The sequence below is a fragment of the Amblyomma americanum genome, chromosome 1 (genome assembly GCF_052857255.1).
Source record: "Amblyomma americanum isolate KBUSLIRL-KWMA chromosome 1, ASM5285725v1, whole genome shotgun sequence".
Classification (NCBI taxonomy): domain Eukaryota; kingdom Metazoa; phylum Arthropoda; class Arachnida; order Ixodida; family Ixodidae; genus Amblyomma; species Amblyomma americanum.
Window position 1 is genome coordinate 403,176,685 of NC_135497.1, and position 288,358 is coordinate 403,465,042.

A 288,358-nucleotide genomic window follows, 5' to 3' on the forward strand; every position below is an offset into this window, starting at 1 on the left:
GAGCCGTGTGCCGCTCACAAGTGGAGTGTGATGTGTGACGCGTTGGAGCCTCGCCGGATGTCACCGTGCGAGAACAGTCGCATTTGCCGTTATCTCCCGGTCCCCGTGCCGACCTCGTGCTGTATAATCCTCTGTACATAATTTATTAAATCCCTATCGTTGTTCTCACCGACGCCTGACTCGGAGTCTTCGCTACCGACTAGAGAGCTGGCGACGCTCTGTCACAAAAGAAGGGGGGGGGGGGGGGGGGGGGCAAGTGTTACAGCACCACCTCAAAGTCGCAACAGCAGTCCCTGCGCACGGCCACAAAAATTACCACGTGCGAACAAACCGTACGACAAGCAATTTGACGAAATAGCGTTATTATTAAACAACTTTAATCTTGACAGAACACATATACTTCAGCTCCTACGCAGCATGCACCAGTACTCTGCACCATTCGTTTCGTCAAAACAATTACAGCTAGCCGCGAGTTCAATGATCCTCGGCTTGCTCTGTTGAGTGCTGGTTCTCTTCCTTAGCCGCCGCGGTGGTTTAGTGCTTACGGCGCTCGGGTGCTGGCCCGAAAGAGGCGGGTTCGATCCCAGCCGCGGCGGTCGAATTCCGGTGGGGGCGAAATTCTAGAGGCTCCGCCATGTACTGTGCGATATCAGCTGCACGTTTAAGAACCCCAGGTGGTCGAAATTTTCGGAGCCATTCACTACGGCATCCATCATAGCCTGAGTCACTTTGGGTCGTTAAACCCAAATAAACCTTCGCTGACGGACGAGACGGAACAGGAGACAGACACCAGGCACCAGCGCATGTGTCTGTCTCCTCTTCCGTCCCGTCCGTCAGCGCTGCTTCGCCCTACCGTTCAACATGAACAAACCAGCCCGACTCAGCCTTCTCCTTGGACCACAGCTATACACAGGCCCTAATTTGACGTATGTATATGAAACCTAATTTGCGATACAATAAATTTCCAGAATGAAACAAAAGCGCTGTTCACATTTAGAATGTGATTAGTCGAATTCCAGGGAAAAAATCCTAACTGCTCAGACTGGTTTCCATTTGGTTACAGCTGGAATCAACAAGGAATTGTTCCATTACCAGTTGGGAACTTTCGCACACATCCATGTATATAGTTCATTTAAATCTGGAAGGCAGGTATTGTGACTTAAAGCGGCGCATGGGCTATAAGAGACGTCATAGTGAAGGACTCATCTGCGTATCAAATTAAACAACTACAATCAGCAGCTAAGACGCTGTTGACCAAGCGATGGTTCACAAAGACAGCTCGCCAAAAACCGCACCGTCCGCTGCAAAGCAGGAGACAGAGTGGGCCGGTACCGCTTCCTCCCTGCACAGGACGCGAGTCAGCTGTGGAGAGTGGATCAGGGCCAAATATCTTACTGCCGCTTTCCCCGATGCGATAAAGCGTTAGAGTCCATCGCATCGATGCAAAGACTCGTGCAAAGATTCGGTGCAAAGAGCCAATGCAAAGAATCGTTGAGAATTACGCCAGAGTCCAAGAGACACTCAAAGAGCTCTTGCAGACACCAGGTTAATTGACCGAAGGCAGCAAGGCTATTTTTAGAGGTTACGATCGGCTTTTGCAGAAATTTTAAACCTTGTTAGGTATCCACATTTCCATAGCCTTCTTTGGGCCTTATGAAGAATTAGCAAGGGCTCTCCAGAGCTCAACATATCGCGCAGCAGGTGGAAAAAAGGCACCAGAGGCTCTCTGCAAGGCGACCTCCCAGTCGTGCTCTGAAACTGCGTTTGAAAACCTGTGGCAGCACACGAGCACAACAGCAGCGCATCTAGGCCTGAAGGAACCTGGTACATCAAGGCCGACAAAACCTCCTGCGAGGTATGCGATGACTTAGAGACCTGTCCAGCCAGCTGCCCTTGACGTTAAGGCCGTGCTGTGCAAGGAGTATTTCGCTACTGCCGACTGAATCGTAAGTGAAACAAAACAGAGTTTTGAGCAGCCAGGCATGAAACAGCTCGTAAAACTACAAGACATCTTAACCAGAGCCGCTGGAGGTAGTCGGTACACAGCAAATGAACTAGAGGTGGCTTTGGGAGTGCATGCAGTTGATAATGACTTGGGCAGACTGTTGGCGCAGTTATGCTATTATCAACTGTTCTAAGCAGTGCTGATTCTGCCACAATTCTGGGCATTTTGGAGATCCTACAAAGGAATTGCAAAATATTCGCGTTAAGGTCGTGAGGTATGTTCAGCTTGTGTTTCCCAAACCAGCGTCTGTCGCTTCTGGGGAACGCTCTTCTAGTGCTCTGCGCAGAATCAAAACGTATTTGCGCAACTGAACGACTCAAAAGAGGTTATCGTATCTTTAGATTTTGCCTATACACAAAGAAAGAATGGCGCTCCTATGATTAGAGGACGTCATCAGGGAGTTTGTGAGCTGAACAGCGAAGCGAGCAGCAACCTTTGGTCCCGCCTAAGCACCTAAATAGAGCAGCACTGTCCGAAATGTTTGCTGCTTGCGTGCATTATTGGTAACTGTATACATGTACTCTAGCGTGTTTGCTTGTATTGTTGTATTTAAACTGTTGTTTTATGTTATAGTTTTGTCCATGTGCGAATGCCTATAAATTTGTCAAACGTCAATATGAACGCACTGAAAATTCATTTTGTAATTTTTTCCTTGTTAATGCTTGTATAATATGCACCATCTAACGATCAAAGAAAATAATTTTTTTCACGCAGTTAATTGTTCTTTCCCGAGCCAAACTTGGACTGTAATATCTGAGAAACCTATGTACATAAACAAAAAAAATAAAAAAGAACACGTTCAAGCCCTCCTACTGAAAATATACTTCCGGCATCCCTGCAAGTGTCGGACTATGAGTGCATTCCACACGTTCGACGATGTAAAAGTCTGAGCAAATATAATTGACAGCTCATGCTCGAGATATACGAGGCATACATCATACGTAAGAAGTGTTCAACCAGTGTACAGACATCATCACTCATGTTTGAATAGAAATTCACTATCTGGATAAATAATCACGACAGATGTGACAAAATGATGATTCCAGGACTTTCCTTATATGTATTTTGGATGATGTTGCCTGTATTTATTGCGAGCAAAGCAATAAATTCCCTCAGCCGTTAGTCATTGCAGTTCTTGTCTGTGTCCTGTTAGCCTGCACGCTATTTTGACAAGACTAAAATACTGTCACACATTTTCAAGAGAGTCTAGATCTGGAAAATGACCACAAGGGGTTCCAAGCTGATGTTTCCTTTCTGCACCCACCCTTGAAGAAATACATGTGTCACGTAGTGGTGACGGCAGTCGAAGCAGCGATGAAGACGGACGAAAGGGTCTTCTAAAAGAACTGTTTATTGGGCTGACTTGCACCCAAAATGGACTGAATCACTCGGCGGCGGCGAAGCGACAAGCGCGCTCGGCGGTCGTCGAACAGAGAGCCCGCCGCTGTCGGCCGGGCTCAATTTAAAGCTGATAGCGAACATTCGAGATAAAGGGCGCAAAGTTACTAGAACATTCCGGAACAACGTAGAATCAGCTTTGCCTGGCTGCGATCAATCGAGATAAATCTAGTCGCGTCTTGCGTCGCAAACAAAGCGATAAGGTGGTGTCGCGGCAGATTTGAAAAACGAACAAACACTGCAAATATTGGCGGCATTACTCCCCTCTCAAAGAAGCATCGACCCGATGCATTAAAACAAATAATGCGACTAGTAAGGGAAAAAACGGATCTTGCGAAAATAGAGCATGGAAATGCAGCGGCCTTTAGCGCGCATAATACGGCTTCAGACGGACTACATGGACAACTTCTGGTCGTACGCGGCGTCGCTGGGATGCAGTCATTGCGTCAGGGATGACTTCATAATCCAGTTCACCCAGCCGACGAAGAACCTTGTACGGGCCGAAATAGCGGCGCAAGAGCTTTTCACTCCATCCACGGCGGCGAATGGGCGTCCACACCCAGACTTGGTCTCCTGGCTTGTATTCCGCGTTGCGTCTTCGTAGGTTGTAGCGTCTGGCGTCGGACCGCTGCTGATCTTTGATCCGTAATCGGGCAAGCCTTCGAGCTTCTTCTGCGCGTTGAAGGTAGGCGGCAACGTCGACGTTCTCTTCTTCTGTAACGTTGGGCAGCATGGCGTCTAGCGTGGTCGTGGCATCCCTGCCATGGACGAGCCTAAAAGGCGTCATCTGGGTGGTCTCCTGCACTGCGGTGTTGTAGGCGAAGACGACGTAAGGCAGGATGACATCCCAGGTTTTATGTTCGGCATCGACATACATAGCGAGCATATCGGCGATGGTTTTGTTCAGGCGCTCGGTCAGTCCGTTGGTCTGCGGATGGTATGCAGTTGTCCTCCGGTGGCTGGTTTGGCTGTAGCGCAGGATGGCTTGCGTGAGTTCCGCCGTAAATGATGTTCCTCTGTCCGTGATGAGCACATCGGGGGCGCCGTGTCGAAGAAGAATGCACTCCACGAAAAATTTGGCCACTTCTGCTGCTGTTCCGTTCGGTCGGGCTTTCGCCTCGGCGTAGCGGGTCAGGTAGTCGGTCGCTATGATGATCCACTTATTTCCAGATGTTGACGTTGGAAAAGGGCCAAGCAAGTCCATGCCAATCTGCTGAAAGGGTCTTGAGGGAGGTTCAATGGGGTTCAGAAATCCTGCTGGTCGTGTGGGAGGAGTCTTTCGTCGCTGACAATCTCGGCATGTTTTCACATAGTGTGCGACATCGGCAGACAGTCGGGGCCAGTAATACTTGTCTTGAATGCGGCGGAGGGTGCGAGTAAACCCGAGATGTCCAGCTGTCGGCTCGTCGTGTGAAGCCTGTAGAACTTCTTCGCGGAGACAAGTAGGTACAACAAGGAGGTAGGCTGTTTTGTTCGCTGTAAAGTTCTTCTTCACAAGGACCTCATTCTGCACACAGAAAGAAGACAGTCCTCGCTTGAATGAAGCGGGGGGTGAAGAAACCTTGCCTTCCAGGTACTCGATGAGGCCTTTTAGGTTGGGGTCCGAGCGTTGCTGCTGAGCAAAAGAGCTTGCGCTGATGGGTCCCAGGAAGGCGTCCTCATCGTCGTCCAGCGGCGGTGCATCTACAGGGGCTCGTGAGAGGCAATCGGCGTCAGTGTGCTTGCGTCCGGACTTGTAAACGACGGTGACGTCAAACTCCTGGAGACGCAGACTCCATCGAGCGAGTCGGCCAGAGGGATCCTTCAAATTGGCAAGCCAGCAGAGCGCGTGGTGGTCGCTGACCACCTTGAACGGCCGTCCGTAGAGGTAGGGGCGGAATTTCGACGTAGCCCAGATGATGGCAAGGCACTCCTTCTCAGTGGTCGAATAGTTAGCCTCGGCCTTAGAAAGGGAACGGCTAGCGTATGCGATGACCTTCTCCAGCCCGTCACTTTTTTGAACGAGAACGGCGCCTAGTCCCACGCTGCTTGCGTCGGTATGAACTTCAGTATCGGCGTTTTCATCAAAATGCGCAAGGATCGGTGGGGACTGTAAACGACGCTGAAGTTCCTTGAAGGCTTCTGCTTGCGGCGCTTCCCATTTAAACGGCACGTCTGCCTTCGACAGTTGGGTCAGGGGCTCGGCGATGCGCGAAAAGTTTTTCACAAATCGTCGGTAATATGCGCATAGTCCGAGAAATCTGCGCACTGCTTTCTTATCGGCCGGCGGTTGAAACTGTTCAATAGCGGCTGTTTTCTGCGGGTCTGGGCGTACTCCTTCCTTGCTAAGCAATGTGGCCTAGAAACAGCAGCTCTTCGTAGGCAAAGTGGCATTTCTCTGCTTTCAAGGTTAGGCCAGACGACTTGATTGCGTCTAGTACTGTTCGAAGTCTTTTGAGGTGCTCTTCAAAGTTCGAGGCGAAGACAACGACGTCATCTAAATATACCAGACAAATCCGCCACTTCAGGCCTGCCAGCACTGTATCCATTACTCGCTGAAACGTCGCTGGTGCGGAACAGAGACCAAATGGCATCACCTTGAACTCAAACAGCCCATCCGGAGTTATGAATGCTGTCTTCTCGCGATCTCTTTCGTCGACCTCAATTTGCCAGTAGCCGCTCTTGAGGTCCATCGATGAGAAATATTTGGCGTTGCAGAGGCGGTCCAGTGTGTCGTCGATGCGGGGGAGGGGGTAGACGTCCTTCTTTGTTATGTTGTTCAAGCGGCGGTAATCCACGCAGAATCGAAGTGCGCCGTCTTTCTTTCTCACTAGAACAACCGGTGCCGCCCATGGGCTGTTTGAAGGCTGGATGACGTCGTCGCGAAGCATTTCTTCGACTTGGTCCCGGATGGCTTGTCGTTCTCGCGGAGACACACGGTAGGGGCTTTGACGGAGAGGTCGGACGTGTTGATCCGTTATAATGCGATGCTTGGCAATTGGCGTCTGTCGCACCTTCGGCGATGTCGAAAAGCACTCACTGTAGTTTTGAAGCAGATTGCGGATCTGGTCTTGTCTGTTCCGGTGCAGGGCTGGGTTGATGTCGAAAGTGGGCGAGTTCTCTTGGTCAGGCGGTTCTTCTGCGGAGGGGTCGGAGAGGGCGAAGGAATCTCGTACGTCAGATATTTCGTCGTAGAAAGCAATCGTCGTTCCTCTGTTAATATGCCGGTATTCTTCGCTGAAGTTAGTCAGCAGTACTTCGGCCTGGCCATTGCGGAAATGTGCGATGCCTCTTGCGATGCTGATTCCTCGGTCTAGTAGCAACTGCATGTTCCCCTCGATGATGGCTTCAGTGTTTATGGCTTTCGTGGCGCCTACGGTCACGATAACGCTTGAACGGGGTGGGACGCTCACTTCTTCCTCCAGGACACTTAGGGCAACGTGATTTTCCCGAGTTTCCATCGAAGCGATGGCTTCGTCCGTCGAAAGCGTGATCAGCTTGGATCGCAGGTCGATGATCGCCTGATGCTCATTAAGGAAATCCATACCCAAGATCACTTCGCGGGAGCATTGCGGTAGCACAACAAAGGTCGCAGGATAGGTATGTCCTTTCACAGTCACTCGCGCTGTGCATCGTCCTGATGGCGTAATGAGGTGGCCCCCAGCGGTGCGAATTTGTGGGCCGTCCCAAGCCGTTGTGACTTTTCTGAGCTGCGCAGCGAATGTTCCATTCATCACCGAGTAATCGGCTCCTGTGTCGACTAGAGCGGTAACTTTCCGGCCGTCGATAGTCACTTCTAGGTAGGAGGTCCTGGCTCTTGCATTGCATGTCGCTCTCGGCGTCGGGTCACGGCTTCGTCGCGTATGCGAGTCACGGGTTGGGCGTGTGGTCGAAGCTCCTCTGGGTGGCGGCGTCGATTTCAAGGTAGCTTGCGTCGTGGTCGAGGTTCTCATTGTGTGCGGCGTCGGTGCAGCGTGTCGGTTCTTCATGCGGCGTCGCGGGTGCAGCGTCCTCATGGGGCGTGGTCGGTGGAGGATCTTCGGCGTTTAGCTCGTGAGCAACCTCACCTCCAGAGGTTGCTGCCTTTAGTTTCCCCTACGGGGGCTGGGAGACCTTCCTCGTACCGCGGCTGCGTAGCTGCGGCGTGGCGACGCAAAGCGCGAGGTTGACGGCGATGGTGAGCGCGAAAGGCGGTTCGGCGTGTACTCTTCTCGACGCAGGTACTCGTCGATTTCGTGCGGACGTTGTCCGAAGCGTGGTCGTGGGGCGTTAACGGCAAATCCTCGAAGACCGATACGTCGGTACGGGCAGTGACGAAGAATATGGCCGGCCTCACCGCAATGGAAGCACAACGGCCGGTTGTCGGAAGTCCTCCAGGCGTCGCATTTCCTGGGGCTTGAGCGTCGGTCATAGGCTGGGCGGGCGGGGGCTGGGAGGCGGCGTTGTGGAACGATTGGCTCATCTCGGGGAGGACGTGGGGGTTGTCGCTGGGGCTGAGCAGTACTTACTGCAGCGGCGTAGGTCATGGCCTGGGGTTCTGTGGCCGTCGGGGTGCCAAGTGCCTGTTGCACTTCTTCCCGTACCACATCCATCAGAGTCGCTGCTTGTGGCTGTGGGGAAGATGGCAGTAATCGGCGTAGCTCCTCTCGGACGATTTCGCGGATAACTTCCCGCAAGCTGTCACTGGTGGTGGCCGGCGTGTCCGAACGGATTGCACAGGCAGAGGAAGGGCGATTGTACTGCCGAGCTCGAACGTCGAGGGTATTCTCAATCGTGCAGGCTTCTTGCATAAACTCCTCGACTGTTTTTGGCGGCTGGCGGACGAGGCTTGCAAAGAGTTGTTCTTTTACGCCGCGCATTAAAAACTGAACTTTCTTTTCCTCGGTCATCCCGGGATCGGCGCGGCGAAATAGGCGCTTCATCTCCTCGACGTAACTGCGGACGGGCTCATTCGGAAGCTGGATCCTGGACTCGAGGAGTCGTTCGGCTCTTTCTTTCCTCACGACACTGGTGAATACCTTCAATAGTTCTCTCTTGAATAGCTCCCATGTCGTAAGGGACGACTCGTAGTTTTCGTACCACGTGCGTGCGCAGCCATCCAATGAGAAAAAAACGTGTCCCATCTTTGCCGCATCATCCCACTTGTTGAATGACGCCACGCGCTCAAATTGGTCCAACCATTCTTCAGGGTCTTCGCCTAGGGATCCATTGAAAGTTGGCGGCACCCGCGGCTGCTGCAGTAAGATCGGTGTCGACATCTTTGGCGAGGTTGCAGTGCTGGTAGCAGCGTCTTTTCGCTGTCTGGTGCGGTCCGGCAGTTTCCCGAACTCAGGCTCCTCTCCCTGGAGACGTCGGCTGGCTCGCTGAGCTGCTGGCTCGTCCTCGGGTGCGAAGCGCTCAGGGCTGGCTTCACGACTTGAAGGGGGCGTCCGGAACATGGAAGGCTACCCCGCCCCTCCACCAGATGTCACGTGGTGGTGACGGCAGTCGAAGCAGCAATGAAGACGGACGAAAGGGCCTTCTAAAAGAACTGTTTATTGGGCTGACTTGCACCCAAAATGGACTGAATCACTCGGCGGCGGCGAAGCGACAAGCGCGCTCGGCGGTCGTCGAACAGAATGCCCGCCGCTGTCGGCCGGGCTCAATTTAAAGCCGATAGCGAACATTCGAGATAAAGGGCGCAAAGTTACTAGAACATTCCGGAACAACGTAGAATCAGCTTTGCCTGGCTGCGATCAATCGAGATAAATCTAGTCGCGTCTTGCGTCGCAAACAAAGCGATAAGGTGGTGTCGCGGCAGATTTGAAAAACGAACAAACACTGCAAATATTGGCGGCACATGCAAACAAAAGCGTCACTTGGAGATCATAAATGCTAGCTGGGACATCATAATGTCCCGTAATGTCATAATGTCCCAAAGCAGCTCAGGCTATGAGAGACGCCATAGTGAAGGGCTCCAGAAATTTCGACCACCTGGGGTTCTTTAACGTGTACTGACAACGCACAGTACACAGGCCTAGAGAATTTCCCCTCCATTGAAATTCAACAGCCCCGGCCACGATCGAACTCACATCTTTCGGGTCAGCAGCCTAGCGCCATAACCACTGAGCCACTGCGGCAGAGTCCATATCAAACAAGTCAGATGAATTTGTTACTCTGCAAGGGGTTCTGGTTCCTTTCTTTGAGGCATACATGCACCACGTAGGAAACTAAAGTACATACTAGATACATAGAATGAATCATTTTGCAAATATCGCTATTGTAAAATGACGTTAACGAATGGCCACATTCACCCTTCGGACAGATCGGCCTTTCATCTGCCCTTACACATGAAACATGAAAATACCAAGCAGCCAGATGAATGAATGCATAAATTTTTCAAAACAAACTTACCAAAGGTGCAAACAGTGATACCACTCTACACTGCTCCAGTTGAGTATGGTGCTCCACTTAGGAGCAGCAGTCTCCACATGGGATGAATGCCTGCAGCAAAAATTTGTTACAAAGCAATGTAAGATTGCACGCAAGATGCAAAGTAAATGGCATGATATGGAACCATTACAATCATGCAAGCAGAACAAATATCATTGTACCTACACTGCAATATTGCTCGAGCTACAAAAATATTATAAAGGCTGCTTCAAAACAGCACACAATAGGCATTTAAATGTCATTGGATCATTCCAAGCCAACTGATCCAGACTTGGTACTCGACCATCTTGGATTTCTCTTTAAAAAATGATGGTTTATTGCATTACTATGGCAAACATTACCCACCTTGATTTTGGCAGATTAAATTTTTACTTGCTGTGGTGCCATCTCACGTTTGCAAGTGGTAGCAAAACCTAGTCTTACAAAAAAGAATTGTAAAATAAACATTCTAACACATGACTGTGAAACTTTCATTATATATATAAAAGGCATTACACTTTCATATGCAGTGAATTGAGCTTATTTTGTTTCAACTAAAACATGCAAGGTACATTATATAAAAATTTGAAAGTCTAATCTTAAATTCTATGTTCTTGCAGCCATCATTCGAACTTTATTTCTAAGCTGTAAAGAAGGCAAAGAAAGCAATAAAAATGTTTCAGAGTGCAAAACATGCAAGATATGCGAGCAAAAGAATTCTTAAGTTGAGAAAATTTGCTTTCTCAGACATATTCAGCGGTCAATTGCATAATCAGGTGATCTTAGTAAAATTACGAAAGATGGGAAGTTGCACGGCACCATTTAATGGCATTTATTTCTATAAGTTTAATCACAGCACTTTTTGTTTTAAGAGAGAAACAATTTGCAAGTTGAGCCCCTGTGTTCTATATCGACAGCACATTTTGCCGCCGACTGCAAATACACACAAAACCAACACTCCATTGCTCGAATACAATGCTGTGCTGGGCTTCCGATGCTGCCAGCTTTGGCAATGCAGAAACCTGATGAAGGGCACATTTAAAAAGGTGACAATGAAGTGGCCGCATGGCACAACGGCTATTGTACCTCCACACAAATGGTACTGAGCCGGGAAACACACTTTGCAGTCTGACCAATCAAAGTTAAGATCTCTGCAACCAGGAAAACGATTCCAATTTTTCAGCGCAATGGGCTTTTCGCCCCGTCACATGGTAAGGGTGCTTGCGACGGCATTGGTGGAACTGTGAGGCCCTTGGCAGTGATGGGAAGTATTCAGAGGCCGTACAAAGGTCAAATACTGACCCTTTGTTTACATGAGTGAGGTGTAGAAAACTATCGAGCATACTGTCAGGGTGCCCCGACAAATCATTCAAGAAAACAAAGGTGAACTCACTAGTCTGTTTACAAGAGTGTTACCATTAAATGGAATACGCAAGTTTCACCACATTAAGCTTTTATCTCTCTCTCACTGGCGCATGCTGGACTTGCATCATGCCCAGCAACCAAAGAGTTTAAAGTGACAGAATGTGAATGAACATGCCAGCGGACCTTGCAGAACCAAAATATCAGGAGCATCCACTTGGAGCACCATACAACAAAACTTAAGTGCCTCCTTGATGCCGGCTGTAGCATGCACTGCAGTGACGAGCAAGCAGCGAGCGATGCTGGGGTTGAACGCAGGGACTCAACTAGAAAAATTATGTTCTCGCCTAAAACAAAAATTGTTCGCATAAACTTTTAGAAAGAAATGCCACTGCACTTAGAAGATAAACGAGAACCACCTCACTGAGCAATTGACGGATGAATATGCCTCAAGAAGAGAATTTTAACAAATTTGTTTTTGCTCACACGCATTATGTTTTTCATATCGGCTTCTTTGCTTTTTGAAAAATCCAGACAAATAGCTGAGATGACTACTATGAGAACATAAATTAGATAAGAAGTTCCAAATTTCCATATTTTTCTACCTTCTTTCATGTTTTATATTACAACCAAAATACAAAACATGAGTTAAATTTATTGTATATGAAGCACAATGTCTTTTATTCATATGAAAAAGTTTGACACATGCATCAAACGTTTATTTTTTACAAGTTTTTTTGTAAGAGAAGGCTTTGCTACCGAATGTAAACTTAAAATGACGGCCATGACACAAACATTTTTGTTCTGCCAAAAACAAGCTAGAAAATCTTTGTGATTGTACACAGTAAGACATGATTTTTTTTCTGTAAGAAATCAAACGCGGTCGAGCGCAGTCTGATGAATCAGTTGGCGCAGAATGGCCTCATTCGGTGTAGCACAGCAATAAAATACATGACCAACTTATCACCAGGTATAGTGCAGCATTTACATGGGTCGAAATATTGGCTAGACTGTAAGAAGCTCTTGTAACGGCAAAAAAGTGACATGAACAAATTCTAGAGACTATGTGGCACATATAATTAGAAGAACAATGTGAGAGAGGCAAAAAAAAACATTTCATCTGAGGGACATTCAAAATAATGCCAAGAAGACCCAACTTAAAACGCAGAACAGTCCAAACCAATAAGAAAAGCCACGAGTTAAGCAGTACAAGCTCCCTGAATGGCAGCAGATACAAAGCACACACATGCAACACTTCCCAACTTCTGCAGTAGTGCCCGCTCAAAAATTTCCCTGGATACTTTTCCATAAATCTTTAAGAGTAGAGACAAAATTTTGGATGCATTTTTTCTTCGGCGTAATGCACTGTTTTCTTTGTTGCGATGAGAGTCGCAAAGTGGAATTCTCCTACGGCAGCAGAATGATTTAGAATGAATTTTTTTTGTGTTTTTCGGTTTAAGTCGCAAAGTAGCTTTGACGTACAAGACGCAATCAGGTCAAGTGAGGCGTGCAAAAACAGCGATGTAATCACTGCTTGTTCATTTTTTGTCACTCTAACATTTGAACAGGCTTGCAAAAGAGTAGAGGTGAATTAAAACGACGAAAGCAGTGACCATACCGGTTTTTGTATGAATCACGTAGCCTGAACCAGCCTTGTAAGTCACACCATTGTTTGGCTGCTCGAACCAAAACCGAAATAAATTCGACTATAAATTATTTACCACATGTTGCAGCAATCCAGTAACGGTGTACGTTTTGTAATGCGCTGCACGTCATTCTAAAGAGAGAAAACCCAAAAAAAATTTGGGATCTCCTCTTTCTCAAAGGGTAACTTCAGGAAGTTTTCGAATATTTTGATTCAATGAGCGTATCTCATTCCTTGGACTCCTCTGTCTCCGACACAAGAAGCTGTTTCTCAAAATTTGAAGTGCAACTATTTTAAAGCAGCAAACCGAACGTCAGTTCTCGGGCAAGGACAATGCTCTGGTCGATGCAGCCGATTATTTGGTCGATTACAGTAGCCGACGGGTAATTCAGACTCTAATAACACCGACTTGTAGGATATTTCAGACCCCGATGAGGCACCGTCAGTCACCCCATGGAAAGAAGCACATACATATTCGCGACGGATATTTCGAACTTCAAAAGCCCGAAAGTTAGATTTTTCGGACTGATTTCAGTCTCCTGCGGGCCAAAATCGGCCATCTTATCGGCTTTTTGCCGGTGCAAAAGGCGCCATCTTGGATTGAGGTGGATTTACGCTGCAGTTGGATTGGCTTGACATACATTCGGTACCTCATTGCTGCCAGTAGAGGTCCCTGCGATCTCTGACACTTCGAGGTGGCAGCCGGATTGTCACCGCCGTCAAATTTGCTTTTGTCGCCGACGTTGTTGCGGGCATTTATCGCTTGTCCTATACGTTGAAAATTGGTTGGTGGGGGAAGGAAATTGTGCACGAGCTATCTCACATCTCAGCGAGAAAGGATAAAGGAGGGACTGAGAGAAGAAGGGTAGAAAGAGGTGCCGTAATGGAGGGCTCCGGAATAATTTCGACCACCTGGGCATCTTCAACGTGCACTGACATCTCAAAGCACACGGGCGCCTTTGCGTTTCGTCTCCACTGAAACACGGCCGCCGCGGTCGGATTCCAACCTGCCTACTCCGGATCAGTATCCGAGCGCCCTAACCACTGAGCCACCGCGGCGGGTCTCATACAGTCTCGCCATTCGCCGTTTCGTCACTTGGGTTTCTCTGACCACATCGACCGAGTGGCGCTCAGTCTTCACGAATTTACATCCGTTCGCCGTTTTGTGATTGCGTCCGACAGTTCCACCGCTTTGACCGAAAAGTGCCTTATCTCTGCGTGTGTTTGACGAGCGGTGTGGTGTACACTTGGGTTGTGGACAACATGGCCCCGCCGGGTCCCTCAAAGAAGCATGGGAAGTATTCCAACTAAATGCGATGACCTTGCTGGCTAGCGTGTACAGTGAAATCACAACTTTGGCGCAAATACAGGTGCAAATTGTCGCCAGCAAGAGAAAATTTCCCCCAAGGTAAAATCAGTGACATTTTTAAGCCGATTTCATGTCAATAAAGTGATCTTTTGTACTTCACGGATTTTTCGGACTGTTCGATTATTCTGACCATTTTTCGGGTCCCTTCGTGTCCGAAAAATCGGTCGGCGAATGTATTCACAAAACGCTCGTATGTGCACTGAATGGCTGAAATTACGACTGTCAATGACCCCATTCATAAAACGCCTTAGACAACCTTATAGAAGTCTGAAAATTGGTTCTTGATGTAGCGAGTGGGTAGTAACGCGCGGTTAATGCTTGTGATGTTGCAAATGTACTGTGCTCACAGAAGTCACTGGAACTGAGGCCATGGAAACGGCAAAATCAAAACAGATATGCAAAGGAATGTATTTTCGCACAGGCTACCAAACTTGGAAGAAATGATCAGGATTGGGAGGAAAACTTGGAGCAAATGCTTCACCACAATACACGATTCTCGAAATTACAGCTCCCAGAGTTAATCTCAAGGACTCTAGCTTTTCAGACCTGCAGACAGCAACAGTATGCTTTGCAGTATGTTGGCGCATGTGTACCATGGCTCGAACTGGGCAATACAGTGTGCTCCCTTCGCACAGCATTGCAGTAACTACAGTAGACTCCCACTAATACAAATTCAGTTATGACGAATTCTCGGATAAGACGAAGAAAGCAAGACCATTTGGCTGGTTTCCCAGGAAATTCAATGTTAAAAATCCACTTTTTAAGGGCAGTGCTGGCGCTCTTTTCTACCTGGTCTGATTATACTGAAACTTTCACAAACATTCTCCACAGTTTGATGGTTCTTTGTGCCAAGTTTCGCAGCACGCTAGTGTTTTGTTGCAGTGCAAAGAAGTTTAAAATTTCCCACTTCGTGGCAATATCAGGCAGACGGCAATAATGCGTGTGTGATGCCAATGGATGCACGGCTGTCGATATTCGCTCTGCTGAACGAAGAAAGATTAGAGCTGGTTTCTGGTCATATCAGACAAATAATGACCCAAGCTCTCGCTTACGGCCACCAGCTTAGACAACCAATGTGCACACAATAGACTTTGTGACAATATCCATGATGTCATAGGACAGTCTGTCAGGTAGTCATGTGGTTGAAACGCAATTTAGGTTTACTAGGTTTTTGTTCTTTTGAAATATTTCTATTTGGTATTTTGAAAAGTGGCTTTTTGTACCAAAGCGAGGGGACTATAAAATGTGATGCGACTACCACCTCAAAATGCTCAAAAAATCACCTGAGCTGTCCTCTAAGATAAATTGTTTCTCATGTCATTTATTTAACGCTCTCATGTTAAAAGAATGTTTCTAGCTGGTAACGTATAATGCTTCATGCTGCTTGTTTGCAAGCTGGGTACACTATTACTTCCAAGCCTTCCTTGACTATTTTTACCCTTCGGTAGGTTCTGTTTTTTACTAAGAAATGTGGTGTGCAATTAGCAAGTACCAGTTCTATCACATTCCTACTGCTATTGCAGCTTGTAAGCATGTGAAGTCATTTTCTGAGAACGACGCTTGCAATAAACATTCTGTTTTCAGCCTTTGCTTGGTGCAATTGTTTCTTCCATGTTTCATCAACTTGCCCACAATTCTGCTTTGCTAAATACATTCCAGAGCAGTTTTTAAATGCTTCACTCTACTGCATTACCACGAGCAAAGAGGTTATCTTTATGCAAGTTCACTGAACAATTGGTCAAAGCTGGTTAAGTGCTAATTGCACAGTAAGTTACAAAGAGCACATCAACCTGAACATTTACATTGTGCTGAAGTACAGCCTGACACTGAGTTCTCTGTAGATGCGAGCAGGAAAAGAGGCTTGCTGCTACTATTGTACAGGCCTCATAAGCACCTTTCAAACAGTTTAGTAGGCCTGCAAAATTTAAGCTCGTTCGATTCCAAAAAGATGTCTACTGCAATCTGGTCCCTCTTCCCCGTGCAAGATGCTGTCTAAGCAAAAAATATTTTACTTGCTTTTGCTTCTCTGGTTGGCTCTTGTTGTTCACAACTAAAATGAACTTAAACTGATTCCCAAGCTAAGTACCTCTCTTGCAGAACAAAATCACTACAAGCATGCTCACTTGATGAGCAAAAAACATTATACACAGAAACCATCAACAGTCACTTCACTAAATTACTATATAGAAACAAAGAGAAAAAAAGGCCGTCATTAAATAAAGTGATATGACTTCCACCACTTTGAACACATGACTAATCAAATCACCAAAAACACCTGTGGCATCACAAGAAGCTGACAAGAGAAAAAACCCCCCGCAATATAATGAAGAGGCCGCATTCGCAAATGGAGGAAACCTCTCTACCTTCGGATAAGGTAGCCACGGCATCGGACGACGCTGCAGTTACAGCTGTCCCGCTCACTGAGACTGGAGAGGAGTTAAGACTGGAGAGGAGTTAAAGGAACCTCGACCTCAAAGCGATACAAAAGCAGAGGAAAAAGGTTGCGGCCCCGGCAATCGTAACAAAGGGATCAGCGATGGTTTGGTTGGGCATGCTGGCAATAAAGAAATGTTTCAGCGGGCAATTTCAAGCCCCCAGATCCATGCCACTTTGAAACGGAATGTCGTGCTTCAGGCAGGCTGCGGAAAAATCTCATCAGAACGAAGCTGGTGAGACACCCGAGAACGGTTAGTTGAGGATAGATGACGGCAGATTCGCAGCGGCCCGCGACAGACCGCCAAACAGTAAGGAACCGAGCCCAGACAATATCGCAGAGGTGTCCGAAATTTCCAAAGAGCTGCTACCTGGCACTAACAGCAGGGCTCAAGGTGATTTGCAACACAAGGAAAATCGCGAATGCAACAAGCCTTTCGGAACTAATGGGTTAAGTTTTGAGGTTGCGGCTCGCGCCGACAGCTTCGCACTTGACGGCACCGCGATTACTGGAGGTGCGGGCGCGCGGAAGAAATCCGCTAGGGCTGCTTCGAAAAGGCGACGGCGCTCAAAGAAAACTAACTTGGGCAGTCGCGCTAAGAAGAAAAGGGTGCGGATCAAGACGCTTGTACGTTTACGGGCCAGCCAACCACGTAACTGCCCGAAACTGTTACCGCGGCTCTCAAGAATTTGGAGGCGTCGCATGAAGGCCAATTTGACAAGGCATCCCTATGCAGTGTGGAAGCCACTTCCATCACTGTTGCAGCACCGTAGGAGTAGTTCTGGGAAAGGTGACGAGCAGAGTGGGCTGCAGAGAAGGGCGCGCGGCCACCAGACAAAAAGGGCGCCACAGAACGCGCACGTGTAGGAGGGGGACACGCAACCACCCCTTTGGGACACCTGCAGAGAACCATGAGAGGAGGAAGCGCCCCTTTTGTCTTAAGCTTAAGAAGCGCTTCCCTGGCTTCGGGAACATGTCCTGGAGAGGCAGAACTAATCAGCCTCTCAACTTTTGCGAAGGGTAGGCTGGTAGCGTGGCCTTCATATTGCAACCGCGCAGGGCGCGAATAAAGAATGGAGGATTCCAGGAATTAATGCTCCCTGTATTCATTTGATTTTCGTTTTTTTTCCCAGTGGCAGAAAGGCGAAAGTTAACCAGGTTTTGAGCCTTTTGCCTGAGCGCGTTCTGTACTTTTCGTGTTTTCTTGCCCTAATGATATAGCCTAAAAACGTCTGCTCATGTAACCTAAAGTGCTGCACAGTTCAGAGTGCAAACGAGCACTGTAGCTGAAATCAGTTCGTTCAGAGCGGCTATCTCACCCACGCGATTATCTTCTGATGTTTTGTTCTGTTCATCGCATCGCTTATCTTGAGGTTCAATGCAAGTTGTATTCCAGCATGCACTTGTGGATATGTTTAGCTGAGCTGCTCATTTTGAGGGCATGCGCTGACGCGCGGAAGTATAGCTAAGGAACTCATGGGCAATTGTGGCGTAGTCACTTGCATGGAAGCCTCGTGTATACTTTGGGTTATTTATGTGAGCTTTGTTACGTGTGTTTCTGCAAGTGAACTTACTTGCCGTATTTGTTAGGTGCTACTATCCGCAGACATTGAAACGTGGGCGAAACCTCTGTTGGGCATTGTAGCTTAGGTAGCTGGCGTAAGCTCCTAGAGATGCTACCTTTTTACCTGCATTAAGTTTTGGAGTATGCTCCTGCCCCGGCACTGTTTCGTGGTGCACGATTGGCTCATTACAACCGCTGTAGTAGTATCTGCTGCCACGCAGAACAAAAAAGAAGAACACATGGTCAGCTGTGCTAGTTGCGAAAAGGAAGTACCTTGGGGCAAATATGAATGACCTCATTTGCTTCCTCAGTAGTGTGTTTTCGGTCCAAGTAATCTCAAGGGGACAATTCGATTTTCGTTATTATTGCTGCTTGCAATGGTTCCTGATATTTTGGCGCATTGTTAATTTGAAAAATGGTTGTTTGAACCGTGTGTACCAGATCGCCAACCTGGCTCTTGTTGCAGCGGGAGCAAAAACGGGGATAGCAATTTAGTTAGGTTGATTTGGATTATGGCCTTGTCTGGTGTTTGACGGGAGACAGAAGGCACTTGCTCGTGTTGGGTGTTGCCTTCTGCCAGTCGGTTTTTGCAAGTTGCAGAACGACCAACCATGACCAGTGGTGAGAAGCAAGGGCATCGGAACGACCTGAGCGAATCTGGTCGGGGTGCCTTGGCGACAACGCGGTGAGCAGCGATCCTGGCCTGGCGAGTGGGACCTGGGCACGTGAAGCTACCTGGCGTTCGGACACTGGACGTGAACTTGGAGGAGACTGACGAACGTGCGCGCCTTGCATCCGAGACACGTGGAAGCAGCTGGTCTTCCCAGCGCCTTATCTGATGGTGGGGATGCTGTTGTGCTCGGACAACCAGTCCGGATTCCAAATCTACAGGATGCAAAATTTCTCCGGTGAACGCCCTTGGACAAGCCCGGTGCTGCGCCGCGAGGTAACCGCGCCCTAACGCTCCCTTGACAAGCTCAGATGCTGCGCCGATTGGCAGCGGCGCACTATGAAGAAGCATCGGTGAGTGACATGTTCAAACGTGCAGCGAATTGCTAGACAGCCAGGCGCCGGTTCCCCTTTCCCCCTGGGAGTCACCGCGCGCGGCAGACTTGAAGCGGGTGGCCAGCGTGGTTGCTGCTTGGACCTCACGGACGGCTGTCAAGTGCTGGCTTTTTATTGGTCTGTATGAGTGACGACCGTGTCTGGGGGCTATATAAGCCCCAACACTGACGCCTGGAGAAGACTCCGTTCTACCGAGCTCGATCTAGAGAGACGAATCGTGAGCCGTGTGCCGCTCACAAGTGGAGTGTGATGTGTGACGCGTTGGAGCCTCGCCGGATGTCACCGTGCGAGAACAATCGCATTTGCCGTTATCTCTCGGTCCCCGTGCCGATCTCGTGCTGTATAATCCTCTGTACATAATTTATTAAATCCCTATCGTTGTTCTCACCGACGCCTGACTCGGAGTCTTCGCTACCGACTAGAGAGCTGGCGACGCTCTGTCACAAAAGGGGGGGGGGGAGCAAGCGTTACAGCACCACCTCAAAGTCGCAACAGCAGTCCCTGCGCACGGCCACAAAAATTACCACGTGCAAACAAACCGTACGACAAGCAATTTGACGAAATAGCGTTATTAAACAACTTTAATCTTGACAGAACACATATACTTCAGCTCCTAAGCAGCATGCACCAGTACTCTGCACCATTCGTTTCGTCAAAACAATTACAGCTAGCTGTGAGTTGAATGATCCTCGGCTTGCTCTGTTGAGTGCTGGTTCTCTTCCTTAGCCGCCGCGGTGGTTTAGTGCTTACGGCGCTCGGCTGCTGGCCCGAAAGAGGCGGGTTCGATCCCAGCCGCGGCGGTCGAATTCCGGTGGGGGCGAAATTCTAGAGGCTCCGCCATGTACTGTGCGATATCAGCTGCATGTTTAGGAACCCCAGGTGGTCGAAATTTTCGGAGCCATTCACTACGGCATCCATCATAGCCTGAGTCACTTTGGGTCGTTAAACCCAAATAAACCTTCGCTGACGGACGAGACGGAACAGGAGACAGACACCAGGCACCAGCGCATGTGTCTGTCTCCTTTTCCGTCCCGTCCGTCAGCGCTGCTTCGCCCTACCGTTCAACATGAACAAACCAGCCCGACTCAGCCTTCTCCTTGGACCACAGCTATACACAGGCCCTAATTTGACGTATGTATATGAAACCTAATTTGCGATACAATAAATTTCCAGAATGAAACAAAAGCGCTGTTCACATTTAGAATGTGATTAGTCGAATTCCAGGGAAAAAATCCTAACTGCTCAGACTGGTTTCCATTTGGTTACAGCTGGAATCAACAAGGAATTGTTCCATTACCAGTTGGGAACTTTCGCACACATCCATGTATATAGTTCATTTAAATCTGGAAGGCAGGTATTGTGACTTAAAGCGGCGCATGGGCTATAAGAGACGTCATAGTGAAGGACTCATCTGCGTATCAAATTAAACAACTACAATCAGCAGCTAAGACGCTGTTGACCAAGCGATGGTTCACAAAGACAGCTCGCCAAAAACCGCACCGTCCGCTGCAAAGCAGGAGACAGAGTGGGCCGGTACCGCTTCCTCCCTGCACAGGACGCGAGTCAGCTGTGGAGAGTGGATCAGGGCCAAATATCTTACTGCCGCTTTGCCCGATGCGATAAAGCGTTAGAGTCCATCGCATCGATGCAAAGACTCGTGCAAAGATTCGGTGCAAAGAGCCAATGCAAAGAATCGTTGAGAATTACGCCAGAGTCCAAGAGACACTCAAAGAGCTCTTGCAGACACCAGGTTAATTGACCGAAGGCAGCAAGGCTATTTTTAGAGGTTACGATCGGCTTTTGCAGAAATTTTAAACCTTGTTAGGTATCCACATTTCCGTAGCCTTCTTTGGGCCTTATGAAGAATTAGCAAGGGCTCTCCAGAGCTCAACATATCGCGCAGCAGGTGGAAAAAAGGCACCAGAGGCTCTCTGCAAGGCGACCTCCCAGTCGTGCTCTGAAACTGCGTTTGAAAACCTGTGGCAGCACACGAGCACAACAGCAGCGCATCTAGGCCTGAAGGAACCTGGTACATCAAGGCCGACAAAACCTCCTGCGAGGTATGCGATGACTTAGAGACCTGTCCAGCCAGCTGCCCTTGACGTTAAGGCCGTGCTGTGCAAGGAGTATTTCGCTACTGCCGACTGAATCGTAAGTGAAACAAAACAGAGTTTTGAGCAGCCAGGCATGAAACAGCTCGTAAAACTACAAGACATCTTAACCAGAGCCGCTGGAGGTAGTCGGTACACAGCAAATGAACTAGAGGTGGCTTTGGGAGTGCATGCAGTTGATAATGACTTGGGCAGACTGTTGGCGCAGTTATGCTATTATCAACTGTTCTAAGCGGTGCTGATTCTGCCACAATTCTGGGCATTTTGGAGATCCTACAAAGGAATTGCAAAATATTCGCGAGTTGATGGTTAAGGTCGTGAGGTATGTTCAGCTTGTGTTTCCCAAACCAGCGTCTGTCGCTTCTGGGGAACGCTCTTTTAGTGCTCTGCGCAGAATCAAAACGTATTTGCGCAACTGAACGACTCAAAAGAGGTTATCGTATCTTTAGATTTTGCCTATACACAAAGAAAGAATGGCGCTCCTATGATTAGAGGACGTCATCAGGGAGTTTGTGAGCTGAACAGCGAAGCGAGCAGCAACCTTTGGTCCCGCCTAAGCACCTAAATAGAGCAGCACTGTCCGAAATGTTTGCTGCTTGCGTGCATTATTGGGAACTGTATACATGTACTCTAGCGTGTTTGCTTGTATTGTTGTATTTAAACTGTTGTTTTATGTTATAGTTTTGTCCATGTGCGAATGCCTATAAATTTGTCAAACGTCAATATGAACGCACTGAAAATTCATTTTGTAATTTTTTCCTTGTTAATGCTTGTATAATATGCACCATCTAACGATCAAAGAAAATAATTTTTTTCACGCAGTTAATTGTTCTTTCCCGAGCCAAACTTGGACTGTAATATCTGAGAAACCTATGTACATAAACAAAAAAAAATAAAAAGGAATAAAAAGGAACACGTTCAAGCCCTCCTACTGAAAATATACTTCCGGCATCCCTCCAAGTCTCGGACTATGAGTGCATTCCACACGTTCGACGATGTAAACGTCTGAGCAAATATAATTGACAGCTCATGCTCGAGATATACGAGGCATACATCATACGTAAGAAGTGTTCAACCAGTGTACAGACATCATCACTCATGTTTGAATAGAAATTCACTATCTGGATAAATAATCACGACAGATGTGACAAAATGATGATTCCAGGACTTTCCTTATATGTATTTTGGATGATGTTGCCTGTATTTATTGCGAGCAAAGCAATAAATTCCCTCAGCCGTTAGACATTGCAGTTCTTGTCTGTGTCCTGTTAGCCTGCACGCTATTTTGACAAGACTAAAATACTGTCACACATTTTCAAGAGAGTCTAGATCTGGAAAATGACCACAAGGGGTTCCAAGCTGATGTTTCCTTTCTGCACCCACCCTTGAAGAAATACATGTGTCACGTAGTGGTGACGGCAGTCGAAGCAGCGATGAAGACGGACGAAAGGGTCTTCTAAAAGAACTGTTTATTGGGCTGACTTGCACCCAAAATGGACTGAATCACTCGGCGGCGGCGAAGCGACAAGCGCGCTCGGCGGTCGTCGAACAGAGTGCCCGCCGCTGTCGGCCGGGCTCAATTTAAAGCTGATAGCGAACATTCGAGATAAAGGGCGCAAAGTTACTAGAACATTCCGGAACAACGTAGAATCAGCTTTGCCTGGCTGCGATCAATCGAGATAAATCTAGTCGCGTCTTGCGTCGCAAACAAAGCGATAAGGTGGTGTCGCGGCAGATTTGAAAAACGAACAAACACTGCAAATATTGGCGGCATTACTCCCCTCTCAAAGAAGCATCGACCCGATGCATTAAAACAAATAATGCGACTAGTAAGGGAAAAAACGGATCTTGCGAAAATAGAGCATGGAAATGCAGCGGCCTTTAGCGCGCATAATACGGCTTCAGAAGGACTACATGGACAACTTCTGGTCGTACGCGGCGTCGCTGGGATGCAGTCATTGCGTCAGGGATGACTTCATAATCCAGTTCACCCAGCCGACGAAGAACCTTGTACGGGCCGAAATAGCGGCGCAAGAGCTTTTCACTCAATCCACGGCGGCGAATGGGCGTCCACACCCAGACTTGGTCTCCTGGCTTGTATTCCGCGTTGCGTCTTCGTAGGTTGTAGCGTCTGGCGTCGGACCGCTGCTGATCTTTGATCCGTAATCGGGCAAGCCTTCGAGCTTCTTCTGCGCGTTGAAGGTAGGCGGCAACGTCGACGTTCTCTTCTTCTGTAACGTTGGGCAGCATGGCGTCTAGCGTGGTCGTGGCATCCCTGCCATGGACGAGCCTAAAAGGCGTCATCTGGGTGGTCTCCTGCACTGCGGTGTTGTAGGCGAAGACGACGTAAGGCAGGATGACATCCCAGGTTTTATGTTCGGCATCGACATACATAGCGAGCATATCGGCGATGGTTTTGTTCAGGCGCTCGGTCAGTCCGTTGGTCTGCGGATGGTATGCAGTTGTCCTCCGGTGGCTGGTTTGGCTGTAGCGCAGGATGGCTTGCGTGAGTTCCGCCGTAAATGATGTTCCTCTGTCCGTGATGAGCACATCGGGGGCGCCGTGTCGAAGAAGAATGCACTCCACGAAAAATTTGGCCACTTCTGCTGCTGTTCCGTTCGGTCGGGCTTTCGCCTCGGCGTAGCGGGTCAGGTAGTCGGTCGCTATGATGATCCACTTATTTCCAGATGTTGACGTTGGAAAAGGGCCAAGCAAGTCCATGCCAATCTGCTGAAAGGGTCTTGAGGGAGGTTCAATGGGGTTCAGAAATCCTGCTGGTCGTGTGGGAGGAGTCTTTCGTCGCTGACAATCTCGGCATGTTTTCACATAGTGTGCGACATCGGAAGACAGTCGGGGCCAGTAATACTTGTCTTGAATGCGGCGGAGGGTGCGAGTAAACCCGAGATGTCCAGCTGTCGGCTCGTCGTGTGAAGCCTGTAGAACTTCTTCGCGGAGACAAGTAGGTACAACAAGGAGGTAGGCTGTTTTGTTCGCTGTAAAGTTCTTCTTCACAAGGACCTCATTCTGCACACAGAAAGAAGACAGTCCTCGCTTGAATGAAGCGGGGGGTGAAGAAACCTTGCCTTCCAGGTACTCGATGAGGCCTTTTAGGTTGGGGTCCGAGCGTTGCTGCTGAGCAAAAGAGCTTGCGCTGATGGGTCCCAGGAAGGCGTCCTCATCGTCGTCCAGCGGCGGTGCATCTACAGGGGCTCGTGAGAGGCAATCGGCGTCAGTGTGCTTGCGTCCGGACTTGTAAACGACGGTGACGTCAAACTCCTGGAGACGCAGACTCCATCGAGCGAGTCGGCCAGAGGGATCCTTCAAATTGGCAAGCCAGCAGAGCGCGTGGTGGTCGCTGACCACCTTGAACGGCCGTCCGTAGAGGTAGGGGCGGAATTTCGACGTAGCCCAGATGATGGCAAGGCACTCCTTCTCAGTGGTCGAATAGTTAGCCTCGGCCTTAGAAAGGGAACGGCTAGCGTATGCGATGACCTTCTCCAGCCCGTCACTTTTTTGAACGAGAACGGCGCCTAGTCCCACGCTGCTTGCGTCGGTATGAACTTCAGTATCGGCGTTTTCATCAAAATGCGCAAGGATCGGTGGGGACTGTAAACGACGCTGAAGTTCCTTGAAGGCTTCTGCTTGCGGCGCTTCCCATTTAAACGGCACGTCTGCCTTCGACAGTTGGGTCAGGGGCTCGGCGATGCGCGAAAAGTTTTTCACAAATCGTCGGTAATATGCGCATAGTCCGAGAAATCTGCGCACTGCTTTCTTATCGGCCGGCGGTTGAAACTGTTCAATAGCGGCTGTTTTCTGCGGGTCTGGGCGTACTCCTTCCTTGCTAAGCAATGTGGCCTAGAAACAGCAGCTCTTCGTAGGCAAAGTGGCATTTCTCTGCTTTCAAGGTTAGGCCAGACGACTTGATTGCGTCTAGTACTGTTCGAAGTCTTTTGAGGTGCTCTTCAAAGTTCGAGGCGAAGACAACGACGTCATCTAAATATACCAGACAAATCCGCCACTTCAGGCCTGCCAGCACTGTATCCATTACTCGCTGAAACGTCGCTGGTGCGGAACAGAGACCAAATGGCATCACCTTGAACTCAAACAGCCCATCCGGAGTTATGAATGCTGTCTTCTCGCGATCTCTTTCGTCGACCTCAATTTGCCAGTAGCCGCTCTTGAGGTCCATCGATGAGAAATATTTGGCGTTGCAGAGGCGGTCCAGTGTGTCGTCGATGCGGGGGAGGGGGTAGACGTCCTTCTTTGTTATGTTGTTCAAGCGGCGGTAATCCACGCAGAATCGAAGTGCGCCGTCTTTCTTTCTCACTAGAACAACCGGTGCCGCCCATGGGCTGTTTGAAGGCTGGATGACGTCGTCGCGAAGCATTTCTTCGACTTGGTCCCGGATGGCTTGTCGTTCTCGCGGAGACACACGGTAGGGGCTTTGACGGAGAGGTCGGACGTGTTGATCCGTTATAATGCGATGCTTGGCAATTGGCGTCTGTCGCACCTTCGGCGATGTCGAAAAGCACTCACTGTAGTTTTGAAGCAGATTGCGGATCTGGTCTTGTCTGTTCCGGTGCAGGGCTGGGTTGATGTCGAAAGTGGGCGAGTTCTCTTGGTCAGGCGGTTCTTCTGCGGAGGGGTCGGAGAGGGCGAAGGAATCTCGTACGTCAGATATTTCGTCGTAGAAAGCAATCGTCGTTCCTCTGTTAATATGCCGGTATTCTTCGCTGAAGTTAGTCAGCAGTACTTCGGCCTGGCCATTGCGGAAATGTGCGATGCCTCTTGCGATGCTGATTCCTCGGTCTAGTAGCAACTGCATGTTCCCCTCGATGATGGCTTCAGTGTTTATGGCTTTCGTGGCGCCTACGGTCACGATAACGCTTGAACGGGGTGGGACGCTCACTTCTTCCTCCAGGACACTTAGGGCAACGTGATTTTCCCGAGTTTCCATCGAAGCGATGGCTTCGTCCGTCGAAAGCGTGATCAGCTTGGATCGCAGGTCGATGATCGCCTGATGCTCATTAAGGAAATCCATACCCAAGATCACTTCGCGGGAGCATTGCGGTAGCACAACAAAGGTCGCAGGATAGGTATGTCCTTTCACAGTCACTCGCGCTGTGCATCGTCCTGATGGCGTAATGAGGTGGCCCCCAGCGGTGCGAATTTGTGGGCCGTCCCAAGCCGTTGTGACTTTTCTGAGCTGCGCAGCGAATGTTCCATTCATCACCGAGTAATCGGCTCCTGTGTCGACTAGAGCGGTAACTTTCCGGCCGTCGATAGTCACTTCTAGGTAGGAGGTCCTGGCTCTTGCATTGCATGTCGCTCTCGGCGTCGGGTCACGGCTTCGTCGCGTATGCGAGTCACGGGTTGGGCGTGTGGTCGAAGCTCCTCTGGGTGGCGGCGTCGATTTCAAGGTAGCTTGCGTCGTGGTCGAGGTTCTCATTGTCTGCGGCGTCGGTGCAGCGTGTCGGTTCTTCATGCGGCGTCGCGGGTGCAGCGTCCTCATGGGGCGTGGTCGGTGGAGGATCTTCGGCGTTTAGCTCGTGAGCAACCTCACCTCCAGAGGTTGCTGCCTTTAGTTTCCCCTACGGGGGCTGGGAGACCTTCCTCGTACCGCGGCTGCGTAGCTGCGGCGTGGCGACGCAAAGCGCGAGGTTGACGGCGATGGTGAGCGCGAAAGGCGGTTCGGCGTGTACTCTTCTCGACGCAGGTACTCGTCGATTTCGTGCGGACGTTGTCCGAAGCGTGGTCGTGGGGCGTTAACGGCAAATCCTCGAAGACCGATACGTCGGTACGGGCAGTGACGAAGAATATGGCCGGCCTCACCGCAATGGAAGCACAACGGCCGGTTGTCGGAAGTCCTCCAGGCGTCGCATTTCCTGGGGCTTGAGCGTCGGTCATAGGCTGGGCGGGCGGGGGCTGGGAGGCGGCGTTGTGGAACGATTGGCTCATCTCGGGGAGGACGTGGGGGTTGTCGCTGGGGCTGAGCAGTACTTACTGCAGCGGCGTAGGTCATGGCCTGGGGTTCTGTGGCCGTCGGGGTGCCAAGTGCCTGTTGCACTTCTTCCCGTACCACATCCATCAGAGTCGCTGCTTGTGGCTGTGGGGAAGATGGCAGTAATCGGCGTAGCTCCTCTCGGACGATTTCGCGGATAACTTCCCGCAAGCTGTCACTGGTGGTGGCCGGCGTGTCCGAACGGATTGCACAGGCAGAGGAAGGGCGATTGTACTGCCGAGCTCGAACGTCGAGGGTATTCTCAATCGTGCAGGCTTCTTGCATAAACTCCTCGACTGTTTTTGGCGGCTGGCGGACGAGGCTTGCAAAGAGTTGTTCTTTTACGCCGCGCATTAAAAACTGAACTTTCTTTTCCTCGGTCATCCCGGGATCGGCGCGGCGAAATAGGCGCTTCATCTCCTCGACGTAACTGCGGACGGGCTCATTCGGAAGCTGGATCCTGGACTCGAGGAGTCGTTCGGCTCTTTCTTTCCTCACGACACTGGTGAATACCTTCAATAGTTCTCTCTTGAATAGCTCCCATGTCGTAAGGGACGACTCGTAGTTTTCGTACCACGTGCGTGCGCAGCCATCCAATGAGAAAAAAACGTGTCCCATCTTTGCCGCATCATCCCACTTGTTGAATGACGCCACGCGCTCAAATTGGTCCAACCATTCTTCAGGGTCTTCGCCTAGGGATCCATTGAAAGTTGGCGGCACCCGCGGCTGCTGCAGTAAGATCGGTGTCGACATCTTTGGCGAGGTTGCAGTGCTGGTAGCAGCGTCTTTTCGCTGTCTGGTGCGGTCCGGCAGTTTCCCGAACTCAGGCTCCTCTCCCTGGAGACGTCGGCTGGCTCGCTGAGCTGCTGGCTCGTCCTCGGGTGCGAAGCGCTCAGGGCTGGCTTCACGACTTGAAGGGGGCATCCGGAACATGGAAGGCTACCCCGCCCCTCCACCAGATGTCACGTAGTGGTGACGGCAGTCGAAGCAGCAATGAAGACGGACGAAAGGGCCTTCTAAAAGAACTGTTTATTGGGCTGACTTGCACCCAAAATGGACTGAATCACTCGGCGGCGGCGAAGCGACAAGCGCGCTCGGCGGTCGTCGAACAGAATGCCCGCCGCTGTCGGCCGGGCTCAATTTAAAGCCGATAGCGAACATTCGAGATAAAGGGCGCAAAGTTACTAGAACATTCCGGAACAACGTAGAATCAGCTTTGCCTGGCTGCGATCAATCGAGATAAATCTAGTCGCGTCTTGCGTCGCAAACAAAGCGATAAGGTGGTGTCGCGGCAGATTTGAAAAACGAACAAACACTGCAAATATTGGCGGCACATGCAAACAAAAGCGTCACTTGGAGATCATAAATGCTAGCTGGGACATCATAATGTCTTGTAATGTCATAATGTCCCAAAGCAGCTCAGGCTATGAGAGACGCCATAGTGAAGGGCTCCAGAAATTTCGACCACCTGGGGTTCTTTAACGTGTACTGACAACGCACAGTACACAGGCCTAGAGAATTTCCCCTCCATTGAAATTCAACAGCCCCGGCCACGATCGAACTCACATCTTTCGGGTCAGCAGCCTAGCGCCATAACCACTGAGCCACTGCGGCAGAGTCCATATCAAACAAGTCAGATGAATTTGTTACTCTGCAAGGGGTTCTGGTTCCTTTCTTTGAGGCATACATGCACCACGTAGGAAACTAAAGTACATACTAGATACATAGAATGAATCATTTTGCAAATATCGCTATTGTAAAATGACGTTAACGAATGGCCACATTCACCCTTCGGACAGATCGGCCTTTCATCTGCCCTTACACATGAAACATGAAAATACCAAGCAGCCAGATGAATGAATGCATAAATTTTTCAAAACAAACTTACCAAAGGTGCAAACAGTGATACCACTCTACACTGCTCCAGTTGAGTATGGTGCTCCACTTAGGAGCAGCAGTCTCCACATGGGATGAATGCCTGCAGCAAAAATTTGTTACAAAGCAATGTAAGATTGCACGCAAGATGCAAAGTAAATGGCATGATATGGAACCATTACAATCATGCAAGCAGAACAAATATCATTGTACCTACACTGCAATATTGCTCGAGCTACAAAAATATTATAAAGGCTGCTTCAAAACAGCACACAATAGGCATTTAAATGTCATTGGATCATTCCAAGCCAACTGATCCAGACTTGGTACTCGACCATCTTGGATTTCTCTTTAAAAAATGATGGTTTATTGCATTACTATGGCAAACATTACCCACCTTGATTTTGGCAGATTAAATTTTTACTTGCTGTGGTGCCATCTCACGTTTGCAAGTGGTAGCAAAACCTAGTCTTACAAAAAAGAATTGTAAAATAAACATTCTAACACATGACTGTGAAACTTTCCTTATATATATAAAAGGCATTACACTTTCATATGCAGTGAATTGAGCTTATTTTGTTTCAACTAAAAACATGCAAGGTACATTATATAAAAATTTGAAAGTCTAATCTTAAATTCTATGTTCTTGCAGCCATCATTCGAACTTTATTTCTAAGCTGTAAAGAAGGCAAAGAAAGCAATAAAAATGTTTCAGAGTGCAAAACATGCAAGATATGCGAGCAAAAGAATTCTTAAGTTGAGAAAATTTGCTTTCTCAGACATATTCAGCGGTCAATTGCATAATCAGGTGATCTTAGTAAAATTACGAAAGATGGGAAGTTGCACGGCACCATTTATTGGCATTTATTTCTATAAGTTTAATCACAGCACTTTTTGTTTTAAGAGAGAAACAATTTGCAAGTTGAGCCCCTGTGTTCTATATCGACAGCACATTTTGCCGCCGGCTGCAAATACACACAAAACCAACACTCCATTGCTCGAATACAATGCTGTGCTGGGCTTCCGATGCTGCCAGCTTTGGCAATGCAGAAACCTGATGAAGGGCACATTTAAAAAGGTGACAATGAAGTGGCCGCATGGCACAACGGCTATTGTACCTCCACACAAATGGTACTGAGCCGGGAAACACACTTTGCAGTCTGACCAATCAAAGTTAAGATCTCTGCAACCAGGAAAACGATTCCAATTTTTCAGCGCAATGGGCTTTTCGCCCCGTCACATGGTAAGGGTGCTTGCGACGGCATTGGTGGAACTGTGAGGCCCTTGGCAGTGATGGGAAGTATTCAGAGGCCGTACAAAGGTCAAATACTGACCCTTTGTTTACATGAGTGAGGTGTAGAAAACTATCGAGCATACTGTCAGGGTGCCCCGACAAATCATTCAAGAAAACAAAGGTGAACTCACTAGTCTGTTTACAAGAGTGTTACCATTAAATGGAATACGCAAGTTTCACCACATTAAGCTTTTATCTCTCTCTCACTGGCGCATGCTGGACTTGCATCATGCCCAGCAACCAAAGAGTTTAAAGTGACAGAATGTCAATGAACATGCCAGCGGACCTTGCAGAACCAAAATATCAGGAGCATCCACTTGGAGCACCATACAACAAAACTTAAGTGCCTCCTTGATGCCGGCTGTAGCATGCACTGCAGTGACGAGCAAGCAGCGAGCGATGCTGGGGTTGAACGCAGGGACTCAACTAGAAAAATTATGTTCTCGCCTAAAACAAAAATTGTTCGCATAGACTTTTAGAAAGAAATGCCACTGCACTTAGAAGATAAACGAGAACCACCTCACTGAGCAATTGACGGATGAATATGCCTCAAGAAGAGAATTTTAACAAATTTGTTTTTGCTCACACGCATTATGTTTTTCATATCGGCTTCATTGCTTTTTGAAAAATCCAGACAAATAGCTGAGATGACTACTATGAGAACATAAATTAGATAAGAAGTTCCAAATTTCCATATTTTTCTACCTTCTTTCATGTTTTATATTACAACCAAAATACAAAACATGAGTTAAATTTATTGTATATGAAGCACAATGTCTTTTATTCATATGAAAAAGTTTGACTCATGCATCAAACGTTTATTTTTTACAAGTTTTTTTGTAAGAGAAGGCTTTGCTACCGAATGTAAACTTAAAATGACGGCCATGACACATTTTTGTTCTGCCAAAAACAAGCTAGAAAATCTTTGTGATTGTACACAGTAAGACATGATTTTTTTTCTGTAAGAAATCAAACGCGGTCGAGCGCAGTCTGATGAATCAGTTGGCGCAGAATGGCCTCATTCGGTGTAGCACAGCAATAAAATACATGACCAACTTATCACCAGGTATAGTGCAGCATTTACATGGGTCGAAATATTGGCTAGACTGTAAGAAGCTCTTGTAACGGCAAAAAAGTGACATGAACAAATTCTAGAGACTATGTGGCACATATAATTAGAAGAACAATGTGAGAGAGGCAAAAAAAAACATTTCATCTGAGGGACATTCGAAATAATGCCAAGAAGACCCAACTTAAAACGCAGAACAGTCCAAACCAATAAAAAAAGCCACGAGTTAAGCAGTACAAGCTCCCTGAATGGCAGCAGATACAAAGCACACACATGCAACACTTCCCAACTTCTGCAGTAGTGCCCGCTCAAAAATTTCCCTGGATACTTTTCCATAAATCTTTAAGAGTAGAGACAAAATTTTGGATGCATTTTTTCTTCGGCGTAATGCACTGTTTTCTTTGTTGCGATGAGAGTCACAAAGTGGAATTCTCCTACGGCAGCAGAATGATTTAGAATGAATTTTTTTTTGTTTTTCGGTTTAGGTCGCAAAGTAGCTTTGACGTACAAGACGCAATCAGGTCAAGTGAGGCGTGCAAAAACAGCGATCTAATCACTGCTTGTTCATTTTTTGTCACTCTGACATTTGAACAGGCTTGCAAAAGAGTAGATGTGAATTAAAACGACGAAAGCAGTGACCATACCAGTTTTTGTATGAATCATGTGGCCTGAACCAGCCTTGTAAGTCACACCATTGTTTGGCTGCTGGAACCAAAACCGAAATAAATTCGACTATAAATTATTTACCACATGTTGCAGCAATCCAGTAACGGTGTACGTTTTGTAATGCGCTGCACGTCATTCTAAAGAGAGAAAACCCAAAAAAATTTGGGATCTCCACTTTCTCAAAGGGTAACTTCAGGAAGTTTTCGAATATTTTGATTCAATGAGCGTATCTCATTCCTTGGACTCCTCTGTCTCCGACACAAGAAGCTATTTCTCAAAATTTCAAGAGCAACTATTTTAAAGCAGCAAACCGAACGTCAGTTCTCGGGCAAGGACAATGCTCTGGTCGATGCAGCCGATTATTTGGTCGATTACAGTAGCCGACGGGTAATTCAGACTCTAATAACACCGACTTGTAGGATATTTCAGACCCCGATGAGGCACCGTCAGTCACCCCATAGAAAGAAGCACATACATATTCGCGACGGATATTTCGGACTTCAAAAGCCCGAAAGTTCGATTTTTCGGACTGATTTCAGTCTCCTGCGGGCCAAAATCGGCCATCTTATCGGCTTTTTGCCGGTGCAAAAGGCGCCATCTTGGATTGAGGTGGATTTACGCTGCAGTTGGATTGGCTTGACATACATTCGGTACCTCATTGCTGCCAGTAGAGGTCCCTGCGATCTCTGACACTTCGAGGTGGCAGCCGGATTGTCACCGCCGTCAGCTTGCTTTTGTCGCCGACGTTGTTGCGGGCAGTTATCGTTTGTCCTATATGTTGAAAATTGGTTGGTGGGGGAAGGTAATTGCGCACGAGCTATCTCACATCTCAGCGGGAAAGGATAAAGGAGGGACTGAGAGAAGAAGGGAAGAAAGAGGTGCCGTAATGGAGGGCTCCGGAATAATTTCGACCACCTGGGCATCTTCAACGTGCACTGACATCTCACAGCACACGGGCGCCTTTGCGTTTCGTCTCCACCGAAACACGGCCGCCGCGGTCGGATTCCAACCTGGCTACTCCGGATCAGTATCCGAGCGCCCTAACCACTGAGCCACCGCGGCGGGTCTCATACAGTCTCGCCATTCGCCGTTTCGTCACTTGGGTTTCTCTGACCACATCGACCGAGTGGCGCTCAGTCTTCACGAATTTACATCCGTTCGCCGTTTTGTGATTGCGTCCGACAGTTCCACCGCTTTGACCGAAAAGTGCCTTATCTCTGCATGTGTTTGACGAGCGGTGTGGTGTACACTTGGGTTGTGGACAACATGGCCCCGCCGGGTCCCTCAAAGAAGCGTAGGAAGTATTCCAACTAAATGCGGTGACCTTGCTGTCTAGCGTGTACAGTGAAATCACAACTTTGGCGCAAATACAGGTGCAAATTGTCGCCAGCAAGAGAAAATTTCCCCCAAGGTAAAATCAGTGACATTTTCAAGCCGATTTCATCTCAATAAAGTGATCTTTTGTACTTCACGGATTTTTCGGACTGTTCGATTATTCTGACCATTTTTCGGGTCCCTTCGTTTCCGAAAAATCGGTCGGCGAATGTATTCACAAAACGCTCGTATGTGCACTGAATGGCTGAAATTACGACTGTCAATGACCCCATTCATAAAATGCCTTAGACAGCCTTATAGAAGTCTGAAAATTGGTTCTTGATGTAGCGAGTGGGTAGTAACGCGCGGTTAATGCTTGTGATGTTGCAAATGTATTGTGCTCACAGAAGTCACTGGAACTGAGGCCATGGAAACGGCAAAATCAAAACAGATATGCAAAGGAATGCATTTTCGCACAGGCTACCAAACTTGGAAGAAATGATCAGGATTGGGAGGAAAACTTGGAGCAAATGCTTCACCACAATACACGATTCTCGAAATTACAGCTCCCAGAGTTAATCTCAAGGACTCTAGCTTTTCAGACCTGCAGACAGCAACAGTATGCTTTGCAGTATGTTGGCGCATGTGTACCATGGCTCGAACTGGGCAATACAGTGTGCTCCCTTCGCACAGCATTGCAGTAACTACAGTAGACTCCCACTAATACAAATTCAGTTATGACGAATTCTCGGATAAGACGAATGAAGCAAGACCATTTGGCAGGTTTCCCAGGAAATTCAATGTTAAAAATCCACTTTTTAAGGGCAGTGCTGGCGCTCTTTTCTACCTGGTCTGATTATACTGAAACTTTCACAAACATTCTCCACAGTTAGATGGTTCTTTGTGCCAAGTTTCGCAGCACGCTAGTGTTTTGTTGCAGTGCAAAGAAGTTTAAAATTTCCCACTTCGTGGCAATATCAGGCAGACGGCAATAATGCGTGTGTGATGCCAATGGATGCACGGCTGTCGATATTCGCTCTGCTGAACGAAGAAAGATTAGAGCTGGTTTCTGGTCATATCAGACAAATAATGACCCAAGCTCTCGCTTACGGCCACCAGCTTAGACAACCAATGTGCACACAATAGACTTTGTGACAATATCCATGATGTCATAGGACAGTCTGTCAGGTAGTCATGTGGTTGAAACACAATTTAGGTTTCCTAGGTTTTTGTTCTTTTGAAATATTTCTATTTGGTATTTTGAAAAGTGGCTTTTTGTACCAAAGCGAGGGGACTATAAAATGTGATGCGACTACCACCTCAAAATGCTCAAAAAATCACCTGAGCTGTCCTCTAAGATAAATTGTTTCTCATGTCATTTATTTAACACTCTCATGTTAAAAGAATGTTTCTAGCTGGTAACGTATAATGCTTCATGCTGCTTGTTTGCAAGCTGGGTACACTATTACTTCCAAGCCTTCCTTGACTATTTTTACCCTTCGGTAGGTTCTGTTTTTTACTCAGAAATGTGGTGTGCAATTAGCAAGTACCAGTTCTATCACATTCCTAATGCTATTGCAGCTTGTAAGCATGTGCAGTCATTTTCTGAGAACGACGCTTGCAATAAACATTCTGTTTTCAGCCTTTGCTTGGTGCAATTGTTTCTTCCATGTTTCATCAACTTGCCCACAATTCTGCTTTGCTAAATACATTCCAGAGCAGTTTTTAAATGCTTCACTCTACTGCATTACCACGAGCAAAGAGGTTATCTTTATGCAAGTTCACTGAACAATTGGTCAAAGCTGGTTAAGTGCTAATTGCACAGTAAGTTACAAAGAGCGCATCAACATGAACCTTTACATTGTGCTGAAGTACAGCCTGACACTGAGTTCTCTGTAGATGCGAGCAGGAAAAGAGGCTTGCTGCTACTATTGTACAGGCCTCATAAGCACCTTTCAAACAGTTTAGTAGGCCTGCAAAATTTAAGCTCGTTCGATTCCAAAAAGATGTCTACTGCAATCTGGTCCCTCTTCACCGTGCAAGATGCTGTCTAAGCAAAAAATATTTTACTTGCTTTTGCTTCTCTGGTTGGCTCTTGTTGTTCACAACTAAAATGAACTTAAACTGATTCCCAAGCTAAGTACCTCTCTTGCAGAACAAAATCACTACAAGCATGCTCACTTGATGAGCAAAAAACATTATACACAGAAACCATCAACAGTCACTTCACTAAATTACTATATAGAAACAAAGAGAAAAAAAGGCCGTCATTAAATAAAGTGATATGACTTCCACCACTTTGAACACATGACTAATCAAATCACCACAAACACCTGTGGCATCACAAGAAGCTGACAAGAGAAAAAACCCCCCGCAATATAATGAAGAGGCCGCATTCGCAAACGGAGGAAACCTCTCTACCTTCGGATAAGGTAGCCACGGCATCGGACGACGCTGCAGTTACAGCTGTCCCGCTCACTGAGACTGGAGAGGAGTTAAGACTGGAGAGGAGTTAAAGGAAACTCGACCTCAAAGCGATACAAAAGCAGAGGAAAAAGGTTGCGGCCCCGGCAATCGTAACAAAGGGATCAGCGATGGTTTGGTTGGGCATGCTGGCAATAAAGAAATGTTTCAGCGGGCAATTTCAAGCCCCCAGATCCATGCCACTTTGAAACGGAATGTCGTGCTTCAGGCAGGCTGCGGAAAAATCTCATCAGAACGAAGCTGGTGAGACACCCGAGAACGGTTAGTTGAGGATAGATGACGGCAGATTCGCAGCGGCCCGCGACAGACCGCCAAACAGTAAGGAACCGAGCCCAGACAATATCGCAGAGGTGTCCGAAATTTCTGAAGAGCTGCTACCTGGCACTAACAGCAGGGCTCAAGGTGATTTGCAACACAAGGAAAATCGCGAACGCAACAAGCCTTTCGGAACTAATGGGTTAAGTTTTGATGTTGCGGCTAGCGCCGACAGCTTCGCACTTGACGGCACCGCGATTACTGGAGGTGCGGGCGCGCTGAAGAAATCCGCTAGGGCTGCTTCGAAAAGGCGACGGCGCTCAAAGAAAACTAATTTGGGCAGTCGCGCTAAGAAGAAAAGGGTGCGGATCAAGACGCTTGTACGTTTACGGGCCAGCCAACCACGTAACTGCCCGAAACTGTTACCGCGGCTCTCAAGAATTTGGAGGCGTCGCATGAAGGCCAATTTGACAAGGCATCCCTTTGCAGTGCGGAAGCCACTTCCATCACTGTTGCAGCACCGTAGGAGTAGTTCTGGGAAAGGTGACGAGCAGAGTGGGCTGCAGAGAAGGGCGCGCGGCCACCAGACAAAAAGGGCGCCACAGAACGCGCACGTGTAGGAGGGGGACACGCAACCACCCCTTTGGGACACCTGCAGAGAACCATGAGAGGAGGAAGCGCCCCTTTTGGCTTAAGCTTAAGAAGCGCTTCCCTGGCTTCGGGAACATGTCCTGGAGAGGCAGAACTAATCAGCCTCTCAACTTTTGCGAAGGGTAGGCTGGTAGCGTGGCCTTCATATTGCAACCGCGCAGGGCGCAAATAAAGAATGGAGGATTCCAGGAATAAATGCTCCCTGTATTCATTTGATTTTCGTTTTTTTTCCCAGTGGCAGAAAGGCGAAAGTTAACCAGGTTTTGAGCCTTTTGCCTGAGCGCGTTCTGTACTTTTCGTGTTTTCTTGCCCTAAAGATATAGCCTAAAAACGTCTGCTCATGTAACCTAAAGTGCTGCACAGTTCAGAGTGCAAACGAGCACTGTAGCTGAAATCAGTTCGTTCAGAGCGGTTATCTCACCCACGCGATTATCTTCTGATGTTTTGTTCTGTTCATCGCATCGCTTATCTTGAGGTTCAATGCAAGTTGTATTCCAGCATGCACTTGTGCATACGTTTAGCTGAGCTGCTCATTTTGAGGGCATGCGCTGACGCGCGGAAGTATACCTAAGGAACTCATGGGCAATTGTGGCGTAGTCACTTGCATGGAAGCCTCGTGTATACTTTGGGTTATTTATGTGAGCTTTGTTACGTGTGTTTCTGCAAGTGAACTTACTTGCCGTATTTGTTAGGTGCTACTATCCGCAGACATTGAAACATGGGCGAAACCTCTGTTGGGCATTGTAGCTTAGGTAGCTGGCGTAAGCTCCTAGAGATGCTACCTTTTTACCTGCATTAAGTTTTGGAGTATGCTCCTGCCCCGGCACTGTTTTGTGGTGCACGATTGGCTCATTACAACCGCTGTAGTAGTATCTGCTGCCACGCAGAACAAAAAAGAAGAACACATGGTCAGCTGTGCTAGTTGCGAAAAGGAAGTACCTTGGGGCAAATATGAATGACCTCATTTGCTTCCTCAGTAGTGTGTTTTCGGTCCAAGTAATCTCAAGGGGACAATTCTATTTTCGTTATTATTGCTGCTTGCAATGGTTCCTGATATTTTGGCGCATTGTTAATTTGAAAAATGGTTGTTTGAACCTTGTGTACCAGATCGCCAACCTGCCTCTTGTTGCAGCGGGAGCAAAAACGGGGATAGCAATTTAGTTAGGTTGATTTGGATTATGGCCTTGTCTGGTGTTTGACGGGAGACAGAAGGCGCTTGCTCGTGTTGGGTGTTGCCTTCTGCCAGTCGGTTTTTGCAAGTTGCAGAACGACCAACCATGACCAGTGGCGAGAAGCAAGCGCATCGGAACGACCTGAGCGAAGTTGGTCGGGGTGCCTTGGCGACAACGCGGTGAGCAGCGATCCTGGCCTGGCGAGTGGGACCTGGGCACGTGAAGCTACCTGGCGTTCGGACACTGGACGTGAACTTGGAGGAGACTGACGAACGTGCGCGCCTGGCATCCGAGCCACGTGGAAGCAGCTGGTCTTCCCAGCGCCTTATCTGATGGTGGGGATGCTGTTGTGCTCGGACAACCAGTCCGGATTCCAAATCTACAGGATGCAAAATTTCTCCTGTGAACGCCCTTGGACAAGCCTGGTGCTGCGCCGCGAGGTAACCGCGCCCTAACGCTCCCTTGACAAGCTCAGATGCTGCGCCGCCTGGCAGCGGCACACTATGAAGAAGCATCGGTGAGTGACATGTTCAAACGTGCAGCGAATTGCTAGACAGCCAGGCGCCGGTTCCCCTTTCCCCCTGGGAGTCACCGCGCGCGGCAGACTTGAAGCGGGTGGCCAGCGTGGTTGCTGGTTGGACCTCACGGACGGCTGTCAAGTGCTGGCTTTTTATTGGCCCGTTTGAGTGACGACCGTTTCTGGGGGCTATATAAGCCCCAACACTGACGCCTGGAGAAGACTCCGTTCTACCGAGCTCGATCTAGAGAGACCAACCGTGAGCCGTGTGCCGCTCACAAGTGGAGTGTGATGTGTGACGCGTTGGAGCCTCGCCGGATGTCACCGTGCGAGAACAGTCGCATTTGCCGTTATCTCTCGGTCCCCGTGCCGACCTCGTGCTGTATAATCCTCTGTACATAATTTATTAAATCCCTATCGTTGTTCTCACCGACGCCTGACTCGGAGTCTTCGCTACCGACTAGAGAGCTGGCGACGCTCTGTCACAAAAGAAGGGGGGGGGGGGCAAGTGTTACAGCACCACCTCAAAGTCGCAACAGCAGTCCCTGCGCACGGCCACAAAAATTACCACGTGCGAACAAACCGTACGACAAGCAATTTGACGAAATAGCGTTATTAAACAACTTTATTCTTGACAGAACACATATACTTCAGCTCCTAAGCAGCATGCACCAGTACTCTGCACCATTCGTTTCGTCAAAACAATTACAGCTAGCTGTGAGTTGAATGATCCTCGGCTTGCTCTGTTGAGTGCTGGTTCTCTTCCTTAGCCGCCGCGGTGGTTTAGTGCTTACGGCGCTCGGCTGCTGGCCCGAAAGAGGCGGGTTCGATCCCAGCCGCGGCGGTCGAATTCCGGTGGGGGCGAAATTCTAGAGGCTCCGCCATGTACTGTGCGATATCAGCTGCACGTTTAAGAACCCCAGGTGGTCGAAATTTTCGGAGCCATTCACTACGGCATCCATCATAGCCTGAGTCACTTTGGGTCGTTAAACCCAAATAAACCTTCGCTGACGGACGAGACGGAACAGGAGACAGACACCAGGCACCAGCGCATGTGTCTGTCTCCTCTTCCGTCCCGTCCGTCAGCGCTGCTTCGCCCTACCGTTCAACATGAACAAACCAGCCCGACTCAGCCTTCTCCTTGGACCACAGCTATACACAGGCCCTAATTTGACGTATGTATATGAAACCTAATTTGCGATACAATAAATTTCCAGAATGAAACAAAAGGGCTGTTCACATTTAGAATGTGATTAGTCGAATTCCAGGGAAAAAATCCTAACTGCTCAGACTGGTTTCCATTTGGTTACAGCTGGAATCAACAAGGAATTGTTCCATTACCAGTTGGGAACTTTCGCACACATCCATGTATATAGTTCATTTAAATCTGGAAGGCAGGTATTGTGACTTAAAGCGGCGCATGGGCTATAAGAGACGTCATAGTGAAGGACTCATCTGCGTATCAAATTAAACAACTACAATCAGCAGCTAAGACGCTGTTGACCAAGCGATGGTTCACAAAGACAGCTCGCCAAAAACCGCACCGTCCGCTGCAAAGCAGGAGACAGAGTGGGCCGGTACCGCTTCCTCCCTGCACAGGACGCGAGTCAGCTGTGGAGAGTGGATCAGGGCCAAATATCTTACTGCCGCTTTCCCCGATGCGATAAAGCGTTAGAGTCCATCGCATCGATGCAAAGACTCGTGCAAAGATTCGGTGCAAAGAGCCAATGCAAAGAATCGTTGAGAATTACGCCAGAGTCCAAGAGACACTCAAAGAGCTCTTGCAGACACCAGGTTAATTGACCGAAGGCAGCAAGGCTATTTTTAGAGGTTACGATCGGCTTTTGCAGAAATTTTAAACCTTGTTAGGTATCCACATTTCCATAGCCTTCTTTGGGCCTTATGAAGAATTAGCAAGGGCTCTCCAGAGCTCAACATATCGTGCAGCAGGTGGAAAAAAGGCACCAGAGGCTCTCTGCAAGGCGACCTCCCAGTCGTGCTCTGAAACTGCGTTTGAAAACCTGTGGCAGCACACGAGCACAACAGCAGCGCATCTAGGCCTGAAGGAACCTGGTACATCAAGGCCGACAAAACCTCCTGCGAGGTATGCGATGACTTAGAGACCTGTCCAGCCAGCTGCCCTTGACGTTAAGGCCGTGCTGTGCAAGGAGTATTTCGCTACTGCCGACTGAATCGTAAGTGAAACAAAACAGAGTTTTGAGCAGCCAGGCATGAAACAGCTCGTAAAACTACAAGACATCTTAACCAGAGCCGCTGGAGGTAGTCGGTACACAGCAAATGAACTAGAGGTGGCTTTGGGAGTGCATGCAGTTGATAATGACTTGGGCAGACTGTTGGCGCAGTTATGCTATTATCAACTGTTCTAAGCGGTGCTGATTCTGCCACAATTCTGGGCATTTTGGAGATCCTACAAAGGAATTGCAAAATATTCGCGAGTTGATGGTTGAGGTCGTGAGGTATGTTCAGCTTGTGTTTCCCAAACCAGCGTCTGTCGCTTCTGGGGAACGCTCTTTTAGTGCTCTGCGCAGAATCAAAACGTATTTGCGCAACTGAACGACTCAAAAGAGGTTATCGTATCTTTAGATTTTGCCTATACACAAAGAAAGAATGGCGCTCCTAAGATTAGAGGACGTCATCAGGGAGTTTGTGAGCTGAACAGCGAAGCGAGCAGCAACCTTTGGTCCCGCCTAAGCACCTAAATAGAGCAGCACTGTCCGAAATGTTTGCTGCTTGCGTGCATTATTGGTAACTGTATACATGTACTCTAGCGTGTTTGCTTGTATTGTTGTATTTAAACTGTTGTTTTATGTTATAGTTTTGTTCATGTGCGAATGCCTGTAAATTTGTCAAACGTCAATATGAACGCACTGAAAATTCATATTGTAATTTTTTTCTTGTTAATGCTTGTATAATATGCACCATCTAACGATCAAAGAAAAAAATTTTTTTTCACGCAGTTAATTGTTCTCTCCCGAGCCAAACTTGGACTGTAATATCTGAGAAACCTATGTACATAAACAAAAAAAATAAAAAGGAACACGTTCAAGCCCTCCTACTGAAAATATACTTCCGGCATCCCTGCAAGTGTCGGACTATGAGTGCATTCCACACGTTCGACGATGTAAACGTCTGAGCAAATATAATTGACAGCTTTTGCATGAGATATACGAGGTGTACATCATACGTAAGAAGTGTTCAACCAGTGTAAACACATCATCACTCATGTTTGAATAGAAATTCACTATCTGGATAAATAACCACGACAGATGTGACAAAATGATGATTCCAGGACTTTCCTTATATGTATTTTGGATGATGTTGCCTGTATTTATTGCAAGCAAAGCAAGAAATTCCTCAGCCGTTAGTCATTTCAGTTCTTGTCTGTGTCCTGTTAGCCTGCACGCTATTTTGACAAGACTAAAATACTGTCACACATTCTCAAGAGAGTCTAGATCTGGAAAATGACCACAAGGGGTTCCAAGCTGATGTTTCCTTTCTGCACCCACCCTTGAAGAAATACATGCACACAAAAGCGTCACTTGGAGAGCACAAATGCTAGCTGGGACATCATAATGTCCCATAATGTCATAATGTCCCAAAGCAGCTCAGGCTATGAGAGACGCCATAGTGAAGGGCTCCAGAAATTTCGACCACCTGGGGTTCTTTAACGTGTACTGACAACGCACAGTACACAGGCCTACAGAATTTCCCCTCCATTGAAATTCAACCGCCACGGCCACGATCGAACTCACATCTTTCGGGTCAGCAGCCGAGCGCCATAACCACTGAGCCACTGTGGCAGAGTCCATATCAAACAAGTCAGGTGAATTTGTTTCTCTGCAAGGGGTTCTGGTTCCTTTCTTTGAGGCATACATGCACCACGTAGTAAACTGAAGTACATACTAGATACATAGAATGAATCATTTTGCAAATATCGCTATTGTAAAATGACGTTAACGAATGGCCACATTCACCCTTCGGACAGCGGCATTTCATCTGCCCTTACACATGAAACATGAAAATACCAAGCAGCCAGATGAATGAATGCATAAATTTTTCCCAGAAACTTACCAAAGGTGCAAACAGTGATGCCACTCCACACTGCTCCAGTTGAGTATGATGCTCCACTTAGGAGCAGCAGTCTCCACATGGGATGAATGCCTGCAGCAAAAATTTGTTACAAAGCAATGTAAGATTGCACGCAAGATTCAAAGTAAATGGCATGATATGGAACCATTACAATCATGCAAGCAAAACAAATATCATTGTACCTACACTGCAATATTGCTCGAGCTACAAAAATATTATAAAGGCTGCTTCAAAACAGCACACAATTGGCATTTAAATGTCATTGGATCATTCCAAGCCAACTGATCCAGACTTGGTACTCGACCATCTTGGATTTCTCTTTAAAAAATAATGGTTTATTGCATTACTATGGCAAACATTACCCACCTTGATTTTGGCAGATTAAATTTTTACTTGCAGTGGTGCCATCTCACGTTTGCAAGTGGTAGCAAAACCTAGTCTTACAAAAAAGATTTGTAAAATAAACATTCTAACACATGACTGTGAAACTTTCATTATATATATAAAAGGCATTACACTTTCATATGCAGTGAATTGAGCTTATTTTGTTTCAACTAAAACATGCAAGGTACATTATATAAAAATTTTAACGTCTAATCTTAAATTCTACGTTCTTGCAGCCATCATTCGAACTTTATTTCTAAGCTGTAAAGAAGGCAAAGACAGCAATAAAAATGTTTCAGAGTGCAAAACATGCAAGATATGCGAGCAAAAGAATTCTTAAGTTGAGAAAATTTGCTTTCTCAGACATATTCAGCGGTCAATTGCATAATCAGGTGATCTTAGTAAAATTACGAAAGATGGGAAGTTGCACGGCACCATTTAATGGCAATTATTTCTATAAGTTTAATCACAGCACTTTTTGTTTTAAGAGAGAAACAATTTGCAAGTCGAGCCCCTGTGTTCTATATCGACAGCACATTTTGCCGCCGGCTGCAAATACACACAAAACCAACACTCCATTGCTCGAATACAATGCTGTGCTGGGCTTCCGATGCTGCCAGCTTTGGCAATGCAGAAACCTGATGAAGGGCACATTTAAAAAGGTGACAATGAAGTGGCCGCATGGCACAACGGCTATTGTACCTCCGCACAAATGGTACTGAGCCGGGAAACACACTTTGCAGTCTGACCAATCAAAGTTAAGATCTCTGCAGCCAGGAAAACGATTCCAATTTTTCAGTGCAATGGGCTTTTCGCCCCGTCACATGGTAAGGGTGCTTGCGACGGCATTGGTGGAACTGTGAGGCCCTTGGCAGTGATGGGAAGTATTCAGAGGCCGTACAAAGGTCAAATACTGACCCTTTGTGTACATGAGTGAGGTGTAGAAAACTATCGAGCATACTGTCAGCGTGCCCCGACAAATCATTCAAGAAAATAAAGGTGAAGTCACTAGTCTGTTTACAAGAGTGTTACCATTAAATGGAATACGCAAGTTTCACCACATTAAGCTTTTATCTCTCTCTCACTGGCGCATGCTGGACTTGCATCATGCTCAGCAACCAAAGAGTTTAAAGTGACAGAATGTCAATGAACATGCCAGCGGACCTTGCAGAACCAAAATATCAGGAGCATCCACTTGGAGCACCATACAACAAAACTTAAGTGCCTCCTTGATGCCGGCTGTAGCATGCACTGCAGTGACGAGCAAGCAGCGAGCGATGCTGGGGTTGAACGCAGGGACTCAACTATAAAAATTATGTTCTCGCCTAAAACAAAAATTGTTCGCATAAACTTTTAGAAAGAAATGCCACTGCACTTAGAAAATGAACGAGAACCACCTCACTGAGCAATTGACGGATGAATATGCCTCAAGAAGAGAATTTTAACAAATTTGTTTTTGCTCACACGCATTATGTTTTTCATATCGGCTTCTTTGCTTTTTGAAAAATCCAGACAAATAGCTGAGATGACTACTATGAGAACATAAATTAGATAAGAAGTTCCAAATTTCCATATTTTTCTACCTTCTTTCATGTTTTATATTACAACCAAAATACAAAACATGAGTTAAATTTATTGTATATGAAGCACAATGTCTTTTATTCATATGAAAAAGTTTCACTCATGCATCAAACGTTTATTTTTTACAAGTTTTTTTGTAAGAGTAGGCTTTGCTACCGATTGTAAACTTAAAACGACGGCCATGACACGAAACATTTTTGTTCTGCCAAAAACAAGCTAGAAAATCTTTGTGATTGTACACAGTAAGACATGATTTTTTTTCTGTAAGAAATCAAACGCGGTCGAGCGCAGTCTGATGAATCAGTTGGCGCAGAATGGCCTCATTCGGTGTAGCACAGCAATAAAATACATGACCAACTTATCACCAGGTATAGTGCAGCATTTACATGGGTCGAAATATTGGCTAGACTGTAAGACGCTCTTGTAACGGCAAAAAAGTGACATGAACAGGCCGACGAACTTGCGACCGCCGCACATCAACTACCTCCGAGCGATCCCCCGCTAGCGCTGGAGGACGTGCGAGCGGTCATACATGATCATCTCCGACAGCAGCACCCCGACCCACGCATCGCGGGAGGTGAGCGCATTCCAAGCATCAACGGCTGCCGCGCCCTCTCGCGGGCGCATCGCGCAATGATCCCCCGCGCGCGCATCGGCTGCGTGTGGCCTGGGGACCGACGGGTGCGCCACGGACTAGCGACGAGCGAAGTGTGTGTTAGATGCGGTGCAGTGGAGACACTGGAACATCTGCTACTTCGCTGCACCGCGTTCGCTGACGCTCGTCGTGATATGCTCGCGGCCTACAGGGCGCTGGGCATCCTACCAGACTCGCTCAAGACGCTGTTGTGGCCGCAGGGCAGTGCGCGCACCCGTGAGCGAACAATGGTGAGCTTGTGTGCTTTTCTCGAACAGACGGGCCTGACGTCCCGTCTGTTCTGCGCCAGGTAGTGTTAGGCAGTGACTGAACGCTCCGCTAGTGCTACCTCGGACGCTTAAAACAGCTGGCCGCCCCACACCAGCTGTTGTGTACAAGTGCTGTACGCGTGTGTCGCGGTGGTTTCGGTTAGTTGGCGCACGCGCGCAGCCATCTGCATTCCAGGCGGCGCCTGGCGGCGACGACACGGGCACCTCCCCCTTGGAGACGACGCGGAGACCCAACGCAGCCGGCCGCCTCCTCATCGGCGACACCCCCCTCTCCCGCCCGACGGCCGCGGCGGCTGAACGCGCGGGGCCTGAACATTTGACTTGTAAATAGTGTATATATGCCCTCACCCCTATCTCTTTCCTGCTATCCCCTCACCTCTTTTGTTTCACTTCTTCAAACTGCCTGCTATCCTATATTTCCGCTACACCAGCTCAGGTGCCGCCGTTTAGTGATGGCAGATGCCGGGGTGAGCAAACATCTTTTACCTTCCTTTTTTGTTATTTTAAATAAATAATCACTATATATATATATTCTAGAGACTATGTGGCACATATAATTAGAAGAACAATGTGAGAGAGGCAAAAAAAAACATTTCATCTGAGGGACATTCGAAATAATGCCAAGAAGACCCAACTTAAAATGCAGAACAGTCCAAACCAATAAAAATAGCCACGAGTTAAGCAGTACAAGCTCTCTGAATGGCAGCAGATACAAAGCACACACATGCAACACTTCCCAACTTCTGCAGTAGTGCCCGCTCAAAAATTTCCCTGGATACTTTTCCATAAATCTTTAAGAGTAGAGACAAAATTTTGGATGCATTTTTTCTTCGGCGTAATGCACTGTTTTCTTTGTTGCGATGAGAGTCACAAAGTGGAATTCTCCTACGGCAGCAGAATGATTTAGAATGAATTTTTTTTTTTGTTTTTCGGTTTAGGTCGCAAAGTAGCTTTGACGTACAAGACGCAATCAGGTCAAGTGAGGCGTGCAAAAACAGCGATCTAATCACTGCTTGTTCATTTTTTGTCACTCTGACATTTGAACAGGCTTGCAAAAGAGTAGAGGTGAATTAAAACGACGAAAGCAGTGACCATACCAGTTTTTGTATGAATCATGTGGCCTGAACCAGCCTTGTAAGTCACACCATTGTTTGGCTGCTGGAACCAAAACCGAAATAAATTCGACTATAAATTATTTACCACATGTTGCAGCAATCCAGTAACGGTGTACGTTTTGTAATGCGCTGCACGTCATTCTAAAGAGAGAAAACCCAAAAAAATTTGGGATCTCCACTTTCTCAAAGGGTAACTTCAGGAAGTTTTCGAATATTTTGATTCAATGAGCGTATCTCATTCCTTGGACTCCTCTGTCTCCGACACAAGAAGCTATTTCTCAAAATTTCAAGAGCAACTATTTTAAAGCAGCAAACCGAACGTCAGTTCTCGGGCAAGGACAATGCTCTGGTCGATGCAGCCGATTATTTGGTCGATTACAGTAGCCGACGGGTAATTCAGACTCTAATAACACCGACTTGTAGGATATTTCAGACCCCGATGAGGCACCGTCAGTCACCCCATAGAAAGAAGCACATACATATTCGCGACGGATATTTCGGACTTCAAAAGCCCGAAAGTTCGATTTTTCGGACTGATTTCAGTCTCCTGCGGGCCAAAATCGGCCATCTTATCGGCTTTTTGCCGGTGCAAAAGGCGCCATCTTGGATTGAGGTGGATTTACGCTGCAGTTGGATTGGCTTGACATACATTCGGTACCTCATTGCTGCCAGTAGAGGTCCCTGCGATCTCTGACACTTCGAGGTGGCAGCCGGATTGTCACCGCCGTCAGCTTGCTTTTGTCGCCGACGTTGTTGCGGGCAGTTATCGTTTGTCCTATACGTTGAAAATTGGTTGGTGGGGGAAGGTAATTGCGCACGAGCTATCTCACATCTCAGCGGGAAAGGATAAAGGAGGGACTGAGAGAAGAAGGGAAGAAAGAGGTGCCGTAATGGAGGGCTCCGGAATAATTTCGACCACCTGGGCATCTTCAACGTGCACTGACATCTCACAGCACACGGGCGCCTTTGCGTTTCGTCTCCACCGAAACACGGCCGCCGCGGTCGGATTCCAACCTGGCTACTCCGGATCAGTATCCGAGCGCCCTAACCACTGAGCCACCGCGGCGGGTCTCATACAGTCTCGCCATTCGCCGTTTCGTCACTTGGGTTTCTCTGACCACATCGACCGAGTGGCGCTCAGTCTTCACGAATTTACATCCGTTCGCCGTTTTGTGATTGCGTCCGACAGTTCCACCGTTTTGACCGAAAAGTGCCTTATCTCTGCATGTGTTTGACGAGCGGTGTGGTGTACACTTGGGTTGTGGACAACATGGCCCCGCCGGGTCCCTCAAAGAAGCGTAGGAAGTATTCCAACTAAATGCGGTGACCTTGCTGTCTAGCGTGTACAGTGAAATCACAACTTTGGCGCAAATACAGGTGCAAATTGTCGCCAGCAAGAGAAAATTTCCCCCAAGGTAAAATCAGTGACATTTTCAAGCCGATTTCATCTCAATAAAGTGATCTTTTGTACTTCACGGATTTTTCGGACTGTTCGATTATTCTGACCATTTTTCGGGTCCCTTCGTTTCCGAAAAATCGGTCGGCGAATGTATTCACAAAACGCTCGTATGTGCACTGAATGGCTGAAATTACGACTGTCAATGACCCCATTCATAAAATGCCTTAGACAGCCTTATAGAAGTCTGAAAATTGGTTCTTGATGTAGCGAGTGGGTAGTAACGCGCGGTTAATGCTTGTGATGTTGCAAATGTATTGTGCTCACAGAAGTCACTGGAACTGAGGCCATGGAAACGGCAAAATCAAAACAGATATGCAAAGGAATGCATTTTCGCACAGGCTACCAAACTTGGAAGAAATGATCAGGATTGGGAGGAAAACTTAGAGCAAATGCTTCACCACAATACACGACTCTCGAAATTACAGCTCCCAGAGTTAATCTCAAGGACTCAAGCTTTTCAGACCTGCAGACAGCAACAGTATGCTTTGCAGTATGTTGGCGCATGTGTACCATGGCTCGAACTGGGCAATACAGTGTGCTCCCTTCGCACAGCATTGCAGTAACTACAGTAGACTCCCACTAATACAAATTCAGTTATGACGAATTCTCGGATAAGACGAAGAAAGCAAGACCATTTGGTTGGTTTCCCAGGAAATTCAATGTTAAAAATCCACTTTTTAAGGGCAGTGCTGGCGCTCTTTTCTACCTGGTCTGACTATACTGAAACTTTCACAAACATTCTCCACAGTTTGATGGTTCTTTGTGCCAAGTTTCGCAGCACGCTAGTGTTTTGTTGCAGTGCAAAGAAGTTTAAAATTTCCCACTTCGTGGCAATATCAGGCAGACGGCAATAATGCGTGTGTGATGCCAATGGATGCACGGCTGTCGATATTCGCTCTGCTGAACGAAGAAAGATTAGAGCTGGTTTCTGGTCATATCAGACAAATAATGACCCAAGCTCTCGATTACGGCCACCAGCTTAGACAACCAATGTGCACACAATAGACTTTGTGACAATATCCATGATGTCATAGGACAGTCTGTCAGGTAGTCATGTGGTTGAAACGCAATTTAGGTTTCCTAGGTTTTGTTCTTTTGAAATATTTCTATTTGGTATTTTGAAAAGTGGCTTTTTGTACCAAAGCGAGGGGACTATAAAATGTGATGCGACTACCACCTCAAAATGCTCAAAAAATCACCTGAGCTGTCCTCTAAGATAAATTGTTTCTCATGTCATTTATTTAACGCTCTCATGTTAAAAGAATGTCTCTAGCTGGTAACGTATATTGCTTCATGCTGCTTGTTTGCAAGCTGGGTACACTATTACTTCCAAGCCTTCCTTGACTATTTTTACCCTTCGGTAGGTTCTGTTTTTTACTAAGAAATGTGCTGTGCAATTAGCAAGTACCAGTTCTATCACATTCCTACTGCTATTGCAGCTTGTAAGCATGTGCAGTCATTTTCTGAGAACGACGCTTGCAATAAACATTCTGTTTTCAGCCTTTGCTTGGTGCAATTGTTTCTTCCATGTTTCATCAACTTGCCCACAATTCTGCTTTGCTAAATACATTCCAGAGCAGTTTTTAAATGCTTCACTCTACTGCATTACCACGAGCAAAGAGGTTATCTTTATGCAAGTTCACTGAACAATTGGTCAAAGCTGGTTAAGTGCTAATTGCACAGTAAGTTACAAAGAGCACATCAACCTGAACCTTTACATTGTGCTGAAGTACAGCCTGACACTGAGTTCTCTGTAGATGCGAGCAGGAAAAGAGGCTTGCTGCTACTATTGTACAGGCCTCATAAGCACCTTTCAAACAGTTTAGTAGGCCTGCAAAATTTAAGCTCGTTCGATTCCAAAAAGATGTCTACTGCAATCTGGTCCCTCTTCACCATGCAACATGCTGTCTAAGCAAAAAATATTTTACTTGCTATTGCTTCTCTGGTTGGCTCTTGTTGTTCACAACTAAAATGAACTTAAACTGATTCCCAAGCTAAGTACCTCTCTTGCAGAACAAAATCACTACAAGCATGCTCACTTGATGAGCAAAAAACATTATACACAGAAACCATCAACAGTCACTTCACTAAATTACTATATAGAAACAAAGAGAAAAAAAGGCCGTCATTAAATAAAGTGATATGACTTCCACCACTTTGAACACATGACTAATCAAATCACCACAAACACCTGTGGCATCACAAGAAGCTGACAAGAGAAAAAACCCCCCGCAATATAATGAAGAGGCCGCATTCGCAAACGGAGGAAACCTCTCTACCTTCGGATAAGGTACCCACGGCATCGGACGACGCTGCAGTTACAGCTGTCCCGCTCACTGAGACTGGAGAGGAGTTAAGACTGGAGAGGAGTTAAAGGAAACTCGACCTCAAAGCGATACAAAAGCAGAGGAAAAAGGTTGCGGCCCCGGCAATCGTAACAAAGGGATCAGCGATGGTTTGGTTGGGCATGCTGGCAATAAAGAAATGTTTCAGCGGGCAATTTCAAGCCCCCAGATCCATGCCACTTTGAAACGGAATGTCGTGCTTCAGGCAGGCTGCGGAAAAATCTCATCAGAACGAAGCTGGTGAGACACCCGAGAACGGTTAGTTGAGGATAGATGACGGAAGATTCGCAGCGGCCCGCGACAGACCGCCAAACAGTAAGGAACCGAGCCCAGACAATATCGCAGAGGTGTCCGAAATTTCCGAAGAGCTGCTACCTGGCACTAACAGCAGGGCTCAAGGTGATTTGCAACACAAGGAAAATCGCGAACGCAACAAGCCTTTCGGAACTAATGGGTTAAGTTTTGATGTTGCGGCTAGCGCCGACAGCTTCGCACTTGACGGCACCGCGATTACTGGAGGTGCGGGCGCGCGGAAGAAATCCGCTAGGGCTGCTTCGAAAAGGCGACGGCGCTCAAAGAAAACTAATTTGGGCAGTCGCGCTAAGAAGAAAAGGGTGCGGATCAAGACGCTTGTACGTTTACGGGCCAGCCAACCACGTAACTGCCCGAAACTGTTACCGCGGCTCTCAAGAATTTTGAGGCGTCGCATGAAGGCCAATTTGACAAGGCATCCCTTTGCAGTGCGGAAGCCACTTCCATCACTGTTGCAGCACCGTAGGAGTAGTTCTGGGAAAGGTGACGAGCAGAGTGGGCTGCAGAGAAGGGCGCGCGGAAACCAGACAAAAAGGACGCCACAGAACGCGCACGTGTAGGAGGGGGACACGCAACCACCCCTTTGGGACACCTGCAGAGAACCATGAGAGGAGGAAGCGCCCCTTTTGGCTTAAGCTTAAGAAGCGCTTCCCTGGCTTCGGGAACATGTCCTGGAGAGGCAGAACTAATCAGCCTCTCAACTTTTGCGAAGGGTAGGCTGGTAGCGTGGCCTTCATATTGCAACCGCGCAGGGCGCGAATAAAGAATGGAGGATTCCAGGAATAAATGCTCCCTGTATTCATTTGATTTTCGTTTTTTTTTCCCAGTGGCAGAAAGGCGAAAGTTAACCAGGTTTTGAGCCTTTTGCCTGAGCGCGTTCTGTACTTTTCGTGTTTTCTTGCCCTAATGATATAGCCTAAAAACGTCTGCTCATGTAACCTAAAGTGCTGCACAGTTCAGAGTGCAAACGAGCACTGTAGCTGAAATCAGTTTGTTCAGAGCGGTTATCTCACCCACGCGATTATCTTCTCATGTTTTGTTCTGTTCATCGCATCGCTTATCTTGAGGTTCAATGCAAGTTGTATTCCAGCATGCACTTGTGGATACGTTTAGCTGAGCTGCTCATTTTGAGGGCATGTGCTGACGCGCGGAAGTATAGCTAAGGAACTCATGGGCAATTGTGGCGTAGTCACTTGCATGGAAGCCTCGTGTATACTTTGGGTTATTTATGTGAGCTTTGTTACGTGTGTTTCTGCAAGTGAACTTACTTGCCGTATTTGTTAGGTGCTACTATCCGCAGACATTGAAACATGGGCGAAACCTCTGTTGGGCATTGTAGCTTAGGTAGCTGGCGTAAGCTCCTAGAGATGCTACCTTTTTACCTGCATTAAGTTTTGGAGTATGCTCCTGCCCCGGCACTGTTTTGTGGTGCACGATTGGCTCATTACAACCGCTGTAGTAGTATCTGCTGCCACGCAGAACAAAAAAGAAGAACACATGGTCAGCTGTGCTAGTTGCGAAAAGGAAGTACCTTGGGGCAAATATGAATGACCTCATTTGCTTCCTCAGTAGTGTGTTTTCGGTCCAAGTAATCTCAAGGGGACAATTCTATTTTCGTTATTATTGCTGCTTGCAATGGTTCCTGATATTTTGGCGCATTGTTAATTTGAAAAATGGTTGTTTGAACCTTGTGTACCAGATCGCCAACCTGCCTCTTGTTGCAGCGGGAGCAAAAACGGGGATAGCAATTTAGTTAGGTTGATTTGGATTATGGCCTTGTCTGGTGTTTGATGGGAGACAGAAGGCACTTGCTCGTGTTGGGTGTTGCCTTCTGCCAGTCGGTTTTTGCAAGTTGCAGAACGACCAACCATGACCAGTGGCGAGAAGCAAGCGCATCGGAACGACCTGAGCGAAGCTGGTCGGGGTGCCTTGGCGACAACGCGGTGAGCAGCGATCCTGGCCTGGCGAGTGGGACCTGGGCACGTGAAGCTACCTGGCGTTCGGACACTGGAAGTGAACTTGGAGGAGACTGACGAACGTGCGCGCCTGGCATCCGAGCCACGTGGAAGCAGCTGGTCTTCCCAGCGCCTTATCTGATGGTGGGGATGCTGTTGTGCTCGGACAACCAGTCCGGATTCCAAATCTACAGGATGCAAAATTTCTCCTGTGAACGCCCTTGGACAAGCCTGGTGCTGCGCCGCGAGGTAACCGCGCCCTAACGCTCCCTTGACAAGCTAAGATGCTGCGCCGCCTGGCAGCGGCACACTATGAAGAAGCATAGGTGAGTGACATGTTCAAACGCGCAGCGAATTGCTAGACAGCCAGGCGCCGGTTCCCCTTTCCCCCTGGGAGTCACCGCGCGCGGCAGACTTGAAGCGGGTGGCCAGCGTGGTTGCTGGTTGGACCTCACGGACGGCTGTCAAGTGCTGGCTTTTTATTGGTCCGTTTGAGTGACGACCGTTTCTGGGGGCTATATAAGCCCCAACACTGACGCCTGGAGAAGACTCCGTTCTACCGAGCTCGATCTAGAGAGACCAACCGTGAGCCGTGTGCCGCTCACAAGTGGAGTGTGATGTGTGACGCGTTGGAGCCTCGCCGGATGTCACCGTGCGAGAACAGTCGCATTTGCCGTTATCTCTCGGTCCCCGTGCCGACCTCGTGCTGTATAATCCTCTGTACATAATTTATTAAATCCCTATCGTTGTTCTCACCGACGCCTGACTCAGAGTCTTCGCTACCGACTAGAGAGCTGGCGACGCTCTGTCACAAAAGGGGGGGGGGGGGGGGGGGGGGCAAGCGTTACAGCACCACCTCAAAGTCGCAACAGCAGTCCCTGCGCACCGCGACAAAAATTACCACGTGCGAACAAACCGTACGACAAGCAATTTGACGAAATAGCGTTATTAAACAACTTTATTCTTGACAGAACACATATACTTCAGCTCCTAAGCAGCATGCACCAGTACTCTGCACCATTCGTTTCGTCAAAACAATTACAGCTAGCTGTGAGTTGAATGATCCTCGGCTTGCTCTGTTGAGTGCTGGTTCTCTTCCTTAGCCGCCGCGGTGGTTTAGTGCTTACGGCGCTCGGCTGCTGGCCCGAAAGAGGCGGGTTCGATCCCAGCCGCGGAGGTCGAATTCCGGTGGGGGCGAAATTCTAGAGGCTCCGCCATGTACTGTGCGATCTCAGCTGCACGTTTAAGAACCCCAGGTGGTCGAAATTTTCGGAGCCATTCACTACGGCATCCATCATAGCCTGAGTCACTTTGGGTCGTTAAACCCAAATAAACCTTCGCTGACGGACGAGACGGAAGAGGAGACAGACACCAGGCACCAGCGCATGTGTCTGTCTCCTCTTCCGTCCCGTCCGTCAGCGCTGCTTCGCCCTAAGGTTCAACTTGAACAAACCAGCCCGACTCAGCCTTCTCCTTGGACCACAGCTATACACAGGCCCTAATTTGACGTATGTATATGAAACCTAATTTGCGATACAATAAATTTCCAGAATGAAACAAAAGCGCTGTTCGCATTTAGAATGTGATAAGTCGAATTCCAGGGAAAAAATCCTAACTGCTCAGACTGGTTTCCATTTGGTTACAGCTGGAATCAACAAGGAATTGTTCCATTACCAGTTGGGAACTTTCGCACACATCCATGTATATAGTTCATTTAAATCTGGAAGGCAGGTATTGTGACTTAAAGCGGCGCATGGGCTATAAGAGACGCCATAGTGAAGGACTCATCTGCGTATCAAATTAAACAACTACAATCAGCAGCTAAGACGCTGTTGACCAAGCGATGGTTCACAAAGACAGCTCGCCGAAAACCGCACCGTCCGCTGCAAAGCAGGAGACAGAGTGGGCCGGTACCGCTTCCTCCCTGCACAGGACGCGAGTCAGCTGTGGAGAGTGGATCAGGGCCAAATATCTTACTGCCGCTTTGCCCGATGCGATAAAGCGTTAGAGTCCATCGCATCGGTGCAAAGACTCGTGCAAACATTCGGTGCAAAGAGCCAATGCAAAGAATCGTTGAGAATTACGCCAGAGTCCAAGAGACACTCAAAGAGCTCTTGCAGACACCAGGTTAATTGACCGAAGGCAGCAAGGCTATTTTTAGAGGTTACGATCGGCTTTTGCAGAAATTTTAAACCTTGTTCGGTATCCACATTTCCGTAGCCTTCTTTGGGCCTTATGAAGAATTAGCAAGGGCTCTCCAGAGCTCAACATATCGCGCAGCAGGTGGAAGAAAGGCACCAGAGGCTCTCTGCAAGGCGACCTCCCAGTCGTGCTCTGAAACTGCGTTTGAAAACCTGTGGCAGCACACGAGCATACAGCAGCGCATCTAGGCCTGAAGGAACCTGGTACATCAAGGCCGACAAAACCTCCTGCGAGGTATGTGATGACTTAGAGACCTGTCCAGCCAGCTGCCCTTGACGTTAAGGCCGTGCTGTGCAAGGAGTATTTCGCTACTGCCGACTGAATCGTAAGTGAAACAAAACAGAGTTTTGAGCAGCCAGGCATGAAACAGCTCGTAAAACTACAAAACATCTTAACCAGAGCCGCTGGAGGTAGTCGGTACACAGCAAATGAACTAGAGGTGGCTTTGGGAGTGCATGCAGTTGATAATGACTTGGGCAGACTGTTGGCGCAGTTATGCTATTATCAACTGTTCTAAGCGGTGCTGATTCTGCCACAATTCTGGGCATTTTGGAGATCCTACAAAGGAATTGCAAAATATTCGCGAGTTGATGGTTGAGGTCGTGAGGTATGTTCAGCTTGTGTTTCCCAAACCAGCGTCTGTCGCTTCTGGGGAACGCTCTTTTAGTGCTCTGCGCAGAATCAAAACGTATTTGCGCAACTGAACGACTCAAAAGAGGTTATCGTATCTTTAGATTTTGCCTATACACAAAGAAAGAATGGCGCTCCTAACATTAGAGGACGTCATCAGGGAGTTTGTGAGCTGAACAGCGAAGCGAGCAGCAACCTTTGGTCCCGCCTAAGCACCTAAATAGAGCAGCACTGTCCGAAATGTTTGCTGCTTGAGTGCATTATTGGTAACTGTATACATGTACTCTAGCGTGTTTGCTTGTATTGTTGTATTTAAACTGTTGTTTTATGTTATAGTTTTGTTCATGTGCGAATGCCTGCAAATTTGTCAAACGTCAATATGAACGCACTGAAAATTCATTTTGTAATTTTTTTCTTGTTAATGCTTGTATAATATGCACCATCTAACGATCAAAGAAAAAAATTTTTTTTCACGCAGCTAATTGTTCTCTCCCGAGCCAAACTTGCACAGTAATATCTGAGAAACCTATGTACATACACAAAAAAATAAAACGGAACACGTTCAAGCCCTCCTACTGAAAATATACTTCTGGCATCCCTGCAAGTGTCGGACTATGAGTGCATTCCACACGTTCGACGATGTAAACGTCTGAGCAAATATAATTGACAGCTTATGCATGAGATATACGAAGTGTACATCATACGTAAGAAGTGTTCAACCAGTGTAAACACATCATCACTCATGTTTGAATAGAAATTCACTATCTGGATACATAATCACGACAGATGTGACAAAATGATGATTCCAGGACTTTCCTTATATGTATTTTGGATGATGTTGCCTGTATTTATTGCGAGCAAAGAAAGAAATTCCTCAGCCGTTAGTCATTGCAGTTCTTGTCTGTGTCCCGTTAGCCTGCACGCTATTTTGACAAGACTAAAATACTGTCACACATTCTCAAGAGAGACTAGATCTGGAAAATGACCACAAGGGGTTCCAAGCTGATGTTTCCTTTCTGCACCCACCCTTGAAGAAATACATGCACACAAAAGCGTCACTTGGAGAGCACAAATGCTAGCTGGGACAACATAATGTCCCATAATGTCATAATGTCCCAAAGCAGCTCAGGCTATGAGAGACGCCATAGTGAAGGGCTCCAGAAATTTCGACCACCTGGGGTTCTTTAACGTGTACTGACAACGCACAGTACACAGGAATACAGAATTTCCCCTCCATTGAAATTCAACCGCCACGGCCACGATCGAACTCACATCTTTCGGGTCAGCAGCCGAGCGCCATAACCACTGAGCCACTGTGGCAGAGTCCATATCAAACAAGTCAGGTGAATTTGTTTCTCTGCAAGGGGTTCTGGTTCCTTTCTTTGAGGCATACATGCACCACGTAGTAAACTGAAGTACATACTAGATACATAGAATGAATCATTTTGCAAATATCGCTATTGTAAAATGACGTTAACGAATGGCCACATTCACCCTTCGGACAGATCGGCATTTCATCTGCCCTTACACATGAAACATGAAAATACCAAGCAGCCAGATGAATGAATGCATAAATTTTTCCCAGAAACTTACCAAAGGTGCAAACAGTGATACCACTCCACACTGCTCCAGTTGAGTATGATGCTCCACTTAGGAGCAGCAGTCTCCACATGGGATGAATGCCTGCAGCAAAAATTTGTTACAAAGCAATGTAAGATTGCACGCAAGATTCAAAGTAAATGGCATGATATGGAACCATTACAATCATGCAAGCAAAACAAATATCATTGTACCTACACTGCAATATTGCTCGAGCTACAAAAATATTATAAAGGCTGCTTCAAAACAGCACACAATTGGCATTTAAATGTCATTGGATCATTCCAAGCCAACTGATCCAGACTTGGTACTCGACCATCTTGGATTTCTCTTTAAAAAATAATGGTTTATTGCATTACTATGGCAAACATTACCCACCTTGATTTTGGCAGATTAAATTTTTACTTGCTGTGGTGCCATCTCACGTTTGCAAGTGGTAGCAAAACCTAGTCTTACAAAAAAGATTTGTAAAATAAACATTCTAACACATGACTGTGAAACTTTCATTATATATATAAAAGGCATTACACTTTCATATGCAGTGAATTGAGCTTATTTTGTTTCAACTAAAACATGCAAGGTACATTATATAAAAATTTTAAAGTCTAATCTTAAATTCTACGTTCTTGCAGCCATCATTCGAACTTTATTTCTAAGCTGTAAAGAAGGCAAAGAAAGCAATAAAAATGTTTCAGAGTGCAAAACATGCAAGATATGCGAGCAAAAGAATTCTTAAGTTGAGAAAATTTGCTTTCTCAGACATATTCAGCGGTCAATTGCATAATCAGGTGATCTTAGTAAAATTACGAAAGATGGGAAGTTGCACGGCACCATTTAATGGCATTTATTTCTATAAGTTTAATCACAGCACTTTTTGTTTTAAGAGAGAAACAATTTGCAAGTTGAGCCCCTGTGTTCTATATCGACAGCACATTTTGCCGCCGGCTGCAAATACACACAAAACCAACACTCCATTGCTCGAATACAATGCTGTGCTGGGCTTCCGATGCTGCCAGTATTGGCAATGCAGAAACCTGATGAAGGGCACATTTAAAAAGGTGACAATAAAGTGGCCGCATGGCACAACGGCTATTGTACCTCCGCACAAATGGTACTGAGCCGGGAAACACACTTTGCAGTCTGACCAATCAAAGTTAAGATCTCTGCAACCAGGAAAACGATTCCAATCTTTCAGTGCAATGGGCTTTTCGCCCCGTCACATGGTAAGGGTGCTTGCGACGGCATTGGTGGAACTGTGAGGCCCTTGGCAGTGATGGGAAGTATTCAGAGGCCGTACAAAGGTCAAATACTGACCCTTTGTGTACATGAGTGAGGTGTAGAAAACTATCGAGCATACTGTCAGGGTGCCCCGACAAATCATTCAAGAAAACAAAGGTGAACTCACTAGTCTGTTTACAAGAGTGTTACCATTAAATGGAATACGCAAGTTTCACCACATTAAGCTTTTATCTCTCTCTCACTGGCGCATGCTGGACTTGCATCATGCTCAGCAACCAAAGAGTTTAAAGTGACAGAATGTGAATGAACATGCCAGCGGACCTTGCAGAACCAAAATATCAGGAGCATCCACTTGGAGCACCATACAACAAAACTTAAGTGCCTCCTTGATGCCGGCTGTAGCATGCACTGCAGTGACGAGCAAGCAGCGAGCGATGCTGGGGTTGAACGCAGGGACTCAACTAGAAAAATTATGTTCTCGCCTAAAACAAAAATTGTTCGCATAAACTTTTAGAAAGAAATGCCACTGCACTTAGAAAATAAACGAGACCCACCTCACTGAGCAATTGACGGATGAATATGCCTCAAGAAGAGAATTTTAACAAATTTGTTTTTGCTCACACGCATTATGTTTTTCATATCGGCTTCTTTGCTTTTTGAAAAATCCAGACAAATAGCTGAGATGACTACTATGAGAACATAAATTAGATAAGAAGTTCCAAATTTCCATATTTTTCTACCTTCTTTCATGTTTTATATTACAACCAAAATACAAAACATGAGTTAAATTTATTGTATATGAAGCACAATGTCTTTTATTCATATGAAAAAGTTTCACTCATGCATCAAACGTTTATTTTTTACAAGTTTTTTTGTAAGAGTAGGCTTTGCTACCGATTGTAAATTTAAAACGACGGCCATGACACGAAACATTTTTGTTCTGCCAAATGCAAGCTAGAAAATCTTTGTGATTGTACACAGTAAGACATGATTTTTTTTCTGTAAGAAATCAAACGCGGTCGAGCGCAGTCTGATGAATCAGTTGGCGCAGAATGGCCTCATTCGGTGTAGCACAGCAATAAAATACATCACCAGCTTATCACCAGGTATAGTGCAGCATTTACATGGGTCGAAATATTGGCTAGACTGTAAGAAGCTCTTGTAACGGCAAAAAAGTGACATGAAAAAATTCTAGAGACTAAGTGGCACATATAATTAGAACAACAATGTGAGAGAGGCAAAAAAAAACATTTCATCTGAGGGACATTCGAAATAATGCCAAGAAGACCCAACTTAAAACGCAGAACAGTCCAAACCAATAAAAATAGCCACGAGTTAAGCAGTACAAGCTCTCTGAATGGCAGCAGATACAAAGCACACACGTGCAACACTTCCCAACTTCTGCAGTAGTGCCCGCTCAAAAATTTCACTGGATACTTTTCCATAAATCTTTAAGAGTAGAGACAAAATTTGGGATGCATTTTTTCTTCGGCGTAATGCACTGTTTTCTTTGTTGCGATGAGAGTCACAAAGTGGAATTCTCCTACGGCAGCAGAATGATTTAGAATGAATTTTTTTTTGTGTTTTTCGGTTTAGGTCGCAAAGTAGCTTTGACGTACAAGACGCAATCAGGTCAAGTGAGGCGTGCAAAAACAGCGATCTAATCACTGCTTGTTCATTTTTTGTCACTCTAACATTTGAACAGGCTTGCAAAAGAGTAGAGGTGAATTAAAACGAAATCAGTGACCATACCAGTTTTTGTATGAATCATGTGGCCTGAACCATCCTTGTAAGTCACACCATTGTTTGGCTGCTGGAACCAAAACCGAAATAAATTCGACTATAAATTATTTACCACATGTTGCAGCAATCCAGTAACGGTGTACGTTTTGTAATGCGCTGCACGTCATTCTAAAGAGAGAAAACCCAAAAAAATTTGGGATCTCCACTTTCTCAAAGGGTAACTTCAGGAAGTTTTCGAATATTTTGATTCAATGAGCGTATCTCATTCCTTGGACTCTCTGTCTCCGACACAAGAAGCTATTTCTCAAAATTTCAAGCGCAACTATTTTAAAGCAGCAAACCGAACGTCAGTTCTCGGGCAAGGAGAATGCTCTGGTCGATGCAGCCGATTATTTGGTCGATTACAGTAGCCGACGGGTAATTCAGACTCTAATAACACCGACTTGTAGGATATTTCAGACCCCGATGAGGCACCGTCAGTCACCCCATAGAAAGAAGCACATACATATTCGCGACGGATATTTCGGACTTCAAAAGCCCGAAAGTTCGATTTTTCGGACTGATTTCAGTCTCCTGCGGGCCAAAATCGGCCATCTTATCGGCTTTTTGCCGGTGCAAAAGGCGCCATCTTGGATTGAGGTGGATTTACGCTGCAGTTGGATTGGCTTGACATACATTCGGTACCTCATTGCTGCCAGTAGAGGTCCCTGCGATCTCTGACACTTCGAGGTGGCAGCCGGATTGTCACCGCCGTCAACTTGCTTTTGTCGCTGACGTTGTTGCGGGCAGTTATCGTTTGTCCTATACGTTGAAAATTGGTTGGTGGGGGAAGGAAATTGCGCACGAGCTATCTCACATCTCAGCGGGAAAGGATAAAGGAGGGACTGAGAGGAGAAGGGAAGAAAGAGGTGCCGTAATGGAGGGCTCCGGAATAATTTCGACCACCTGGGCATCTTCAACGTGCACTGACATCTCACAGCACACGGGCGCCTTTGCGTTTCGTCTCCACCGAAACACGGCCGCCGCGGTCGGATTCCAACCTGGCTACTCCGGATCAGTATCCGAGCGCCCTAACCACTGAGCCACCGCGGCGGGTCTCATACAGTCTCGCCATTCGCCGTTTCGTCACTTGGGTTTCTCTGACCACATCGACCGAGTGGCGCTCAGTCTTCACGAGTTTACATCCGTTCGCCGTTTTGTGATTGCGTCCGACAGTTCCACCGCTTTGACCGAAAAGTGCCTTATCTCTGCGTGTGTTTGACGAGCGGTGTGGTGTACACTTGGGTTGTGGACAACATGGCCCCGCCGGGTCCCTCAAAGAAGCGTAGGAAGTATTCCAACTAAATGCAGTGACCTTGCTGTCTAGCGTGTACAGTGAAATCACAACTTTGGCGCAAATACAGGTGCAAATTGTCGCCAGCAAGAAAAAATTTCCCTCAAGGTAAAATCAGTGACATTTTTAAGCCGATTTATTCTCAATAAAGTGATCTTTTGTACTTCACGGATTTTTCGGACTGTTCGATTACTCTGACCATTTTTCGGGTCCCTTCGTGTCCGAAAAATCGGTCGGCGAATGTATTCACAAAACGCTCGTATGTGCACTGAATGGCTGAAATTACGACTGTCAATGACCCCATTCATAAAATGCCTTAGACAACCTTATAGAAGTCTGAAAATTGCTTCTTGATGTAGCGAGTGGGTAGTAACGCGCGGTTAATGCTTGTGATGTTGCAAATGTATTGTGCTCACAGAAGTCACTGGAACTGAGGCCATGGAAACGGCAAAATCAAAACAGATATGCAAAGGAATGCATTTTCGCACAGGCTACCAAACTTGGAAGAAATGATCAGGATTGGGAGGAAAACTTAGAGCAAATGCTTCACCACAATACACGACTCTCGAAATTACAGCTCCCAGAGTTAATCTCAAGAACTCTAGCTTTTTCAGACCTGCAGACAGCAACAGTATGCTTTGCAGTATGTTGGCGCATGTGTACCATGGCTCGAACTGGGCAATACAGTGTGCTCCCTTCGCACAGCATTGCAGTAACTACAGTAGACTCCCACTAATACAAATTCAGTTATGACGAATTCTCGGATAAGACGAAGAAAGCAAGACCATTTGGCTGGTTTCCCAGGAAATTCAATGTTAAAAATCCACTTTTTAAGGGCAGTGCTGGCGCTCTTTTCTACCTGGTCTGATTATACTGAAACTTTCACAAACATTCTCCACAGTTTGATGGTTCTTTGTGCCAAGTTTCGCAGCACGCTAGTGTTTTGTTGCAGTGCAAAGAAGTTTAAAATTTCCCACTTCGTGGCAATATCAGGCAGACGGCAATAATGCGTGTGTGATGCCAATGGATGCACGGCTGTCGATATTCGCTCTGCTGAACGAAGAAAGATTAGAGCTGGTTTCTGGTCATATCAGACAAATAATGACCCAAGCTCTCGCTTACGGCCACCAGCTTAGACAACCAATGTGCACACAATAGACTTTGTGACAATATCCATGATGTCATAGGACAGTCTGTCAGGTAGTCATGTGGTTGAAACGCAATTTAGGTTTACTAGGTTTTTGTTCTTTTGAAATATTTCTATTTGGTATTTTGAAAAGTGGCTTTTTGTACCAAAGCGAGGGGACTATAAAATGTGATGCGACTACCACCTCAAAATGCTCAAAAAATCACCTGAGCTGTCCTCTAAGATAAATTGTTTCTCATGTCATTTATTTAACGCTCTCATGTTAAAAGAATGTTTCTAGCTGGTAACGTATAATGCTTCATGCTGCTTGTTTGCAAGCTGGGTACACTATTACTTCCAAGCCTTCCTTGACTATTTTTACCCTTCGGTAGGTTCTGTTTTTTACTAAGAAATGTGGTGTGCAATTAGCAAGTACCAGTTCTATCACATTCCTACTGCTATTGCAGCTTGTAAGCATGTGAAGTCATTTTCTGAGAACGACGCTTGCAATAAACATTCTGTTTTCAGCCTTTGCTTGGTGCAATTGTTTCTTCCATGTTTCATCAACTTGCCCACAATTCTGCTTTGCAAAATACATTCCAGAGCAGTTTTTGAATGCTTCAGTCTACTGCATTACCACGAGCAAAGAGGTTATCTTTATGCAAGTTCACTGAACAATTGGTCAAAGCTGGTTAAGTGCTAATTGCACAGTAAGTTACAAAGAGCACATCAACCTGAACCTTTACATTGTGCTGAAGTACAGCCTGACACTGAGTTCTCTGTAGATGCGAGCAGGAAAAGAGGCTTGCTGCTACTATTGTACAGGCCTCATAAGCACCTTTCAAACAGTTTAGTAGGCCTGCAAAATTTAAGCTCGTTCGATTCCAAAAAGATGTCTACTGCAATCTGGTCCCTCTTCACCATGCAAGATGCTGTCTAAGCAAAAAATATTTTACTTGCTTTTGCTTCTCTGGATTGCTCTTGTTGTTCACAACTAAAATGAACTTAAACTGATTCCCAAGCTAAGTACCTCTCTTGCAGAACAAAATCACTACAAGCATGCTCACTTGATGAGCAAAAAACATTATACACAGAAACCATCAACAGTCACTTCACTAAATTACTATATAGAAACAAAGAGAAAAAAAGGCCGTCATTAAATAAAGTGATATGACTTCCACCACTTTGAACACATGACTAATCAAATCACCACAAACACCTGTGGCATCACAAGAAGCTGACAAGAGAAAAAACCCCCCGCAATATAATGAAGAGGCCGCATTCGCAAACGGAGGAAACCTCTCTACCTTCGGATAAGGTAGCCACGGCATCGGACGACGCTGCAGTTACAGCTGTCCCGCTCACTGAGACTGGAGAGGAGTTAAGACTGGAGAGGAGTTAAAGGAAACTCGACCTCAAAGCGATACAAAAGCAGAGGAAAAAGGTTGCGGCCCCGGCAATCGTAACAAAGGGATCAGCGATGGTTTGGTTGGGCATGCTGGCAATAAAGAAATGTTTCAGCGGGCAATTTCAAGCCCCCAGATCCATGCCACTTTGAAACGGAATGTCGTGCTTCAGGCAGGCTGCGGAAAAATCTCATCAGAACGAAGCTGGTGAGACACCCGAGAACGGTTAGTTGAGGATAGATGACGGCAGATTCGCAGCGGCCCGCGACAGACCGCCAAACAGTAAGGAACCGAGCCCAGACAATATCGCAGAGGTGTCCGAAATTTCCGAAGAGCTGCTACCTGGCACTAACAGCAGGGCTCAAGGTGATTTGCAACACAAGGAAAATCGCGAATGCAACAAGCCTTTCAGAACTAATGGGTTAAGTTTTGATGTTGCGGCTAGCGCCGACAGCTTCGCACTTGACGGCACCGCGATTACTGGAGGTGCGGGCGCGCGGAAGAAATCCGCTAGGGCTGCTTCGAAAAGGCGACGGCGCTCAAAGAAAACTAATTTGGGCAGTCGCGCTAAGAAGAAAAGGGTGCGGATCAAGATGCTTGTACGTTTACGGGCCAGCCAACCACGTAACTGCCCGAAACTGTTACCGCGGCTCTCAAGAATTTTGAGGCGTCGCATGAAGGCCAATTTGACAAGGCATCCCTGTGCAGTGCGGAAGCCACTTCCATCACTGTTGCAGCACCGTAGGAGTAGTTCTGGGAAAGGTGACGAGCAGAGTGGGCTGCAGAGAAGGGCGCGCGGCCACCAGACAAAAAGGGCGCCACAGAACGCGCACGTGTAGGAGGGGGACACGCAACCACCCTTTTGGGACACCTGCAGAGAACCATGAGAGGAGGAAGCGCCCCTTTCGGCTTAAGCTTAAGAAGCGCTTCCCTGGCTTCGGGAACATGTCCTGGAGCGGAAACTAATCAGCCTCTCAACTTATGCGAAGGGTAGGCTGGTAGCGTGGCCTTCATATTGCAACCGCGCAGGGCGCGAATAAAGAATGGAGGATTCCAGGAATAAATGCTCCCTGTATTCATTTGATTTTCGTTTTTTTTCCCAGTGGCAGAAAGGCGAAAGTTAACCAGGTTTTGAGCCTTTTGCCTGAGCGCGTTCTGTACTTTTCGTGTTTTCTTGCCCTAATGATACAGCCTAAAAACGTCTGCTCATGTAACCTAAAGTGCTGCACAGTTCAGAGTGCAAACGAGCACTGTAGCTGAAATCAGTTCGTTCAGAGCGGTTATCTCACCCACGCGATTATCTTCTGATGTTTTGTTCTGTTCATCGCATCGCTTATCTTGAGGTTCAATGCAAGTTGTATTCCAGCATGCACTTGTGGATACGTTTAGCTGAGCTGCTCATTTTGAGGGCATGCGCTGACGCGCGGAAGTATAGCTAAGGAACTCATGGGCAATTGTGGCGTAGTCACTTGCATGGAAGCCTCGTGTATACTTTGGGTTATTTATGTGAGCTTTGTTACGTGTGTTTCTGCAAGTGAACTTACTTGCCGTATTTGTTAGGTGCTACTATCCGCAGACATTGAAACATGGGCGAAACCTCTGTTGGGCATTGTAGCTTAGGTAGCTGGCGTAAGCTCCTAGAGATGCTACCTTTTAACCTGCATTAAGTTTTGGAGTATGCTCCTGCCTCAGCACTGTTTTGTGGTGCACGATTGGCTCATTACAACCGCTGTAGTAGTATCTGCTGCCACGCAGAACAAAAAAGAAGAACACATGGTAAGCTGTGCTAGTTGCGAAAAGGAAGTACCTTGGGGCAAATATGAATGGCCTCATTTGCTTCCTCAGTAGTGTGTTTTCGGTCCAAGTAATCTCAAGGGGACAATTCTATTTTCGTTATTATTGCTGCTTGCAATGGTTCCTGATATTTTGGCGCATTGTTAATTTGAAAAATGGTTGTTTGAACCTTGTGTACCAGATCGCCAACCTGCCTCTTGTTGCAGCGAGAGCAAAAACGGGGATAGCAATTTAGTTAGGTTGATTTGGATTATGGCCTTTTCTGGTGTTTGACGGGAGACAGAAGGCACTTGCTCGTGTTGGGTGTTGCCTTCTGCCAGTCGGTTTTTGCAAGTTGCAGAACGACCAACCATGACCAGTGGCGAGAAGCAAGCGCATCGGAACGACCTGAGCGAAGCTGGTCGGGGTGCCTTGGCGACAACGCGGTGAGCAGCGATCCTGGCCTGGCGGGTGGGACCTGGGCACGTGAAGCTACCTGGCGTTCGGACACTGGACGTGAACTTGGAGGAGACTGACGAACGTGCGCGCCTGGCATCCGAGCCACGTGGAAGCAGCTGGTCTTCCCAGCGCCTTATCTGATGGTGGGGATGCAGTTGTGCTCGGACAACCAGTCCGGATTCCAAATCTACAGGATGCAAAATTTCTCCTGTGAACGCCCTTGGACAAGCCCGGTGCTGCGCCGCGAGGTAACCGCGCCCTAACGCTCCCTTGACAAGCTCAGATGCTGCGCCGCCTGGCAGCGGCGCACTATGAAGAAGCATCGGTGAGTGACATGTTCAAACGTGCAGCGAATTGCTAGACAGCCAGGCGCCGGTTCCCCTTTCCCCCTGGGAGTCACCGCGCGCGGCAGACTTGAAGCGGGTGGCCAGCGTGGTTGCTGGTTGGACCTCACGGACGGCTGTCAAGTGCTGGCTTTTTATTCGTCCGTTTGAGTGACGACCGTTTCTGGGGGCTATATAAGCCCCAACACTGACGCCTGGAGAAGACTCCGTTCTACCGAGCTCGATCTAGAGAGACCAACCGTGAGCCGTGTGCCGCTCACAAGTGGAGTGTGATGTGTGACGCGTTGGAGCCTCGCCGGATGTCACCGTGCGAGAACAGTCGCATTTGCCGTTATCTCTCGGTCCCCGTGCCGACCTCGTGCTGTATAATCCTCTGTACATAATTTATTAAATCCCTATCGTTGTTCTCACCGACGCCTGACTCGGAGTCTTCGCTACCGACTAGAGAGCTGGCGACGCTCTGTCACAAAAGGGGGGGGGGAGCAAGCGTTACAGCACTACCTCAAAGTCGCAACAGCAGTCTCTGCGCACGGCCACAAAAATTACCACGTGCGAACAAACCGTACGACAAGCAATTTGACGAAATAGCGTTATTATTAAACAACTTTAATCTTGACAGAACACATATACTTCAGCTCCTAAGCAGCATGCACCAGTACTCTGCACCATTCGTTTCGTCAAAACAATTACAGCTAGCTGTGAGTTGAATGATCCTCGGCTTGCTCTGTTGAGTGCTGGTTCTCTTCCTTAGCCGCCGCGGTGGTTTAGTGCTTACGGCGCTCGGCTGCTGGCCCGAAAGAGGCGGGTTCGATCCCAGCCGCGGCGGTCGAATTCCGGTGGGGGCGAAATTCTAGAGGCTCCGCCATGTACTGTGCGATATCAGCTGCACGTTTAAGAACCCCAGGTGGTCGAAATTTTCGGAGCCATTCACTACGGCATCCATCATAGCCTGAGTCACTTTGGGTCGTTAAACCCAAATAAACCTTCGCTGACGGACGAGACGGAAGAGGAGACAGACACCAGGCACCAGCGCATGTGTCTGTCTCCTCTTCCGTCCCGTCCGTCAGCGCTGCTTCGCCCTACCGTTCAACATGAACAAACCAGCCCGACTCAGCCTTCTCCTTGGACCACAGCTATACACAGGCCCTAATTTGACGTATGTATATGAAACCTAATTTGCGATACAATAAATTTCCAGAATGAAACAAAACCGGTGTTCGCATTTAGAATGTGATTAGTCGAATTCCAGGGAAAAAATCCTAACTGCTCAGACTGGTTTCCATTTGGTTACAGCTGGAATCAACAAGGAATTGTTCCATTACCAGTTGGGAACTTTCACACACATCCATGTATATAGTTCATATAAATCTGGAAGGCAGGTATTGTGACTTAAAGCGGCGCATGGGCTATAAGAGACGCCATAGTGAAGGACTCATCTGCGTATCAAATTAAACAACTACAATCAGCAGCTAAGACGCTGTTGACCAAGCGATGGTTCACAAAGACAGCTCGCCGAAAACCGCACCGTCCGCTGCAAAGCAGGAGACAGAGTGGGCCGGTACCGCTTCCTCCCTGCACAGGACGCGAGTCAGCTGTGGAGAGTGGATCAGGGCCAAATATCTTACTGCCGCTTTGCCCGATGCGATAAAGCATTAGAGTCCATCGCATCGGTGCAAAGACTCGTGCAAAGGTTCGGTGCAAAGAGCCAATGCAAAGAATCGTTGAGAATTACGCCAGAGTCCAAGAGACACTCAAAGAGCTCTTGCAGACACCAGGTTAATTGACCGAAGGCAGCAAGGCTATTTTTAGAGGTTACGATCGGCTTTTGCAGAAATTTTAAACCTTGTTAGGTATCCACATTTCCATAGCCTTCTTTGGGCCTTATGAAGAATTAGCAAGGGCTCTCCAGAGCTCAACATATCGCGCAGCAGGTGGAAAAAAGGCACCAGAGGCTCTCTGCAAGGCGACCTCCCCGTCGTGCTCTGAAACTGCGTTTGAAAACCTGTGGCAGCACACGAGCACAACAGCAGCGCATCTAGGCCTGAAGGAACCTGGTACATCAAGGCCGACAAAACCTCCTGCGAGGTATGCGATGACTTAGAGACCTGTCCAGCCAGCTGCCCTTGACGTTAAGGCCGTGCTGTGCAAGGAGTATTTCGCTACTGCCGACTGAATCGTAAGTGAAACAAAACAGAGCTTTGAGCAGCCAGGCATGAAACAGCTCGTAAAACTACAAGACATCTTAACCAGAGCCGCTGGAGGTAGTCGGTACACAGCAAATGAACTAGAGGTGGCTTTGGGAGTGCATGCAGTTGATAATGACTTGGGCAGACTGTTGGCGCAGTTATGCTATTATCAACTGTTCTAAGCGGTGCTGATTCTGCCACAATTCTGGGCATATTGGACATCCTACAAAGGAATTGCAAAATATTCGTGAGTTGATGGTTGAGGTCGTGAGGTATGTTCAGCTTGTGTTTCCCAAACCAGCGTCTGTCGCTTCTGGGGAACGCTCTTTTAGTGCTCTGCGCAGAATCAAAACGTATTTGCGCAACTGAATGACTCAAAAGAGGTTATCGTATCTTTAGATTTTGCCTATACACAAAGAAAGAATGGCGCTCCTTAGATTAGAGGACGTCATCACGGAGTTTGTGAGCTGAACAGCGAAGCGAGCAGCAACCTTTGGTCCCGCCTAAGCACCTAAATAGAGCAGCACTGTCCGAAATGTTTGCTGCTTGCGTGCATTATTGGTAACTGTATACATGTACTCTAGAGTGTTTGCTTGTATTGTTGTATTTAAACTGTTGTTTTATGTTATAGTTTTGTTCATGTGCGAATGCCTGTAAATTTGTCAAACGTCAATATGAACGCACTGAAAATTCATATTGTAATTTTTTTCTTGTTAATGCTTGTATAATATGCACCATCTAACGATCAAAGAAAAAAATTTTTTTCACGTAGTTAATTGTTCTCTCCCGAGCCAAACTTGGACTGTAATATCTGAGAAACCTATGTACATAAACAAAAAAAAATAAAAAGGAATAAAAAGGAACACGTTCAAGCCCTCCTACTGAAAATATACTTCCGGCATCCCTCCAAGTCTCGGACTATGAGTGCATTCCACACGTTCGACGATGTAAACGTCTGAGCAAATATAATTGACAGCTTATGCATGAGATATACGAGGTGTACATCATACGTAAGAAGTGTTCAACCAGTGTAAACACATCATCACTCATGTTTGAATAGAAATTCACTATCTGGATAAATAATCACGACAGATGTGACAAAACGATGATTCCAGGACTTTCCTTATATGTATTTTGGATGATGTTGCCTGTATTTATTGGAAGCAAAGCAAGAAATTCCTCAGCCGTTAGTCATTGCAGTTCTTGTCTGTGTCCTGTTAGCCTGCACGCTATTTTGACAAGACTAAAATACAGTCACACATTCTCAATAGAGTCTAGATCTGGAAAATGACCACAAGGGGTTCCAAGCTGATGTTTCCTTTCTGCACCCACCCTTGAAGAAATACATGCACACAAAAGCGTCACTTGGAGAGCACAAATGCTAGCTGGGACATCATAATGTCCCATAATGTCATAATGTCCCAAAGCAGCTCAGGCTATGAGAGACGCCATAGTGAAGGGCTCCAGAAATTTCGACCACCTGGGGTTCTTTAACGTGTACTGACAACGCACAGTACACAGGCCTACAGAATTTCCCCTCCATTGAAATTCAACCGCCACGGCCACGATCGAACTCACATCTTTCGGGTCAGCAGCCGAGTGCCATAACCACTGAGCCACTGTGGCAGAGTCCATATCAAACAAGTCAGGTGAATTTGTTACTCTGCAAGGGGTTCTGGTTCCTTTCTTTGAGGCATACATGCACCACGTAGTAAACTGAAGTACATACTAGATACATAGAATGAACCATTTTGCAAATATCGCTATTGTAAAATGACGTTAACAAATGGCCACATTCACCCTTCGGACAGATCGGCATTTCATCTGCCCTTACACATGAAACATGAAAATACCAAGCAGCCAGATGAATGAATGCATAACTTTTTCCCAGAAACTTACCAAAGGTGCAAACAGTGATACCACTCCACACTGCTCCAGTTGAGTATGATGCTCCACTTAGGAGCAGCAGTCTGCACATGGGATGAATGCCTGCAGCAAAAACTTGTTACAAAGCAATGTAAGATTGCACGCAAGATTCAAAGTAAATGGCATGATATGGAACCATTACAATCATGCAAGCAAAACAAATATCATTGTACCTACACTGCAATATTGCTCGAGCTACAAAAATATTATAAAGGCTGCTTCAAAACAGCACACAATTGGCATTTAAATGTCATTGGATCATTCCAAGCCAACTGACCCAGACTTGGTACTCGACCATCTTGGATTTCTCTTTAAAAAATAATGGTTTATTGCATTACTATGGCAAACATTACCCACCTTGATTTTGGCAGATTAAATTTTTACTTGCTGTGGTGCCATCTCACGTTTGCAAGTGGTAGCAAAACCTAGTCTTAAAAAAAAGATTTGTAAAATAAACATTCTAACACATGACTGTGAAACTTTCATTATATATATAAAAGGCATTACACTTTCATATGCAGTGAATTGAGCTTATTTTGTTTCAACTAAAACATGCAAGGTACATTATATAAAAATTTTAAAGTCTAATCTTAAATTCTACGTTCTTGCAGCCATCATTCGAACTTTATTTCTAAGCTGTAAAGAAGGCAAAGAAAGCAATAAAAATGTTTCAGAGTGCAAAACATGCAAGATATGCGAGCAAAAGAATTCTTAAGTTGAGAAAATTTGCTTTCTCAGACATATTCAGCGGTCAATTGCATAATCAGGTGATCTTAGTAAAATTACGAAAGATGGGAAGTTGCACGGCACCATTTAATGGCATTTATTTCTATAAGTTTAATCACAGCACTTTTTGTTTTAGGAGAGAAACAATTTGCAAGTCGAGCCCCTGTGTTCTATATCGACAGCACATTTTGCCGCCGGCTGCAAATACACACAAAACCAACACTCCATTGCTCGAATACAATGCTGTGCTGGGCTTCCGATGCTGCCAGCTTTGGCAATGCAGAAACCTGATGAAGGGCACATTTAAAAAGGTGACAATGAAGTGGCCGCATGGCACAACGGCTATTGTACCTCCGCACAAATGGTACTGAGCCGGGAAACACACTTTGCAGTCTGACCAATCAAAGTTAAGATCTCTGCAACCAGGAAAACGATTCCAATCTTTCAGTGCAATGGGCTTTTCGCCCCGTCACATGGTAAGGGTGCTTGCGACGGCATTGGTGGAACTGTGAGGCCCTTGGCAGTGATGGGAAGTATTCAGAGGCCGTACAAAGGTCAAATACTGACCCTTTGTTTACATGAGTGAGGTGTAGAAAACTATCGAGCATACTGTCAGGGTGCCCCGACAAATCATTCAAGAAAACAAAGGTGAACTCACTAGTCTGTTTACAAGAGTGTTACCATTAAATGGAATACGCAAGTTTCACCACACTAAGCTTTTATCTCTCTCTCACTGGTGCATGCTGGACTTGCATCATGCCCAGCAACCAAAGAGTTTAAAGTGACAGAATGTGAATGAACATGCCAGCGGACCTTGCAGAACCAAAATATCAGGAGCATCCACTTGGAGCACCATACAACAAAACTTAAGTGCCTCCTTGATGCCGGCTGTAGCATGCACTGCAGTGACGAGCAAGCAGCGAGCGATGCTGGGGTTGAACGCAGGGACTCAACTAGAAAAATTATGTTCTCGCCTAAAACAAAAATTGTTCGCATAAACTTTTAGAAAGAAATGCCACTGCACTTAGAAAATGAACGAGAACCACCTCACTGAGCAATTGACGGATGAATATGCCTCAAGAAGAGAATTTTAACAAATTTGTTTTTGCTCACACGCATTATGTTTTTCATATCGGCTTCTTTGCTTTTTGAAAAATCCAGACAAATAGCTGAGATGACTACTATGAGAACATAAATTAGATAAGAAGTTCCAAATTTCCATATTTTTCTACCTTCTTTCATGTTTTATATTACAACCAAAATACAAAACATGAGTTAAATTTATTGTATATGAAGCACAATGTCTTTTATTCATATGAAAAAGTTTCACTCATGCATCAAACGTTTATTTTTTACAAGTTTTTTTGTAAGAGTAGGCTTTGCTACCAATTGTAAACTTAAAACGACGGCCATGACACGAAACATTTTTGTTCTGCCAAAAACAAGCTAGAAAATCTTTGTGATTGTACACAGTAAGACATGATTTTTTTTCTGTAAGAAATCAAACGCGGTCGAGCGCAGTCTGATCAATCAGTTGGCGCTGAATGGCCTCATTCGGTGTAGCACAGCAATAAAATACATGACCAACTTATCACCACGTATAGTGCAGCATTTACATGGGTCGAAATATTGGCTAGACTGTAAGAAGCTCTTGTAACGGCAAAAAAGTGACATGAACAAATTCTAGAGACTATGTGGCACATATAATTAGAAGAACAATGTGAGAGAGGCAAAAAAAAACATTTCATCTGAGGGACATTCGAAATAATGCCAAGAAGACCCAACTTAAAACGCAGAACAGTCCAAACCAATAAAAATAGCCACGAGTTAAGCAGTACAAGCTCTCTGAATGGCAGCAGATACAAAGCACACACATGCAACACTTCCCAACTTCTGCAGTAGTGCCCGCTCAAAAATTTCCCTGGATACTTTTCCATAAATCTTTAAGAGTAGAGACAAAATTTTGGATGCATTTTTTCTTCGGCGTAATGCACTGTTTTCTTTGTTGCGATGAGAGTCACAAAGTGGAATTCTCCTACGGCAGCAGAATGATTTAGAATGAATTTTTTTTGTGTTTTTCGGTTTAGGTCGCAAAGTAGCTTTGACGTACAAGACGCAATCAGGTCAAGTGAGGCGTGCAAAAACAGTGATGTAATCACTGCTTGTTCATTTTTTGTCACTCTAACATTTGAACAGGCTTGCAAAAGAGTAGAGGTGAATTAAAACGACGAAAGCAGTGACCATACCAGTTTTTGTATGAATCATGTGGCCTGAACCAGCCTTGTAAGTCACACCATTGTTTGGCTGCTGGAACCAAAACCGAAATAAATTCGACTATAAATTATTTACCACATGTTGCAGCAATCCAGTAACGGTGTACTTTTTTTAATGCACTGCACGTAATTCTAAAGAGAGAAAACCCAAAAAAATTTGGGATCTCCACTTTCTCAAAGGGTAACTTCAGGAAGTTTTCGAATATTTTGATTCAATGAGCGTATCTCATTCCTTGGACTCCTCTGTCTCCGACACAAGAAGCTATTTCTCAAAATTTCAAGCGCAACTATTTTAAAGCAGCAAACCGAACGTCAGTTCTCGGGCAAGGACAATGCTCTGGTCGATGCAGCCGATTATTTGGTCGATTACAGTAGCCGACGGGTAATTCAGACTCTAATAACACCGACTTGTAGGATATTTCAGACCCCGATGAGGCACCGTCAGTCACCCCATAGAAAGAAGCACATACATATTCGCGACGGATATTTCGGACTTCAAAAGCCCGAAAGTTCGATTTTTCGGACTGATTTCAGTCTCCTGCGGGCCAAAATCGGCCATCTTATCGGCTTTTTGCCGGTGCAAAAGGCGCCATCTTGGATTGAGGTGGATTTACGCTGCAGTTGGATTGGCTTGACATACATTCGGTACCTCATTGCTGCCATTAGAGGTCCCTGCGATCTCTGACACTTCGAGGTGGCAGCCGGATTGTCCCCGCCGTCAACTTGCTTTTGTCGCCGACGTTGTTGCGGGCAGTTATCGTTTGTCCTATACGTTGAAAATTGGTTGGTGGGGGAAGGAAATTGCGCACGAGCTATCTCACATCTCAGCGGGAAAGGATAAAGGAGGGACTGAGAGAAGAAGGGAAGAAAGAGGTGCCGTAATGGAGGGCTCCGGAATAATTTCGACCACCTGGGCATCTTCAACGTGCACTGACATCTCACAGAACATGGGCGCCTTTGCGTTTCGTCTCCACCGAAACACGGCCGCCGCGGTCGGATTCCAACCGGGCTACTCCGGATCAGTATCCGAGCGCCCTAACCACTGAGCCACCGCGGCGGGTCTCATACAGTCTCGCCATTCGCCGTTTCGTCACTTGGGTTTCTCTGACCACATCGACCGAGTGGCGCTCAGTCTTCACGAATTTACATCCGTTCGCCGTTTTGCGATTGCGTCCGACAGTTCCACCGCTTTGACCGAAAAGTGCCTTATCTCTGCGTGTGTTTGACGAGCGGTGTGGTGTACACTTGGGTTGTGGACAACATGGCCCCGCCGGGTCCCTCAAAGAAGCGTAGGAAGTATTCCAACTAAATGCAATGACCTTGCTGTCTAGCGTGTACAGTGAAATCACAACTTTGGCGCAAATACAGGTGCAAATTGTCGCCAGCAAGAAAAAATTTCCCCCAAGGTAAAATCAGTGACATTTTTAAGCCGATTTCATCTCAATAAAGTGATCTTTTGTACTTCACGGATTTTTCGGACTGTTCGATTATTCTGACCATTTTTCGGGTCCCTTCGTGTCCGAAAAATCGGTCGGCGAATGTATTCACAAAACGCTCGTATGTGCACTGAATGGCTGAAATTACCACTGTCAATGACCCCATTCATAAAATGCCTTCGACAACCTTATAGAAGTCTGAAAATTGGTTCTTGATGTAGCGAGTGGGTAGTAACGCGCGGTTAATGCTTGTGATGTTGCAAATGTATTGTGCTCACAGAAATCACTGGAACTGAGGCCATGGAAACGGCAAAATCAAAACAGACAAGCAAAGGAATGCATTTTCGCACAGGCTACCAAACTCGGAAGAAATAATCAGGATTGGGAGGAAAACTTAGAGCAAATGCTTCACCACAATACACGACTCTCGAAATTACAGCTCCCAGAGTTAATCTCAAGGACTCTAGCTTTTCAGACCTGCAGACAGCAACAGTATGCTTTGCAGTATGTTGGCGCATGTGCACCATGGCTCGAACTGGGCAATACAGTGTGCTCCCTTCGCACAGCATTGCAGTAACTACAGTAGACTCCCACTAATACAAATTCAGTTGACGAATTCTCGGATAAGACGAAGAAAGCAAGACCATTTGGCTGGTTTCCCAGGAAATTCAATGTTAAAAATCCACTTTTTAAGGGCAGTGCTGGCGCTCTTTTCTACCTGGTCTGATTATACTGAAACTTTCACAAACATTCTCCACAGTTTGATGGTTCTTTGTGCCAAGTTTCGCAGCACGCTAGTGTTTTGTTGCAGTGCAAAGAAGTTTAAAATTTCCCACTTCGTGGCAATATCAGGCAGACGGCAATAATGCGTGTGTGATGCCAATGGATGCACGGCTGTCGATATTCGCTCTGCTGAACGAAGAAAGATTAGAGCTGGTTTCTGGTCATATCAGACAAACAATGACCCAAGCTCTCGCTTACGGCCACCAGCTTAGACAACCAATGTGCACACAATAGACTTTGTGACAATATCCATGATGTCATAGGACAGTCTGTCAGGTAGTCATGTGGTTGAAACACAATTTAGGTTTACTAGGTTTTTGTTCTTTTGAAATATTTCTATTTGGTATTTTGAAAAGTGGCTTTTTGTACCAAAGCGAGGGGACTATAAAATGTGATGCGACTACCACCTCAAAATGCTCAAAAAATCACCTGAGCTGTCCTCTAAGATAAATTGTTTCTCATGTCATTTATTTAACGCTCTCATGTTAAAAGAATGTTTCTAGCTGGTAATGTATATTGCTTCATGCTGCTTGTTTGCAAGCTGGGTACACTATTACTGCCAAGCCTTCCTTGACTATTTTTACCCTTTGGTAGGTTCTGTTTTTTACTAGGAAATGTGCTGTGCAATTAGCAAGTACCAGTTCTATCACATTCCTACTGCTATTGCAGCTTGTAAGCATGTGCAGTCATTTTCTGAGAACGACGCTTGCAATAAACATTCTGTTTTCAGCCCTTGCGTGGTGCAATTGTTTCTTCCATGTTTCATCAACTTGCCCACAATTCTGCTTTGCTAAATACATTCCAGAGCAGTTTTTAAATGCTTCACTCTACTGCATTACCACGAGCAAAGAGGTTATCTTTATGCAAGTTCACTGAACAATTGGTCAAAGCTGGTTAAGTGCTAATTGCACAGTAAGTTACAAAGAGCGCATCAACCTGAACCTTTACCTTGTGCTGAAGTACAGCCTGACACTGAGTTCTCTGTAGATGCGAGCAGCAAAAGAGGCTTGATGCTACTATTGTACAGGCCTCATAAGCACCTTTCAAACCGTTTAGTAGGCCTGCAAAATTTAAGCTCGTTCGATTCCAAAAAGATGTCTACTGCAATCTGGTCCCTCTTCACCCTAAGCAAAAAATATTTTACTTGCTTTTGCTTCTCTGGTTGGCTCTTGTTGTTCACAACTAAAATGAACTTAAACTGATTCCCAAGCTAAGTACCTCTCTTGCAGAACAAAATCACTACAAGCATGCTCACTTGATGAGCAAAAAACATTATACACAGTAAGAAACCATCAACAGTCACTTCACTAAATTACTATATAGAAACAAAGAGAAAAAAAGGCCATCATTAAAGAAAGTGATATGACTTCCACCACTTTGAACACATGACTAATCAAATCAGCACAAACACCTGTGGCATCCCAAGAAGCTGACAAGAGAAAGCCCCCCATCAATAGAATGAAGAAACCATGCTTGCGCATGAATATGCACCCAGAGCCTTCAGTTGCATGCCCAGAAGGCAGGGGGTCAAGCATAACCTTCTCTCATGATAGTGCACTTTACACACTGACATAGCACACGCTAGCCACTATACTAATAAGTACAAAGCTGCTGACTGATGTCATTGCAATATGTTGACACTGTTGGCTAGAGGGCATCATTTGGAGGCCTATGCGCTTCATTCTTGAGTGGTATCCAACACTAACTGGTGAGTCAAGATGAGAAATAACAGCCAGAAATAAAAACCAGGGCTCCGAAGTGAATAAACAAGGCTTCAACTAGTATAACAATTATTGGAAAACAGAGATGCTACTAATGCATCCACTTTTTCCAGTCTAGCATCTAGTCACGACTCACAAGTGAGGATCCTCAAAGAAGAGCAGTGGTCCCACAGGCGCTCATGCCAGTAGAGCCAAAGTGGCTACTGATGACTTTTGTGAAAGCAATTTATAGCTAAAAACAACCCTTTAGATGCAAGAACAAGCATTTTAACATGTATTACTATATTCGTACTACTGCGTTTTTTGTTTTTTTTTCAGTTACAAGTGAGCAAATATTGCTCGTATATTGTGTTACGCATCGCCTTCGTCTTGCGGGAAAACTGGCGAGGATGCAGCGGACTTTCCCACGGGCTGGCGTTGAGTTAGCGGAGGTGACGGGGTTCCCCGCCCTGGCTTATCCACAGCAACGGTGACAGTAAGTCTCTCCTGAAAGGTGTCAGCGTAGAGCTGCCAAGGGCAGCCGTAATTTACCATTCCGAGATGATGCAGGGGTCAGCAGGGTCCAGTCATCAAGTTTGACATCGGTATTCCTCTTCAAAGGGGGAAGCTGCCGGCGCATGATTTCCCTACCCCACTTAGCCTTGTGCGTAACCCAGGCTGCGCAGTGATGAGGAACTCATGCGACCACCTGCGAACCATGAGAGCGCCACCCATCACATTCCGGTTCCTGCATGACGTAGATGGCATCCTCCTCTTAAGCTCAACACGTGACGGGGGTGTGTTCCCTAAGGAGAGAGTGCGTAATGAGTGCCACAGTGAACGTCTCAGAACACGCCTTCCTCGGCAGGCCCGGCCTCCATCTGGGGATTTCAGGGAAGAAAAACCCTATAAAACCAAGCACCGAGCATGGCCGAGTAGCTCTCTCACACAGAGACTCTTTTACCGAGAACCACACTCTGTTGTTGTACATGCTCATAAAGTAAATACTTGCATAAAGTTTTCCTCGCCTTCCTCCTAACCCAGTCTCCAATCCTCATCCCCTCTCCGGCATGATCATTTTACCCGAGTCGCAACAACTTTAATGCAAAAACAACCTGCATTTCACAATGTATAGGCTAATTGAGCCAGGAGAAAAGAAAAAAAACAGTGGCAGTACAACCCCTTTCCATAAACGTGGTCACAATTCTAATATAGTCTGGCACTGCTGAAGAGTGTTCATACGCTGTTGATGCAGTTGAACCTAGAAAGCCAACAATTTTCAGCTTACATGCAAGATGGCAAAAGCTTTCACTGCGCTAGTAATTTCATGCTTGCATTTTTAAAGCAAAAGCTCCAAACTATGTTTGGAAATAGTGTTCTCGGTGAACTTGAAGCGCCCAATGTAGAAACCATGAGGCTTCTCGTTTCATGAAGCATCTTCAGAACACTACAATTGTTTTGGAGAAAAATGGAAGCCAAGAAACTACACTTTCTTTTGAGAATAATAGATACATGAATGTGAGTTCGCTGTCAAAATTTGTTCTAGGCTTCATACCGCTGACCACACTCCAGCTCTAGCATGTAGTCTGCAAAATGGCTTCACAATGTAAAAGGTTACTTTTTTTGAGCTAGTCGGTATATGTTCATCAGGTAAGTGTACAGCACGAGTGTGACAGGATGAAAGAAGTAGACACACACAGTGCTGACTCACGATTGATTATCGTTATTGCCGTCATGCAATAAATAGGTGAAAAGCACAACCAACATGTCGCACTGCATCGGACAATGACTGCATAGGGCAAAAACAACAGTGAATAAAAACGAACAAAAAATGTTCAAAATGTAGAAAAAATCCCCACTCTGTCATTTAAGCTGCTGAGATAGTCCAGTTCTCTTAGAGCGAGCATAACAGAAGGTTTGCTGACATACTTGTCTTGCTCATGATGAATCAAATGCTTCAACAACTACGTATCTCCCGCGTGCTCCAGATGTTCCTTATCCATGTACAGTAAAGTTGCCTGGCTGAAAGCAGGGGTGCAGTTTTTGAATGGCAGTCAATGCATGACCAGAATGCTTTTGGGAGGTGGTTTTAAGAAGAGCTCGTGTTCCCCAGGCAGTCAATGGGGCATTTCCATACTTCGCCTATATAGCATAGCCCACAGGATAGCTCGATTCTGTACAGCATATGTTTGCAGCACTGTAAATAACAGAATTCATGGTTCTTTTTGCAGTCTGCAGGTGGCGGCCATTCACGGTTGACGCTCTTGCGGAGTTGTTGCAATTTGTTTGGAGCAGAGAATACTAATTGAAAACCGGCTCTAGCTGCTATTCTTTTCAAGTTGTGAGATGCGTGTGAGGCAAGTTGTGTCTCACAACTTGAAAAGAATAGGAGCTAGAGCTGGTGTTTGAGTAGTATTCTCTGCTCCAAACCAACTGCAACGTCTCTGCAAGAGCGTCAATCATGAAATGTTGCCACCTATAGAAAGCGAAAAAAAAAACATGAATTCTCTTATGTACAAGTGCCACAAAAATGTTGTGTAGAGAATCGAGCTACCCTGTGGACTGTGCTATATCAGCCAAACAGGAAGATACCTAAATGACTATCTCACGGAAAAGAGAGCTCCTTGAAAACACCGCCCGAAAGCAATCTGGTCATATATTGGCCGCCGTGCGAAAACTGCTGCCCTGCTTTCAGCCGAACAACCACACTGTACAAGCATAAGGACTAGCGATTGCAGGATTTCACTGAAGTGTTTATGATTCATCGGAAGCAAGATAAGTGCATCAGCAAACCTACTGTTGCGCTCACACAAAAATAATTGTACCTCAGCGGCTTAGACGACAAAGCAGTGGTTTTTTTACTACATTTTTTAACATATTTTTCCTTTGTTTTTATTCATTATTGTTTTTCCCTAAGCAGTCGATTTTTGATGCAGTGCCAACTGTTGGTTGTGCTCGTTTTTCACTTATTTACTGCGCGGCAGCAATAAAGATCATCAGTCACGAGTCAGTGATGTGTCTCTGTACTTCTTTGATCCTGATCCAGTCACACTGTGCCTTTATCCGATGGAACAACCACACTGTACAAGCATAAGGACTAGCGATTGCAGGATTTCACTGAAGTGTTTATGATTCATCGGAAGCAAGATAAGTGCATCAGCAAACCTACTGTTGCGCTCACACAAAAATAATTGTACCTCAGCAGCTTAGACGACAAAGCAGTGGTTTTTTTTCTACATTTTTGAACATATTTTTTCTTTGTTTTTATTCATCAATGTTTTTCCCTAAACAGTCGAACTTTGATGCAGTGCCAACTGTTGGTTGTGCTCGTTTTTCACTTATTTACTGCGCGGCAGCAATAAAGATCATCAGTCACGAGTCAGTGATGTGTCTCTGTACTTCTTTGATCCTGATCCAGTCACACTGTGCCTTTATCTGATGGATTCACAATGTAATGGAACATTTTCGTTACTACTTCACTTAAAGCTAACATCAATATTCGTTAAGGAATCATAGATAACAGTATACCAGAATGTGAATTATTGCTGTTCTGCAGGTAACATATTGCAGTATGAATATTCATTACACGCTAAAGGCACTAAAGAAACCTTAAAGACGCAAACATTAACAAGCGAGCTCCCCAGAAATGATCAGGGAATGATCACATGTGCTCCACATACTTTACTGCCAATAAGTGTAATCAAAATGTATTAAGCACACAAGTGCTATATTCATTACCATAATGCCAGCTCTGTATAATACAGACACAAGAAACAAAAGCCACAAATAACAGTATTCACTGAAAAAAACAAAACCAATTTCAGACCAGTGGCCACCGTTACATTGGTCAGATAGGCAGCTACCTAAATGCGTGCTTACACCTGAGCGAAGACACTTACTTCAAACACCCAGTCTGGCACTTTAGCTACGCTACTGGTGTGCCCCATCCCACAGTTTCGTGCAGTGGAGCCGAACCCAAGCAAGTCAGGCGACAGCTTCCACAACTGTGACTGCATCGTGAGCATGTGCACACTTGTGGAAGCCGTTGCTTTTCGCTCATAGTTTCTAATGCACTGTAAGAAGTTTGGTTTGGTTTGTGAGGGTTGAACGCCCCAAAGCAACTCCGGCTATGGGGAACAGCATAGTGAAAGGCTCTGGAAAGTTCGATCACCTGGGGTTCTTTAATGCGCACCGACACCACACAGTACACAGGCCTCTAGAATTTCGCCTCCATCGAAATTCGAGCGCCGCGGCCGGGATCGGACCCGCGCCTTTCAGATCAGCAGCCGAGTGCCATAACCACCGAGCCATCGCGGCAGCACTGTAAGAAGTGGTGAGGATTAGGAGCAGCAGGTAACTGCTACCGATTACACTGTGGCCCATGCTCCGAGCATTAAAATAATTCTGATGCCAGCTATTGTTAGAAGAAGGTCAATAAACATTTACATCCTTAAAAAAAATTATAGGGTTACGAGCCACACAGATGGCTATTATGCTTTAATATAGTCTGGACTGGCATAGGTGACTGTACAGGCCTTTCTAATGTACACGAAATGGAAGATGTATTAAAGCCAGAAATCTTTCAGCCTGCACTTGCCTACATCTGTATGGGTGCTCTTGGTACCAGATGTCAAACAAACTAGCCCTCTACGCTTTCTAATGCCACCGTTATCAATGCCTTTTAGTGGATCATAGCTGCAGCTAACTAGCTTGAATGCTAACGCTACGTAACGGCCTAGGTTTTTTTTTTTTTCAATTATCACCGATTGTAAAAGCATTCACACTTGCTTCTGCATTAGGCCTTTCTGACTAGCTTATGTAAATGAGTGTACCTGCATTATGTTTGTCATACTGAGGCCCGAAGATCTGTACTAAATGTTTAGTTATAAAAGTAGGCCTCAAAATGAGCACCAATTGAGTTGGGGGTTTTGTTTCAGCAATGAATTTTTTTTTGCATCACTTTTTGTAACAACCTGTTTTTCATTATCGACAACTGATAATGACATGTTTAGAAATTCCCAACTCCAGGCACCCGCAGCGTCCCAGGCACCCGCAGCGTCCCAGGCACCCGCAGCGTCCCAGGCACCCGCAGCGTCCCGCCGTGCCTCGTGAACAAAAGCCTATTTCCAGGAGGGCAGTGACAGACACCTGTCATGGCGGACGCGCCGTACTCAACCAAACCGTGGGAAAACAGGGATGATCCTTATCTTGTTTCCCGGAGCGGCAGACAAACCCCTTCATGCTTATTAGCTGTGTCCCGCCGTCGGTAGTGCGGCGGCTTCGTGGCCCTTTCGCTAGCTCTTCTGTTGATGACGGGCGACGCGGACCGATGATGGGTGGCTGTGCACCTGAGGACAGTCGAAATAGCTCCGAAGGGAGAGCGTGTGAATACTCTTACCTGAGAGAGTGGTGGCGTATTTGTTTTTGATTTGGTTTGTGTTGTTAACTAGACCCTGGGTTCGAGGCTAAGCCCAACCCACGGGGTAGTCCCTATCTCGCATGTTATTGTTGATTGGAGAATTGATGCTTAGGGCGGGCCACTGAAAATGACCGCCCTTAGTCCTTTGTTAATTAAGTGCTTAAAAGTGCATGTGAACGGATGGAGTCCAGTCCAGTCTGAGCAGGGGCTCCATGCTTAGCATGTAACGTGATGCTACTTAGGCTCTAACCTGCCGGGTCGATGAGTAAAGTACCGCAAAGTTTGTTCTTTTGTAAATTCAGTTCTGCTTTTTCTAGTTTAACTCTCTGTATATGTATGCTGTAAATATATGCTCTGCTGTCATCATCTACAAGCTTGCCTCCTGTCCATCTTCCAAGCCGAACAACACTAGAGGGAGGGTTCATAAACCTTCCTCGAAGAAACGAAGGACCTTTGAAATTTGACTAGCCGCTGGGTAAAGGTTCATGTACGCTGACCTCGAGGACACTCTTGACGTCAGTTCTCAATGCGTGGCTACAACACCAGTCCACAAGACGAGTCGCCGCCTGCGAGGCTAACAACCAGAGTTCGGCCAACTCGCAAGATCAGCAAGGGCCATGACGTCCGCTACAGCTAGCCAGACAAGTCAGCTTTCCGGGAATGCACCGCTGTTCGTCCTTCACACACCTCAGTCCCCCCCCCATCATTCCACGGTGAGAGGTTCGAGGACAACAAAGACTGGTTGGCCAGCTTTGACCGTGTGGCGGGCTTCAACGAGTGGGACGGCGAGCGCAAATTGCGGAACGTGTACTTCGCACTACAGGACTCAACCAAGACATGGTATGAGAACCACGAAGCTTCCTTCACAAACTGGGAGATCTTTCGCCGAGAGCTCTTAGCCATGTTTAACACTTAACACCAGCGAACGAAAGGAGGGGGCTGAAATCGCTTTGCAATCGAGGTAGCAGCAGTCAAACAAGAGCGTCGCCATGTTCATCGAGGACATGACACGACTCTTCAATCGCGCTGACCCTGCTATGCCCGAGGACAAGAAGGTATGCCACTTAATGCGAGGCGTCAAAGAGCAATTGTTTGCCGGACTGGTACGTGACCCGCCAAGAACGGTGGCCGACTTTGCCAAGGAGGCAACCAGCATAGAGCGTTCTCTGCAAGAACGGGGGACGCACTACGGCCGTCAGGCTAGTGTAGCAGCCGCTCACCACTGTACGCCCACGTTGCTACCCACTGAAGCGCTTTGAGAGCTTGTGAGGAGCTTGGTGCGCGAAGAACTCGAGAAACTTCGCTTCGAAGCTCCACAGGACAGTGTCGCTGCCATACCGGATGTGGTCCGAGATGAAGTCCGGCGAGCTGTTCAGTCGCCACTAGCTCCGCAGCCAGCACCCTAAGTGATGACATACAGTCAAGCACTAATAAGTCGTCCTGGGCCAGTGAGACAAGCCTTTTCCCCCATCACTCCTGTGCCTTCACTGCGGTACCCAACTGCAGCTGTACCCGTCGTACCGCAGGAGCTCCTGTCCACCATGAGCAAGGCGCGCGTTTGGCGTATGCCAAACAATAGGTCGCTCTGCTACCACTGCGGGGAGCCCGGCCACATCCTACGCCACTGCCGCTACCGCAGAATGGGCTTAGGGGGTTTTCACCTGACGCACCTCGACCACGCTACGGAGAACGGCCGTGGGACATCGAGCAGTATCTGTCCGATAACATGCAGGCAACGAACTCGCGGCAACGCCAGTCCCGGTTGCCATCCCGAAGGCGATTTTCTTCGCCAAGCCGCCCGTCTTTTTCTAGGCAGTTCAGAGACGCGTCCCCACATCGGGAAAACTGAAGACGGCGTCCCCCGGGGTAGGGCCGCCGCTATTGGATCAAGTCAAGAGCCTCCACCCGACGATTCGTGGCTACGATCCGACCGACGACGACCTCGCCCGACGACCTCAGCGACGACGTGCTGTGACCGACTGGTGTCTGCCGAAATCCCAGTAATCGCTGATAATCGCGATGTGACCGCACTTGTGGAAACCAGCACTGATTTTTCTGTAATCAGCAGTCGGTTAGCCACGGCCCTCAGAAAGGTTCTGACCCCTTGGTCTGGGCCACAGATCCGCACCGCCAGCGGCCATGTGGTTACGCCAATCCGCCTTTTTCACGACGCGACTGCGCATGCGCCCATCCCCTGGCGGCGGTGTCTCGAAACATATTGGAAGGGTCGCGCGCTCCACTCGAGACCGGCCGTGGGGGTGTAAACAAACCGGCTTCCTATGCGGGGTGCGTTGCTGTAGCCGTCGGGCGTTCGGCGCGACGCATTTGGCGATACCTACGAAATGTGTTGCATACGGCTGCAATGCCCAATATGTAAAGGGAAGCAAACTCGGATTTTTTCGCTTTCCGAGCGCTTCCCGGGACAGCCTTCGACGCGAAGCGTGGATAAAAGCAGTTCGCCGGCTCGACGATCGTGGCCGCCCTTGGGCACCGTCAAGCACGTCAAGACTGTGCGGGAATCACTTTGTGACAGGTACGGACGAGGTACTGGGTTTAAATGCGTGTGCAGTCTATCACGAAGTGTTTTATTCATGGACAAGAAGGCCTCGAATGTCACCGCGGCACCCAGACTTCGTTCCGACGCTTTTTGCTTTCTCAAGCAAGAAGGCCAAATGGGCAAGTGCTGTGAGTCGCTTTCAACGCGCGATGGAGCGGGCAACGAAAAAGAAGCTACGAGAGCATTCACGCATGGTGCTAAAATTTTGTCATAATCTCCTATGGATATTTTCTTGTTTATGCCACTACACCCTGACCAATCCACCGGTGTGGGTATGTGCCATGTATTAAGAGGCAGAAGAAGAAGGTGCGTTATGCGTGTGTTCGAATCATATCCATGATGAAGAGCTCTGCGTGGTATCTCCAGAATGGATCAATGTGCGCCTCTCATGCTCGTCTTTATGGACGCGCATGCTTGTTTAACCTATGCAGCGGTGTGTTGTGGGAAAATACAGTGAAATGCTAGCAGAGCTGCTTTGTTGCGAGAACGCTTGTGCTTTTATAGCTCGTGTAGCTATTCGGCAGCGCTTGAGCACAACGATTGCTTGTGAAAACTGTTGTCCCCAGTCGTTTTCTGTACTACGGAATGCACGATGTAGTATCCACCTTTAATGAATGGCAGCCATATACAGCGGAAAACGCCAAGCTCACTGATCGGGGATATTTCATTGAACATTATGTTCCGAATGTAGCCTTCATCTCTGAAGCGGTGGCCCTTGCTCAGCTGGTGTTCGCATCGCATGTCGGATGATCGGAGATACTGAAGAATTTGCTCTTCGGTGGGCACTGCAGCCTGCCTCGGACTTCGCACCCAGCCATCAGTCAACCCTACAAATCCTCCAGGTACCAGGTGCTGCCCAGGACACGCCATCGTTGACAGATTCCAACAAAACGTGCTCCGCAGCGGCACTCAGTCCGGCCGGGTTGGGCGCGCAGTACCCTACCAGTGAGCTTCCAGCGTTGTACGCGAGGTGGCAGCACAGGAAAATGAAAAAGGCGGATTGGCGTCTGCACAACACGAATCCAGATCTGCGGTGCTACTTTCCCTGGTTGCTTTGCTGTGCTGCCCGAGTGCTCCAAAGACCTGATACTTGGTTTGGATTTCCTTCGGGAGCACGGTGCTGTCATCAACCTTCAGGAGCTCGCCGTGTCATTTTCCACTCAACCCTCTGTTGACGGCGATCCTGAGCCACACGGGACTAAGTTACGCGTCTTTGACGACTAAGTATTAATTCCGTCAAGAGCTAGCATGCTTGTTACCGTAGATTGCAACAACATCACTAGAACTCGTGGCATCGCTGAAACCAACATGTCGCTGCTCCCTGGTCGGCAAGTCTGTGTTGCTCGCGAAATTGTTGAGCTGAACAATGGCCGAACCAAGCTCTTGGTAACCATTTTTGGCCGTAATCCTAGCGACCAGCATTCAGCAAGGTTTTGAGTTGTGTGGAGCAACGCGACGCGCGATGCCCCGAAAGCGGACACTTCTGTTGCTCGGTGATAAGCTCCATATTATTGAGGAAGCGGAAAAGCGGCATGGAGCAACGAAAGCCAGCATTGCCTGGGACCTTAAGATACCCGAATCTTCGCTTAAGACGATCCTGGCAAACAAAGCGGCGATATTGCAAAATGCCAACAAGTTCAGGCTCAAGCAAGCGGCAAAAGAAGGGCAGCATGAGAAGCTAAAAAAAGTTCTCGTCAGGTGGCTGCATCAGGCACGGAGCTCTGCGATCAACGTGGACGGCGCCATTCTAAAAGAAAAGGTGGACCTTGTGGCATTGCATCTGGGCATTGACGACTTTCAGGCATCGCACGGGTGGCTGCATCGCTTTAAAAAACGAAACAGGATTGTGTACAGCCGCCCCTGCGGAGAAAGCACTTCCGTGAATGTTTCGACGGTGAATGAGTGGATGGAGATGATTGCCGGAGATGATTGCTGCATACAAACCCTGTGACGTTTTCAACGTCGATGAGAGCGGTATTTTTTACCATATGCAGACCGAGCAAACCCTTGCGTTTAAAGGTGACAGCTGTCATGGTGGCAAGCGCAGTAAAGAGCGGGTGACAGCACTATTCTGTGCTAATGAGGACGGTTCCGAGAGGCTGCCCGTGCTCGTCGGAAAATTTGCAAAGCCACGGTGCTTTAAGAACTTGAAGACGCTGCCGTGCAGCTACAACTTTAACAAAAAGGCGTGGATGACGTCTTCGCTCTTCAGCAATTTTTCGCAGAAGTGGGATTACAAAATGGGTTCCAAGGCAAGGAAAATATTGCTTTCCGTGCACAACGCACCGTGCCACCCTCCCGATACGTCCAGACTGAGGAACATAAAGGTTGTTTTTTTTCCACCTAACTGCACAAGCCGGCTGCAGCCGCTGGATGCCGGCATCCTTAAGTGCGTGAAGCAACGGTACCGGAAGCGGTTAGTGCAGCGTCGGCTGGCGGCTATGGAGCGCAGCGAGTCGGAAAGAAAGATCACTGTGCTCGACGCCATGCATTTTATTGCCAGTTCGTGGAATGCAGCGTCGCAAAGCACAATCGCCAACTCATTCAAGCACTGTGGCTTTAAGCGAGAGACTGCCTCCTCTGCTGGGGATGCAACGACCTCGATGCCGCTTGAAGCCGATGCAGGCTTCGCCGACGACGATTTCGAGGGTTTAAACCTCGCCACGACCTTTGCCGAGCACGTGGAGGCCGACTACAACGTTGCGATCTGCGGCGAGGCGTCGCTGGATGATACAATCGCGGAGGCTTTGCCTAGTACCGACACCACTGCAACATCAGACGAGGACAACGTCGACGCCACAGATGCCGTGCCTGCGCCTACCATGTTCTCTGAGGTGCTACGGCACATAGACAGCATCCGGAACTTCATTTGCTCATGCGACGCCGCAGAGGTCCTCCTTTTGGACGTTGCCCAACTCGAGCGGAAGCTTTTGCAAGTTCACGGATCAAATAAGGTCCAAAAGAAACCGACCGACTTTTTTTAAAGTTCGCGCCAGCTGGCTGGAATCGCGGCAGTGGGCAGTGGAGTGCCGGAAAGGTCCGTTTGAATAAAGCATGACTGGTACCTGCACTGCAGCATTAATTATTATTGCATTTACTTTTTTTGGTAATTTCGGTTTCCAAGCCCTGCAGAGTATGTTAGTAGTTTACACTGAAGTTTCTCGTAAATTCGTCGTGCGAAAAAAGTAGCATTTTTATAGGCATAACTTATGTTCGGATTTTACGACGCCCGCATTTTACGACGCTTTTTCACGGTCCCTAGAAAGTCGTATAATCAGGGTTCCACTGTATTTCTTATGAGCCTGTCACACTAGGCCAACAGTCGGCCGATTTTGGTCTGCCAAAACCATGTCGTGATGTCTGGCTCTATGTCACACTGCGCCGACTAAAACAGTCGGCCGACTGTCGGCATCAGGTCTCCCACAAGACGGCAGTTGGCCGATGGTCCGCCAACTCCCATGTCACACTAGCGAGACAGCGTGCGAGACCTCCTGACGACTTGGCCCTTTCACGTTCGCACTCTTCTTTTGTCATTTCCTGCTAGCGAAATTCATGGGCCGGGACGCTTCACTTTTAACTCTTTTAAATAAATCTCACCATAGTAAAACAAACTCATTAACAATCGTGATTATGAAACTAGGTTGAGTGGAGCCCAGTACTGAGCGGCACTTATTGCTGGGTCAGAAAGGCATGGCTCGAAAAATAAATCCAGTCGCTCGCGGGTAAACAGGACGGGAGAGATTATTTAAGGCTAAAATAATAAAAAGAAAAAAATCTCGACCACGCGGATTCAAACTAGGAACCTCTGGAATGCGAAGCTACTGCTATACCCACGACGCTGTGGAGAACAGAGCAATTCGCTGCCTTCAGAGGTGCTGATAAGCATTCTGCAGTGTGGCACTCGCGACAGAAGTAAAGCAGGCGACCCATGTGCGAAAATTCGGCCGGCGCGCTGCACCGGTCGCTGCTTGCGAATTGCAGCTCCACTGCAAGCAGGGACACACAGAGCAGCAAGCATCGCTGCGCCACTCAACTCAAGCACTCGAGCTCAAAGCGTACGCTGTGCCACCCACAGCGATCTGATTACTGCTTGGCTTGGTGTTCAAGTTCGCGCCAGAAAAGACAAAAGAGCCATATTACCAGAAACACCGCCTGCTATACACTAGCAGCGACAAAGCATGCTTGCACTAGTAGCGAGCTTTCGGCAACGGCACCGCCCGCGGTCCCGCCAGGCGACGAACTGCGCTGCTGCCTGACGCTGCGGACGCTGCTTCGCATGTAGCCTGCGCTATAATATCTCTTAATATCGCTTTGCTGTTAACAGTATAATCGCACCATAAACTAAAATTATGGTCGATTTCCACGACACCTTCGGCTGTGGACGACAGGCGAGCCGGACCGCAACGGCGGCCACGATTCTGGCGAGAAATTTTGCTCGTATCAAAGTTGTTGCTTTTAGCAGCAACTCAGTGTTGATCAACGATCCTCAGAAAGGATACATTTGTCACATTTTTCGGTCTCAGCGTTTATTGCTTACGTCAAAAACAATCTTAAGCTGATTTTTATTACGGCGGTGGACAGGATCCAGGCTAGCCTGCCGGCGAGCAGGCTCGGTTTACTTCACGTTCGCACCAAAAAAGAAAAAAAAACCATGCTATCAGAAAGGCTGCCTGCTATATTCGAGCAACAACAGCATGCCTGCGCAAGAGCCACGCTTTCGGCAACGAAAGCCGCCTGCGGGAGCGCCAGGGCAACGAACTGCGCTGCTTCCCGGCTGCCGTGCTCGTCGCTAAGCCTAGCTGGTTCCGCCTCGATGCTGCAGCTCAGGGCGCTTTGGAACTGGCCAGCGCCGTAATAAAGAAACTTCTCTAGTCACCCCTTTACTGCCAACCCGTCCCATAATAAAATAATGTTATGCTCGATTTCCGCGACACCTTCAGCAGCGGATCTAGCAGACGTCAGGCGAGCCGCACGAAGCAGCAGCAGCAGCAGCAGGCGGCTATAGGATGAAATTTGCTTGTATTGTAGTTATTACTTCAACCAGCACCTTGGCATTGGAAACGATCCTCAGTAATGATACCTTTTTGGACATTAATCTATACCACAGCTTGTTATGAACGTAAACAAACAGTACTGTAGCGGAATTGTGTCTGGTGAATGTTTTTGCTCGATGACACGGTCGGCAGACTGGTTTTGTCGCCGTCGCGGGCGTCAAAGCATGTCACACTACAAAGACATCTGGTCGTCGGACGCGTTGGTGTCGTCAGCCTAGTGTGACAGCTTGGTCTGCCACAGACAAGGTCTGCCGACCAGGTTGGCCGATCTTTGGTGTCTCTGTCGGGTCGGCGTCGTGTCGGGCTAGTGTGACAAGGCCCTTAGGGAACACACCGCACGAAATACAAAAGTAAATAAAGGCAGGAAATAACAGGACATCCGCACACTCTCTCAGCCTTCCGTTTCTTGCCTAAGTATATTTGTCTTTCATGCTCCGCATGCCCAGAGACATGATCGCAGCAACTAGCCCCATTGTTGCTGCTGTCGTAGATCGATGTTGCTAGAAATATATGCATTCTTGGATCTCTATCCACAGCATACCAAACAGCTCTCTTGAGAGTACACAGGTGCACGACAGTTTTGAAACTTGCGTCGTCAACATGTGGGGACTTTGTATCTAGCAATAATGACAAGCCTGCCTAGCCAATAAACTTGCTAACTCTATCTTTAACTGTTAAAGTATCTAAAGGAAGCGCTCTCTTGTTTGCCATTTATAATGCCATATGACAAGCATTCTTCACACCATTAGTTTCACAAGGCATACCTTGCAAGGCATGCTAAACAATGTAAACATACATTTCAGCTGAGATGAGACACGGCAAGTTACAGGCATTTTGTGTCACGTGAACCACGCAGAGTCCATTACTCCTTCTCGAACTTCCTCAACATCTCCAAAATTCAATACCTTCACAGGACACAGAGGACAACTTCATCCTACTTGCATTCTCAGCAAAAAAAAAGCATGGTGAATGGTTTAGCATGGCTAAGCACCAAAAGGCCTTTACGATAAAAACCTTTACCCGGAAGGCATTTACCATGACGACCTTCACCCTAAAGGCCTTTACCTCCCAGGTGAAGGCCTGCCAGGTGTTCACACCTGGCACGTTGTCCACAACGCGGTGGGAGCTTCAGGGATGTACGTGTGCCCGAAATCGAAAAATACACCTAGCAGTGCTACCACACTAAAACTGACTCAGTGGCTCTTTCTAGCTATGCCCATCTTTGTCCGGCAGCAAAAGATGTATCTATAGCTGAGAAAATTGCACTTAAAAACTTTCCTGCCACAATTTCAAACTTGGGTGTCAAGGCCGTAAAGGACTCTGTGGTCAATGTTTCCGAGTGAGTGGCAAAAATAGGCCATGTTGGCAACACCCGTGCAAAATTTTTTTACCTTTTCTAGCGTATTAAAACTCTGTTTTCAGTGAATGTACTGTCATTGTCATTAAAACATGGTAATCTAGTGATACAGACCAAGTTCGATTTGTCCCAAGTGTCCCCTCACTGTGCTCATATACAGCAACGAAAACTAATGCTTATAGTAGCATATAGCTGCTTCCTGTATGTGAATGAGGTCTTTGGATCGGGAAATGTAGGCAAGACCTGGCCTGGTGCAGCTGCCAAAACAAAGACCCTGAAAAGTGACAAAACAGGACGAAAGTTCCCAAGAGCTCTCAGAGTGAAACAAAAAGTTTGGGGGCTTCAGCTCAAATATACACACAAGTACCTGCAATTTCCTTTTACTGAGAAAGCTCTGCTGCAGTTCCTAGCTTGGAAATGAAGTGAGCGTACAACTAGACAACACTTACCAATTTTCAGGTCGAACATGTGTCGTATGCCCTTTCATACCTTGTGCATATGAACTACATACCATCCTACCTTTTTGTTTCAATGTGCATTCGTACAGTGCTTATATAGGTAGTAGATTAAATTTAATTTCAACAAAAAAATGTGTAATTATAAAATTGATACGCTGCCTCATTTAGCCTTTGCTAGTTACAAGTATTAAATGCTTACAGAAATTTAACAAGAGACATTTTTAACCGTGTTTGGCACATGAGAGCTTTAGCAACTTATGCACTGTAAAATACAACACAACATAATGTTTACAGGCATACAGTCCACTGTCGTTAAGACGAACTTGGTTAAAGGGGTCATGACAGCCTATTTTCACGCATACCCTGCTTATCGCCTTTAATTCCCAACAGGCTAAATTACAATTCCCTCAATTTTCAGTTGATTCTGTGCGGTAAATATCTTTAAAACGAATTTTTTTCGTTTCTTATGCAAACTGCTTGCTGGTCTGGCAACCTCTGATCGCTGACGTCACGAGTGTATACACGCCACGCGTCGTCTGCTGCGAGCTGTTTATGTGCTTGCATGCACACTGTAGGCAGTGGTCGCTCGAAAAGTTTTTCTTTTAGCCTAGCGAAATAAAATGCATTTTCCGTGTTCTCTTTTGGGAAGCCTTCAACTCAGTACGCGAGCTGAGTGATCCTTGGGAAAGCAGGCTTGCTCGTGGCGCCCACTTTCAGATTGTTGAGGAAACAGAAATCGATGGACCCCTCCTTTATTATTTACGCTTAGAAGCATACTGTTAGCATGTTATGAGTGTGGTCTCTTTTGAGCAGTCAAGTGCTGCCGTATGTGAAAAGCGGCACGTGCCGTGCATGCCTTGGCCGATGTGCGCCATGAAAGCCACAGCATTTTGTAGCTAGCTACCAAGATCTTGTCCGCTATTCATCACTCGATGATTCAACTCAAATTATCAAAAGGTGCACTACAGAAACCCTGAGGCATGAAAGGAGTAGAGAAAAGTGCCGAGTGCGACGACTTCCCCGCTGCATGTATGCGTTTGTAGGTTGAACATACATTTCCTTCAACTCATAGAACCTTTTTGCAGAAACCAAGCCGCTTGCAAAACCCTACGTGACTCGAATGCTTTCACTGTCCGCACCGATGAATAGTAGCCGCTGTCTAAATGAGTTCTTCAAAATAATAGTACAGCGTTTTCCTGTGCGTGCGGATTGTGCCCAAGGAGTGCGACGATTACGACAACTGCAGCCCCGCGCAGAGGTTGTTTACATGGCTTTGCGCAAACAGCACTGCTCGTTTGCGTGGCATAAAACGCCTGGTGGGTTATCCTTATCTTAAATATTACGTACTCTTGCTCACAAACTGCACTTTCACTTATTTACACACCATGATAACACTGCAATAAGCACCAAAGATGCTATATATAGCCTGCTTGGGAAACACTTCACGTAGGATACCAGCGCTTTCCGCTAATTGTATCTACTTTCTCTTATGTCACCAAAATTTAATTTTAGATTAGTTTAGCTAAAGATACGTTCAGACATTACTTGAATTAATGAAAACAACCAGATTTGTTGTCCATAGTCGGCGCCGACGGCAGCTGCCGGCTGCCTTCTGCACATGCTATGCAGACCGGGTCACATATATCGGCACTTCCCCCTTATTGTACTCGCGTCCTGCGATCTAGGCAGTCATCGCTTTGAGGGCACTGTAGGCAAAACTACGCTCGATAGCTATTTGCAAGCGCTAAAAGTTGCGAATTTTCTCTCCGCAATCGTCGAAATCGCACATACGGATCCTGCGTACTCGCTAGGCCTCGTCACGAAAAAGGCCGGCAGTCCACCGTCAACCGAAATTCAAGAATATGGCAAAAGTGCCTCACTGATTAGTAACAAAAGTGTGACGATATGATATGTAGCCGCTTGTTTCGCTTTTTTCAATACGGATAAGGTACACAAGAGCAGTTTTTCCGGCTGACGCCTCACCGGGCGCGAAGCTTTCGCTCGGCTGCACAAGCCCAGGCGAGGGCGGTGAGCAGCACCATCGTGCGGCGTTTTCTGCCTGTGTCGCTTGCCTCGCCGATCGGTTCTATGCGCAGGCACTGAATGAAAATACATCTTCGCTGGTGCATGCACATCGCTTATGTCACCATGGCTAGCATGAGGTCCATTAAGTTTTAAAATTCTCAAGTTTGTAGAATGTCATACCAACTAGTACCCTATCATTCTCTTCTGGTTCCCACTAAGCTGATTCTTTTTAACATTACTACGAAACACTATCATTGATCGTGCTCGCGTCACCGCCCGTCTAGCGTGACAGACCGGTGCGTCAGCGATGGCATTTGTGTACCGATCAGCCCACCGACCGTCGATCGCCGTCGCATCGGCCTATAGCGTGACCGGACCCTACCTATACCGAAGAAAAACTGCGTTACTGTTATTATCGCTTTTGCGGTACCAGTCATTCATATATGGGGGACGACTGCTACTTCGATCGCCAGCGAAAGTACAGGAGGGAATGAGATCTCGCTTCCTATATTGCAGCAATGAGAGCAGGCGACGTTGCTCCGTGCATGTGCTTGTGACGTCATGGCAGTCGCTGCCGGTGGGGGGAGTCTCCCGGTCTCAATTTCGATCTCATCTTTTGGAAAATACACCGCGTCCAGGGCTGCCAAATTTCGGAAATTGAATCATAAGCTGTTGCATTAGTTACTGAACCAGAAAACTGCAATATTCCCACACCACTAACTCCTCTAGTGGCGCCATACCGTGGCTAAACTGCATTTCCTGGCAGTTGGCAAGCCTTGAGCCATCTCAGTCTGTGTTGCTCGAGGAATTGTTGAACTGAACAATGGACGAACCGAACTCTTGGTGACCAATTTTGGCTGTGAACCTCTGTGTTTGCCTGGCAGAATAGCTATTGCGTGTTTCGAGGAACTCTGCGAACTCGCGGGACAGCACGCTTTGTCTGGAGCCCCGGCATCAGAGGAGGAACCGACCACCCAAATACAGTTAAAACTCGATTTAACGAAGTTGAGGGGAGCCGTGAATTATTTCGTTAAATCGAGAACTTCGTTAAATTGAAAGAGGCATTTCTTGGGCACATAATTCAGTACATTCGATTACAGTAAAACCTCGTTAAAACATACCCGCTTAAACAGTTCTTTCGTTTTAAAAGTAGTAAAGTCAAGTCCCCGACTGAGCACCCATTGAACATAATGCATTTTGCATCCGCATAAACCGTACCAGCTTATCGCGATCGTATTGGTTAGCACGTACCATTTTCACTTTTCGTCGCACTCGCGCGTGACGAATTCAAGCCGGTAGCACCGACCCAAAGGAGGTTCAGCTAGCGGCGCAACAATCTTCCCTAAATACCGCCGACGGGACGGCAAGCCACACAGCTAATGAAAAATTGGCGCCAAAGTTGGTAATCATACAACTAGCGCAATCTTTGGGGGTCCGTATGGTCATCGTCATGACCCCCGCGCTACATTCGAGTGGGTAGCGCCAACACCACGACCGGCGCCGCTAGCGCGTATGAAAAGAAACAACAAAAATTCTTACTCGACAAGAAAGGCCCGAGGGGACTACAAATTTATTTTCCGCCAAAGAAGTCGGTGATCTTTGCCTGCGTGCGCTTTGTGAGCAACGGCCACACCGATTTCTCGTAGGTCTGAAGTGCGTCCAGCGCGTCTTCCGTCCCCTCGTGTACGCTGGCAAAATGTCGCAGCAGATCGAGAGCATCCATCACCTGACCTGGTGTCGGCACGGGAGCTTCGGCACCTGCAGGGTCGTCGGCAGCGTCTTCAGCCGTCACTCCCTCCACGCTTCCTACAAGCCGCAACATATCGGCATCAGTCAAAACTTCCGTTGTGACTGTGTTTGCGTCGGCGTTCACGTAGTCTGAGAAACTTATGCCTGTGGGCACTTCATCCACTGAGCGAAGGTGTTCCCAGGCATCTTCATCCTCGTGCACGGCGCTCGCGCAGTCCGGACCAGCTTCGGCAGTTTCAGGGCCTAGTGTACCGAAACCGGCAGTCCTGAAGCAGTTGACAATTATCGACGGCCTTAATGCTCTCCAAGCCGCCGCCACCATCTCAACCGCCATAAAAGTATCTATTTTCGTCTCGCGCTTCAGCTCCAGGTTGAGGAGAACTCTGTCGACGACTCGACGCTTGTATGCGCACTTCACGCTATTAATTATCCCTTGATGCGAGGGCTGAACCACGGACGTTGCGTTTGGGGGGAAGTAGCGGAGCTCCACGCTGGTCAGCTCGACCTCTGCAACGTAGTGGGCCGTGCAGTTATCCAGCAACAGGCACACTTTCCTTTTCTGGCGACACATGTCGCTGTCAAATTCCTCCAGCCATGTAGCGAAAATGGCACGCGACATCCACGCCTGTGAATTGGCAACGTACTTCACAGGAAGCTTTTTGGTGCCTTTAAAACAGCGCGGCCTCGCACTCTTTCCGATGACAAGCGGGTCTCGTTTGTTGGTGCCGTCCATGTTGACGCACAGCAAAAGAGTCAGCCTTTGTTTGCTGTGTTTGCCGCCGTGGCACGCCTGCCCCTTCAGGGCGAGTGTTTTTTTAGGCAGCATTTGGTAGAATAGACCGCTCTCGTCGGCGTTGTAGACGTCGCTGGGGGCATATTTTCCCAGCATGTCGGGCACGTTTTCAGACTGCCAGTCGCCGACTACAGCCATGCTTACGCTGCTCGCTTCACCGCTAAGCACTTTCCCGACGATGCCGTGTCGTTCTTTGAAGCACGACAGCCAGCCGGGACTTGCCTTGAACTCGTTGTCGCCCAGCAAGCACGCGAAAGAGCGAGCTTTTTGTTGGAGCAGGTCTCCACTCACGAGAATACTATTCTTCGCCCGCAAATCCATAAACGAAGAGGGCCTCTTCCATTTTGCTTTGAGGAGTGGTCTTCAGCGTTTTTTTGCGCGAGAGATTCCCCGACGAAGTGGCGCGGAGGATGTCATCTTTCCCTTTCAATATTGTGGAGAGAGTACTCACTGGAATGCCATGTGATGCAGCCACGTCACATTTCTTCTGTCCACTTGTCACAGCACGAATTATGTCCGCTTTCTCGTCCAGGGTAAGCCTTTTTCGTTTCTTGCAGGGCTCCATCTGCTAGTCAGGAGGGTTAGCGGCGCGCTTGCTCGCACACACCACGTCCGCGTTCACGATAGCAAGGCTAGACTGATGGAGGCCTAACAAGCTGAGCTTGACAAAGACGTGTGTTCAAAGGCACGGGGAAATCCGCACAAGAGCGAACACAGCGCACAACACACAAACACACACAAAAAAAAACACGCGAACTGCAACAGCGCCATCTATGAAATGTGGCACAAAACTTTTTTACTGCTGGCGCCATCTCGTGAGCTCGACTCAAAATTAAAACTCGTTTTGCGCCGCGCAGTTTGAAAAAAGCGACAGGATGAAGATGCTCCGCGCTGTTACCGCTGACTCGCAATCAATAAATTTTGGGGTGCTGTCTACAAAATAGACCAAAAATTAACACTTTTTCACCTTTATTTCTCGAAAAAAAGGTTCGTTAAATCGGGACAGATCACGGAATCGGTTTCGTTATTTCGGGTTAGTCAAAGCATTGAACCCTATGGGCGTCTGAGGGGGAATTAGGATACCTTCGTTAAATCGAGATTTTCGTTAAATCGGGTTTCGTTAAATCGAGTTTTGACTGTAAGAACTGACGTGAACCCAAACCTCCCATCTAATCAGAAACGCTGCTTGGAAAGCGTTATCCAGTCTTTCTGCGACTGCTTTACCTCGGCCTCTAAGGTTAGGCAGACACCACTCACAAAGCACTGAATTATAGTTGACGCCAACCAACGACCGTTATGTCAGCCGCCTTACCGGATCTCTTCGAAGGAGCGTGATGCCATTCGCCACCAAGTTCAAGAAATGTTCCAGGACGACGTGATACAGCCGTCGACGAGCCCGTGGGCGTCGCCTGTTGTTCTGGTGGCAAAGAAAGATGGAACCCTACGGTTCTGCGTTGATTACAGACATTTAAACAAAGTCACAAAAAAGGATGTTTATTTTCTCCTGCGTATTGATGACTCCCTGGACCGGCACCGGGAAAAGACCGCCTTTATTACACCTGACGGTCTGTACGAATTCCGGGTGCTCCCTTTCGGCCTGTGCTCAGCTCCTGCAACCTTCCAGAGGATGATGGGCACCGTTCTTGCCGATCTCAAATGGCAGTCCTGTCTCGTGTACTTGGATGACGTTGTCATCTTCTCTGACACGTTCGAAGAGCAATTGAGATGCCTGCGCGCTGTGTTCGAAGCAATTCGGTCGGCCGGTCTTCCCCTGAAGCCCGAAAAGTGTCACTTCACTTTCGAAGAGTTGAAGTTTCTGGGCCACATCGTGAGCACTAAAGGGGTTAGCCCAGACCCCAATAAGACTGCTGCCGTGGCTGCTTTTCTTGTGCCCGCCGATAAGCACAGTGTGCGCCGCTTTCTGGGTCTCTGCGCCTATTATCGGCGTTTTGTGCAGAACTTCTCCCAGATCGCTGAGCCCCTCACCCAACTCACAAAAGATTCCGAACCATTCTTCTGGGGCCTGCAGCAACAGAAGGCCTTTGAAGACCTCCGAACTCGTCTCCAAAGTACGCCCATCCTTGGACACTTCGACGAGTCAGCCGACACTGAACTACACACAGACGCCAGCAACATCGGCCTCGGTGTGGTCCTTGTGCAGAGGCAGGATGGTCTCGAACGCGTAATCACATACACGAGCCGCACCTTGTCACGACCTGAGGCGAACTATTCCACCACCGAAAAAGAATGCCTGCCCATTGTGTGGGCAGTAACCAAATTTCGCCCGTACCTATATGGCCGCCCTTTCAGGGTCGTCAGTGACCGCCACTCGCTGTGTTGGCTGGCAAGCCTCAAAGATCGCTCAGGATGGCTTGCACGCTGGAGCCTTCGACTTCAGGAATTCGATGTCACCACCAAGTCTGGTAGGAAGCACAGTGATGCCGATTGTCTCGTGCTCCTATCAAGGACAACCAAGCTGACCCCGACGACAATTCTGTTTTTCTTGGCGCCATCACCACTTCCATTCTCATTCAACACCAAAGAGACGACAGCGAACTATGGCCCCTCATTGAGTATCTGGAAGGAAGCGCTCAGTCTCCCCCGCGAATATTTTCGCGCAAGCTGTCGTCGTTCTGTTTACGTGACGGCGTCCTGTATAAGAAAAACTACAGTCCAACAGAAGCTGTCTACCTACTCGTCGTGCCTACGGCCCTTCGCGACGAAGTCCTGCAGGCGAGCCATGATGACCCATCTTCTGGTCACCTGGGTTTTTGTCAAATTTTGGCACGAATACGGCAAAAATACTACTGGCCCAGGGTTGCTGCAGTTGTGAAGCGTTACGTAAGAACTTGCCGCAAGTGTCAGCGTAGCAAGACGCCGCCGACTAAGCCAGCCGGCCTACTGCAGCCTATTGATCCGCCTCAGGTCCCCTTCCACCAAGTCGACATGGACATACTCGGCCCATTTCCGGAGTCCTCGCTGGGTCGCCACCGACTACGTGGTCGCCACCCACTACCTCAGCCTATACTGTGAGACTAAACCTCTTCCCCGTGGTACTGCTGACGAAATTGCGAACTTTTTCATTCAAAACATTGTCCTTCATCACGGTGCACCCACCATCGTTTTAACTGACAAGGGAACAGCGTTCACTTCGGCCTTAACGCAGGAGGTTATGCGCCTGAGCTGCACCAGTCACCGCAAAACAACCGCTTACCACCATCAAACGGACGGCCTCACCGAACAGCTCCACAAGACGATCGCCGACATGATTTCTATGTATGTCGACGCGGACCATTGGAACTGGGATGCCATACTCCCTTAAGTCACCTTTGCCTATAATTCTGTGGTCCAGAAACTGCGGTCCAGGAAACGACACACTTCACTCCATTTCGTTTAGTACATGGTCGCGAAGCCACAACCATGCTGGATGCAGTGCTGCTTCCAGCTAGCGCTACCCCCTCTGTTATGGGTGCTGCCCAATTTGTTCGTTACGCTGAGGCCTCCTGCCAACTCGCTCGACAGCGCATCCGGCACCAGCAAGTTCATGACGCTCGGCGCTACAACCTCCGCCACCGAAGTGTGGGTCACCTGCCCGGCGAACAAGTCTGGGTGTGGAGCCCAATCAGCATGCGGGGACACTCTGAGAAACTTCTACACAGATACTTTGGCCCCTACGAGGTGCTCCGCCAGCTCAGTCAAGTTACCTACGAAGTTCTCCCCCAAGGAACAGTTCGCTCTTTAGACGGCCGACCTCCGAAGTTGTCCACGTCGCTCAGATGAAGCCGTACCACGCCCACTATCCCCTCGTGCGTGTCTACACCACATGGCAGACACATGCGACTACCCTTGTGGTCCTGCCTCCAATTGCTACCACACTGAGTCAGTGTCTTTAAGAGAGGGGGAGCAATGCCACACTACTACCGTATTTACTCGAATCTAGGCCGGCCACGATTCTAAGCCGAGACCCGAAAGTTGAAGGCCACAGAAAAAAAAAAAACTTACCTCGATTGTAGGCCGGCCGAAAAAACAACACTGTTTATACCTCATTATCACAATTATTTTTATGACGCGACACGACTGTTCTTACGTCGCCGCGCACGTGAAAGTGCGTGGCGCGAAACGACTGCACCATGTGTCTGCGCATAGGCGACTTGGTGTAGAGAGAGGAACTCGAGTGAGACACAGCGGGAAGCATCGTGCCTGCATGCTCTGCCGAAGCGTGATTGATGGCCCCGAGAGGGACCGTTGAAAAAAAAAAGCTGCCAAAGGAGCTTTGAGAGAAGAGGAGGAGGAGAGGCGGCGTTGGGCGAGGAGACATATGCAACGCCAGCCCGGGATCAGCCCCCGCTCATTCGTCATCATCATCGCTGACTTCTTTATCGCTGGCCTCCTCGAACAGTGCACTATCTTCACTGCCATCAAGTGCATTAGAGATGCAGCACTTGCGGAATGAGCGTGCAACCAAGCTTTCTAGGATGTCATCCCAGGCTGCAGCTATCCAAGTGGCTACAACTCCCAGTGAGGCGCGCTTTATTCGGCCTGTTGGTGTAAGCTCGCGCCGCTCTTCACTAAGCCAGTCCACGTAGTACTTGCGCAGCCGATCCTTGAAAGGCTTATTGAGGCACACATCAAGAGGCTGCAGCTGGCCTGTCATGCCGCCGGGTATGATGGCGACGTCAGTACCGGCTTCGGAAAGCGCAGCTTTTACGCCGTCAGTGAGGTGTCCACGGTAAGAGTCCAGGACGAGGAGGGAACGCTTGGCCAAGAGGGCTCCTGGACGCCGCTGCCAAACCATTCTGATACACTGCTCAACCATATCGCTCGCCATCCATCCATTTTCGTTGGCGCGGACGATCACATTTCTTGGAAACACTTCCCGAGCTGGTAGAGTCTTCCTCTTAAAAATTATATACGCCGGCAGCTTGTGGCCATCCGCCGTGCAGGCCAGCATTACAGTCATGCGCTGCTTTTCGTATCCGGCCGAGCGCACTTTCACTTCCTTGGCACCTTTTTCGTTCACGGTGCACGACACTGGCATGTCAAACCATACCGGCGTCTGGTCAGCGTTTCCCATTTGTCCTACGGCGTAGCCGTGCTCCATCCTCTTCCTTATTACGAATCGCTGAAATGAGATCAGCTTCTCTTCGAAGTCGCCCGGCAGCTTTTGACAAATGGACGTGCGACGTCGGAGGCTGAAGCCAAAGCGCTTCATGAACTTCTGCAACCAGCCCCGGCTGGCTTTGAACAGTTCCCGGGGGACGCCTCGCTCTCTCGCCAGCTCTCTTGCTTTGGCTTGCAGCACTTCCGTGGTCACTGGAAGTGCCGCTGACCTCTGCGTCTCCACAAACTCGGCCAGAGCTACCTCCACTTCTGGATGGCGGCCTTTCTTGGGGCCCGTGAAAGCCGTTCTCGTTGCCGCGCAAGCAAAAATTTCGTTCCGCTGCCCCCTCCAACGGCGAACATTCTTCTCATCCACGCCGAAGTCCCGCCCGGCTTGAAGATTTGACGACTGCTCTGCAGCGACTATAACTTTCCGCTTGAAGGCGGCACTATAATGGCACCGCCTGTTTGGTGCCATGGTGTTGGTGATAAAAACTACGCACGAAAACTTCACTGCTGCGAATGTGCTCACGCCACCGCACGAGAACAGAACAAGGCCAAAATGGCAGCCAGTGCTCATGTGTGCTTTGATCAGTATCGGCTACGGATAGCAACGGCTACGGATAGCAACGGCTACAGTGCTGTCTTTCGTTGGCGTTTTGTGGGGGCGCCACCTGCGTGCTACATTTATTCGTATTTTACGAATACGAAACCTCGAAACGAAATCCTCGAATCTAAGCCGACATAAGAGTTCTACATCTCGTTTTTTTTTTAAAAAACTATCGGCCTAGATTCGAATAAATACGGTAACTCCTCACCTAAACTGCATTTCTTGGCAGTTGGCAAGCCTTGAGCCATCTAGGGGCTAGATGCTTTGTCTTCACCTCTCGTGCTGCCTGCTACCTTGCGCGTCCCAATGTCTTGCGCGTATAAGTAAATCAAGTAAACCAGTCCTGCTTACGTCAACCGTTTCTCGGTGACAATATGAAGAGCGACCCTGTCATGGCCCCTTTATAAGATGAATTCTAGGATAAAAGGAACAACATGAGAACATTTGGCTGGTCTTCCACTGACCCAATGTTGAAAAAAAAAAGATTCACAGGCAATCACGATACTTCCTACTGCGAACTTTGAACGCAGCGCTTTAGATGTTTGATTCTGTAAGTGTTTCTTCGAAGCTAGAATTACGGCACGTGCTGACCGACGGCGCTATACGTTCTTCACATATAGGGTGCACCGCGTCTGTTCGTCACTTTGCGCCAAAGCAGGCGTGCGCACACACATAGCGTCCACAATACAAATGCTCTCTCATCCGCCCACCAAGGCTCGCGTCGCCATTGGTCAGGCAAGGAGAGTGATTTCCAGAGGTTTCAAGTTTCTTCTCTCCGACCCGGCACCGCCGTGAGCAGTCGGAGTGTAGAGGGTACCACACAACACACGAGGTTACGAGGTCTGTGCGGGGTTGTGGAGCGCAGACGTGATTCGTTTTGAGCCACCCCGCATTTTGGCGCACTATGGCATATATCTGAGCAAGCTGCGGCATTGCAGTCCAATCGGGGATCCACAACTAACGACTGTCCCTTTGAGCCCTATGCTACATACCATATTACACGAATGCAATGAGACTACAAATATGAAGCGAAAAGAGGCACGAAAACACAAAATTATGCTGAGGCAGATGGCGATCGCCCATTACTTAACAAGCTATGGTTGCGTTGGTTGCTATGAGGCATGTTCCTGTCATCCAAGCTCTCCAAACTTTACCAGAAGCTTAACAAAGCAATTTCTAGGTTCCAACAGACGACGATACAGGATTAATGCAGCCACAGCAAAAGCAGCGCAGAAGCACGCATATGTGCGCCAACTTTTTCCGCACCGCTAAGCTAAGCTAAGGTCTAATGCTAAAAAGAGCAACATGTTGATGTTGAGCTTAACTCATATGACATAAAAAGAACTAAAATTCCAGTTAGTTTGCCATAGTGGCTCAGCAGCTATGGCTCAGCTGCACCCACTGCATATGAAAGGAAGCACGATACAAATATGTCCTTGTACAGAGATTTCAATGCACACCAGAAAACTAAGTGATTGAAATTATTCTGGAGCCTTCCTCACACCTAAAAGGCCACATGCATTTTTTCCAGGATATTACACCTCGCAAACCAATTAACCAAATGCCAGTCATCATTGACGGTGCCATGGATAAGTTGGAAATAATGAGCATTTCACTAAGGGTGTGCAGTGTGCACTTTGAATAGCACTGCTGCATTCCTGCACCCATGATCCGACTGTCAGCATATGTTACTCTCTCTGCATATTTTTCAGGCAAAATAACTCACATTTGAAGTGCTTCGCACATCTTAATTACAGTTCAAGACTGCAGGAAGAGAACTTGCAAGGATTGTGTGTTTTTACATGCGGACCAACAACCCCGAAGTTCTGAGATGCTCCCACTAGTTTACACAACATATTATTCAAACTAAATTTTGGTCCCTTGTTGTTGAAATTGAGAACGTTTTAGCGAATTGAAAGAGCGGAAAAAAAAGGTGAAAGGGAGGGCACAAAGCCTCAATAAAAGTAAACGAAGGAAGAGGGGTGTTAAGAGCTAACCATGTCACTTGGGATCGTGAATATAACTGAGAGGCTATGACAACACACCTGAGGCGGCTTTGGGGCACACCATAGTTGCCAGCCTGGAGTCTGGCAAAGGTGCATTGGTAGCCCATCCGCAGCAAGCATTTCATAGTAAGCGGCAGTATCTTCCCTTCCAGGCGGTAGAGGAAGCCTTGCACATTCTCCAGTAGGAAGTGCTGTGGCCGGTAGTAGTCACAGCAACTCAGGTACGTGCACACCAGTGAGTTCTGCAACATGGAAAACATCATGCAGATCTCAACTCAGAAGCAGCAGTGAGTGCAAATGATCTACATAAGGGCATGCTAGTAAATTCAACACACAAGCCGAGAGAAGCTACAAAGCTATGGCAATACGAATATTTTTTGTGACCCTATGAGATTCCCATCATTGAGATTCTACAGCAGGCACAGAGAAGCATAAGCAAACAAAAAAATTTTTCATGCTACGCGAAACATATTCAAGCCAGAAACTGGAAACAAATCTTATTACTGCGTTAGTATTAGAAGGGCCTGTGCAAGCAAAATTGGCAAATGACGTCTGTCAATAGCCAGTGGTAAGTGGCCCACTGGCCATGGTGGGCAGGCGGCAACCTGCCCATTGGACTATCAACGAACTTCGTATACTACCTCGGATATGATGAGCTTTCGTGTGTCAACCTTGGCTATAACGAACCCTGGTTGAAACAAACGTAGTGTGCTGACCTTGTATATAGTATACCACCTCGCATTAATGAACATGTGGCTGCAAATGCACTGAAACATTTCACCAAGGATTGCCTAAGTTTTTTTTTTTCTTTTGGAGTGAGCGGCAGGCATTCTACAGACCTTAGAATCATACAGGCGCTATTGTAATCTGCCATAACGATACCTGTTGCCGCTATCACTGCGTAACTATAGCATAACATGAATATTAATTTGCCTTTATGTCAACATTGTTAAAAAATATTGTCAACCCCTGGCAACACACCTTAAGCATGGCCTTGTCTGTATGCTGAAAACGGTTCAGCGAGCTGAAGCCCTGACAAGGGGGACCTCCACAAAGAAGCTACATGTCCCCCTTCTGTGGCAGGCACTGCCCCTTGGCATTTGTTGTCTTTCTCTGTACATGAATCACACCAGAAAAAAACGCCACTTAAGCTCCTGGAAGTGCATAGCGTCAACATCCACTGAAACATGCACAATCTGTTTGAACCGCAACACACACCATTCTGCATCTCTGTGTTCATCCACAGGAGCAAGCAATGTGCCTCATGTTACAGCAAAAGCCCTACCGCAAGTGCCATGAACAATGAAGATTCCCTTACTGCCTGTAAATATGCTCATTTACACTTCTTGACTGCTGACATACATGCATAAAAACTGCAGCAATCATTCTCCATATAATGACCTTGTCACCTTCAAGCTACTGCAACAAATAAACAAATGAATTGCAAGGAAGCTATGCCTTCCAGCCCAAATCAAACCTAGCACTGGATAGACAATTAGTTCAGACCACCCAGTGGATCATCCCTCGTCAGAAAAATGAACAACGCTGCTCCACCAGCTGGCTTCTGCGTACAGGGAAAAAAATCTTTGGACCTTCATCACTTTCAAGACAAGAACATCAAGACAAGAACATCACACTATCAAGAGATGGGAAATGCTTATCAGACACCACTGAATGATGTCATGCTGAGGAACACGACAGATACAGAGAAAGACACAGGAAGTACTGAACTAAAGAATGTAAGCCAGCAAAACAAAAAGGTGACAAATCCTCTACATGTCAAATTTAATTTAAAAATTTTTTAGTCTCGTATGCATTGCTAGAAAAGGGCAGGACAGGCTGCAATCATACTCCATGCATGGAGACAGTAACAATCTCCATGCATGGAGACATTAACTTTCAAGGCACTGATTGTGCCACAATACTACTATGGGTTCTCAGCAGCAATTGCACAGGTTGTGATGACAACAGCCAATTTTAACTTTTTTTTTTCCCAAACCTTCATGACGTCACTCAGAAAGGCACTGAAGTCCTGGGTGACAACAGTAGCCTCTGGGAAATTTCTCTGAAAAGCCCGTGATGCCACTTCACTGTTGCCCACAGCCCAGCATGCTTTGCCAGTGTGTTTTTTTCCGGCATGCATCTTAACAATATTCAGGCTGAGGCTAATGCATGGTCCATAATATTAAAACAGCGCTAAGCAACAAGGACGAAGAATGAAGGGAACACACACAAAGGCACTGTGTGTTCCCTTCGTTCTTCGTCCCTGTTGCTTAGCGCTGTTTTAATATTATGGAGCATTTCCAACTCGCCCAATCTGCCGTTCTTCTAATGCATGGTTACATGAATTATCCTTATGGTTGAATATAAATAAACTAGAATTAAATGTTAGTAAAACAAAGGTTACTGTATTTAAAGCTCGCAACAAGACTGATGATTTTGGAATTCAGCCTACTTTCAAAAACAGTGCAATCGAACACGTTTCTTTCTAGAAATTTTCAGGCATCATTTTTGAAGAACACTTGAACTGGACCCTGCATATTAATAAGACTCATGCCAACGTATCCATGTCACTGTGTGTGCTACAGTCAAAACTCGATTTAACGAAACCCGATTTAACGAAAATCTCGATTTAACGAAGGTATCCTAATTCCCCCTCAGACGCCCATAGGGTTCAATGCTTTGACTAACCCGAAATAGCGAAACCGATTCCGTGATCTGTCCCGATTTAACGAACCTTTTTCGAGAAATAAAGGTGAAAAAGTGTTAATTTTTGGTCTATTTTGTAGACAGCACCCCAAAATTTATTGATTGCGAGTCAGCGGTAACAGCGCGGAGCATCTTCATCCCGTCGCTTTTTTCAAACTGCGCGGCGCAAAACGAGTTTTAATTTTGAGTCGAGCTCACGAGATGGCGCCATCAGTAAAAAAGTTTCGTGCCACATTTCATAGATGGCGCTGTTGCAGTTCGAGTGTTTTTTTGTGTGTGTGTTTGTGTGTTGTGCTCTGTGTTCGCTCTTGTGCGGATTTCCCCGTGCCTTTGAACGCACATCTTTGTCAAGCTCAGCTTGTTAGGCCTCCATCAGTCTAGCCTTGCTATCGTGAACGCGGACTTGGTGTGTGCGAGCAAGCGCGCCGCTAACCCTCCTGACTAGCAGATGGAGCCCTGCAAGAAACGAAAAAGGCTTACCCTGGACGAGAAAGCGGACATAATTCGTGCTGTGACAAGTGGACAGAAGAAATGTGACGTGGCTGCATCACATGGCATTCCAGCGAGTACTCTCTCCACAATATTGAAAGGGAAAGATATTGAAAGGGAAAGGGTTTCGGTACACTAGGCCCTGAAACTGCCGAAGCTGGTCCGGACTGCGCGAGCGCCGTGCACGAGGATGAAGATGCCTGGGAACACCTTCGCTCAGTGGATGAAGTGCCCACAGGCATAAGTTTCTCAGACTACGTGAACGCCGACGCAAACGCAGTCACAACGGAAGTTTTGACTGATGCCAATATGTTGCGGCTTGTAGGAAGCGTGGAGGGAGTGACGGCTGAAGACGCTGCCGACGACCCTGCAGGTGCCGAAGCTCCCGTGCCGACACCAGGTCAGGTGATGGATGCTCTCGATCTGCTGCGACATTTTGCCGGCGCACACGAGGGGACGGAAGACGCGCTGGACGCACTTCAGACCTACGAGAAATCGGTGCGGCCGTTGCTCACAAAGCGCACGCAGGCAAAGATCACCGACTTCTTTGGCGGAAAATAAATTTGTAGTCCCCTCGGGCCTTTCTTGTCGAGTAAGAATTTTTGTTGTTTCTTTTCATACGCGCTAGCAGCGCCGGTCGTGGTGTTGGCGCTACCCACTCGAAAGTAGCGCGGAGGGTCATGACGATGACCATACGGAGCCCCAAAGATTGCGCTAGTTGTATGATTACCAACTTTGGCGCCAATTTGTCATTAGCTGTGTGGCTTGCCGTCCCGTCGGCGGTATTTAGGGAAGATTGTTGCGCCGCTAGCCGAACCGTCCTTTGGGTCGGTGCTACCGGCGTGAATTCGTCACGCGCGAGTGCGACGAAAAGTGAAAATGGTACGTGCTAACCGATACGATCGCGATAAGCTGGTACGGTTTATGCGGATGCAAAATGCATTATGTTCAATGGGTGCTCAGTCGGGGACTTGACTTTACTACTTTTAAAACGAAAGAACTGTTTAAGCGGGTACGTTTTAACGAGGTTTTACTGTAATCGAATGTACTGAATTATGTGCCCAAGAAATGCCTCATTCAATTTAACGAAGTTCTCGATTTAACGAAATAATTCACGGCTTCCCTCAACTTCGTTAAATCGAGTTTTAACTGTATATAAAATTAGAAACCTTGTTCCCAAATGGCTGAAGTGGCAATTATATTACACCCTAATTCATTCACATCTTCACTATTGTTTACTGATTTGGGGGTGTACAACAAAAGCTAACCTCATGAGATTGATAACATTGCAGAAAAAAAACCATACGATATGTCGAAAATCTTGCCTATAATGATCACACAGGTTTGCACTTTTTAGAGCAACCCGTCCTAAAGGTGGATCAATTATTTGAATTGAAATTGCTTTGTCATATCTTTAAAGAATACAAGCTGTATCCATCTAAATATCTTGAATTACATTCAAGTAGTAAAGCTTCTTATAAGTTAAGACACAACAACTACCGAATGCCACTTGTGCGAACGAACTATGGTACCCAAATGCTGTTCTGTTTAATTTCCTGTATTCTTAATAAACATACACAGGCCATGAAAATTATTCAGAAATATGGGTCCGAGAACTCTTTTAAAAAGAATGCTTCATATTACCTGCTCTCTTGTTCTAGCGATTTAAGGGACACTGAGGAGAAATTGAAGTTGGCTTGTATCGATAGAATAGCAGCTCCTAATCACAAAAACACCACTCTTCCTGAAAACAAAGCTCTTGTAATGTAGAAAATAGCAAGAACCAAAATACAGGTATCGCCGTCACAGGCCAATCTCGCAAGTACAAGCGTGACGACTTCCTACAACAAGAGGCGCCACCTTGGAGGAATTTTCCTTACTTCATGGGTGCTACGAATCTCTGAGGCTGGCAAAGGAAGGTTGCGCAACGCACCACTAGCCATCAGAAATCACGGAGTCTGCGTTTACATCACTCCGTTCTGTGACGTCCCAAGAGTTGCCGTGACGTCATAAGAGTTCCCTGAGTTTAAATCAGAGCGGCGGGAATAACTTTTTCAACTTCGAATCCAAATTTCTTTGAAATAAATGCATCTTTCGCGCCCGGACAAGTGCAACAAAGCCATGAAATGCCAAACTATCAAATTTTGCTAACAAAAAAAATTGATAGAGTTCTCCTCAGTGTTCCTTTAATGGGTTGTTGATAGAAACATTCATTGTTTCTGATGTTTCATAGACTATGTAAAATTTCTTGCATTTCTGACTTTATTCATACCTTGCAACTATTCAGTGTATAGCTTTATCACTGCAGGAGTATGCACTTTCCTCATTGGTTACATAGTTTAAAAGTGCATTCTCTATGTAATAGGTGCATGCAGTTCTTGTTCCTTTTGCTGCCTATTCTGAGCTGTGCGAGGGTTGCTTGGGCCCCGTCAGGCAGATCACATCTGCCTTTTGACCCTGAACCCGAGACCTTGTCTGAATAAATATATATCTATATCTAAGGCCTTCACAGAGAGAAAGAATGGCGTATTTATTCGCGTAATGAACCCATTCGCATAATGAGCTCACCCCTCACTTTTGTCATTGAGAATTGATTGACTGATTGAAAGTCATTTATTTTGAGAAGGCACAAGGCCACTGTGCCGAGAAATGGGGAAAGAAAGTTTGCCACAAGATCCAAGTCGGTGTTTTGTCCATTTCTATATTTCTCGTTTTACAGCGTTAGATTTCTACAGCGTGGTCCTCAATATTGCGTCATCCGCAGCGAAGGCGTAGGTAGCGCGCCAAGACGCTGCGCGCCGATAACATCACGGCGTGTTGCTGCGGAGGTGGTGCACTCGGCGAGGCTTGGCAGAGTGCCAAGACGGCACATGAGCACTGGAGAGGTGAAGCGCAGAAGACACCATAGGCCCATTTGATACGCCTGCACTGCGCGAACTGGTTCTCGCGGTGCTGCACTTCGCCATTCGTTCCAGCGGTTCAAGATGACGCCGTCTGCACTACGCCATTCGTTTAAAGAAAAAGCGCAGACATTGTGCAGGTCTAGTTCAGGAAAAGTTTAGGAAAACTGTGCACCTCCTCAGTTGACGGTGCCGAAATCGTACAGCTGCAGCCGCCATGAAAGCAGGCGATGGCTTTTGCGTTGCGATAAACGCGGCGAAGAGACTTAGGTTTAGCCTATGGTGAACTAGAATACTGGTCTAGAGGTGCAAGCAGAGGCACGCGGCAGCGGAGCGGATGAAGCAAAACGCCTCTCCTCGCCGCAAAGGGCGCTACCCTAGGGCGCTTTTACTAGCTCCGCGCCTCTGCTGCCGTGCTGACCCGGCAGTAGGAACGGCTCAACACTTGCTTTTTCGTGCCTCACTGCTGGTGTTCTAGGTCCCAATTCTGCATATGTTGACAAGCTTCATTTATTTCTGTCGCACCTGAGTGCATGGGAAACCAGACTAATGGAATTCAAGGCTTTTATAAGCAAGCCGACAGCTACAGGACTGCATGCGACACTGTTTAGCATGTTGTCACTGTTGAAGTACCCAGTAGAACGTGCATGTTTCAGTTACCTGATGATAGATAGAGTGAGCCAGAATCCAGCCGGGCATCTTAACAGAATTGTGCGCCAGTCTTCGTTCTGGCTGCAATACCCATACCCGCAGCATCTGAGCAGACGTTTCTATTTATACTGTAATCTGCCTTGCATTTAACAACCTTTCACACTCGGTTTCTACGGGAAACCTCGAGCCTGACATCCTCATTGCCATTTTGTATGCAGATGCTGGCCAGCAAAGCTGTCCCAGTGGCACACAGGAGCTTGATGATAAATTCTAGATGCAGGCAACATGCAGATGCAGCAGGCGCAGCACTTAATTCTGAAAATACCGCCATACCATTCCACTTGCACTGTAGCATGAAGTGACAGGCGGTTAATATTCTAATGATGGGTCATTCTTAAAACACAGCGCTAACAATTCGAGGGCGCAGAGACAATAGGTAAAGGGTGATCGAAAGAAACACGAAGAGAGCGGAGCCTATAGGCGCACTGCTGCTCACATTTCTTTTCATCGCGCTTTTACTTCGGTGGTAGCTAAAGGATGCCAGAGTCGTCCGTAATGTTTTCTAGGATGACTAACGTCTTTTTCTTACCACCCAGGAAAAAGCGCGATCAAAAGAAATTCCAACAGCGGAGTGCGTAGGCACCGGGTTGTTCGCGTTTGTTTCCAATGCGATCGATAGTGCACGAGCGCTCATGTGTGCGTCTCGTCGATCTATGTGCGCTCGTATTGTTAGCGCTGTTTCGTATTGTTAGCTGCACGGTTATGTAGCAAAAATAAAAAAGATGGCGTCTTGAAGGCAGGCTGTGAAGGCTGCCTGAATTTGCTTCTAGTGACCAAAGAAGCCACAGCGAACTCAAGCCAGCCGAGTTCACTCCCATGAACGACAAGGGTGACTTTCGTCCCTCTGCAGGGCCCCCTCTACAAATTGTAGCGGACCTAGAAAATACCTACGACATGCTTTAGCCTCCTGTAAAAGCTACATGCAGAAAGTACCCTTGATATTGTACAGGTGCTTAAGGCGAAAACAAAGATCTGGCTCTCTGCCCACTGTGAAAATTTGGCAGCCGAGCTCACTGCTGTAGTGCCTATCTATCACTACTTTTTACATAACAAAACCGCCTTCCATTTTTGAACAACCGGAAGTTAAAAGATGCTGAGTACCAAAAAATTAGTCGGTGCGCTTAGACCTGGAAAGGACCTGTTAGGGTGAAATTCCATTCCACATAATTTCGGCTGGTTGCTTGAAGAATGTGCCTGCCAGGAAGCCAAGATTTGCTATAATTTTTATTTTACAAATGTTTTCACTTACAAAGCAAGCCTTGCCTGAAATTAGGGTGAAAATGTTTTTAATCGTGGGTAAATTTTTGTGAATAAAATGTGTTTCTGAGGCCGCTGAACCACAGCAGGAAAAGTTATTTAGGAGATCACTCGTACAGCGCCCTCATAGATGAATCACTAGGTTAGCTCAATAGTCGCATGTAAACAAAATCAGCTCAGTATGAGATGCACCTAAACAAATTACATCCACCAGCAAAACTATGAGCATTTCGCATTGCCCTTTGTCGGTAGCAGACGACAGAGCGACGCGATTTTTCATCATCGCCAAAATGCTCAAAGGGGCACAGTGAGGAAAAAAAAGGTGCCTAGGAGGTTACACTAAAGTTAGTTGAAAGCAATGGCATGCAGGTTTCTTAACTAGGAGCGTATTATGCACCCCATCATTACAACGATCCGGAGAAACATACACAATCTCCTGAAGCAGCAGCGACGACACCGCTAGAAAAAGTTGCAGTGGCGCCATCTGGTGGCTTCTACGCCAAAGAGTACGCCCGCGCCCTCCCGTTCGCACCACTAGACCAGTGTTCTAGTTCACTATAGTTTAGCCGCTTGTCGACAAGAACAGTGCCCCAATAGGGTCCAGCTCGTACAAAGCGTCACTGGGGACCTGGCGATCAGGTCTGCAACTACTTGCGGCGGTTTCTGTGCAGTGTGCGCGCAGTGAAGCGCGCGCGGTGGCAGTGTGTGTCAACACTTCTTTGCTGGCGTGCCCGCGTGCTGCAAACTATTACTCGTGGACAGGCGCGAACGCAGTGCGAAAGTGGCCGCCCGCCGGCCGTCACAATCGCGGCGGACGCGCCGCTATTTACTGTCGCATACCTCTGTTGCGTAAAAGCGTATCGCACCAGCTGCTGCAAAGTGCACATGCATCGACCGATCGAGTCCGGTTCACGGCAGCACTTGGCTGCGATGTGCTGGACAATTTTTCGCATGTTTCGGGATGATGGCGGCCGTTGAGGTGTGCGACGCCAATGCTAGCGGACGGCCACCAAGACTTTGATTTGAGCTAGTTGGTTGTAGCATGATGGTTTACGCAAAAAGCGTACTGGCGCTAAAAGACGGAGACGACACACACATGACAGGACTGGCGCCAAAGCTGCACTCGACCATTCCAGGCGTTCTTTCTTCGCACAAGGTGATGTCCGTGTCGAGAGCGGCACCTCCAGGCTCTGGTTGGGGCGTAGCTGGAAGCTCACCAAGAACACTGCTCGCTAGCTGCCTGTCGGTTTGGCTCACGTATTGCTGGAAGAGAAGATGGTGCAGTAGCCATAAGAGACACAAACCCAGTGGTGCCTCGACAAGGTTGCTCTCAGGCATGTTGACATCGTATTTTCCGACCCACCACAGCTAATTTGGTGTGTGCGCACAATACACTAAACTAAAAAGGACTTGTGGTGGTTATACCCTCAGTGCCTTTTATTTGAAGAGTAATTTCTTCGCGACATGGCTTTTGTCTCCCACTTTGTCCTGTTTTTTTCACGCTGCTTAAATATCAATCCAAATCAACTCTCCCAATTTTCTGTTCTCCTTAACCACAATCAGTGAAACATTGTCACACGAACTGCAGAAGATTCACCTCTCCATCTGCAAAGAAACTGCTGGAGGTCCTACTTGCAAGCTTGTAATTAACCGCAAAACTGGTGCGGGCCCAGCGGTGCTAGAGACCACACCTACCACATACGAGGCAGATGCTCGAACCTTTACGCCATTGCATTGATAGAGTGAACGAAGATGCTGCTAAAAGAAATTGGTGCAAGGGAATGAGTAATCAGAGCACACAAGCTGAATGGGCTTAACTGCCATATTTATGATAGCACAGGTAACTCTGGATAATTGAAACTAATTTTCAGGACAAACTATTCAGTTTTAATGAACTAATAGCCCTAATTGAGCACATAAAACTACCGTATTTATTCAAATCTAGACTGCCCCAATTCTAAGCTGACATCCCAACGTTGAAGGCTAAACTGGGGAAAAAAAAAGTTAAATGTAAGCAAGCCAAAAAACAATTTGGAACGACAGCAGGAACAGCACACAAACTGCATTCATTTGTCAGAACCTGCTTCTGCTCACTCCTCCTCACAGAGCTTCTTATCAAGTGCCCAAGTCACCACAAGAAGAGGAAACGATGTCAATGTGGCAGTCAACGCTCATGTGCTTTTATTGGCGTAAGCTACGGAGAATGTTGGCTACAGTGCAGTCTCCTGTTGGCGTTTCATGGAGGTGCCACCAACGTGCAACTTTTTTGTTTCATTGTCATTGTATTTTATTAATACGATGACAAAAAATCCTACAGTCTAAGCCGACCTAAGAGTTTCACATCTCGCGTTGTTTAAAAAAGATTCTCAGCCTAGATTCAAATAAATAGGGTAAAGAGAATTCACTGCAATAATTGTGACTCTTCATTTGCCATTTTTAAGACAGCTCTCCATGATGAGGGAAAAAAGTCACCCATTAACCATGAACTTCCTTACCTAATAGGTTATGTACTGGCAAGATGTACAAGTTTAAATTCAGTGCACATAACTTGCTACCGTGTAATGAAGCTTCTGACTGGAGAATGGATACACAGTCCATAGTCCCGTGGTGATGCAAGAGGCTGGGCTCTCACAATGGTTACATATCGAACGAGCGACTCACAGGTAACCACTACATTTGCATTTTTTGCATGCAGTCACCATTTCATTGATGCCCAAGCTATGGTTTCCCTGAACAGCATGGGCTAGCATCATAATCTTAGCAAGTTTTTTTTTTTTTTTTTTTTTGCTCTATAGGCCTTGACTGTCCCTTGCATTAGATTCCAGCCTCTCCAGCATCAGTAAGGATGCCTGTTTGCACTAGAGGCATGCCTTTGCGTTTCTGTGGAGCTCTGTTCAAGACATTCATAATGCAAAACTTGAAGGAATAAATAATTACCATGGCGCCGTCTAGCATTTACAAACAATATCAATGGCATAAACAATGCAAGGGCACACGGAGAACGAAGCCATTAGTGATGCTCAATTCTCCATTCTTCGAGTTATTAGGAGAAGCTACTAAAACGATTTTTATTATGTACAATGCAGAGCTATATTAAAAAAAGAAGTGCACCCCATGACGAAATGACAATCGTTTCCTGCGGAAATTAGGTCCAATATACAGGTCAAGGCAAACCGCAAAGTTGAAACAAACACAGGCTAGGGCTTGACACTTCAGGCGGTAAGAGTATGAGAACCACTTGGTGAAGGCACCCATTCTACAAGTGTGCACAAGATAGAGGGCCATTACATTTACAGAAAATCTTGGGCACATGTACCACACATGTGGTGCATGAACCTGCTAATCATGCATTGATACCATTTCTTGAACCTTGTCAAAAGTACTACTTTTTCAACATGGCAACGTTAAGGGGGGAAGAGGGTCTTAGAGAAAAATTTTTAATATGAAAACCTAAGCGCGCTGTTGACGGGAACGTGGCGCCATCTGGCAAAGCCGCCCGGTGATCCTCCACAAGCTGACGATGCGCACTGTCTGCAAATGTGAAACGAACGCATCCTTCCTTGTGACAGAAACGAACACTTATAGAGTGCAATGGCTCGATCGGATCGATTCCGCAAAGCCACACTCAGATACATAGAGAGTAGCCATAAGTGTTGAGTGCTAGGTCGTAGGATGTTTACAGAGAGTCCCAAAGTCCTTCGATGCAAAAAGTAGCCAGAGCCTCAGGTGGGGTATTTTTTTTTTACTTGCTTTACAGCGCTTTTATCTAAGGCAAACAAGCTGGTTTTGTTAATGTACCATAAAACACCAAAACTTGACAAAACGTATCTCTAGTTATTAACACAATTTGCAGTATATTTACTCTTTGTCCAATCACAAGCTCCCACTAAGTAATGTCATATCCGCTGCTAAAAAACCACCACTGTATGGCGGCACCGTCAGCGCCACGAATTTGCTTTTGCGAGCTAATTAAAATATTAAAAAACCGCAGTATATGCGTACGACTGATGCTAATAGCATCACTATAACTCATTCTATGCAAGCAACAGGCAAAAAAATGCACTGAAAATGCGTTTCGGAGTCTCTTTAAGGAGCGGCGCACGGACATTGCCGTGATCCCGGGAGGCCTAACATCGTTGCTGCAGCCCCTCGACGTGTCACTGAACAAACCTTTTAAAGACAATGTTCGAAGGCTTTACACAGAGTGGATGGCGGCAGGTGAACATGATTTGATGTCGAGCGGCAAAATCAGAAGGCCGTCCATGGAGGTGCTTTGCTCGTGGATTGTCGAAGCGTGGAGCGGTATCCCCGACCAGGTAGTGGCCAAGAGTTGTAACAAAACTGGCATATCCAACGCTCTGGATGGAACGAAAGACGACTTCCTTTCGGGACCACAAAGATGCCCCCAGCAATGACAGTGCCTTTTCCGACAACGAATCGTGCTGCAACGACAGTGAGGATTCGGACTCTGAATAAGTTTTTGAATGAGAAAAATAAAAGGGCAATGCGCAGTTCATGTGATGAGTGCGCAATGTGTGCATTTATTACAAAGGTAAGCCTTACTCAACTTCTATTTTTGGTTATGATCGTGATAGCTATTGTAAGAAGTCTGAACTGGAACTTGTTTGCATTTTCGATGCAAAAAATTTTATTGTGGGAAATTTCCTCCGCGTAATGATCACAGCCCTAAATTTGCATCAATCTTTAGAAAAAAAGCGCGATTATTACGCGAGTAAATATGGTATGTATGTGCATTATTACATGCATTATCAACTACGCTCACGCGTAGTTTCCCTTTGGGTCTGATGCATTTCGTTATTTGCGCTCCGGGTCTGGTAAGTGACCGGCGCTCGTTCACGGCTACATTCAAGACGGCTGTCATTCTTTACACCAAATAAATGAACAACTGCACGCTGTGCCTCGAGTTCGACGTTCGCAACAGGAGATACAGGTAGGGTAGCTGCCGTGAGGTGAAAATTTAAGCTGTTCCACGCGATGCCGTGATGTGGCTGTTTGCGAAGTGCGGGATTTCACTGTACGACGATGTTAGAATGACAAGCTGTGAGACCGCAGCAGCGATCACGAAGGCAGCGCTAGTGAGGACGATGGCAAAAGTGTGGGAGAGTAGTCTAGTGATTAATACATTTTCGTTTTGGAATACGCCCACGGCCACGCCTGCGCGCGGCAGCCGATTGCGGCTGGCGGTAAGCGGAAGCCACAGGAGAGTGTTATCGCATTCTATTATCCAAGGGGAAGCGTAAACGACCTCCAAGTTCGATTTATTTTTGTTTTCAGAAATGTGATGTGGGAGGGTTGAATCAAATTCGAGTAAGCTTACAATCCTGTAAATATCGTACCCTGTTTTCTCTTCAACTGAATTTGTAGAGTTAAATTTACTTCTACGTTTATATCAAATTACACGTATCGAACTCATCGTTATTTATCCAAGAGTTTAATATATGTGGGTTCCACTGTAATATCATAACTACTCCAAGGGCCACCTGCAAACCTCAGAAGCCTAGTACCGGGCATCTGCAGCAGAGCAAAAGGACGAAAAAAGCACCAGCTCTACAACCTGCACTGCCTCCCTATTGCAAAATTCCAATTTCTTCTTGCAAGTACTCTATAACACTGCCTATAGATGATAGACATCGAATGGAGTTTTTTTTTTTGTTCCTGCATGTAGTGTTTACTAGGTTAATTTATTAGCTTTTATTTTTCTTACAACTCCATACAGCAGAGATCATTTTGCAGATCTCGACTCTTGTGACCCTTGATACAATGCCACTGCTAAATGGAGCACTTGTCCTGTTGTTTCGCCACATAATTTTATTGTGCTAAACATTTTTGTATGAACAGGCCCCAGCAAGCCTAGCAAGGAGCGTTGCTTGGAATCACCTGCACTATTTTTAAAGCCACAAGAACACTGGGTTGACTGCAGAAAACTCAGCATCTATAAACCTGAACACTCACCTTTTCTGTTTGAAACCTCGTGCCCGGATTTCTGTCAGAGTTTGACCTTTACTTAAAACGCAAATGTAATTAGGAGCTTTTTTTCAGCCCAGAGGACAGCGCTTGTGCCATGCCTAGCTATCAAGGCATTTAAGGGGGCAAGAGGGCCTAAGAGAAAAATGTTTTAATATTAGACAGCAAAATGAAAACTTCAGCTATTATGTATTTTAGTGTGCTGATTTCAAATATGCTGTCCATTTTTGTGTATATCATGTCATTTGTTATTAATTCAAGAATTTCGGTAAAATTACTCTGACAACTTTTTGAAAAAATTGGCTGTTCAGATTGAAATAATTTTATCCCAGTGGACTCTACTATTATTAATGCTTGCAATAAGGGTACTTTCATTGTTTTAGCCCTTTTGCAACCAAAGTTACAATGTTTTGAAGTTCACATAAAAGTGGCGAGGAAAAAAGGTGATTTTTCTTTATGCTGTTTAATATTTTTACATTTTATTAAGAGTGCTGTTAATGGTTTTATTGCAAGCTTCAATCATTCAGCTTTCAAATAAAACAAGAATGCTGAAAATCGCGCGAACCAAAACCGGGAAAAGCTTCTCAGCAGTGTGTAGGGTGATGCAGAAAATGAAACTGAGAAAAACGCAAAAAACAATATCAAACATTTTGAAGCTGTGTGAGCACATTACAGTGCTTAATTTTCCAAAACAAACAGCTTAGAAGGCGCATAGTGAACAGTCTGAATCACATTTTTGCCGTTGCCGCAGCTTAGGAAACTCCAAAAATGATTTCGAGGGTGCACACTGTATTGTGAAGCAGACTGTCGATCGCCACCAAATCTACAACCATATCGGTAGCTCCGCAAGCAATGGCGGATTGGCATCTACATGCTCGTTCGCTAGCGTCCACATCTTGCGCTAGGTTGCAGAATTTGCTGCCAAATTGGCGATTTTATCATCGGCGTGCTTCGCAATCCTCGTGATCAGCGCTGGCCAGAAATGTGTCTACTCTCACCCGCTGCTGCCGATCTCGCCCGAGCCCACGATTTGCTCCATGTCGAAGGCGGACGCCGAAGCTGGTAAAGAAGCGCTTATCACGACCGCTGAATTGCACTCCTGTGCCTCGTTATTCCCTCTTGCGATCACTGCTTGTGAAGTAAAACCATCCTCCGCCTCTCCGTCATCCGCTGCAGCCACGATATGCACCGTGCTCGGAACGGACGTTGGAACGGCTGCCAAGGTCTCATCATCCACCGGTCCATGCCCAGGCACTCAGGCACTCCGCTGCTGCTGGTTGACATCACTGCCGACGAACTTGTGTCTTCCGCTTGCTTTCTGCGGCCTTTTTTACATTTTTTTTCCCAAACTTATGCGTGCTGCGAACTTCTGATACGGTTTCACGCCACAGTGGTCTTTTTCAAAATGGTGTCACAGGACGAGCGCGGAGCGTTCAAAGAAATGGCGGCGTCCAATGAGGCACTTGAATTTCGCCACATGTTGTCCAACAGCCAAACACATTGCCGGATTTTATATTTTGTTTTCTGTCTTTTCTCGGCGACCAATCCTAGAAGGCCTTTCGTTCTGGCGGGAAAAAAAGCTGAGGCGTTGCTCTTTCAAACGAGACCAAAGATGCCTAGCTGCGCCGGCTATTTTTGATGCGACACGCGACGCAAAACAGGCGTTTTCTGACAGATTTTCGCGAGCTCTCGCCAAAATTGCATCTCTGCGTGTCAATTTCTCGTAAGCTACGCGGATTCAGCCATGAAACTTGAAATTAAGATAGAAAATGATGAGACATATCCAACTATGACCAAACTGAAAAGTCGACTTTTTCGCGATTTTTTGGTCCCAAAGACCTGTGTCCCCCCTTAAGGGGGGCCCTGATCTTTAAAAAGAAGTATTAATGAAGGCACAGTTATGCAATCTTCAGGGAACATACACGATTGTAATTATGTACATGATTGTAAGTCGACCTATTTTTCAAAAATTTGAAAATCCCAAATGGGGCGGGTCGACTTACAATCGAAACGAAAACATCGCACTGTAAGTAAAGGCGAGACAAACGAGATATCAGTCATGATACAGTGTGTTGAAGCTTTGCTTCGTGGCTCCAGCGTATCGCTCTTGGTGCTGGCCTTGAGCAGCTGTTATGTCAAGGCGCAAAACTGGGATCCCCTCCTCGTGCACGTGCAAGCGGCGGCCGATGGCAGCTATCGATAAGCAGCAAACTGGCACCCCACACGTGGCTACTGACTGCGGTTGCTGAAAAGCGGTGGCAGCCTGATAACGCAATCGCGTTCTATAGGAAGCTCAAGCGTCCTACGAGTTTTTGTTTTACTTTCAAATGTGCGCTCGGCGCTCAAGGGAGCGTTGATAGTTGATGGAAGGGCCGCTGTTCCAATCGATGCAGCACCCCCAATCGGAACTGCTGCAGTGCCAGGGAGTGTCGGTAGCCGACGAAAGAGCCGACACCATTCAGACGTAGTTTATCTTTGGCTCTGACGCATTTGCCTACTGCCTGGTGCTCTCTGGAGTGGTCCAAGGCGGCTGGGATTGATTTAATTCCGTCACGGCAGAGACAGAGTCATTCACTAAATGCAATCGACCACACCACCATGCCGGCGGGGTGCTTTTTGTACGCCTTCGTTCTGAGCTTTCCTGACTTTGTTTGGATGGGATTGAATTGGGAAAAGTATCACTAAATCCAAAACCGAAACTTCCGAAAACGCCTTCTCTCTGCCGCATGTGGCTATTCATTTGAGCTGAATACTTCGAAATTTCCGAAAAACAACATTCGAATCAAAGCGAATGTCGAATGGCGCATTATACGTTCAACTACTCGAAAAAATCGAATATTCGCACAAGCCTAGGCGGATGAGATTAAAAAGTTTGTGGGCATATGGTGGGCGCAGCTGGCAGAGGACAGGGTTAATTGGAGAGCCATGGGAAAGGCCTTTGCACTGCACATTCAGCAACTTATAAAAAATGTTACAAAATTGCTTATGCTACAATCTTGTGGAGAAAAAAAATTCCAATTGTGACCTTCAGTGTCACGAGTGGTTTTTGGCGGCTCGCCCGCATACTTTCTGATCCTCCGTGTGATCTCAACAGAAGCGCCAAAGTTGTTTATCATTTTTGCCCGGACCCTTCCGGAGGCCAGCTGACACTGACGTTTATCTCTGCTGAGACTCTCTCGGTTCATCAAACCTCACGGAGTGTCAATGCTCTCTGGTTTATTAAGCTTGTGGCGGTTAGGGTGCCTAGTAGCACTGCGTTATGGCCGCGCAGGCTACTTTCTTATTTATCCGGACTTCGGCATTTTTGTTTGTTTTTCAAGGGCTTTCGTACCAATATGTAGTATTGAAAATTCTTTTAGTTTTCATTGATGTTGTGACTGTGATCATCTCTCTGCATATTTTTTGCCTATTCATTCGAACTTTGAGAGTTTTGTTTCTTTGAAATCGCCAATAAAAAATTTGGCACTGGGGGTGAATTTTTTTGGAGAATATTCGACGGTCAAAGGGTTAAAGATCCCATTTCCAAGTAGAGGGCTTGACTGTCCAAAGCAGTACTGCTGCTGATTTTTGAAGCTGTCTGGGTGTAAGCCAGCAGCAAAAAGAATTTCGAGAAAAAACACTCAATAGAAAGTAAACCAATTCAGCCTAAAAAAAACGTACCAATGCCACGTGATGTGGAATGGCAATGCATACCGCTGATAAGGTGCTGAGCGTGATGGCATCGTGGGAGCGCCCGAAATCCTCTTGCTCCTGTTGTTGAATGTCAAGGCGCTCCCAAAAAAGCACTACCCGCTCATTAAGCACGGCGTGTTCTTTGCGGCACTCAGATTCTAGGCTTTTGACCTGCATGTAGGTTAGTAAAACAAACAGAGAAACAGGCCCCAAGAAACAGAAGCCAGTGCGAAAGAAACCAACATCCGGAGCTGAAATAAAACTTGCCATTTGCAAAAAACTTCTTGCGGCAGTCAACTAGCCTTCGGATCAATCGCTAAGCACACTATACCAGCCACCTAGCAACGTTGGCCTATAGCCCTCAGCTGTACCTAACTGAAGGTTAATCTGCAGTCATGAGTAAAGTTTCCAGATTTTTTTTTTGTGCTCCCTATAATCGAAGCTGCACTCCTTGCTTTTACCTGTTGATCAGACACCACCAATCATTGTGACCCAAGCACTGCCAACTTATGACAGACACCTCTGCGGTGTGTGGTGTGCAGTGTGCGGTCTGCGGTGTGTGGTCTGCGGCGCGCAGTAAGAGACTATGGTTGAACTACCGTATTTACACGACTGTAATTCGACGTATTTTCCAATATCTGAAAATCCGAATAAACGGTTCAACTTGAAATCGAAACCAAAGCATCGCACCATAAATAAAGGCGAGACAAGCGAGATATCAGGCATACTACAGCGTGGTCGCATTTTTGCTGCGCGGCTCCGTCGCATCGCTCTTGCCGCTGACATTGAGCAGCTGCTATGTCAACGCGCAGAACCGCAGCAGCGCCAGGGAGTGTCGCTAGCTGACGGAAGAGCCAACGTCGCTCACAAGTAGTTCGTCTTTGGCTCTGATGCATGTGACTACTGCTGGCTGCGTTTCACAAGTTTTTTAATGTAAGGCTTCGTCATTCATCATTTGCCCTCGATACTGAAGCACCTGAGCTGGGGCAGCGGAAATAAACGATAGCAGGCAGCATGAAGAAATGAAATGAAAGAGGTGAGGGGACAGAAAGAGAGGATAGAGGGATGGGTAATATACACACACTATTTACACAATAAGAAATGTGCACAGGTTGTGCGCATGATAAGTTCATGATGGAGCAAAAGAGGCAACTGCAAAGAAAAAAAATGCAGGGGACTGATGGAGAAAGAACAGCAGCATTCCTCAAACGTCTCAACTGTTTTTTGATGTACTACAACACTGACAATGCTATGTCGAAAAAAAAAAAAGCGATTTTTAACACAAAAATCATATTTAAAAAAATTGTGTGAAGTCTCAAGTGAAACACCCTGCATAAATGACCAGTGTCCATGGCAAAATATGGGGGAATGAGACTGTCGACAGTAAGCGCTCGAACATTTCCCCGTCCGAGATGGGCCGGAAAGCGTCTCCTGCAAACATGAAGTGCAGCTTTTCCGCACAACTTGGATGCTTTCTGCACCAACTTGACAGGTCTAAGCTCAATTCCAGTGTACTTACACAGTAACCCTGATCAGCACGAAAGTTGAATTGGAATGTGGTACAAGTCTCTCTCACCATGGCGTCTCTTCCTGGTATCCGAGTCGGAGCGGCTGAACTGGCGGCTGTGGCTGGGCAGGGAAGAATCTCTCTTTGAATTCGACGACCGTGCTCAGGTCAGGCTGGATGTTGTCCAAGTACTGCTTGGCTAGATGGTCCATGAGTTCTTCATTAATCAGCTGCAAGGACAAGCTCAGATTTAGTCAGAGTCAGATGCTCAGTTAAATTAGTGCCAATTCTTAAAGCTGGAAGAAGTTAGCAACTGCACAGCTATACCACAGTCCTCCATAAAGCCAGCAACAGAGTTCAAATAAGGAAGGTTGTCGGGCAGGGAGACACAATCTCTCCAATTCTATTCACTGCCCGTTTGCAGGAGATATTCCGAGGCCTGGATTCATGATCAATTTTTTTGGCGCAAGGGCATCTGTGGCCAAAGTGTGCCATGGCATGAGGTTTTTCTTTTTCTCAAGGTGGGGTCAAAGACCCATTTCCAAAGCATTTCACTCTAAAGAAGCCGAGCAACAGGCAGGGGAAGCTTCTACCTATTGTATCACTGGTGGCTCCCCGCCTGCACTAGGGATCGAACCCCACACCTCCAGCATGTGAGGCGGATGCTCAAACGACTGGGCCACCGCTGCAGTATGAGGCCTGAATTGAGAACAGTTGCACATAAGAGTTAATGGAGAATACTTAAATAACCTGCAATTCGCTCATAACATTGTCTTGGTGGGTAACTCAGGAGGTGAACTGCAAAGCACGATCAGTAAGAGACAGGTTGAGCAGAACAGTGGGTCTAGAAATTAACATGCAGAAAACTAATGTTCAACAGTCTAGCAAGGGAACATCAGTTCACAATTGGCAGCGAGGTGCTGGAAGTGGTAAAGGCCTACTTAGGGCAGGTAGTAACCACTGATGCGGATGATGAGACAGAAATAACTAGAAGAGTAAGAATGGGGTGGAGCACAAATGGCAGGTTCTCTCAGATCATGAATGGCAATTTACCAATATCCCTCAAGAAAAAAGTATACAGCACTTATATCTTACTAGTACTCACCTATGGGGCAGAAACGTGGAGGTTAACGAAAAGGGTTCAGATTAAGTTAAACCCCTCCGCTCACTGTTCCGGTGTCTACATGAACACAGACGACCTTACATATTGTACAATGCATCAGCCACGGTGCCGCCCCAATGAAGTGCCAGCTTTGTAGTTTGCCTGCGAGTTGACACTAGACAAGGAGAGTACACAAGGCCCCAGGAGGGCATCACTCACACTTCACGTCAATGTAGGTATGCAACCCAGAGGGTTCGATTTTGAGCAGTGTAGTGGGGCTCCTGTGGCATTCATACAAGTCCTACCCGTCACAGAGGCAGGACCGCAAATGTTCTCACCTTCAGGAGATTTGGAACGCTGGGGATGCGTTACGAGCCTCACAGCGTAGCTCAGAAACAAACACCATAGGCGCTAATCTTTTTGACAATGGCTGTACATCGCGCCGCTTTCACTTCCTCGACTGAAGCTGAGGCTGTGCAAACTGAAATGCACAGCCCTGATACCTCAGCGCTTCCAGCTCACGGGCATCGAAAACAATGCAGCGGGTAAATGGCACCGATGACATTTTTGAACAACCATTTATCCTCACCTGGGCAGCCTGGATGACCAGTCTCCCGGACTTGACACAGGTATTCCACATGAACGCTGGAGTTCTTCCCTCCAGCTCGTTGGTATCCTGCTCCAAGAGTCGTATTCAGGGTCAATTGCGCTGCAGCATGTGAACACGGCTCGGCACACGAAAACTGGGCACTGACCGCTCGAAAGGCATGCACTACGAGCGGAAAACCGCGGGGTTTTCTTCTAGGAGCTTTACATTGGAAAATGCAATACCGAAATTGATTAGTTTTTTCCGAAAAAGAATGACTGCTGGAGCGCCAGTGCACATACGAGAAAAGCAAAAGTTTTACGTGGAGCTGCACACTGATATTTCGCCATTCATCGCACTAAAAGCACACATCTAAGCATTGGCTTACTTTTTTTGCAACCAAGCGGCCCTCCCTACAGAAAATATATATTGAAGAATATATGCAGTTGGTCATAACGTTGTTTTTGTCCAGCTGAAACAAGCACTCTTCACACTTTCTCAAAGCATGAATTTTTTTTTGCGTGTGTGCTAGAGTAAAGAAACCACAGCATCCGTTTTCGCTGAATATAACTGAGTGACGTTTCGACCTTCCCTTCCTTCAATCGCAACTTCAATTTTAATAGATGCTAGAAAATCCCCTAAATATAATGCCTTCATATCCCGAAACTCTGTACAAGAGTATTTTTCAATGCGAACTTGTTTGTGAATGCAATTTTTTCGCACACGCAATTTTTTCGCACACGCAATTTTTTCTCACACACCTGCTCTGCTGCAGACCGCCCCCAGGCCGTCCACCAGGTGTAGAAGAATGGACTTTTGGGCTGCACCACCTGATGCTACTGGACTTTCTTTGAGAGTCCAGCGTGTACCTATATTTGTAAATACTTTATGCCAGCAGGTACACTGTCGCAATAAAAAAAAATTGTATATACTGTGGGGACCCGCCCTGCAGCCCCGTGTTTGCTTGCCCGCGAGGCACCGTGCAGCAGCAGTCTCACCTCGAGGATGAACGCGTTCCCTTGATAATTACATTAACTGGCAAGAGAGGGTGCCAGTGTTGCTGCGCGGGAGACTGCTGAAGCACGCACGCAGGAGAGGGGGCATGGGGTTCTTCGGCTGGGATCGTCGGCGCAAGCAGACGTGTCACTCGCAGCTCCGCTCTTCGCCAGCGGGGCGAGGAAGCAACGGGGAGACCCGCTCACGTATATCGTCCCGTCCGGCCTTCAGAGTATATATCCCTTGCCCTAGCGCGGGCGAACATTCGCTCGGAACCTTGCTGGTGAGTCGGATGACCTCGATTCATTAGTGTACCTTGTTGCTAACTGGCGTTATTGTTGCTGTAGCAATAAATGCCCGTTTGTGTCAGCCAGTGTGTCATTCTTTTCTTCCCTCAGAGCAAGGCCCGCTGTGGTCGGCGAGCGCTCGGTAGCGTACGCGATCACGGGGTGGGTCCGGGCGGCTTTGAACCGTGTCAGCCGCGATTAAGTGGAGAGAACGTATTTATCTCCCCAAGCCAACCCCACATCTACGCAACGACTTTTTTTCTATGAAACGACTATTTCTTGGGCCTGGTTCATGGCGGCACTTCATTGGCATTGCCTGCTTTAAAAATTCACGTGGTTCGGGATTTAGCACCCTTTGATATTGGCGGCATGCAGTTGGCTGTAATTTGGTAGCGACGCCAAGGCTAGCAGACGACCGCGGAGGCCTGCACTTGAACTGACACTGCATGCTGACAGCACCGCCGAAGAACTCCACGAAACTAGTGCAGAGAGTGCAGCCATAGTGAAGAGGACTCATGCATCACGATGTAGCACTAACCCCCCCCCCCCCCCCCCCCCCCCCTTTTTTCTGTATGAACCAGAAAAGCCAGCAAGAGGCTAAGAAACATCAAAATTTGTCTCACCTGCAGCAGATACCCTTCCAGGAACTCCCATGTTTTCGTCAGACACCACAAAGTCGTGTGCACCGTCGGCGTTCTGCTCTTCTAAGCCTTCATGTGGGGACACGTCCAGGAGAGCCAATTCAGAGAATATCTCGCTGCCGATTCCCCAGAGGTTGCAGTTTTGTATGGTCTGCAATCAAAATAACACATGGTCGCACTGTGCTGCACCACAACACAAACACAGGCCACAACATTAGCTCACTGCTCTGTCACAACGGCACGACACATTGTGAGACAGAAACAACAGGTAAGCACAGTTGCATTACTGCACACACAAGCAAGAAAAAAAAATGTTACAGCAACAACCAGACACAGAATCTTTTCAGGCTAAATGGCATGGTCACCGCATGTGGTTAATAAGAGCTCCCATGCTTACCATACATTCAACAAGAATATTATGCAAGTGTCACATGGGAAGTGCCTACTGGCAGTTAAGTCTATAGCCTCTGCACACAGATTCTTTATCACAGCTGAACTCGAGATTGCTGCATTGATGCTGCATACCTCAACCACCACTGAAAGATTCTTTACTCTTGTGCTGCTGCCATTGCCACCGATGGTCTCAAATATGCAAGCAGCCGGCCTGCAGCTTTAACCTAAAAAGTTAACTCTTCAATCACTTTAACAATGAAATCCACTGTCAATAACCAGACTAAAAGCATGAGGAACAAAGGGGAGCATGTGGTTAAGGTATAAGGTCTTGCTACAATATGGTACGCATGACATCACAGGTTTTCTTCGAGATCCCTTCAACCTCAGCAGCACAATGGTGAGCGAGGATAAATAATAAGCTCAAAAGGTACTCCGAACCGAAATTAAACACATTGTAGTTTGAACAACACCCATCAAGATAGTGAATAATGAAGAAATGTAGTAAAAGAAAAGAATTATGTTAAACCCCATATGAAAAATTGCCATTTTGGATGCATATATTAAAAGGGAACACAAAAAATTTAAGAAAAAATGTTTGGACATCAAATCCCTGTTCATCTGGAAACATCCTGGTTATCAGTGTCAAGCAACGGCACGTAACTAGACATCAAAGATTTTGCAGCATCCAAAGGCTCACCGTTGTGCTTTCACAAGTGCCACTGGCTAACTTTCTAGAAACATTTGCAATGAGACAGACACCAATCGAGCAGCGTGCTATAAATGAGCAGGTCTCAAAGCAAGAAAGGATCACACTGGTACTAACCACTTATCGTTTTCAACGATGACCACAATGTCCTGCACTCCAAATTGTCCCACAACAAAACGGCCCACAAAACTGCTTGCACAGGAAGTAGGAGACAAACACCAATCGAGCAGCGTGCTATAAATGAGCAGGTCTCAAAGCAAGAAAGGATCACACTGGTGCTAGCCACTTAGCGTTTTCAATGATGACCACAATGTCCTGCACTCCAAATTGTCCCACAACAAAACGGCCCACAAAACTGCTTGCACAGGAAGTAGCAGATGAAATTTGTGTACACAAATGCAACATGAACATATTTCGACTATAGTAACAGCCATGGGAACACAGCTTCACTGCTTTGAAGGTGCAAAGACTGCCCGTGAATTACAGCACGACTGAAAGCCTTGATGGTAGAGGCTGGATGCTGTTCGAGACCTCTGTTGTCCTGTGCACCCAAGATATGCTTAGGATGAGTGTTTCCTTTAATCTAGTATAATGCATCTTAGCCCATCATATGGTAAAAAAAAAAATGCCTGCAATACTGTTTAGAGGCCTCTTCACAAGCACACCTTGTTTTTCATACGCCGCCTTCCACGTCAAGCATCATTTCTCATGTGTGTGACAAGTACAACCCCATCAAAAGTCTGCAGACCATAAGGTTAGCTTTTAGCTCTGCAGTACAGCATTCAAAATAGCCGTCAAGCCGTAAATTCATGTGAGGCGAGAAGAACCATTGCCCTAGTCTTTCAAGGCCATTTTAGTCTTCAATGGCGCCACAAGTGATGCACCATGCTAGTCAGGACAGACCATGGGGGCTGAAGACTGTGCCAAGAATGTACATTTACATGGCCTGTGACAAAGTAAGCTCAATGAAGAAACCTGTCAGCCATACTAAATTCAAACAAGAGATAACAATAGTTATATGTTGTTATATGTTATATGTAAATGGCATGTAATGTCCCACACCACCATGCAGGCTGTGAAATGCATTGCAGTGCACAACTATGCGTGGTTAATTTTGTGTGTGACTGAGGTTCTTATGCACGTACCAAAGCCTCAGTAAATGGGTGCACCTTTCTCAGTGCTGGAATAGCTGCTATGTCACTTGCCTATCCATGCCCTTGAGGTGCATTAGTAGAGGTTTTCAGCCAAAAAGTCTCTGCGCATTCTCGGTGCAATTCGTACTGGCAGAAAGAATACAGTAGGGCTGAAAACGCAACACATCTGTCATGCTGTTGCATTTTTGCATTATAGACGAACTGAAATTCAGTTGCTTGAGAAAATTGTTATGCTTGCCAGCTTGTGCAGTAATTATTCCATAAGCCATAGCAAATATTCGACAAAAGCAGTTGAGCTGACAAGAACATTAATCGACAGCAAAACAGCCTGCACACCTTTGCTAAGGTTGTGAAGCATTGTTAAATACAGACTTTTGGGAACAGCTCAAAGTGCCGCATGTGACAATTTTAGCGCAGCAACTAAAATGCAGTCTACCTTGCTTGGAGGCAACGACAGCTCTGATGCTACCACGTAGCAAGAAACCCTTGCAGCTCCAACGGAGTGCACATGAAACCCTTGTAGACTAGAAAATCACAAAACATTGCAAATTGTGTGGTGTCATGTCTAGAAGCAATACATGGGCAATGAGGGACGCCATAGTGAAGGACACCATGAAAACTTGAGCAAAACATATCATGGCAAAAAATAAGAATAAAACGGGCTACTTGTGAAGAAAACTAAATCAAATCACAGGAGTGAGACTGCACAAAGTCGTTTTGGAGCAATTTTTTTTAGCAAGTAAAACCGTGTTTTGGAGCAATATGGCTCGGGCAAATTTGCACATTGGAGCAGTTTGGTGCTGCCAAAATTGCACTTTTGGAGCTTCTTCGAGCAAACTAAAGTTCATTTTCGAGCAATTTGAAGCTAATAGACAATAACGGCCTGCGACACTCCGTGCGACCACAGATCCGTCGTCCCGCGCACCAAACACTGCCTGGAACTGCGAACACACGACACCGCAGCGCTGTGAGCTCTGCGTTCGCACCAGAAAGGACGAAACAATAGCCAAGCAGCAGTGGCCGATGGCCTATCATTGGACACGACTTGGAATGCTCTCAATGGCCATCATACTTGGCCAGCACCCTGCTTCCTTGATAGGAACTAGCTTGGATACCATGCTGAATGCAAATTAACAGGACGATCATTGGTCAGATGGCTTGACAACTCTTTGGCCACCATGCACGATCACACGTTCCATTCCCTGAATACGTAACATACCCGCGCTAAATATAAATGTATGCTGTGAGGGATTGACTGCCTTGCGTCTTTTTTTTATTTCGTCGCCCCTTTCGCGCACATTCTTCCGGTGCCTGCTTCGAGTTGATAGGACGGCCGCGTTACGCGAGGCCTGCGAAGAACGATGAAAAAAATAGTTCTCCAAAAAGATTCAGCCCTATCATGAAATCACCTGTAGCTGAGCGAAAATTGAGTAAATAATACATCCACATATTTCCCACGGATAAGTGTAATTTGTGCATGTAAAGTTGGCCTAAAAAAAGTTTGTTGCCAGCATGATTTTGTATCCATCCGCCCAGTGCGCCGCACGTATTGCTTCTGTCACTTCGGTATGTTGCAGCAGTTGCAGTGCTACAGTCTTTAGTAGCTTCGGTAATTCGTCCCTGCGATAATCTGCAAATTTCAACGTTTTGGGACAGTTCTGTGCGATTGCAATACTTCAACTGCTCACGATCGACATGCCTCCGACGACGTCTTTCGCGGCGGATTTGTTGGCCAGGTCACCAACTTGTTTGTCGTTGAGAAAGGTAAGCCTCAAATTTTACTTAGTGTAAGCACGCCATGTGCCAATGCTATACTTATTTTAAGCTTAGGGACCATCAGTTGCAAGCTGCAACCAGCTTATTTTCCATTCTTCTGGGCTGGCGGAGTTTGCAGTCACCACAGTGCAGTTGGCGGGAATGGATTAATGCATTCGAAGTTGTTGTTTTTGATGTTGCGAAGTTGCAACGTTCTTGAAGAAAAAAAGAAGTGGTTGCGGCACGATCACTAAAGCTTTATTCGATTCAGAGCTGGTTCACGGCACCAGTCCTGAAAAAGTGTCGCTGGTGCCAGCACAGTGTAGAACCAATTCTGTGGTGCAGGTGCAGCGCGTCAGCAGTGCCGCACCTTATGTGCGACAATTTTCAATCGAGCGTGTGCAGGCAGCTCTTGTCGTCTGCTCGCCGTGGAGGTGTTCAGTGGTGCAGTTCTCGATTTTTTTTTGTGTGTGTGGTCGCTTTCGTGCATAACGAGACTTGCGCCATCCATGGAGTTCGCCATGGTTGACGACGGGGACATCACAAAGTTCATTGTTATGGAGTAGTTCTACTGTTACGACAGTGAATACCAGGAAACCGACTCCGTGTTATCTTTTGCCGCAACCACGGAGGAAGACTATATAGGAGTGGAAACTCCGCTGTCTGCGGCAACCAGAAAAGGCCACAAGCCCGCGGAGCCACTATCATGCTGGAGGCGCATGGCGGCATAGAAACTACTCCCGTTCGGCCGCGCGCGCCTGACTTCCATTGAGGGCGCTCTCACGCGCTTCTTTACCGCTGGTAGCCCGAAGAGCAACTGGTGCTACGCTTCAACCATTTAGGCACAGTAAAAAATAAAACGCGTTCTTTTCCATGACCGCTATAAGATGATCTGTAGCTTATGGTTATACGCAGGGCTTTTGTTTGACACCCGCGCGGTGACTTTGATTGGATGGGTATAAGCACTGCTGGCATTCGTCGAAGGCAAACATGCCTTCACATTCATCGAGTATGTGACGACGCTAAGTTTCAAATGCTGGAGGAGAACGCGGGCGTCATACGGCGCAGTGTTTATGACTACACGTCAGCCGAGAAGGTAACAAGCGGCAACAACTTCTCACCTTGCTCACCTCCTCCCTGCCACACTTGTAATCGATTTAGCAATTTCGAACAAAACACCTGCGTCCCATCTTAGTCTAGCAAATTCCGAAGGAGGTTGCACTGCGCGTAGCAGCGCTGTTAGTATTACGGCCCTCGAACAGACACCGACAAGAACTGTTGCTGTTTGACTTAAGGGCGCAGAAATACAACGTCCCGGTGTGCCCGCTGAAGCAAACACCCGTGTCGTCTGTTTGCCGTCTGCTCTGAGCGCGCGCCGCCGGAGAGCGTGCCGGAGCCGCCCGCTCGGGTGCTGCATTTTTTTTTTTTCGCTGCAGCTTCCGCCACTGCATGCGACCCCGTCGGCACATACAATTGTGACTTTATCTGGTCACCTGCGCTCGCTCGCGCTGACAGGAGTTTCACCTCCTTTACAGTCTTGCTCCGTGGCCGCAACTCACTTAATTGTTTGGACCAATTGCAGCCGAATTCCGAAGTACTGTAAAAGCATGGTTGCAATTGCTACTTCAATTTCGAATTCATGAGGCTCTTCAGACTATCTAGAGAGTCGTTCGAAGAACTTTCGGCGCGCTTCAAGGCCCTGCATATTTTCCGACGCCTATAGGGGGGTGCCCACAAATTACCGTCGAGAGTCCGCCTCGCTCATTTAGCTCTTTATAAGCAGTTTAAAAGCTACCTCGCTGCTTTGCGTGTGCCCCGGCATCCCCGTAGCCACAGCAGAATTAATGTCTACGCAGCGGCGAACCAGCAGCATGTGGCTAGCGCAGCAAGCAGAGGCACCGGCGCCGGCAAAACACGCCCGCGATTCACCCCGCCCGTATTTTTCCAACAAACAGCCCACACACCATTGTTGCGCCGTCTGAAAAAAAAAATGTTTTGTGTTAACCCGCACGCACACGAGCGGCTTAGCTATCTGTTACAAGTAGCGGGTACAACAAAAAATACAGAAAGTTACCTGCTGTCGCGTATATTTCAGTATCATTTTCTCGCAAAATGACACAGGACCCGTCGACGACAGTGAAGACCTCCCCCAATTCACCTTCAATACTTACGAGCATGTTAACGTCGTCTGCGCGTCGTCTGCTCAAAGCTGTCTACATGTGCACAACTTTCCTGCACCTCCTTCGCAGACGGTGCCAAGGCTCCTTGCACCAGAGCGACAGCACGGCTGCCCCCAAATCAATCGAGGACAGTGGTGCAGGGGGCGCTCTGAATCGTGAACCGGTGCTGGAGGTGCAGAGAACCACGGCTGAATCGAACAAAGCTTATAGGTCCAGTGCTTGCAGGTCTGTGGTCGTACAGTAGTTTAAGGGTAATGTCATGCATTATGTATATAAAAAAAAAACATAGCCCTAGAAAAAAAATTACGTGTGCTGAATCGTAATGTGAAAAAATGTTTTCGGATTATCACCGCGCTCACGAGGTACTGAAGGAACTATCAATATTAGCGTGTATGCCAGTGAACAAATTGAAAGCTAGGCCTGCACGTTGGTTTTCTGGACCTCGCATTTAAACTCCGCACTCAGAAGACTGGAAGCGAGTGGAAATAACATTTGCAGGCAGCAATGCATGCAGCAGAGAGGAAGTGTAGTGCTTGGGACGCGGCACTCAACGCACATCGACGTCAGGCCAGAGCACGCTACTGTATGGCGGGGTATGGAGGATGCATGCGCTTTGAACAAAATCGCCATATATCTTGGTAGAACTGTATGTGTTGCCAATGTAGAGACAAAACGACACAGTTTCATTCAGCACTGCAGGCTGCTGAAGCAGTTGCTGAAGTGTGCATTGAAGGTGATTACTGTCTTTAGAGATTTTTTTAGGAGGAAGCCTTATAACTTTTGACCCAACAGGTAGGTCTAAAAATAATATGAATTTCATGCATACTCTGATAAAATTTCTCACAGAAAAATTGCAAATGCAATGCAATGAATATTTCTTCTATTGCTAATTTTCATGGCAGGTGCATAAATGTGTTGTGCTTCGATGTAATGTGGCAGGACAGAACAAGGAAGTGGAAAAAAGCTTCAAAGATGTAGCACTTATGTCTTCAGGCTTTTTGGCCTCTTCCTTAGTTTCCATTTCTGCAACGTGCTGTCTAACCTACCTCAGATGTCAGCTTCAGTGTTGTGGCATCAAGTGTATCTCCATGTTGAAGTACCTGCTTACTGGTTTAGTGGCATTAATTAGTAAAGGATCAAGCATTGTGTATGTACAGCCCCCTAGCTTTACCAAAAATGTCCAAGTGCATGGTTGTGCAGATATTTAGAGTGTGCACTGAAAAAATTTTTCAGAATGTACAGCACAAAATCCTCTGCCCTTGTGATAGTGGCTGCAATGCTTAGCGTGGTGGTATAGGCACGGTGTGTATATATGGAACCAGCAAAACCAGCCCCATGGAATTCTAATTACCACATGATCTCGGGTAATGGCCACAACCATAAATGAGGTGAACCTCTTTTTGAACTAGATAATTGAGAAAACATGTTTATACTTTTTTGTAATTCATGTATGGGCCACACCTTCAAAATTCACACGAAAATTTTTTAATAAAGTGCTGCCCTTACAAGAGTTTATACAGTATCACAACTAAATTTTACGTAAAGGTCTTAACACTGACACACTTGGTTTTTCTTTCAGTGCTTTACATAAACAACAGTTCAGCTTGTGTTCTGCAGCCACAGTTTACGTTCGTAGCTTTTATCTTTAGTGAAGCATTTTGTACAGTTTGCAGTGCATCTGTTTCTTCTGAAGGGTTATTTATTACCGATTGATTTTGATGTCTGTATTTCTTCATTTTATGGCATCGGTGCACATGTACTCTGTTTTGGCAGGTGCTGCACACAGTCTCTTTGACACAAGAGAAGCCTGCGTCGCAGATGCCCCCAGAAGGTGGCTTATGTTCGCGGGACATCAGGAAGGGGGCCGGACCGCAAGGCGTCGCGCAGCCGGACTGGCTGCATCCAGAGTGCAAAATGACTGCTATTTACAAACAAATAAATGCATGAACGGAATGTTTTACCTTAATGTGGCTGTGTATTTTGTAGTGCTCATCTGTTGTGTCTAGAGTACAAAACAGTATTCCTGACAGATGTGCAGGTATTCATATGTGCAAGAACATAAAGTAAGAGAACATTACTACTGCAGGCTTACAAGCTAATGAATTGCAAATCTAGAACTAGGTGGTTATGCCTCACTCGTCCGTGCAGAATTGTAGCAAGTCTGCTTGCTTCTGGGACCTCAATGTCTGTGACTGCCCGTATACAGGGCTGTTGAATGCACAAGGACTTTTTTCTTTTGATGGTTGCGTTTAGTGTCTTTTGCCTTTTTGTACCCAAGGGTTGTCAATTTTATATGGCACAAAGTTTGATTACAGCGTTCACAGTCATGTTTTTTTCTAGCTTATCTGAAAAACGTCCCTCAACAAGATACAAAACGTCTCTGCAATGTCTGTTGCTGCTCAAGTCGCTGCAGATTGCCGGCATTCAGTGCAGCAGTAAGAATACAAAATGCAACTGTGGCATAAGATTCCAGCATGAAAAAAAAATGCATTTGCAAACAAAGTGTTCTAACCTCTCTTGAATCCACGCTGCCTCACCACATTTGAAGAGCACTGTAATTGCGAAGCAAAAAAGAGATGCATGTAGTGTTTGATAGACTTACAAAAATGTGCAATTCTTTAGATGCCTAGCCCAAATAGTACTTTGCAACTTTCTTTGCAAAAGACTTTTGCTGCAAAGCTGTCAGCTGCTATACAGCTGCATTTCACACCATGCTGTCAAGTGGAGATATTGGTGTTTTTGAGACTGTCATCTTTGAGAAGGGATTGTATACATTTGAGATATTTGGTAGGTGGTGGCCGCAAACTGCTTCTGTACAGTTAACAAATATCAGAATGGTCCAGGGAGCTAAAAGCAGCAGCAGCTACTGGAAAAAATGGTGCTAGAAAAAGGCTAAAATATTAATTGGCCAACATGAATGGCCTACAGTCAAAGAAACTGCTTGGATTTAGCATGGTGTTAGAGTGCAGGCCTTATCATGGTCCAAGGCATTTCCAATGATTTTCCATTCTTGGCCTTCCTTACAATGGCCAATGGTTAGCTTGTCACAACATCCAAGCACAAACTTTGATGTCCAGCATTTTGCCAATCATGAAAGCATTGGCCACTGATGATTTGCCTTGCTTGGGCCAATAAAATTCTGCTGCTTGGGTATGGTTCAGAACCGGGGTTGTGGTTAGAACCGAGGAAAATTACGGCTAGACCGGGGAAAAAAGTACGGCCCTTACACGAGTATATACGGTAGTAGTTTTATCGGCCGAAATAATTTGTAAACAGCGCACTACCCTTCGTGCTACCTCTCGCTTCAACGCGATCACAGCGCGCACGAAGATACCATCCCTTGGCACCACTACGCTACCCGCCTGTTGCATAGGAAGCGTGTGCTTTTCCCCGCCAGGCCTCCCATGAGCGCGCGATAAACAACAGTCCTTGGTTGCCTCGCCCTCGCAAGATTTCAATCGCACCAACGACAAAAAACGATACTACCCTTGAAATGAACAAAACACTCACGTTTGCTCATCTTCGCTGTCCAGGCATGGGTAGCGAACTCAAAGAACACGTGAACAGAAAGCAAGCACATCGCCACTTGCACGAAGCACGCACTTTCCAAACATTTGAACTCCAGAACGAAGACTGTCAGCAGCGGACACCGCTCTGTCTGTCGCCTGTCTATAGTTTCGTACTGCCGCAAGCCGATCCAGATGCGGGACGGCCGACGACCAGAAATGGAGAGGTCCGTTCGATTCGCCTGCACTCGCCACACCAGTTCTGTGAAGTTCTGAAGCAGTGCGGTGTAGGTGCCGCGAGCGTGCAACGCCAGTTCCGGCAGTTCAAGGGCAGCTTGGCACTGGCTGCTTTCTAAACGAATGGTCGAGTGCAGGCCTGGCCGTCTCCTAGCCTTTGGCGTCGCCCACTTCAACGGCCGCCAACATCCCGAACCGCGTGAAAAATTTTCCAGCACAACATCGCAGCGAAGTGCTGCCATGAACCAACCTGGATCGATGCATGTGCATCTCGCAGCAGCTGCTGCGAATCGCACGTGCGTTGTTTTACTCAACACAACAGAGGTGTGCGACTGTAAATAGCGGCGCGTCCGCCACGATTGTGACGGCCGGCGGGCGGGCTCTTTCGCCACTTTCGAACTGTATTCGTGCGCCTGTCCACGTGTAATAGTTTGCAGCACGCGGGCACACTGGGCCTCTTCGATTATCCACCTCTGGCAGCCCGCAGGCAGCCCGCGGGCTACCAGAGCGCGCCGCCAGGCGCTCGATTTTCTCGGGCTGCTCCGCCCACTTCCGGTGGCTACCCAGAACGCGTTCGATTTTCTCTGGCTGGGCGGTTTCGGGCTGCCAGCTGGCAGCCAGACTCGCCAGGACGATTTTGTGCTGGCAGCGTCGTCTGCTAGTTCCACAGCTCTCCGCTCTGGCGGCTAGCAGACGACAAAATGGAGGGAGGCGCATTCGCGACAGCTTGGGCGGTTAATAGCTAGGGCGCAGAAACGGCGTTCGCGTTCGTATCTGTGCTGTTTTCCTAACCGTATCTTATTTCGAGTGGAATCTCCGAGCCGTATCCTGTTTACTCGTTTCAACTGACGCTTCCTATTTCGGCATCTCCGCGCGGCGTCTCGCGCGAAGCGTTGTTTCCTCTCTTGATTACTTGAGAAGATAGGTTGGTTTCCGGTCGTATTTTATTTTACTATGTTCACGTCGGCATCTCTCTAAACTGCATGCATGCATGAGTGCTCTTGTACGCTGGCTTGCAGCTGGTAACCTTCTCTTCTTGCGGCGTCTACGATATATCTATTCTTGAATCAGCCGTATTTATCTTTGTTGCGTGTCTTGCAGGTTCAGCGGACGCTCCCGATTTGTTTTTCGAACGACGATGGCCGCGCTTCGGATATCATATCGCAAATTTCGGCAGTTCTGCGTGGCGTCTCAAACGGGCGCGCCGTTATCTCTCTCAAACTCGTTAGCGCGCTTATATCTTTTCGTTCGCGCGGCGGGTAGAGCTGTATTGTATATATTTGCTTTTTTTTCTCTTGCAGGCTCAGTGACCGCTAACGACGCCTGTTTCGTTCGCACCTCTGGGTTTCGGCTCGATCCTATCGGCATGCGCGCTCCGAGCGTCCCGTACACACGCGTGAGACGCGGTTCACGAGATAATTAACGGATGCATCGTACATATGAGACACGGGCGTCTCATATACGATATGCACCCGTTATCTGTATGGTTCCATATATTTCCACTAATTGGCTGCAAGTGCACGTGTATACGCACACTTGTAAATTAGTCTTTTATCCTCAATTATATTGAATTTCAATATGTGTGTACTTTAAATAATCCTAATGCTTCATCTTCTGCAACCATATGTAATAAGATCTCGTTGTTTAGTTGAATATACATTCTGATTACTTGTAGAGCATAACTGTCTAAAATTTCTCTGTCGCACACCGGTCTCATATTCCAGCAGTTTAGCTTACACACTGCCTCTTGTCATTTACTGTCCAGGGGGAAGAATGCAAGCATATATGGAGACAAAACTGAAAGGATACTCTGCATGATTTACGCACGAAAATTTATTTCACAAGCATCACACATGAACATCATTTTGTGTACCAATATCTCTTGCTACATTAAGCAGGTGGCAGGCAGTAGCATACTCCAAGAACTGAAGAGAACAGAAGAAATTAACCTACACTAAAATGTGTCATCCTGCAGGACCACACAGATAGATTTGCCTATAGTGAGAACACAAAGCTTCAAACATAGGTCCACCAACAACAAAGCGTTGCAATACACACAACATATATCAGAAACTTATACAGCTCACATTCGTTTACCATGGGCTCATGATATACTCCCTCATTAAGGGCAGGCCACAGGTGTTAGTGGAGTATGGTTAATAAATAAGCAAAGTTTTTTTCAAATTAAGTACTATTTATGCAATTTATTGCATGAAAAATCATGAGATTCAGCTAAAAAATTTTGTTAGCGCACGGTTCAGGAACATCAACGACAGAAAAGGCTGCCAATTCAACAACAAAAAGTTCTGAGCAGGAGCTAGCAAATCCCACTTCAGCCAGAAGTTCGCAGTACGGACCAGAAGATGAGCCCAGCACAAAATCAGCTGATGCCCTATTAGGACCATATATACACTAAAAAAAAAACTGGTCCTTCTGGGACAAATAAAACCACAGAAAAAGCAATTCCCATTAGCAAATCAACACTTGGGATATTACTGTGATGCGGTAAAACCATATCTTTTGATATAAAGTAAGAAAGAACGGTCACAGCCATTTAATTAAAGCGCAGTTGCAATTAACAATACGCCATTCTTCGCCACATCATCTATCTGCAGTGTACATTAAGAATATTTCAATGTAAAAAAAAAACAGAAATGGCATGCAAATACAAAAGTACAGAAATGAAAAGGACAAAAATTTAATACTCTTGGCAAAAAAATCTAGGAAGACCACTCCATTACATTTAAAGAAAAGATTGAAAGGCTGCAAGTCAATCATCACAGTGCCAATTGCGTTGCTTCATTTATAGTCCCAACAGGCAACATATATATACATAACGCTAACATATATTTTTGCTGAAAGCGAATAATTCAATTTCTATGCTTTCAGCCTTAATTTTATCTTTAAATGTAAAAGAGTGATGGAAGCTCACAATGCATGCATTATAATATAAACTCAAGCAATGAAAAACCAAATGAAGGAAGGCATACACAGGAGGCATATATACTTCACGATTACAGTCTCTGAGCCACGCTGTCGCGCAAAGTTCCTGCCGAGACAGCACACTCTTCGTCGTCGTCGGCAGGCTCGGTTGGCGACACGTTGGTTCCGCTGTCCACCTCTTCCAGCATTTCCATCGCGTCGCCGCGCCTTCTTGCCTTGTTGTGCAGCAAGCAAGCTGCCAGCACAATGTGCACCGCCTGGCTTATCCTTGCGACGTCGACGTAAAGGAGCCGGTGAAACCGCGCCTTCAGCAGGCCGAAGCTGCCCTCCACAACAACGCGCTGCCGACTGTGCGCATTAAATGCCGTCATCCAAGGCTGCCAGTTGGTCGTGGACTGGCGGTACGGCGGCAGCAGCCACGGCAGCAACGGATAAGCAGCGTCGCCCAAAAGGTATCCTCCTGCGCGAATTAATTCACATATATTATATGTACGTAAGAAATAAAAATTAACGAGAACCTCCGGCGTATATGACCGACCGTAGCATATGTAGATATCTGCAAACTCGTAATTCCGAGCATCAATATATCTATAGCTGTTGCTCACAGTTCAGCTTGGTTAAATTAATTAAGCAAGCGGGAACGATCGAGACGATTGATCGATCTCTTGCATATATGCGCGCACCGCTTTCAGTTTTCTTAACTCTCTTCCGCCCATAATGCATGTATTAAACACGCATTAGTGATGTAACAATAAGAAGTTCTTTAACTCACCTTCGCATTTAGACTCTCCGTCTTTAAAAAGGAAGCTCTCGCGGAGAACCCTGGAGTCGTGCGCGCGGCCGGGGAAGCCGATGAAGACGTTAATGAAGACCATGTCAGCATTGCAGACCCCCTGGAGTATGATCGAATGAAACTTTTTTTTTATTATAATAGCTTTCCTCCGACTCCGAGGGTCGAGCAATGCGGACATGGCATCCGTCGATGGCCCCGATGACGTCCGGCAGCACTCGTCCGCGACGGCCGATCTGGCAGAAAGCTGCCTTGCTGCGCTGTCGCTCGTCGGGGTCCGGCCAGCATATCTCCCTCTTGCTTATCGAAAACAAGAAATCCAAGATGCGGCTTATTGCCGCGTGTACCATCGACTCATTGACATCAAATTTGTCGGCGATCTGGTACATCGTCGTTTGAGTTCCGATGTAGGTCAGGGCGATTAGCATTGTCTTGTGAGCAGACACCTGGCGCCGTCCTCGACATCCTTCCGGGTAGAAGGCCGATGCCTCAAATTCGCCAGTGATATCTGCGCACAAGCTTCGCGAAATACGAAAGAGCTTCCGGAACTCAAATTCTAAATATGTGGGAACGACTCGCTCCACATAGAGTGGGACCCTGTGGCGGTCCTGCCTCTCTACATGAGCCGCCAAGACAAGCACGACGCACTCGTCACCGTCGTCATCTTCGCTGCAGTCAACGGTCTCACTCCGGTCAACAGAATCGGTGAGCGCAGCAAGTGCAGCTACCTCTTCGCTCGACATGATGAAAGTGATCAGCAGACGACGCAGCAGACGACGCCGACGCGCGAACCGGCTGCTCGAAACTTTCCTTACGGTTTCCGGTGGCTGCCAGCTCACGTGACCCTGACGCGTTTTCCTGTCAGGGGCTAACTTGCTGGCAGCCAGCGGGCTGCCCGAGCGTAGAAAATCGAAGAGGCCCACTAGCACAGAAGTACTGACACACACAGTGTTTGCCACCGCGCGCGGATAAACCGGAGTCCCTTCGCCGCGTTTAATTATCGCAACGCATAAGCCAGCGTCTGCTTCCATTGCGGCTGCAGCCGTACGATTTCGGCACCACTCAGGAGGTGCACAGTAATCCTGAACTAGATCTGCACAACGTCTGCACTTTTCTAAAAGAATGGCGTTGTGCAGACGGCGGCATCTTGAACCGCTGAAACGAATGGCAAAGTGCAGCACCCGGAGAACCAGTTGAGGTAGTGCAGGCGAATCGAATGGACCGGCGCCGTCAGCACGACGCATGGAGAAAAAAAAACTAAGGAGAGAGCGTCCGGAGTGTGTGTTGAAGCCTAGTCACAAAAAGCATAAAAAAAAAGAATCGGTCCCCCGTGACCATATCATGTGATGGCGTGCGGCGATTGTTATTAGCGCCGCGCGCGCGCATGCGCATGCGCGCACTAGCGCGGGGAAACTGAAACCAACTACCGAAACACTTTGAACGCGCTCAGGCGGGCGCCGCATCATGAAGTGCTGCGTGCCCGGGTGCAGGAGCCGCACAGAAATAGTTTCTTCTGAGGTTTCGTTCCACCGGTGAGTGAATATTTCTTCAATAATGCGGCGGTGAAAATATGCGCTGTGGTTCTGCATGGAAAAGAGCCGAATGGGTAATATGTTTTTCAATATTGCGCGACAGGTTTCCGAATGACCCTGCAGCCAGAAAACGGTGGATCGGCGCACTGCAACGTTCGGATAATTGGTTGCCGACAAAATGGAGCGTTGTTTGCTCCTTGCATTTTCGTGCAGAGGACTTCAATACTGCGACAGGGAATATTCGCCGACTGACAGAAAGTGCCGTGCCATCGCTTTCTCTGGCTTCAGTAAGTAGCATGCAAAGTTTATGAGCGATTAGCTGACTTATGACATCTTTCCGTGCTTAGTCACCCTAATATTTCAGTGAGAGTGAATGCTTCTATAATATGCACGACTGCAATGCATATATGGACAATTTCGTTGCATTGTATACAGCACGTTCACAACTGTCGCGGTATACCACATGACACCAGCCGGGACGAGGTTTGCCGACCGCCGTACGTGGTTATGCCATGACAAAGTAACGAGCTGTCATTCCCAATTGTAGTGCTCAGCTTAAAATCTATACAGCAATTATCAATCCGCTCTGCTGTGCATGAATACGCTAGTTCGCAGACACTGGTTTTCAAAGGACATGATGTTGTAGAGGGCGAGGAGAGGACGCGCCGGCGCCGCTGTGGGTCGGGCATACAAGATGCCTCGCGCATCAGCGCCGCTTGTGGATACCTTGAGATGCCTCACACCTGCGCGGCGCGGCAGCATCAAAACGTCTCTCTCTCTCGTTGGCTCCGCGCTCTCCTGTCGAATTCGTTTTTGTTTTGTGAAGAACAAAAAAGTACTCAGTCTGCTAGGAATCTCCACGCTGTCAGCACGTCTCTTTTTATCCTGCAGCGAGGACGAAGCCCTCGCTGTAGTATACAGTGTAATATCGGTGTGAAACAAGTTTTACCTATCATAACCATTTAACTACAGTGAACACGAGTGAGCAGCGTACGTCTTCCTCCTCTGCCTGCATGCATGTCGGCAACCTCACTGAATCTCCGCATGTCGATGAAAGCCTCAAACAAACGTTCTTTCCTGTACTGCTGTGAAAGAGCTCCTTTGGTGGCGTTGTTTCCGCAGAGCGTCGTCGCTTTCTGTCCATCTGTAGCCGATAAATTCGAAGGCCAATGGGCTGATAAACTGTACGCGCGTCGGGGCTGCGACTCCACCCTTAGCGGCTTAGCCCCCACTGTTCGTTTTCATCACGAAAAGCGATATGCTCTCTTCAACGGCCGGCCTTTTGACAGGCAAAGTCAGCCCGCTAATTCTCTGCCTCGTATTTATTTTCGTTTTTTTTTTCGTGTGTGTGTGTGTGGGGGGGGGGGGGGGGGATTTGCGGACGAGGCGAGCTTTGAAACAAACCGAACCCTCGCCTCCCAAAGCTGCCGGCAGCGTCCATGAAGTCTGCGAGTATGCCGGCCTGCGAGCTCGAGGATGGTTATTTCTTAAGCAGTATACAGCAGTACGTAGCGCGCTCCCCTCGCCGCCCCCCCCCCCCCCCCCCACCTCCCTACACACACATTCTTTCGTTTTCAAGAGGCGTTATCTGGTTGTTACTTGCATTTTCCTCCTTTAGTTCCCTCCCCACCCCACAGGCCGCTTCTCGTCGTCAGTGTTATCTCACTTCTTCCGCCCTGATACGGCCGTCGATGAGACTTAGCCTACGTAAGTATGAAGGCAATATCTGTTAGTACACCTTACATGTACGCGCAAACATACAGCGACAACAAACTTGCATGTGCAGCTTATATATTTACAGTCGAGCCCACTGATAAGGGTACATAACGAAAACTCGTTTAATACGAATAAAGACGCTGCGATTGATATTATGTGGCTATTGCGCCGAGTCTCAGAGGGTACGAATATCCGTGGACACAAAATTCAGTTACAGCAAACATGCACAGCACCAGGTGCTCGCGTACCGATTCGGAAGAGCTGCGCGGTCTTGCGCGGGCATCGCTGTCGCTTTTTTGCGCGAAGGCCAATAAAGGGCGTGGTTTACTGGAAGCAAATGCAAAAAAAAAAGTTGGGGCGTTTTCGTCAGTCGCATTAGTTATAGCCTGCCGCGCACGCACTGATCAGCGATTCCTTAAGACATACTGAGCACTACCAGCTGAATAAAATTAAAGGTGCATTGAAGTCTCCTTCCGTTGCCTCCTCTGTTACTTAGTAATATAATTGATCACTGATGGTAAAAACCAATTAACTACCAATTTAACACTAACTAATAGTTAAATAACATTTAATTGTTAATTTTCGTGATTCCATGCCTAATAATTATTTTATTAATTATAAATTAAATGATTTCATTATTATTTTTATTGTTCATTCAGTTCTAAAGGAAATATTAGTACTTCACCAATCTCTTCACATAATATGAGTAATTGGGGAAATTAATTGCCTTATGTATTCAATTATTTTATTTAGTCATTTCAGCTTTCCATTCAATCATTATTAATCATTACAAGATACACTGTGTCTACACTTCCTGCCCACAGCCCATGGTGACACATCCTGCCCATGCCACTTATGAGGCAAGAAATGCTTTCGCATTAAAAACCTCGAGCTCCCAGCCGGTGTTGCTCCCGGCCAAGAGCAGAGATAACAGTAGCGATTCACAGGCAATAATTAGCGCTACGTAGGAGTTTCCCAAAACGACTTTGGTGCCTGCGAAAGCGCGTTGGCCCTTAATAAATTGATTGATTATAGGGGGATACTAAACCTTAAATATTGAGGTGTTTTCTGTGCACGAAAACCAGCTGCCCTCGCCACTGCACTCGCATGCAACGATGGCGCGATCTTCCGCAAAAGGATGACACCGGTAGGTACATATCTCGTGTCCGGCTGACAGCAGACTTTCTCATTGTGGGATTCCTTAGGCCTGAACGCACAACACCGACCGCCCTGTGGTTGCGATACGCGTGATGCTCGCAGTGTACCCTAACCAAAGCAGAAGCGGGGGGCATTGCAAGTGAATAAAATCCGGCCTGCTGGTGTTTCTATCAAGCATGATCAGTCCACTTGCTGCGAATTTCCGGGTACAATTCACAAGCGACGCATGGCGGTCATGTTCGATATAACTGGACTCAAATGTACAGTTGAGGTCAAAAGTCTCTGGACCACATGTTACTCAAATGAGGCCGATAGCTCTACAATTAGCTGGCGGCTAGAGGTCACACTTGTGGAGATGAAAGAACAAAATTTTCTCTTTCACTTCCACTAGTGTGGTCTTCAGCCGCCGATGATTAATAGCGGGGCTATCGGCTTCGTTTCATTAACATGTGGTCCGGAGACTTTTGACCCTGACTGTACATCATACTTGTAATTTTTTAGCATTTTTTGCCAATCAAAGAGATTTGGAAACTAACCTACACGTGCCAGAAGGCTTCCATGTCAACGTTCGATTGCCCCGAAGTGCTCCAGATTAGAAATTTTAGCGCTCAAAACTCGGTGTTCCTCAGCTCTAAAATGCTCCAAATAGAAAATTTTCAGTTCTAAAAATTGCTCCAAATTTTGATTTAAGAACCTGCCGCACTCTGTAATGTCACTTCTGAAGCATGCATCAAAGCATGTTTCATTATGCCATAACAGCAAGCGTGTTGTCTTATTACGTGCTTATTTTCTTCTCTGCAGACACACACAGGAGAAGCTTCGACAGCAGCTGCAGCAACGGCAAGTGAACAAGAAGTTCTGCATGAAGAGGATGTTATACAAACAAGCCTGCAGCCCTTAAATGAACCAGTATATAAACCTGTGCAAATTCGTCTAGTGAGAGTGAGATCAAGATTGGCCTCTTCTGAGGGCATTGCAGAGGTCTAATCAATGCAGCGAATTTCTTTGAGGACTATAACAATTAATGCAATTTCACTGGCACAACACACATGCACAAGGGAGCATATTTCGGACCTTTCTACAATTACACTTTGTGTAGCACTCACCATGCTCTTGCATTGCTTGTCACTGCACTTATTTTCCACTTCCAGTTACTTTAAAGCTAGTACGTTGCACTGCATGCTATCTCATGCTAAAACAAGTGGCTTAGAAACATTGCACAGTCAAAAAATAGGTAAAAATACCAGCGTAGAGATGCTTAAGACAGCACTTTTATGTGGCGAAGCCATCCAAACTTACAATTGCTAGGCCAGTTTTTTGTGATTTCGCAAATGCGTTTTATATGGCATATATAGAGACCAACATGAATGTCTGCACTTGCAGTTCAATTCTAAATTCTTTGGTATTAGCTGATTCTGCTGCTCTTATGGCTGCAGGTGCAGTATCTGTGCGATGCCAGCAGTGCTGCTGAAATTGCTGGTCCCTCACAAAGCGACTCGGACTACTGCTATTTGCAAATATCCGCTGCTTGCAGAGCAACACAGTGTTTTGCCAGAGGAGATGGCAGCAGAACAACTGAAGGAACAAGAGGTCCTGGTGGAGTGGGAAACTGGTTCTTCAGAAACCATATCTGCCGAAGAGGAAATACCAATTCCTGCGTCCCCTCCGATGCAAAAGAAGCCTTGCCACAGGCAGCTGCCCTTCGACCGCAACCAAGTTTTCCTTCCTCCATGTGTATGACAACCTCCTCACCGCGCTTTACCCCCCCCCCTGATTACAGCACTGCAGCGCCCCGAAAGCATTCAAGGGTCCGTCTGCTAGTTTTTTGTAAAAAGAAATAAGAAATAAGCAACGATGAAAACAAGTAATATTTTATTTTGCCAGAGCATTGTGTTTAAAGTTCGAAAACATTAAGCAAAACAAAAAGCGTTCGAAGTTGTGCTATTAAATTGGCTGGTGGCGAAAAAAGGCTGTAATTGGAAGCCTTTCTAGGCTTGTGGAACGAAAATCTGACCGCGGCTGTGTGACCGCATGTGTCACTCGTACATTAGAAGGTATGTAAGGAGAGAAATTTGACCTTGGCCGATGTGGGCCAAAACCGATGTCCAACCTAATTTCACTACAGCGAACACGATGGTGACCTCCAAATTTGGCCTGGGCCACTCCAAAATTTGGCGCTCACCCCTCACAATATGACTTCGGCCGAATTGGACCAAAATCGATGTCCAACCTAATTGGACTAGGGGGAACACGATGATGACCTCCAAATATGACCTGGGCACTCCTAAATTTCGCCATCAGCCCCCAAAATATGACTTCGGCCGAATTGGACCAAAATCGATGTCCAACCTAATTCGGCTACGGGGAACCCCGGATCATTCCTATATTTGGCGCACCCACTCCTGAATTTTACCTCGGCCGATTTGGATTAAAATCGATGTGCAACCTAATTCGACTGCGGAAAACGCGATGGTGACCTCCAAATTTGGCCTGGATCGCTTAAAATAATTACAAACAACGCATAGGGAGGCACAAATTCTGCACCCAAAAGCGCAGTACCCAGGCATTCTTCGATGTCTTTATGCAGGCATCAAATGCACAAGCGTCCATACGCGGCTGTAAATGCTGTGCACGCTCATCTCAGCCCGTAAAAGCAAGTGCTACGTAATGCTCCAGGCGATCTGTGTGTCAGCGGCCGCGAGAAAGAAGCGAGTGGACCATTTATGGCGGGGAATGACCACGTGACCGCGGAGAACGAATCGGGAGCGCCGCCGAGAGAAAACGGTTGCGGTACTTTTCCGTTCCAGTGACGTTATAAAAGGGCCGCTTTGCACGAAAGCAGCTGTTTCACGCCGTGTTATTGTTTTTTGCGCGGCGTCTGGAATCGAGCTACTGTGCGGTTGACCTAAGTGCGCAGAAAAATTTCAACCAATGCAGTGAAGGCTACGTGACTACCGAGCGAACTTGCAAGAAACGCTTGGTACGAAATTGACGAAGACAACTTGTTGAAGTCTGTGTTGTTCGGCTCTTTCGATCGATGACAAAAACGCCAAAAGGTGAGGTGTTGCATTATGTGACGAGTGGTTGTTTGTTTCTTTCCCCTAGGGAAACAGGAGAAGCCATTTGTTGGGAAAAATAAAGTGCTTTGCCAGCATAAGCGTGTCTTATTTATATGTAGCTGTGTGTCACAGAGGTGACGACGGCACCCGCCCCTTCTGCGCACTAACTTTACAAATTGCCTCCAACACCCGCTGTACGCATTTGCTCACCGCCGGTTGTGCGATGCAGACGTACGCCTCGTTACCAACGGCAGCTTGAAAGCCGCCGGTAGCAAATAACCGCACAGCACTTGCCGCCGCACCGACAGCGCGCTCGCACGCAAACCTCCCAGTTCATCGGCGAGTTCGTCGCACAGTCACTCCACCGTCTGCTTCTCCAGTCGAAAAAGGCGTCGAAACAGCTCGTCCGGCACGTCAAACGCGTCTTCGTGCGCCCTCCTTCGCCGTTGCTGTGCCAGCGCAGCCGCCTCGGGCCGTTTCACATGCTGCGACTGGACCGAAAATATCCGTTGTACTCGGTGAGGCCGCAGTGCCATTTTCGGTCACTGCTTTCACATGCGACACCGACACAACGGATTCGGTCTGAGGGACAGGCAAGGTTTCTTGATGTTTGCATAGGCAACCCATTATTAAACGCGACAGAAATGTCACACGGAATGTGTTGATAATTTTATGACCAGCGTATTTGTAGATGCACGACGATATTTCGCATGTTTTGATTAGAATAAACAGTTTTGCTTCCACCGCGGCAACATCTCCCACGTCGCCCACCGTCTCGGCGCTCCCCAATGGTCAGTCGCACAGCGAACACACCGACGCTGCGACTGAATACCAACCGGACGGAACTCGATCGCAAGCCGTCTGCGCCTAGACCGACGGCCCTCTGAGTCGCAGACCGACAGAATTCGCACTGTCGCAGGCGAAAATCGCATGCATGTGAAACGGGCCTCAGTCGTATCGCCGCGTACACCGCCGCCATTTTCTGTCACAAACGCAACGGTCAAATTGACGGCCTCGAAACTGTCACAAAAAACTGTCAGTTAGCGGCTGCATAATTACGTATGCAACGTCACCACTTCTGTCACATCCGTGACGTAATCTGCAGCCACCCGTGACGCAAAAAAGCAAAATGGCCGCCGGCCACGAGCGGCCAATAGGAGCGAGGCTTATTGACACCTTTTTGACAAGTTTTTGACAATTTTCCTAATTGACAGTTGCGTAGTCTGGCCCCTGGTGCAGGGAGTGCTGGCGATTCGAACGGACCTAAAGAGTGGGTCGAACGGCAGTACGGCGCAGGCTTTCCAGTCAACACAAATTGGTGGCGCTACCGTTGAACTGATGCAGATGCAGCGATGGCGTAGAGGTAGAACATCCGCCTCGCGTGCAAGAGGACCGGGGTTCAAATCCTGGTGCCGCGCAATTCTCCACCGGGTTAAAAAAAAAAAATCCGCGTGTCGATGGAATTGCATAACCAGGCCTGGAGTGCGGCCTTATCTCGGTGACCAGAACCGACAACGCACTCTCTCACCAGAGCAGGATTTGGCCACCCTGGTGTAGTACTTGGCCACAACCTTCTATGATCAAACCAATTAACCCTCGGCCCTCAGTCCCCAGCGGCTGCAGAGCAACTGACCACGGCGGCGGTCAGACCTGTGACGCAGCGGAGGGTGCTAAGAATCTCTGGCTCCGGACAGGCCGCCATTGGAATCTGAACCTGGCAACGTTTAACGCTAGAACTTTAGCTAGTGAGGCTAGCCTAGCAGTGCTGTTTGAGGAACTAGCGGGAATTAAATGGGATGTGATAGGGCTTAGCGAAGTTAGGAGGACAGGTGAGGCGTATACAGTACTAAAGGACGGACACATACTGTGCTATCGCGGGTTAGAGGATAGACGAGAACTAGGTGTGGCTTTCCTCATTAATAAGGATATAGCTGGCAACGTAGAGGAGTTCTACAGTATTAACGAGAGGGTAGCAGCTAAAGTAATTAGGCTGAATAGGAGGTACAAGCTGAAAGTGGTGCAGGCCTACGCACCCACATCCAGCCATGATGACCAGACCGTTGAAAGCTTCTATGAGGACGTAGAATCAGCAATGAATAAGGTAAAATCGCAGTACACTGTACTGATGGGCGACTTCAATGCGAAGGTGGGCAAGAAGCAGGCTGACGACCACGCGGTAGGTGACTATGGGATAGGCTCTAGAAATAGCAGGGGAGAGTTATTAGTCGAATTCGCGGATAGAAATAATTTACGGATCATGAATACCTTCTTCCGCAAACGAGAAAACAGGAAGTGGACCTGGAAGAGCCCCAATGGTGAGATTAAAAATGAAATCGACTTCATACTATGCGCTAAACCTGGCATCATTCAGGATGTGGCCGTCCTCGGAAGGGTGCGTTGCAGCGACCATAGAATGGTAAGGTCTAGAATTAGCTTAGACTTGAAGAGGGAACGGAAGAAGCTAGCGAAGAAGAAGACCATTAACGAGTTAGCCGTAAGAGGGAAAGCACAGGAGTTTAGGATAGCGCTGCAAGACAGATACTCGGCTTTAACTGAGGAAGATGATCTTGACGTTCATTCAATGCACGATAACCTGACATCAATAATTACGGAGTGCGCAGTAGAAGTAGGCGATAGGACAGTTCGAAAAGATACCGGGAAGCTATCTCAGGTGACGAAAGATCTGATTAAGAAGCGCCAAAACATGAAGGCATCTAACACTACCGATAGAATAGAACTAACGGAGCTATCAAAGTTAATAAATAAGCGCAAGGTAGCCGACATAAGGAAGTTTAATATGGAGAGAATCGAGCATGCTATAAAGAACGGAGGTAGCCTAAAAACAGTGAAGAGGAAACTAGGCATAGGTAAAAACCAGATGTATGCATTAAGAGACAAGCAGGGCAATGTCATTAGCAATATGGATAAGATAGTTAACGTAGCCGAAGAGTTCTACACAGACCTGTACAGTAGCCAATGTAATCAGAGCGCTAATGAGAAAGAAAGCAGTGCACAGCAATGCGTCATCCCGCCAGTAACGAAAGATGAAGTAAAGAAAGCCTTAGAAGCAATGAAAAGGGGAAAAGCAGCTGGGGAGGATCAGGTAACAGCAGATCTGTTGAAGGATGGAGGGGACATCGTGCTAGAAAAACTAGCCACCCTGTATACGCAATGCCTTATGACCTCGACTGTACCAGAAGCTTGGAAGAATGCAAACATTATCTTAATTCATAAGAAGGGAGACGCCAAGGACTTGAAAAATTACAGGCCGATCAGCTTACTATCCGTTGCCTACAAAGTATTTACTAAGGTAATCGCTAATAGAGTCAGGGCAACGTTAGACTTTAATCAACCAAATGATCAGGCAGGCTTTCGTAAAGGATATTCCACAATAGATCATATTCACACTATCAATCAGGTGATGGAGAAATGCGCAGAATATAACCAACCTCTATATATAGCTTTCATTGATTACGAGAAAGCATTCGACTCAGTGGAAACCTCAGCAGACATACAGGCATTGCGTAATCAGGGGGTAGAAGAGCCTTATGTCAAAATACTGGAAGATATATATATATATAGCAACTGCACAGCTACTATAGTCCTCCATAAAGTCAGCAATAAAATTCCAATAAGGAAGGGCGTCAGGCAAGGAGACACGATCTCGCCAATGCTGTTCACCGCATGTTTGCAGGAGGTATTTCGAGGCCTGAATTGGGAACAGTTGGGAATAAGAATAAATGGAGAATACCTAAATAATCTGAGATTTGCTGATGGCATTGCCTTGCTGAGTCATTCAGGAGGTGAACTGCAAATCATGATCAACGAGTTAGACAGGCAGAGCAGATCGATGGGTCTAAAAATTAACATGCAGAAAACCAAGGTAATGTTCAACAGCCTAGCAAGGGAACAACAGTTCACAATTGGCAGCGAGAGCCTAGAAATTGTGCCGGAATACGTCTACTTAGGGCAGGTAGTGACAGCTGATCCGGATCATGAGAGGGAGATAACTAGAAGGATAAGAATGGGGTGGAGCGCATATGGCAAATTCTCGCAGATCATGAGTGGCAGTTTACCAATTTCCCTCAAGAGGAAAGTGTACAACAGCTTTATCTTACCGGTACTCACCTACGGGGCAGAAACGTGGAGGCTAACGAAAAGAGTTCAGCTTAAGTTAAGGACAACGCAGCGAGCCATGGAAAGAAAAATGATAGGTGTAACGTTAAGAGATCGGAAGCGGGCAGAGTGGGTGAGGGAACAAACACGGGTTAATGACATCCTAGTCGCAATCAAGAGAAAGAAATGGGCTTGGGCAGGGCATGTAATGCGAAGGCAAGATAACCGCTGGTCTTTAAGGGTAACGGAGTGGGTTCCAAGAGAAAGTAAGCGTAGCAGGGGGCGGCAGAAGGTTAGATGGGCGGATGAGATTAAGAAGTTTGCAGGCAAAGGGTGGATGCAGCGGGCAAAGGATAGGGTTAATTGGAGAGACATGGGAGAGGCCTTTGTCCTGCAGTGGGTGTAGTAAGGCTGATGATGATGATGATGATGACCGTTGAACTATACATCGCCGCGCCGACACTCATGACGGGCGAAAATGCTCCCAAACGCGCGGTCCGATCGACGCGGTGACGCAATTCGAGTCACCGCAAACCCAGAGAGCCGCAATAAGTCACAAAAAGTAAGAAGGCATTAAAAGAAGAGAATCGGTGGGTGGGAGGATGGAGGAATAAGGCTGAACCCTTTAAATCGGGCGGTGGTTCACGCCACCTAGCCATGACTTGCGAACTTTTACTCTTGTCTCCATTACCTGAGCGCCGCCTACCGCCGACTCCATCACAGGCTGATAATCTGCAGCCCGTGGGCTGCAGACGGAGCATCGTGTGATCTCTGGAGGTGTCATCGGCCTGTTCTCTTCCTGCCAAGCCTACAAATGGTGCGTGGGGTTCGCCTGTCCTCATCCTCGTGTGTGCTATGCCGTTAGCGCCTGCAACAACCAACCGGGAGCGGGCGACCTTGCTTCGACGCAGCGAACGGTCAGCATCGGCGATGTGCCACGCTCGCCGTTCAAGCGCGTAGTTTTTGTCGCCGGTTGCCTGCAGGGCAAACGTGGCACAGTGTTGCTTGCATGTTGGACGAACGAAAGCGAAATGTGCTGAAACTCAAGATCGCATAGATCAATCGAAAATCTCGTCTTTGGTGGAGAACAGTTTCTAATTAACGCTTGCGCTGCCCGCTTGGACATCGCTAGTGTGACAATTTAGATGCAGAGCTTACTGCAGAGTACTCCGTGTTCACAAACTGAACAATCGGGAGACAACAGCGAGCTTTGTGACCGAAACGAATCCGTGTCTGATCACTGCAATCTTTGTTTGCGGCGGTGAAATTGAAATTCGGCCCCTCCAGCCGCTCGCGTAGGGCTGTTAATTCATACTACGAGCGTTACAAGCCAGTTCAATGAAAGCAACACGCGTTCTCGTCTACTCCTCTTCCGACAGTCCTCACTGGCCCACAAATACCAGAAAATGTGTAATTACACTGACTGATAGGGTGGTACGCGAATGGAACGCTATTACCGCTTACTGACAGGCCGAATAGCAGCACCTGTGTTGAGAATTCCAATCTCAGTCGGGTAGGGGAACTACTCAGGTCGTTGCGTTTGTGGTCTCTGACACGGTCATGCGTAGTAGACTTTCTTACAGTGCATTCGATGTGATTTCAGTCGAATGATTCATTACAATGTATGGCAGTGTTTACCGTCCCATGCATCCCGTACGTTTTTTCTTCTTAGGTTGCCGTGGCTGCATTTTTCAATGCTCACTTTGCAGTTGGGTAAAAGTTCGTGTCGCCGCTTTCATTCACGACATTGTGCAAACGAAATTAGTATTTCTGTCCCAACAGCATGTTATTTTTTTTTTCAGGTGGTGGATGCCAACACGCTCCCGACATTCGTGAACATGTGGGGTGGCGACACGAAGTTGTGGCCACATTTGCGAAGTACTTGCATCGTATACTGATGAATTAAAGCACGTTTGTCGAAACCATCGAAAAGCTTGATCTCCAAAAAATTATGTACAGAGTGTAGTTTGGTAAACCAGGCGCTGTGCTTCGTTCCGAGACCGATATTAAGCCCGGACAATGGGTTTGTCTCTTGTCTGCATTTCGTTCACAAAATGCAACTTGGGGCCGGCGGGAAAACGGTGAAGAAATAGACTTCACAGACGAACTGAGACCTTCGTATGACATGATGCGTGTACATACTTGAGACTTTTTTTTTTTACTTCCATCGACTATTGCCCCAACAGGCAATAAAACATTGATGTCTAGAGGACGTTGGCGCTCCGCACAACATTGCAGCTTTTGGTGTACAGACGCAAACACGGGCTTGACCGGTGGCTAACCAGCCGAACGCATATACAGAAACACTGGCCGAACGTTGCTCCGCGCGCCGGATTATCGGCCCGCGGCCGGATGGCAACAGCGGGGTGCCGCGCAGCGCACGTGTTTGAGAGTATTTCTCCCTCTCCTCGGGACGCGCAGCGCACAAGCGCGGAAGACTGATTGTAAATCAACCTCCTTGCTGTCGACGCCCGCGCCACGGGCCGCGCAGACGCGCGCACTAAAACACACCAACAACAAAACACTAGGGACTGACTGGGAGAGCGGAAGAACGGGGGAGGAGGGAGCGGCTTCACGGGCGCCTGGCTTGCGAAGGCCGGTCGCGCTCCCTCCTCTGTTTTTTTTTTTTCCTCCATGCCTTTACTCTAAATCCGCCACGCACTCAGAATCAACGTGGCTCAGTGCCCCAGTAACACCGAGTTTGCTCGCAGCGCCCTCAGCCTCCCTTTCAGTGCGTAAGCTGTGAAACGCCGCGCACTTGGCCACGCTGCTCGGCCCACTCGACCCCGTTCAGTTGCTTGGCGTACCGCAGCGGTGGCGCCTAGTGGTTGAGCAACCGCCCCGCATGCGGGAGGTGCGGGGTTCGATCCCGGTGATAAAATGGGTACAAGCTTTGCCCCGGCCTGGTGCTCAGGTTATCAGGGGCGAAATGCTTGGAAAATGGGTCATTGACCTCACCTTGAGTAGTGGGAAATACGTTGTGCTATGCCCTTGCGCCATAAAAATCCCTAATCATCACCAGTTCCTTGGCGTCAGCAGCGACGACAGCCGGGACTCTGGGGTGGCCACGCGCGCACGACCACTTGCTGGAACCGCCTAAAACAGCACAAAAAAATATTAGATACTGTGCGGGAGGCGCTCACCACGCGGAATATGAACGGCTGCATTTCCTCTTCGAAAAACGAATCATCGCGCTGTTCTCTGCCACTGCCAGACGCCGATTACGTTCTGGTGCAAAGTGGCGCAATTTTCGTCTGTTCTCTGTGGTTGGCGCAGTCTGGCGCAAGAAGTTGCGTTTTTATCAAAATGGTGCAATTGGAGCAGGAGTCCCACCCCTGATAAATCACGGAACAACAATGCAGACAGTGGCTGGCGAAAAAATAATCGCCTATTTACACTGTGTCTACGGGAAGGTGGTTCTATAGTCATCTAACCTACGTGGCATGATCGAATAAAAGGTGTGTTTGTGCGACAGTGAATTGCGTGAACTTTGTGTTGGTGATCAAAAGTGACAAGAGATACGTTGGCGCTGATATAAAGTGGCTGGCGGCAGGAGTTTGTTTATTTACTTTGCTGCGCGCTTTTTTTCGCTCCAGTGTACTTCGCCGTTGCTGCCGTGAAGGGTGTGGCTGGAAACAGCGACATCGCCGTCGGCGACTCCCCGTCGGCCGTGTGGAATGTGCCAGTCTGTAGCAGAGGATATGCTGCTGCCCCCTGACACCATCGCTCAATCTCCGGGGGGGGGGGGGGGGGGGGGGGGGCGGCTCGAGACCACCAGCCCAGCATCCCCCCCCTTGCAGTAGGCGCCTATGATTCCGGGTTGGAATGCGGCTTACTTCATGTGGCGGTTCCACGGCCGCCATCTTGCGAGTAGTTCAGATTCTGCCACCAGGCTACGCCACTGATATAAGGCTGAGGAAGTCTCTACCCGTCTTGGGAGTCCCTGTTTGAGTTGAGAAAGGTGCCCGGTCCTTTCTCGACCCTCGGTGCCTGAAGGTTTCTCTTTCGTTGCTACGCGGGCTTTCAAAGAGGTTTATAATACGCGGCTTCTTCCCCCCGTCGTGCGTGGAGTTCCCTGAAGCGTTCCTAGAAGTGCCACTTTCCCGGCCTCCTTGCCTGTTCTTAACCACACTCGATAGCTGGCCTGCAGTAGGCTAGCTTGCCTAACGCGCGTGACCCAAATAAAGAAAGGACGCCGATCGTCAATTATTCTTATGCTTGTTTTACTGTCGAGGGTGCGAAAGCTTGGGCGAGATGGTGATACACTCTCCACATGATTGCACTGTGCAAATTTAGGACAAGCGGAGAAGAAAAGCAGGTGCCAAAAAAGGGCGCTCCGATATCATGCCAATTATTTATGTCCCATTCTAGTTTCGTCAAAGAAGTTTAGTTGCAGTCGGCGCCTGTTAAGTGGACAGGGCCGATGGGACAACCCCCCCCGCACCTGTGGTCATGCCCGAGGGGGAAATCGAGGAATGTACGTCGAGGCGTGACGCCCGCGCTTAGGGTGAGCTGCGGCACTAATCCTTTCTGTCCCCGACGCGTGGCAATCGGTGGATCGAATGCGCATGCAGCGAGCTGCGTATGCGGGGTCACGTGTCCTGCACGTTTCAGGAGGAGCGGGGTCCACTGGGCTCGGACCTGTAAGCCCTGCCTCCGCCCACTTGTACATACGATGCTATTGCTTCGCTATTGGTTCAAATTGGGCGAGAGCCGGTTTACTAAAGCTCCGCCCAATTATCGAAGGGGTTAAAACCCGCTGTAAAGAATGACTTAGGACGAGCGCGCCGAGTCTCAAGCTCGGCCGTTTTTAACAGCCTTTTTTAAACAGCCTTTTCTTTAAACTGCTTTGTCATCACTGCCTTGTAATTCAATCCCGTCTTTAATGAATAAGTTTTGCTTTGAGAAGTTGGAATTGCTGCCCCAACCGGCAACGTGTCGCCGGACGAGCGGACGAAGACCCATAGTGCTCTTCGTATCGCTAACCGCCGTTCCCATCAGGAGGAGGGCAGGAAAGTTTAACTGCGCCTGTGTATTTGTCCTTTCTTTTATCCTGGTCTTTTGCGCTGTTCAGTTACACCACCACGGTTGATGCTGCTTCTGCAGTAGGAGTAGGAGAACTCCTCGACCCGAGCGTGTAAACTGACAGCTCTGGCGCTCAACAAAAATTAGTTGCTTTATCAAACGTCATTACATATGCGAAAATACAAATAAACTGAACTTCAGTCAACATTCGTCCTTGAAACTGAAGTTGGTAGGTTACAAAGTATACAGAAGTAGGTGATTCCTAATTTCTTTTTACCTTTGAGAAGAATCGACATAGCGAAAGAGACGTCAAATCGCTATCAATTGACCATTTGCGGAAAAGCGAGCGCCGCCTGTCGTGCAAACAGAGAAGCTCCGCCGGCACTTTTGGTTGGAAAGGAGCTCTCGAGCAAGCATGCGCAAGGCAGCGTTCAGCCGTTCACGTGCGCTTGTTTCGGTGTTTTAGTGTTGTTTATTTGCCGGAAACGTGTGTCTGCTAACGAAATAGTATGATGGAAGAGGAGAACATCCCATTTCGGTTTTTAGAAACGGGGTGGGGCGAAGAGTTTGCGCGTTGTAGCCTGAAAAACGACCATGTGTGGCAACCCCTGCACTCTGCTACCTCAACGGAACGCCGAATGACCAAGTGAAAATGTCCGTGAACGTGCGCCTATGTGCGGGCGAGTGTGACAGTATAATGGGATGCACTTTCCTAATGCGCACAGGCGTTTACGTTCGCGCTTCCTTGATAGGGCAGGAGTTTCTGCTAACTTAACACAACACCTTTTGCCTCAGGGCACACTTAGCTGATTTGTAAAGGACCCGTTGTACTATATCCATCCCGGCTAGTGCTGATACGGCAGAGCGTTGCTTTGCGTGCTAACGGGCCGCGGGAGCGTTAGAATGCGCGGATATAGGCGAAGTCGCGCTAGGCCGTGCTCCCGCTGTTCAGGTAGCATTTATGGTGAATGTTCATACCAGTATATATCCGGTTTTCCTGCGTCGGTGGAAAAACTCTTCTTGAACGACCGAGCAGTGTGTACTTGGCAGTAAGCGCGAAATAAAGCAGCAACACCCGTTTCGAAACGTGTGGAATGTACGCATTACTGGCCACATCAACGGGTTCGTCTTTTGCGCCTTGTATCTCGTCGCGGCCTTTATTACGTACAAGTCTCGCTGTGCGAAAACGCGTGGTTAGCTTAAATAAAACGCGTTGCAGTTACATGTCAGTTATGTGGCAGTTACAGCTCACATCAGTCGTCTCACTACAGCGCAGGAATGCACGGCCGGCTTAAGTTTTCCAACCAAAAACCAAACCGCCCACAGAGGGCGCTGCCTGCGCCTTCACCACGCATGCGCAGAAACTTTTCCGCAAATGGTCAATTCGGTAAGCACCGCGCAGGGCGCCGGAATATATTCTTGTGCACTGCAGAAAAAAATATTCGCCCTGCATGCGGAGGCATTCGAGGAGTATTCGGACTAAACTTCGAGGGAAAGGGGGGGTAGGCGAGGGCTGTGCAGGAATGTTGCAAGAACAGGGGTCGGAAGAGGGAGGGTGTCCCCTTTCCCTCTCCCATTTGGATCCTCCACTGCGTCCTCTTCATTTGTTAGACGTGGGTGTTTCCTGCATGCAGCTTATCTTATTAGGTTGCTTACTGCCTCTAGAATTTTCCATCACGTACTAGTGGACGTATATCTTCCCGCCCTGCATTTCACTTGGAATGATTTTGGTATACTGATCGGCGTGTTGAATTTCTTATTGTTTGATCAAAGATGCAAAAAGCGCGCGCGTGTGTGTGCAATTGAAGGAACAGCTCCTGTTATTTTTGCACCGTGTGTTTTCAGGCAACCAAATAAGTTTCTACTAATCCAATCATTTTCCTAGGAACAAATGCCTCCTGCGCTATTTCATTTGACACTGAAACCCGATGTGAAAAGTAGCACCCTCTGGAAGAACGCGCTCAGCTGCTCTCATGTCTTGCTTTCCGTGATGATGCACACGCTCAAAGCAGGGTGCATGCCTTGATACCGTTCGAACCAACTCATTGGGTGGAGTACTGTTCATTATTAGTTTGTGACCAGACTGCGTTTTATTCATTGCACAGGGCACGCGTATGCAAGAAAGGTGTACTTTCGCATTGAGGCCGCCCTTTGGTTTCATGCGTTGGTAGCATATCATTTCGAGACGTAGCATTTACCATAGATTCACACGTCGCCTCCCAGTTTTTATTCCATACATCAGCGTCCGTACTTACCATATATATATTTTTTCTGGAATTGCCAAATGATTCGACGCATCCACCAGATCGCACTTTGTTGGATCTGTCGCGTCTAAATATTAAAAAAAAAATTTCCAAGCAAATGCTGTACAGCTGTTATGCTGAATGTGGACAAAGGAAAATGGTTCATTGTATTCGCCGAAGTTATGGCATGCTTTTATGTTGACGGCTTTATTTTTTGTTGATGTACTTTTCTGAGCGGGGGGGGGGGGGGGGGGGCTGCACAGGCTGATTCATCGATCCTCACCTTTTGGCGCGGGCGTTGTTTCACATGGCTGTTCCCCACTTGCCCATTCATAGAAAACATCCTCGACAGCCACTGCGGCACATTAGCTTTACTGTCTGCACCGGAACGCAACACTCGAAATTAAAAAAAAAAAACGATTGAAACGCACGACGCTAGGGTTGACCGTCAACAAAAGATTTTTCTTCCTTTTTTGAGCGTGAAATGGTTGTGCTAGTAGGAGGGCAGAAGACGAACGCAGCAGCGCTGCCAGTCAACGTAAATCGTCCTTTTTTTCTGCTCAGATAACTGTAACACTGTTATAACAACTACTGTGAGCTCTAGTTGAAAGTCAGTGCTCGTCATTGTTGCGTTCTTAGTTGGTCAGAGGTCAGCCACAGGAACTTCAGTTGGGAGGTACGTTGAGAAAAAGAACTGCTACTAGCAGCACCCGAGACGGGAGCTTAGCAGGGTATGCAGATTTACCGAGATGTATATTGTGAGAAACGTGACAGACACCATACGATCATTGGGCAGCTTGTTCTACTGGGGTGCTATATTTAAATATATTTCTTGATAACGACTCCACAACTTCAATCTAACCAGCCCTGAAAAGCTCTTTACATGTATCCGGCTTGGTTCGTTGGGTTTCAAGGAAGATGGGGGAAGGGGGGAGGCGCACCGCCCCACCCAAGCGCGTTTTCAACTAGCACTGCAAAGCCTACAGTGCCTCCAAGCACTGCACCCCACTAAGCTTAGGTGTGCAGCTGGTTCATGCTTGATGAGAGAAAAAAAAAACAGCTCGAACAAGCCGCACAGAAGAGCTGAGAAGCAGGGTCGCTCCCTCCCCCGACTCCCTCCTTCCTACAATGCCCTAAGCAGCCTTAGTAACCCAACCCCATCCAACGAGGTCATTCCAATTACCCGATGGGGAACTTGTCCTGAGCGAGGTAGGTGAATCAATATTAAGCACTGCAAAGCGCGATCAGAAACGATGTAGTCATTCCGTGATTAAGTGAGTCTCAGGGAAACTATTCGCAATATATCTTATAAACTACGGAGTTAAACAATCTGATGTTATTTGAAAACACCATTGAATGCAGTTATCATAATTTCCCTGCGACAAGTTAAAGCACGCTCGAAAAGGCACCTTTTCTGCGACTCGCTCTTCGGGTGGCATTAGATCTCGGAATTGCGGTAGAGTTGCGCGTAGTCGCGATAGTAGAACGCGTGGCTTATTCCCTCTAAAGATTAACATCCTTTATCATCCCTAGGCAGAAGACGGTATAAGGCCGTTAAGGTTGCCACGCTTAAGCTTTGGGGCACACGGGAGAGAGACTGTCGTACACGCTACGCAAATCAACATGTTTTATATTGTGCACCAGGCCAGAAGCACGCGTATTTACTAGCAAAAAAAAAGAAAGAAATTAACCTCGACGATGCAAACGTTTTTCGCGGAAACCCACACTCAGATTCAGAAATTGAAATGAATATAATATGTTGGGTGTTGGGTGTTGGGTTTTATGGCACATAGGCAGCTAAGGCCATCATGCGCCAAACTCAAGGTGTAGAATTGGCTTTCTGTAGAATGTTTACGAATATCAAAAAATGCCGATGGCGTAGATGACCTAAAAACATTGTGCTGCCTAGTAAAAGAAGAGAAGAAATTTGGAAATCGCTAATGGTAAAAGCGTTAAAGAAGGTCAGGCAGCCTTAGCGGCTATCCTTGGCTAGGCAAGGATCCTGAGGCTCCCAACCAATCAAATAAAAAGCCTCAGCCTACTTCTCAGGAATGAGAAAGTGGCTGAGGTGTATCATGTAATAAAGGGAACCAGTGGTTCAAAAATTACAGTTTTTCGAGGACGCCCGCTGCTTTTAAAAAGCTAAAAACGGAGGGTATGTTAACAATGGCATTATCAGCTAAGAGCAATGTTGGGTGAAAAGGAATGTATTCATGATAAAATTGAGTGAAGTACTTTTTTCTTAGTTTTTCTAGTTTCACACATGAGAATAAAATGTGGTTAACAGTAAGTTCTTCTCCGCATTCCTCACAACCAGGTTTATCTTGTTTTGTTAGCAGGAAGTTGTGCGTGAGGTGCGTGTGGCCAATTCGCAGACGGCATAAAACCACTTCTTTAAAACGTTCCTGGTGCACACATGACTTAAATTCACCCAAAACTGGTTTTACAAAGTGCAGTTTATTATTCACTTCGCTGTTCCAACGCGACTGCCATTTTTGTCTTAATTTCTGTTGAACTAAATTCATACAGTCATTAAAGGGTATATCTACTTTTTTTTATTTCCTTGCCCCGAGCTTGAGCGGCACACAAATCTGCTCTCTCATTTCCTTTTATTCCGACGTGGCTCGGGACCCAGCAGAGTTTAATGTTCTGTCCTCGAGCTGTTGCTGTTACAATGTTGTGTATGATGTCCCCAAGTATGGGAGTGGTTGCGTTTCTAGAGTGGAGGGCTGTAAGTACACTTAAAGAGCCTGTGTAAATAATAGTGTTTTTGAGGTTCTCGTTTAGTATTTTTTTTGTTGCCACACATACTGCGTAACATTCTGCGCTGAAGATGGATGCGCACTGTGGAAGTCGCATTGCTGTCTCCGAATTTCCTCGCACCACTGCGCTTCCTACGTAAACATTCGTTTTTGAACCGTCAGTGTAAAAGTCCGTAAAACTACTGTATTTTTCTTCGAGTGCAAGGAATTCCTGTACTATATGTTGTTTTGGAGTTTGTTTTTTTGGAACTGCGTAAGGGTAAAATCACAGATTGCCGGAAAATTGTGCCATGGAGGCAGTGGAACTCGTCTTCGAGCAATGGCAGGTAATGTGTCCAGTACTCCGAGGTTTTGACACATCTCTTCAAAACGCAGGAGGAGTGGCCTGATAGCTTGTGGTTTGTTGTTAAAAAGTGTTCTTGATGGGCACTTTGTGACTATGGGGTAACATAGGTGTTTGGGAAGCGAACGGATTTTTAAAACGTACGAGCACGTGAGCATGGTTCTTCGGTCCTCGAGTGACGGTTCGTTGGTTTCTACATAAAGACTGTTAATTGGTGATGTCCTGTAAGCACCCGTGGAGAGACGCAAACCCAAGTTATGCACTGTATCTAGTCGTTTAAGGTATGATGGTCTCGCTGACCCATACACTATACATCCATAATCGAGGGTAGAGCGTACTACAGAGCGGTAAATTTTTAGAAGGCATGTCCTGTCGGCACCCCAATGTTTTCGTGACAGTACTTTGAGTATGTTGAGGGATCGGGAGGCTTTCTTTTTCAGTGCATTTATATGAGGCAGGAAAGTGAGCTTTTTGTCAAAGGTTACGCCTAGGAATTTGTGCTCATTTTTCACCGGTAGCTGTGTTTTGTTCAGGTGTATAAATGGGTCAGCCTGTAAGCCTCGCTTAATAGAAAAAAGAATGGCCACGGTTTTCTGTGTGGAAAACCGGAAACCGTTCTCGTCTGCCCAGGTCACCAGTTTATCCATTGTCAGCTGTATTTGTCTCTCGCATGTTACCAGGTTTGAAGATGTGCAGGCTATTTGCAGATCGTCAACATAGACGGAATACATAATGGCCTTCGGTATTACTTTGGCTATGGAATTTACTTTAATAACAAACAATGTCGTGCTCAAAATACACCCTTGAGGAACCCCGTTCTCTTGAACGAAGCCCCTGGACACGGTTGATCCTAGGCGCACTTGAAATGAGCGGTCGGAAAGGAAGTCCTTCAGGCAGTTCAACATCCTGCCACGGATGCCAAGATCTGCTAAGTCACGAAGGATGCCGAACCTCCAGGTGGTGTCGTATGCTTTCTCGAGGTCAAAAAAGACGGCAAGACAGTGCTGTCTGTGTATAAAAGCCTCTCGGACAGTATTTTCCAGGCGAGTTAAGTGGTCTGTTGTTGAGCATGCTTTCTTAAAACCGCACTGATGGATGTCAATAAGCTCAAGAGATTCAATCAGAAAAGTTAGTCTTTTATTCAGCACACTTTCGAATGATTTGGCAAGGCAGCTGGTAAGGGCTATCGGCCTGTAACTAGTAGGGGATGTTGGTTGTTTTCCAGATTTCAGGAATGGAACAATAACTGCTTTCTTCCAGGCTTTCGGCAATCTTCCGAGCACCCACACTTGGTTAAAAAACTTCAAGAGCGCCTCCACAGATTGCTGGGAAAGATGTGCTAGCATTTCGTAATGTATATTGTCAGGGCCAGGTGCTGTCTTTTTTCCGGCCGAGAGAACTTCGTTTATTTCTTGGAGTGTTATTAAACCATTGTACGGTTCTTTTGTGCAGCCCGTTGTTGGAAGTCTATGTTTCTCCACTGCATGTTTATGCTTTAAAAATGTTTCTGTGTAGTGTGAAGAACTAGAAATGTTTGAGAAATGTTCTCCCAAGATGTTTGCCTGTTCCTCTATATTTGTCTGTGTACCTGGAGCTGTTAAGAAAGGAATTGTGTAAGGAGAAAAGCTTCTGTTAAACTTGTGGACTTGTTCCCACATTTTTTTGGACGTAACTGAACTATTTATGCATGATACGTAGCTTCTCCATGATGTTCTTTCGGCATTTCGGCGGATGTACCGAGCTTTTGCTCTCGTCTTTTTAAAGTTGATGAGGTTATCTTGAGTTGGGTATCTTCGAAAAACTCCCCAAGCTTTATTTTGCTTCTTTTTTGCTTCCCGGCATTCCTGCGTGTACCATACCTTGTTGTTTTGTCGTACTATTCCTGACGATTGCGGAATAGCTTGGCACGCAGCATCAATAATGCAGCTTGTAAAAATTTCATTCAGTTCGTCAACGTTAAGACTGTTTGAAAATAATTTCTCCAGGCTAGCCTTTTCTCTAAATAGTTGCCAGTCGGCTAGGTGTAGTTTCCAACGGCGTGGTTTACTAGGGATGACTGATGGTGGTGATGAAAAGTTAATCACTACCGGAAGATGATCGCTTCCGTACGGGTTATCGAGAACATCCCACTTAAAATCGGTAAAAACGGAAGAAGAGCTAAAAGATAAATCTATGCAACTCATTTTTCCTGAGGCTGGAGAGCAATATGTGGGTTTGCCTGTATTGAGTAGGCAAACATTATTGCACAGAATAAAATCTTCTAATATACGGCCCCTAGTGTCTGTCTGTTCACTCCCCCAGAAAGGGGAGTGTGCATTAAAATCCCCAACTACCAGATATGGCTCTGGTAGCTGATTAAAAAGTGATTCTAGGTCATGAAGTGTTACTGTGAGGTGTGGCTGAAGGTATACTGAACATAAGGTAATTGTTTTAAAGCTAATGACGGTGACTGCAATGGCTTCATAATTCGTCTGCAGCTGGATTTCACGTGTTGCAACACCGCTCTTAACAACGACAGCAACACCTCCAGAGAGCCTATCTGCCTGCTCACGGTCACGGCGAAAGACTTTATAATTCTTAAAAATATTTTTTTGTAAAGGTCCCAGATTGGTCTCCTGAAGGCATAGTGCTACAGGAGACATAGAGCGTAGGAGATCTGTTGCATCGCTGTAGTTATTTAAAATTCCACGGCAGTTCCAGTGGATAAGGAACGCCATGATTATTTTAAGGAGGAGTGTTTTGAGACCTCAGGTCCCTCCTTGTTGAGGGCCTGTTATCGTGGTTTTTTCTTTTTTCCGGTCAAGAGAGCCCCGTCGCCGTTGCGACCGAGGCGAGCTTTGACTTGTATCCATCGCCTCCATGGAGGCGCTGGAGTTCCGCGGGGAACCCGCGGGCAGGGGGGTGGTAGACTTCTCCCGAACGGGGGAAGCCTTGCGGGCTGCCGACTTGGAGGACGGCCGGCCCGTTGTTGGGGGTGGCATAGCAGCTCTCGCTGCATCTGCCAGGGGCGCGGATGGCCCTGCCTCAGCCTCACTAGGTGTGAACTGGGCAGGTGCCTGAGACCGGTGTGATGCGCCGCGCCCGCGCACCACATCGGCGAAGTTTGTGTGGGAGGAGAAAGTGCCTTGCGACATTGCATAACGCTTCCTTGCCTCTTTAAAAGTGATATTATCTTTTGTCTTTATTGTAATGATTTTCCTTTTCTTTTTTCCAGGCAGGACAAGACCTTGAGTAAAGCAGCGTGCTCGCCCTTCGCAGTTTGCACAGCGTGGCGCGGCGTCGCAGCCGTCTGATTGGTGGTCATTGGAGGCACATTTAGCACAGGTGTTGCGGCCGCGGCAGCTCTGGGAGCCGTGACCGAACTTCTGGCATTTGAAACAGCGTCTAGGGTTGGGGATATAAGGGCGAACGGAGATTTTTGCATAGCCTACCTCGATTGACTCGGGTAGGGTGCATGAGGCAAACGTCAGGACCAAGGTGTTTTGTCGGAATCTCTTTGTTGTCTTTGCGGATTGTAATTCTGTGGACGTTGGTAACATTCTGAGGGTTCAGTCCTTCAAGCATCTCTTCCTCTGTTAGGTGCAGGGAAATCATTATCTGAGATGACACCACGTACTGTGTTCAATGATCTGTGCGGTGTAACAGAGACAGGAATATCGCCAAAAGTTTCAATGTTTGCAAGCTTTGAAATCTGAGTTATGTCCGAGCAGTTCGAGGAGGAGGTCACCACAAGCCAACTTTGTGACTTTGTACTGAGGGCCCAGGGATTCTGTAAGAACTCTTGAAACAAGGAACGGGGATATTCGTCTGGCTGGCTTTTCTGTTTCTTTACTGTGGACGATGTGGTACTTCGGAAAAGTTGTCTTCTTTTTTGCTGAAAAACTGTGTTGTGACATCGGTCCGTCCTCTTTTCAGAGGGCGATCATTATTAAGCAGGGAGGAAGCCATAAAAAATTTTGTTCTTCGGCCTTGGTGCCAGCCGCCCACCATGGAGCCCAACTAGGGGACAGGACAGGAACTTGAAAACAAGTCCTGCCCACGCCAGCTGTACACCATTGCTATAACCGAATATGACGAAACCCAGGATAGTTCGCCACACAGGGTTAACCCTCGCCGCCAGGAAAAAGGAAAAAAACCAAGGAAGGAGGAGGAGACAGGAGAGTTGTAAGAAAGATGATAGGAAAGTAAAAGATGGAGGGGAGGATAAGGAAAAGACGACTGCCGATTTCCCCCCGGTCGGGTCAAGGCCGGAGGTGCCGTCTACAGGAAGCTGGGGCCAAAGTGGTGTGTTGCCTCCGCCGAGGGGCCTTAAGGGTCCAAACGCTCGGCATCGGCTCAACCACCAGGATCCCCTTTTCCCCGGACACGGCGATGCCACGCACGGCGAGGCGCGGGTGCTCGGGTCCGTGGTGATGCACAGTTCACCATCATCCCCTTGCGGGGATGTCCCTGCGGATGCTCGGGAACCCGCGGTGTCGCCACTCACCGTCGCGACGCCTGCAAGCTGCAGGCGCCCCCCTGCGGGGTATGAATATAATAGACGTAATCCACACCCCAACAGAGGCGAATAGAACAGACGAAGCAATGCCATGAAATTGAAAGATTAGCGTGTGAAACGACGCACAATGAGCAGCGAATTAAGCAAGATTATCAGCTTCCTGATTATCTCGCAAGAAATTCTAAGTATGCACACTAGTTTAGGTACTACGAATTGCACAGTACTTCGCCGAGGACGGTGTGCTTTTTATCGGAACAAAGTCTTTAAGGGCGATGTTATGGATCCACTTTTTTCTTCGGCTGATGTCATTTTTTCTCGAGCAATCGCGAACAGCACCACGCCATTTTCACTCCGGTTTGTGCACCGAAATGCACCGCAATCGGATATAACGCGGCACTAAAAGTAGAGTTCAAATAGTCAGCGCGTAACTCAACGGAGCCGGACCACAGCAGAGGCAGACGGCCTGCGCTCGGCGCAGACTAAAAACAAAAACACAAGAAAACGATCCTTTCCCGCGCGTTGTCTGGGCGACGGCCGGAGGGGCCAATCACCGTTCAGAAAAGCGCCGAGCAGAGAGTCGGGCGAGGAGGATGTGCGACAGTTCGCGGAGCGGCGGCAAAGTTCACAGAAATGCGCTACTTTCAATATCAAGGGGCTTCACATTTATCTATTAGGTTGAGTCGACGACGAGGATATGGGGCAATGGAAGTTTACAGGTACGTGTACGAGGTCAGCTCCCAGCCTTTTGCATAGGATGGCATTCACTACGGTGGTGGCACTGGCAAGAAGGTAGGAAGTAGGATAGGTCGCCAGACAACAGCTTTTTTTGGGGGACCCAGAGCTCTGGGGGAACCAGTGTAGACAAAGAAGAACCAAGGTCAAAGAAACGATGGAACCACAGGTGAAGGAATAGACACAAGCGCCAGGGCCAAGTTAATTCAGATATAGGTTGCATTAACATGCAAGGTGGCAGGAAAAGACTGAAATGGGAGGAAACAGAAGAGCAGTTAAGGCAGGAGGAATTAATGGTATACGGTTTAGTGGAAACGCATCTTAGAGACATGGAGCAACCACCCTGTAACCCAGACTACGCGTGGGAATATTGCCATAGAGCAGAGGGCAGCAGAAATGGGGTGGAATTGGGACATTCATTCATAAAAGTATGAATTGTCAGAGTTAAACTGCGATGCAAGGAACATTTATGGCTAAAAGGAAAGGTGGCAGGGGAGCAAACACTGTTTGGCTTTGTATACCTGTGGACAGGAGCTAATGCCAAAGAGGAAAACAGGAAAATGTTAGAATGTTTTGCAAGCGACATTGAAAAGCTAGGAGGACAGGGCGAGATAATTATGTTAGGCAACATGAATGTACACATAGAAGACCTGGACGGGTACACAGATTCGACAGGAAGCATACTTCTGGATATGTGCGACAGGCATGATTTGGCTGTATGCAACAGTACCGAGAAGTGTGAAGGGCTCATAACATGGGATGCAGGGAGTCTGCACTCGACAATAGATTATGCACTTATGTCACATAGGATGTATAATAGATTAGGGGTAGTGAGCATGGTTCCAGAAGTCAAGGCAGTGACCACAAACGTAACAAGTTGAGTTGCAGAAGAGAAACCAATGAAGGAACAATCAGAGGGGAATTTTTACTCAGAAAAGCAATTGGAAGACACAGCCAAACAAATTGAAAAGTAATTTTTTAGGATAATGAAACAGAATGGACTTATAACAAATTAACTCGATTACTTGAGCTAGAGCTAGCTGAGGTGCGAGTCAAGCCAAAAGGGAAAAAACGCAAACCCCAAGAGTTGGTGGGGTGAGGAGGTCAAGAGGGCGATAGAGAAACGTCAGGGAGCGTCCAGGAACACAGATATTCCAAGAAGATGGGGGAACCAGAAGCTGATGTAGGCAGAAAATGATATACCTTCATAAAGTGTAGAAGGGAAGCATCCTGATTGATTAATGAGAAAATTAGAAGAAAGGGTGCCCAATTGATGTTAAAAGTAAATAAAAAGGATAGAAAAGGAGCTCAGAAATTTTGGAAACATCTAAATACAATGAGTAATCAGACTGGGCTAGAGCAAAGTTTTATTGTTAGAGATCAGGGTATTCGACTAGAAGGGGATGAAGCAGTGAAACACACAGGAGCAAGGATGACAGAAAAATTAAAGAAAGAAATGTACATAATTTATCGAAGTAGAATAGACAGGTTACTGCAATTGCTTCACTTGGGCAAAGAGAGTGGGAAAGGGCAGAGAAGAAGGTTCCTAGTGGCACGTCGACAGGACCAGATGGTATTCCGTTTACGTTAATAAATAAGCTAGGACCAAAATCCAAGCAAACATTATTAGAGGTAGTGAACAAAATCATAGTGGATGAGAAAGTCCCCGATGAATGGCGATTAAGTAGAATGAACATGACTTATAACGGAAAGGGGGACAAAGCTGACATAAGCGACTACCGTCCCACAACAGTGACATGTATGGTTTACAGGGTGGTGACGCAGATTACAAAGGACAGACTGCAGACTTGGGTGGAGAACGAGGGGTGCTGGGGGAGCTACAAAATTGGTTCCGGAAACAAAGGTGGTTAGAGGACAATCTGTATTCATTGACGCAGTGTATAATGACTGCTGATCGCAGTGGATAGTGGCAGGCCCCTATGGCTAGCATTTCTGGATATTAGGGGAGCCTACGACAACCAGGCAGTAAAAAGAATGAAAAGGGCAAGGAAAAGCCCCTGCAGGTGATGTCTTACATACACCGGGTATCCCGCAACATCAAAAAAGTGGCGAACTGATATGGTGTCAGGATGTTTTTTTTTCTGCACCGATTAAGCTGAGCAGCGTCTGCCCTTTGATGTCGACAGAAAAGAGAACCAGGCCGCAGTGCTATGCCAATCACGAAATGAAGTTCACAAAGTGCGATTTGGGCCTTGTCTACCAAATTCTCCTCACTTGCGGTAGAGTTTACATTGGGCAGGCTGGTAGGTCACGCGAACATAACTTGGCAGTGGGCAGGCTGGTAGGTCACGCGAACATAACTTGGCAGTGAAGAACAATATGGGTTGTAATCTCGTGCAGCATTGTAAGAACTGTAAAGGGAAGGGTAAGGAAAAGAAGTGCCTTGCAACCCAGTTTTGCGCAACACTACAGTTGCGTTTCCCCCTTCAGGTGGTGATGAGAGGAAACACTTTGTTGATGATGAAATCGGGGTTTCTTGATGACCCGGTGGTTCTAACTCGCAAGCATTCACGTTACTCGAAGAAAGGAGAAGGTTAACTATTTATTTACAACCTAAATAAAACGAGAAGAAACAAAGCAAAGAGAAAACTATTTACATTACGAAACCGTTGGTCAGACGAATTCAGCCCCCAATCAGCCCAGAGCGCTTGTATTTAAACCCTCTGTCTCCGCCCTTAGCGGGGACAGCAGCCATTAAGATTACCTCACCAATCAGTGGTTAGGGAAAGGAAAATAAGGTTTCCGCCAACTAATCACAGATTGGGGAAAGAGTGCTGATTAAGCATTTGGGAAAGGAGAGGTTGCAATCAAATACACAAACAGCACAAACGCGACCACCCTCCACCAGGGCCCAGCCGTTTCCTATCTCTTTCGCACACGCAACAAACATATGCCGACGAGACGACCCCTAAAGTTGTTTACAGAACATCCGAAAGAGAAGAAGGCAGTCGTTACGGGAATGATGGGCTTCACGGTCACTCGGCTAATACTCAGTCGTATCTCGTGCGTTCCCGAAGCCTCGGCAACCCCTTGACAAAGATCACATGTCGACAGCTGTACATGGTTAGGCCTCCGTGACGGCGCGGAGTAAACGAGGACGTCCGCCGCACGAAGGGGATGCAGGGACGGGACGGGCCCCTTTGTTGGCGACTTCCGACCCCACTGCTGCGGCCTTCTTTGCGAACACGAGACCGACCAGTTCGCGGAAAGGTCAGCGAACTCCACAACTACCTTTTTGTTTAAATCGAGACATAAGAGGAGGTGGTCGAAGCCTATCACATCGTGAAAAACGTTTCAGCACTCTTGTCTATTTCGCTTTCACCGAGTGAAATCACGTTTTTCGACCTATACGTATTTCACTTATATCCTGATTCGGTTAAGATGTATGTACCTCAAAGACGGAAATCTAGTTTTATCTGGTTTAATCCTCACCTTTACACTTGTTCTTTGTTGGCTTCCATGTCATACTTGTTTTTTCATACCTTATCCCACTCATTTACCTGCTTTTGATCTTCACCTTTACACGTGTTCTTTTGTTCCCATGCTCTCATGCCGGTTTTTTTTCATATCTCACACCATGATTTTATCGCGTTTGCATAGTTTTTTAATTTTGTTGTCTGTTGGGTCACCTGCGTTGTCACTTTGCGTATTTTTCACCCTCTTTACTCAGGTTGATTGTTAGGTTCCCTACTTTTTTTTAATAATTTTCTTGACATGGAGTGTTTGGGGACATGCTGACTGAGTTCTGTGTGGTTTATCGGTTCTTCTGCAACGTAAAAATGTGATTATATAGCGTTTGCATTTCGGTCTCAAATAAACAGTTGAGAGTCTGCGCCTGTGTTGTCGTTTTTGTTCGTGTTATCATGTCATGTCTCATTCGCGGAGTACTAACCTTTTTTCTGCAATGAACCAACTAGCCCGCAAGATCGTTCTACTATTATCCAGGATCCGGGCCCGGTTTTAAAGACCTCAGAGCCTAGCCCACATTTTGCACCACCCAATCAAAATATACTAACACATGATTCTGTAACGTTCAAAACCCTCTCCCTAAAACACACAACACAAAAAGAACATCGAAGTTGCTTTTAAAAAATGGCATTGCGGAATGGGCGCTCAAAATGATTGGCCCACCAGGTTTACTTGCCATGCCCCCTATTTCCACAGTATTACTCAAACTCTCTCCCTGACAAAGTAAAAAGAGAAACACACGAAAATGCAACAAAAGCACATTGACGTGTCACTGGCAGCCCGTTACCCTGGCGGTTCCCAGCGTTAGGGCAATTATCGATTTCACCCGAGCCGCCACCGCGGATAACACACTGCGCATCTTCGCGACGACTGTTGACAGGCGTCCCCAAAAATCTGCAAAGCGGCGCCAAGCTAGACACCTTAGCCAAGCCTGTCATTGCTGCCTTCGCGGCGGCATTCCTTTTCTCTGGCTACGTTTCGTTAAGGCGGCCCGTTCCCCCAGAGAATACAACGTCGTTGCGCGAGTCGCCGGCAAGTCGCGTCCGCACCTGACCGCTTAAATATTACTCCCGGTCAAGCGCGACCGTTCGGACCAGTCTTGCAAGGCGGTTTTAGCCCTTCAAAAAAAAAAAAAGACCTCTGCTGCCAACCTTCCAAGCTATCTTCCCTACGATGAGAGGGAGGGGTGGGGTGGGGGGGTGGGGGGGATTATGGCGCCTCGGCCAGGGTCACTGTCCATCTGCCTCGCCTTGCCCGCGAGGGGTAACCACCGCTCTGCGGCGCGGGGCCAGCAACAAAAGGGCGGATGGTTCCCCCAAAGCCGCGTGCCGGCGGTTTTGAGTGCCAACGAACAAACGCGGCAATATAAAACGAAGTGAAATGGGAAGCTTTACGCATGAGGAGTGACCAATTGCATTAAAAATGTTTGTGCATAGCATGTTTGAATTCTGCTATTCACGATCATGTACACGGGTCAGACAGTCGACTTCTGTTGGGACATAGTTTAAGTTACTCATATACGAAATGCTTTACATCTGGCTATGAAGCGAAGCAGTTCAGCCGCACTGTGATTTGAATTAGAAGAGTCCTAGAACTGAAGTGTGTCAATTGTCAGCAATCTGACCCAAGTGCAAGCAATAGAAGACTGGGAGGGGAAGGGGGAGAACACACCCCTTGCCCCTCCCCCCCCCCCATTGTTCTGTGGTCCCTGAGAGAACCAAACCTCCCAAATTTCGTCGCGGCGTCTGTTTTCTCGACAGGCTCGGGCAGAGCTAACAAGCGCAGCTGCCCTCTCGAAGTGGCGTTTGTTTACGACGAAGTCACGTGCAATATCGCTCATGACTGCCGACCGAGTCTCCGATGCACGCGGATTCCAAGCAGTCCGCATGCGACACGCGAATAAAACATGCTTGCGGAGCAGGAGTTCGTCTGCTAGGTGCAACTCAATCATGGCGGCGCACCGCGGCTGTGCATACCACGCACCTGTAATGCTTTGGCAAATCGGCATCGTAACATTGTTCCGCCACTGGCGTGTAAAGAGATTGCTGCTATCAACTTTTGCTCGGACGATTCCGATGCTTGCTTGGTCATCCTCCTTTATATGCGGCACACTCCGCAGCATCGATGCGAGATGTTCAGGGCCCTCGGCCGCTCCCCCTCTGGACACTTATCGGTGATTGCTCTCGCACGTAGGTACCATATGTGCCTCTCTAAAGAAATAATACAAGCCATAAAACTAATTCCACTCATGTTACCGTGAAGGACAAGAAATTTCGGCATGCAACTGAAATAAAATTTTGTCCCCCCGGGACGCTGAGCTGCTGGAAAGTTTCAATTGACGCCGAGCGTATAGGAGGTATTCACATGACGTCATCCGCAAGGGGCGCTAGCGGCGGGCGCGGCAGCGGCGGCGGCGGGCGTTGCTTGGGAAGCAACGTGGCTGGGAGCTGCAGCGACTACGTCCGAAGCTAAGTGCTTTTGGTATTTACACTTGTATACATGCTGTCGGGCGGTAGTTTTAGACCGAGTTAAGGGTAGGGAGGCCAGCGGAGGTGTGTGAGAAAAATTTTTGGCGGGCTTTTACGTTGCGCAGGGCCCAGGGCTATCGGCATAGGAATTTTGGCGGACTTTCACAAGGCGTAGTCGGCCGGACGATGGGTCGGCAAGATAGGAAAGTTAAGGTGGACGAGGACGGGGAGTTAGTACAGTGCCAGGAGTGCGACCGTTGGTGTTACTTAGATGAGACTGGGTTCGGGAGCTTAGCCGAGGCGGATGAGGCTAGCTTCGCGTGTAAGCGGTTTGGGGACGCCGTTCATACGTTACAAGGGGAATGGGAAGATGGGTGTAATGCACTTAATGCGGACCTGCAGGTAGAACGAGAGGCACGGACTAAGGTGGAAGCTCAGGTCGCCGATTGGATTAAAAAGGAGGAGAATAATGCCGCCCTGTTGAAGCGAATTGTGGGCGAGATGAAAGAAGAGCGGGAAAAGCGGACCCAGCTAGAAAAACAGGTTGAAGCGCTCAGGTCGCGGCCGGCTGGGCACCCCAGTTCGGAGCAGTGTCAGGTGGGGGACGAGGCTCGTCGATCCTACAGTGCTGTAGCGCAGCGAGCATTGAGTGAGAAAAATGAGAACGAAATGAAAAAGGTTAAGCGGGCATGGAAACTCGCGAAAATGGCGTACAGCGGCACGAGAGTCAGCTAGAGCGATCCGGAGGCCAACAGATGGAGTTAGGAAGCGAACGGTTGGGGCGCAGGAGGGTTCTGGTGGTCGGGGACTCGAATGTAGCGAGGGTTGAGGGAGGCGTTCTGACGGCAGTGAAGGCAGACAGGCGGGTGCAGGTGGAGGCTCAGTCGGGGAAGTGCATGGTGGTGGGCAGCATGGATGGCGAACACCTTGTCGTCATCCATGCTGGTCTCAATGATGTACTGCAGGGGAGGAGCCAGAATCTTGAGACGCAGTTGGAGATGGGGATGCGTAGGCTTAGAGAGGCCTTTGAGAGTGTGCATGTGACCATATGCACAATCCCAGAGGTCCAGAGGCAGGCTCGCGAAACGGAAAGGAGGGTCGTTGAGGCTAATCGGGTAATTAGGCTATTGAGTCGACGACTAAGATACGAGGTGATGGAGGTCAACAGGGAAGTGTACGAGGTTAGGCCCCACCCTTTTGCACAGGATGGCATCCACTACGGTGGTGCCACTGGCAAGAAGGTGGGTAGTAGGATAGGTCGCCAGGCAACAGCTTTTTTGGGGGGACCCAGAGCTCTGAAGGAACCAGTGTAGAGAAGGAAGAATTAAGATCAAACGGACAATGGAACCATAGGGGAAGAAAGAGACGCAAGCGCCAGGGCCAAGTTAATTCAGATATAGGTTTCATTAACATGCAAGGTGGCAGGAATAGACTGAAATGGGAGGAAATAGAAGAACAGTTAAGACAGGAGGAATTAATGGTATATGGTTTAGTGGAAACACATCTTAGAGACGTGGAGCAACTACCCTGTAACCCAGACTACGCATGGGAATATTGCAATAGAACAGAGGGCAGCAGAAAGGGAGGTGGAATTGGGGCATTCATTCATAAAAGTATGAATTTTCAAAGGGTTAGACTGGGATGCAGGGAACATTTATGGCTAAAAGGAACAGTGGCAGGCAAGCAAACACTCCTTGGCTTTGTATACCTGTGGACAGGGCAGGGACTCCGGAACAGGGGGGGGGGGGGGGGGGGGCAGGGGGGGGCAGTCGCCCCCCCAACATTTATCCAGGGGGGGCGCCGCCCCCCCCCCTCCTCACTTTCCGACCGCTTACGCTGAAATCGAATTTTCGATAAGTGCTGAAGTTCTAGTGCTTTATAATTTTAAGAATATTGACATAGTACAGAGATGGCCAACAAACAAACAAATATCATTCAGCACACACAAATGCCAAATTCCCATCATAGGAAACAAATGTAACCTTCCCCCCCTGCCCCGCCGCGGTGGCTCAGTGGTTAGGGCGCTCGACTACTGATCCGGAGTTCCCGGGTTCGAACCCGACCGCGGCGGTTGCGTTTTTATGGAGGAAAAACGCTAAGGCGCCCGTGTGCTGTGCGATGTCAGTGCACGTTAAAGATCCCCAGGTGGTCGAAATTATTCCGGAGCCCTCCACTACGGACCTATTCGTTCCTATCTTCTTTCACTCCCTTCTTTATCCCTTCCCTTACGGCGCGGTTCAGGTGTCCAAAGATATATGAGACAGATACTACGCCATTTCCTTTCCTCAAAAACCAATTATTATTATTATTATTATTAACCTTCCCCCCCCCCGAAAAAAAACAATATATCCTCGATATATTTAAAAAGTTAAATATACTAAACTCTCCTTTCCTATCTCACAACGAATCCAAGAAAAAATCTCAACACTAGCAATTAACCTCAGCCGATTCACAGGACACACTTGAGGTATGGCACCAAAACACCTAAAGGACGTTTACACCAGGGCGACTGAACGCTTCATTCTGTACTCCAAGTCTGGTACAAACAAACATCACAAGTGCGCAGGAAACTACAAACTATCCAACGCTTCCCTCAGAATCACCAAAGCCTTCAGAATAACACCTAACATAGCCCTCCCAATACTTGCAAACGTACCCACCATTCACAATATTCGAAAGATAAAACGCACTTTTCAACGCCCTTAATAACAACCCTTCCTTTACAAACGACACCCTCACTATCCCCCCTTCAGTCATCACCACGAAAACGGACCTCCACCTCACCCACCCAACGCAACGCATCAAAATCAACTACTCTTCCGGGCCCCTTACACCATCAGACCTGCATATTTACACCGACGGATCGAAAACAGAGGCATGCTGTGGCCTAGCATATAACGTTCTCACAAAAAAAGAATCGAATCACACAGTATAAACTATTTAAACTTTCTGAATACAGCTCTAACTTTGAGGCCGAGACTGTGGCCATCATCAAAGCCATTGAATACACAAAAGCCACCACTTCCCAATCAAAACACCATCCTCGCCGACAGCCTCTCAACACTAAAAGGGGCATTTGAAAAGGGGCAATCGTGCCAGGGGCAATCGTGCCAGGGGCTTCTGAACTCGGGGCTCTTGAAAACGGGGCAAATGCAGCGGGGCATTTGTCACGGGGCTTCTGATATCGGGTGCTTTCGTGCACCACCCGGTGGAAATATCAAGTGCAGAGATACGTTTACTGCAGCAGCAGCAGCAGCAGCAGCACTGCGGGCAATGTTTAAAAGAAAGATACATGTATCAATTTAAAATAGAAACCAAGGCATTTATTAAAAGGGAAATTTTTCTTGAATAATGCAAAAAATAACAAAGAACCATAGTGCCAGGTATATCAAACATAATGCATCGAGCAAATAGGAATTATTAAAACAAATGTCAAGTACAAACAGTTGAAAGAAGGTGAAGTCTAATAATACTTTTAAAGGAACGAATAGTTTTAAAATCCTGAGATAAGGTGTAATGAACGGGTGTTTGATTAAAGACTGAGGGAGTATGAGTCTGAGTATGAGTATGAGGGCGTGTGAGTCTGAGGGAGTATGCGTCATGTTTAATGAATTTTGTATTGAAATAATTCAAGTTTGACTTTATTTCTTTGGAAACAAACACAGCAGTTCGAAGTAAAATTATGTCTTCTAAACGAAGTATTTTGGAATCTACTAAGTAATGCAACGTGTGATCTTCAGTTCTTAAACACTAAATGGCACGAATCGCACTTTTTTTTTACAAAGAGGAATGAAGTAGTATTCTGTTTTGTCGTGGTGCACCAAACTAACAAACAATACTGGAGTCGAGATTCTATAAGCAAATAGTACAGGAATGTTTTAAGCCAGACAGGTAAAATATTTCTATATTTGTTGATGATACCGAAGGACCTTGAGAGGCTATTTTAAGTTCGCTAGGTGGGCATTGGAATGCACGTGGCGCCAGTTTTTGCGGGCGCCAGGCGACGCGCTGTTCCGTCGGCTAGCCAGAGAGACCCATTCTTGGGGACAAAACAGGTTGTTGACCCTACGGTGGTGGCGGGACGTGCTCTTCTGGGAACAGGGGGACGGAAAGGACGCAAGGGAGAAGATGAGGTTGTAGAGACAAGGTCCGATGTCATTCATCACACCCGACCGCAATGTCTCCACCAGACGAGCGAGTAACAACGAAGAGTGTACGAAGAGATCAGCTCGCGAGGGTCACGGGCGCCGCACCGCCATGCCAATACGCAGCCGTCGACAGATGCTCTACGAGGAGCGTACAACCTCAGACAGCCGCCATATCTGCACTTTGACCAAGTGGGGATGCAATTACCGTGAAGCGTGGTTGACAGGGGTGGGGTCTGCTGGCTTTGCGCCGCCCCCCCCCCCCCCCCCCCCCCTCCTCTTTCCGTTGACTCGAACGTGGGAAGCGCACGTGCGTGTAGGCGCAGAGACGCGCCCCGGGCGTAGAAAAGGAATTTTGTTCTTCTATTTTTTCTTTTACCTTGAGAAAGGGTTGAAAACACGTAGTAACCAACAATTTTGGTTGTTCATTCTGATTGAATGCTGGTTGGAATGTAGCCTGGACACAGAGGCCAGCAGTGCCAGCACGCTACGCTTCCACGCGGTTGCGCTTTCTGTTTGTGGTTGTTTGTTCCTTTACGCTCACGTGTGCGCGCGCACAGTGTAGAACGCCCGCACTGGAGAGGAGGCGCGGGACTAAAGAGAAAAAAAAAAATTACGCTAGCCTAGGGGGCGTAACAGTGGCGCGTTTCATTTTTATTGCACCTTTTTTTTTTCTACAGCGGCGCGCGGGCAGCGGCGGGCTGCTGTGCGCGTAGCTCCGCTTCTTTTTCGTTTGTTTATGTACAGCGTGCGCCCAAGTAGAAGCATTTTTTTTTTATCGTGCGCCTGCCTGCTTATTTAACTGCAGATTTACAATGCCGTTGCCTCGGAAGATGCCGGGGTCTCAAAAGAAGATCGACAACTTCTTCGTGCCGGCACAGAAGCGTTTATGCCTTGGAATTGAGGGTTCACAAGGTATATTGCGCCACATTTTTGTCGCCATTTTGTTTATTGATATGTTTTAATGCCCCTTTGTATTTGTCTTCGGGCTGGCAGCAGGAAACGATTCTCACGAAAGTCAGCCAGCTGACCGTGTGATAGGAGCAACAAGTATTAACGGTACGTCTTTGCAATATTTTGTTTATACCATGCTCTTCATGAGCAGTTCATGAACATTTAGCGCTTGATGCATTTTTTTAACTTCTCTTACTATTTCTTTGAAGGGATAATAAAAATAAAAGATCCATACAGTGGTCGGCTAAGAATTCCTTTTATCTCACTTATTGCAGAGAACCCAGCAGAGGTTGTACTAGATGGAGAGCCCTCCTTCACAACAGACTTGGACCGGACTACATCGAATTCCGGCGCCTGCGCTCCGGTGGAAACCGCAAGACGCGACGACTCGCCCCAGGATGTCCCATCACTGCCTCCCAAGGGCTACAAATTTCCAAGCAACCAAACCGGAAGGTCCTGCAAATATGCACGGTTCCAGAAATTCACATGGTCGTCGTACGACTATGAGCGCGACGTCGTCTTTTGCACTGTGTGCCTCATAGCCTTCAAAGAAAGAGGAGGAAACGTTGCAGGAGTGGAACCATGTTTTATTCGCGCTGGTTTCAATAACTGGAAAAAGGCTATCGAAAAGTTTCAGTGCCACGAGAAGAGCCAATTTCACTGCGTCTCCGCAAGTCGCCAACTGTCGAGAGAAAAAGGAATGCACGTAGTGCAGCTATTATCTCAACACAGCAGCAGACAGCAAGAGGAAGCCAGGCAGGCACTGCGCGCTATAGTAAGCTCAGTCCGCTACTTATGCCGCACAGGCCAAGCTTTGCAAGGGCAAACAAAGGATGACGGGGAAACCTTCTTGATCTGCTAGATGAACGATCACAAGACGTGCCTGCTTTGAAGAGATGGATGGAGCAGCGAGATAGATGGCTGAGCAGCGACATACAGAACGAGCTCATAGAATTTATGGCTCACAGCGTTCAGCGGGGCTTCATAAGAGACGTCAGATGTATTCCCTTCTATGGGATAATCGCTGACGGCACTACCGATGTAACAGGGAATGAGCAATTCACATTTTGTGTGCGGTGTGTAGATGTGATTACACTGGAAGTTCGTGAGGAATTTCTTGGCATGTACAATGCACCAGACAGTAGAGCTGAGACCTTGTATAGAGCCGTGAAGGACATGATTTTGCGTTTAGGTCTGGACTTCCATAACCTAAGGGGGCACTGTTTTGATGGGGCCGCGAATATGGCAGGCAGATTTACCGGCGTGCAGAAAAGGATCACGGACTCTGAACCGCGGTCAATATTTGTACACTGCAGTAACCACTGTCTAGACTTGGCACTCCAGGAGGTCGCAAGGAACTGCGAGGTTGTCGGCGATGCTCTGAACATTGTAAAGGATGTTTCCCATGCAATATTCGCATCTAAAAACAGGAAGACTGTTTATTCGAACGTTGTCCTTCCTCCGGGTAATGATGCCAATGAGCAGGATTGTTCCAGGCCGAACACTTTGCTACCATTGTGTCCAACGAGGTGGACAGTAAGAGTGAAATCAATGGAAAGGTTTATCGAGAACTATGAAAGGGTGCAGGCGACATTGCAGGAACTGGTAGAAGTTCAAAGCTCTCTCATTGGCACCAGCAAGACAGCACTGAAAGGATATGAGAAAGTATTGGGGAAGTTCGAAACTTTATTGGGCATCAACCTTTCTATAGCCCTATTTGGCCCATGCGAGGAGCTAGCGAGGATGCTTCAACGCCCAGTTTATCGCGCTGCAGGAGCAAAAGAGGCAGCAGAGGCTCTTTGTGACAGCTTGTACAGGCTACGGTCTGACGCCGCATTTGGCGTCCTATGGCAGCGGACGCACTCAAGAGCAACACAGTTAGGGCTAAAGGAGCCTCGAGTGCCCCGAGTCTCGCAGCCGCCGAGAAGGATTCAATTCACAGACAAGCCTCAGGAGCCTGCAGCGCTTGACTGCAAGTCATTACATAGAAAAGAGTTTTTTGCCGCTATCGATCGGATTACCAGCGAGATCCGAAGGCGATTCGAACAGCCTGGCATGGAGCAGCTGATTAGTCTGGAGCGCATTCTGACTGACGCTGCTGGAGGTCGAAACTTCGCGGCACACGACTTAAATGAGCTTTTAGGAGCACACGCTGCAGATTTTGACACCAGTAGACTTTCAGCGCAACTCGTGCTTCTCCCAACGCTCCTGCGTGACCAGGGCCCGGCCGCAAGCGAACGCATTTTGCAAATTCTACAGGGGAAGTCTGCAGACATGCGTGAAATGATGGATCAAGTTGTACGGTACCTGCAACTCGTGTTCTCTGTACCTGCGTCAGCTGCTTCAGGAGAGCGCTCTTTCAGTGCCCTGAGGCGAGTAAAAACATTTTTGCGCAATCGAATGACGCAGAGGAGGCTGACGCACCTTCTCCTGCTGCACGTGCACAAGAGGAGAGCTGCGGACCTGCAACTGGATGTCAGTATGAAAGAGTTCGTGTCCAGAACGGCAGAACGAACAGCAACTTTTGGCCTCCTTTGATATCCTCTCCTGCCCGACACCCCCCTTGTCATACCAGCCACGAAGCTCATCAATGCGTGGGAATATTCTTGTACTTAGTGCCTAAGCTTTACCTTACTGTGGGAGCGAATGCAGAAACAAATAAAAGACTTTTTTCAGCTTTCGCACCCGTTCGTTTTTCGTTTCGAACGCGTCATTTGCTTAGTCTGCGCATGGTTTGGGAACTTCAGAAATTTCAAACCATTTTTAAAGTGCATGATAATGCAGAATAAGCAAGAATGCAAATATCTAAAATTTAATACTGTTGAAATTACTCATTAAATTAATAATATTATTAATTAATGATAATATTAACATTATCATTAATGAAATGTAACATAAATAAATAACAATAGAATATTATAATTAAAAAATATTGACATAAAAATAAATACATAAGTAAATACGACATACAAACACGACCAGGCTTGCCCCCCCCCCACTCCCAAAAAAGTTCCGGAGTCCCTGGGACAGGGGTTAATGCCAAAGAGGAAAACAGGAAAATGTTAGAATGTATTGCAAGCGACATTGATGAGCTAGGAGGACAGGGCGAGATAATTATATTAGGCGACATGAACGCACACATAGAAGACCTGGATGGGTACACAGATTCGACAGGAAGCATGCTGCAGGACATGTGTGACAGGCATGACTTAGTTGTATGCAACAGCACCGAGAAGTGTGAAGGGCTCATAACATGGGAGGCGGGGAGTCTGCACTCGACGATAGATTATGCACTAATGTCACAGAGGATGTATAATAGATTAGGGGTAATGAGCATAGATGAAGATGGTTCCAGAAGTCTAGGTAGTGACCACAAGCGTATCAAGTTGAGTTTCAGAAGAAAAAGCAATGTAGGACTGAAGCAAGATGAACAATCAGGGGGAAATTTTTACTCAGAAAAGCAATTGGAAGCAGCAGCCAAACAAATCGAGAAAGTAATTTTTGAGGATAGTGAAACACAATGGACTTATACCAAATTAACTCGATTACTGGAGCTAGAGCTAGCTAAGGTGCGAGTAAAGCTAAAAGGGAAAAGATGCAAACCCAAGAGTTGGTGGGATGAGGAGGTCAAGAGGGCAATAGAAAAGCGCAAGGAAGCGTCCAGGGAACACAGATATTCCAAGAACAGGGGGGAACCAAAACCCGAAGTAGACAGAAAATGGGATACCTTCATAAAGTGTAGAAGGGACGCATCCTATTTGATTAATGAGAAAATTAGAAGAAAGGGGCCCAATGGATGTCAAAATTAAATAAAAAGGATAGAAAAGCAGCCCAAAAATCCTGGAAACATCTAAATGCAATGAGTAATAAAACTAGGCTAGAACAAAGGTTTATTGTTACAGATGAGGGTATTCGACTAGAAGGGGATGAAGCAATAAAACACATAGGAACAAGGATGACGGAAAAATTTTCAGCAAAGCACGTGGTACATAATTTATCGAAGGAGGATAGACCGGTTACAGCAATAGCTTCACTTGAGCAAGGAGAGTGGGAAAGGGCAGAGAAGAAGGTTCCTAGTGGCACATCAACAGGACCAGATGGTATCCTGATTATGTTGATAAAGAAGTTAGGACCAAAATCCAAGCAAACATTAATACAGGTAGTGAACAAAATGATAGTGGATGAGAAAGTCCCCGATGAATGGCGATTAAGTAGAATGAACATGATATATAAGGGAAAGGGGGACAAAGCAGACGCAAGTAACTATCGCCCCATAACAGTGACATCTGTGGTTTACAGGGTGGTGATGCAAATTATAAAAGATAGACTGCAGGCTTGGGTGGAGAACGAGGGGGTGTTAGGGGAACTACAGAATGGGTTCCGGAAACAAAGGAGGTTGGAGGACAATCTATTTTCATTGACACAGTGTATAGAAATTGCGGAAAAGGAACATAGGCCCTTATGGCTAGCATTTCTGGATATTAGGGGAGCCTATGACAACGTTACTCAGGAGCATTTGTGGGACATACTGGGCACATTGGATGTGGAAAATGGAGTAATTAATCTTTTAAAAGATATATATAGAGGTAACAGAGTGCTCATATAATGGGGAAAAAATGTATCAGGGCCTGTAGAGATACAGCGGGGACATAGACAAGGATGTCCTCTGTCCCCTTTGTTGTTCATGTTGTACCTGCACGGGTTGGAGACCAAGCTAGAGGGGAGCGGACTAGGCTTCAACCTTTCTTTTTTCATGCAAGGGGAATTGATTAAACAGACATTACCGCGACTAATATACGCGGACGATATAGTGATAATGGCTGACGACAAGGAAGACCTGCAGAAGTTGTTAGACATATGCAGTACAGAGGGAGATAGATTAGCCTTCAAGTATAGTAAGGAAAAAACTGCAGTCATGATATTTAATGAAGAGGGCGGCAAGCATAGAATACAGGAGTTCGTGCTAAATGTAGTGAATGAGTACAAGTATCTTGGGGTGTGGATAAATAACGGTGCTGAGTATCTTGCAGAGCATGAAAAATATATAATGAATACAGGTAGCAGGAATGCAGCTGTCATGAAAAATAGGGCACTGTAGAATTACAACAGGGTTGAAGTGGTAAGAGGGATCTGAAAAGGGGTGATGGTCCCTAGCCTGACTTTCGGTAATGTGGTCCTGGCAATGAGACCAGATGTTCAAGCAAGGTTAGAAATTAAACAACGGGGAGTAGGGAGGTTAGCTTTGGGAGCACATGGAAATACACCAAATCAGGAGGTACAAGCTGATATGGTATGGGCGTCGTTCGAGAGCAGAGAAGCTAGCAGTAAGATAGCATTTGAGGAGCGAGTGAGAAAAATGGGGGAAAAGCAGTGGGATTGGAAAGTTTTCAGATACCTGTATATAAGGAATGTTGATACGAAATGGAGAAAGCGGACTAGAAAATTGACAAGCAAATATCTGGACACCAGTATGGGGGCAAATAAGCAGTTATCTGTTAAGAAAAAGGTTAAAGAAACAGAGAGCTTTGTGGAAAACAGGGATGCTGACCAAATCAGCATTGGAAACATACAGGATTTTTAAGCACGAAATTGTCAAAGAAAATATCTATAATAATTGTAGGGGAAGCTCTTTGTTTTTTGAGGCCAGGACGGGAGTTTTGCGGACTAAGACATATAGAGTCAGGTACCTTGAGATAGACACGTTGTGCGTTGCGTGCGGAGAGGAGGAGCAAACGGCTGAACACTTGATACTTTTCTGTAAAGGGGTTCACCCTACAGTGGAAAGCAGCTGGGCTGATTTATCCTAGGCATTGAGGTTTAAGGACAGTGAAGGGAAAGTAGATTTTAAGCGGGTTGAAGTAACCAAGCCAAGGTTATCTGATTGGTGGCTAAAATCAAGATAAGAGTAAAATTTCATAAGTCATGGCTAGGTGGCTTGAGCCACCGCCTGATTTAAAGGGTTCAGCCGCATCCATCCATCCATGCATCCATCCATCCATCCATCCATCCATCCATCCATCCATCCATCCATCCATCCATCCATCCATCCATCCATCCATCCATCCATCCATCCATCCATCCATCCATCCATCCATCCATCCATCCATCCATCCATCCATCCATCCATCCATCCATCCATCCATCCATCCATCCATCCATCCATCCATCCATCCATCCATCCATCCATCCATCCATCCATCCATCCATCCATCCATCCATCCATCCATCCATCCATCCATCCATCCATCCATCCATCCATCCATCCATCCATCCATCCATCCATCCATCCATCCATCCATCCATCCATCCATCCATCCATCCATCCATCCATCCATCCATCCATCCATCCATCCATCCATCCATCCATCCATCCATCCATCCATCCATCCATCCATCCATCCATCCATCCATCCATCCATCCATCCATCCATCCATCCATCCATCCATCCATCCATCCATCCATCCATCCATCCATCCATCCATCCATCCATCCATCCATCCATCCATCCATCCATCCATCCATCCATCCATCCATCCATCCATCCATCCATCCATCCATCCATCCATCCATCCATCCATCCATCCATCCATCCATCCATCCATCCATCCATCCATCCATCCATCCATCCATCCATCCATCCATCCATCCATCCATCCATCCATCCATCCATCCATCCATCCATCCATCCATCCATCCATCCATCCATCCATCCATCCATCCATCCATCCATCCATCCATCCATCCATCCATCCATCCATCCATCCATCCATCCATCCATCCATCCATCCATCCATCAACAGAATCACTGAAGCTGGCTGAGCTACGTTGGAAATGCAGGAAATGAAATGTCCACCAGAATAATTGTAGGGGAAGCTCTGTTTTTTGAGGCCAGGACGGGAGTTTTGCGGACTAAGACATACAGAGTCAGGTACCTTGAGATAGACACGTTGTGCGTTGCGTGCGGAGAGGAGGAGCAAACGGCTGAACACTTGATACTTTTCTGTAAAGGGGTTCACCCTACAGTGGAAAGCAGCGGGGCTGACTTACCCAAGGCATTGGGGTTTAGGGATAGTGAAGGGAAAGTGGATTTTAAGAGGTTAGAGGTAACCAAGCGAAGGTTATCTGATTGGTGGCTAAAAGCAAGACAGGAGTAAAATTTCACAAGACATGGCTAGGTGGCTTGAGCCACCGCCCGATGTAAAGGGTTCAGCCGTATCCATCCATCCATCCAGCATTCGCCATGTTGGTAGTCGCGCGCGTAGCAGCCGCAGCATTTACCTTGTTTGTGATGTGTGAAATGTGAGTGTACTTAGCGTCTCGCCGCAGATAATTTCTGTCCGACCCGTAACACCGTGTGACTGAGTGGATACGCCGTGAAATGCGCGAAACAAGAGCAGGCCGCTGAAGAGGTTACACTGAAAATATCGACCGGTAGGAATGTGCAGGCGCCGGCGTGGTGTGCGACGTACAAGACTGCTGTCGTGCGTTGAATTCACCGATATTGAGGCCCGCCTTGAGCACGGCGTAAGTTTGCCGACAGGTCAAGGAATTAAAGCATGCAAATCTATGAGAGGGTGTAATTGCTTGACAAGCGGGCGAGCCCAAGATCCGTGCTGAGGGTGCCGACAGCCGAAGTGCCGTTTTTGGAGAGGTGAGTAGTTAATCGTGCCTGTTCGTTTAGCTAGCTTAACTTGTCACTTCTGTCTGCTGAAATGGACGTGTTAATACTCAATGTAGCAGAATCGCTGCACATCGCGTTGCTGCGAACCGGCCTATAGATTCCAGGTCTTGTGCACTCGAAGCAACGCTACGTTGCTGCAATCAAACCTGCAAAACATTCTCGCTATGTCTGTCATCGATGCTGCGAGTGCATGACAGTATTTGCTCGGCCATTTTGTCGCGTAAATAAAGCAGCTATGATGAAATTTGCCTTCCGAAACAATGAGGCTTCGATCAGCAGTTCGCGGACTACAGCCGCTGGAGGTGAGCTTCTGCGGTGTCAGTTTTGGAATATGGGTAAATAATCATGTGCTGTGTCATCCACGATGTGTCCTGCATGAGTAGCTGACAGTTATGAACTGGAATTAAAAGCTGCAAGTCGTGTACATTCTTGCGTGCAATGCAGCCGGCCAGATTAGCTGCCCAGGTGCGGCAGGCAGCTCGGTTAAACCACGGCACAGAATTCTGCTGCAAACTTAATGAACAAAGAAAAGTGGGCGTTGGTGCATTTAACAACGTGCAAAGATGTTACGGATCACAAATCAGGCCGGGTACCTCACGGTGTACCGTGACACTGCACGAGCTGGCGTGAAACGACCGCAAACATGGCGCGTTTGCCGCGGCGATGCTCGCGCCATCTGGTAGCGCGGCCTCAGTGAATACCTCCTATAACCGAGGCGGCGCAAGTAGTTACACGGAGTGTTTTCAAATGCGTACTTCCGTTCTAGCACCACGACGTCGCCGTCATAAAATCCTTCTTGAATAGCGTGCGCTAACAGGACGAACACAGGAAACTTGAAGACGAAAGAAGCGCTTCTTTCGTCTTCTGCAAGTTTCCTGTAATCGTCCTGTTAGCGCACGCTATTCAATTGAAATTACCAACCAGCCCGCCAGAAGGTTCTACTACAAAATCATTCTTCACCGGCGTGGCCCTCACAGCTCGAACGTCAGTAAATGTTACGGTTCATCACTCACGTCTTTCGGTGCGAAGTCCTTCACCGCAGACAGGGGCGATAGGGTTCCACCATCTTCGCACTCAACGTACGCGTAGGATGGCGTCGTCATCTTCGTTCGTGGTTTGATGAACGAGGAAATGCGCACAACACAAAGTCAGCGAATACGAGCGAGTGTCGGCGCATGTTTCGGCGGCTGCCTTCGTTGCCACGCACTGAACCCAACTGCGAGAAAGAAAAAAAAACCTGTCTCAAAGCAACGCGGGAGGGGAGGGGAGTACTTCTGCATGACGTCACCGGTCAGTGACCGGATGCAGTGAACAGAACTAGCATCTGACCCTCCCCGCCACTTTGGGGAAGCGCCGCGTAGCAGGCGGGACGGAGGGGGGGAGGGGGGGGGGGGGGGGCTTAAAAAGTCCGGTGGCGGGTTGCACAGTGAGCACCCCCTTGCTGTTCCGATGAGTGTGGCTGGGAGGCACACGACAGAGACACGCAGGAACCCTCGGGGAAGGAGCAATGGTCGACAGAAAAACCAGCAATAAGCAGGTTATTTGTTGTGAACGGACCCAGCCCAGAAAAAGCAGGGAAGTGGGGGTGGTGAGGCGAAAGAAAGAGCTTGCAAAACAATTTGTGCAAAGCCGGGCCGCTCGTGTGAAGTTTCTGTGGGTGCTTTTTTTTTCTTCTCTCGAGTGCTGCATCTCTTGGCTAGCCCGAAGCGTCGCCCTGTGAACACTCAAAGTGCCGGCTCCTTTGAGTCAGCCGGTTCTCGTTCGTCATAGAAAGGTTCTGGGGATCTGTGATTAGCATCGCTTCCTCATAGAGTGAAGGGTGGGGCCGTTTCCGGTGGTGCGTGTTATCTTTTCTTGGACAAGTTGTGTTATCAATGTGCGATCACTTGGCGAATAAGAAGCGGAAAGAAAGTCAAAAATTTGCTTCATTGGCGCGTCGCTGCAGACAGCGGCTAGCGGACGTTAACAAAGCTGCTGCAATGAACGATTCTAGCAAAGCTTCTGCAGCCTCTTATGCCGTCGCCGGAGGCTCGCTATGTTCATCAACCAGTCGTGAAGATCATGTACCACATGTTGCATTGATACACATGTTGCATTGTAGTGCTGAAGTGCAGTGCATTGAAACAACCAAGAAACTTTATGCTGGCAGCTTTCTCCGCAGCTACCGTAGACCACCATAAAAAATGCAATGCGATATGCGCGAAAGAAGCACGAAAAAATCCCAGTCAAAGAAGCGAGTTTTACTGTTTTTATGGCGTTCAAAGAGCAGCTCTTCACAAGAGTACAACATGCAAGGTCTTGCTATTTGAGCACGGTTAGCCCCTTTGCATGCGATGTACGATATGCAGGCAGGCTAAATGTGAGAATGTCAACTCCTCCCGTGTCCCTAACGTACGTGGGATTGTTGATGGGTGTCGCCCGGCGACTCGCTAATGGCGCATTACGTTTCTGCATGTGAAGCCCATAGTAATCTGCGCAGGACTTACGAAAGCTGCAAGCGGAAATACAGTAGTTGTTTGCCCACACACAGGCGCCTTGGCCATGTCATGGTGTTGCACGGGAAGCCCCTATTGCGGTTGCCAGCAGTTCACCGCGTCTTTCATGCACACAGTGCACGTTTCGCCTCTGCACAGCCCACGCTTAGCCCTTTTCTACCAGATATGTAGGATGCAGGCGGGAAAGATACGGGCCGGGCCGGCCTTATCTCATTCGGCGCCCTGTGCGAAATCTTCCCAAGGCCATCCGCCCCCCCCCCCCCCCCCCTTCCTCGGCCGTCAAACTTATCTTTTCTTTAAATTTACCTTTTCACGATCCTTTTTTTTTTCTGGGGGACGCCTGATATTAAAACAAAATTGTTCATTGGTTCATTGGGGTGTAACGTCCCAAAGCGACTCAGGCGATGAGGGACACCGTAGTGAAGGGCTCCGGAAATTGTTGACAGTTCATTAACATGACCTGTGTATTTCGATGGCTAAAGCCTGTAGGGAGACCGCGATTCAATACAGCGCCAGCCAGAAATCGTCACCATGACTCCGCCCTAGGTTGTTTCTAGGTCCCGGCAGGTCACAGACCGCGAACATTACAAGCAGCTGATACGGCCTAGAAACACGTACGCAAAGAGGCTTATAAGTGGTTTAACTGCATTTCCAGACAACTTCAGTTACTCTTCAAGTAGGTTGCGCGCATGAACAAAGCGCAAATATTAGCTGTCTGGTGGATTTAAACCTTCATAAAAAACCAGCTAATGCTAGAAGCATGAATAGAGCGGACGCCAAAGCGACACGTACTATAGCTATTCCAAGATAAATAGCAGCAATTAGTTCCTCGTAATGAAGGGACCAATAAAGTGTTCATTTAGTAACGAACAGTCACATAGCTCTCTGTTTATTGAGCGCAGTCGGTTGAGTCCATTCCATTGCTCCCGAGCCCTTGAATAACACACATGCACACGCCCGCACATGCACAGTACTAGATGGCGCAGCATAAGGCAGTTTGGGCCCGAGCATTTTCGCCGGCGCTACTGCGCATTCGGCTTCCAGCGCTGGCAACATTGCGAGCCAAGAATGCAGACATCAAAGGCAAAGCATAAAATCAACTTCGGTCACTTGATGAACTCATCAGTCCGTGCGTCTTTATCTTATAATGCACGAGGTACCATAATGCCGCCTTAAGGCTAGTTCACGTGCAAGCGATTGAGCGGCGCTTTTTGGAACCTCGCCGCCCCCTTCATGCTGGCGACCTGTGCGACCGCACTGGTCGCCCACCCCAAATGCCGGCTACGGAAATGTGCTCATCCCGTGTTCCATGCAGGACCCCTGTAGGCTGCAGGCGAGAATACTAGCCTTAGCGCACACACAGCCCAAACTGGCTCCGTCGGCGTGCTACACACGGGCAGCCTTCGCCACCATGTAGCCCCAGCTTTTATGCACAACGAACGGCATGCTTGGCCCTTTCATACCCGATTGAGGATACAGGCGGAGAAGGGAGTGGCAAATGTGCCCATGCGGGACCGTCGCAGGTGTTGGTCAGGCAACCCATTGCACGCTTATGACGCTTCACCACTGTGAAGCGCATATATAGTTTAGCCCCTGCATTTTCTACGGGGAACGCATGTGGGCTGAAGGTGGGAATACTAGCTCTCCGCCCACAGAAAACCACTGCGATATGCTTGCGGCCTATAGGGCGCTGTGCATACTGCCAGACTCCCTCAAGACGCTGTTGTGGCCGCAGGGCAGTGCGCGCACCCGTGGGCCCGTCACACTAGGCCAACAGTCGGCCGATTTGTCTGTCAAAACCATGTCGTCGTGATGTCTGGCTCTATGTCACACTGCGCCGGCGAAAACAGTCGGCCGAGTGTCGGCGTCGGCGCCATGTCTCCCACAAGACGGCAGTTGGCCGATGGTCCGCCAACTGCCATGTCACACTAGCGAGGCACGTGCGAGACCTCTCGCCGACTTGGCACTTTCTCGTTCTCGCTCTTCTTTTGTCATTTCCTGCTATGCGAAATTCATGGGCTGGGACGCTTCATTTTCAACTCTTTTAAATAAATCCCACCATAGTAAAACAAAGTCAGTAACAATCGTGATTATGAACCTAGGTTGAGGGCAGCCCAGTACTGAGCGGCACTTATTGCTGGGTCAGAAAAGCATGGCTCGAAAAATAAATCCAGTCGCTCGCGGGTAAACAAGACGGGATAGGTTATGCGCCGACTAAAACTGTCGGCGGCAGGTCTCCCACAGGACGGCAGTTGGCCGATGGTCCGCCAACTGCCATGTCACACTAGCGAGGCACGTGCGAGACCTCTCGCCGACTTGGCACTTTCTCGTTCTCGCTCTTCTTTTGTCATTTCCTGCTATGCGAAATTCATGGGCTGGGACGCTTCATTTTCAACTCTTTTAAATAAATCCCACCATAGTTAAAACAAAGTCATTAACAATCGTGATTATGAACCTATGTTGAGGGCAGCCCAGTACTGAGCGGCACTTATTGCTGGGTCAGAAAAGCATGGCTCGAAAAATAAATCCAGTCGCTCGCGGGTAAACAAGACGGGATAGGTTATGCGCCGACTAAAACTGTCGGCGGCAGGTCTCCCACAGGACGGCAGTTGGCCGATGGTCCGCCAACTGCCATGTCACACTAGCGAGGCACGTGCGAGACCTCTCGCCGACTTGGCACTTTCTCGTTCTCGCTCTTCTTTTGTCATTTCCTGCTATGCGAAATTCATGGTCCGGGACGCTTCATTTTCAACTCTTTTAAATAAATCCCACCATAGTTAAAACAAAGTCATTAACAATCGTGATTATGAACCTATGTTGAGGGCAGCCCAGTACTGAGCGGCACTTATTGCTGGGTCAGAAAAGCATGGCTCGAAAAATAAATCCAGTCGCTCGCGGGTAAACAAGACGGGATAGGTTATGCGCCGACTAAAACTGTCGGCGGCAGGTCTCCCACAGGACGGCAGTTGGCCGATGGTCCGCCAACTGCCATGTCACACTAGCGAGGCACGTGCGAGACCTCTCGCCGACTTGGCACTTTCTCGTTCTCGCTCTTCTTTTGTCATTTCCTGCTATGCGAAATTCATGGTCCGGGACGCTTCATTTTCAACTCTTTTAAATAAATCCCACCATAGTTAAAACAAAGTCATTAACAATCGTGATTATGAACCTATGTTGAGGGCAGCCCAGTACTGAGTGGCACTTATTGCTGGGTCAGAAAAGCATGGCTCGAAAAATAAATCCAGTCGCTCGCGGGTAAACAAGACGGGATAGGTTATGCGCCGACTAAAACTGTCGGCGGCAGGTCTCCCACAGGACGGCAGTTGGCCGATGGTCCGCCAACTGCCATGTCACACTAGCGAGGCACGTGCGAGACCTCTCGCCGACTTGGCACTTTCTCGTTCTCGCTCTTCTTTTGTCATTTCCTGCTATGCGAAATTCATGGTCCGGGACGCTTCATTTTCAACTCTTTTAAATAAATCCCACCATAGTTAAAACAAAGTCATTAACAATCGTGATTATGAACCTATGTTGAGGGCAGCCCAGTACTGAGCGGCACTTATTGCTGGGTCAGAAAAGCATGGCTCGAAAAATAAATCCAGTCGCTCGCGGGTAAACAAGACGGGATAGGTTATGCGCCGACTAAAACTGTCGGCGGCAGGTCTCCCACAGGACGGCAGTTGGCCGATGGTCCGCCAACTGCCATGTCACACTAGCGAGGCACGTGCGAGACCTCTCGCCGACTTGGCACTTTCTCGTTCTCGCTCTTCTTTTGTCATTTCCTGCTATGCGAAATTCATGGTCCGGGACGCTTCATTTTCAACTCTTTTAAATAAATCCCACCATAGTAAAACAAAGTCATTAACAATCGTGATTATGAACCTAGGTTGAGGGCAGCCCAGTACTGAGCGGCACTTATTGCTGGGTCAGAAAAGCATGGCTCGAAAAATAAATCCAGTCGCTCGCGGGTAAACAAGACGGGATAGGTTATGCGCCGACTAAAACTGTCGGCGGCAGGTCTCCCACAGGACGGCAGTTGGCCGATGGTCCGCCAACTGCCATGTCACACTAGCGAGGCACGTGCGAGACCTCTCGCCGACTTGGCACTTTCTCGTTCTCGCTCTTCTTTTGTCATTTCCTGCTATGCGAAATTCATGGTCCGGGACGCTTCATTTTTAACTCTTTTAAATAAATCCCACCATAGTAAAACAAAGTCATTAACAATCGTGATTATGAACCTAGGTTGAGGGCAGCCCAGTACTGAGCGGCACTTATTGCTGGGTCAGAAAAGCATGGCTCGAAAAATAAATCCAGTCGCTCGCGGGTAAACAAGACGGGATAGGTTATGCGCCGACTAAAACTGTCGGCGGCAGGTCTCCCACAGGACGGCAGTTGGCCGATGGTCCGCCAACTGCCATGTCACACTAGCGAGGCACGTGCGAGACCTCTCGCCGACTTGGCACTTTCTCGTTCTCGCTCTTCTTTTGTCATTTCCTGCTATGCGAAATTCATGGTCCGGGACGCTTCATTTTTAACTCTTTTAAATAAATCCCACCATAGTAAAACAAAGTCATTAACAATCGTGATTATGAACCTAGGTTGAGGGCAGCCCAGTACTGAGCGGCACTTATTGCTGGGTCAGAAAAGCATGGCTCGAAAAATAAATCCAGTCGCTCGCGGGTAAACAAGACGGGATAGGTTATGCGCCGACTAAAACTGTCGGCGGCAGGTCTCCCACAGGACGGCAGTTGGCCGATGGTCCGCCAACTGCCATGTCACACTAGCGAGGCACGTGCGAGACCTCTCGCCGACTTGGCACTTTCTCGTTCTCGCTCTTCTTTTGTCATTTCCTGCTATGCGAAATTCATGGTCCGGGACGCTTCATTTTCAACTCTTTAAAATAAATCCCACCATAGTAAAACAAAGTCATTAACAATCGTGATTATGAACCTAGGTTGAGGGCAGCGCAGTACTGAGCGGCACTTATTGCTGGGTCAGAAAGGCATGGCTCGAAAAATAAATCCAGTCGCTCGCGGGTAAACAAGACGGGATAGGTTATGCGCCGACTAAAACTGTCGGCGGCAGGTCTCCCACAGGACGGCAGTTGGCCGATGGTCCGCCAACTGCCATGTCACACTAGCGAGGCACGTGCGAGACCTCTCGCCGACTTGGCACTTTCTCGTTCTCGCTCTTCTTTTGTCATTTCCTGCTATGCGAAATTCATGGTCCGGGACGCTTCATTTTCAACTCTTTAAAATAAATCCCACCATAGTAAAACAAAGTCATTAACAATCGTGATTATGAACCTAGGTTGAGGGCAGCGCAGTACTGAGCGGCACTTATTGCTGGGTCAGAAAGGCATGGCTCGAAAAATAAATCCAGTCGCTCGCGGGTAAACAAGACGGGATAGGTTATGCGCCGACTAAAACTGTCGGCGGCAGGTCTCCCACAGGACGGCAGTTGGCCGATGGTCCGCCAACTGCCATGTCACACTAGCGAGGCACGTGCGAGACCTCTCGCCGACTTGGCACTTTCTCGTTCTCGCTCTTCTTTTGTCATTTCCTGCTATGCGAAATTCATGGTCCGGGACGCTTCATTTTCAACTCTTTAAAATAAATCCCACCATAGTAAAACAAAGTCATTAACAATCGTGATTATGAACCTAGGTTGAGGGCAGCGCAGTACTGAGCGGCACTTATTGCTGGGTCAGAAAGGCATGGCTCGAAAAATAAATCCAGTCCCTCGCGGGTAAACAAGACGGGATAGGTTATGCGCCGACTAAAACTGTCGGCGGCAGGTCTCCCACAGGACGGCAGTTGGCCGATGGTCCGCCAACTGCCATGTCACACTAGCGAGGCACGTGCGAGACCTCTCGCCGACTTGGCACTTTCTCGTTCTCGCTCTTCTTTTGTCATTTCCTGCTATGCGAAATTCATGGTCCGGGACGCTTCATTTTCAACTCTTTAAAATAAATCCCACCATAGTAAAACAAAGTCATTAACAATCGTGATTATGAACCTAGGTTGAGGGCAGCGCAGTACTGAGCGGCACTTATTGCTGGGTCAGAAAGGCATGGCTCGAAAAATAAATCCAGTCGCTCGCGGGTAAACAAGACGGGATAGGTTATGCGCCGACTAAAACTGTCGGCGGCAGGTCTCCCACAGGACGGCAGTTGGCCGATGGTCCGCCAACTGCCATGTCACACTAGCGAGGCACGTGCGAGACCTCTCGCCGACTTGGCACTTTCTCGTTCTCGCTCTTCTTTTGTCATTTCCTGCTATGCGAAATTCATGGTCCGGGACGCTTCATTTTCAACTCTTTTAAATAAATCCCACCATAGTAAAACAAAGTCATTAACAATCGTGATTATGAACCTAGGTTGAGGGCAGCCCAGTACTGAGCGGCACTTATTGCTGGGTCAGAAAAGCATGGCTCGAAAAATAAATCCAGTCGCTCGCGGGTAAACAAGACGGGATAGGTTATGCGCCGACTAAAACTGTCGGCGGCAGGTCTCCCACAGGACGGCAGTTGGCCGATGGTCCGCCAACTGCCATGTCACACTAGCGAGGCACGTGCGAGACCTCTCGCCTACATGGCACTTTCTCGTTCTCGCTCTTCTTTTGTCATTTCCTGCTATGCGAAATTCATGGTCCGGGACGCTTCATTTTCAACTCTTTTAAATAAATCCCACCATAGTAAAACAAAGTCATTAACAATCGTGATTATGAACCTAGGTTGAGGGCAGCCCAGTACTGAGCGGCACTTATTGCTGGGTCAGAAAAGCATGGCTCGAAAAATAAATCCAGTCGCTCGCGGGTAAACAAGACGGGATAGGTTATGCGCCGACTAAAACTGTCGGCGGCAGGTCTCCCACAGGACGGCAGTTGGCCGATGGTCCGCCAACTGCCATGTCACACTAGCGAGGCACGTGCGAGACCTCTCGCCGACTTGGCACTTTCTCGTTCTCGCTCTTCTTTTGTCATTTCCTGCTATGCGAAATTCATGGTCCGGGACGCTTCATTTTCAACTCTTTTAAATAAATCCCACCATAGTAAAACAAAGTCATTAACAATCGTGATTATGAACCTAGGTTGAGGGCAGCCCAGTACTGAGCGGCACTTATTGCTGGGTTAGAAAAGCATGGCTCGAAAAATAAATCCAGTCGCTCGCGGGTAAACAAGACGGGATAGGTTATGCGCCGACTAAAACTGTCGGCGTCAGGTCTCCCACAGGACGGCAGTTGGCCGATGGTCCGCCAACTGCCATGTCACACTAGCGAGGCACGTGCGAGACCTCTCGCCGACTTGGCACTTTCTCGTTCTCGCTCTTCTTTTGTCATTTCCTGCTATGCGAAATTCATGGTCCGGGACGCTTCATTTTCAACTCTTTTAAATAAATCCCACCATAGTAAAACAAAGTCATTAACAATCGTGATTATGAACCTAGGTTGAGGGCAGCCCACTACTGAGCGGCACTTATTGCTGGGTCAGAAAAGCATGGCTCGAAAAATAAATCCAGTCGCTCGCGGGTAAACAAGACGGGATAGGTTATGCGCCGACTAAAACTGTCGGCGGCAGGTCTCCCACAGGACGGCAGTTGGCCGATGGTCCGCCAACTGCCATGTCACACTAGCGAGGCACGTGCGAGACCTCTCGCCGACTTGGCACTTTCTCGTTCTCGCTCTTCTTTTGTCATTTCCTGCTATGCGAAATTCATGGTCCGGGACGCTTCATTTTCAACTCTTTAAAATAAATCCCACCATAGTAAAACAAAGTCATTAACAATCGTGATTATGAACCTAGGTTGAGGGCAGCCCAGTACTGAGCGGCACTTATTGCTGGGTCAGAAAAGCATGGCTCGAAAAATAAATCCAGTCGCTCGCGGGTAAACAAGACGGGATAGGTTATGCGCCGACTAAAACTGTCGGCGGCAGGTCTCCCACAGGACGGCAGTTGGCCGATGGTCCGCCAACTGCCATGTCACACTAGCGAGGCACGTGCGAGACCTCTCGCCGACTTGGCACTTTCTCGTTCTCGCTCTTCTTTTGTCATTTCCTGCTATGCGAAATTCATGGGCTGGGACGCTTCATTTTCAACTCTTTTAAATAAATCCCACCATAGTAAAACAAAGTCATTAACAATCGTGATTATGAACCTAGGTTGAGGGCAGCCCACTACTGAGCGGCACTTATTGCTGGGTCAGAAAAGCATGGCTCGAAAAATAAATCCAGTCGCTCGCGGGTAAACAAGACGGGATAGGTTATGCGCCGACTAAAACTGTCGGCGGCAGGTCTCCCACAGGACGGCAGTTGGCCGATGGTCCGCCAACTGCCATGTCACACTAGCGAGGCACGTGCGAGACCTCTCGCCGACTTGGCACTTTCTCGTTCTCGCTCTTCTTTTGTCATTTCCTGCTATGCGAAATTCATGGGCTGGGACGCTTCATTTTCAACTCTTTTAAATAAATCCCACCATAGTAAAACAAAGTCATTAACAATCGTGATTATGAACCTAGGTTGAGGGCAGCCCAGTACTGAGCGGCACTTATTGCTGGGTCAGAAAAGCATGGCTCGAAAAATAAATCCAGTCGCTCGCGGGTAAACAAGACGGGATAGGTTATGCGCCGACTAAAACTGTCGGCGGCAGGTCTCCCACAGGACGGCAGTTGGCCGATGGTCCGCCAACTGCCATGTCACACTAGCGAGGCACGTGCGAGACCTCTCGCCGACTTGGCACTTTCTCGTTCTCGCTCTTCTTTTGTCATTTCCTGCTATGCGAAATTCCTGGGCTGGGACGCTTCATTTTCAACTCTTTTAAATAAATCCCACCATAGTAAAACAAAGTCATTAACAATCGTGATTATGAACCTAGGTTGAGGGCAGCGCAGTACTGAGCGGCACTTATTGCTGGGTCAGAAAGGCATGGCTCGAAAAATAAATCCAGTCGCTCGCGGGTAAACAAGACGGGATAGGTTATGCGCCGACTAAAACTGTCGGCGGCAGGTCTCCCACAGGACTGCAGTTGGCCGATGGTCCGCCAACTGCCATGTCACACTAGCGAGGCACGTGCGAGACCTCTCGCCGACTTGGCACTTTCTCGTTCTCGCTCTTCTTTTGTCATTTCCTGCTATGCGAAATTCATGGTCCGGGACGCTTCATTTTCAACTCTTTTAAATAAATCCCACCATAGTAAAACAAAGTCATTAACAATCGTGATTATGAACCTAGGTTGAGGGCAGCCCAGTACTGAGCGGCACTTATTGCTGGGTCAGAAAAGCATGGCTCGAAAAATAAATCCAGTCGCTCGCGGGTAAACAAGACGGGATAGGTTATGCGCCGACTAAAACTGTCGGCGGCAGGTCTCCCACAGGACGGCAGTTGGCCGATGGTCCGCCAACTGCCATGTCACACTAGCGAGGCACGTGCGAGACCTCTCGCCGACTTGGCACTTTCTCGTTCTCGCTCTTCTTTTGTCATTTCCTGCTATGCGAAATTCATGGTCCGGGACGCTTCATTTTCAACTCTTTTAAATAAATCCCACCATAGTAAAACAAAGTCATTAACAATCGTGATTATGAACCTAGGTTGAGGGCAGCCCAGTACTGAGCGGCACTTATTGCTGGGTCAGAAAAGCATGGCTCGAAAAAAAAAAATCCAGTCGCTCGCGGGTAAACAAGACGGGATAGGTTATTTAAGGCTACAATAATAAAAAGAAAAAAATTCTCGACCACGCGGATTCGAACAAGGAACCTCTAAAATGCGAAGCTACTGCTATACCCACTACGCCATGGAGAACAGAGCAATTCGCTGCCTTCAGAGGTGCTGATAAGCACTCAGCAGTGTGACACTCGCAACAGAAGCAAAAAGCAGGCGACCCATGTGCGAAACCGGCGCGCTGCACCGGTCGCTGCTTGCGAATTGCAGCCCCACTGCAAGCAGGGACACACAAAGCAGCAAGCATCGCTGCGCCGCTTTGCCACTCGCAGCGGTCTGATTACTGCTTGGCTTGGTGTTGAAGTTCGCACCCTAAAAGACCAAATAGCGACAGTATCAGAAAGACCGCCTGCTATACACGAGCAGCGACAAAGCATGCTTGCGCTAGTATAGCGAGCTCTCGGCAACGGCACCGCCCGCGGTCCCGCCAGGCGACGAACTGCGCTGCTGCCTGGCGCAGCGGACGCCGCTTCGCAAGTAGCCTGCGTTATAATATCTCTTAATATCGCTTTGCTGTTAACAGTATAATCTCACCATAAACTAAAATTATGGTCAATTTCCGCGAGACCTTCGGCTGCGGACCGCTGCGGGCGACAGGCGAGCCGGACCGCAACGGCGGGCCAGCGGCAGCTTGCGAGGCATTAGCAACGACAGCATGCCTGCGCAACAGCCGCGCTTTCGGCAACGACGACGCCTGCGGGAGCGCCAGGGCGACGAACTGCGCTGCTTCCCGGCTGCCGTTCTCGTCGCTAAGCCTAGCTGGTTTTGCATCGATGCCGCAGCTCAGGGCGCTTTGGAACTAGCCAGCGCCGTAATAAAGAAACTTCTCTAGTCACCCCTTTACTGCCAACCTGTCCCAGAATAAAATAAAGTTATGCTCGATTTCTGCGACACCTTCAGCTGCGGGATCTAGCAGACGTCAGGCGAGCCGCACGAAGCAGCAGCAGCAGGCGGCTGTAGGATGAAATTTGCTTGTATCGAAGTTATCACTTCAACCAGCACCTTGGCATTGGCCAACGATGCCTTTTTGGACATTCATCTATCCCAGAGCTTGTTATGAACGTAAACAAACAGTACTGTAGCGGAATCGTGTCTGGTGAATGTTTTAGCTCGGCGACCGATCTCGCGACGACACGGTCGGCAGACTGGTTTTGTCGGCATCGCGGGCGTCAAAGCATGTCACACTACGAAGACATCTGGTCGTCGGACGCGTTGGTGTCGTTGTTGGCCTAGTGTGACAGCTTGGTCTGCCGACCCGGTCGGCCGATCATCGGTGTCAGTGTCGTGTCGGGCTAGTGTGACAGGCCCGCGGGCAAACCTTGGTGAGCCTCTGTGCGTTACTCGAACAGACGGGCTCGACGTCCCGTCTGTTCTCCGCCAGGTAGTAACACGCAGTGACCGAACGCTCCGCGAGTGCTACCTTGAACGATTCATAACTGGACGCCCCACTCCAGTTGTAGCCAATACAGTGCTGTGCGCGTGTGTTTTTATTCCTCCAACATAACTAATCACGCGCACAACTTGCACACATTTCTTTTTGTGTAAATAATTTGTGTATATTACCTCTCCCTCTATCCTCGCTCCCTGTCCCCTCACCTCTTTTATTTCATTTCTCCATCCTGCCTGCTATCCTTTACTTCTGCTGCCCCAGCTCAGGTGCTTCAGTGCCGGTGGCAGATGCCGGGCTAGAAAAAATCTTTTTCTTCCTTTTTTTATTATTATTTAATAAAACCTCTGCTACTACTCCCTCACAAGACTTTGCGGACTCCATGTTTAAGGACTTTATCTGCTGATTTAACCAGTGAATGAAAGGCTCGCTCTACATTTAAGACACCATCCTGAACTACCTTTTCAATTCAACTGCAATAAATGTTTAAAAAATTCACAACACTTCACAAATATTTGAGGGACTATTTGTTTTCTTCCTTGGGCCTGACTGGATGAGAGAGCTCTACCTTCCACAGTGCTACAAACGACATGTGAGATGAAGTACAGGGCATTATTGTAGGGGTTGAGTGGAAGGAGATCATAAACAGCAACAAATGTATAATATACAATAATTAAGGCAAGCGATGCAATGTACAAAGTACTCGGAAAACGCATGCACTGTGGTGCCAAAGCAAACGGCGAAAAAAGCCATTACGAGAAAGACGAACACAGACGGCACACCCACAAAGTAAGAACATTTCAAAATGCAGCACAGCTTTAGCAGTACAGTAACTTTGGAAGTAATAAAAAAAGAGTAAATTACACTAGGGCAAGAAATACTGCACTCATCGGAACAAGTGGCTTTGCAAAGCGATCAGAAAGGATGTCGCAGAGGTGGTAGCGATTTGCGAGGCAGGCTATTCAAAACATGAATTGTTCGTTGCACAAAACTATATTTTGATGTGTTTATTCGGCTACCGTACTTGCACGCCTTTAATGGTTGTTCAGTGCGGGGTAGCTGGGCTCATTTATGTAGTATTTCTCTTTTTTAATGCCAGTTTTGTAATTGAGCACAATAAAAATAAAGGACGCCTCAGATATTTTAGCCTGTTTTCAAATAACGGCCACCCCAAATTCTTGCGCAAGCAATAAAAGTTTTTTTTTTGCAAATTATTATAATCGTTAAACACAAACCTATAGCAGCCCTCTATTGGACACGCTCCAGTTAATCAACATTAAATTTTGTTTGGGGGACCCCGAACAGCGCAAGCGCATTAATCAGGTAAGGGGCGTGCGTTGGACGTGTATAGTCTCTCCAGTGTACGGGGAGCGTCTTTAAAGTTGCGTAGGAGGAAGTTTAGCGTGCGGCTGGCTTTAGCCGATATATAATTTGCGTGCGTGTATTCCGTGATAGGTAAACGGAGAAAAAGACTGCCAAGTACTTATAAGTCGAAACAGGTGATATGTCTGTGGTATCACGAAAAAAGCCTGTTTGGAGGAGTGGTTTCTTTTTGTAAAACGGACCAGATTACATATGGTGAGATTGAGCGCCATATTCTATTTTTTTTGCACCAAGAGAACACGGAGTTGACGTCATGCAGTAGCTAACTGTATCTGCTTGCGGGGAAATGTTGCCATAGATACAGCACACATCAGCATAAGGTTTGATCATGCCTGAAATGTTGTTAGGAAAATCATTTATAAATACCGGAAAAAGACGAGTGCCTGAGACAGAACCTGCGGAACACCTGGAATCGCACCGGCACTTGCCGAACTGATACCGTGTAAACTACGCACTATTTCCTTTCCGGAGTGTACTGTGCAATCCAAGTTAGTGGTGTGGAGTTCAAATATCTCGGTACTCTCTAGTTTTCTCAAAAGTACAAGTTTAAAATATCCTTCTTGAGTTACGCGGTGTTTCTTACTGGCGGCCAAGCGATGGGGCTAGTTGCTGAACCGAGTCCAGGAAAGCTCGTAATATGCCCGGCTATAATGGCCCTCATCAGCCCATAGGAACTGTGCGGTAAAGAGGCGGGTCGCTTCGCGCAGCACATTTAGTGCGCTTCCATCGAGTGGCCGTATACTGTAGTGTATATAGTATGCGCATGTGTGTTGTGCTGTCTGCACAGATTAGGAAGCCGCAGTCGAGATGCAGTTTCCATGCCGCCAAAACTGCCATGGTGTAGGATGCCGGGAAAGGAGTCGCTGTCAAGCGCCGATGGGCTCAAGTTAGCCGCTTTGGTTGGCCTGGTCGACAGGTAAGTGGAGAGTTGCAAGTGCAGCAAAGTGACGGAAGCAGAGCTGAAGCGGCCGAGAGGATGCGTGTCACTAACCCAAAATACTCCGCATCTCGTGACCAAAATTTGTAACATCACCGTGCGCCTTGGCAACAATGCGCGACCGAAAAGCTGCAGGGACTGTACACACGATGTCTGGATAACGTTGACACAAAACACTAGACGAAAAATCTTGGTGTTGGATTTGGTGAAGGACCTTCGTAGCGCCGACTATAAATTTAACGACATATTCTGGCGACTCCAGCGAAATAAAAATTACGACGAGCGCTTTAGACTACTTACGTGCTGTGAGTGCGAAGACAAAGTTTTTCTATTTTTATTTCCTTTCATATTTGTCTTCTTTTATAATGACGCATCTACTCATTAGCACAGAGTTGTAAAACAGCGCAAGTACTGGGTTCACCTTTGTTCGCCACGCAGCAACGCGGTTTTGTGGCCTCTGGGTTGCGTGCTCTCCTTGCAATCTGAAAGTCGAGGGTTCAATTCCCCGCACTTTCAGGAGAAATTTTATTTTTCTTGATTTCATGGTGACGCCATCTAGTATTTTTGGGGCCACTGCTGCTGGTCAATTCCGATGCTGGGTTTCCCTGCTGATTAGCCATGCAATGATTTTGCATTAATAGCTTCTAACGTAAGGAAGGGATAATTTTGCTCTCACTGTATTCGCCAATGCACCGCGTCGCCACGTCCATACATCCATGTTCTAGGATGCCGCACAACCAGCCGGTTTTAAATGCCCGTGTGTCTGTGGGAACCACGTGTGGGCTTGTGTTGTGTAACTGAGTCGCCGGTTGTACGAGTGGTGCTTGTGCTTCGCGGTAGCCCCGTCGGTCAGCTTCAGGCCCTGGATCTTTTATATTTGATTGGCTTTACGCCAGCCATAACTCATTTAGGTGCTGGATCCATTATTTTTCCGCCGCCGCGGTGGCTGAGTGGTTACGGCGCTCGGCTACTGGCCCGAAAGACGCGGGTTCGATCCCGGCCGCGGCGGTCGAATTTCGATGGAGGCGAAATTCTAGAGGCCCGTGTACTGTGCGATGTCAGTGCACGTTAAAGAACCCCAGGTGGTCGAAATTTCCGGAGCCCTTCACTACGGCGTCTCTCATAGCCTGAGTCGCTTTGGGACGTTAAACCCCCATAAACCAAACCAAACCAAACCATTGTTTTTCCGGTTTATTTTCTCCTTCGAGGGCCCCAAACAAGGAAAACAAGGGCATAAGCCAATCAGATGGAGTCCGATGCAGCGGACGCGTTCTTTGTAATGGCGCATTCTTCAGAAGGGGCTGCGCATAGCGCGCCTCTCAGTAGGTTGCTTGGGCTTAAACAGAGACGGCTCGTGAAACCTACACTAAGGAATATGGGCGGGTGCGTAACCTCTCCAGCTCCCAGTGCTCTGAACTGCTGGCGAAAGGCAAGCTCCGTGGTGTCGCCGACGTCCGCCTGTCCGCGCATGCGCTTAATTGGTTCAGCGACAATAGTCGGGCTCAGTATGTATGACTTTGCGCTTCACATCACTTCAATGCGCTCTGCAAAGCAGTCGAGGGCCCCGCTGTTTTGAACGGTGCCTCCCACTTTTTCGTGCAGGTTGTCCCGACCACGTCTGGTGTGTTTCAAGTAACACTGAGAGGGAGTGTACGGAGGCGCACGTATATAGGCATCAGTTGTGCGGAGGCGCAGCGGACACAATTTTGGGTAAATTCTTGTTCTGCTGAGGCGCGATGCCAAGAGTATTTCGCTTCCAAGGTATTCGACCGGTGCAGAGGCACCGCCATCCACTCAGTGCCTGATCAGTTGCCCAAACGCGAAGTAATCGCAAGACCTAAGCCATACAATAAAGGGCTAGAAGTCTCCAAGGTTTCCTGCCATCTAATTGTTTTTTTGAACACTAACAGAAGTACTTTTCAGTTTTCGCATTAACATTACTGTTGGTACATTGAGCTCCGTATATGTGTAAGGGTGACAGAAACACTAGTGTCATATTGAAAAAACTAATGGACAAGAGGAAATTCTCCAGCGATGGCGTTCTTCGCAGCGACGTGGGTAGGAGGCGGCTACGATCAATGGCACTGCAGAGGCCGTCTACCGGTTTGGTTTGATACGCTGCCAGGCACCCTTCGTGTACGCCATCAGCCTGATTTTGGGTAAGATCGCGCAACACCTTGACATCGACCTCAGACATTTGTTGTCAGGTTGTCCATATATTTCAGTTGCGTGATACGGAAACGTTGGCTCGGTTCGCGCGTAAGCTCGTTGCCTATTGGCAACAGTGAAGCCTTCGCAAAAGTCGGTTCTCGTTTTCATCTGCTACAGTGGGTTTTCCAGATGGAAATATATTTGAATATAGCGGTTGCACGTGCTTCTTCCGGCTGTGGTGTTGTTGGCGTTAGCAATCGCAAACAGGACACATTTTATACTTTTGCCCCTGATGCTCCTCAGGCAGTACATGGCATCGGCCCGATATTGTGAACGGTTGGCGATCCGGGGTCCTATGGTGGCTCGTTCTTGCCAATGCGTGACCAATAATGGCGATTCGATACGAAAACACGTCCATTAATGGCCCGGCTATGATCTTTATTTCCCGACTGTGGAGTTCGCTGACCATTCCGCGAACTCGTTGATCTTGTGTTCGCAAGGAAAGCTGCTCCCACGGGGTCGGAAGTCCCCAACAAAAGGGGCCCGTCCCATCCCTGCCGCCCCTTTGTGCAGCGGACGTCCTCGTTTACGCCGCGCCGTCACGGGGATGACCCTCCGGGAAAAACGCGAACCAAGTACAGCTAACGACATGTGGTTGTTAAGGGGTTGACGAGGTTTCGGGGGCGCACGAGATATTAGCCGAGTGACCGGAAGCCCACTATTCCTGTAACGACTGTCTACTTCCCTTAACGACTGTGTTCTCTTTGTTGCTGTCAACAACCTGAGTCATCGCCTCGTCGGCACATGTTTCTAGCGTCTGTGGTGCCGTGGGTGGCGTGGGAACGGAAGTCGCATTTGTGTTGTTTGTGTAGTTATTTGAAACCTCCTTTCCCAAATGTTTAATCAGACCTTTTTCCCCAATCTGTGATTAGTTGGCGGAAACCTTATTTTCCTTTCCCTATCCACTGATTGGCGAGATGGGTCGTTTGTTATTTTATTGGTTGCTGTCCCCGCTAAGGGCGGAGACAGAGGGTTTAAAACCAAGCGCTCTGGGTTGAGCGGGGGCTGAATTCGTCTGATCCACGATTTAGTCATGTAAATAGTTTTCTCCTTGCTTTGTTTCTTCTCGTTTTTTTACCTATGTTGTAAATAAATAGTTAACCTTCTCCTTTCCTTGAGTAATGTGAATGTTTGCGAGTAGAACCACCGGGTCATCAAGAAACCCCGATTTCATCATCAAGTAGTTTCCTCTCATCGCCACCGGAAGGGGAAACTATCACTCTACAGGACGCAGTGCGACCCCTGGTCCCCCACTGTCCCGAAACGCGGCCCAATGGGTTGCGGAGTGAACCCGGCGCAAGACCCGCGAGTTTCCTGGACGTTGCGGGGCCGTTGCCTCACCTGTGCGAAGTAGGCACCTGCGGGAGCGGCGAATGGCCCGCTGGGGAGAGGGGGGTCCCTAGGAGAGAGGAGACAACAAGGAGACGCCCTCGACGCATGTACGGCGGAAGGCAGAGAACGGATCCACCGGCGCTCGTGTTCAGAAAGAGCACTTCCCGCTCGAAGATTCATTCGAATGCGCTGCCACTTGAATTCTGTGGTTTGGGCGGCCAGCATCTTGTGCCCTCAGAAGCGGCGTTCTGCTTGCGACGAGTTAGTGCAGAGTATTCTGTAATCTATGCAGTCTCCTAGCCAACGAACCTAATTTTCTCGCAAGAATTTTGACTCGAGTGTGTTTGTGATTCTTCGCCCGCTGAAGAATTATGAGCATGCGCTTGAGCTCAGAGTGCACGATCGATATCTTTCGTCTTAGGCAGTGTGACACACACACACACACACACACACACACACACACACACACACACACACATATATATATATATATATATATATATATATATATATATATATATATATATATATATATATATATATATATATATATATATATATATCTTCAACTTTCAGGCGGTCTGTGCGATAAGATTAAAACGTATGATAAGATCCATGATATTCAGCACTCAACAACTCAATTAGCGATCACAAGGCCGTCATCGCTACATTAAAAAATTGGAACTGTAAAGATGGAAGAAGCCTGAAAAATTGCTTGCTCGCACTGCAGCTAACACGAGAACATTCGATAACTTTGCACACGCGAAGCTGGGCTGAAAGCTTTCATTTACTCCATGCAAACTTTTCACGCTACTGTATCGTGCTGAAGTCATTTTGCTTCACCTCGTCATGCGCTATACAGACATGATTTATTTGGATACGGCCACTGGTGCATTTTTTGCTGCTCTTCTTCCGTGTGACACACACACACACACACATACACACACACACACACACATATATATATATATATATATATATATATATATATATATATATATATATATATATATATACAACTTTCAGGCGGTCTGTGCGATAAGATTAAAACGTATGATAAGATCCATGATATTCAGCACTCAACAACTCAATTAGCGATCACAAGGCCGTCATCGCTACATTAAAAAATTGGAACTGTAAAAATGGAAGAAGCCTGAAAAATTGCTTGCTCGCACTGCAGCTAACACCAGAACATTGGATAACTTCGCAAGCTGGGCTGAAAGCTTTCATTTACTCCATGCAAACTTTTCACGCTACTGTATCGTGCTGAAGTCATTTTGCTTCACCTCGTCATGCGCTATACAGACATGATTTATTTGGATACGGCCACTGGTGCATTTTTTGCTGCTCTTCTTCCGTGTGACACACACACACACACACACACACACACACACACACACACACACACACACACACACACACACACACACACACACACACACACACACACACACACACACACACACACACACACACACACACACACACACACACACACACACACACACACACATATATATATATATATATATCTTCAACTTTCAGGCGGTCTGTGCGATAAGATTAAAACGTATGATAAGATCCATGATATTCAGCACTCAACAACTCAATTAGCGATCACAAGGCCGTCATCGCTACATTAAAAAATTGGAACTGTAAAAATGGAAGAAGCCTGAAAAATTGCTTGCTCGCACTGCAGCTAACACCAGAACATTCGATAACTTCGTAAGCTGGGCTGAAAGCTTTCATTTACTCCATGCAAACTTTTCACGCTACTGTATCGTGCTGAAGTCATTTTGCTTCACCTCGTCATGCGCTATACAGACATGATTTATTTGGATACGGCCACTGGTGCATTTTTTGCTGCTCTTCTTCCGTGATCGCTTACAGATAAGCTCATCCGTTTAAGTACGCAAGCCATCTACGCGTGCAGCCAGCATTGTCCATGATCGAGGCGCCTTTTTACCATCTTATTACAACATGACATTTACTGCGCCTTTAAATGGATGAACAATATGTATTCCATTACTCCTCACCCACCAGAAATTTATTACGCATAGAAATTTTAAAAGCCGTGGCCAAATATTACGAAAGTGTCTCAGCTAAATCATCCTTGCACTGTTGGGAATCGTGGGGCATAGAGCCATAGTTTGTTCGTTCTGGAAAATTACTTTGAATGATAAGCCTCAGTTGTTAGACACTGGCGCGGAGAAAAGAAGTAAATTTTCAAGCAGACTTGGAATGTTTTCATTAAGATGACATTTACGCAGCGTTTTTTTTTTTTACCCTGCTAAAGGAACTAGCCAACGGATGGGTTAGCAGATTGCTGGCGCATATTTTGCGGCCGCTGCATGCACAAAGCCGATCGAGTCGGCTTAAGACAGCGCTCCGGAAATGAGCGGATTTTGTTGTCAGAGAGCGTGCGTCTTGAGGCGCTAGCTACTGCTATCACGCGATTTTCTTTAGGCGAATATCTGAAATAATAGCCAATTACCCTAAACACTTAAAACCTTTTCAGGATGTAAAAATGCTGCAGACTAGTCCGCACGGCTCATAGCAGCACCCAACTATTCGGTTTCACACACCTAGCTAGGGCCCTCCTTTCTGATATCTTGGTTATAGGCTCCAGGTTCCAATTAAATCTTACCTGGCATATCGTAAAAAAATAGAAAGGCTGCTGCCTTCATTTACGTACAAGCGCAAGAACTGAATTTGCTTCCATAAATGAAAAAATCCGGTAATATTCACTTCCATGCACATCATATAAGTTTGGCTACTGAAGCGTGGTCCATTCTATTATGTCCGGAACTGTACGATTCACGTATGCCCACGGTCTCTGTTCTGTCTCCAAGTGCTCAGATCCATTTCTTTTTTCCTGACTATCTCAATCTGTCGCTTTACCTCTGGATCTGTGATCATGACCTTAATGTTATGCCTTTTAAATTGCTTTCAGTTTTGCGCATATCCTTGTTCTTAACATACATATATTACTGCAAACAGTCTTGCTTATTGTTTATTTATATATTGTCTTTATAGCTCATTTATTCATTAATGTGATTATTTTGACTCATTTCAAGTTATTCTTGTTCATTCACTGTGTGTATGCATTTATGGCGTGTCCATTTGTTCTGTCTTGTGTATTAATTGTTAGTTGCAGCTCCCTTTGCGAAAACAAGTAGCCCGCGACTTTAGCGGGTACCAAAACCTCTTTTTCATGCGCATGTGAAGTTTTAAAATTCAGAAATATCCCACAAAAACAAGTTATTTTCTAGCCCTCATGGCGAAGCCGCGCGCTGCAGTGCACAGCTCTTAGAGAGAATCCAGTACTTTCAGTACCGCGGACACGTGTTGTTCTGCGAACATTTTCAATGGGCTATCCGTGGCTGCCGCCGCTTGCAGCACCCCTCCCCCCCCTTTTTTTTTGACGACCTCCCTAGCTTGCATTGAAACCTCCTTCTCCCGGCACCCCGCGAGGAAACGTGCGCGTGTTTACCTCTTGCCCTTTCCCCTCCTTCCTGGCACACGAGGGGCCCTTCACATTACTATCCTTTCAATCCTCCCCCCCCCCCCCCCCCTCTCAACGCGGCGCCTCGTCACAGAGAGGTTAATGCCCGCGCCGCATACCACCTTTACCCGATCGTCCGAAAGAACGAAATTCTTTTCTCATGACCTTGCGAGCTTCTTGGGGCTTCTGTGTTCTCTCCACCCTCCGCCCGTTTCTCACGGCTTGCCGCGCCCCACTGCGGCCTCTACTTAGGTTGACTGCCGGAGCACACAGCCCTTCGAACCCGGTTTTTCCCTGCTGCAGTTGATATTTTTTTAATAGGTATCGCCAACCATTTGGGGACATCTGGTTGATACGCGAGTACGTTTCTTGTATATTTATTTTATTTTTTGTAGGTATTGCTTCGCACGTGCATAAACTCGAGACCCGCAATCTGCAGAATACACACCGTTATAAGTTAGCTCACGTAACACTTTCAGCAATTTTTAAAATTGGCTTCTTCAGCCACAATAAATCTTTTTATGGCATAGCATTCTCAGTGATGAAGCATATCAGAACAAAGCTAAGATGTGCTAACTGCCAGGTTGGTTAACAAATATAGCATAATTGACTTTTTCCCTATTACTGCTAGGCTCCTTAATTATTGAGAGGCGGTAAACTCACCTTAGGTAATATTCAAATCATACTTGTTGCGGGGCTAGTTGGTGCATAGTTCTATGTACAAATGTTAGCGCAAAAAATAAGAGACAATCACAAGAAAGGTGGACAAGACAGCGCGTTGTCTTCTCCACCTTTCTTGTGATTGTCTCTTATTTTTTGCGCTAACATTTGTATATTCAAATCAGTTTTTAAAGTTTCAAAACGTGCTTACCCTCGGCGCTTCGACCAACAACTTTTGGCTGTTTTTTTTTTGTTCTTTTGGCTGGAGAAGTTGCTTTGCCTATGAGCTTCTCGAAAGCGCACGTAATTTGGCGCGATGTAGACAAATATATGTTGGGCCAGAGAGCCCAGGGTAACCGCGTTTTCGAAATTCAATATCTGATATGGAAGCTACTTACGGTGAGCTACACGCCTCTCAGTAATTACGAAGCTTAACAGTAGTAGTTAAAAACTTAACTGATCAATATTAATTAAGTGGGCTACCAATTAGCTGCTTTCAACATTGATTTAATGCATTACACCGGTGTCAAAACTATGCCGAAAAAGCGCTCTTCTAACTCATAAAGCTTACTTTAAAAATTGCATAAAGTCAGGTGAAACACCCCCTGTAGGTGAATTTTTTATGCCTATATTCTATCGCTGACTGCTCATGATTTTATTCAATTGCAGAAACCGATTGGTCTTTGCGCACATGTGGACGTTACATATCATTCAAGAAATTCTTCCTCGGGTGTGGCATTTCTTTTTAGATGGGATACAGCTGTCATAGGCCGCTTCACTTTTGCTCCTTTTCCTATTCACATCCTGAATGACAGCAAACCGAAGGGTCATTGTGCACCGGCGGACGTTGCATATAATTTTTGAGCTGTACATCTTCGGCGCAGTTCTCTCGAAGCAGAGATTTTGTGCAATAGTCGTACGGTTGAAGTAGACTTTTGAAAGGAAACGGAAGTTTGAAAAATATTGACACAGCAAATAATTTATTTTCAGCCGAACATTCAGAGACCAACGCGGTCCCCTCTTGAAGGGTGACTAAAATGCGAGCCAGTAGCAGCAAGGAAAGGACTTCGCTTTCATTCTGTTCATACATGGCGAAGTATATCATACCGGCGATGTAATCCCTCTCTAAGTGACGGCGGCTGCGTTCACGTCGCGCCTTCGAGCTCGCGGCGACGCAGCTTCCGGTTTTCGTCCGGCGGCCGCCGGCGACCGAGGAGGACACCATTTCTTCGGCCGGTATGTTCAGTCCCTGCCTCCCCGAGAGATGGAATGCGTGGGCTACAGCCCGCTGCCGTCCGTTTTTTTTTTACTGTTCCCCTTTTGTATTTTTTTCTCTTATCTTCCTTTCTTTGGGGCATCTGTTCTGTTTTCCTTTATGTCCTTTTTTTTTTCGCGGCTAGTGTGCAGACACCAGCACAATCTGGCAAGGGGGTATTTTTTGGCCCCTTCCTTCCTTTCTGTCGCTTCCCCTCTGCCTCCAAAGCCCGGCTGCTTCGCTGGTCCCTTAGGTGGTGGCAGAAAGCGGCTGCACGTTGAAACACGCTTGAGACACGCAGCTATGTTTTCGCAAAAAATGAGAAGGATCGCCGTGCTTCTTCAAGCTTGTTCCTTTTCCTTTTTGTACTGTAAGACTTAACATACATCACCAACAAGCCGATCAGTTCTATTCTATTTTTGTGATTCAAATTGTCATTCGCAATTATTTGCTTCTTGTTTTCAGCGCCGGCAGCTCCTCCAGCTAGGGGTCCACAAGCTGCCAGAGGTTGTGGCTAGTGTAGGGATGACTTTTATGGGCCTTCCCGACTAGCTCAAGTTCAGCAAGAAATCCTTTATTTTGACAAAGCTCTGCAGAGGGGCTACAGTTGATAGTTTTATTTCCAATCCATACTGCATGCACTAGCTATCCTAGCTACTATTGTCCAAAATGCATTTTTCCAAATAACGTTTTCTTTCGCTGTTTGTATGTGCAGATGCCATCACCGAAAAGGAGAAGACAGCTGTGTAGGTTGTCCCGGCATACATCGGCAGGCAGCCGTACGTAGCTCTTCACTGGGGTAGGCGGCCGCAAAAAGCTCGTGGCTGAGGTGCTAGCTGCCTGGGATTGCACCTGGGCCTGCCCTCATTGCAGCCGCTCCCTCGAACCCGGGCCCTGCTACAGCAGCGGAGTCTTTGACGAGGCGGTCGAGCCCTGATGAGACCTTACAGGGCTAATTAATCGCTTCCACGCAGCCTACACTGCCCGCCTACACCTGCGGCTCTTTGTTACGTTTTTAATAAATGTTCAAATATTAAACTTCATTGCCGGTTTGCTCATTTTCAGTGCATGTAACAATAGAATGTGGCATTTACAAACTCATTGCATAGATGATGGTTGCCAAAATGAAACATTCGTCACAGATGAATTTGACAATGCGAAGCACAGAATGCTAGGTAAGCAGTATCGGGAAGCTAACAATGGGACTGCAAGTCAGTGTACCTGGATGCAATGCGGTGAACAACCAGTGGGTGTACTCGGGTGGGAAACATTCAGTAGCCAGTGAGTGGCTGGATGCCTTCGGCGAAAACAAGTGCATTAGCTTGGCTGGGCAATAGTGGGTAGCCAGCGAGTGTCACTGGACGCCTGTGATAAACAAACAGCGGATAAGCTTGGGCGGGAAATATCGGATAGCCGCTGGGTTGGGTCGGCTGCCTATGATAAATGTGCCAATGAGGAATCTTGGATGACTAATATCAAATAGCCAAGGAATGCCATTCAAGCCAATCAAGAACTTTGTATGTCATTACTGGCTTCTGATTGGAAAGCCAGTGGGGTGCACTGGCTCAAACATTGGGTCGGGTAGCGCCCCAGTCAGATGCCATTATAGCCCTTTATTGGAGCCAATTTTCCACGGTATTCGACCAGTTCAGGGCCATTATCGGCGTGCTGCTTGGGTCGGTGCCACACAATCTTTTTTTTTAAATCTCTTTTAGAGTTAGCTCTTGCGGCTTGGCTGGCCTAATAAGACAATGGTGGTAAATTTGCCGGTTACGACTACCTTGAGGTCGTCGAGGGTCGTCATTTAGTTAACTAATTAACCGTTACAAGCTTATTGGGTCCTGCCCAGCTGCCCTTGATCCGATGTAAGGGTCGGTAATAGCCAGGACCACTTCATGCGTAGATGAATATTGCCGGCTCGTTTGCTCTAGTACATACAAGACACGCACTTATAGTGATGAGTCCGGATAAAAGTGCTGCATGCTGTACCTGGTCCTCAGATATACGCACAGGTTCTGTGAAAGACGACGTTTCTTCTGGCCACCAACCCAGCGCGTGCATGGTTCCCGACTATCAAGCCTACTCGGCACATGTGCACCCCTTGCGCTCTCAAGGAAGGGGCGATAGCCTTCACTAATGGCCACTTCGGGCCCAGTCGCACCTAAATTTGCCGAGGGTATTCTGACCCATTATATTACGTGCTCTTGTCTTCTGGTCAACATCAAATGCCGCCTATAGCTGTGCAAGCACCACAACGTCGCTCGTTCGGAGTCCCCGTCTCCTGCACTCGGCTCCGGCTACAAGCTGCTGAAGACCACTTTCTTTCTCGGCATCATGCGACGGCTTTAGCCACTGAAATCGTATGCACGCCCCTCGCGACTGTGTCGCAGGCGGAGCCTACTTCGTGTCCAAGCTTCGCCAGACGGAAGCGCTCACCCATTCCAGCGCCGCCACGGCAAGTGGGTCCGCCTGCTGCTGCTGCCGCCGCCAGCCGTCGGCGGGGAGCTCTTCTGGACGGCCGCGGTGCTTTCCGCCCTTGGTGAGCTCGCTGTCTGGGGACGAAACGCTCATATTTGCGCTGAAAAAAAAAAAGAGGGCGCACAAAGCATCGCCGCGCTCTCCTCTGCGGAACATTCGGTTCTTCTTTTGCCGGCCTTGAATACGAGCTGATTCGGCCTTTTAGCGTTCACTTATGGTCACCACGGTGCCTCAACGAAGTTGGATATTGTCCCTCACATGGGGCCTGCTGTAACCCGGAAGCTATTACGAGAAAAAAAAAACGGGTGAAATAAGCCGCCTGTGCATTATGAGCGCCATGCACGTGATCGCGCGCTCGTTGCGATCTTTGTATGCGCCACAAGCCTGTAGATCTTAGGCTTCATTGAAGGTCTTAGCCACTGGCAAAATACAGACGGCAGCACAGCGACAGCTTACGCTGAGTTTATTGCTTTGCGCAGCAGATTGGCAGTTTTTTTCTGCAATAAAATTATGTTCGCATTCTGTTCAGTTATTCTATTCGATTCAACAATTCATATAAGCGCTTGTGGGGAAGCCATGTCACGGTGTAATAGCTACAGGGAAATTCACCACTGACTGGGCTGAATACCGACTTGGCTGGCAGGGCTTGCTAAGTGTAATAAACTCGGTTACTAACGTTACCAAACCTTGTTCCCGTTTGAGCTTCCCGCAAATCAAAAATACTTCTTGTATTACAGAAATTAACGAGAGAAGGCATACCAGAAAATCATTGGGTATTTACCGTCACTGGTGGAAATGCGAATTTCAGCCACAGATGAGGTGCATTAAAGTCACTGGAACTCTGAAAGTACCGCAATCAGCGGGCAGCACGCGGGCAACATTGGGCTGTTGTTGCCAGAAATGGTCCACCGCGGCGAGCGCGTCGTCTGCTAGGTGAAGGAAGTCTCCCTTTCGGCCGCCTTGTTCACCGTCTTTGCGCAAAACATAACCAATTGGAAGTATTCATGATCGAGAGCTTAGGTGAGAGGAGGGCTTACGAAAGCCCCGAAAGCGTCGTACGACAGCTGCGCAGCCTCTCGTTTTCTTGAGTGCCCGGGTGTGCGCCGACAACGAATGAAGCAGGCTTGTTCTTCTAGCGCTTTCGTGAGAGGCTCGCAAACGCATGTTTTCGGGCCCCGAAAAACTTTAAAGCGCTCAGGCTGCGTACAAACGAGCGAGACACAGCAAAACGTTTAGCACAGCTGTTCACTTGGAAGTGTGATGCGTAGATAACGTTCCATTTACGCTTTAGCTTTACGCGACGCGCAGGCCAACGCGCTATGCCCCCCCCCCCCCCCCCCCCCCCCTGATAAAATGCTTTCGCGACTGCTCATAGGCGGTGGAGGAGATGGTGAGCGATGCAGCCTGTCGGCAAAAGAAACGCAAAGTAGAGGAGAGCTTCGATAAGTGTTAGTTCTTGGGCTAGCTGGCATTGATTTAAGCTGAGTCTGAGTGCATTTAAGCAGTAGGCAGTCAGCGCTGTGTTCGTCCCCCTTCTCTTCCTTCTTCTTTTCGTTGGCCGTGTGCCGCTGCGCCGATAGAGCTTAAGACAGAGGAGAGCCTTTGTGGAATAAGCGTGCGTCTTAACGTGCGGACGCGTTGTGGCCGTATTTCGATGCAGGCAAAATACAGAAACGACCGTGTGCAGTGCGATGTAAGTACGCGTTAGATAACCCCAGGTGGCCAAAATTCAGCCAAACCCGTCCACATCGGCGTCCCTCATATCTATAACGTGTCGCTTCGGGATGTTAAACTCCACCATTTATTTTTTGTAGCGAGAGCTACACTGGGCTATCAGTCCAACATTTCGCGGTGCATGGGAGAGGAAAGTTGTGCGCATGCGCCGTTACCATGGCAACCGGAGAGGAGCAAGGTGCGGCGTGCGCTCGCCCCACCGTCGGAGACGAGTGTGACGTCACGCGGATGAGCAGTTGTGGGCATACGCCGATACCATGGTAATTAGCGAGAGCCCACATCTGCCCCGCGTTCTTCCTCGCCGCCTCGCCGCTCTATCACCCGAACCGCGCGTCGCATGCGCAGCATCACGTATAAAAGGCGGAGATGTAATGGGCGTCTGTATCACAACGTTTGACATACATGCACAGAAGGAGAGTCCAGCCACTGCTAAGCGGCAGCATAGACAAGAGAAGATTAACTCTTCGATCCTGAGGTTGTCGCCTGGCACTTGGCAACTCAACTGAGAGAGAGTGAGCGTCAGAAGGCGAATAGAGCAGCAGAGACGCCCGAACACAGCGAGGAACGGCTTGCCAAACGCAGATGCCAGACTGCCGAGCGTAATAGACGGCGCATAGCCGCCGAGATGGAGCCTATGGAAGGCGTCAGTCAACGGGAACCAACAGAAGAGGATGTGAAGGCCCGTCGTGTGACTGATCACACCATTCGAGCTTCCGAAAAGCAAGCTCAGCCAGGGAAACGTACATCTCGCTACGTACATTCGGGTATAGCCGAGCTAAGCTAGTGCAATTTTTTTATTGAAGCCTCATTAGCCAATATCGATAACCAGCAACGTCTCCGAAAACATATAGCTGTCGCGAACACACGCGCCCACAGACACGCACGCGCGCGCCCACACACACATACACGCAGACACACGTGCGCGCACGAACACAGGCGCAAGCACGCACACAGACACACGCGCGCACACGCACTCACACTCGCGCCCACGCACACACACGCGCGCGCGCACGCAGACACCCCCCCACACACACAGACACACTCTCGCGCGCACACACACACACGCATGTACACAGACGCGATACTGAACGAGCTACGTTGTACTTCATAAAACACGCCGGCCAACCAGCTCGGAAGCACTGCGCCCCGTCGGCCCCTAGAGCGAGTGGGCCATCCATGGCAGAGCCTAATGACGTAATCGCAACTGGCCAATAGGCGGCGCTGCGGCAAAGAGAAAACAGCTGCGGTACTTGCAGTGATTTTACTTTGGGTTCGGGTGTTGGATGGGGTTGAGGATGTACAGGGTGTATCCGTGCTTCACGCTTCACAGTTCCGCACGGTCGCTCATCCATTCAGTAAGCCGGGCATCTGGCGTGGCAGGCGCAGCAAGAGCGGTAGGGTTGTGGGGGTGCGGCGTTTACAGTGTTGGAGTAGTCGGGAGTAGCCGGCAGTAGCCGGGCACAGTAAGCAGAGGGGCGAGCTAGGGTTGCGGAGCTGTGCGGAGCGCGAACGACGACGGTGACGCGATATTTCGACGAACGTATATAGCTGCGAAGCTAAACACACTACCATCATCATTGTCGTCGTTTTCGCCGCCGTCAGCCTAACCGCGTCCACTGAGGGACAAAGGCCTCACCCATATCCCTCCGATTAGCCCTGTCCTAAGAAATTAAGGGGAGAGACTCACTCGTACAGAGGGAAAAACGCTTGTCTGGGCGTGTTTCGAGCTGAACACGCGATTTCTAACGACAACATTTGGTTAAAAATGGTCTGGATGTAAGCACATGCTGTTAGACTCATAGGATTTCATCGTCATTTTTCTGCCTTTCGGGTAGTAGCGGCTTTGCGAGCTGCGGAACACACAGTTGGGCCGTTCTAGACATGTGTGTTGCCTCTGTACCACTGCGGGCAGAGCCATTCGCTCCCGACTAGGAATGGGCAACGCACCCCTGAGGGGAGACGCGAAAACTCGGCTGCCGAAATATATCAGGAAGAGCCTACTCACAAAACCGGTCCCCAAGAACACGCACCCCGTGCACCGCGAGGGCCGTCGTAGGGCCAGAGCACGCGCTCTGCACGAAAGTACGGACAGCACTCGGAGTGGTGGTGGTGGTGGTAAACATTTATTATTTACAAGGAGGTGTTTGGGCCCAGGCCCTATGACCCAGGCCCTCACAAATCTAGGTGGAGCTCCTATTCCGGAGCCCCAATGGCGTCTAGCGCCGCTCGCGCCCCGGCGACCAAGGTCCGTTGGGACTGCAGGTCATGGCAGCTGAGTAGCGCCGCCTCACAGGCCTCCCTAGAAGGGTGGGAGATGAAGGATTGGGAAGGGTGGGGATTGGAAGGGCAGGCCCAGACTATATGGAAAACGTCCGAGAACGTCGCTCCGCACAGCCTGCAGCCACCATCAAATTCTGAATTGAAGTATTTCAATACTGCCGGTGGCACATCATTATATTTGTAACAATTTTGAGAAGAAGCCGTTCGTCTGCTCTCCGGAGACCCTTACAGGGTTCCGGAAAGCGACGATGACTGCCCTTATAATATGTAGTGATGTCTTTGAATGTAATTAAATATTGGGTAGGCTCGTAGTAGGCTTCCTGAGCAAGTCTGAGTGCCCGGGGAGAGAGCGCGCGGGACGCCTGATCGGCTAACTCATTGCCCTGGAGTCCCTGGTGGCCGGGAGCCCAGATGAGGTTACAGTTTGGAGGGTCGCTGGACCGACAACAATTTTGTAGGATGCGCCAGGCGAGAGGAGGTATCCAACCCAGCTCATAGTTCCGACAGGCCCCCTTCGAGTCGGTAATGATGTGTTTCACTTGTGGGAGGGAGAGTGCGAGTGCAATCGCGATTTCCTCCGCGTGTGTTGTGCTGTAGGCGCGGAAAGTGAGCCCTGCCACTGTGGTGTTGTAGTGGACCACTGCTGCGGTGAACCACCCCCCACGGTGGGGACCGGCAATTTCCACGTAATACACGTGTTGTTATCGACCATAATGTTGCTCCAGTGCTTCCACACGCGCCTGGCGACGGCCATTGTGGTCAGAGTGTGACATGTTGCGAGGAATGGGTCGGACCCTGAGGGCGCGTCTCCAGGGTTCTGGCGCTCGTACCCGTTCCTCAAAGGTGATGGTGTGTTGGATGTGGAGTCGGTCAAGAATGCGGCGACCGGATGTAGTTTGTGATAGGCGCGTATATTGGCTGACGAGATGGGCGTCTCTGCGTTCCCGATAGGTGTTGACCACCCCCAGGTCCAACAAACGCTGGTAGGATGTGGTAATGGGAAGGTCAAGAGCCTGTTTGATGACTTTGCGGTGCATGACCTCGAGTTGATCCTCGTCGTGTTTGCGCATGTGAAGGTAGGGGGTTGAGTAGAGAATTCTACTCGTTACAAAGGCATATGCCAGTCGCAAGGCATCTTTGCTTCGTAACCTCCCACGCTTGTTGGAGACTCGGCGTACCATACGGCCCACCTGATCACCATACATGCGGAGTTTTGCGAGTGTTGTGTCCGGTCTGCGTTGTTGGTGAATAAAGAGACCGAGGATGCGGATCTCCTTGGCCTGTCTAATCGGACCCGAAGGGAGTGTGAGGTGAATTGGAAGTGTCGTCCCGAGGAGAGGATCGAATATGGACAAATTCTGATTTGGTGGGAGCACACTGGAGACCACAGTATGCAGCGTAAGTGTCCACTGCCTCCGCTGCCTGTTGTAGGCAGGTCTCCATGTGCCCGAGATTGCCTTCTGTTGCCCAGATAGAGATATCATCCGCATATAGGGCATATCGGATGCCGGGCATAGAGCTTAATTTTGCGGGAAGGTCTTTCATTGCGAGGTTGAAGAGGAGGGGAGATAAAACCGCACCCTGTGGTGTACCCCGGGATCTGATGGTATAGGGACCGTGTTCCTTGTCTTGAATTCGAATGTATGCCTGTCGATTCGTGAGAAATTGCCAGATGTATCGGTGTGTATTCTGAACACAGTTGGTATCTTGGAGGTGGTTAAGTATTACTTCATGTGTTACATTATCAAAGGCTCCTTTCAAATCCAAGGCCAGGACTACCTTGTCATTGTGAGGGAGTTCTTTGGGCTCTAATATGTCATTATGGAGTTGTAGAAGGATGTTTTACATTATCAAAGGCTCCTTTCAAATCCAAGGCCAGGACTACCTTGTCATTGTGAGGGAGTTCTTTGGGCTCTAATATGTCATTATGGAGTTGTAGAAGGATGTCTTGTGTGGATTTCTGTGGTCGGAAACCAAACATAGTGTCCCCAAAAGTGTGATGTGTTTCGAGGTAAGTGGACAACCTGTCTCGCACTATAGTCTCCATCAGTTTGCCGACACAAGATGTGAGGGAGATAGGGCGCAGGTGCTCCACATCAATTGGCTTGCCTGCCTTAGGAATAAACGTCACTAAGGCTGTTTTCCAATCCGAGGGGAGAGGAATCTCTCCAAGCCAGATATGGTTGATGAATGCAAGGAGGGTACGATAGGCTGCATCCGGAAGGTTCGCCAGAAGTTTTACGGTAACCCTGTCCCGGCCCGGTGCAGTACCACGTTTCATTTTGGCTAGGGCCTCCTTCAAATCATGGAGATTGAAGGGCGCGTCCAGCTTCAGGTTTGTTTGCCCTATGTATGAGCATTGAGAAAGGCGAGGGTCCACCGTGGTACAGAGATATCTGTCACACAATGTTCGGGCCAGTTGTGTTGTAGTACCGGGAAAGTTATGCATTGCACGTTGTAGGTGCCGCGCCGTTTCTGCGCGTGTTTGATTGGGGTCAATAAGTGCACGAAACATACGCCAGTTGTTGCGGCCAGACATCTGGCGCGCAGCAATGTTGCACGATCCACCCAGTTAGTGTCGGCTAATTGAGCGGCATAGCCGGCAGCCTTGTGGGTGAGTTCAAGAATGCGGTGTCTGAGTTTCTTGTTGTGTTCTGCGCGTGTTTGATTGGGGTCAATAAGTGCACGAAACATACGCCAGTTGTTGCGGCCAGACATCTGGCGCGCAGCAATGTTGCACGATCCACCCAGTTAGTGTCGGCTAATTGAGCGGCATAGCCGGCAGCCTTGTGGGTGAGTTCAAGAATGCGGTGTCTGAGTTTCTTGTTGTGTTTCTGCTTTTTCCATCGTTTGGTGAGACTGCGGCGGGCCTCCCAAAGATGGAGAAGATGGTTGTTTACTTCAGGGGTGGAATCAGTGAGCTGAATGCATTGTTCGTTTTTGCGGAGTTTAAGGGGCCGTGTGTAAATGGTCGTATTAATGATGCAGTGGTCACTGCCAAGGGTGTCTTGGGTGTTAAGCCAGTCGGCCTGCCGAATATTGCGGGTAAGGGTCAAATCTGGGCATGTATTCCTGGTTACTGAGTTGCCCATGCGAGTGGGGTTGGCCAGATCGGTATGGAGGGTTACACCGAGAGTCGAAATTAGTTCCGCCAATTTTCTGCCTCGGGGTTACTCCCTAAGGTAGCCCCATTGCCGACATGTAGCCTTGAAATCTCCTACAATGAGCAGGGGGGTAGCGTCCAGCCGCGCGCATTGCTTCTGTAAAGAGCTTAGAAAAAGTTACATCTTTAAGTTTTGGGGGCAGTATATATTAAGCACATGAATCGAGGGGTCTTTGCTCCGCAAAGGTAAGACCGTGACCATGACATAGGAGTATTCGGGGGTCGATGGGAGGGTGACCTCTTGTGCTGTATAGTCTTTGTGAACTAGGATGCAGGTTTGTGTGTTCCTCTGGAAAGTCTGATAATTAGTGAGTTTGGTGTTAGCTCTGGGCTCCTGAAGGGCGACCATGGCCACGAGGAACTCAAAGGTTTCAAGGTAGAGGCGAAAGTGTGCTTGCTTCCGCCGGTCCTTGAAACCCCTGCAATTCCACTGGGTTACTGTGAAGGGATCTGTTTGTGTCGGTGCTCGCGGTCTAGGATTGGGGGCCATGATCAGAGGTTGAGGGGGTGAAGGATGCTGCTGTGTTAAAGAGGTTTGATCCACTGCAGCCCGAAGCCGTGCGGAGGGCGCATTCCTCATTATCGGAATCGTCAATACGACGAGATAGTTTTGTGGGCCGTGTGGGAACCCTACGGGGTCCTACGCGTTTAGAGAGACTTGGGTTTTCGAGAATCCATTTCTGGGTTAAGACTGATACCGAGCGCGTGATGCGGGCAGTTATGCTATCCATCTGGACAGCAATGGCAGCATTTATGAGTTGAGGAAGCTGTGCAGCAATGTTTTCGATAGCCGCCACTCGGGCCTCCAGGGCATGATGGTGCGCTTCAGTCGGTGGCGAGGGTACCCGTTCAGTTATGTTATCGTCGTCCTCCGTAAGGGAGGGCATAGGAGAAGAGTTTTGAGTGGCCAGAGCGTTAAGTCTGGCTTCGAGCTTCTCATTCTGTGCCCGGAGAAGAGCAAGCTCTCGTTTATGTTTAGCTTCGACGGTCGAAGGGGGGTTAGTGGAGGTGGGAGAGAAAAGAGAGGATGGGGAGGACTGGGAGGCCACTCGACTTGCCCAACTGCCCACCTGTGATTGTTTTGGCTCCCGCAGTGGGGCGCGATCGACGACGCCTTTTTGCTGACGTGGCCCGGGCGCTGGGTTCCCGGTGCCGCCGCTTGATGGCGCGGCCTTCTTGGGTTGTGAAGATGCCAGTTGCTGGCGTTCCTTGTCGTTGTATTGCTTGGAGGTGTTGGCGCGATCCCCTCGTTGCGCGTCTTGATTGGCACCGCCGGGTGGCGTGTTCGCCGCCTTGTCCGAGCGTCTTGGTGGTGGTGGTCCTTTAGCCCGCTTAGTGGGCCCGCCAGGTGAATGAAGCTATCGGAATTTGCCTTTACATTCACGGGAGCTGGTGAGGTGACTAGCCCCGCAAACAAGACAGATTGGCTTGCAGTTGTGCGGTGCCATTCCCTTTTCAGTGGCGCCGACATTTTGGCCGCATAGGCCACAGCGTTCTATCGGAATTTGCCTTTACATTCACGGGAGCTGGTGAGGTGACTAGCCCCGCAAACAAGACAGATTGGCTTGCAGTTGTGCGGTGCCATTCCCTTTTCAGTGGCGCCGACATTTTGGCCGCATAGGCCACAGCGTTCGCGTACTGGAGCCGGGCAGATGTCGACTCGATGGCCCAGTTCGCCACACCGGTAGCAGGCTGGGATTGTACGTTTGTACTCAAGAACTTGGGCAAGCTCGCAGTTGTAGCGCACGAAACGGTGGACAGTGGAGCCCCCAAAAGTGAGCACGGCTACGTTGGTGGTTCCCAGCTTGCGGATGGCTACAAGTTCATCACCACGCCACTGGATTTTGAGTTGAAGCGATTCACTAGTTTCACGGTTGTGCACCGTGATAACCCCACGACACACATCACCAGTCAGTTTTCCATGTCCGCGCATGGCAATGAGGCCCTGACCGGCGGGGAGTTGAAAGTCTGTGAGCAGGCGTCGGACCACCTCTTCTTCTTGCGTGCCACACACCACTAGGCTCTGTTCCCAACTAGGGGAGATATAGTTATGGCGTTGGGCTGAGTTGGTCGAGCGTAATGAGTGAGGGCAGCGCCAAACTCACCGTATTGGAAAGCTGCTTTTAGATAGACCGTCGTTGTAGGCTTGACCACTACGACAGTCCCCGGGTTGCATGCGCACAGGTGGTTTGGGCACCCGCGCGCAGCTGTCACTCGTGCACCCCTCGCAGTACGAACCCCAATGTTACGACCACTTACGACCACATGCTGTGGGATCGTAAGGAAGAACCGCCTCCGGCGTAGCTTGCAGAGATCCCTTCTCTCGAGCGGTGGGAGGCTGCAGGCTGGCCAGCTCAGACCCCAAGACGCAAGTCCGGGCCGTCAAGTGGGCCAACCACGTCGCCAACAGCCATGGACTAGCGGCCACCTAACACGGCCCTCCGATCACCAAGATCTTTTTGACGAAACAAAATGCTTTCCAATACAAACTAATAACCCTTAGGACAAATATATTTATCCTAAATTAAATTTCCCAACCAAACAGACTTGTGTCAAATGTTTTCTTTTCGATAACTCTCATTGTTAACTCTTCCCAATCCAGACATGTCAGTACCGCCTGTAAACACTCAGTGAATATTACTGAAAAATCGTGCCTTCCTGCCTGACACCGTTCCCTGTAGGGATTTCTTTGCTGAGTTTATGGAGGACTGTGGTGGCTGTGCAGCCGCTATAGATAACGCCTCTTCCACACCCTTGTCCCGTAGTGACTGCTGAGGTTTCGACCGAGTCAAATGCTTTCTAGTTTTCTATGGAGTGTATAATATATATATATATATATATATATATATATATATATATATATATATATATATATATATATATATATATATATATATATATATATATATACGTATATATATATATATATATATATATATATATATATATATATATATATACGTGTGTGTGTGTGTGTGTGTGTGTGTGTGTGTGTGTGTGTGTGTGTGTGTGTGTGTGTGTGTGTGTGTGTGTGTGTGTGTGTGTGTGTGTGTGTGTGTGTGTGTGTGTGTGTGTGAAGGAAGCCAACAGTCACCGAAACCATGTTGCACAGGGGAATGTTTCTATTGTTTTCTTTAATTTTTTAGTGCTTTCGATTAATCTGTTGCTTAAAGAAAGTTAATTATAAAGCAGCAGAAAAAACAACCATGCCGCTGGTGGGATCCGAACCCACGACCTCCGAATATCGCGTCCGGTGCTCTACCAACTGAGCTACGGCGACGGCTGTCCACTCTGCTGCTCTCGTGGGTATTTATGTTTTATTGTGTGTAAGCGAACCTTGAGAGTGTTCACCAGCGCCACCCTCGTCCATAGCGGCGAACGTAGCACGTCCTGTATTACCGCGAATGTGACGTAGAACGTCATCTAACGGCGAGGGCGGAAACTGTGCTGCGAGAGCCCTCTTATGCTATCTATGGCATCAGCACTGCCAGAACCGAGACCCTCGTTAAGCTATTAGCAGACAAGGTAAACGAAATGAGGGGCTCGTTTGACAAACATATGAAGGAAGCCAACAGTCACCGAAACCATGGTGCACAGGGGAATGTTTCTATTGTTTTCTTTAGTTATTTTAGTGTTTTCGATTAATCTGTTGCTTAAAGAAAGTTAATTATAAAGCAGCAGAAAAAACAACCATGCTGCCGGTGGGATCCGAACCCACGACCTCCGAATATCGCGTCCGGTACTCTACCAACCGATTTATTTATCAACGTTTCGACCGCGGTGCGGTCTTCTTCAGGAGTGTAGTGGTATCGCGTCAGATGGACGTTTTAAGTTTGTGAGCTGCAGAGGAGGGAGGAATTAGCGTAACAGGCAAACAACAACAGCAGTTGAAAAAATTAAACAAAAAATGAAAATGGGGGTGCGGGGAGCAGACAGGGACAAGATTGGGGGAGGTAGCAAAAAATAGAAAGAAAAGAAAATGGGGGGGGGGGTGAACTAGTAAGGAAGGACGGCCAAAAAAGGAGATGGCGAAACGAGAGAAAGGGAGAGGAAGACGGTGCGGGGGACATGGACAGCGCGGCAACAACAGGCGTACGAAAGCAAAACGTGCAAACAAAACACACAAACAAAATGCACAAACACAAAGATGGGCGCCGCTGCAGATGCGTGGCCAAAGAGGCGCCACTGCGCAAATGACACTGGCAGCGACGAACAGGCCAAACCAGGCGCCTTGTGGGGGGTCTCACTAATTTCCGGTGAGCCGAGGGCTAGAACGTTAAGGAAGGAGTGGGCTACGTTAACGAGCACATGTGTAAGAACTTACACAGGGGGTCTGGGTTTCACTGAACAGTGCATCCCTCTCCCTGGGCGGGTCGTTGAACCGACTTCGTCCGGAATACTTGTTTGCAGTGGAGGAGGGTCGGGCTGTGTACAAGGATTTCAAGTTGTCGGAAAAAAGTAAGGAAGGAACGTCAAAGCTTATCAATACTGCACGAGGCAGGATAGAGTAACTAGGGAGGTGTATGATTGCCTGGTATATACACTAGGATTATCAGAGTTAGCCAATTAACGAGAAGTGTAGTATTTTTTTTTTTGTTTGGAGGTCGTGAATAAAAGAAAGGGTACCAGGCTTTTCGTTAAGACCGTCTTGAATAGTATTAAACTTGTGGATAAAATAGGATTCACGTTGTTCACGTTATCACCTGCTTTTGAAGCCCCTTGAATAATTGTTACTTTTAGTTGGTCAAATGGGTGTCCTTCTGAGTTTACATGCTTGGATAGGGGAAGATTTGGGAGAGACTTGGTGTGTGCGCGGTGTTGTTAAATCGAATGCGGAATGCAGTGTTTGTCCTTGTGTAACCAGCAATGCATAGGACAGACAAACACAGCATCACCTGAATAGTACTGTGAATATAGTTTATTGTCTAGTCGCCTTTACGAAAGCCTGCCTGGTGATTTGGTTGATTGAAGTCTAAGGTCACACTGATTATATTAGCGATTGCCTTAGTGAATACCTTGTATAGAAAGGACAGTAAGCTCATCGTTCTGTAGTTTCCAAGTCCTTGACGTCCTCCTCCATTGTCCATCTCTTAAGGTAAAACACATGCAGCCGCTCATTCTTAAAACAGCGCGAACAAGACAGACGCAAAGCAGAGAGGTACACACGAGCGCTGACTTAAAACTGGTGATTGATTACGAAGAGGCCCACTGCCTTGTACACTACGCTTAAAGAATGATCTGCCACCGACTCGCCCAAGCTTCTACATTGACATACAGCTGGCACAGTTGCCCAAACCATGCGCTTAATGTGCTCAGCGTGCAATCAAATTTGCACTGTCTCTGCTTGGTTGGATGAAACAAGCGGCGGAACGCGACAGATTTTGGCAGGTGTAAGGGATCGGATGATCCGCGGGGTCATCAGGACCAGTCGCCCGGTCTCGGCGCCTACCCGCGGCAGCCCCGTTTTGACCCCCCCCCCCTTCCTCCTTCGGTGACGGGCGGCGGGGGAGCGCGCTGAAAAGGAGCGCCCGTCTTGGGGTGAAGCCACGCTGACAGGGACGGCCACGCGCTTTTGTCCTCGCACTGTTCTGCGCCGGAAGCCCCCTCGTCTTGACAAGACACCAAACGTGACGCGACCTTGCGACCAGCATCTCATGGGAAGATCTTGAAAAGTAGTACAATACAATTTTTTCGTTTTACTGGTCGGCGTCTCTTTGTTTTGAAATGTATCCCCCCGGCCAGACGGGATTCCGTCACACTCTCGACTTCATTAGCCTTGTCAAAGAGGGGAGCAATGAAAATGACGGATGGGCAGCGGCGACCAATTTGAAATAACCCCAACGAACGGGTATCGACGTGGAAGCTAAGCCGCGTGTGCTCACGAGAAGGCTAATCCCACTGGGAAGGTCGGGACCGAGCCGACAGTCGCACACAGCGGAAGCACCCCGCCGGAGTCCGATGACAGCTCTAATTGCGGAACAGCGCCCGGGTTGACGAGCTTCGACGAAACCGATTGCACGCGTGCGCGCACGATTGTGTGGTTGTTTTTGCTTTTCTTTTTCTGCGGGAAAGAGTTCTTTCTTCAATACTGAAAAGGCTGCCGGGCGGGACAGGCAAACCTTTGGACCAAGGGTTGTGGCGCCTTCTGAGAAAATGGGTTTTCCTTTTTTTGGAAGAAATTTGACGTCCATTTTTAGTGTTGTTTACTTTAGGGATAGGGTCCACCTTCTTGTTATTGTCTAACCTTTTTTCTCTTTAAATTGTCTCTTGTGCATCAATTTGTTTGTAATGTAAATTTTTGTATATAAAACAGTCAAGTCACACTCCCTTAATACCTGCATCCTGATTCGTCGCAAGACCGTCTCTGATGGGGCCTCCCTAGTGCGAAGAACGCCTTCGGTCATCAAACCAAGCAACCGTCTCGGGCGGTGGGCACCTCTGGTGCGAAGAACATAACGAACCTAGTAAGGCCTGCAAAGAGAGACCTGCAACTTTACTGCAGTTTTAATGCAGAAGGTAATATCGGCACGTGACACCGTAGTGGAGGCATGCAGAGCAGGGACCGTATTTTCGAACGTTTATTTCGACGATCCGTCTGCCCCTCTGTCAGCTAAGGCCAGCGGCGGGGCACCAGGGCTGCATTGTCGGCGTGCCCTGCGTGGTGGTGGCTCCGGTATGCCAGGGGCCATCTTGAGCAATGGCAAAAAGGCAGAATGAGATAACAATCGCTGCGGTATACGGGGAGACCGCGGATGATTGACAAAGCGAGGAAGCCACTCACGCACTCCGTGCTTCGTTGTAGTCTGTCCTCACGGCCTCGTTTCTCAGACAATGCGTTCTCAACAAAGGACGCCAAGCGGCTCTGTGCTGGTGCTAATTAAACGGTCCACGGATCCCCACAAGCCTCCGTGGCGGCGCGAGTGAGACCGCGCCTCAGCTTTGAAGGCGCCACATGGAAGAGTCCTTGGTGCCAGATGATGATGATGAAGATACACCGTAACTGCTGCCCTGCTTAACTCCATGTCGGTTTGACTGCGCAGGATCGACCGTGGAAGTCATCGTGCAGCTGGACGCGCGCATGGCCTTCGTGGTTTCGGCTCCGGTGACCTTCTTCATACGCCCCTTGGACGACTCTACTCCGTGACGCACACGGACTCGTTTCAAGCAGCCGGTATCTCAATCGGCCTGGTGAGCAGTTCCTTTGGCCTACGTTGGGGGTTGGCCGTTATACAAGAAGATAACTGCCATCATCCTTACATCGTGTTTCCGAAAATTACCTAAAGATAGTTTGTTTTTTTTTCCTCTGTGATGAGCACTTCTATTGTCGCTTTTATCCGCTTTACTTGCGGCGTGTCATCCCGCAGTTTTACTGTCGACAATGCGTGCTTCTATGGTAGATATTCAAGTACAGTCAAACACAACTAACGAAGGGCAATAGACGCCAAGAGATGCACAGTCATCGCTCTTCCACATAAAGTAAGGTGATCCATTCACGCACAAAGTGCGCGCATGTGCGCAGCTGGGAACAAGAGGGCGCCTAGTAAACCCGAAAACAAAAGGTCTGAGCTTCCGTTCGATTACGGTGTAACGCGCATGTTGCTAGAAACAACACCTGGTGGCCGCACGCAAAGGGATCCGGTGCACAGGAGAGGTCATCGAGCTGAGGAGATGGCTTCCACCTGCGCATCCTCTCTGGATCTGGCTGCAGGATTGTCCGCCGACTGTGCAACTGTGAACTGACAAGGCGACGAGATGATGATAGCCACAGAAAGTGCAATAAAAACATAACTGTACGGTAAAACAGTCAGGTAGTGCAATACAAGGAAGGGTCTGGAAAGCAGCACTAGTGGAGTCGCGTCACCAAAACTAGTAGTAATTTCTTGCAAGCTAGTCAGTGCTGCTTTGAACCTTCAATAACTGCGCGACAAATCAAGCATGTTAAAAGGGGCACTATAACACGCTTCCCAGCCACGCGAAAACGGTTGCGGCGCCTGATCGGAGCACAAGGCTGTACCCAGAAGTTCTGGGCAAGTATATTTTCGACGTGAAATAGTTCATAATTTATTAACGCAGTTTTTCATATATCGTTACATTTCACTATAGCAAAGAATATTTTCCCGCAGATCTCCCCTCGGCAGGTTTGCGTTTTTTTTTGCTATTATCTGTTTTCAAGAAACGATGCCCATTAATTCTATATGGCAGTCTTAACTATTCGACGTAAGCGATAGACAAAGTTTAAAAGAAAGATTTTGCTACGCATCGGAAGAATGGCCCATTAACTTCAATAATCCAGGACTTGGGTGTTTCACGTGACGATCGAGAGCTATCTATTTATAAAAGACTGTCATAGTCATGATGCAGCAATGTAACTGAATCAGCATTGTTAGGGGCCACATAGCGAGAAGCAGCATACTTTACTTAATGCTAGGCTAACTGATGTGTTGGAATTGTGAACCGCAACTTGTACAAAAACTGCGATAATCTGGAGCTTGTAAAGCGTGAACGCGAACTTTATACTGGTGTATGCTCTTCCTGAACTGCATCGTTTGAGGTGTACACTTGTTCTATTTGTACTGGAAACGACTTGTTAACGGTCCAAAGGAGCGCGTCAGACCGCAGACGAAACTGCGGCCTCTTGCCCGCTCTGATGGCAGCAGCCGTGTGCTGCTGCTACAAACAGCCTCGGTGCGCCATGCGTGGTAGCGGCCGGCACGGGTGCACCGTGAGCTTCAGAACACACGCTTCTGCTGCGCCTTCATTTCGGATTCGGCCACGCTCCGCTAGCAGCGGAAACACACTTTCATTGCGCTGTGCATATCACGCCATTCAAAGGCGGTTCGGACACTGCGCAGCTTTCGAACTCACGTTCAAATCGGTTTAGGAAGTTATTAATCAGTCTCCACACAATATTTGTTATTTTTAACTTAACAATAGCTTTGCTCACGCTTTGCGGCAACTAGAACGCGAAGAAATGCTTGGGATTGGGCTAGCTGGAACATGATCCTATGTTCGTGTTCTCTGCAGCTATCTTTGTCAACCTAATCAGCGCACGTCTTGCATATGTAACAGTGCGTAGCTCTTCAACTGTGTTCTCGCAGCCATTTTATTTCCCTTTTTTTAACCCTTGCGTTCACGTCACAAAGCGCACCCCTCCATCGGCGTTGAATCTCAATCTTTCACTTCCCAGACTCTTTTTGAGAGCCCGTTCAAACCGCACTGGAAATAATATGCCGTACTCAAACAGATCTGTGCTTTTGCCCTACGCTTGCAACAGGCTCGAATAATAGCGAAAGGTTGGGGGACCCCGTTAATCTAGTTTGGTAATGTAGTTCAAAGGGCTCTGCAACACCAGCTGACCATGTGCGTTTTCTCTTGTTGATATCGTATATGTGCGGTAATGCTGTAGCGTATACGTCCTAACACCGGTATTGAGGTGTTAAGCGTTTTACTTAGCTCGAGAAATAAAGCACCCCACGAGATCTTCGTTTCAATGTTGCGGCTCTAACAACAGCTAATATGACGAGCATTGCGTCATTGTGTGGGCTCCCGATTTCTGCCAAAAGACTGGGAACATATATTAAATTACGCTGCAACATTTTACAGTGAGTCAAAAGAGTGAGCGTATCAGCCATAAAAGATGAGTGCTGGACAAGTAACGCGAAAAACACTGGCAGATGTGCCATTTTACTGTCTGGTTACATTCGGGCGTCCGCCCGTCTGTATTCTTCGTGCAAACTGCTCGAGACTGGAACGGCCTGCCATTCGACTCCGTGCACCACTCCGATCCACTGCACTTCAAGGCTGCCATCCAATCTCCCATTAGTGACACACTCAGCCCATCCCTCATGTAATACCCCATTCCTGGGGCATTTGAGGTATTGATAATAAATAAATAAATTACCGGTGTCGTCGGCAAGGTTCACCTGCTGGAAGCCTCACTAAGCTCCTTCGGGATGGTCCCGAGCCACGTGATAAGAATCGCTCCCACATTCCCGACCCGAGTACCCAGAAAAGCATCGCCCGGGCGGACTCCCGGCGAAGGGGAGAGGCCGCCGCAGCGAACCAGCTGCAACTATTTTTCCCAAAAGCGCGTGACTAAGCTGAGAGAGCTAATGTGGCCTCATTTCCGGTAGAAGACGTTCAGCATGGGGATATGTCAGCGAGCTGGAGGTCGCTGTCCGCTAATATTCGCAGGCATGGCAAATGACCAAGCGACTCCTTCGGGCTTCTTGACCGACCGGGCGATCTTGCCCCGCGCGTCGGCTGACATCAAAAGAACAGCTGTCGGCGGTGCGTGGGATCTTTCGGCTGGCTACGAGGTTATCCCCTCCGCAGTCGGAGTGGGCCCGAGTGCATCCTCCTCTCTCCCTGGCTCGACACGTGACGAGGGCGTGTCCCTGTGCGCAATAGTGCAAGTTTAAGCCACTGCCACCCTGGCGGAGATGTCCTAGCCCCAAGAGCGATGCCCTAAGGGCCAACATACGTCGGGACAAGTATCCCCCCCCCCCCTTCATAGCAACAACCACCACCACGTTCTAAACTTGGGAATCTAGGGACGGAGAACTGCATAAAACTGGACATCTGAGTGCATTGAAAAGGGTGCTCCCTTTTAATGCTCCTTCCGGATGCTCCTTTTGGAATGCTCCATTTTGCATCCTCCATCGTGATCATTCCTCCTGTAACAATGTAAATAATGCAAATAAACCCTCTCGTAACCTTCCTCCCATCATCCAACTCCTTTAACTCGTCGGCAGTCCTGTCCTGGTTGTGGTGGCGGTCGGGGCAAGCGTCATTCCTGACCCGTGGTTCCATCGAGAGCCACTCCGAGCCACACATCCAACAGTCTACATAGAGAATTTACAGTAGTTATACATTTTCTGGCCCCTTGCAAATCGCATCTGCGCGTTTGCATACTTTGTTTCGGCGCCCGCCAATTGGAAGCAGCGACAGCTTCGATGCGACGCATTTCCAGCCGCTGCCAAGGCAGCGACCTTACAGTCGTTGCTCTCAGGCGCAGCTCAATTTTTTCTCGTTGCGTCCCTACACGTTTGAATGAATTCTCGGGCGGGGCGTTTCCCTGTCGTAGAATTTCGTGCGAAATAGACGGCGAAGCTTCGGTGACAGGCCCGGGTGGTTGTGCAGCCGTAGAAACGGTGGCATCAGTTATCCTGCAAAAACAAGTTGGGCCATTGCTTTCAAACTGCCGCCACGTGTGCGGATCATCGTCGCCATAATCAAGATTACGTCGGTTGCAGCAAACAGGCCTCCCTCACTTATTTCCAATTACCTGTGTGCTGCACCAGCAGCGGTAATCTTCGAATCTCCTAATCTCATCCGACTCCCTGTTGACCCCTGCTACGTTTCTTTTTCCTTGGAATCTACTCTGTTAACCCATCAGAGGCCATCGACTGCCGATTCTCCGTAATGCGTGCATATACTGCCCGAGTCCATTTCCTGCTCGCAATTTCCGCTGGGAAATCGTTACCTTGTGCGCATTTAGGCCGCACAGTCGTCTTACTCGGAGAGGGAAATCAAAACTGGAAGCCCTGTGAAAATCGAGTTGTGGGCGACATTTCATTGTATATAGTTTATTTCTTTTCTATAAAATGATTGCGCGCCGTGGCCGCTTGCGCGCACTTTTTTTCGAACGCAGCCTGGACGTTAGCGCGCGAGCGGCGCGAACTTGATTGCTTGCTCTTTGTATTTTGTAAGCAGTGTGCAAAGCTCTCTCCTGTCCTCTCTGCTATCGCTTCCCTCGGTACTTTTCCTCGCTATCCTTTCCCTTTAGCCGCCGCGGTGGCTGAGTGGTTATCTTGCTCGGCTGCTGGCCCGAAAGACGTGGGTTCGATCCCGGCCGCGGCGGTCGAATTTCGATGGAGGCGAAATTCTAGAGGCCCGTGTGCTGTGCGATGTCAGCGCACGTTAAAGAACCCCAGGTGGTCGAAATTTCCAGAGCCCTTCACTACGGCGTCTCTCATAGCCCGAGTCGCTTTGGGACACCCATAAACCAAACCTTTCTCCTTTCACCTCCGCCGGCTGCCGCTCGGGCGCTTAAGATATTAGGTAGCAACTGCCGCGGCCGGCAACGTTCTTTTGCTTCACTTTTTTTTTTAATAAATCACTACTACTAATACTCCTAAATTAAGTTTGCGTGCGCAGTATACGCACCCTTCAAAACGTACTTGAAGGGACCATGGTAATTTGCTCGTCTGATCAGAAGTGCACCGTTGAAGGCCATTTGAGCAAGCAAGGTGGTTTCAACTATCTCTTACACAAGACAATAATGAATGAATGTGCTGTTTATTTCGAAATGGAGGCTCGAGGCCGTTATTTGGGGGAATTGGGTTGTTAAGGAAGGGAGAAGTTTTTTTCCCTCAGTTCGCTTTTTCTTTTGTTATAGTCTCGTCACTTCCACAAGCCTTTGGCGCAGCTGGCTGCGGCGGCTCCCTAAGTGATTCATCAAATATTCACAGCAAACAGCAACTAAGACGCAGCGGGATTCGAGACGAGCGAAGACCGCTTGGGGCCTTTCGAAACGGAGGCTCGAGGCCGTTTGTTGGGGGAATTGGGTTGTTAAGGAACGGAGAAGTAGGGAAGTAAATTCAAAGATGGTTCTTTGCGTTTCTTCGGAGGGGCACTGGACCTCTCCAAACGTGAATTCGACGGTGTTGAAGGAGCAGACGATGATTGATGCCAGATGATGAAGACAAAGAGAAAATATATTTACAGGATGTACAAGGGCAAACTGCGTTACAAGTTGAGTCACACAGAAAGTCAAACTGTAAGTTAAAAGATCTCACACAGAGAAACTCGACAAGACCTTACTCATCGACCCGAGGTTAGAGTCTAGGTCTGTACAATTACGTGCCACTGCACGGAGCCTCTAGCTCAACTAGACAAGACTGCTCTTCAATGATTTTACATGCAATTTTAAAGGTTTTGCAAGCAAAGAAGTTAGGGTGGTCATTTTTCGAGGCCCGCCCTAAGCTTCGATAACCAATGGAGGTAGCCACAGCCCCTGAAGGTTGGACCCAACTTCGAGCCCGGGGCTTGGCTAAAAAAGAAAAAAGAAACACATGCAGAAAACATTCTGAAAACCCTCTCCCCGAGGGGGGCGGGGGGGGAGTTATCGTCCTTATTGCTTGATGCTTTTCCCTTCCCTGCCGCACCCGCACGTCGCCTCTCGAAGGATGAAAAGTTGTTTTTCAGCTAATTGGCGGGACCACTGATCCACTGGCTCGCCGCAGGAAAGTCAGACGGCAAAGAACCGCGACGCTTCGGTGCCATCGAGAATGCCAAAAAAAGAAGAAAAAAAGTCTATCGCGGAATGCGAGGTGGTCCGCATTCTGCCGCAGTGGGAATGCTGCCTAAGACCAAGCGGCGCCACGTGCTCGTTGTGTGCGCCTGGCATGCCTTCTTGGCGCGCTTAACAAGGCCAGGAGCCTTAGGCCGTCACAGTGGTCAATCAGCCAGTTCCCCCTGCGCCTTTGCCACTGCTTGCGGGGGTAGGGGGGGGGGGGGGGGTGAGGGTAAACCGGAGGCCCGTAGTGACGGCAAGCCAAGGGAATAAAAAAAAATGTACGCGTTGGTGAAGCGCCGCCTTACAAGGGACCTATTAGATACTTGGGAGGAAGTCTTTGTTGTAATGAATAAAATTAACTAGGAGTGAAAAGGTATTTGCAAAGAGAGCAATTATTGCGCTATGCATCAAGTGGTCTGGAGTGAGGTCATGAAACAAGTTTATATCACCCAGTCAGGCAGGTTCCTTCCTCTATTTTGTTTTCCTCTCCTCCCGATTCAGCCAGACCACACCGAACATTCCGATTACACAGTCTTGCCTAATTTATTCCCATATATTCACAATTGCGGTGACACCACTCTGCCGTCGGGATGCGGCCTCTCCTCTCGGCATCCACGACCCGTCTGTCTCATTCTCCTCCCCTCTCTTCCCGGTCCTCCTTTCCAGCTCGCTCTCCCTCGTCCTTGCTTCCCCGCTGCTCCCTTCGGTCGGCTCCCTGGGAAGGCATCTTGAGCTGGTTCCCGTCGTTACGCGCAGACCTTGGTCTTATCCGACGATGTAACTGCTGTTCGGGGGGTCTCTCGTCCGTCGCCGCTGAGGGGCAAGCACACACGTAGAAGCACAAAGCGCCGGCTAATTCTTGGGCGCGCCGAATCGCCAGCGCGTACACGCACATAACCGCGGCGGCCGTTTCTTCCGGCTACGTTCGCATGCGGTAAGGCCGCGCGCCCGACACACCCTTTCCAACACAGCATTGGCTTTTTTTTTGCGGTCTCCTGTTCTGTCTGCTGCACCGACCCTTATTTCTGTTATTTTTCGGTTTTGAGTGTCCTCCGGCTTGGAGCGCTCCGAGCTGGCTATGGCCATGTGGCGGACGGCCTGAAATCACGTAATAGAGTTTTGCTCTCTCTGTCTCTTACGTCGTTCGTTCTGCAGCGTGGCCGTTAGCACTTACACGAGTAGGTGCATCTCTGCACTATGAAAACGCATGCACGATACCCCGTTAGTTGAAAATCTGCTTAAGCCCTGAGACAACGAGCAGGTGTTCCCTGCGCCTACCCGCATTTTGTTTCGTCGTGAACAACGCCCAGCGCGCGCTGTTTGGCGGGATGGTGCTCTGCCTTTTCCACACCTGCAACTGACAAAGGCTTCTCCGCAAAGCACTTTTCTCGCACCTCTGCGCAAACGTGCAGAGAAGTTTTCTTGCAGCAAAGCGCTCTTCCATTTCTTCTCTCTTGCGTCGAGAGAACCGCGCGGACGCTCTGCGAGTGCCGCCAAAAAGAGTGGCCCCCGTGTCTGCGACAGAGAGCGAGGCGACGTGCACCGCGGGGGATGTGCTTTCGTGTTGGGTGTCTGCGCGCTCCTCCGGCTCAGTAAACACACTCGTAGTCTGTGTAAACACCTCCATCTCAGAAAGCTACGCAGGTGAGCATGTGTGCCGCGAGTGATCCTGCCCCGACCGCCGAAGCGCAGCGGCGAGCAGGATTGAGCGCCGACCCGGCTGTAGAGACGCATTTCGCCCGGAAGTTCGCCCTCCAGATGTTGTTCCTCTACCGATAAGCCGATTGTTCTGTCTTTAATGTTGTAGGTTGGTCTCACAGACAGAACAAAAGGAATATTTTCTCCCTTACGGCGGTGCGGTGGCCGCGGCAATGACCAAGCCGCAGCGCTTGTTAAGGCGAACGCCGATCAAAGGGGAGGACCAGTGTAGCTGGCGCGATTATGAAGATGCCCTAAGTACTGTCGAGGAGAAAAGTCTCCAGGGCACTCGAGAGGCGATTGTTAGAATTGACGCTTAAGATTAACTTAATGTTACAAATACGCGCTGAAGAAATGAAACGATTAAGCCCTCACGTGAAGGAAATACAAAAGGATATATTTACAATAACCTATTTACACGCCAAAGTACATGCTCGCAAATTCGCACACCTTTTGCGCACTCGCACCGTCGAGCATCGCGCGCACACTGTCGTCCCTTGTCGTCCGTCACTTGGCTGAGTCGCCTGCCAGCGCCGCAGGGTATAGCGCGCACTTGCAGTGCACCGGAAGCGCGCGCACACACACACTCACGGGTACACGCGCACTGGCCCCCTTGAAAGGGGACGGTTCGTACCTCGGGTAGCGGGGGCATTGCCCGCGGCCCTAACGACTACACCAATGAGCTAACGAAGCGGGCGCTCATAGGTCTTTTCGCAGAACGGAGGGTGGCGCCACGGACGCCCACCTCGCACCGAAAGCACACGTGTGGACACAAAAGAACGCTCGCTGCACGGAACGACACTCGCGGAGAAAAACATGTATGTGAGAAATGGCCCTTTCTTGCACGATCTAGGCGAGAAACTGCGATGTAGTATACGAACGATCGCCTGATTCCGCTAGCATGCATTAGAGAAGACAAGTCCAACTTTCACCTCCACAAATGTGTTGTCGAACTTCCGGACGACAACGAAGTTAATTACCGCGCGCATCCTGGAGGCTCGCCCTCGACAGTATGTAAGACTAGCGGAAATGTAGGTGGTGCCGTCCTATGAATACAGTAGGGATTGAAGTTCCGAGAACCTGATGGAATGGCGGCTAGGAAGTTAATGGGTGAATATGAAAGCGTGTGATGAAGCTTCGAAAGCACAGGCTAAAAGCCACTAGCTGAATTCTTTGAAACTATCAAAACTCATGAACGTTAAGAAGGTCACTGTCAAGCAGAGCATAAACGGTGTGTTTTCTGCTCTCTTAAGCTTTCGGGCTTGTGCTCACGTACCTCACTAGGCGGGCCAAGGAATCCTGTGCGTACGACGCAGCATGACAACTTTCACACGACATGTGGTGTTTAAGATTCCTCATACATGCGAAAAGGTATACCTCATGCCAAACAGGCCGATGTATTAGTGGCAGGCGGCGCGAGCACCACAACTGTTTGGGATCTACTGACGGAGCAAACTTGCCTCGCCACTGCCGTGAGTGTGGCTGCTACTACCCGCTGTTCAGCAAAGTAAGCTTTCTTGGCAGGGGCAAAGAAGAGAGCGAAATTCTGGATGCATACTTCCTCTGTGTGCATGGTGACGATTGCATTAGCGTAACTTCGGTCTGCTTGCTCGAAAAAGAATTTGGGTTTTAGATCACTGGCGGTAGCTTTCCTGTCTCTCTTCCATTTTCATTGCCGGGTGATTGATGCTGGGTGCATGCGCCGCATGCCCTGTTAGCCCTGCCGTGGAATGTATTTTCACGAATAAAGCGCAGTTAACAGTCCAGTGGTCGTGTCTGTGCGTTTTTTCCTCATCCTTCGTCAATTCGACCGGTTGTGCTCTTAAATTTATATATGTTCTGTGCTAGCATAATCGCAGCGTAGCAGCCCACTGGGTACGCCTTACGCGACACTAAAATGCCATGCTGTTAAATGAGTTGTCATTTTGGAAGAAACATTGCTGAGCGGCAGACTTTAAATATGGAATAAACTAACTCTTACGCTCTTGTCGTTCCAGACCTTCCCGGTTATTTTCAAGGGCTCTATTTGTAAGCTGTTTATTTTCCGTTGTTCGTCTCGCGTCTGTCTGGTCCGGTGTCTGGTCACTCAGATATACCCGCAGCTTTCAAGCGTCTGTGGAAAGCGACACGGCCATTGGGCGGTTGGCGACCGGACCGAACCATTGGCTGGCATTGACTGCGACATGCAGCCGCTGGTGAGGTGTATCGCAGCGCTCTGTCAACACCAGGCGGCAGGACGTGCCCGCTGCATGCCATTGGCTGCGATATGCATGCAGCCAACGGTGAGGTTTGGTCGCCTTCTACCCAATGTCGAGACGCTTGGAAGGCGCGGGTGACCAATAACAGAGCACGAGAGACGGACGCGAAATGGCCGTTTTAAAATGGACAGCTTATACAATACTGGCCCCGGTGCCGAAACACGGGCGCGTTTTAGCTTTCATGGCTGCGTAGGAGAGGCGGGCCACCGGTACGTTCCACGCAGCATCTACCTCCGTGTGCGCTAACGACTGATTTGACAGCCGCAATCGGCACGCAACCACTGCCTAAGCGATTGCTGGACGGGGAGCAAACAGTCGCCCGCAAACACGAGGGAGCCGGAACTAATCGTCTTCGGCGGGCCAGAAAAAAACATGCGGCAAACCAATGCGCGCAACAAGCAAGAACGGAGAGCGGCAGCTCCCGAGGAAATGATATGCGACGACGCGCCAGCCTGACTGAGGCACAACGTCAAGCAGACGGACAGAATGTTGCTGACACGAGAACAACCACAAGAAATCGCCAGCCGCTGAACTTCGTCTTTGAAAAGTACCTTCACAGTGTTCATTGTCTAGACTTGGTGGCACCGTTCAGCTCCATGAGCCTGCAGCTCCACGAGTCGTACATTTTGATATGCTGGAGGCTGTGTTCGGGCAGCGTGATTGTGTGTATGCAGCGTAACCTGTAAGCTGAGCGTGCATCGCTTCGACTGTCACCGTTGTTGCTTTGCAGTGTATAGATAGGGAACCGGGACTTTCTATTGCTATCATGCTGCATCATTTATCTTCATCACTGGGGCAGCCCAGGTGCCAAACCATTAACTACTAGCTCGAAGCGACCTTCAAGCACTCGTGTATAACCGCAATGCAAAAGCACCCGAGGTCGCACAAGAGAAACGTTCCTCGGTTTAGACAGGAGGAGAGATATCCGTCCTTTCTTCCGTGATGAACCACAATCCGAAAACATTCAAGAGCAGGGCTTCTCAAAACTTCCCAGTGCAGTTCGTGTGAAACCGCAGCGGTCGCCGAGTCCCCCATTAGGGTTCTTGTAGCAGTTCTGATGGTCTAAAGATCTGGACAAACAAGCCGAACAGTTATCTCTGTGCAAACAGTCAAGAAACATAGCAGCGCACATACAGACTTCAATGCCAAGGTAGGGAAGTCGCAGGCTGGAGACTAGGCAGTATAGGCGACTATGGCATAGGCTCTATGAATAGCAGGGTGGAGTTGTTCGTAGAGTTCGCAGAGAGAAAAGGATATTGCGGACCATGAATACCTTCTTCCGCAAACGAGAAAACAGGAAATGGACATGGAAGAGCGCCAATGGTGAGACTAACTGGTGAGGCTGGTTACTGGTGAGACCTCATACTAGGCGCCCACCCTGGCATCGTGCAGGATGTAGAGGTCCTCGGTAAGGTACGTTGTAGCGACCACGGAATGGCAAGGTCTCGAATTAGCCTAGACTTGAAGAGGCAGCGGAAGGAACTAGTGAAGCGGAAGCCTATTGACGAGCTAGCGCTTAGAGGGAAAGTAGAGGAATTCATTATATCGCTGAACAGATATTCGCTTTAACTGAGGACCACGACCTTAATCTTCAAGCAATGAACGACAATCTCACAGCTATATTTACAGAATGCGCAATAGCACTAGGCGGTAGGTTGGTTCGACGAGCTAACGAGAAGCTATCTCAGGAAACGAAATATCTAATTAAGAAACGACAAAGTCTTAAGGCGTCTAACCCGACAGACAGACTAGAACTGTCAGAGCTATCAAATTTAATAAGCGCAAGGTAGCCGACATAAGGAAGTTTAATATGGAAAGAATCGAACATGCTCTAAAGAACGGAGGTATAGCCTAAATGCGGTGAAGATGAAACTAGGCATAGGCAAAAACCAGATGTATTCGTTAAGAGACAAACGAGGTAATGTCATTAGCAATATGGACTAGGTAGTTAAAGTAGCCGAAGAGTTATACACAACTCTATACAGCAGCCAAGGAAATCAGGACGTTAACTGTCTCCTTAAGTAGGGACCACCGCAACGGGGCTGAGCGAAGAAGAGGGATTAAAGAGAAATGTGAGTGGCGGGTCAGGAGCGGTAGGAGGAGGGGGGGCGGTGACATAAGGGCTGCGTTCCAATATTCTAGACGTCTAACAAGGCATCTAGTGTGACGTCTACGAAGCCGTCTATATGTCCATGTATTGGAACTTGTCTACAGCTCACGCCGCCTCGCGGCATAATAATGTAACTAAAGCATATGAACAGTTGTACTACAATTTTTCTCAAACTGAGCAATAACGATAATTAAAAACGTGTTTTCAACAATTTTGCACATTTTTTCTGCTATGACTCTGCGCGTAAACCGGACCGGTGGATGCGCCTTTCGGTCAGTCTACTTGTAGCAGACGGGGCCGCTCTCCGAAGACGATGCTAAAGACATATGCGATTATTCTTTTATTATTGATGCTAAACTGTACATGCTCCTCGAACGTGCTCGTCCAGACGGTCCTGTAAACATAAGAAAGGATACGAAAGACTGTAATCAATATGCGCGAAATGCGATACGGCTAATATACACTGCAACAGGAAAACAGATGCGTGCCATTAAACCTGCTGTCTGCCGTACGTGGTAATCGGAGACAGCGAGAAACCTAAAGACAGCAGCGAGCTTTAATCCTGCAAAGACTAAAATCAATTCGCAACATGCCGGTGTGTTTGTTTTGAGAGTGTAGAGATAAAATGAATGTACGCGAAAGAGTTGATGAAACTGATACAGCAACAGAACACATTTTTTAACCGTCACGCCAGCCGTCTTAACGCCCGTCGAGGAACCCAACGACAGCGACGAGTATTAATCTCTAAAATCAAGGTGCTAATTAAGATCCGGCATCGTCAGATGCCGGATCACGTAAACAGACCACGTAAACGGACCTACAGCGTGCGCTGCTGTAGCAAAGCTCTCAACTGTACGATTTTCTCCTGCGTGATTCACTGCTAGGAATCGCACGTCCACTAAGATTAATTAGCCACTAGTTTGCGTACCAAATAACATAATGGAATGACTCACATTTTTCCATTCCCATACTCCGGTTACAGTCCGACGCACGCAAGAGCACGACTCGCTCATCCGCGTACAAGAACTCCACCATCTATAGACAGCAAGTTAGCCTGCATCGATGTGGACTTGGGCGAAGCAGTAGACTGCTTCGTGAGAAATGGAACGCGTCCCAAGATGGTGGCTGTCCGGCTAGACGTCTAAGTAGCCGTCTACTTGGGAGTATTGGAACGCACCCAAGGTGGCGGGTGACACGCCCACAAACGGCACAATGCGGCACCAAAAGCACGGGTCTATCAAGGCGACATGCAGGGACCCACTTCCCGTTAAGATTTCCTTATTAGCGAATGGCGGGCAAGGATTTTGAGCGCGCGATGCACATGGGCAGCAGGGATCCGCCGAGAGGGACGAGAGAAGCAGTTTGCTGAACTCGACGTCAGGTGTGCGCACGTTTTATGACGCTCGCCTTTTTGCGAACGACTGTGAGCAAACAGCAGAAATGCACGAACTGTATTGGGTTCATTGAAACATATAAAAACTACAAAGCGGCCGTAATTGACGGCAAAATTCATCCCAACCGCAGCTGACTCATGTTTCGTGCGGCCTAGTAATCTCCGATATAGGGAATGAGAACCATAAATTAGACCGGGGTGTCAGGACATTTTGACATTCCCCTGGACCAACAAATGTGCCTGTCTATAGATGTCGAACCGTGCCGTCTACGTAATAACTGATTTTGTGGACGCAGCAAACTATTGATTCTGGGGCTCGTTACGAATTCCAAGCTCTGGCTAAGGCCGGGTGCGAAATGACCTTGCTTTGGTTACCTAGAGGTCGGCGGGCAGTTCGGAGATTTGGCGGCACGTTGCGTTCCTTATGGTCGACAACTAAGTAAGAACGCCACCGCTGCTTGGGCCCTTACAAGAATATTCGACGTCTGGAAGAGGTGCACCATGAAGATGTCCCCAATCAACAGGCACGATCACAGAGACACTGCGTACACTAAGTAGTCCACGCGGTGCGACTGAAACCGCATTATTCGCTGCTAACAACTTCGATTTTAAGGGCACTGTTCTCTCTTAAAATTCCTTAGGCGCCATGTTTTTAGCGCCGGGCGGAGGAGATAAATGCCACGAACCAATTTTCGCGTTTTCTGTTGCCTGTGCGACGAAGACTTCGGGTGTTATATTTCTACTTACTAAGGCGAAAACATTTAATGGCTCATGCTCGCGACCGTGTCCGTCCGCGCGTCCTTCCGTTCCGCTCTTCAGCAACTCGATATGAAAAAAAGAAACCTTTGTGCACGATGGAATTCCAACCATCATCCTTCCATTCCGCAGCTGAGCGTGCTAACTACTACGCTAATTCCTACCAACTCATATGTAGCTCTCCTTGTCTAGGACGCTGGAAAGAGTTTGTGGAAAAGCGTCGAATCAGACGGATGCCTCCCAAACGCCCTCCAGTGTCTCTAGCATTTAAGATTCAAAAACAACTGTGTACTTAATCAACATATTAACCACACATCAGTGACACAAGCAGCAATACCGCGCTAAAGGCTTTCGCCTCACCCCACTTTAGGTCATCAAAGTGGCCCCCTGAATTTTGGTCGGATGCACTTGCGATATCGGAGTTGTTGATTTGCGCGGAGGATTCTATATAGCTAGCTCTGAGAACGCGGTGCCTTCTGCCGATCGCATGAAAGTGCATACACAGGCCCACCCAGCGAACACTGATTCAAAATTTCCCTCCTACTATCTGCCGCCACACTTAGGCGGCAATACTTCTCGCGAAGCCTAATTCACGAATGCAATTTTTGGTTTCAGCTGTGTTTTGATGGAGTTATAGATCACCTGTGAAGGCGACATAAGAGTTAAGAAGTTCGTCCACTACGCGGCGTGCAGCTGTCGCACCGCACACGACCGAATGCAGCGAGAGCAGACCGAGGCAACGGCACCCGCCGCCACACTGCGCAGCGCACGGCGGGCAGAAACGCCGACACGGAGCGCAACACTGCGCGCGTGCGGACAGAAACGAGGCTCCCCGCAGCGTCGGCTAAACACGCTGCCCGTCTGCAAACCCGGTGCAAGTTGTGCGTATGTGTGGCAGAATCACTGACGCCGCGGGGAATGATCAAACCACGACGCTTGAATGCAGTCGGAATTAAGAGAGGTGGGACATGCGCGCCTCGTTCGCTTCCGTCCGCTCGTATATTGATTTGCGAAAGCTTTGAAGGTTCACGCAACGCAGGCTGAATCCCCGGCGGAAGAGAAATCTAGCTGTAAAACTTGGTGCAGCCTTGGACGCCATTTTGTGGTTCTTGCGGTGTTTGTTATCTTATTGGTTGCTGTCCCCGCTAAGGGCGGAGACAGAGGGTTTAAAACCAAGCGCTCTGGGTTGAGCGGGGGCTGAATTCTTCTGATCCACGATTTAGTCATGTAAATAGTTTTCTCCTTGCTTTGTTTCTTCTCGTTTTTTTACCTATGTTGTAAATAAATAGTTAACCTTCTCTTTTCCTTGAGTAATGTGAATGTTTGCGAGTAGAACCACCGGGTCATCAAGAAACCCCGATTTCATCATCAAGTAGTTTCCTCTCATCGCCACAGGAAGGGGAAACTCAACTCCAAGTGTCGTGCCAGAATTAAAATAGCGTTACTCCGTAGCTGATGCATTAACTCTCCTAGCGCACTGCACGGGACTATTTCGTAGTTCACCCACTGTTTATGCAGTCCATGGTAGAGAAAGGTTGGTCAGATGGTTCTTGATAATCACGCAGTGAACAAGAGAGGGAAAACCTCGAGGTGCTTGCCTTTTTATGCAGTAAATCACATGTACGGTCATTTACAAAAGTTGCCAAGTGTCGTGCCAGAATTAAAATAGCGTTACTCCGTAGCTGATGCATTAACTCTCCTAGCGCCCTGCAAGGGACTATTTCGTAGTTCACCCACTGTTTATGCAGTCCATGGTAGAGAGAGGTTGGTCAGATGGTTCTTGATAATCACGGAGTGAACAAGAGAGGGAAAACCTCAGGGCGCTTGCCTTTTTATGCAGTAAATAACATGTACGGTCATTTACAAAAGTTGCCAAGTGTCGTGCCAGAATTAAAATAGCGTTACTCCGTAGCTGATGCATTAACTCTCCTAGCGCACTGCACGGGACTATTTCGTAGTTCACCCACTGTTTATGCAGTCCATGGTAGAGAGAGGTTGGTCAGATGGTTCTTGATAATCACGGAGTGAACAAGAGAGGGAAAACCTCAGGGCGCTTGCCTTTTTATGCAGTAAATAACATGTACGGTCATTTACAAAAGTTGCCAAGTGTCGTGCCAGAATTAAAATAGCGTTACTCCGTAGCTGATGCATTAACTCTCCTAGCGCACTGCACGGGACTATTTCGTAGTTCACCCACTGTTTATGCAGTCCATGGTAGAGAGAGGTTGGTCAGATGGTTCTTGATAATCACGCAGTGAACAAGAGAGGGAAAACCTCAGGGCGCTTGCCTTTTTATGCAGTAAATAACATGTACGGTCATTTACAAAAGTTGCCAAGTGTCGTGCCAGAATTAAAATAGCGTTACTCCGTAGCTGATGCATTAACTCTCCTAGCGCACTGCACGGGACTATTTCGTAGTTCACCCACTGTTTATGCAGTCCATGGTAGAGAGAGGTTGGTCAGATGGTTCTTGATAATCACGGAGTGAACAAGAGAGGGAAAACCTCAGGGCGCTTGCCTTTTTATGCAGTAAATAACATGTACGGTCATTTACAAAAGTTGCCAAGTGTCGTGCCAGAATTAAAATAGCGTTACTCCGTAGCTGATGCATTAACTCTCCTAGCGCACTGCAAGGGACTATTTCGTAGTTCACCCACTGTTTATGCAGTCCATGGTAGAGAGAGGTTGGTCAGATGGTTCTTGATAATCACGGAGTGAACAAGAGAGGGAAAACCTCAGGGCGCTTGCCTTTTTATGCAGTAAATCACATGTACGGTCATTTACAAAAGTTGCCAAGTGTCGTGCCAGAATTAAAGTAGCGTTACTCCGTAGCTGATGCATTAACTCTCCTAGCGCACTGCACGGGACTATTTCGTAGTTCACCCACTGTTTATGCAGTCCATGGTAGAGAGAGGTTGGTCAGATGGTTCTTGATAATCACGCAGTGAACAAGAGAGGGAAAACCTCAGGGCGCTTGCCTTTTTATGCAGTAAATAACATGTACGGTCATTTACAAAAGTTGCCAAGTGTCGTGCCAGAATTAAAATAGCGTTACTCCGTAGCTGATGCATTAACTCTCCTAGCGCACTGCAAGGGACTATTTCGTAGTTCACCCACTGTTTATGCAGTCCATGGTAGAGAGAGGTTGGTCAGATGGTTCTTGATAATCACGGAGTGAACAAGAGAGGGAAAACCTCAGGGCGCTTGCCTTTTTATGCAGTAAATAACATGTACGGTCATTTACAAAAGTTGCCAAGTGTCGTGCCAGAATTAAAATAGCGTTACTCCGTAGCTGATGCATTAACTCTCCTAGAGCACTGCAAGGGACTATTTCGTAGTTCACCCACTGTTTATGCAGTCCATGGTAGAGAAAGGTTGGTCAGATGGTTCTTGATAATCACGCAGTGAACAAGAGAGGGAAAACCTCGAGGTGCTTGCCTTTTTATGCAGTAAATCACATGTACGGTCATTTACAAAAGTTGCCAAGTGTCGTGCCAGAATTAAAATAGCGTTACTCCGTAGCTGATGCATTAACTCTCCTAGCGCACTGCAAGGGACTATTTCGTAGTTCACCCACTGTTTATGCAGTCCATGGTAGAGAGAGGTTGGTCAGATGGTTCTTGATAATCACGGAGTGAACAAGAGAGGGAAAACCTCAGGGCGCTTGCCTTTTTATGCAGTAAATCACATGTACGGTCATTTACAAAAGTTGCCAAGTGTCGTGCCAGAATTAAAATAGCGTTACTCCGTAGCTGATGCATTAACTCTCCTAGCGCACTGCAAGGGAGTATTTCGTAGTTCACCCACTGTTTATGCAGTCCATGGTAGAGAGAGGTTGGTCAGATGGTTCTTGATAATCACGGAGTGAACAAGAGAGGGAAAACCTCAGGGCGCTTGCCTTTTTATGCAGTAAATCACATGTACGGTCATTTACAAAAGTTGCCAAGTGTCGTGCCAGAATTAAAATAGCGTTACTCCGTAGCTGATGCATTAACTCTCCTAGCGCACTGCAAGGGACTATTTCGTAGTTCACCCACTGTTTATGCAGTCCATGGTAGAGAGAGGTTGGTCAGATGGTTCTTGATAATCACGGAGTGAACAAGAGAGGGAAAACCTCAGGGCGCTTGCCTTTTTATGCAGTAAATCACATGTACGGTCATTTACAAAAGTTGCCAAGTGTCGTGCCAGAATTAAAATAGCGTTACTCCGTAGCTGATGCATTAACTCTCCTAGCGCACTGCAAGGGACTATTTCGTAGTTCACCCACTGTTTATGCAGTCCATGGTAGAGAGAGGTTGGTCAGATGGTTCCTGATAATCACGGAGTGAACAAGAGAGGGAAAACCTCAGGGCGCTTGCCTTTTTATGCAGTAAATCACAGGTACGGTCATTTACAAAAGTTGCCAAGTGTCGTGCCAGAATTAAAATAGCGTTACTCCGTAGCTGATGCATTAACTCTCCTAGCGCACTGCAAGGGACTATTTCGTAGTTCACCCACTGTTTATGCAGTCCATGGTAGAAAGAGGTTGGTCAGATGGTTCTTGATAATCACGGAGTGAACAAGAGAGGGAAAACCTCAGGGCGCTTGCCTTTTTATGCAGTAAATAACATGTACGGTCATTTACAAAAGTTGCCAAGTGTCGTGCCAGAATTAAAATAGCGTTACTCCGTAGCTGATGCATTAACTCTCCTAGCGCACTGCACGGGACTATTTCGTAGTTCACCCACTGTTTATGCAGTCCATGGTAGAGAGAGGTTGGTCAGATGGTTCTTGATAATCACGGAGTGAACAAGAGAGGGAAAACCTCAGGGCGCTTGCCTTTTTATGCAGTAAATAACATGTACGGTCATTTACAAAAGTTGCCAAGTGTCGTGCCAGAATTAAAATAGCGTTACTCCGTAGCTGATGCATTAACTCTCCTAGCGCACTGCAAGGGACTATTTCGTAGTTCACCCACTGTTTATGCAGTCCATGGTAGAGAGAGGTTGGTCAGATGGTTCTTGATAATCACGGAGTGAACAAGAGAGGGAAAACCTCAGGGCGCTTGCCTTTTTATGCAGTAAATAACATGTACGGTCATTTACAAAAGTTGCCAAGTGTCGTGCCAGAATTAAAATAGCGTTACTCCGTAGCTGATGCATTAACTCTCCTAGCGCACTGCAAGGGACTATTTTTGTAGTTCACCCACTGTTTATGCAGTCCATGGTAGAGAAAGGTTGGTCAGATGGTTCTTGATAATCACGCAGTGAACAAGAGAGGGAAAACCTCGAGGTGCTTGCCTTTTTATGCAGTAAATAACATGTACGGTCATTTACAAAAGTTGCCAAGTGTCGTGCCAGAATTAAAATAGCGTTACTCCGTAGCTGATGCATTAACTCTCCTAGCGCACTGCAAGGGACTATTTCGTAGTTCACCCACTGTTTATGCAGTCCATGGTAGAGAGAGGTTGGTCAGATGGTTCTTGATAATCACGGAGTGAACAAGAGAGGGAAAACCTCAGGGCGCTTGCCTTTTTATGCAGTAAATCACATGTACGGTCATTTACAAAAGTTGCCAAGTGTCGTGCCAGAATTAAAATAGCGTTACTCCGTAGCTGATGCATTAACTCTCCTAGCGCACTGCAAGGGACTATTTCGTAGTTCACCCACTGTTTATGCAGTCCATGGTAGAGAAAGGTTGGTCAGATGGTTCTTGATAATCACGGAGTGAACAAGAGAGGGAAAACCTCAGGGCGCTTGCCTTTTTATGCAGTAAATAACATGTACGGTCATTTACAAAAGTTGCCAAGTGTCGTGCCAGAATTAAAATAGCGTTACTCCGTAGCTGATGCATTAACTCTCCTAGCGCACTGCAAGGGACTATTTCGTAGTTCACCCACTGTTTATGCAGTCCATGGTAGAGAGAGGTTGGTCAGATGGTTCTTGATAATCACGGAGTGAACAAGAGAGGGAAAACCTCAGGGCGCTTGCCTTTTTATGCAGTAAATCACATGTACGGTCATTTACAAAAGTTGTCAAGTGCCGTGCCAGAATTAAAATAGCGTTACTCCGTAGCTGATGCATTAACTCTCCTAGCGCACTGCAAGGGACTATTTCGTAGTTCACCCACTGTTTATGCAGTCCATGGTAGAGAGAGGTTGGTCAGATGGTTCTTGATAATCACGGAGTGAACAAGAGAGGGAAAACCTCAGGGCGCTTGCCTTTTTATGCAGTAAATCACATGTACGGTCATTTACAAAAGTTGCCAAGTGTCGTGCCAGAATTAAAATAGCGTTACTCCGTAGCTGATGCATTAACTCTCCTAGCGCACTGCAAGGGACTATTTCGTAGTTCACCCACTGTTTATGCAGTCCATGGTAGAGAGAGGTTGGTCAGATGGTTCTTGATAATCACGGAGTGAACAAGAGAGGGAAAACCTCAGGGCGCTTGCCTTTTTATGCAGTAAATCACATGTACGGTCATTTACAAAAGTTGCCAAGTGTCGTGCCAGAATTAAAATAGCGTTACTCCGTAGCTGATGCATTAACTCTCCTAGCGCACTGCAAGGGACTATTTCGTAGTTCACCCACTGTTTATGCAGTCCATGGTAGAGAAAGGTTGGTCAGATGGTTCTTGATAATCACGCAGTGAACAAGAGAGGGAAAACCTCGAGGTGCTTGCCTTTTTATGCAGTAAATAACATGTACGGTCATTTACAAAAGTTGCCAAGTGTCGTGCCAGAATTAAAATAGCGTTACTCCGTAGCTGATGCATTAACTCTCCTAGCGCACTGCACGGGACTATTTCGTAGTTCACCCACTGTTTATGCAGTCCATGGTAGAGAGAGGTTGGTCAGATGGTTCTTGATAATCACGGAGTGAACAAGAGAGGGAAAACCTCAGGGCGCTTGCCTTTTTATGCAGTAAATAACATGTACGGTCATTTACAAAAGTTGCCAAGTGTCGTGCCAGAATTAAAATAGCGTTACTCCGTAGCTGATGCATTAACTCTCCTAGCGCACTGCAAGGGACTATTTCGTAGTTCACCCACTGTTTATGCAGTCCATGGTAGAGAGAGGTTGGTCAGATGGTTCTTGATAATCACGGAGTGAACAAGAGAGGGAAAACCTCAGGGCGCTTGCCTTTTTATGCAGTAAATAACATATACGGTCATTTACAAAAGTTGCCAAGTGTCGTGCCAGAATTAAAATAGCGTTACTCCGTAGCTGATGCATTAACTCTCCTAGCGCACTGCAAGGGACTATTTCGTAGTTCACCCACTGTTTATGCAGTCCATGGTAGAGAGAGGTTGGTCAGATGGTTCTTGATAATCACGGAGTGAACAAGAGAGGGAAAACCTCAGGGCGCTTGCCTTTTTATGCAGTAAATCACATGTACGGTCATTTACAAAAGTTGCCAAGTGTCGTGCCAGAATTAAAATAGCGTTACTCCGTAGCTGATGCATTAACTCTCCTAGCGCACTGCAAGGGACTATTGCGTAGTTCACCCACTGTTTATGCAGTCCATGGTAGAGAGAGGTTGGTCAGATGGTTCCTGATAATCACGGAGTGAACAAGAGAGGGAAAACCTCAGGGCGCTTACCTTTTTATGCAGTAAATCACATGTACGGTCATTTACAAAAGTTGCCAAGTGTCGTGCCAGAATTAAAATAGCGTTACTCCGTAGCTGATGCATTAACTCTCCTAGCGCACTGCAAGGGACTATTTCGTAGTTCACCCACTGTTTATGCAGTCCATGGTAGAGAGAGGTTGGTCAGATGGTTCCTGATAATCACGGAGTGAACAAGAGAGGGAAAACCTCAGGGCGCTTGCCTTTTTATGCAGTAAATCACACGTACGGTCATTTACAAAAGTTGCCAAGTGTCGTGCCAGAATTAAAATAGCGTTACTCCGTAGCTGATGCATTAACTCTCCTAGCGCACTGCAAGGGACTATTTCGTAGTTCACCCACTGTTTATGCAGTCCATGGTAGAGAGAGGTTGGTCAGATGGTTCTTGATAATCACGGAGTGAACAAGAGAGGGAAAACCTCAGGGCGCTTGCCGTTTTATGCAGTAAATCACATGTACGGTCATTTACAAAAGTTGCCAAGTGTCGTGCCAGAATTAAAATAGCGTTACTCCGTAGCTGATGCATTAACTCTCCTAGCGCACTGCAAGGGACTATTTCGTAGTTCACCCACTGTTTATGCAGTCCATGGTAGAGAGAGGTTGGTCAGATGGTTCTTGATAATCACGGAGTGAACAAGAGAGGGAAAACCTCAGGGCGCTTGCCTTTTTATACAGTAAATCACATGTACGGTCATTTACAAAAGTTGCCAAGTGTCGTGCCAGAATTAAAATATCGTTACTCCGTAGCTGATGCATTAACTCTCCTAGCGCACTGCAAGGGACTATTTCGTAGTTCACCCACTGTTTATGCAGTCCATGGTAGAGAGAGGTTGGTCAGATGGTTCTTGATAATCACAGAGTGAACAAGAGAGGGAAAACCTCAGGGCGCTTGCCTTTTTATGCAGTAAATCACATGTACGGTCATTTACAAAAGTTGCCAAGTGTCGTGCCAGAATTAAAATAGCGTTACTCCGTAGCTGATGCATTAATTCTCCTAGCGCACTGCAAGGGACTATTTCGTAGTTCACCCACTGTTTATGCAGTCCATGGTAGAGAGAGGTTGGTCAGATGGTTCTTGATAATCACGGAGTGAACAAGAGAGGGAAAACCTCAGGGCGCTTGCCTTTTTATGCAGTAAATCACATGTACGGTAATTTACAAAAGTTGCCAAGTGTCGTGCCAGAATTAAAATAGCGTTACTCCGTAGCTGATGCATTAACTCTCCTAGCGCACTGCAAGGGACTATTTCGTAGTTCACCCACTGTTTATGCAGTCCATGGTAGAGAGAGGTTGGTCAGATGGTTCTTGATAATCACGCAGTGAACAAGAGAGGGAAAACCTCAGGGCGCTTGCCTTTTTATGCAGTAAATCACATGTACGGTCATTTACAAAAGTTGCCAAGTGTCGTGCCAGAATTAAAATAGCGTTACTCCGTAGCTGATGCATTAACTCTCCTAGCGCACTGCAAGGGACTATTTCGTAGTTCACCCACTGTTTATGCAGTCCATGGTAGAGAGAGGTTGGTCAGATGGTTCTTGATAATCACAGAGTGAACAAGAGAGGGAAAACCTCAGGGCGCTTGCCTTTTTATGCAGTAAATCACATGTACGGTCATTTACAAAAGTTGCCAAGTGTCGTGCCAGAATTAAAATAGCGTTACTCCGTAGCTGATGCATTAACTCTCCTAGCGCACTGCAAGGGACTATTTCGTAGTTCACCCACTGTTTATGCAGTCCATGGTAGAGAGAGGTTGGTCAGATGGTTCTTGATAATCACGGAGTGAACAAGAGAGGGAAAACCTCAGGGCGCTTGCCTTTTTATGCAGTAAATCACATGTACGGTCATTTACAAAAGTTGCCAAGTGTCGTGCCAGAATTAAAATAGCGTTACTCCGTAGCTGATGCATTAACTCTCCTAGCGCACTGCAAGGGACTATTTCGTAGTTCACCCACTGTTTATGCAGTCCATGGTAGAGAGAGGTTGGTCAGGTGGTTCTTGATAATCACAGAGTGAACAAGAGAGGGAAAACCTCAGGGCGCTTGCCTTTTTATGCAGTAAATCACATGTACGGTCATTTACAAAAGTTGCCAAGTGTCGTGCCAGAATTAAAATAGCGTTACTCCGTAGCTGATGCATTAACTCTCCTAGCGCACTGCAAGGGACTATTTCGTAGTTCACCCACTGTTTATGCAGTTTATGGTAGAGAGAGGTTGGTCAGATGGTTCTTGATAATCACAGAGTGAACAAGAGAGGGAAAACCTCAGGGCGCTTGCCTTTTTATGCAGTAAATCACATGAACGGTCATTTACAAAAGTTGCCAAGTGTCGTGCCAGAATTAAAATAGCGTTACTCCGTAGCTGATGCATTAACTCTCCTAGCGCACTGCAAGGGACTATTTCGTAGTTCACCCACTGTTTATGCAGTCCATGGTAGAGAGAGGTTGGTCAGATGGTTCTTGATAATCACAGAGTGAACAAGAGAGGGAAAACCTCAGGGCGCTTGCCTTTTTATGCAGTAAATCACATGTACGGTCATTTACAAAAGTTGCCAAGTGTCGTGCCAGAATTAAAATAGCGTTACTCCGTAGCTGATGCATTAACTCTCCTAGCGCACTGCAAGGGACTATTTCGTAGTTCACCCACTGTTTATGCAGTCCATGGTAGAGAGAGGTTGGTCAGATGGTTCTTGATAATCACGGAGTGAACAAGAGAGGGAAAACCTCAGGGCGCTTGCCTTTTTATGCAGTAAATCACATGTACGGTCATTTACAAAAGTTGCCAAGTGTCGTGCCAGAATTAAAATAGCGTTACTCCGTAGCTGATGCATTAACTCTCCTAGCGCACTGCAAGGGACTATTTCGTAGTTCACCCACTGTTTATGCAGTCCATGGTAGAGAGAGGTTGGTCAGATGGTTCTTGATAATCACAGAGTGAACAAGAGAGGGAAAACCTCAGGGCGCTTGCCTTTTTATGCAGTAAATCACATGTACGGTCATTTACAAAAGTTGCCAAGTGTCGTGCCAGAATTAAAATAGCGTTACTCCGTAGCTGATGCATTAACTCTCCTAGCGCACTGCAAGGGACTATTTCGTAGTTCACCCACTGTTTATGCAGTCCATGGTAGAGAGAGGTTGGTCAGATGGTGCCTGATAATCACGGAGTGAACAAGAGAGGGAAAACCTCAGGGCGCTTGCCTTTTTATGCAGTAAATCACAGGTACGGTCATTTACAAAAGTTGCCAAGTGTCGTGCCAGAATTAAAATAGCGTTACTCCGTAGCTGATGCATTAACTCTCCTAGCGCACTGCAAGGGACTATTTCGTAGTTCACCCACTGTTTATGCAGTCCATGGTAGAGAGAGGTTGGTCAGATGGTTCTTGATAATCACAGAGTGAACAAGAGAGGGAAAACCTCAGGGCGCTTGCCTTTTTATGCAGTAAATCACATGTACGGTCATTTACAAAAGTTGCCAAGTGTCGTGCCAGAATTAAAATAGCGTTACTCCGTAGCTGATGCATTAACTCTCCTAGCGCACTGCAAGGGACTATTTCGTAGTTCACCCACTGTTTATGCAGTCCATGGTAGAGAGAGGTTGGTCAGATGGTTCTTGATAATCACAGAGTGAACAAGAGAGGGAAAACCTCAGGGCGCTTGCCTTTTTATGCAGTAAATCACATGTACGGTCATTTACAAAAGTTGCCAAGTGTCGTGCCAGAATTAAAATAGCGTTACTCCGTAGCTGATGCATTAACTCTCCTAGCGCACTGCAAGGGACTATTTCGTAGTTCACCCACTGTTTATGCAGTCCATGGTAGAGAGAGGTTGGTCAGATGGTTCTTGATAATCACGGAGTGAACAAGAGAGGGAAAACCTCAGGGCGCTTGCCTTTTTATGCAGTAAATCACATGTACGGTCATTTACAAAAGTTGCCAAGTGTCGTGCCAGAATTAAAATAGCGTTACTCCGTAGCTGATGCATTAACTCTCCTAGCGCACTGCAAGGGACTATTTCGTAGTTCACCCACTGTTTATGCAGTCCATGGTAGAGAGAGGTTGGTCAGATGGTTCTTGATAATCACGCAGTGAACAAGAGAGGGAAAACTTCAGGGCGCTTGCCTTTTTATGCAGTAAATCACATGTACGGTCATTTACAAAAGTTGCCAAGTGTCGTGCCAGAATTAAAATAGCGTTACTCCGTAGCTGATGCATTAACTCTCCTAGCGCACTGCAAGGGTCTATTTCGTAGTTCACCCACTGTTTATGCAGTCCATGGTAGAGAGAGGTTGGTCAGATGGTTCTTGATAATCACAGAGTGAACAAGAGAGGGAAAACCTCAGGGCGCTTGCCTTTTTATGCAGTAAATCACATGTACGGTCATTTACAAAAGTTGCCAAGTGTCGTGCCAGAATTAAAATAGCGTTACTCCGTAGCTGATGCATTAACTCTCCTAGCGCACTGCAAGGGACTATTTCGTAGTTCACCCACTGTTTATGCAGTCCATGGTAGAGAGAGGTTGGTCAGATGGTTCTTGATAATCACGGAGTGAACAAGAGAGGGAAAACCTCAGGGCGCTTGCCTTTTTATGCAGTAAATCACATGTACGGTCATTTACAAAAGTTGCCAAGTGTCGTGCCAGAATTAAAATAGCGTTACTCCGTAGCTGATGCATTAACTCTCCTAGCGCACTGCAAGGGACTATTTCGTAGTTCACCCACTGTTTATGCAGTCCATGGTAGAGAGAGGTTGGTCAGATGGTTCTTGATAATCACGCAGTGAACAAGAGAGGGAAAACCTCAGGGCGCTTGCCTTTTTATGCAGTAAATCACATGTACGGTCATTTACAAAAGTTGCCAAGTGTCGTGCCAGAATTAAAATAGCGTTACTCCGTAGCTGATGCATTAACTCTCCTAGCGCACTGCACGGGACTATTTCGTAGTTCACCCACTGTTTATGCAGTCCATGGTAGAGAGAGGTTGGTCAGATGGTTCTTGATAATCACGGAGTGAACAAGAGAGGGAAAACCTCAGGGCGCTTGCCTTTTTATGCAGTAAATCACATGCACGGTCATTTACAAAAGTTGCCAAGTGTCGTGCCAGAATTAAAAAAGCGTTACTCCGTAGCTGATGCATTAACTCTCCTAGCGCACTGCAAGGGACTATTTCGTAGTTCACCCACTGTTTATGCAGTCCATGGTAGAGAGAGGTTGGTCAGATGGTTCTTGATAATCACGGAGTGAACAAGAGAGGGAAAACCTCAGGGCGCTTGCCTTTTTATGCAGTAAATCACATGTACGGTCATTTACAAAAGTTGCCAAGTGTCGTGCCAGAATTAAAATAGCGTTACTCCGTAGCTGATGCATTAACTCTCCTAGCGCACTGCAAGGGACTATTTCGTAGTTCACCCACTGTTTATGCAGTCCATGGTAGAGAGAGGTTGGTCAGATGGTTCTTGATAATCACGGAGTGAACAAGAGAGGGAAAACCTCAGGGCGCTTGCCTTTTTATGCAGTAAATCACATGTACGGTCATTTACAAAAGTTGTCAAGTGTCGTGCCAGAATTAAAATAGCGTTACTCCGTAGCTGATGCTTTAACTCTCCTAGCGCACTGCAAGGGACTATTTCGTAGTTCACCCACTGTTTATGCAGTCCATGGTAGAGAGAGGTTGGTCAGATGGTTCTTGATAATCACGGAGTGAACAAGAGAGGGAAAACCTCAGGGCGCTTGCCTTTTTATGCAGTAAATCACATGTACGGTCATTTACAAAAGTTGCCAAGTGTCGTGCCAGAATTAAAATAGCGTTACTCCGTAGCTGATGCTTTACCTCTCCTAGCGCACTGCAAGGGACTATTTCGTAGTTCACCCACTGTTTATGCAGTCCATGGTAGAGAGAGGTTGGTCAGATGGTTCTTGATAATCACGGAGTGAACAAGAGAGGGAAAACCTCAGGGCGCTTGCCTTTTTATGCAGTAAATCACATGTACGGTCATTTACAAAAGTTGCCAAGTGTCGTGCCAGAATTAAAATAGCGTTGCTCCGTAGCTGATGCATTAACTCTCCTAGCGCACTGCAAGGGACTATTTCGTAGTTCACCCACTGTTTATGCAGTCCATGGTAGAGAGAGGTTGGTCAGATGGTTCTTGATAATCACGGAGTGAACAAGAGAGGGAAAACCTCGAGGTGCTTGCCTTTTTATGCAGTAAATCACATGTACGGTCATTTACAAAAGTTGCCAAGTGTCGTGCCAGAATTAAAATAGCGTTACTCCGTAGCTGATGCATTAACACTCCTAGCGCACTGCACGGGACTATATCGTAGTTCACCCACTGTTTATGCAGTCCATGGTAGAGAGAGGTTGGTCAGATGGTTCTTGATAATCACGGAGTGAACAAGAGAGGGAAAACCTCAGGGCGCTTGCCTTTTTATGCAGTAAATCACATGTACGGTCATTTACAAAAGTTGCCAAGTGTCGTGCCAGAATTAAAATAGCGTTACTCCGTAGCTGATGCATTAACTCTCCTAGCGCACTGCAAGGGACTATTTCGTAGTTCACCCACTGTTTATGCAGTCCATGGTAGAGAGAGGTTGGTCAGATGGTTCTTGATAATCACGCAGTGAACAAGAGAGGGAAAACCTCGAGGTGCTTGCCTTTTTATGCAGTAAATCACATCTACGGTCATTTACAAAAGTTGCCAAGTCTCGTGCTAGAATTAAAATAGCGTTACTCCGTAGCTGATGCATTAACTCTCCTAGCGCACTGCACGGGACTATTTCGTAGTTCACCCACTGTTTATGCAGTCCATTGTAGAGAGAGGTTGGTCAGATGGTTCTTGATTATCACGGAGTGAACAAGAGAGGGAAAACCTCAGGGCGCTTGCCTTTTTATGCAGTAAATCACATGTACGGTCATTTACAAAAGTTGCCAAGTGTCGTGCCAGAATTAAAATAGCGTTACTCCGTAGCTGATGCATTAACTCTCCTAGCGCACTGCAAGGGACTATTTCGTAGTTCACCCACTGTTTATGCAGTCCATGGTAGAGAGAGGTTGGTCAGATGGTTCTTGATAATCACGCAGTGAACAAGAGAGGGAAAACCTCGAGGTGCTTGCCTTTTTATGCAGTAAATCACATGTACGGTCATTTACAAAAGTTGCCAAGTGTCGTGCCAGAATTAAAATAGCGTTACTCCGTAGCTGATGCATTAACTCTCCTAGCGCACTGCAAGGGACTATTTCGTAGTTCACCCACTGTTTATGCAGTCCATGGTAGAGAGAGGTTGGTCAGATGGTTCTTGATAATCACGCAGTGAACAAGAGAGGGAAAACCTCGAGGTGCTTGCCTTTTTATGCAGTAAATCACATGTACGGTCATTTACAAAAGTTGCCAAGTGTCGTGCCAGAGTTAAAATAGCGTTACTCCGTAGCTGATGCATTAACTCTCCTAGCGCACTGCAAGGGACTATTTCGTAGTTCACCCACTGTTTATGCAGTCCATGGTAGAGAGAGGTTGGTCAGATCGTTCTTGGTAATCACGCAGTTAACAAGAGAGGGAAAACCTCGAGGTGCTTGCCTTTTTATGCAGTAAATCACATGTACGGTCATTTACAAAAGTTGCCAAGTGTCGTGCCGAGAATTAAAATAGCGTTACTCCGTAGCTGATGCATTAACTCTCCTAGCGCACTGCACGGGACTATTTCGTAGTTCACCCTCTGTTTATGCAGTCCATGGTAGAGAGAGGTTGGTCAGATGGTTCTTGATAATCACGGAGTGAACAAGAGAGGGAAAACCTCAGGGCGCTTGCCTTTTTATGCAGTAAATCACATGTACGGTCATTTACAAAAGTTGCCAAGTGTCGTGCCAGAATTAAAATAGCGTTACTCCGTAGCTGATGCATTAACTCTCCTAGCGCACTGCAAGGGACTATTTCGTAGTTCACCCACTGTTTATGCAGTCCATGGTAGAGAGAGGTTGGTCAGATGGTTCTTGATAATCACGCAGTGAACAAGAGAGGGAAAACCTCGAGGTGCTTGCCTTTTTATGCAGTAAATCACATGTACGGTCATTTACAAAAGTTGCCAAGTGTCGTGCCAGAATTAAAATAGCGTTACTCCGTAGCTGATGCATTAACTCTCCTAGCGCACTGCAAGGGACTATTTCGTAGTTCACCCACTGTTTATGCAGTCCATGGTAGAGAGAGGTTGGTCAGATGGTTCTTGATAATCACGCAGTGAACAAGAGAGGGAAAACGTCGAGGTGCTTGCCTTTTTATGCAGTAAATCACATGTACGGTCATTTACAAAAGTTGCCAAGTGTCGTGCCAGAATTAAAATAGCGTTACTCCGTAGCTGATGCATTAACTCTCCTAGCGCACTGCACGGGACTATTTCGTAGTTCACCCACTGTTTATGCAGTCCATGGTAGAGAGAGGTTGGTCAGATGGTTCTTGATAATCACGGAGTGAACAAGAGAGGGAAAACCTCAGGGCGCTTGCCTTTTTATGCAGTAAATCACATGTACGGTCATTTACAAAAGTTGCCAAGTGTCGTGCCAGAATTAAAATAGCGTTACTCCGTAGCTGATGCATTAACTCTCCTAGCGCACTGCAAGGGACTATTTCGTAGTTCACCCACTGTTTATGCAGTCCATGGTAGAGAGAGGTTGGTCAGATGGTTCTTGATAATCACGCAGTGAACAAGAGAGGGAAAACCTCGAGGTGCTTGCCTTTTTATGCAGTAAATCACATGTACGGTCATTTACAAAAGTTGCCAAGTGTCGTGCCAGAATTAAAATAGCGTTACTCCGTAGCTGATGCATTAACTCTCCTAGCGCACTGCAAGGGACTATTTCGTAGTTCACCCACTGTTTATGCAGTCCATGGTAGAGAGAGGTTGGTCAGATGGTTCTCTATAATCACGGAGTGAACAAGAGAGGGAAAACCTCAGGGCGCTTGCCTTTTTATGCAGTAAATCACATGTACGGTCATTTACAAAAGTTGCCAAGTGTCGTGCCAGAATTAAAATAGCGTTACTCCGTAGCTGATGCATTAACTCTCCTAGCGCACTGCAAGGGACTATTTCGTAGTTCACCCACTGTTTATGCAGTCCATGGTAGAGAGAGGTTGGTCAGATGGTTCTTGATTATCACGGAGTGAACAAGAGAGGGAAAACCTCAGGGCGCTTGCCTTTTTATGCAGTAAATCACATGTACGGTCATTTACAAATGTTGCCAAGTGTCGTGCCAGAATTAAAATAGCGTTACTCCGTAGCTGATGCATTAACTCTCCTAGCGCACTGCAAGGGACTATTTCGTAGTTCACCCACTGTTTATGCAGTCCATGGTAGAGAGAGGTTGGTCAGATGGTTCTTGATAATCACGCAGTGAACAAGAGAGGGAAAACCTCGAGGTGCTTGCCTTTTTATGCAGTAAATCACATGTACGGTCATTTACAAAAGTTGCCAAGTGTCGTGCCAGAATTAAAATAGCGTTACTCCGTAGCTGATGCATTAACTCTCCTAGCGCACTGCAAGGGACTATTTCGTAGTTCACCCACTGTTTATGCAGTCCATGGTAGAGAGAGGTTGGTCAGATGGTTCTTGATAATCACGCAGTGAACAAGAGAGGGAAAACCTCGAGGTGCTTGCCTTTTTATGCAGTAAATCACATGTACGGTCATTTACAAAAGTTGCCAAGTGTCGTGCCAGAGTTAAAATAGCGTTACTCCGTAGCTGATGCATTAACTCTCCTAGCGCACTGCAAGGGACTATTTCGTAGTTCACCCACTGTTTATGCAGTCCATGGTAGAGAGAGGTTGGTCAGATGGTTCTTGGTAATCACGCAGTTAACAAGAGAGGGAAAACCTCGAGGTGCTTGCCTTTTTATGCAGTAAATCACATGTACGGTCATTTACAAAAGTTGCCAAGTGTCGTGCCAGAATTAAAATAGCGTTACTCCGTAGCTGATGCATTAACTCTCCTAGCGCACTGCACGGGACTATTTCGTAGTTCACCCACTGTTTATGCAGTCCATGGTAGAGAGAGGTTGGTCAGATGGTTCTTGATAATCACGGAGTGAACAAGAGAGGGAAAACCTCAGGGCGCTTGCCTTTTTATGCAGTAAATCACATGTACGGTCATTTACAAAAGTTGCCAAGTGTCGTGCCAGAATTAAAATAGCGTTACTCCGTAGCTGATGCATTAACTCTCCTAGCGCACTGCAAGGGACTGTTTCGTAGTTCACCCACTGTTTATGCAGTCCATGGTAGAGAGAGGTTGGTCAGATGGTTCTTGATAATCACGCAGTGAACAAGAGAGGGAAAACGTCGAGGTGCTTGCCTTTTTATGCAGTAAATCACATGTACGGTCATTTACAAAAGTTGCCAAGTGTCGTGCCAGAATTAAAATAGCGTTACTCCGTAGCTGATGCATTAACTCTCCTAGCGCACTGCACGGGACTATTTCGTAGTTCACCCACTGTTTATGCAGTCCATGGTAGAGAGAGGTTGGTCAGATGGTTCTTGATAATCACGGAGTGAACAAGAGAGGGAAAACCTCAGGGCGCTTGCCTTTTTATGCAGTAAATCACATGTACGGTCATTTACAAAAGTTGCCAAGTGTCGTGCCAGAATTAAAATAGCGTTACTCCGTAGCTGATGCATTAACTCTCCTAGCGCACTGCAAGGGACTATTTCGTAGTTCACCCACTGTTTATGCAGTCCATGGTAGAGAGAGGTTGGTCAGATGGTTCCTGATAATCACGGAGTGAACAAGAGAGGGAAAACCTCGAGGTGCTTGCCTTTTTATGCAGTAAATCACAGGTACGGTCATTTACAAAAGTTGCCAAGTGTCGTGCCAGAATTAAAATAGCGTTACTCCGTAGCTGATGCATTAACTCTCCTAGCGCACTGCAAGGGACTATTTCGTAGTTCACCCACTGTTTATGCAGTCCATGGTAGAGAGAGGTTGGTCAGATGGTTCTTGATAATCACGGAGTGAACAAGAGAGGGAAAACCTCAGGGCGCTTGCCTTTTTATGCAGTAAATAACATGTACGGTCATTTACAAAAGTTGCCAAGTGTCGTGCCAGAATTAAAATAGCGTTACTCCGTAGCTGATGCATTAACGCTCCTAGCGCACTGCACGGGACTATTTCGTAGTTCACCCACTGTTTATGCAGTCCATGGTAGAGAGAGGTTGGTCAGATGGTTGTTGATAATCACGGAGTGAACAAGAGAGGGAAAACCTCAGGGCGCTTGCCTTTTTATGCAGTAAATCACATGTACGGTCATTTACAAAAGTTGATAAGTGTCGTGCCAGAATTAAAATAGCGTTACTCCGTAGCTGATGCATTACCTCTCCTAGCGCACTGCAAGGGACTATTTCGTAGTTCACCCACTGTTTATGCAGTCCATGGTAGAGAGAGGTTGGTCAGATGGTTCTTGATAATCACGGAGTGAACAAGAGAGGGAAAACCTCAGGGCGCTTGCCTTTTTATGCAGTAAATCACATGTACGGTCATTTACAAAAGTTGCCAAGTGTCGTGCCAGAATTAAAATAGCGTTACTCCGTAGCTGATGCATTAACTCTCCTAGCGCACTGCAAGGGACTATTTCGTAGTTCACCCACTGTTTATGCAGTCCATGGTAGAGAGAGGTTGGTCAGATGGTTCCTGATAATCACGGAGTGAACAAGAGAGGGAAAACCTCAGGGCGCTTGCCTTTTTATGCAATAAATCACATGTACGGTCATTTACAAAAGTTGCCAAGTGTCTGCCAGAATTAAAATAGCGTTACTCCGTAGCTGATGCATTAACTCTCCTAGCGCACTGCAAGGGACTATTTCGTAGTTCACCCACTGTTTATGCAGTCCATGGTAGAGAGAGGTTGGTCAGATGGTTCCTGATAATCCTGGAGTGAACAAAAGAGGGAAAACCTCGAGGTGCTTGCCTTTTCATGCAGTAAATCACATGTACGGTCATTTACAAAAGTTGCCAAGTGTCCGGCTTTGCTTTCGGGTCCTGCTGTGCGGCTCATAGAATACCCCTGGCAGAGGTGGGCAACTTCATGAGGTCGACCTCAACCTCAATTCGTGAGGTGAGGTTGAGGTGAGGTCAGCGAGGGCTCAAAATTTTGAGTGAGGTCAGAAAATCAGACCTCAACCTCACGCGTGAGTTTGAGGTTGAGTGAGATCTTCATTCAGTGAGGTCGAGATTTTGAGGTTGACACTTTTTGCAGTTGCCGCGTCTGACTCCTTCCGAAGCGGAGTTTCAGCGCACCATCGCAATGTTCATGCAATGACGCTTGGTGTTCGGTTTCCCCTGTTTGTACAACCGGATGCCGCAGTGCGCTCCTAGCTTTCGGTGCTGCGCCGCAGTGTCCGTTCAGCCCAAGCTTACAGGAGGGCGCACCCCTCTGGTCTTCCTGGAAGGAGTGCTGCTGTCATGGCACGCCACTCTTCCTCCCCCTTTCATCACTGACGTAGCACCAGTAACTGCCTGCCGGTCGGCTCAAGCTTCCAAGAGCGCGCAAAGCACGTAACTCACCTTGAACCGCGTTAGCTTTGTTTGATGCCGCAAACAAATAAGTTCGGTCCAACAGGCACGCAATTAAACTGTCGCAGCGCGGATGATCCAAAGCAAGACTGCTTCGTGTTCATGCTCATTGCCGGCGCTGACGTCACGACTCTTGCCTTGCAATCGAGTAAGGGGATCCTGCTGTACATTACACGGTGACTTGACAGAAACTGCATGGAGCAGTCGGCACAGGCGAGACAATATGATTCAGGCGGTTCCTAACAAGGACACCTGTTGATTTGATTAAAAAAGCACGAAGCCAGAAAAACCCGTATAAGACCATTGAGGCTTTTGAACGGTGCCTTCCCCTTTCGAATCTCGCACTACTTCTGTATATTCCCTTTCCGTAATGCAAGCAGATGCAAACATAATTCCACTTCTATATCCTTCCGAATAACCTCTCTTTGGTCTCCGGTTCCTTGTTCCTTCTCGGAAATTCACTTATTATGCCGAAACACCGCAACACGAGGCGAACGTGCCAGCATAGCGGTGTTACAGCGGCGAAAAAATGCAAAAGTATAATTAATGTTTGGTGATGTGGTAGCTGATTTCTTTTTTTTTAATGAAGATCTGTGAATAGAACTGATTACGTGCTGGCGCTGTGCTGCTGGGTCGCTGTTTCAAACCTTCCAATATGACGTTTAATGGGGCGCAGTGTTCGCTTCTGTTTTTAGTGTGCGATTTTTGTTTGTATGTTTATAATCATTCTGTTTTTTTTTCTCGTATGGGATCAGTTAGGTTGGTGGCCTGCCTTGCAGACGACCAGGCACTACCCGTTATCTTCCCTTTAACTATTTTGCAGAGACCCATCGTTCACCATAAACGGCTTCGGAAAATGCTCGCGCGATGTTCGCGGGTAAAAAAAACGTCAAGGATGCTGGTGTACCATTGATTAGTTTAGTTTTGAAGGGAAACAAGTGACTGATTTAAAGCAGCTTGTCTCAGACTGGTTGACGAAATGGTACCCAGAATTCTGTTCAGACGTATGAGTATTTAGGCGCTGTTTTTATTCACGGGGGGGGGAAGGACTTCGCTGAGGCGAAATTTGAGCGGAGAGCAGTGGTGCTCCTGACAGAGAGAGCGGTTCACGCTGCCCACTCTAGGCCAGTCGTTTTGACCAGTGTGATTTTAATAGTCAGCAGTGTTCGAACACAAAATCTAGCCATTTCTTGCAAATGCCGCGGAATCGCCGATTCATTGGAGAACTCCCAGGATTTCGAAACCATTGCCATCGCCACCTGGAGGGAAGTGACGGAAACGGGGGAGGGTCTTGTCCTCCCGGGAACATCAACACCATCATACCTAATCATCAGCTGCAGGTAATCCTGTTTTCCCGCACAATAGTTGGCTTCGGTTGCTGGGTAATGTACGATATTTAATCAGTATTCTGGCAAATTTTATTTTGATAGCGGCACATCAGACTACCCCGGGCTGCCAAAGATACACTATTAGCATTATCATCACCATTGCTATCATCTCGAGGGTCAGCGGCATGTGTCGTGCATGATCTTTGTAGTATGTTATACATGATAACTGGCGCGTTTACCTGCTGGACAATCCGAATCTCATTAATGTGGGGCGGCTTGTGGGCACTCTTTGTAATGCGGCATGCGCGCACGTGTATTAATGTGGGATCCATATGGATATTGAAATTGGGGTGGGAGGGGGTGGGTAGGGGCCTGGATGACGTGAAATTAGTCTTGACACGTGACTAGATGTGACGTCATATTATATCGTCGTCACGTGAGTAGGTTTGACGTCACATTACATCGTTGTCACGAGACTTGGTATGACGCCACACTCACATGATGTCATCACTAATAATACTAATTAGTCGTAGCGTTACCTAGTTACATGAATTAGTAATAATTAATCATGTGACGTCATCATCTTCGTCTCGTGACTCGTCGGCTTGTGGCGTCACATGGTTCCGTTTCTCGCGGACACTTTTTTCCGGATATGACCTTGAAAGTGAGCCATCTAATGCTTTCGCATTAATAAGATTAGCCGCTCGCTTGTACACAGACATAAATACAATGCACCTCTGTTGGTGTGCTACAGTCGCAGCTTGTCAAGTTTTGAGGAAAGGAACGGCGCCGTAACTGTATTGCTTCACTCTGGATACGCGTAGCGCGTTACGGCTTCCGTTGTACCCCATAAATGGCCTATACGAAGCTAATACAGCTTTCGCTGTAAGGAGGGCACTATTGATGCCGAACTGAATTGAATAATTGCTCCTCGTTTAATGTCGCGCCTCGAGGAAGCACGCTAGTCAGCAAACGCTGTTAGTGGCCAACACAAATTTACATGACAAGCTCGACTGCTGCTGCCGTTGTTTATGCTTCTCTCTTGCGTGGCGGACGCAAGTGGTTGCATGTATTTAAAAACTAGAGAGCATGGAAGACTTTTACTGAGTCAGCTTCTCTTCGACGCATAAAAGATATCCAAAGTTTCAAAATAGTTTTGTTGCACAGAAAATTGCACCTGCCGCATTAATAAACACTTCAACATGCGCTTAGCAATTCATTGCTGTAGTGCAACTTCTTTTTTTTTTCAAAAGCAAGGGCGTCAGAATAGGACGATCCTGTTCTCGATTCATTATTTTGCCTACTCTTCAATGGCGAGGGGCAACTTACATTGCGTGCTGGCTATCAGTCCTGGTGGTACGGCCGGCTTACGACCAAAAGCAGAAAAGAACTTGTCACTAAAAGTATCGCATACGAGATGCGTTCACTCTCAGCTAGGAAGTATAAGCGCATGGTGCAGTGCCTTCGTGCGGAGCTTACGGGAACTAGATTATTCCACTCGGGCATTCTGTGGACGTCCAGCCAGGCGTCCAGAGCGGGGTTCGTCACGCATGCCGTGACCAGACGCTCGCCGCCGGCTGACAGCAGGCGGCCGATGTTGCGAAATGCGACCGCCTGGTCCGGCAACAGGTGGTAGCACAGGAAAGAGCAGACGCGCTCGAACTCGCCGTGTTTAGCGACGAAGTTGGACACTTCCAAGTCCGCGGTGATGTCCAGGAGATCGTGCACAATGCGTTCCTGGGTTATTGCAAAAGTGAACAGTGCAAACAGGAAAGGACCGGAGGTGGGAAGCTGGCCTTGCTTACGCATTCTATTAAATCCGTTGATTTCCGCATTCCATTGGAAAAAAAAATTATGGAGTATGAAAAACTAAGTTTGTCACGAGAGAACTTCACAGTGTCTTAGTTTTTTTTCTCTTCAGATTGCTGGAATCGAGTACGCAGCAAGAAAGAAGTATCACAAACTTAAATATCAAAACGAGTAGCTGCAGCATACTTCCCAGGTGAAAATAACAGACGACGAGGTTCGCAGCACAAAATTAACAGTCTCGCGAAACAACCACAACTGCAGTGTTTACATCATGAAATATTTACATCATGAAAATTAATTCAAAGGGCTGCTTGACTGATTGATTGAAAAGACAGTGATGTGCTTTTTGAGATTTTTTTATGATTAGTAACGGTAGATTTCTCTAGTTATTAAACTTCAGATTCGTGCTACATTGCATTTTTAACCAATAGCTGTCCAATTTAACAAGCCCACAATTTAGTACACCATAGAAAACGTAGCCGTTGGCAGGAAGTAGCGTAGTCGTTAGCACGCTCAGCTGCGGAACGGAAGGATGGCGCTTTGAATCCCATCATGCACAAATGTCTTTTTTCTTTCAGAGTTGCTGAAGAGCTTAACGGAGGGACGGATGCGAGCATGAGCCATTAAAGGCTTTTGTCTTAATAAAGCGCACTCAGGACAACGGACAAGGAAGAATAAACAGAGGCGCTTCTGCTGGAGTTAGTAAATTGAGCTCACGTTTTACTGTGATGTCTCGCTTCAAACTGAAGACCAGCACTGTAACTACGCAGGAAAAGCTGACTTATATTTAATGAATTGAAGTGTTTTAGGCAGTATATATCGGCAATTATATGGCAGCCACATCCGTTCCCCAATTTAGTTAGGAGAAGTTTAATATGCGAGCTCCATATAGTAAATGGGGCGTGAATAAACACCCACTCATGCACTCTCGCTTAGAACAATGTACAGACTATAATTTAAAGGTTACGTGTTTCCGAAAAAGTGCAAAAAGAATTGAATTTGTGCTTTTTGCTTTCCTTTGCTGCAAGTGCGCTTTGCTGCATCACTGTAACTTTCAGGAGTCGCGTTGGTAATAATGTGATGAATGTCGACGCCGCCATGTGGCACAAAAATAATCGGGTCGTATACAAGTTTGTTTAGAAAAGCCTGATGTGTGGTCCTTATAATGTTGTTTAGTTCAATAACAGGAGTCCATAACATTGCCTTAAAAACATCTGTGCAAGGCTGCGCTTCATCGACGCGTAGATTTTTTTGTTATTCCCTTAGCTTGCGGTCACTGCGGGCCTCCGGTCTACGCGGAGAGCTCTCAGTGAAGCTCCCAGCTTCCCCCTACCCGCATGTCCCTCCGCAAACAGCAATAAAGGCGCAGAAGTCAGTGTGGCGGCTTGACAGCACCGCTGTGACCCTCGAAGGCTCCAAGAAAGCATGCGAGGCGCACACAACGAGCACGTGGCGCTGCTTGGTCTTAGGCAGCATTCCCACCGCAGTAGATCACCATGCTGCACATCTGCGCAAATATGCGAACCGCCTCGCAATCCGCGATGGGTCCCCCTTTTTTTGCTGGCATCCTCGACAGTGCCGAAGCGTCGCGGGCTTCCCCCATCTCACATTCCTGCGACGAGCCAGTAGGTTAGTGGTCCCGCCAATCAGCTGAAACTTGTCATGCTTCCAGAAGCGACGCGTGGGTGCGGCAGGGAAGGTTCGAGTGCGGACTAGTCTTGAAAACTAAACATTTTGACAGATTTGCCTCTCCTCAACTTAGGAGGAGAGCGCAATCCAGTAGGCGAACATTCCGAGGACTCCAGCCACAGAATCAACTTTGAAGAAACCCGCATCCTCGGAACCGAAACAAATTACCACAAAAGTTTCCTTCCGGAATCCTGGCACATCCAAGCCACCTCGAACAGCATCAACCACACAAAAGGAAACCTGCCCCTAGTATATGCCCAGGGACTTGGCTCTTCAACTCAACGGAAAAAAAGTCGCCATTCACCGCCTCCCTGCAGTGCGACAACGTGACTAACAGCCTTAACCTCCCCCTCCCTCACGCCTTTCGCATCACAGCTGTCGTTCCTTTGACCCCCTCCTCCCATCCATACTTAAAAGACCCTAGCTGCTGCCCTCAGTCACCCCTGATGAAGGGGCCGAGTTGGATTCAAAACGTTGGGTTAAAGGGGCTCTGAAACGCCTTCCGAGGAGAGCACATTTAACTCACTTAATCACTGCACTGTGTTGCCATGAAAACCAGAGCCAAATAATAGTCTTCTACACGCAGCAGACGACCCACAATCACGCGTCAAAGTTGGGGATCCATTACCGGCGACCTTTTCATGCTGGCACCCTTTAACCGGACATGACGTCATTAAAAGTCACGTGACCATGATGTTACAGGCGTGCCGTCACATTTCTTTTACCAATCAGCGTTTCCAGACCACCTACCCGCAAACGCTCGTCTCTCCAAGCACTAACCCACGTTGGCTATCATATGGTGGTGGTGGTGGTTGGTACTATGGGATATTCTGGGGAGGGGGTACTGGTCCCGACGTATGTTGGCCCTTAGGGCATCACTCTTGGGGACCAGGGGAAGGGGTTAGGGGGATGTAGGGTGGGGAGGGGAGGGGGGGGGAAGAGGGTGCATCATGTCCGGGGGAAGCCGTGGCCTGGGGTCCGTCAGGAGGATCTTTTGGTCCCGCCATCTCGACGCCGCAGCAGCAATTCCAGCTCGCACCTGGGAGGGGAAAAACCGCGGTGCACTGGGAGTGTGTGCAAGCACCAGCGGGGGGGGGGAATATACCTGGTGCACTGGGATAGTGTGCAAGCACCAGGCCGGGGAAGGAGCCGCGGACCTCTTGTGGCCAACGCCTCGTGCTAGACGGGGCGATGGACTAGAGGAGGAGGCTCAGGCCAGACTCGCCAAGAAAGGAGAGGAGAACCCGGTGCGCCTGGAGCTGGTTGCGGACCGGGAACAGGAGATCGTCCTCCGTGGTGGTCCGGAGACCAAGTACCCGGTAGCCCGACTCCAGGCGTTGCCTGGGGAGGTCGTGGGCCGGGCACGCCAACAGGAGGTGACCGAGAGTGCCCGTGTCACCGCAAGAAGGGCAGGCAGGGGAGGAGGCCCGGCCATGGACGTATAGCCTGGAAGGCGTCCACGTACATCCGATTCGGAGACGCAGAAGGAGGGAACGGTCCCGCCGGGGCAGCTGGTCCGAGAGCCGGCGGAAGGGCTTTCGGGCCGCTATTCTCCGGTCCGAGTGAAGGGTCCGCACCACCTGCAACAGGAGAGAGCGGGCAAAATCGTGTTGGGTCACTGCCAAGGATACCGGGGACCCATCGGCGTGAGCTGACTTGGCCGAAGCATCAGCCAGGTCATTGCCCTCAATGCCGGAGTGGCCCGGCACCCAATGCAGCGTGATCCGGCGGCCCGCATCCTCCAGGGCGTGCAGACGGGCCCTGAGCTGAGAGGTGGTGGCCACGACATCGTGAGACCTGGTCAGCAGCTGCAGAGCTGGCCGGGAGTCGCAGAGGACTGCCACAGGGCCAGGTGGGAGGGCCGCCATGAGGTCAGCCGCCAGGTGGAGTCCTGCCAGCTCGGCCGCTGTCGAACTGCCTGGGAAGGAGAGCCTGCAAGTCTTGGTGACTCCCAGCTGCGGGGCCACGAGAGCCGCAGCTGCCCGACCTGAGGCCGGCAGTACCGACCCATCGGTGAAGAGGAGAGTGGAGTCTCCGCACTCCTCCAGAAAGGCAGCAGCAGCCTGCTTGATGGCTGCAGCCGGTGTGCGGCGCTTGGACGTTCCTCCAAAGTCCAGGAAGACCTGCAGAGGAGGACGCGTGGGGAGCGGGGGAAGGGCCAGATGGCTGCTGGGTTGGCCCAGGGACTCCAGGTAGGCGCCAGCGAGCATGCCCATCCTGGAGTGGGGGCGCCCCAAGAGACGTGCACAGAGGGCTTCACCGTCAGGTACATGGTGGAGCCGGTCCGTGTGTGTGAGGCCTCTCTGCAATAACAGAAGGTTTAGTGGGAGCACCCCCGCTTCGGCAAGGGTGGCCGGGGTCTGGGAGTTCCGTGGGACTCCCAGGAGGCGGCGGATCCACTTCCGCCGAGCAATCTCGAGGCGGTTGAGCCGGGTGTCCCTGAGGGCCACCAGGGGGAGGGCGTAGAGAACTGCCGAGGTCCCAGCAGCCTCGAAACATATGCCCGTCCTTCGGGCAGGAAGCAGGCCGCTAAAAGGCAGCGCAGAGGGGAGGGACGGGAAGAGAGAGGGCGGAACGGGCCTCCCACGCCGCAGAGCCGGAGGCCACAACTCTCTCCTCTCCTTTAGTGCTAATGCTCCTCTCTCTTTCCCTTTCACCTCATCCGGATGCAGCAATTGCCGCAGCCGGCAACATCCTTTTCCTTCACTTCGCCTTCTTTTCTTTTTTTTTAAACAAACCACTGCTACTACTAACCCCTGCCACTGTAGGAGGCGTTCACCCGGACGGCCCAAGGTCAGGTGTGGTTGCCACTCGCTCTCTCAAACAAGCCGCCACCCTCGCTTCCCTTCCATGGGGCCTTCTAAGCTCCTTCGCGCGCTGCCCAGCCGCCCGAGCGAGTCTCCGCGCAGTCCAGTTCATGTCGTAGGTGTGCGGCGGTCACGAGCTGGTCGGCTTGCTCGTTGCCATCAGTTGCGCAGTGGCCGGGCACCCTCTGCACACGAATGGTGCAACTACACTGCGCTAAGCCCCCAGGCGCGGCCGGTGTTCGCACAGCAGTGAGGAACCACCGATCGCCCAGCAGAGCACTCCTGGATGGCGGCGCAGCAAAGCTGATCACCAGGTCCGCCCTCAATCGGATGCCCAGCAGCTCCGCCGTCGTCGTGGATGAGCCCAGGTAGGTCCCGCGCTGATTGTGCAGCCGCAGGGCGGGGACAGTCTACACCGTCGGTGTAGGCGATGCGGTGGTGTCGCAGTTACGCATACATGAGCCAGCTGCTGCACAGCGCTGAGCGGAGCGCTCCGCTTTTCCGCGATGACTCGCTGAGCCTGAGCAGGCCAGGGCGAGCAGAGGCCGCATGGGGGTATGGCGCTGCTCAGCTGCTTAGAGTCACAGCTGCTGATGCTAGTGTTCCTGTATACAGGAACACTAGCTGGATGGATGGATGAATACGGCTGAACCTTTTAAATCGTTCGGTGGCTCAAGCCACCTAGCCATGACTTGTGAAATTTTACTCCTGTCTTACTTTTAGCCACCAATCATATAACCATCGCTTGGTTACTTCTACCCGATTAAAATCTACTTTCCCTTTACTATCCTTAAATCCCAATGCCTTGGGTAAATCAGCCCCGCTGCTTTCCACTGTAGGGTGAAGCCCTCTACAGAAAAGTATCAAGTGTTCAGCCGTTTCCTCCTCCTCTCCGCACGCAATGCACACCATGTCTATCTCGTGGTACCTGACTCTATACGTCTTAGTCCGCAAAACACCAGTCCTGGCCTCAAACAACGAAGAGCTTCCCCTACAATTATCATAGATATTTGCTTTGGCAATTTCCTGTTTAAAGGTCCGGTATGTTCCCAGTGCCGATTTCGTCAGCATCCCTGTTTTCCACAGAGCTCTCTCTGTTTCTTTAACCTTTTTCTTAACCGATAATTGCTGATTCACCCCCTTACTGCTGTCCAGATATTTGCTTGTCAATTTTCTAGTTCGCTTTCTCCATTTCGTGCCAACTTGCTTTATATACAGGTATCTGAAAACTTTCCTAGCCCACCGCTTTTCCTCCATCCTTCTCAATCGTTCCTCAAATGCTATCTTACTGCTAGCCTCTGTGCTCTCGAAAGACGCCCATCCCATATCACCGTACCCCCTGATTTGGTGTATTTCCATGTGCTCCCAAAGCTAACCTCCCTACTCCCCGTTGTTTAATTTCTAACCTTGCTTGAACATCTGGTCTCATTGAAAGGACCACACTACCGAAAGTCAGGCTAGGGACCATCACCCCTTTCCAGATCCCTCTTACCACTTCATACCTATTGTAATTCCACAGTGCCCTATTTTTCATGACAGCTGCATTCCTACTAGCTTTATTCCTTACATATTTTTCATGCTTTGTCAGATACTCAGCACTGTTATTTATCCACACCCCAAGATACTTGTACTCATCCACTACTTCTAGCATGAACTCCTGTATTGTATGCTCGCCGCCCTCTTCATTAAATATCATGACGGCAGATTTTTCCTTACTATACTTGAAACCTAATCTATCTCCCTCCTTTAGCACTACATCATCCGCGTATGTTAGTCCAAACAACGACTGTTTAATCCATTCCCCTTGCTTGAAAAAAGAAAGGTTGAAGCCTAGTCCGCTCTCCTCTAGCTTGGTTTCCAACCCTTGCAGGTACAACATGAACAACAAAGGGGACAGAGGACATCCTTGCCTAAGCCCCCGCTGTATCTCTACAGGCCCTGAACATTTTTTCCCATTTTATGAGCACTCTGTTACCTTTATATATATCTTTTAAAAGATTAATTACTCCATCTTCCACATCCGATGTGCCCAGTATGTCCCACAAATACTCCTGAATAACGTTGTCATAGGCTCCCCTAATATCCAGAAATGCTAGCCATAGGGGCCTGTGTTCCTTTTCAGCAATCTCTATACACTGCGTCAACGAAAATATTGTCCTCCAACCTCCTTTGTTTCCGGAACCTATTTTGTAGTTCCCCTAGCACCCCCTCATTCTCCACACAAGCCTGCAATCTATCCTTTATAATCTGCATCACCACCCTGTAAACCACAGATGTCACTGTTATGGGACGATAGTTACGTCAGCTTTGTCCCCCTTTTCCTTGTATATCATGTTCATTCTACTTAATCGCCATTCATTGGGGACTTTCTCATCAACTATCATTTTGTTCACTACCTGTATTAATGTTTGCTTGGATTTCTTTATCAACATAATCGGGATACCATCTGTTCCTGTTGATGTGCCACTAGGAACCTTCTTCTCTGCCCTTTCCCACTCTCCTTGCTCAAGTGAAGCTATTGCAGTAACCGGTCTATCCTCCTTCGATAAATTATGTACAACATTCCTTTCTTTGAAATTTTCTGTCATCTTTGTTCCTATGTGTTTTATTGCTTCATCGCCTTCTAGTTGAATACCCTCCTCTGTAACAATAAACGTTTGTTCTAGCCTAGTCTTATTACTCATTGCATTTAGATGTTTCCAGAATTTTTGAGCTGCTTTTCTATCCTTTCTATTTACTTTTGACATCCACTGGGCACCCTTTCTTCTAATTTTCTCATTAATCAAATAGGATGCTTCCCGTCTACACTTTATAAAGGTATCCCACTTTGTCTACTTCAAATTTTGGTTCCCCCCTCTTCTTGGAATGTCCGTGTTCCCTGGATGCTTCCTGACGTTTCTCTATCGCCCTCTTGACCTCGTCATTCCACCAACTCTTGGGTTTGCGTCTGATGCCGTAGCAGCGGAGCCCCCATGTGCGAGCGTGTGTAGTTGCGCAAAAGCTGGAGTAGCCAGCCGCGGTGCGCGGTGAATCCTGTCAGAGTGGTGCATCGCCCGTCGCGTGGCCTGCAGTTGTAAGGGCCACGCACGCGCCTAGGCCTGCGTCTCTAGGAAGAGGCGTACGCGCAGGGCTTTGCGGTGTTGCACCTTGAGCTTTTGCCAGCTTCGCTTGTGTGCCGTGAAAAGGGTGTCGAACCGGAACTTAACGCGAACAGGAATCAAAACTGAACCGACATTTTTTCGCCATGGAACTGAACCATAACCGGGGCGATTCGAAGGAACCATTCTGGCATACTTTTTCTTTTCAGACAAAGTGAGGTATGGTAGCGCGTAGATTTGCCGAGAGTTGTCCGCGCCAGTGCGAATATGGCACCCGGTCTATGAGACAAGATAATTGAGCGAAGTTTGGTGCCCAGGAAAAACCTAATTGGCGCTTCCAGGCACGTATCCAGCCTCCCCCCTCCAGCTCGAAATTAGTTTGGGCCCCTCCCGAAGAAAATTCCTGGCTACGTGCCTGGGCGCCTACGAAATGTGCTTTCGGCAATCATTAACTTTTGTACCCCAAATTGATGTGAAATCTTGAGTTTATTCGAGTTTCCTCCTTTCACATGTTTGCGTATGGTTTTGAGCGAATAAGTGTGTATACGTTGTTGGGCGAGTCGGTCGTACATACTTTTAAGCGAGGGAAATAGGCAAAAAGAAGGCACAGGCTGTAAAGAAATATGCGTCCGTCCTTGTGCTCTCCTCGTCCGTGCCTTCTTTTGCGAAATTCCCTTGCTTAAGTTTGACCGAATAGTTAGCACTGCTCTAACTCACAAAGCTGTGTCATGTACCATGAATATGTGAAACACAGGCGCAACGACCCAACAGCGTTGTGCAACATTCACTTTCAGAGGCATTCGTTGCCATAGGCAGCTACACTAAATAAGACCCCTCACGATGGCTCTGTGGCTGTGGCGCGCTTGGCTGCTGATCGCGGGTTCAATTATGGCCGCGGGGGACGCATTTCGATGCAAAAACGCGCATGTGCTGTGCGTTGTGAGCGCACTTTGAAGAACCCCATCTGGTCTAAGTTAATTTGGAGCCCTCCACTACAGCGTCTCTGATTGCCCGTGCGTCACTTCGACACCCTAGATATTATTACTATTATTTACAAAATAAAGGATGTATCAATAGATGCGGTTTGTCTTTTCTGAACCTGGAAATTCTTTGTTGAACGGGACGGAAATGAGCAAGGAAAGGCGGGCTTTTGTCAGTGGTAGAGGTAATTAAAAGAACAAATAAAATAGAGAATACACAAAGGGGGCAACGCGGAAATGCAAGTGCTCCCTGACATGCGATAACGATTACGCCCAGAAGGATACCACTGTAATGAAATGTAACTGCGATAAAATTAATTTGCGTTATGCCCGTGGCTGAAACTGTTCTGCTTATAAAACGGCAATCGCCAGCGGGCGGCTTAGGACCGCTGGATGTTGAATTCTTTGTCGGGCTGCCCCTCTTCCTCTCGCTGCCTGTGACCCATTTCCTCTCACGGCCGCACCAGGGGTTCTGTGTGTCTGAGACGAGACGCTTATGCTGGTTAGCGTTCTTTCACAGAACGCTTGGGCAACGGAATACGCGGAGCATTCACAGCAGTCAGCCACGGTTACATCCGCTGTACGCGGGTGGGGTGGGGGGTGAAGACGCATATTTGCCACCGAGTACCCGGGTGTGCGTCCACCAGTGTGCATCACGTGTGGAGGCTGCACTCACTCACGCCACGTACTCACATCACTCACTCCCTCACTCACTCACATTTGAAGGCGGGGAATGTATAGTTATTGTAGAGTACGAGCAGTTTTTTGTGTAAATTTTAAAACTTGATTTGTTTTTTTAAATTTCGCGAACATGGCCACAGGAATTCTTTCTTAACTCCGGCTTCAGCTTAGAAAAGAAGGTATAACCGCAAACATGTAAAGCTGCGTTACGCGGAAACTGATCTACTGACATGTCTTTTACGAATAAGGAAGTATGAAGTATCTATTCTGCTGGCAGCCGAGAGAATTTCCCTAATGAAATTTATTTATTCCCTGGAATTTTCCAGTCCTGGAAAAAACCGAAGAACTTGCCTCTTGTTCTTTGGTTTGGGTGACATGAAGAGCAATTTCTATCCGCGCGGGTTCCGCTTCTCTGGGAATTTAACGGTCTAAAAAATTTTCCTTGCTCAAGCGGTTAGAGCCCCTAACTCCCCACGCAGGTTCTATTGCCCTTCCGGAGCTTCCGCGTACTTCGAAACCAATGGACTATAGTCAACCGACATTTTCGCACAATTTATAGCTAGCTTTAAATATACTGCAAGGAGGTGTCAGAAAATTTTATAGCGATTTTAGTAATTTTTTCAGAGTCCGCACAGCTCATTCTTGGCTATTTCAACAATATAATCTTTCTAAAATTTATCACACTTGACATGCAGGAAGTTACCATTTGTAAGTCTGAAGGTCCTTGTGTAATTAAAGTATTACAACATTAAAAGCATGCTGCATGGTATTGCTGAAAACCACACCATCTATAATGAGAGTATTCTACAAGGCTGAACCTACCTTGTGCCTATGAATACACCCATTTTATGCGAAGTCTTCTAAACGCGAGCAGTTATTTTTTATGTAGAGCATTTAATAGCCATTTAATAACCGACTAACACACAACACCCCCCTCCCTCCTTGTCTTACCCCCTACCCCCGAAAAAAATCCTGGCTACGTGCCTGCTCAAAATTCTATTTATTCTTTCCTTGTCTATATTCTTTGCATACAGCCTTTCATATAAATTTTTCCTCATTCGTCCTACCTGAGAAGTCACAGAATGTAGCAATTATAATTAAGCAATAGGACCTGTTTTTACTACTACACAGGTAGCACCGAAACTTTACGATTCATCCTTCTTTTGGTCAAAGGGTGTTTCAATATTGTTACGCGGATTTTTTTTCTAACGTTTGTGTAATGTTACAGATAAGAATTGTAATAACCTTCTCCCAGCATTAATTATGCATTTAAACAACGTAGCTTCCGCATATATGTTACATCCTCGAAAATGGTGAAGCAGCCCTGCACAAGCTTGCAGGCCCGCCACTTGTGACAGCAGGCAACCGACAACGCTTTGCAAGAACCAACAGTGACGGCGACACTCGAGGTCCACTATATATATATATATATATATATATATATATATATATATATATATATATATATATATATATGTATATCGAAGTGTACGCTTCATTTAAGGAAACATTTTTATTTGACTCGACCTTTCGATCGGAGGACCGATCTTTTTCAAGAGTGACCATACAGTGCATGGGCGCGTGTTCTTATAGCATGGGACTTGACACACAGAAGGCTTAAAAAGAAAAGAAATAAGGAAGAGTAAAGAAAAAAGGGGGAGGGGGCGGCCGGGAGAACGGAACACAACTGACACCTATGGCATATTAGGGAAGCAAAGGTGGCGCGTCGCGTACCCGTGAACTCACTGCACACACACACACACACGCACACACGAAGCGAAAGAGGGAGGCCGGGCTGGGTGCGCACGCGGCTACTGCGACAAGAAAAAAGAAAAAAAAAAGAGAAAGAGAGAGAGAGAGAGAGAAGCAAAAGCAGAGAAAAAGGGGAAAGCAAAGAAGAAACGTGGTGGGGCTTAACAAAAGAAGGGATGCGTCCGCCAATTGTGGGTTTCGGTATGCCTCTGGCCGCGTATGTGCGGCCCCGAGCGGCTCCGAAAGATGGCCCGGACGAGGCCGAACAGGTTGAGACCGCCCAGAGTGGCTCCACATGGTGACACGCGAGCCGCTAAAACCAGATGAGCTTCCCATAGGAGGACCAGATGGAAAGGCTTGTTGACAGGAATGCAAAAAAAAAAAACAAGAGATATAGCACAGAGAAATTTAAAAAAAATAAAAAAAAATATATAAAACATATAATGACCAGAAAAGAAGAAAGAGATGTGGACATATGGCCCTCGCGGGACCAAAGAATGAGTTGAACGGCAGATGGAAACAAGCCGAAACTGACATGCAACAGGGGTATGACCTCAGACGACTCAGTCAGTGGTGGTACTTTGTCTATTAGGGTTGAAATTTTCTTTGGTTTCTGCCATCGAAAGAGACGATAGGGTGCCATGGTTTTCGTTGATGCCCTTTTGCACTGTGTTAAATTTGAAAATAAAGTATGATTCGCGTTGTTCGCGCTCCCGGGTGTTTTTAAAGCTACTCTGCAATATCGTTACTTTAAGTTTGTCAAACTCGTGGCCTTTTTCGCGGAGGTGTCTCGATAGTGGGAGGCCAGGGAGAGATTGAGTATGTGAGCGGTGGTTATTAAATCTTAATCGGAAGGAATCGTCTGTTTGGCCAATGTACTGCATCTGACATTCGCCACACTCGAGCATGTAAACAACATTACTGGAATCGCAGTCCTCTCGGATAACATGTTTGAAATCTGAATGGGTACTTTTAGTCAGTGCTGTGGTTTGCATGTGTTTGCAAACTTGGCATCTGCTCTTTCCGCAAGGTGTGCAACCCACCGGCCTCGGTTTATTAACCGTTGAGTGCACAAGGTGATTTTGTTAATTTTTTGGCCTTCTGTATGTTACCCGGGGGACCAATGGAAAATGTTTTGAGAGCCGCTCACTTTGTTCTATGATATTGAAGTGTTTTTGAAGGATTTTGTTAATATTCGGTAGGTTGTCTGTGAATGTCAGTACTAGATTAGAGCGATGCGGTGTTGGCGGGGATTCCGCAGGGATGTGATTACGGTTAGTAACTTCCGCCCTTTTAATGGCATCGTCGATGATTGAAGGCGGGTAGCGCTGTTTCTTTAGAATTTCGGCCATGTGTTTAGCATTTTTTTGAAAATCTGCTCGAGAGCAAATGCGTTTGAATCGGATAGCCTGTGAGTACGGAATTGAAGTTTTGCAATGGCGTGGGTGGCAACAGTTGAAATTAAGATACTGTTGTCTGTCTGTGGGTTTTTTATAAACGCTAGTGATTAATGCACCCCTGTCAACACGAACAAGCACATCAAGGAAGTTAATGCTATTAGTTGAGTACGTGTGTGTGAAAGAGATATTTGGATGATATTTGGATGTGTCAAGTCCCATGCTATAAGAACACGCGCCCATGCACTGTATGGTCACTCTTGAAAAAAATCGGTCCTCCGATCGAAACGTCGAGTCAAATAAAAATGTTTCCTTAAATGAAGCTTATACTTCGATGTATATATATATATATATATATATATATATATATATATATATATATATATATATACACACACGAGGGTGGCGCTTGTGAACACTCTCAAGGTTCGCTTACAAGCAAAATATAAATACCCACGAAAGCAGCAGATTGGACAGCCGTCGCCGTAGCTCAGTTGGTAAGAGCACCGGACGCGATATTCGGAGGTCGTGGGTTCGGATCCCACCGGCGGCATGGTTGTTTTTTAAGTACTCTAATGTCCCACTGATAAGCACAACACATAAAAAAAATATTGCTCCCTTCATAAGTTTGTCAAACGGGCCCCTCATTTCATTTAACTTATCTGCTATATATATATATATATATATATATATATATATATATATATATCACGTTAAATCAAGCTTATGTGCCCATTACTGATGGGCACTTAAGTGACAGCGGAGAATCGGTAACCAGTTTTCAAACGAAATAATGGAGATGTGTATGCAGCCTATGCCGAGCACAATCTAAGACGCAACTGCAAATGAAGCCGGTAATTTTTTTTTCCTTTATTTGTTTCTTAGAACATGTCTAAGGGGGGCCGAAGCTAAAAGCGTAACAACGCCTGACGGGGTCTCGGCCCCCCAATACAAATTCATCACACAAAAAATGAACTACTACAGTTCGGCAAGCAGCATTGCATATTGTGAGCCAAACAAATTTTGGGTCATCAGAAAAGGAAAGTAAACAAACAAAATCACATGAAAAACACATGCAAATGCACATTCACTGATTAGAACTTATGTTGTAGAAAATGAACATTTTTTAGAAAACAAAAACAAAACAAGAAAGCAGACAACAACGGAAGTGGCAAAGCTATTGCGCCAGGAACGAAAAATATAAAAAAAGTCTTATTTGACAGAAAAGAACAAAGGAACGCACAGAATATATATTATTGTCTTGCGTTTCTTCTTGATTCAAGTTATTACCTAGCAACCACCTATCATTTTTCTGTCCACAGCTCACTGTGCTGTGCTTAACATTTATAATAAACTGCACATCTCCAACCAAAAATTTTAATTTTAGCACGTTTCCAATCCAACTCGGCCCCTTCATCAGGGGTGACTGAGGGCAGCAGCTAGGGTCTTTTAAGTATGGATGGGAGGGGGGGGGGGGGTGAAAGGAACCACAGCTGTGATGTGAAAGGCGTGGGGGAGGGGGGTTAAGGCTGTTAGTCACGTTGTCCCACTGTGGGGAGGCGGTCAATGGCAACTTTTTTTTCCGTTGAGTTGAAGAGCGAAGTCCCTGGCCATATACTGGGGGCAGGTTTCCTTTTGTGCGGATGATGTTGTTCGAAGTGGCGTGGATGTGCCAGGATTCCAGAAGGAGCCATTCGTGGTAATTTGCTTCGGTCCCGAGGATGCGGGTTTCTTCGAAGTTGATGCTATGGTCGGAGTCCTTGGAATGTTGGGCTACTGGACTGCACTCTCTTGCGAAGTTGCGGACGTGGTTTTTGTTGTCGAATTCTTTATTTGAAATTTTTGGTTTCGCCGATGTAGCTTGCGTCGCAGTCAACGCAAGGAATTTTGTAGACAATGCCTTGGGCTCTTTCTCTCCGCGGCCGGTCTTTGGGAACAGGTAGGCAAAGCGCAACAGTGTTTGTGGGCTTGTGCGCAACCTGGAGACCCCCGCTACTGCCCTATCTAGACACTAGCTACTGCCCTCAGTCACCCCTGATGAAGGAGCCGAGTCGGCTTCGAAACGTTGGGTTAAAATTAAAATTTTTGGTTGGAGATGTGCACTTTATTCTGTCTTCAAACCCAACCAGACAGGCAAATCTGTCAGAATGTTTAGTTTTCAATCTGCGCTTAACATAGAATTTTAGACGTTAATTTTCAATGTTACTATACAACACTGCAACTGGCATAACATTTTTATAACTATTTTTATGTTCAGTGCTACTTGTGAACAGAGGCTAAAGAAAGTGATCCACGCCTTCATGTGATCTGCCATTTCTTTTTTAAGATACGTGTTTCCGGTTTTGTGCGAATGACAAAAAAACGCGTGGTTTTGTAAAAAACCTGAGTTGATTTTTCTTGGTGCATGTGCTGTGGGCGCTCTGTGTCTCTTTCCGCTAAAACCATTTTACTTGCCTTCGCATCATGTGCCGACTGTAGTGCAAAGCAAGTAATTATTGCAAAATTTATTTAGCAGCGCCGAAATTCGGGCTTGTTGGTTCACACTTCGGAGCAATAGTGCAACAGGACAAGGGACCAAGAACGAGTAGACACACGCAGCGCTAGGAGTAGGCACACACAGTAGGTTGCTCAGCGGCTCCAATTATGCATATTCATGGGGGTAAATGCAGATATTTTGTTTTTCTTTATACACAAAGCGCTGTGTAAGAAGAGATGAACAAACCTTCGTCCATTCGGAAAAAGCGGCGTGTTTATAATTCAAGGGTTTCCAATATTTGGTTCCAGAGAAGAGACAATGGCGTCTCAGTGCCGAAGGGCGCGTAGTTCTCCAAGAATGCTTACCAGTTCTCCGCACTGAACACTTAGTAAGTATAGAAAGCGATCCAGATCAGCGTCCGCGCTCGTTGAACCTCAATTCCTTGCATGGAATTGGCTGCAAAGCGGAAGCACAAACAGCGGAGCTTTAAATTCAAGCGCGGCCAGTCACTACGCGCGCGTTGAGAGCGGCTGTGGTTCAGGCTACATAGAAAAAGGCGCAGACGTCGCTGTTGAAAGGGAGAGTAGAAAAATGCGCCGGGAAGTTGTGACGAACAAGAATAAACAGTACACCCAATGTCGACGCGACATGGGAGCCAGTTTGCGTAGAAACATTTAAGCACACGCAGGCGAGACCGTGCTGGAGCAGTTACGTATGCGAACCCTGTCTCCTTCCCTGCGTCCCTGAGAAAGTTTGCATGCCCTCAAGCAGAGATAAATGGTGAACCCTTCAAGGTAGGAAAGCGTAAAAAAATTCCCGACCTCTCTCTTACGAGTGCTAGAAAAGGTAGTGGTAAATTTTGCTCACTTTATTTCGGACATATGAATGTTCGCGCTAAATTTTAAAAATGAGCCTCCCAAACTATGAAATTGGTAGGTGTGTCTTTACCCCTAGCGTGAAAAATTTGTAGTGTACTGAACTGCACCGTAACTAACGTAGCCCGATTAAAGCACCGGATAGGGAACCGGCCCGTGAAAGCCGCCGGTGGCACAGACCGCGCTGTGGGGCGCACCACAAAGCAACGGTACATGAGGTATAGCTATAAGGTCGTCGTCAGCTCGCATGGCTAGAAAGCACCGCAGGCAGGGGCAACTGGCGCTGTCAAGGCCTCGATTTGACTGACGTTTTGTTTCTCTTTTTAGCGCCGCGCTGTACCTAAGCGAATAACACGGTGTCCCTAGGCCCTAGGGTGTTTCTCCAGTGACCGCCGCATTTATTAAACCACCACGAGCCGTTTGAAAGTCGAATTAAACGCATACAGATGGTCTTTCACGTTGTCCTGATGTTTTCTGCAGAAAAGAAAAGGTTTCTCTGCGTAGCCACAATACGCGCCCAAGTCGACAGGCTTATTTGTTGTTCCCTATCGGGGAATCCTCGGGAAGATTTGTTTACCACGCCATTTTGTATTCCTCGATTGACGATTGGGTTCTTCGCCTGGCTCGTCGCAAATGCTCTGCCGCACTTTGGTGGTGCATCACCAGTCAGTTTCGCACAATCGTGTTACTCTCATGGCTGCGACAAGCCAGTGGGGAGACAGTTCGACAGGACGCACAGGAAGCGTCTCCTTCATCGCTGAATCGGGCCGTCCTCACGTTCGATACGCAGGCGCAGCGTGAAATAGCTGTGTGTGTTATTACATGTGACTGTGGCCCAAGAACCTTGCTGATGGTAGCACGAGACATCGTACATGTGCACATGACTTCTTCGGGGACTCTGCTCTCGCTTTTGTGGAAATAACAGCTCGACCAGTGCGGTAAGTTCCGTACCATTCTTTACCTGGAAGAAATGTGGTGTGTGTTTGAGCGCACTTTGATCTAGTACTGACGAAACATGTACAGTATTTATCGTGAAGACTCAAAACTTTCCCCGCCTCAACCGCTGGCTCATTTGCGGTGAAACTGCACACATAGCTTGCGTTTTATGGTAACTTTTGTATTGTATCAAGTTTGACAACGGTACTTACTTAATTGAGCCGTGCATGATGCGAAAACGTAATCGTCTACGCAGAGATCGGCGAACTAAAACCCCCAGACGACGTTTTTTCGCTAGATGGATGGATGGACACTTGAGGCCTTGCCCTTTGTAACGGGCGGGCAGCACTAGGTTGGGCACCCGGATCAAAAACAAAAAAAAAAACGAGAAGATGAAAGCGCACAAGGAGAGCAAGAAAAAACGCACAAGAAAGAAAAACAAAACAAAAAAGACGCAAAGGCTAAAGTCAGGAGGTGGGGGTTCGCTCATTGACCTCGCTCACGTCCGACTCTGCGGTTTCGCGCGGTTACACAGTGCTCCACCAAAGAGTAAGTCCTAGCTTCGTTCGCAGCACCCCCTCGCCCTTGTCCTTGGAGCTGTCTCCTTTGTCGTCCACTGCAGGACCGTGAAACCCGAGCAAGCGCCTCCTCTGCCCGAGGAGGCGCTGCCCGTGCGCCTGTTAGGATGCCTCGATGCCAGCTCTGCCGGGGTGGAGACAACTTCAGCGGCGCCGCCATATTGAATCACACGGGATCAGCGGCGCTAGCGTTTGTAACAGCGCCGTTCATACTATTCTGTAGTTCCCCTAGCACCCCCTCGTTCTCCACACAAGCCTGCAATCTATCCTTTATAATCTGCATCACCACCCTGTAAACCACAGATGTCACTGTTATGGGACGATAGTTACATCGGTTTTGTCCCCCTTTCCCTTATATATCATGTTCATTCTACTTAATCGCCATTCATTGGGGACTTTCTCATCCACTATCATTTTGTTAACTACCTGTATTAATGTTTGCTTGGATTTTGGTCCTAGCTTCTTTATCAACATAATCGGGATACCATCTGGTCCTGTTGATGTGCCACTAGGAACCTTCTTCTCTGCCCTTTCCCACTCTCCTTGCTCAAGTGAAGCTGTTGCTGTGACCGGTGTATCCTCCTTCGATAAATTATGTACAACATTCCTTTCTTTAAATTTTTCTGTCATCTTTGTTCCTATGTGTTTTATTGCTTCATCGCCTTCTAGTTGAATACCCTCATCTGTAACAATATTCCTTTCTTTAAATTTTTCTGTCATCTTTGTTCCTATGTGTTTTATTGCTTCATCGCCTTCTAGTTGAATACCCTCATCTGTAACAATAAACCTTTGTTCTAGCCTAGTCTTATTACTCATTGCATTTAGATATTTCCAGAATTTTTGGGCTGCTTTTCTATCCTTTTTGTTTACTTTTGACATCCATTGGGCACCCTTTCTTCTAATTTTCTCATTAATCATATAGGATGCTTCGCTTCTACACTTTATGAAGGTATTCCATTTTCTGTCTACTTCAGATTTTGGTTTCCCCCTCTTCTTGGAATATCTGTGTTCCCTGGAGGCTTCCTGAGGTTTTTCTATCACCCTCTTGACCTCCTCATCCCACCAGTTCTTGGGGTTTGGGTCTTTTCCCTTTTAGCTTTACACGCACTTTAGCTTGCTCCAGCTCCAGTAATCGAGTTAATTTGGTATAAGTCCATTCTGTTTCACTATCCTCAAAAATTAATTTCTCGATTTGTTTGGCTGCTGCTTCCAATTGCTTTTCTGAGTAAAAATTCCCCTTCGATTGTTCATCTCGCTTCAGTCCTACATTGGTTTTTCTTCTGAAGCTCAACTTGATGCGCTTGTGGTCACTACCTAGACTTCTGGAACCATGTTCATCTATGCTCATTACCCCTAATCTATTATACATCCTCTGTGACACTAGTGCATAATCTATCGTCGAGTGCAGACTCCCCGCCTCCCATGTTATGAGCCCTTCACACTTCTCGGTACTGTTGCATATAACTAAATCATGCCTGTCACACATGTCCTGCAGCATGCTTCCTGTCGAATCTGTGCACCCTTCCAGGTGTTCTATATGTGCGTTCATGTTGCCTAATATAATTATCTCGCCCTGTCCTCCTAGCTCATCAATGTCGCTTGCAATACATTCTAACATTTTCCTGTTTTCCTCTTTGGCATTAGCTCCTGTCCACAGGTATACAAAGCCAAGGAGTGTTTGCTTGCCTGCCACTGTTCCTTTTAGCCATAAATGTTCCTTGCATCCCAGTTTAACCCTTTGAAAAATCATACTTTTATGAATGAATGCCTTAATTCCACCCCCCTTTCTGCTGCCCTCTGTTCCATTGCAATATTCCCATGCATAGTCTGGGTTACAGGGTGGTTGCTCCATGTCTCTAAGATGCGTTTCCACTAAACCATATACCATTAATTCCTCCTGCTCTTCTATTTCCTCCCATTTCAGTCTATTCCTGCCACCTTGCATGTTAATGAAACCTATATCTGAATTAACTTGGCCCTGGCGCTTGCGTCTCTTTCTTCCCCTATGGTTCCATTGTCCCTTTGATCTTAATTCTTCCTTCTCTACAATGGTTCCCTCAGAGCTCTGGGTCCCCCCGAAAAAGCTGTTGCCTGGCGACCTATCCTACTACCCATCCTCTTGCCAGTGGCACCACCGTAGTGAATTCCATCCTGTGTAAAAGGGTGGGGCCTGACCTCGTACACTTCCCTGTTGACTTCCATCACCCCGTATCTTAGTCGTCGATTCAATACATGGCTTGCACTGACGTCGTAGCTGGGAACCCTGGGATACTGTTCCGCCATGTTGGTGCAGTCGCAGCGGCCGTGGTGCACTCGATGCAATTCGCGCGTACGGTGTACTTCGACGGCGTTGCGATGGTTATCTGTGCTGTTGTTGGATGCTCCAACCGCACTTGTTGGGCGAAATCAACAAACACAAACTTTTTTCGTCTTCCAAAGGTCATCGAGCATCAAGGTGACCGTACGAAAGCTTTATGCGCGAAGCGACGGGAGGTGTGGCTGGCTCGTATAAAACGTGCCGATCTCAACACCGAAAGGACGGGCATACGTGTTTGCGGCGCCCACTTCGTAAAAGGTAAGTCCGTTGCATACGCACAATGTTTATTTAGGTGCATGACGTACAAGCATAGCGGAAAATCTCATTTTAAGCAAATTTTTCTTGCATTTTGTAGGCAGACCATCAAAACTGTGGGAGGAGACGGACCCGGACTGGGCCCCTACGCTTTTGCTCGGCTACAGCGCAAAACATGGTGATCCCGGTCGCCACGCTCGCGCGGCAAGACGACGGACCCAGAAACGCGCGGCTCAAGCGGAGTGTCAGGCTGAGGAGTCGGGAACAATGGAGGCTACGAATCCAAATTAACATTGGGCACATCTCTGCGAAGGCACACGTTACTGTCGATCTTGTCGCGCGACCGGACCGTCGAAAACGGCAACAGCGATGAGCTTGATCACTTAATGCGGGCCATAGTGCGCGACGCGACAGGCGAGACCTAAATTGTTGGTCGACAAATCTGTAGCGAGCGATAACAATCTCTCCACGCATGACCGTTTCTTTTTTGCGCAATAACTTGTTGGGTTTCCAAACTAAGATAAACCAGCAACGGTTCCTTTCATATGCCCATAAAAATAGAATAACTCGTGATTTAATCTGAAGTCGTCCAGGTTCAGTACATATGAAGAAATGAATCACTAGCCTGACAGTTTGTAAACAGTTCTTTTTAAAACTTTACTGAGTGATTGCTTACACTCAGTCACTTGTGGATTTAATAACCGTTATTTCTTTACTCTATTCCTTACAAAGATCAATGCCCTGCGGCTTACCTCTCCAAGTAGAAGCACCTTGTCACCTTGCAGCTGTTTTGCCGACAGTCCCTTCACCCAGCCGCTAGTGAAATAATTATGCGCCTCGGTGGACTTAAACGCCTTCATTTCTTCAAGGGTCAGAAAGCTTGCAGAAAAAACAAGGTAATTGACGATGTCACCGTAACAAATCTCTGGAAATATGTCGGCATCGCTTGTGTCCGTTCCCGGCCGCAGCATGAACGGGTCGATATTATCGCAGAGACGCACTTTTTCCGCATACCGAACGCGCTCCGACCCCGTAAGATCTAAGCGGTAGGTAGCGTCTAAAGGCTGCTTACTGAGAAGCGGCGGCATGCCACACAAAAGGCAACAAAATTGCACGTGTTACCACTAGCGAGGAAACGCGTGCGATACGCACTCCACCGACTCCGCACAGACTGCACCAACATGTCCGCCGCAGCGCGCACCGCCGGACGTGACGTCACATGCAAACCATGTATAATCTAATTACACGGTCAGCCTCAACGCCCCTCCTTTCCATTTTGCCAGCCTGCCTCTGGACCTCTGGGATTGTGCATATGGTCACATGCACGCTCTCAGAGGCCTCTCTAAAGCCTACGCATCCCCACTTCCAACTGCTTCTCGAGATTCTGGCTCCTCCCCTGCAGCACATCATTGAGACCAACCAGCATGGATTACGACAAGGTGTTCGCCATCCATGCTGCCCCCCACCACCTCCCGGGCTTTGGCCATTGCATCTACCATGCACTTCCCCGACTGAGCCTCCACCTGCACCCGCCTGTCCGCCTTCACTGGCGTCAGAACGCCTCTCTCAACCCTCGCTACGTTCGAGTCCCCAACCCCCAGAACCCTCCTGCGCCCTAACCGTTCGCTTCCTAACTGCGACTGTTTGCCTCCGCATCGCTCTAGCTGTCTCTCCTGCCGTCGTACGCTATTGTCGCGAGTCTCCATGCCCGTCTTTACCTCTTTCACCTCTTTCTCTCAAAGCTCGCTGCGCTACAGCACTGTAGGATCGACGAGCCTCGTCCCCCTCCTGACACTGCTCCGAACCGGGGTGCCCTGCCGGCCGCGACCTGAGCGCTTCTACCTCCTTTTCTAGCTGGGTCCGCTTTTCCCGCTCCTCTTTCATCTCGGCAACAATTCGCTCCAACAGGGCGGCATTATCCTC

The 288,358-nt window shown here is 47.7% G+C and overlaps 3 protein-coding genes and 1 long non-coding RNA gene across 6 annotated transcripts; 1 reads left to right on the forward strand and 3 right to left on the reverse strand.

The window, feature by feature from the left end:
* Window positions 1-259: 259 nt before the first annotated feature.
* LOC144123952 (uncharacterized) lies at window positions 260-70,831 on the reverse strand. The gene is made up of 7 exons (XM_077656660.1): window positions 70,766-70,831; window positions 57,252-57,341; window positions 42,734-42,823; window positions 32,227-32,287; window positions 29,233-29,322; window positions 9,776-9,865; window positions 260-293 (listed from the first exon to the last, which is right to left on the reverse strand). Exons 2-7 carry the CDS (start codon window positions 57,328-57,330, stop codon window positions 260-262), a joined length of 444 nt encoding a protein of 147 aa, XP_077512786.1. The 5' UTR covers window positions 57,331-57,341; window positions 70,766-70,831.
* A 7,436-nt stretch (window positions 70,832-78,267) lies between these two features.
* Window positions 78,268-105,119, reverse strand: LOC144102450 (DNA (cytosine-5)-methyltransferase PliMCI-like). The gene is made up of 2 exons (XM_077635721.1): window positions 104,878-105,119; window positions 78,268-78,419 (listed from the first exon to the last, which is right to left on the reverse strand). The coding sequence occupies exons 1-2, from the start codon at window positions 105,099-105,101 to the stop codon at window positions 78,326-78,328; spliced, it is 318 nt and encodes a 105-aa protein (XP_077491847.1). The 5' UTR covers window positions 105,102-105,119; the 3' UTR covers window positions 78,268-78,325.
* An 8,665-nt stretch (window positions 105,120-113,784) lies between these two features.
* LOC144102461 (uncharacterized) lies at window positions 113,785-137,519 on the reverse strand. Its single transcript, XR_013308212.1, has 5 exons — window positions 137,379-137,519; window positions 127,663-127,831; window positions 125,760-125,846; window positions 124,138-124,298; window positions 113,785-114,167 (listed from the first exon to the last, which is right to left on the reverse strand). It is a non-coding gene; the product is annotated as an uncharacterized LOC144102461 (long non-coding RNA).
* A 76,686-nt stretch (window positions 137,520-214,205) lies between these two features.
* Window positions 214,206-244,402, forward strand: LOC144102482 (high affinity choline transporter 1-like). Of its 3 annotated transcripts, none has more exons than XM_077635755.1 (4): window positions 214,206-214,503; window positions 214,589-214,682; window positions 228,839-228,986; window positions 243,929-244,402. In XM_077635755.1, the coding sequence occupies exons 1-3, from the start codon at window positions 214,369-214,371 to the stop codon at window positions 228,940-228,942; spliced, it is 333 nt and encodes a 110-aa protein (XP_077491881.1). In that variant the 5' UTR covers window positions 214,206-214,368; the 3' UTR covers window positions 228,943-228,986; window positions 243,929-244,402. The 3 variants fall into 3 exon arrangements, with proteins under 3 accessions (XP_077491881.1, XP_077491886.1, XP_077491874.1); XM_077635760.1 differs by having other exon boundaries at window positions 244,007-244,402; XM_077635748.1 differs by having other exon boundaries at window positions 214,206-214,682.
* The last annotated feature ends 43,956 nt before the right edge of the window (window positions 244,403-288,358 follow it).

What these genes read in the sequence shown, in the direction of transcription:
- LOC144123952 (XM_077656660.1), bottom strand. Translation starts at nt 57,330, where the DNA reads ATGTGGAGACTGCTGCTCCTAAGTGGAGCATCATACTCAACTGGAGCA. An exon ending in CATGATTCATACAAAAACTG is followed by an intron (nt 29,323 to 32,226) that starts GTATGGTCACTG and finishes TTTTTGCTGCAG; the next exon opens with GCATTCATCCCATGTGGAGA. An exon ending in TATCACTGTTTGCACCTTTG is followed by an intron (nt 9,866 to 29,232) that starts GTAAGTTTGTTT and finishes TTTTTGCTGCAG; the next exon opens with GCATTCATCCCATGTGGAGA.
- LOC144102450 (XM_077635721.1), bottom strand. Translation starts at nt 105,101, where the DNA reads ATGATGTTTTCCATGTTGCAGAACTCACTGGTGTGCACGTACCTGAGT. An exon ending in GTGCCCCAAAGCCGCCTCAG is followed by an intron (nt 78,420 to 104,877) that starts GTGTGTTGTCAT and finishes CATGGTTCGCAG; the next exon opens with GTGGTCGCATGAGTTCCTCA.
- LOC144102482 (XM_077635748.1), top strand. Translation starts at nt 214,369, where the DNA reads ATGCCGCCTATAGCTGTGCAAGCACCACAACGTCGCTCGTTCGGAGTC. An exon ending in CGCGGTGCTTTCCGCCCTTG is followed by an intron (nt 214,683 to 228,838) that starts GTGAGCTCGCTG and finishes TTGACTGCGCAG; the next exon opens with GATCGACCGTGGAAGTCATC. An exon ending in CCGGTATCTCAATCGGCCTG is followed by an intron (nt 228,987 to 243,928) that starts GTGAGCAGTTCC and finishes TTTTGGTTTCAG; the next exon opens with CTGTGTTTTGATGGAGTTAT.